General features: G+C 41.7%; 2 protein-coding genes across 5 annotated transcripts; one reads left to right on the top strand and one right to left on the bottom strand.

Moving 5' to 3' along the window:
- Positions 1 to 46,615: 46,615 nt before the first annotated feature.
- Positions 46,616 to 129,407, bottom strand: LOC126462080 (beta-1,4-galactosyltransferase 7-like). Of its 3 annotated transcripts, XM_050096048.1 has the most exons (5): positions 128,824 to 129,407; positions 128,527 to 128,750; positions 127,656 to 127,802; positions 119,777 to 120,024; positions 46,616 to 46,651 (listed from the first exon to the last, which is right to left on the bottom strand). In XM_050096048.1, exons 1-4 carry the CDS (start codon positions 129,196 to 129,198, stop codon positions 119,787 to 119,789), a joined length of 984 nt encoding a protein of 327 aa, XP_049952005.1. In that variant the 5' UTR covers positions 129,199 to 129,407; the 3' UTR covers positions 46,616 to 46,651; positions 119,777 to 119,786. The 3 variants fall into 3 exon arrangements, with proteins under 3 accessions (XP_049952005.1, XP_049952004.1, XP_049952006.1); XM_050096047.1 differs by lacking the exon at positions 46,616 to 46,651 and having other exon boundaries at positions 119,640 to 120,024; XM_050096049.1 differs by lacking the exons at positions 46,616 to 46,651; positions 127,656 to 127,802 and having other exon boundaries at positions 119,640 to 120,024.
- LOC126462038 (organic cation transporter protein-like) lies at positions 86,551 to 272,512 on the top strand. Of its 2 annotated transcripts, none has more exons than XM_050096045.1 (12): positions 86,551 to 86,655; positions 232,717 to 232,823; positions 237,897 to 238,057; positions 239,847 to 240,075; positions 240,390 to 240,493; positions 241,864 to 242,018; positions 242,441 to 242,609; positions 248,043 to 248,282; positions 260,326 to 260,540; positions 262,186 to 262,367; positions 269,757 to 269,893; positions 272,401 to 272,512. In XM_050096045.1, exons 3-12 carry the CDS (start codon positions 237,915 to 237,917, stop codon positions 272,465 to 272,467), a joined length of 1,641 nt encoding a protein of 546 aa, XP_049952002.1. In that variant the 5' UTR covers positions 86,551 to 86,655; positions 232,717 to 232,823; positions 237,897 to 237,914; the 3' UTR covers positions 272,468 to 272,512. The 2 variants fall into 2 exon arrangements, with proteins under 2 accessions (XP_049952002.1, XP_049952001.1); XM_050096044.1 differs by lacking the exon at positions 86,551 to 86,655 and adding an exon at positions 170,817 to 170,941.
- The last annotated feature ends 15,846 nt before the right edge of the window (positions 272,513 to 288,358 follow it).

Genomic DNA, 288,358 nt, shown 5'->3' with positions numbered 1-288,358 from the left:
AAATATACTTCAACTTTCCCCAGAGAAAGAAATCCAGGAACGTCAGATCGGGTGAACGTGCAGGCCATGGTATGGTGCTTCGACGACCAATCCACCTGTCATGAACTATGCTATTCAGTACCGCTTCAACCGCACGCGAGCTGTGTGCCGGACATCCATCATGTTGGAAGTACATCGCCATTCTGTCATGCAGTGAAACATCTTGTGGTAACATCGGTAGAACATTACGTAGGAAATCAGCACGCACTGCACCATTTAGATTGCCATCCATAAAATGGGGGCCAATTATCCATTTTCCCATAATGCCGCGTCATACATTAACCTACCAAGGTCGCTGATGTTCCACTTGTCGCAGCCATCGTGGATTTTCCGTTGCCCAATAGTGCATATTATGCCGGTTTATGTTACCGCTGTTGGTGAATGACGCTTCGCCGCTAAATAGAACGCGTGCAAAAAATCTGTCATCGTCCCGTAATTTCTCTTGTGCCCAGTGGCAGAACTGTACACGACGTTCAAAGTCGTCGCCGTGCAATTCCTGGTGCATAGAAATATCGTACGGGTGCAATCGATGTTGATGTAGCATTCTCAACACCGACGTTTTTGAGATTCCCGTTTCTCGCGCAATTTGTCTGCTACTGATGTGCAGATTAGCCACAACAGCACTTAAAACACCTACCTGGGCATCATCATTTGTTTCAGGTCGTAGTTGACGTTTCACATATGGCTGAACACGTCCTGTTTCCTTAATTAACGTAACTATCCGGCGAACGGTCCGGACACTTGCATGATGTCGTCCAGGATACCGAGCAGCATACATAGGACACGCCCGTTGGGCATATTGATCACAATATCTATACATCAACACGATATCGACCTTTTCCGCAATTGGTAAACGGTCCATTTTAACACAGGTTAATGTATTACGAAGCAAATACCGTCCGCACTGGCGGAATGTTACGTGATACCACGTACTTATACGTTTGTGACTATTAAAGTGCCATCTAACACAAAGCGAAAAAAGTGGTCCAACTAAAACATTCATATTTCTTTACGGCCTACACGAATATGTAATTAAAAATGGGGGTTCTTATTTAAAAAAAACACAGTTGATATCCGTTTGACCTATGGCAGTGCCATCTAGCTGGCCAACCATAGCGCCATCTTGTTTCCCCCTTCAAGGTAGGCGAGTTTCGTTCTTTGTAGTTTTTTCGTTTGATGCTTATTTCGTGAGATATTTGTCCCGGTCACTATCAATGGACCACCCTGTATAGTGGGGGGACATGGAAAACAGTGCAGTTCTTGTCAACAGGCGTCGAGGCAATTGTGGTGTACCATGGGTCGTGGATGATAAGGGTGAACGACGGCTGCGGAGTGTGTACAGACAAATAGACATGCAACTATTGACCTACTGACCATCCAGATGAACAAAGGGGCCGTGGACAGTGTCTCCTCAACGACAGCTGAGAGAACGTTGCTGCATATCAGCCTCGGCAGCGTGTGTGGTTCACGCTCTGATTTCGTCATTGTCAGTAGGATCTCTTTACGACTACTGTTCTTATGTTGTGTTACATGGCTGCTGTGATACACCATTCCTTGTACACACATTGGATACTCTGCGTCGATACACCAACATATCGGGCAATTCCATTCACGGCACGGTCATAGGCCACCCGAACACGATAGCTCCTTTTTACTATTCTGCCACATCTCCATGTCGAGCCATCTTATTGCACTGACATACAACCAACTGGCGCATACGATTTACTCCACTCCACGATATTCGCCAGCGACGAAGGATCACACGATCCCCTGGCGCCAGTTCTAAACCATCCACATCGTTCCAAAGCGAAGAAACAGTGAACTCTTTTAAGTGCGTGACTAATATTTCGTCGGATGAGCTTACATGTGGTAGTGGAGTCTATTACATCTCATAGCGAGGTTGTGGTTCTGGATGGTATAGCTGCCCGCCAATAGTCCAGTCTCTTTGTAAATTCCCTTATTAATTCTGTGCTGAATGATCTTAAAAGTAAATGATTGTGAAAGAATTGCTTGCGTGTTGTCGAGCTGGAAAAAGCTAAAAGTTACCAAAACCTAATTATCTCTCACTTACGGAGAAAATGCGATTATATTAAGATTTTATATGCCGCTGAGTGAATCAATACCTGAGATAGAGGACAGAGACTTATTCTTCACCACGTATGATTTTTGGATAATATATGTATCTGGAGCAGTTGTCAAACTTGTTTGCCCAAGAGGCAATACTGACATTGTGGGGCGGGCCTGAGGCCGCACATGTATCGATCTTCTTATTAATTGGTAACTTTTAGCGTTTCATGAGCCCCTAATACACCAGCTACAGTAAGGGCGCGATCGTTGGCCGCCTGCCCCCTAGTACCAATCGTTAAAACTCAACAACGTTCGGAATATTTCGTGTCGACTGTTCTCTATTTTAGACTGCTGCCAACTTCAGTGACCCCAAAGTTGTGACCCTGTAATGTTGTTGTGTTGCATCTCTGAGCCCACATGCATTACGCAACATGAGACACGATCACAATAGTTACTAAATGTTTTGAACGTAATTTTTCTTTTACATATTGCGTTGTATTAAAACTGACTTAATTTAACGATATATTCTTTGTTACAAATATGTAGCGCATCTGAAGATGAACGTCTCTTTAATGCGCATTCACGAATTCGTGTTTCTTCCGAGTAAAGTATATACCATAGCAGCTGATCGGTGCATCTACATCTATATCTACGTGATTACTCTGCAATTCACGATAAAGAGCCTGGGAGAGGGTTCAATGAACCACCTTCAAGCTGTCTCTCTATCGTTCAACACTCTAACGGCACGCGGGAAAAACGAGCACTTATATTTTTCTGTGCGAGCCCTGATTTCTCTTATTTTATCGTGATGATCATTTCTCCCTATGTAGGTCGGTGCTAACAGAATGTTTTCGCAATCGAAGGAGAAAACTGGCGATTGAAATTTGATGAGAAGATCCCGTCACAATGAAAAAGGCCTTTGTTTTAGTGATTGGCACTCCAATTCACGTATCATGCCTGTGGCACTCTCTCCCCTATTTCGCGATAATACAAAACGAGCTGCCCTTCTTTGTACTTTTTCGATGTCATCCGTCAGTCCCACCTGCCACACCGCACAGCAATACTCCAGAATAGAACAGACAAGCGTGCTGTAAGCAGTCTCTTTCGTAGACCTGTTGCTCCTTCTAAGTGTTCTTCCAATGAATCGCAGTTTTTGGTTTGCTATACCTACAACATTATCTATGTGATCGTTCCAATTTAGTTTATTTGTAATTGTAATCCCTAAGTATTTAGTTGACTTTACAGCCTTCAGATTTGTGTGACTTATCGCGTAATCGAAATTTAGCGGATTTCTTTTAGTACTCGTACGAGTCCCGCACGCCCGTGAGTTGTCAGAAATGGAAGAAAAACCATAAAACATTCTCCCCTACACATCCTCTAACCCCGCAGTATCCATGGGCGACTTTGCTTAGCACACCTCTGAATTCAATAACGTCAATTAAAATTAACCACATCTTAACTACTATCCCTATAAGTATTTTTGTTTTTTACTGAGCAAAAGAATAACATTCCTAAGAAGCTCTTAAAGTCACCTGACGTTTTTGGATTAAACAAAAAAATGGCTCTGAGAACTATGGGACTAAACTTCTAAGGTCATCAGTCCCCTAGAACTTAGAACTACATAAACCTAACTAACCTAAGGACATCACACACATCCATGCCCGAGGCAGGATTCGAACCTGCCACCGTAGCGGTCACGCGGTTCCAGACTGTAGCGCCTTTAACCGCTTGGCCACACCAGCCGGCTTTTTGGATTCGGCTATTAGTTTCTAGATGTATATTATTTTAAAATACGGATGACAACCACGGGCCGCACGAAATCTTGATTCGACCAAAGTTTGACGACCACTGATCTGGAGTGATGATGGTAGCTGTGTGTGAAGTAATGACATTTTGTATACGTATTTCAATTCAGAAGGAGAGCATATTTTGGTACCGGATTTATAAACAGTTAGTGGAATCCCTTTTTATTACTCAAGACGATTGCACCATTAGTCACATTGTCGATTACATATAATGAACGTTGTTTTCAGCCAAAAAGCGCTACGAGGAGTGACAAACTGCGCGGTTCGTATGTCGCCGATATCAGACCGATGTCTGCTCGGGGTTTAGTACAGGAATGTAATTCATCCGAACAGCAACCCTCTGATCGTGCTATTCTACTGTGGCGTTAGTACAATATTTGGGTAAAGTGATACTGCAGAGTTGTGAGCTACTACGGAGGTTAATTTGTAGCGTGTCAGACCGAACATATTCATTCGCCGTGACAACAGATACTCTCTCTCTCTCCAACAGAACGATTATCAATAATTTAATTGCTAATCAAAGTATTTACCCTACGCACATAATTGTGGAGGCAAACGCCACCTAACAGTTGGCGAGGCAAACTGACAAGTTTATGGAGGTGTACGATCAATGGTTCGTGAATAACGCTGATAGCCGTTGCCTGGGAACTAGGTGGGCATTTGCATTGCTGAGTGCGGGAAATACTGTACCTTCAGTACAGTTGTTCGCTTAGGTCTGGCAACAATGTGCAGCGAACACGGCTTTTTGTACGAATGTTATTTTAAGTAAAAGATGGCAGACTGTTAAGAGGTATTAACCTGTTAGCTTTTCGAAAACCGTTCATTCATTATTTCCAAACTTTTGGCGACTCTTTGCATTGTGTTGAAGTAACTGTAATCGCCTGCACATATACTGAAACATTCCACAGGCTGTCTTGTCGGCAACAATGTCATCAACTACAGATGAATCAATCATTAAATAGACTGATAAAACAAGGGTCTGCAACCACTATAAAACTTTTGAACAAGAGCCCTGCCGCTTATGGGGGAGTCAGTACATTTATTAGTTGGATGGTCATTTTCAAACTTATCGAATACTGTGACGTATGTTGACAGCATTACAACCAAACAAATGGTTCAAATGGCTCTGAGCACTATGGGACTTAACATCGGAGGTCATCAGTCCCCTAGAACTTAGAACTACTTAAACTTAACTAACCTAAGGACATCACACACATCCATGCCCGAGGCAGGATTTGAACGTGCGACCGTAGCAGTCGCCTAGAACCGCTCGGCCACCGCGGCCGGCCAACCAAATAAAATCGGCCCGATTACAACCATTAAACGAAGCCAATAGTTGTGTCTTGACGACATGAAGTGGGCGTCTGCCGAATTTGTTCGCTTGCACTACTTCTAATGTTTGCTTGAAAATGCCAAACCGATGAAATTTCGACAACTAAAAATATGTTGACAACAATAAGAGGTAAATATCATATTGAAAACTATCAATAAATGTTAGACTCCTTTCTCAGATCTGACTTTATTCGCTCCTTTTGCTGAAGAAATATGGACCACATCGTTGTCAGCAAAAGAACATCTGCTAACAGGAAGTCCGCCAGCGATAATCATTTCTTCCTTGGTCGACACATTCAGCTGTTATTTCTGTCTGGGAGTCTGAAGATACCTCAGCAGACTGGTTACTTCCGAGGTAGTCAATATCCTTCGCAGGCATATCATCTTCAGGGTCGGTTCCGTCAGGACAATCACAAAATCCATTTCCGCTCTCACGACTGAGTTGGTTCAGTAATGTTTCGTACATTTCATTTTATGATACTGATATATGCCCTATATTCGCAGTGAATCAGTTCTAACATTAATATGGGAAACTATTTGAATGCACAGTGTCTGTTCCTTCGAAAGAACAGGTACCTCGCAGATCCAGTAGCTGTGAAACACCATATGTAAATTGAAGGGGGGTCGCGGGTTGGAATCCTGGTCCGGTACACATTTTCGCTCGTCGCCGCTGATTCTGGTTTAATGTCCCGCTGCAGCTGATAACATTATTTCAAATATTTTATCATCATTGTTTTTGTGTTAAAATAATGTGTCACCATGTATACCATATTGCTTGAAAAGCAACATGTTGGACTGTTGGCAGGCCATAGTCGTCGCTGAGGGATGAAAATAGGAAATAACAATGAAGGAAAAAGGGGTCAAAACAAAGCATTAACCTGATGTCATCAAGTGTGACATGTTGATCGTTCTTTATGGTTCCATCAAATCATCGCACTATTTCAGCCTTACGACTGAGCAGCGTCCTGTTCATATTTCATTACGGGCTTTTTATTTCCTTGAATTGAAACTTCGACACCTTCGTGGAAATCATATTTTCTCAAAAACATTGTCTCCACGAACAGTTTTTTTTTGTCAGTAACAATATTGTTTTACCTCATTTAAAAATCTAATCACAGATTTTTGTTAAGAAGATGTTGCAGTTTCATTTCTTTTTTCAGCCGGCCGGAGTGGCCGTGCGGTTATAGGCGCTACAGTCTGGAACCGCGTGACCGCTACGGTCGCAGGTTCGAATCCTGCCTCGGGCATGGATGTGTGTGTTGTCCTTAGGTTAGTTAGGTTTAAGTAGTTCTAAGTTCTAGGGGACTTATGACCTCAGCAGTTGAGTCCCATAGTGCTCAGAGCCACTCTTTTTTCAATAACACACACTCACTGACTCAACAGCCTGTTTCATACGGTGTACTTACTTATTTATTTTATTCTCGAGTCAGAAACGTACAAATTTACAGTAGCCATACACATCAATAAATATATATTAACATTTGACCATCATATCGGTGTACTTAAGTGATTTGCTGTAAGGCATCACAGCTTAAATTCATATTAATGTGTCAGTCCTAATTGCATCAGACAGAAATTTTCCTTCTGAAAAAAGAAAAAAAAATCAGTGAGCTGGTCAGTTTCGCCCTGAGGGCTGTAATATCTTGTGTATGGACTCAGACGATAAATTTACACAACGAAGTATTTGCATGATGCAGCTACAGTTTTTGAAACGGCCCACTGGCTCAGGACCTGTGAGTTTTGTGGAGAGTGCGCAGCCGGATGCGCGACTATGAAACGTAGTGCGCTTGACAACGAGAATCACAGAGCAATCAAGCAACACATTTTGTTGCAAATTGTCAAAAATGGCTAAGAATCATTTCGATGTCGCTACAAGTGTTCGGAACTGAATCCACGAACGTAATATTCGTGTACGACCAGTTTAGTTACTCATGGGCCTGGAAGGATAGCGTTGATAAATGGGTCACGTTCTGGTCTCCAAATACGTTTATACTCCGGAAGCCACTCTACAGTACACGACGAAGTGTACTTTGTGCTAATATGATCGATATTCTGTTCGACTGCATTCGCGTATTGATCGAAGGAAAAATAATTACGCTTCTGTTGGCACCCTAATGACTCCTATGTGTAGGCCTTGATCCCTAGGCGAGATACACGATCGTGGCAACTTAATGATCGCTCGTATTTTTCAAATACAGTTTCTTTGAGTTTACCCAACGCGGTTTTGCATGAACTACGTATCCTTTTTTCCAAAGATTCACGTTTAAACTCTCGAAGTATTTGAGTTACACTTTCGTGTAAGCTACACCGACCTGATTCGGAATCAGCTCTATGTCTGTTGTCATGCCTACTTGATAAGAGCTCTAAACACTGAAACAATACTCTAGAATTGATCGCACACCGTCTTGTATGCAACTGCGATATCCTTTACAGATGCACAGCACCTTCCCAGATCCCGCCCTACGAATTTAAGTCTAGAATTCACCTTCCCTATTGCCGATTTTATGCGATGCTCCCATGTCGTATCACTTCTTGCTACTGTTGTTCAATAGGTCTAGGATGTAACATACTCAAGGTGTACTAAATTGCATTGCTTGTGTTGCTCTAATGCATGTTTCAGTGTACTTCAGACATGCGTCGCAGCGATCGACAGCCGTATGAAATAAGAGAATCATATTCGCATTTGCGAATATGGCTGGACTTTGGCTGCACTATGCATTGGTTACAAAAATGTCTGATGGGTCGCGAACCGAACCCGGATCTTTTGCTTGACGAGAGCTGTCGCCTTGACTGCCTCGACCATTCGATCAGGCTCCCCGGGCCGATCCAAACTTCCACATGTCATCGCTTTCGTCTACATCCCATACTCGTACTGATACTGTGAATCCCGCACAGGAAGAGACTATGATTTAAGTCGAAACCCAGTTATTAAGCATGAAATACTAAACTGCAGCAGGAGATTTTCTCTTTGCAGCAGAGTGTGCGCTCATATGAGACTTCCTGGCAGATTAAAACTGTGTGCCGGACCGAGACTCTAACTCGGGACCTTTGCCTTTCGCGGGCAAGCGCTCTACCAACTGAGCTACCCAAGCACGACTCACGCCCGGTCCTCACAGCTTACTGGCGGAAGTGAAGCTGTGAGGACGGGGCGTGAGTCATGCTTGGGTAGCTCAGATGGTAGAGCGCTTGCCGCGAAAGGCAAAGGTCCCGAGTTCGAGTCTCGGTCCGGCACACAGTTTTAATCTGCCAGGAAGTTTTAAACTGCAGGACATTGCAGAATAAATTAGAACAACACAGACACTGCAATTTAGTATTTCATGACTATTAACTGGTTTCGACTTAAATCACAAGTCTCTTCCTGTACGGGATTCGCAGTATCACTGCGAGTATGAGATGTAGACGAAACCGATGACATGTTGAAATTTGGATCGGTCCAGGGAGCCTGATCGGGTGTGGTCGAGGCGGCCAAGGCCACAGCTCGCGTAAAGCGAGAGATACGGGTTCGAGTCTCGACCCAGCACATATTTTGATTGTCACCAGAGCACAGTGCAACCAAAGTTCAGTCATATTCGCAAATGCGAATATGATTCTCGTGCTCAAGACGTTCACCAGTAATCTTGTAATCATGTACTATCGGTTTCTTTCTGTTTTTATTGGCATTATATAGCATTTACCCACATTTACTGGTAGCTGCCATTAAACACTGCAGGGAGAAATTTGGTCAGAGTCCTCGTGCATTTACTTACGATCGTTCAACGACGATACTTTCCTGTACACAACCCGCGAACAACCTTACACTTCTGCTGGTAGCACCCAACAAACAGCTTGTATGAATTGAGAACATTCGCCCGTCAAATATTCGTCGAGCAGTCACATATTTGCGAGATTGCATGATCCGGTCTCGATTAGCAGTCCACGATCAAGTTCAGTGTGGCACGGCTTTCCGAAATCTAAATAAAATACATAAACTCAATCAACACTTAACTTTTATAGGAAAGGGAAGGGTTAGTATTACACGCAACACTAAAGTATTTTGAGATTAGGAGCCAAAGGACAGAAATGAATACACTCCTGGAAATGGAAAAAAGAACACATTGACACCGGTGTGTCAGACCCACCATACTTGCTCCGGACACTGCAAGAGGGCTGTACAAGCAATGATCACACGCACGGCACAGCGGACACACCACGAACCGCGGTGTTGGCCGTCGAATGGCGCTAGCTGCGCAGCATTTGTGCACCGCCGCCGTCAGTGTCAGCCAGTTTGCCGTGGCATACGGAGCTCCATCGCAGTCTTTAACACTGGTAGCATGCCGCGACAGCGTGGACGTGAACCGTATGTGCAGTTGACGGACTTTGAGCGAGGGCGTATAGTGGGCATGCGGGAGGCCGGGTGGACGTACCGCCGAATTGCTCAACACGTGGGGCGTGAGGTCTCCACAGTACATCGATGTTGTCGCCAGTGGTCGGCGGAAGGTGCACGTGCCCGTCGACCTGGGACCGGACCGCAGCGACGCACGGATGCACGCCAAGACCGTAGGATCCTACGCAGTGCCGTAGGGGACCGCACCGCCACTTCCCAGCAAATTAGGGACACTGTTGCTCCTGGGGTATCGGCGAGGACCATTCGCAACCGTCTCCATGAAGCTGGGCTACGGTCCCGCACACCGTTAGGCCGTCTTCCGCTCACGCCCCAACATCGTTCAGCCCGCCTCCAGTGGTGTCGCGACAGGCGTGAATGGAGGGACGAATGGAGACGTGTCGCTTCTGCCTTGGTGCCAATGATGGTCGTATGCGTGTTTGGCGCCGTGCAGGTGAGCGCCACAATCAGGACTGCATACGACCGAGGCACACAGGGCCAACACCCGGCATCATGGTGTGGGGAGCTATCTCCTACACTGGCCGTACACCACTGGTGATCGTCGAGGGGACACTGAATAGTGCACGGTACATCCAAACCGTCATCGAACCCATCGTTCTACCATTCCTAGACCGGCAAGGGAACTTGCTGTTCCAACAGGACAATGCACGTCCGCATGTATCCCGTGCCACCCAACGTGCTCTAGAAGGTGTAAGTCAACTACCCAGGCCAGCAAGATCTCCGGATCTGTCCCCCATTGAGCATGTTTGGGACTGGATGAAGCGTCGTCTCACGCGGTCTGCACGTCCAGCACGAACGCTGGTCCAACTGAGGCGCCAGGTGGAAATGGCATGGCAAGCCGTTCCACAGGACTACATCCAGCATCTCTACGATCGTCTCCATGGGAGAATAGCAGCCTGCATTGCTGCGAAAGGTGGATATACACTGTACTAGTGCCGGCATTGTGCATGCTCTGTTGCCTGTGTCTATGTGCCTGTGGTTCTGTCAGTGTGATCATGTGATGTATCTGACCCCAGGAATGTGTCAATAAAGTTTCCCCTTCCTGGGACAATGAATTCACGGTGTTCTTATTTCAATTTCCAGGAGTGTATTTCAAAGTACGTGGGCTTGAATGAACGGTACGTGTGAGATAGTTGTCTTTAAACTACCAGTGTTACATTATACATAACGGCCTGTCGTATCGACGCTGTGGCACGGCTTTCCGAAATGTACGAAGACGGAACCCACCTTTTCACCTGCATCTGTTGGTCGCAACCTCCCGTGTATGAGCAAGCTGTGTTTTATGCGAGTTGTTTTCCTGAATACAAGATGACCGTATGAGAAAAGCATGTCTTCCGCCAGAAGCGCTACAGTTTTAAACTTAGAGCATAATCTGGTATCCTGCAACAGACATATCACCGTCGATACGACAGGCCGTTATGTATTATGTAACACTGGTAGTTTAAAGACAGCTACCTCACACGTGCTGTTCATTCAAGCCCACGTACTTTGAAATATTCATTTCTGGCGTTTGGCTCCCCATCTCAAAATACTTCAGTGTTGCGTGTAATACTAACCATTCCATTTCCCATAAAAGTTAAGTGTTGATTGAGTTTATGTATTTTATTTATAAGTTGGGTATTCTACACATGCTTCACCAATCTTAAGAACGTAGTACTGATTTTATTATGATCAAGTGAAAATGGTTTGGAATGGGCTACAGCGGAATATCAAGTGGAAAGTGGTTTGGAATGGGCTGTAGCGGTCACGTAGTTACCATGCGTGCCGGGGTTTTGAGGCGAAGTCAGCTGTTACGATATGTGAATCTATTTTCTCGACCGTGTGAAGGCTCGCCGCTATCGGCTCAGTCTCCTTCAACCTTCGTAACGTGTATTCCTGAAACTGAAATGAGAAGAGATAAGTTTTGGATGCAGCCTCGCCTATAATTTCCAGATGAGTCTTCAATTTACATTGACGGAAAACGAATCACAACACCAGAAAGTCATTGACGTAGAGTAACGAAATTTCGGGAATACATTTGTCTAGGTAACACATTTAAGTGATTAACATTGCAAGATCATGGTCGATGAAAAGTATAAACTAAACCATTGCAAATATGAAATGCTGATAATGACCGGTGTAACCGTCAGAATGTTGAATGCAGGCATGTAAACATGTATGCATTGTGTTGTACAGGTGCCAGATGTCAGTTTGTGCAGTGAAGTTCGATGCCTGTTGCTCTTCGTCGGTCAGTCCAACGACGGTATAATGCTGAAGATGTCGCCCAATGATGCCCCAAATGTGCCCGACTGCAGGCAGATCAGGCGAACGTGCAGGCCAAGGCAACATGCCGACACTCTGTGGAGCATGCAGGGTTACAATAGGGGTACGCGGACGAACGTTATCCTGTTGGAAAACACCCCTGGAATGCTGTTCATGAATGGCAGCACATCAGGCCGAGTCATCAGTCTGGCGGACAAATTTGCTGTCAGGGTGCGTGGGTAAACCACCAAAGTTCTCCTGCTGTCATATGACATCACACTCCAGGCCACACCTCCAAGTGTAGGTGCAGTGTGTCTAGCACAGAGACAGGTTGCCTGCAAGCCCTCAACTGGCCTCCTTATAATCAAAACACGGCCATCACTGGCACTGAGGCAACATCAGTTTTCATCAGAAAGCACAACAGCCCTCCAACCCGCCCTCCAATGAGCTCTCGCTTGACATCACTGAAGTCTCAAATAACGGTCGTTAGGTGTCGGTGGAATGCATGCTACAGGGCGTCTGGCTCGGAGCTGTCCTTGAACTATCGGATTTGTAGCAGTTCGTTTCGTCACCGTGGTGCCAACTACTGTGCATATTGCTGCTGCAGGTGCACTAGAGTCGGTAGTGTCACGTGGCCGCCCGGAACCCGGTCTTCTTGCGACCGTACATCAGCAATCATGTACTGTGGCTACATTCTGCACTAGTCTTTCAGCAGTATCGCTGAAGGAACGTCTGACTTCTCGTAGCACTATTACATGACCTCACTTGATCTCAGTCAGGTATTAATAATAATGGTGTGGTTGGACTTAAAGGCATTCTTAACTAACGTCTACATACCAGTCCAACCTCAAAGGTAGCGAACGCTCACGACAATTACATCGGTTATTTAAAGCAAAGCTGATTTGCATCCTCATAGTGGCGTTGCCTGAGGGAAATCTGGACAGACGTCATCTTTCAGATGTAGAAACACGTCAACCCACTTTCGTTTACGTCGCACAACTCATTGTTGAGGTTGGGATTTTTTTCCGTCAGTGTTTTTCCTACGTATTATTCAGTTACATTCTACATCTACATCTACATCGATACTCTACCAATCACAGTTAAGTGCCTGGCAGAGGGTTCGTCGAACCACCTTCACAATTCTCTATTATTCAAATCTCGTATAGCGCGCGAAAAGAACGAACGCCCATATCTTTCCGTACGAGCTCTGATTTCCCTTATTTTATCGTGGTGGACGTTTCTCCCAATGTAGGTCGGTGTCAACAAAATATTCTCACATTCGGAGGAGAAAGTTGGTAATTGGAATTTCGTGAGAAGATTCCGTCGCAACGAGAAACGCCTTTCTTTTAATGATGTCCAGCCCAAATCCTGTATAATTTCAGTGACACTCTCTCCCATATTTCGCGATAATACAAAACGTGCTGCCCTTCATTCATATTATATTCATATATTTTATTAATAATATTTTACGATAGTAATAATGGCATCGTTTTATTCCATACATTTCCACATCTTATCAGTTCAAATGTAAGTTAACCAAAACAATAAGATAATAACTCCTTCTTTATCATTGCGCTTGAAAGAAAAGAACGTAAAAAGACACAAATGCGTACATATTGCCTCATACAGTGAACGTCGAATTGCCGTTAAAAACTAGTAGTTTTTTACTTCACAAGTCCGTAGATAATACAGCTGTGACCCGCCCTGAGTGATAAAATGAAAGGGTACAGTTATGTTTGGGTCTCGAAATTCAACTATTTTAAAAAGGTCATTATTATTATCATCAGTATTTCGTAAAACTGTAATATTGATTACACATGTTACCAATAATTACATTTTTATTTCAAATACTAGAATTAACGCGTGAGACAATGTCGTGAGGGTTAAAGCTTGTGAAACAAATGTATGAGCATGATTTTTTGTGTTCCTCACATAGTCCACTTACTGCACCCATAATTTGTATCAACCGTCTGTGACAGGAAAATTGACACATATATGCTTAAATATCTCATGAAAATGCCTTTTTCGAGTTGAATGTAGTTCCCACAATGGGCCAGGAACTGCTTCATTTTTCACTTCGGTGCAATAAACGATCTAATTGAGATCACAACACAACAGTAATTATGTAATGGCTGCTGCACAGCGATCAGACGCAAAGCATTGGAAACTTCTGCCATTCAGGCGTAAGGAGTCCTGGAATCTAGTGATACACAAGCAATAGGCGTAGTGTACACCCTTTGACTAGGTTGATTTTGAAACGGGGTTGCAGCGTGTGAGTAAAGCAAATATCACTAGGGAAAGTTGGGTGCAGAGGAAGCACGTTTTGTAATAAGTATCTACCCTCAGTATGGATAATTAGCTTCCTTTTCTACGGAGCAGTTGTAGGCAACACTCGCGAAGCACTGAGAATTACTTCATCTTTCTATAAATGCAAATAAAATGATGTTATAATTAAGCGGTATCTCATTGACTCATTATTTCGGGGTTTAATAAGTCACCTATGAAAACAAAATATAATTTATCTTCCACAATTTAAAAAATAAAAGCATTTAAAGAAATTTTTTTATCATTCTGAAGCCCAGTTAAGCGCAAATGTTGTTCATGGTGGGGAGAAGGGGGTACTGGCCAATGTCCGATTGCACTCACAGGTTATAGTTTCAGAAAGTTGGGAACCACTGAATGGAGAGTTGAACGAGAGAGTTTTTCAAACTCCTTACACCTACCGTTTGACTGCAAAGGTTTGGGATGCCCTATATTTCATATTTGCAATGCTGTATATTCACCTAGTAAGCATAAGTCGACTGTGGTACAAAAATTAGTACCTTCCTCTGTCAAAATTCGCTTAATACTTTTACAGTTACGTGACAAACATGTCTCATACATCACGTACTTTGGAACTTCGTGGCAGATTAAAACTGTGTGCCAGAACGGGGATCGAACCTGGAACCTAGCCTTTGGCAGTCAGTGCTCTTACTGGCCGTTCATCCAGGTAAAACTCACCATACACCTTCACAACTTTACTTTTACCTTTCTACACCTTTAACTATATGATTACTTTCCAATTCACAATTAAGTGCCTGGCAGAGGGTTTATCGAACCACCTTGAAACTACCTCTCTATCGTTCCATTCTGCCGGCCGGTATGGCCGTGCGGTTCTAGGCGCTACAGTCTGGAACCGCGTGACCACTACGGTCGCAGGTTCGAATCCTGCCCCGGGCATGGATGTGTGTGATGTCCTTAGGTTAGTTAAGTTTAATTAGTTCTAAGTTCTAGGGGACTGATGACCTTAGAAGTTAAGTCCTATAGTGCTCAGAGCCATTTGAACTTTTTCGTTCCATTCTCGAGCAGTGCGGTGGAGAAACGAACACTTAAATCTTACCGTACGAGCTCTGAGTTCTCTCATTTTATTATGATGATCCTTTTACTTATGTAGGTGGCCACCAACAAAATATTTTCACCTTCGCTGGAGGTAATTGGTGATTAAAATTTCACTAGAGGATGCTGCAGCAACGAAAAACGCATTTGTTCTAATTGCCACGTCAAATCACGTATCGTATCCACACTCTTTCCTCTATTTCGCAATAATGCAGAGCTAGCTAGACTTGTTTGAACTTTTTCGATGTCCTCCGTCAACTGTATCTGACGCAGATCCCATACCGAGCAATAGTACTCCACAGGAGGACGGACAATACTGTAGGCAGTCTCTTTAGTAGTACTGTTGACTTTTCTAAGTGTTCTGCCAATAATTCGCAGTCTTCGGTTCGCTTTCCGCACAGCGTTATCTATATGTTCGTTCCAATTTAAGTCACTCGTATCTGTAATCCCTAAGCATTTAGCTGAATTCACAGCCTTAAGCGTGAGCTGTTAGACGGACCGTGGGTCGCACCTGGACAGCTCAGTCGTTGAGAGCATTACCCGCGAAAGGCGAGCTTCAGGGTTCGAGCCCCGATCCGACACACAATTTTAATCTGCCAGAAAGGACAGGACACACTTCGCTGCAGATAGTCGCATAATATGATCCCTCGTTTACGCGCTCCGTCTTTTAGAGCATAGGTATCGGAAGGACACTGACGGTAAGTACTGAAGGACGCGACTAACCTGCGTTTAACGCGCTCCAGCGAAGTCGAAGTCAGAATCCTCCAGGGGCTGGATTGCACGGGGATGGAGACCGCTGTCGGCTAAGCGTAACTGATGTGGTGGGGTCCCGCAAACGACAGCAGATATGAAGACGTAAAGTGACCCTTGGCTGCGTTCTGAACGGTACTCCATGCCGCTGCCGTTCTTGCGACATTACAAATACCACTGGGAGAAAGCAACGGTAGCTGCGGCACTACGTATCTTTTGTCTCTTCCCCAAGAAGTTATTCATCAGCAGTCAAGATTTCAGTGCCCGATGAAAAGAAGTGGAAGAGTGAACTGGGCATCTGATGTACGTGTTAGATGAAGAGAGCTACAGACGAGTTTCTCATCCGAGCCAGTTTTAGGATTATGGAGCGATTTTTTGACGGCAGTATTGTCAGTTGACTATGAAAACCTATCAAGCGTGTCATTCATGAGACTAGGTTAAAAATTAGGAATAACTCTCGCATTTATGTTGCTCTATGGCTTCCTCAAAAGATATGATAATTTTTACTGAAATTAGATGAATATGCAACATCCCGCAATCATTAAGTCAGAACGGTCGAGAGACTGCATTCCCAGTTCCGTGTTTACATACAGTTTAAAAGGCACTGCCTTGTCTAACTGACCGACTCATCATTGCCGAGCCCAAACCAGTTAGGACAGAAACTTGAAATTTGGAGAGGGTGTGGATCTTATGTGCAGGCGTTGTTTAAGAAGGGATTTTTCGACATTCCAATCCTAAGGTGGTGAAATATGGGACGAAGTGCTTTTTTCGATAAATGTCGCTATTAAGACAATTTTGGATCTAGACCTACGAAAATTGGTATTTGGCTTCTCGGTCAGATATAATTAAATACATGTTTCAGCTATTTTGGAAATTTAACCCTATGGGGATGAGGTAGTGGGTGAAAGATTTTTTAAAAATGTATCGTTATTAAAGAATGACTAGCAGCCCGTGGTCTTGCGGTAGCGCTCTCGCTTCCCGCGCACGCGGACCCGGATTCGATTCCCGGCGGGGTCAGGGATTTTCCATGCCTCGAGATGACTGGGTGTTGTTGTATCGTCTTCATCATCATCATTCATCCCCATTACGGTCGGAGGAAGGCAATGGCAAACTACCTCCGCTACGACCTTGCCTAGTCGGCGGTGCGGGTCTCCCGCATCGTTACCTACGCTCCTCGGAGTATGGGACCTCGTCATCATCATCATCATCATCATCATCATGAAAGTATTTTTAAAGCTACATTTATGAATATTGGTATTTGACTTCTTAGTTACAAATAAACAATTACGTGTTTGAGTGTTTTTGGAAATCGAACCACTAAGGGTGTGAATTAGGGGACAAGATTTTTTACGAAAATATTTTATTATGAAAGCATTTTTATGAAAATCTTTATTTAGCTCCTCAGTTAGAAACAAAAGAAATACGTGTTTCATTGTTTTTGGAAATTCAACCCCTATGGGGTGAAAGGTGAGATGGAAGAGTCAATGGATATATTTCGTAGTGAAAGCATTTCTCAAGATACGGTTCAAATGGCTCTGAGCACTATGGGACTCAACTGCTGAGGTCATTAGTCCCCTAGAACTTAGAACTAGTTAAACCTAACTAACCTAAGGACATCACCAACATCCATGCCCGAGGCAGGATTCGAACCTGCGACCGTAGCGGTCTTGCGGTTCCAGACAGCAGCGCCTTTAACCGCACGGCCACTTCGGCCGGCCTTCTCAAGATAAATCTATGAAAATTTGTATTTGACTTCTCTGTTAGACATAAAACATACCCATGTCACTGTTTTTAGAAATTCAACCCCTAAGGGATTTAGGAAAAATATTTCAATGTGAAAGCATTTTTAAAGCTAAATCTTTGAAAATTGGTTTTCGCTTCTCGGTTGGAGATGAAAAAATGCGTGTTTCACTGTTTTTGGAAATTCAACCCCTCAGTGGGTGAAACTGGGTCAGACTGATCGACTGACTCATCACCGCCCAACCCTAACCGCAAAGGATAGAAACTTGAAGTTTGGAGAGGTTGTGGATCATCGTTTAAGAATAGATTATCCGAAATCAACTCCTAAGGGAGTGAAATAGGAGATGAAAGGCTTTTTGAATGTATTTCGCTATTAAGGGAATTCTGAAGCTAGAACTAGGAAAACTGATATTTGATTTCTCAGTCAGAAAACACAAAACACGTGCTTCAGCATTTTTGGGAATTCAGCCACAAGGGGGGGGGGGGGTTAAAATAGTGGGTGAAACATTTTTTGAAAATATATAATTACTAAAGAACTACTAAAATAAAAAGTACACACTTATAAATGCCCATGCACCAATAAATAAACACAACCAACAAAATCCAGAGAAAGTGCAGACATTTTGGGAGGAACTGGAAGAAACAATAGGGAAGATCCCTGAGCAACACACTACAATTCTGTTAGGAGACTTTAATGCACAAATTGGAAGAAACGAATTATCAAAAAGCACAGGGAGGTTTACAGCACACACTAAAACTAACATGAATGGCCAGAGATTAGTAGAGTTTTGTGAGAAATTCAAATTGAACATTATGACAACTAAATTCCAGAAGAATCCCAAAAAACAAACAACATGGAAATCACCGAACAAATTACTTGGCGAGTTCCAGATTGATCACGTGGCAATAAGTTATGATAATTCAAGGGACATTCAAGATGTACAGGTGGTGAAAGGGGCCAACTTTGATTCTGACCATTATCTGACCAAAATTAAGATGAAATTAACACCAGAAAGAAGTCACAAGAGTGACGAAACAAAAATAGCCAAATACAGAGTACAGGACTTAATGCTCAATCAGCAAGTCTTAGACGACTACAAGGAAAAGACAGATAAAATCAAAAGTCACAAATGGGAAGAAATTGCAACCTCAATACGAGACGCAGCAGAACAAACAATTTTACTAACCAAAAAGAAAAAGCATCCCTGGTGGAATGAGGTCTGTGAGAAAGCACTACAGAAAAGAGCCAGAACTTGGGAGAAATACAACTCAACCAAAAGGCCAACTGACTGGGAGCAGTTCAAAACGCAAAGACGTGAAACGACGAAAATCATTAAAAGTGAACGAAGGAAATATGACACACAACAAATACAGAAAATACAAGATGAATTTTCTAAGAATAATACACGCAATTTCTTTCAAACATTCAGAACTACAATAACAAGATATAAACCACCGACACTCTGCTTCAAAGATGAAAAAGGAAATCTGATCACCAGCGTGGAACAAAATTGCCAACACCTAGCGAACTACTTTGAAACGCTGCTAAGCTGCAAAAGACCTGATGAAACCTTGACATTTGAGAAGCCTAAGAATAAGCTACCAGACTCTGAACCACCTAATAAAGAAGAAATTAAAGAGATCTTGAAAGGATTGAAAAACAATAAAGCATCTGGTAAAGATTCGTTAGTCGCGGAACTACTGAAATACGCAGGAGAAAACTTAATAAATAACTTCGAGGCGCTGTTTGAAGAGATTTGGAATACAGAGAAGATTCCGGAGGAATGGAAGACAGCATTGATTCATCCGTTACATAAGAAGGGTGCCAAGACAAATGCAAATAACTACAGAGGTATCTCATTGTTATCAGTGGCCTATAAGATCCTATCCAAGGCACTACAAAACAGGATTGAAAATCAGGTAGAGAAAGAACTGGGTGAATATCAGGCTGGGTTTAGAAAAGGAAGATCATGCAGTGAACAGATATTCAGTCTACTCTCCATAATACAACTTCGCGCACGCACATCGAAAAATCTAGTAATTACATTCATAGACTTCAAAAAAGCATATGATTCTATTGATAGACCAACTCTGATTAACACATTAGAAGAATTTGGGATTGATGATAAAAGCAAAAGTCTAATCCAGGAAACCCTTACGGGAACAAAATCGCAAGTGAAGTTTTTGGGTAGATTGTCACAACCGTTTGTAATTGGAACAGGTGTTAGACAAGGGGATGGGCTCTCCCCGCTGTTGTTTAACATTGTCCTTGAAAAAGTGGTCAGGGAATGGAGAAAGAAGATGGCAGAAGCTGGAGTGAAAAATGGGATAACGTTAGGAAGAAATAAAACAAAAATTGAATGTCTGGCATTTGCTGATGACATGGCAATATTGGCAGATGACATCGAAACAGCAAAGATTCAGATAGAAATGCTGCATGAGATCGCTGAGAAGACAGGTCTACAAATATCGTATGAAAAGACAGAACTGATGATACAGGACAAAACAGACCCAACACAGACATTGCAAACTAAATATGGAATAATTAAGAGAGTTCATAAATTTAAGTATCTAGGGGAATGGATTACACCGACAGGGTTACCAAATGTTTCACTACAGGAAAGAGCAATAAAGATGGAAACGGCATATCAGCTATGCCGAAATGTATACAATAAAAAGTCGATCTCCATCAATGCCAAGCTCAGGCACTACAATGCGGTAATAAAACCAGAAAGTTTGTATGCGATTGAATGCATCCCACTGAACAGAAAACGTCTGTTGGAGAAATTGGAAATAAAAGAGAGAAAAATACTGAGAAAGATCTTAGGACCTAAAAAGGATGGACAGGATTATAAATTGCGATCCAATAAAGAGTTATACGAGAAAATTGAAAAACTGACAACATCCTTTAAAAAGAGAAGACTGAGTTTCTATGGGCATGTCAAAAGAATGGCACCAGAAAGAACGGCAAAGAAAATCCTGGAATACATGGAAAGCAGAAAGACACAAATTAACTGGCTGAAAGAAGTAAAAGAAGACATTGCAGAAATGAACATTATACCAGAGACAGTTTACAACAGAATGGAATATAGGAATGCCATCAACAAAATACAGGGATTCAAAGACCGAACGCAATCAAAGAAGACGGGAACAACCTGGTCGCAAGAACGTAAAGAAGCCCACTCAGAAAAAATGAAGAAGTACTGGGAAGAACGCAAGAAAAAGCACAAGAAATGACTGATGCTTAGCGTAGTCCAAAGTTGACTGTAACGAATAATAATAATAATAAAGAACTACTAAAGGATTTTAAGGCTACATCTATGACAGCTGGTGTTCGACTTCTCGGTCAGAAATTTAAAAAATACGTGTTTCAGTCGTTACATTCAAAAAAATTTTAAAGCTAAATTTATGAAAATTGGTAATTTGCTTCTTGGTTAGATATAAAGAAATGTTTGTTAGGGGCTGAAAGTTGCTAGGGAAATATATCGATAAGAACGCAAAATGCGTGATTAACAAAAGCAGCTACGTGAATCGGTTTTTAGTCAAAGGTGCATTCGGAAAAGACCATGCTTATATGGCCTTATTAGTGCAAAAAGCTGAAAAGGTATTCCAGTTTGTGAACAAGGTAAGACTTTGATTAAATAAAAACAAAAAAAATCTCTGCAGGCTATAGAGTCTTGGCGAGCGAAGCAGCAAGCGCTAAGCTAGTTGTTTATAACTTTTAAAGATCAACGCTGCACCCCGTCCCCCCGCCATCTTCCCAAATCGTGGGCGTAACTCTAATCATTTCTTTGCATGTTGAAAGCATTACATCCGCCAGCTTTGCTGTATCTTCATTTTCAGCTGGATGTTCCTTCATTTGTTTGAACACTATAATTCTTGTGCCATGTTAAGTATTCTTTCTTGGACTGATTAAATCAAATAAATAAAAAAACAGACAATTGCGGGTAGGACTCGCGCTCTGAGAGTTCCGTAAAACGTAATTAACTATTCAGGAAGTTCAAGCTCTAATGACTGATTTTGGGCGTATGTGACATAAGCGGCCGTATCCTGCGTTTGCGTTGACTCAGAAGCTTAAGTTTTTTACACTGCCAAGGATCCGTAGACCTTACCGTTTGAGGTAAATTTTAACTTGACACGTCTACCCGTTCCTAATGAAAACGGGTCTTAACAAACGGACGGGCGACAGAGTTATGCTGCAAGGCTTCCGTTTTTACCGATTGAGCTACGGACCCTAAAGAGAAAGGCGTTGTCAAGATCTGGATTCAAACCACTATGTTTTTAATCAAAATATCCACTTTTAATGACTGCGTACGACTGATCTTATTGCGGCCGATAATTTTCCAAAATGCGCTGCCCCTGTTACCGTCATGAAATTGCATAAAAAATTGTAAGAAATATCTTTAAAAAATTTAAAAGCACTACCCACCACAAAAACCTAACGGGTGCAGAAGTATGGAGACAAGAGAAGTCCTTTTGCCAGAAAGTGAAGATTATTTGAAAGAACTGTTAAGCGGAGTGTATGGGCTAGAGATAATAGTATTTGGTTTACGAATAAAGACTGTGTGTAAAGAGAATTACACAAATACAGTGTGTGACTAAGTACGGAAATACACTATTTATCGCTGTATCAGTTGCAAAATATACTCAGGCAACTGATACATTAGTATACAAATGAAGATGAAATGTGGACTTACCATGTAATATTCTGAATTATTGGTATAATAGTCATACAGGCTGAGAATCGGCTGACTGTATGAGACTCCTACAGTCTGAAAAACTTGTAGGAGTGTTGCAGGGTAGGTTGTGCTGAGAAAGAACTGTTGAGAAAAAAAATTCGATATATTGCGCCGTTTGCGAGACTTTTGCCTTGAAGTTAGCCAATTAGGATATTACACGCGCAAATTCAAAAAGCTTGCCACAGAGATGCCACCAAACTTGGCCTTTGTTTACTCTACTACCTTAAATTTATCACTCCCAAAGAAGGCAGATTTTAACTCGTAATGAGCATTTGAGTAAGTGGTAAATCACAGACCCACAGACGTCTGTATTGCCGCATTTTAGCGGGTGCAAGAGTTTAAATTCGCACATACGACGACTTGCTTGACTAACTTCAATGTTCAATAGCTCGGATACGGTGCAAGGTATCGAACTTTTTCTTAACAAGTATTTCTCAGCACAACCTCCCTTGCAATACTCTTACAAGCTTTTCGAGCTGTTTCTGATCCCCCTGTAGATTTTAGTCTAATAATTATAAGCAAATAAAATGAAATTGGTGCCGCTTTATAATGATGCAAGTAAGAGGTCAAAGCAGTCAAATTCAAATAAATATGTTGTAAGTAAGTGCTGAATGCTATTGCCTGAATACCAGCAATGGCACAAACATTCAATGTTTTTACCATTGCTGGTTTACTTGTTCGTCCAAGTGAGAGAAATTTTCGGAATTTGAATAAAACGCAGTAGGTTTGCAGACGAACTGTCATTTACAAAAGACGTAAAAGATGTATTGGGCAGAATAAACAGCATACATCGCATAAGATTGTGTTAACTGAAAACAGGGGTAAGACGAAAGTGATTAAGAATAGTAAAATGGAGAGAAAGTGACATGCCTCGTATCAAAATTGGGAAACACGCTGTAATGGTGGAAGTGAAAAGCCGGCCGCTGTGGCCGAGCGGTTAAAGACGCCTCAGTCCGGAAACCGCGCTGCTGCTACGGTCGCAGGTTCGAATCCTGCCTCGGACACGGATGTGTGTGATGTCCTTAGGTTAGTTAGGTTTAAGTAGTTCTAATTCTAGGGGACTGATAACCTCATATGTTACGTTCCATAGTGCTTAGAGCCATTTGAGCCACTTGGAAGTGAAAACATTGTCCCACCTAGGATTTAACAAGACGACCGAAACCGTACAGAAATTAGAGGGTCGTTGGTGCTAGCAAACGAAGCTTTGTTCAGCACACACTGGTAAACCAAAACATTATGACCACTACTCACCGCGACTTTGGATGCCGCCTGGTTGCGTTACGCGCCAGTGACGTGGTAACAAAAATATGTAAGCGGAGCAGACACGGACGGGTGATCACCCTAGCGAAGATAAGAGGGAAATCCATCGAGATAGGTGACTATGACGAAGGGCAGGTTATTATTACGCAAAGCCTGTGAAAGAGTACCTCGAAAACGTCGAATTTGGTCGAATGTTCACGTGCTACTGTCGTGAGCATCTACGGAAAGAGGTAGAAGGACAGTGAGACTACCACTAGGCGCTAAATGGTTGGCCGTCCGCGACTCTTCGCAGAAAGTGGGTATCGGGAACTTGTCTGCTCTGTAAGATAGGATAGACGGTGATCTGTGGCATCTCTGCTGAAAGAGCACAATGCTGGTGCACCCACGAGTGTTTCGGAGCACACCGTTCACCGTTCACTGTTGAACATGGAGCTCCGCAGCAGATCGCCCCTAGTGTTCACACGTTGACCCAACGACATCATCAGGTACAACTGCAGTGGCACGGGACCATCAACCGTCGACCATTGGAAACGTGTCGGCTTCTCGAGAGAATCATTTTTGCTACACTAGGTCGATGACCGTCTCCATCGTCAAAACATATAAATATAATCAACACAGCATATTTATATGTTTTGACGATGCCATTATGGCCTTATCACTTTAGGACATGGTGAAGAAAAGATCTGATGATGGTCATTACTGACTGAAACCGGTCATCGCCAAAAGAATTGATATTGTGATCAAAGACTGGAATAAAAAACATTTGACAGTATTGGATCACTGTTCATATATTCGTCTATGTCGCAGCTGGTGAAACATGTAATTAAATCGCGCGAAGATCACACTAAACATATCCAGCGAAAAGTACTATCATTCTTGCTGATCACATCTCCGTTCCACCTGAGCCATGCATTGGGCCCGCCCAGGAACTGCGGCAGTTGACCAGCAGTTGCAGCCACACTGCCGGCAGTGACAAGAGGCGTGCACACGAGGAAATGTTCGAAACGAAACCGCTGTTGGGGGCTACGATGCATGACAAACCACTGTCGGGGACTTGCCGCCGGGCCATTGCAGCCATGCGCCATGCATTTTAAAATGGTCTGAGCTGTGTGCAAACATAATACGACGTGTGAATGCTATGACTGACTTTTTAACCAGAAAGGTTCAATAGGACAACTACTGGGTTTCACAAAAGGATGGGTTTTGAAGAAGGAATCTGATAGATTTTACAGACAGATTATATCAGACATTGGATACACTCCTTGTCAGTATAATCCACATTGAGTGTGACATTGCAACAAACTCGTATCTCAATGACAGATTGATTTACACTATTTATGGGTTCTTTCCATCAGTTAGATTGGGATTTACGATTGCTGAGATGCACACGAACGCAATATATCTCGTTCACATTTCGAGATCTAGTGAATAGCGTTGCTGCCTCGGGATCACAGGGTCCCCGTTTCGATTTCCGGCCGGGTTGGGGATTTCCCCTGCCCAGGAACTGTGTGTTTGTGTTGTCATCATCTCGCCATCATTCTGAGAGCGCCGAGACTGGTTCAGAAATGGTTCAAATGGCTCTGAGCACTATGGGACTTAACTTCTGAGGTCATTAGTCCCCTAGAACTTAGAACTAGTTAAACCTAACTAACCTAAGGACATCACACACATCCATGCCCGAGGCAGGATTCTAACCTGCGACAGTAGCGGTCGCGCGGTTCCAGACTGTAGCGCCTAGAACCGCTCGGCCACTCCGCGAGACTGAAAATGGAAAGATTTGGAACTTCTATGGGCGCTGATGATCACGACGTTGAGCGCCTCACAAACTAACATCATCATCATCGGAATATACCTCCCAGTGACAATTCAGACATTGGACTATCTGGAGCTGTGTATTGTGGACCAGAATAATCAACTTGTTGACTTTTGTGGGGAGGAGATCACTGAGCGACTACATCTTAGACATGATGGGTGTAAACTATGAAACAGTGCACACAACCCACAGAAAGGTACTTTACAGCTGAACCGCAAGATAATAACATGTGCAAACTACAAGTTTCTTAAATTGCTAGACCTGAAACCCCTCCTAATGGAGGTGGTATGCTGTAGAATCGACTTCAGTTTTGCTCAAATTTTTGAAATTTTTATTAAAATTATTATTTCTTTATTAACGAACATGTCGTTGTTGTGAATCCGTGGCCCCACGTTGTTTCAGGAGTTATTTTATTTTTCGTCATTCCTGTTCTGGACCGGGAGGAACTAGAGAGCGGCATTAATTCTGCTGCTTATGTCATTGTTTTTATTGTAGGAAGAAAAGATTGGAGTTTCGATTCAGGACATGAGCTTTGAATATAATTATACGTATGGAAAACATAACGCCAAGTAATTATAAGTAAAAAATTAAATCAAACGGACTAGCTGAGCTAGCTCAATTCCCTCCAGCACTACTTCAGACATTAGTCAAGTTCATGCCACGTCGTGTTGCGGCACTTCCGCGTGCTCGCGGGGGCCCTATACGATATTAGGCATGTGAACCAGTTTCTTGGCTCTTCAGGGTAGGTAATCTGCATAACTTGTATGCCAACAACTCAACTCCCCATGATGTGATCTTTATCACATTTTTCTCAGTAATGCACTTAACACAAACCCATTTTGTTGAATTCTAACTTCATTTTGCAAAACTTATTGTTCATCATGTTCGTGCGACCAATTTAATAGCCAACTCATTCTTTATACCTATCATTTCAGTGGCATTAGGTTAAATGTATCGCAGTAACTCTTACAGCTTATCAGAAAATTTTTCGGTCGCTCTTCTACTTCAGAGAGGCTGAAATTGTAACTTAGTTAAATAAGAATAGCTTGGATTCGAAAGTTGTGTGAATAGATCTTCTGTCACATTTGTATAGTACACACATATTTGCAAAACAGTAAACATACAATTAAGCCAGAATCCTAGCTGACAACTTTGTGTTAAACTAAAACTCTAAGCAATTAGTAATTGTAAACTGTCCAAAGAGCAAACGAGTCTATCACAATCGAGCAGCCCGAGCAATAACCAAAGAAAGTGCAGCTTACAGAGAAAAGCATAACAACAAATATCGGGAGATCACTAGATAATATAATAGCTTGAAAAAGAGTAAATACAAGCTAGTACACAAGTGACGGTTGACGTTCAACATCGGTCGCGCGTTTGTATTTCATGCGCCAGTGGCCGATCGGAAACAACCACCACACTGACAATGGACTCTTATAACATACACAAAACCAACATTAATATACAGTTCACTTAAACAAATCCCCACAACGCCATAATTCAAGATCATCACGTAGGAAACAAATGGTGATAAGTGTTATATCCTAGCCCGTAATGCCACCCGAGCCCGCTGCCAAAAGGTTGGCAGCATCAAAGTCCGGACGCCGTCCGCATAAGCAGCGCCAGCGAGACAGGAAATCGCCGCAAGTCTGCGCGCGCCACCGCTGGCTTCTGGCTTCTTAAGCGCTGGAGTCGCGAGCGCTAGGACAGTTCTGTATTCGCCGCTCAGTTGTATACTCGCCACCGAATTGTGTACTTGCTAGTCAGTTGTGTGTTCATCGCAGCAGAGTTGTTGTTTGTCGTCAGCCGACGCTGACCTAGCCGCTCCGACTCGAACTAGACAGATTTCTGTAGACACGGAGTTCACTACTGTGTTTCTGTATCTTCGTTAATAAAGATAAGTACCGACTTTTATTTAATCAGAGTGTTTGGGTTTTCATCTTTCTGTTCACTGTTCCAGCGGACCGGTCGGCCCGCTATTAAAAGTGTGGCGGTGACTTCGTAAGCCGTTTCTACAGCGAATTGTTTGTCGCTACGAACGCCGCCACAAAAATAAGATTCGGTTCAAAGTTTCTTAAATTTGGCTTTGCGTAATAAAGCGCAGCTACAGTTGATGTTAATTCTGCCGTTAAGGCAGCTTACTTCAAGTTAACATTCATAAAAGGTAATCTGCAGAGCTACTTAGAAGTTTGACCTTGTAAATAACGAAAACCTGGACGCAGTTTTAATTACTAAGAACACCGTCTTTTGACAGCACGAGGTTTTCAACTAGTTACAACCGCCCGCAAGCAGAAAGTGATATAATAAAATCCAACTTCAGTTGGAAGTTAATCTTTAGCACTCAGACGAGTAATTCATTGACAAATTATGAGAGTAGCAATTCATTCAGATAAGATACAAATCCGCCGAACATCAGCCACAACTGAGAGCAATCAAAACCAAGAAACAAATCAGTTAACTCGACTCTCAATTAATTGTGATGCAAACTCAGCACTCAAGTGATTTAAAAGAACACCCCTCGAACAAACAGAGTGATCACACGGGGTAATCACGGTCTGGAAACGACCCACCAGACAATTAGTTCACCATTTGAGAATTAATCCAGGGAGCTGTCGTAGAAGTGCAACCCAGGCAGCCCAAATTCCAAAGTCTCGTCACTGCGCAAAGGCGGAACGACTCTTTGAGCAGAACGATTGTTTGTACAGAGCCTATGTTTACTGGCCACTGCGGCCACACGCCATTTCCGCTCGCCAGCAGCGTCAGGCGCCGCAACGGCAACACCGCACCGTTGCTGTACAGCGGTACACGACCGCCAACTGAACTCCCTGCTGTGGCCCTTGCAGACCCGCCCCATACTACTGCTCCGCAGAGCGCCGGGCCCCTCATATCAAGGGCGCACTCGCCAAACAGAGCGCCGCAAAGCTTGTCGTTTGCGAAAGCAAATGCGTCGCAGCAGGTCACGACTTGTTTATATGTAAGAAATTGTGCTTCACGTAACACACTCTGTTGGTTCCGATACACTCATAAGGCAGGGTCCAGTCACTTTAATGTGCCCACAGCGTAAGTTCGACGTCAACGTGGAATAACCACACACGGGTGGCAGGTTGGAGCACAAGCAGTGGAGGATTATGAAATGTGTCTGCGGAACGCGGAAAACAGTGCAGTCGTTGTTGTATTGCGGAAACGGAGCAATTTATCTCACGTCCAAAAGGGCCAGGGGTGGAAGCATTCCCGAAACGGCTAAGTATGTAAACTATTCTCATGCCGCAGTAGTCAAGTATACTGTGCATGGCAAAATGACGCCATCCAAAAGCATCGCCGAGCCAACTGTGCTTCATTACAGGTCATAGATGAGACGGGTGTACGACAGCTGCGGAGATGTGTACGGGCGAAAAGATATGCAAATGTTGAGAAACTGGGCTCTCAGATGAACCAAGGGACTGACAACAATGTTTCCTCAGCGACCGTTCAGCGAAAGTTGCTGTACAGGTCTTCCGCAGCAGGAGCCTGGCTTGTGCACTCATGCTGACTGCTTTTCATCGGCGACGAAGGGCGGAATTTGCACGGCTTTTCATCGGCGACGAAGGGCGGAATTTGCACGCCAGTACCGTAGTGACGACTGGTGGCCTTTTCAGATGAGTCACGTTTTATACTCCACATTGTACAGGTGGTTAACACACTGCAACAATCGTCGGAAGGGTCTAGACGGGAGGAGAGAGCAACATGGTCTGCGGAATGAATTCGTGGACCAGTTCCCGTCAGGTCACCGAAGTTAAGCGCTGGGATAGCACTTGGATGGGAGACCATTCTGTCTGCCGAGTGCTGTTGGCAAGGGGGGTGCACTCAGCCCTGTGTGGCTAACTGAGGAACTGCTTAATTGAGAAGTAGCGGCGCCGGTTTCGTAAACTGACATATGGCCGGGAGAGCGGTGCACTGACCACATGACCTTCCACATCCGCATCCAGTCACACCTGTGGGCTGAGAATGACACAGCGGCCTGTTGGTACTGTTGGACCTTCATGGCTCACTCAGGCGGAGTTTGGTCTTTTTGTCAACGGCCTTGCCACAGTGGTAACACCGGTTGCTGTCAGATCAGCGAAGTTAAGCATTGTCGGACTAGTTGGCACTTGCATGGATGATCATCCAGTCTTCCGAGCAGTGCTGGCAAGCAGGGTGCACTCAGCCCTTGAAAGGCGAACTGAAGAGCTACTTGATTGAGAAGTAGCAGCTTTGATCTCGTAAACTGACATAAGGCAGGAAGAGCAGTGTGCTGACCTCATGCTCCGCATCCAGTGAAACCTGTGCGCTGAGGATGACACGGCGGCCTGTCGGTGCAGTTGGGCCTGATCAGACGTTTAGTTTTAGTTTTTTTAATGGTTTCATGGCATTCCCTTGGTGATATGGTCATTCTGGAAGCCATAACGCTTCAACACAAGTATGCATCAATCCTTGGGGACCATGTAGACCTCCAGATTCCGTTTTTACCTGTGCACGATGGAATCTGCCAGCAGGACAATGCAACATGTCACACAGCTCGCGATGGACGTGCGTGGTTCGAAGAGCACCAGAATGAGTTTACCGAAACCCCTGGCCATTGAACTCCACATTTTTAGACCCAATAGAGAATGTGTGGGACCACCTCAATCGGACTGTTCGCACCATGGATCCTCAACCGTGAAACCTAGCACAGCTGGCCACTGCACTGTTGCTGGCTTGTCGTGACATCCCTGTCGTACCTTCCAGAACCGCAGTGACTCTCTTTCTGCACGTCTTGCAGTGGACTGCCATGCAAAAGATGGTTATTCAGGCTTTTGACAGGTGGTCACATTAAGGGGCTCCGGAACGCCCTATACTTGCAATGTCAAAATAACGCTTATAAATTACATCTTTCCTCACAAAGTATTTGAGGTAGGAAGTTGAACTTTTTACAGATTATTTATTGGAATATGGGCTACAACTTAACACAGGGATTTTACAAAATTTCAGTTCAGTTATTAAAGATGATTTTTTTTCAATTGTAATGAAAATTCACAACATTTTTTCGCAATTTTTTATTTATATATTCAAAAATATACAGTTTTTAGGACAAAGGCTGTGTTAAATTATGCAGAAGGTACTGTGTAACATTTACTGAAAGTTTGAAACAAATATGTTTGAAAGATCCTTAGAAAACATGTAATTAGTATGAGAAAATAAAAGTTTTGGGAATCGAGCGACAAAGATTGGATTAACTTTTTAGTGCATTCCAGGTCCATAGGATGGATTACCCTCATCCTCTGCAAACTCCTCCTCCAGCTTCCTCTTGTTCCTCCTCCTGTTTACTCTTGCTTGTATTTCTAGACTCTTTACAGCCCTGTCTGCAGCCCGAAGGCGTTCCTTGTCTAAAGCAAGCATCGCTCGTTGTTGTGTTCGTAGATTTTGCTACCATTTTGTTCAGTTGCAGTTACTGCAACACTGTTCCAAAAGGTGGTCATGTATGAACACTTATCACATTTCAGTTGTATTTCACTAGCAAGTCCTACGTGCTTTAATATGGAGAGTTCCAGACCAACTTCACTACAATGAATACATCTTACACAGTTTGAAAAAATTCCTTTGAGAACCGACATATCAAATATTTCATTCACATCCGATTCACCCATAAAACATTCATAGTTTTCACTCATTGAACCAAGCTTCTTCTGTGAAGTATTTTCTTTCCCACTTTGACTGCTATGGGCAGGTGTACTTGAGAGGTTAGGTTCACTCACTTGGTTATCGTCTTTATTGTTTACAGTAATAACACATACCTTTGGCTTTCCAACATTTCTCCTTTTCTTAAAAGCCTTCAGAGGATTTCTAATAACTTTACTTTTACTCATTATTATACTTCAACAAAACAGAGACTCAAGAAACAGAATTAATTACGAATATTTTCGAGATAACGACAGAGTAAATAAACATGAAACAATCAACAATCACACCAGCGATATATATTGAACCATCACAGGTTAGCCACAACACATACTTTATCTCACATCACTAAAATGTATCTGATGAACACGGACGTTAATAATAACACCATTTGACAGCAGTTTAACAGCGCCACAGTGGGTCACGCCCAAGTAGAACACATTTCAAAAAAAAATTAAAAATAGTTGCAGTCTTTGGAATTGAATAAATTATATATCCATTAAAAGGTAGTAGTCTGCAGATTCAGAAAACGCAAAAAAGTAAAAATTGAACTTTTCATAATTTTGAGCCTTTCCGGAGCCCCTTAATATGACTGGACAGTGTAGAAAATTCTGAAATTTTCAAGTTAAATTACAGAAATTTTTATTTGTGTTAGAAATGGCGAAACTAGTCGAAATACAAGGCGTGTTTTTTAAGTAAGGTCTGTTTTGTTGTAGACACTAGTAGTTCGCGCGCATACCGCAACGAGCGCGTGCGTCGTGTACCGGCATGCCTCTGGAACAACTGTGCTCAGTTACGTCTCTGTAGCTAACCTGTACAGTTCTGTTCTGTGCTTTCAAACTGTTTAAGACTATCAACTCACCCGCCGCGTGTGAGGTTCGCTCAATGATACGGTTTTTGTCAGCAACGAACCTGTCTGCTACAGAAATTCATCGACAGATTTGCGAAGTGTATGGTGATACTGTTATGAGTGAAAGCAAAGTGCATAAGTAGGTACGAGAATTCAAAGATGGCCGTGACAACGTCCATTATGAGGACCGCTCCAGTCGCCCTTCTTTGGTTGCAGAAAATTTGGTGGCTTCAGTTGAAGTGAGGATGCATGAGAACAGGGGCTTCACAATAACAGGTCTCTCAAACGAATTTCCTGACGTGTCGAAATCAGTGCTTTACAACATTGTTTCTAAATACGTAAAGCTTAGGAAACTCTGCTCCTGTTGAGTCCCGAAACTCCTAACAGAGGGCTACAAAAACCTAAGGTTTGAGTGCGCGATGAAGTTCTTGACTTGCTATCACGAAGAAGGTGACGGCTTCTTGAGTCAGATTGTAACTGGAGACGAAACGCGGGTTTCACATATCACGCCCGAATCGAAGCAACAGAGCATGAAATGGAGACACATACACTCGCCTGTAAAGGTGAAGGCCAAACAGACTCTGTCCCAGCGCAAAATCATGGTGTCGGTGTTCTGGGATAGGCATGGTGTTTTGTTCGTCGACATCATGCAATGAGGAACCACTATCAATGCAGAAACAAACTACCAAACCCTGAGAAAGCTACGCAGAGCGATTCAAAACAAAAGACGTGGCATGCTAACAAAGGGAATTTTCATTCTCCATGACAATGCAAGACTTCACCCTTGAAAGGTGGCTACACTGAGCCACTGCGCCAGAGATTGCGCCAAAGAGTATTATTAAGCCGCCTCCACAGTGCTTGGAGAGAGCTCGTAGTAGTCAGTGCCTGTTAAGAACTCGTAGAAGTCAGTGCTTGGAGAGAGCTCGTAGTAGTCAGTGCCTGTTAAGAACTCGTAGAAGTCAGTGCTAGGGAGAGCTCGTAGTAGTGAGTGCCTGTTAAGAACTCGTAGTAGTCAGTGCTTGTCGAGAGCTTGTACTAGTCAGTGCCTGTTAAGAACTCGTAGAAGTCAGTGCTAGGGAGAGCTCGTAGTAGTCAGTGCCTGTCGAGGACTCGAAGTAGTCTGTGCTGAGATGTTGTAGCAGAGAGTGTTTGTTGAGATGTGCTATTAGGCAGTGCTTGCTGAGATGTGATATTGGAGAGTTCTGGTTGAGATGTGATAGTAGAGAGTCGGTGTGAGATATAATGTAAGGATTAGAGTGATTTTCATCAATATAAATGAGGTAACTAACTCCGTTTCTTTTTATTTCAGTGTCCTAAATAATGCATCATTACAGGTTCAGTCAACAAAGCATCTGGCGTGTGTTCTTGCATTAGAGTTTAATTCTGATTTCCTTACGCAATTATAGTATTTCTAATTTTCTTTTATCACGTCAGTATAATTGGTATTTAAAAATTCTTGTCTTGTTGAAGAAGAACCGTGCCAGATGTACGTTGAGTCACACTCCCACATACAGAACAGTTATACTTGTGCTTTGGTTTAGTAGGTTTTATAGTTGCTGGGGACTTAATTAATTAACTGTGTTTATGAAAATTTTCTTTCATTGTTTGTTGTTATTCTATGCAGTCAGATTGCGTAAAAATACTGGTCAGGGCCAACCGATTACGAAACAGCGTAATCGGACACACAGCTACGAAAAACTAAAAGTATTTTCAATCATATTTAATTAAGCCCCCATGCACCCTGCAGGTCAGACCCGCGACCTATTGGACAGTTCTGGCTGGGAAGTTTCAGACCACCCACCCTAAAGTCCTGATCTTGTGCCGAGCGATTACCATCTGTTTCTCCACCCCAAAACACCTCAGTGGCAACTGTTACAATGATGACTACGACGTGAAAACGGCAGTGAACTCTTGGTTATCGGAGCAGGCAGCATGTTTTTATGAAGAAGGCATTTTAAAATTGATTGAGAGGTATGATATGTGTTTCAACAAACTTGGCAACTATGTCGAAAAATAGAGTGAAGTATGTACTTTCTGAAAATTTACTTTTTTGAAATAACATTTTGTTGTGTACTTTTACTTAAAAAACACGCCTCGTAAATGGTAAAGATTCCAACACACACATTTAGACTCTACCATTACGAGAAAGCCGTAGTAGCCAGTCACATCTTTAACGACAGGTTAACCGTGATTAAGACACTCGACAACTTCGCTGGACTGTAAGCTGAAAATAAGGTTTTTCTTTCTCATGGCTTCATCGGTATCTTTACGTGATCGGTAAGTTAATCTGCATTTGGCGCTATTACTGGTAGAAGCTGTCCGGATGCCCTTCCTGTCCCCTCCCCCCCCCCCCCCCCCCAATCCGTCCCCCACTCCCCTCTGTTCCGCACGCAACCGGGACGGAATTTGTCTATCCCATCTGCCTGCGTCTGATATTATTTCATGTGAAAGTGTAAGAAAGTTTTCGAAATGTTTGCGAATCATGTAACTACTGAGACGGCAACGTGGGCACCGGCCCGCATTTGACCTAGTCGGATGCGGGAAACTACCTAAAAACCACATCCAGGCTGGCCAACACAACACTGGCTCTCGTCGTTAATTTGTCGGGCGGATATCGTCCGGGGCTCGCTAGTCTCCCTGAATCCCGGAAGCGGAGTGTTAAATGGTTCAAATGGCTGTGAGCACTATGGGACTTAACTTCTGAGGTCATCAGTCCCCTAGAACTTAGAACTACTTAAACCTAACTAACCCAAGTACATCACACACATCCATGCCCGAGGCAGGATTCGAACCTGCGACCGTAGCGGTCGCGCGGTTCCAGACTGTAGCACCGTGAACCGCTCGGCCACTCTGTCCTGCGCGGAGTGTTAACCCTGACGGTTTGCAAGGTGAAAATAATGGATGTGATAACGGTGTTGCTCTGTCCAAAAATTTTCTCACTGAAAAATTTATCTAGAAGTACCATGTTCAATGAGCAAGCACGCTAACCATCATACGTAATTCAGTTGCTGAGATACAACATTTGCGATAGGCAATTGCTAGTCTAGTTTCACTGGACAATTCCGCTGATGAGCTCATATTTTCTAACGCATCTTAAACATGTAACTGTCTATCGTGTGAATTTGTTGGTGATGTTTTGCTGTTCTCTCCCATTGCAAAGTATTTGCTATAGTGCTCGCGACTGAACCGTCAGTTGGAAACGTTCCCAACAATAAATAAGAATGTAAAATTTGTACTTCATGTAAATAAGTGTGAAACTTTGATCAACTATTGCAGTTACCTAAATATTAATTCTCTCTTTTATTCTAACCTTGTTATTCATACAGGGGATGAACATAGTGTGTAATAAATGCCGTGGCATAATACCTGCAGGTGGCAGTAAGAGGCTCAGAATCTATTTTGAACAAAAAAAAACTGAAGCTGTGGATGTAGTCAGAGCATAATCCAAACCACAATTATGAAAATTTGGAAATTTGTGGTAAGTTCTTATGGGAGGAAACTGGTGAGGTCATCGGTCCCTAGGCTTACACACTACTTACTCTAACTTAAGCTAACTTATGCTAAGGACAACACACACAGCCATGCCCGAAGGACTCGAACCTCCAACGGGGAGAGCCGCGTGAACCGTGACAAGACGCCCCAGACCACGCGGCTATCACGCGCAGCAACAGCTCGAGAGAAACTGCACTTGCACACGACTATATGTATTTCAAGGCCAGTTCCACTAGGAAGACCGCAAATTAAATTTTAATATTGCCACTAGAAGTGTACCTATGCGACCTTCACATGTATGCAGTCCACAAGAATATTTTCATATGTTTCTTGGAAGCGAAATGTTGGACATTATTGTTGAGGAGTCAAACAGACTATCCATTCAGAAAAAGTCCTGCAAAAGGGCTGAAACGTGACAGACAAGAATTAGAAATTTTAATAGGAATGGTGTTCTTTATGTCTGTGATTGGACTCCCTTCTACTAGAGAATACTGGAATCCTGAGACTAGAGTTTCCATTGTAGCTGATTGAATGCGTGTAAATCACTTTGAACAAATAAATGGTAACACACATTTTGCTGGTAATTTAAAAACAATACCCAAAGGAGAGCCAGGATATGATCCTATGTACAAAATTAGAAGCCTTATTGAGCATAATGTTTCTAAGAGTAAAGTGGTACCGAAGTCGGAAAAATTCAGCCTTGACGAGTAGACTTAATCATTCAAAGGGCGTCATTCAATGCAACAGTACAATAAAAAAACCAAAGAGATGTGACTACAGAATGTTTGTTCTTTCTGATGTGAATGGTTTAGTATACAACTACGAACTGTATACTGGCAGAATTAACCAAAATGAACATCTTCCTGACATAGGAGCCAGTGGAAATGTTGTGATAAGGCTAGTAAGTGTAATAGTCAAGTACAAAAATAATAAAATATTTTTTGACAACTGGTTTTGTAGTTTAGATCTGGAAATGAAACTGGCAGTAAGAGGAATCTACAACCTAGGCACTGTTCGTTCCAATCGTCCAAGGGAATGTGTGTTCGACCCTGACAAGAAAATGAAGTGATCTGGAAAAGGTGCAACAGATGAAAGACAGTATTCCATGGGAGATATGCAGCATTCTGCTGTAAAGTGGCGTGACAACAAATTTGTAACATTCCTCAGCAATTTTGTGGGAGCAAATCCAATGACCGAAGCAGAAATATTTGACAAGAAGTTGAAGAAGTCAGTCAAGGTGTCTTGTCCCAAGCCAGTAGTAGAGTGTAATCAGTTCATAGGAGGTGTAGATCTTGTGGATTCAGTTCTAGCATTGTATTGGATCCAGATACGTTCCAAAAAATGGTATCACAGAATATTTTTTCATATTCTAGACCTGATTATAGTGAATGCTTGGTTTCTTTACAGAAGAGATGCACTATCAAGTGGAATGCATTGGAAAAGCATGCTTCCTTTAGCAGAGTTCTAGAAGGTCATAGGTAGATGTTTGTTGTTCCAGGGGAAAAGTGAGGCAAGAAAGCAAGAAAAACCTAAAAGTAATTCCATTGAGAGAGCCTACATGGCGAAGAAGAAGAAAGGACCAACAGCTGCACTGCCTGGAAAAGATATGCGGCTAGATGGCATAGGACATTTGCCTATTATGGATGTCAAAGGAAGGTGCAAAGTTCCATCATGCAATGGAATTGTGGGAATGAAGTGTTGAAATGCAAGGTGCATTTATGTTCCACTGCAAATAATAACTGTTTTCTGAAATTTCACACTCAGTGATGAAATGAGATATCGAATTGTTAAATAATATGACAAAATATTAAAAAAAACAGAAAAGTAACAGTTGTTCACCTAAAACTATTCGTATATGTATGTAGAATCACAATTGTGCATCTTTCCTAAGTTATTTTATACATGTACGTAAATAAAAATGTTGTGAGTCTTCTGGGAAGTGTGTTGACATACACATCGTGTTGCCATATGGCAACAAACTAAAATATTGACTAAATCAAAATTACATCAAAATTTCGATGTTTAACCTATTATATAATATTTTGTGTGTCAGACTGTACCCCAGATATGTTTTTCATTTGAAACTGGTTTCCTAAAAACAAAAATCATGCAGTAGAGGGTTAGTAGTGTTTTGACCGAATTACTAGGTCGAGTAGGTCACAGGTGGCAACAATTTCTTAATGTGAAAAGTATCAAGACGTACTACACTTCGGAGTGCTCATTAAACAAATGGTTTACACATAAAGGTCGATTCATGTTGGATGTCTACGGGACGGAACGGTAGGCGAAGTCACCATCTAGTTCAGTGCCGCATGGCGAAGGTGTACTGTAAGGTACCATCTGTGAAACTGAAATTCGGAACAGCGTATTTAAATCAAGGAACCAGAAATGACAGAGCCTATTAATTACCAAAACAAACTTCATGAGAGATGTCCTACACAAAGATTATATGGTGAATGTTCCACATTGCTGAGAAGTGGGAGAATGGGAAAAGTGACATCGACACATTTAAAATCGTCGACATCAAAGCGCCAGAGGAAATATGTACCTCAAAAGAAAGCAAACAATGTTTAGAACACAACATGTAAAGACTTATTACCTTACCTAATCTGTTTTATTTTATTTCAAGGTCCCAATTAACCAAACAAACACCTATATTTTTATCCTACAAAAGGTCTGACCTTTTTTACTGTTAGAGAAAGATTTTTGAATGAAAATTGCTTCATGTATTTGTGTTGCTATTTTTGCATATTGTTGGCTTTTTCGTTGTTCTGATATTTTACAGCTTACACAATTCTTCGTTTTCAGACATTTGGCCTTTCTTTTGTAGAAAAGGTGGAGAAACACCCACACGAAATTGTGCAAATCCTTCTGGAACTTTCGCACAGTGTCATGGAAACAAAGCAAACAACAAGATGCAGATTAAGAAGACACAAAAGCACAAAATTTACCTCTACAATACGCGTGATCGCAGCAAGAATTGCTTTGGTTCCGATGTCAGCAAACGACGACACAGTTTCTTCACCGATGTCAACGTTAAAACTTACTTCCCGAGAATCCTTGAGGTTTGTGCGTTTATACTGGCGTTTCAGTCCCGTTCCGTTCCGTTCTGTTGAGAGCCTGTGTGAACTCCACAATTTAAAATGTAAGTGGCGTGTTTTTTTTCCATTTCATCACTTTCCGTGCCGTGTAATTAGATTATACATACAGGGCGTTAGAGATATAAGTGCAACTGTTGTGATCATTGGTATCTTAACAGGTACTCACTGCAGTATGTTAGTCGTTTTTTTCTCTGCGTCTTACAGTTTTCCCGCAAACACGTAGCATAATATACTACCTGATGTTTTCTGCACGATAGTAACTGCGCCACTAAGTGGATGACGCTGGTCAGTATAGACTAACTGTTTTGCTACCGCGTTTCCACACTTCAAATACCTGATCTTCTGCCCAGGATAAAATATGCATTAATGGTCAATACTTGGAAGTACTAACTAACGGGAAAGCATACTATTCCTAATAGTTACAATTGTTAGTCTGCAAATGAAGTAAATACTGATGTAATGTTGTTCAGCACATTGTCTTCAGTCATCAGTTAATACACAGATTGGTCAGAAAATGTGTGAATGCTTGTAGGGATGTTACAGGGCAGGTTGTACTGAGACATAAATGTTAAGAAAGAAATTCGATACGTTGCTCCGTTCCCGAGTTATTTAGCATAGAATTTAGCCAATCGGGGCTTCGCGCGCTCACACTCAAGCGGCCTGCCAGGGGCGTTGTTGCCCAACGAGTGCTTTGTCTCGTTAGCTGAAACTTGAATTTACGCGCGCGACGATTTGATTGGCTAACTTCAATGCTAAATAACTCGGAAACGGCGCAACGTATCGAATTTTTTCTTGTAACATTCATATCTCAGTACAACCTGCCCTGCAACATCCCTACAAGCGTTTCAGACATCTTCTGACAATACTGTATATGCACTTATACAGCTCACACCCCGTGTAATATACCAATGTAACAGGTAACAGAATATTAATTTAAAGCAATATTTAAAAAAAAAATTCCATTTTCAGTCTTGCAGGATGACTGATAAGAAGCAGTATTGTCACAAGCTCATTTCGAAGTATTGCTCAGCTAGTCCGTTTGATTTAATTTTTTACTTATAATTACTTGGCGTTATGTTTTCCATACGTATAATTATATTCAAAGCTCATGTCCTGAATCGAAACTCCAATCTTTTCTTCCTACAATAAAAGCAGTGATGTAAGCAGCAGAATTTATGCTGCTCTCGAGTTCCTCCCGGTCCAAAACAGGAATGACGAAAAATAAAATAGCTCCTGAAACAACGCGGGGCAACGGATTCGCAATAACGGCATGTTCGTTAATAAAGAAATAATAATTTTAATAAAAATTTCAAAAATTTGATCAAAACTGAAGACGATTCTATAGCATACCACCTCCATTAGGATAAGGCCTGGTAAAGCACTATGGTGTTCAAATCATTCTTCGAGTTGATGACAGCTTTTCTTTTTTAGTTCAGTAATACCATTTAGTGGACTCGATCCACGGAGGTGGAAGCCGGGAAGCTTCCTCCCAACACCGGAAGTGTTTAAACTCAGAAGAGTGTTCCTGGAGCCACTCTGTAGCAATTCTGGACGTGTGGGGTGTCGCATTGTCGTGCCGGAATTGCCGAAGTCCGTAGGAATGCACAATGGACATGAGTAGATGCAGGTGATCGGACAGAATGCTTACGCACTTGTCACCTTTCAGAGTGATACCTAGACTATTAAGGGTACCACACCACTCAAACCGCACGCGCCCCACGCCATTACACAGCCTCCAGTAGCTTCAACAGTCCCCTGTTGACGTGCAGGGTCCATGGATTCATGAGATTGTCCCCATACCCGTAGACGTCCATCCACATTTGAAACGAGACTCTCCAACCAGGCAACATGTTTCCAGTCATCAACAGTCCAATGTCGGTGTTGACGGGCCCAGAAGAGACGTAAAGCTTTGTTTCGTGCAGTCATTAAGGGTACACGGGTGGGCCTTCGGCTCCGAAAGCCCATATCGATTATGTTTCTTTGAATGGTTCAAATGGCTCTGAGCACTATGGGACTTAAACATCTGAGGTCATCAGTCCCCTAGAACTAAGAACTACTTAAAACTAACTAACCTAACGACATCACACACATCCATGCCCGAGGCAGGATTCGAACCTGCGGCCGTAGCGGTCGCGCGGTTCCAGACTGGAGCGCCTAGAACAGCTCGGCCACAACGGCCGGCCTTTTGAATGCTGACACTTGTTGATGGCCCAGCATTGAAATCTGGAGCAGTTTGCGGAAGGGTTACACTTCTGTCACGTTGAACGATTCTCTTCATTCGTCGTTGGTCCCGTTCTTGCAGGAACAGACGTTAAAGTTACCTCTGGCGTGCCACAGGGGAGTGTTATGGGACTATTGCTTTTCACAATATATATAAATGACCTAGTAGATAGTGTCGGAAGTCCCATGCGGCTTTTCGCGGATGATGCTGTAGTATACAGAGAAGTTGCAGCATTAGAAAATTGTAGCGAATTGCAGGAAGATCTGCAGCGGATAGGCACTTGGTGCAGGGAGTGGCAACTGAGCCTTAACATAGACAAATGTAATGTATTGCGAATACATAGAAAGAAGGATCCTTTATTGTATGATTATATGATAGCGGAACAAACACTGGTAGCAGTTACTTCTGTAAAATATCTGGGAGTATGCGTGCGGAACGATTTGAGGTGGAATGATCACATGAAATTAATTGTTGGTAAGGCGGATACCAGGTTGAGATTCATTGGGAGAGTCCTTAGAAAATGTACTCCATCAACAAAGGAGGTGGCTTACAAAACACTCATTCGACCTATACTTGAATATTGCTCATCAGTGTGGGATCCGTACCAGATCGGGTTGACGGAGGAGATAGAGAAGATCCAAAGAAGAGCGGCGCGTTTCGTCACAGGGTTATTTGGTAACCGTGATAGCGTTACGGAGATGTTTAACAAACTCAAGTGGCAGACTCTGCAAGAGAGGCGCTCTGCATCGCGGTGTAGCTTGCTCGCCAGGTTTCGAGAGGGTGCGTTTCTGGATGAGGTATCGAATATATTGCTTCCCCCTACTTATACCTCCCGAGGAGATCACGAATGTAAAATTAGAGAGATTAGAGCGCGCACACGGAGGCTTTCAGACAGTCGTTCTTCCCTCGAACCATACGCGACTGGAACAGGAAAGGGAGGTAATGACAGTGGCACGTGAAGTGCCCTCCGCCACACACCGTTGGGTGGCCTGCGGAGTATAAATGTAGATGTAGATGTAGATGTAGAACTTATTCCGGCCACGGTGATGTAGGAGATCTGATGTTTTACCGGATTCCTGATATTCACGGTACACTCGTGAAATGGTCGTACGGGAAAATCCCCACTTCATCGCTGCCTCGGAGATGCTGTGTCCCATAGTTCGTGAGCCGACAATAACACCAAGTTCAAACTCTCTTAAATCTCGATAACCAGCCACTGTAGCAGCAGTAATCGATCTAACAACAGCGCCAGGGGCCGGCCGAAGTGACCGTGCGGTTAAAGGCGCTGCAGTCTGGAACCGCAAGACCGCTATGGTCGCAGGTTCGAATCCTGCCTCGGGCATGGATGTTTGTGATGTCCTTAGGTTAGTTAGGTTTAACTAGTTCTAAGTTCTAGGGGACTAATAACCTCAGCAGTTGAGTCCCATAGTGCTCAGAGCCATTTGAACCATTTTTTGAACAGCGCCAGGCACTTGCTGTCTTATGTAGGCGTTGCCGACCGCAGCGCCGTATTCTGCCTGTTTACATCTCTCTGTATTTGAAAACGCATGCCTACACCAGTTCTCTTCGCGCTTCAGTGTAGCATGTAACAGTAAAATATCTTAAGTGTGACTGTGATGTTGAGTGACGTTGTGCACATTATCTGATTTAGGTAAGTAAGGCATTATTAAACTAATATTGTAAAGATATTTTATGTTACATCGAAACACACAGGAAACTGTTGGTTTACGATATGGATATGTAGTGGTTACGTTGTATCGATTATGTCTAGTGATTAGAGTTGATTTTGGCAAAATTCTTGTTACAGACATGAGCATTTTATGTCCTAATGTTGTACATTTATGAACAATAAACCGAAAAGATTTTAGTTATCTTGATAAAGGGGACATTGTGCAGTTGTGCATAGTTTACTGTAAAGAAAACAACTAATGTACACTGAGACTTTTGTCGAATATATCAAAGAGATTAGAGGAGCGTTTCACTATCACACGATCACACAAAAGGGTGTGGCTCACTGTACTTAGGTGGGTGGGTCTTTTCACAGAGTGTGATGAGTCAGAGGGCTGTGCACTGCCGTACAAGGCATTGGAGTGAGGCCCACAGTCTGTTACATTAGACGCAAAGGGCTGGACAGCCGTGGGCACATCCTAGGACAGCACCATCACGGGCAGCAGCACCAATTACGCAGCTGAGCCCATCAGTCGTGGCAGCCGCACGGACATCAGCATTATTCTCTGGTCGCTGTCGAGTCTCCCCCAGGCTGGCAACGCCTAGTGGGTTAACTCGTCTAAGTGAGACAGAGAACTGCTGAGAGCTCGTTAGCAAGAACATATGACATGAAATAGAGTAGGATTCACATCTGTGTACCCTATCTAAATAACTGTTATTGGAAGTAACCATTATACAGGGGTCCCGTATATACAAATATGTGGATTCCCTGCAAAGAGCAAAGTTGCAGAACCGCAACCCGGTTATTACGATGCAGTCACAGCGACATACCTTAAGGGGACCTGGACGTGTACGGGCTGCATTTTTATGCCTCGCTCTCAGTGCACATTACTCTTGATCTACAATGGAGAGGTAGTTGTGGTTTTTTTTACCAACAGTGAATGACATCAACTCAAGCTGTAAAAGGAAATTTATTCAGATATCTGTTATAGTTTAAGAATTACAGTATTTTGCCTAACAGATGTTTTTATAATACACATTCCCATTCTGGTACCATTTTCTGGTCCACCATCAGTCTAATAGTATTCAAACTGTGGCAGGCTGCTGACAACATTCATAGGAACACATTATGCCTCTCGTGTTGTAGTTTGGAGTGTATATGAGGAAATAGAAAAACCCTTTTTATACCACATTACTTTTGCTTTTCTTTTGCTTGTGCCTTTTTTCCCGCAGACGCAGGGTTGGCACGGTTAATCGGATGTGGCAATGTTAGTTTAAGGGATGGCCAGATACCCTTCCTGCCGCCAACCCGGGAAGGAATTAGTGTACCCCAACTGTCTGCGACGAGTGTAACCCATTGAATAGTGCAAAAGTGTGCAGATGTCCGCGAGCCGTGTAACTGAGGCGGAACGTGGGGATCAGCCCGGTATTCACCTAGGGGATGTGGAAAACGGCCTAAAAACCACATCCAGGCTGGCCGGCACACCGGCCCTCGTCGTTAACCCACCGGGCGGATTCGATCCGGGTCCGGCGCGCCAACCCGAGTCCAGGAAGCAGAGCGTTAGCGCTCTCGGCTAACCTGGCCGGCCTATTATACCACATTACTATTTTGTCTAAAAATACCGCTAAAATTATATACAGAATGACAAACGTAGATTATTTCTGCGATGTATTAGGCATAATACAAAGATACCATCACATTCTTCACTTGAGAGAAACTTGGTGAACATGGATAAAACCATTGTGAAGTTATATGTACGTAATGTTCTGAAAATGTGGTGTCGAGAACATGAAAAAAGAATGTTCAGAGTGTTTTTGACTCACCGTATGCCTCGTTCAGAACTTTCCACTAACATAATCTTGCTGGCCAACTGCTTGTTTATCCTCTGTAGAGACTTCTTGAGGAGCTTTTTCCTTACTCTCGACTCTTTAGTGGTGGCTTCCACAGCCCTTTCAGCTTCAACTGCTCGCTGATGATCTTTGGCAGTCACAGCAGCTGCCATATTATTTACTGTCAGGATGCGTAATTTGTCCATTAATTTTGTCCTGCTGATTGCACCATCATTGAAACAGATGACAGCATCCATCACACCCATTTTGAGTACTGTCCTTCCAACAAACACTGTTTTTGATACTCGCTGCCACACGCAGCTGTTGAAACTCTCATTAGGGTTTTGTGTACGGCCATGTAGACATTTGTGTTGTTTGAGACTTTCCCGGCGCTGCATCTGTCTGATAGGTTCCCGGGAATTACACCGGATAATATTGTAGAAACCGCGCAATATTTCAGCGAGACAACTGCCCGCCATCTTCAGATGCACCTGAAATATTGTGCGGTTTCTACAATATTATCCGGCGTAATTCCCGGGAACCTATCAAGCATGTAGACATTTGCTAAGTAATTTTCTATCTGCAAGGTCCCTGTATATTTGCTTTATTGTGGCAGTCAAGAAATTTTTATGGTGCTATTCCTTGCCTGTCACATTAGCGTGGCTGGTTGGCAGACATTTGTTCAAAGGGCGTTTAAGACCAAATCAACAACTAAAAAGTAGATAAATTTTTTTTTTTTTTGAAACGGGATAAAATTGGCTTTCAGATTTTTTCTTGATGATTTGGTTTGATTTGTACTTGGCCTCGGCTAAAACTCGGCGACAGTCGGTAGTGTGTTGAGATCGTTATCAAGTTACGAAGACGACGTTACACAAAATAACAGTGCTGACCCGAAATGTCGACGTGTGTGAGATATTTACCTCACCAAGAATCGTAATTAATCGTTCGTAATCGATGTTTAACTGGTTAATGACGAAATATTAATGATAAAACCAATACAGTCACATCCACAACAAATTCCCTACAAGCTGGTCGTAATTTCAAGTATCTAAGAGATCGTAACAGCGGGCTTGTTATTCGAGTCAAAGATTCTGCACAAGCGCCGAGCGCAACAGTCAAATATTATCGCTGCACGTAATTATTACTCGGGAGTTTCATGTCAATAATTTGATAGAATTTTAAATCACAAATGCACGACTTGGCATGAGAGGGTGTTTTAGAGCGGAATATCAGCCACTTCCTAACCGAGCCTTGAGAAAAAAACTTTCTCAGGTGTTGGGGGGGGGGGGGGGGGGAGGGGGGGGGGAGGGGGGGGATTTAAATTATATGCTTCGGACCTGACCTATCACTGAAGTTCCATAAACCACTGGCTATTATGAATGAAAATTGTCTACCAGTGTTCGTTGCCTAAATCACTGTCTGAGTAATGTTTAGTTCAATTATCTAGTTACAAATTCACTTTATTCTAGTAGGTAAAAGTCCTCCGTTCGAATTCTAATGACGTGATATTTGAAGTCAGAAGTATTACTGCGTCATAATAGATCGCAATTATCCAATCTCAAAAAAATCTAAGCGCGCCTACAAGTACGAGCATTCAAATATATGACCTGCTTCGTCTAACTCGTAACGTAGTGACAGTGCATTGAATTATACTTAGTCATTACTCACGATTCCCAAAGAGTACTCACACGGAGTATTCTTTGGGATCGTTGGTTCTACTTTGCGAATGTTAATTTATGCTAATTTTGCGATTTATTATGATTTTGATTTTAATTTTACTGAAATTTAATCTTTCTTTCGTAGATTGCTAAATTGTCAAGTCTTATATTCCTGATTTAATTACTTGTTATTGTCCTAATAATAGTGATAAATGGAACTTCGTTCACTTATTCACTTTTCTGGGAATTTGGGACTTGTGGGGAGGGGGGGGAGAATCTTTGGGGTATTGGGAGCTAATTTTTGATTTTTATTTCTCGTCCGAGGAAGTGGCATTACAGATGGAGACACAAAATTTTTTTCGAAAAGTTCAGTCATTTCACTTCCAGGTCCCCTAAACGCCCGCAGTTGAGAAGTGCCACCCATGACAGCAAGGAGCATGCCGGGTGGTGTGAGTTAGTCGGCCGTAAAAGGTGGGCCCTTCGGCCACGGCGCGCGGCGTGGCGGCAGCGTGCCCCCTGTCTCCATCCATTGTCTGATCACCGCCACCGTGTAAACACGGATTAGCGGGCCTTTCAGACTGAGTTCAAATTCTGCGCAGCTGGGCAACCACAAGCACTAACACAAACAAAATAACTATTATTAATTCTACAGCTATGTCCTTAACTAAGCAACATATTCACTTAATTAGCATACTTATGGAAACTATGCGACTACCTATTTATCAGTGAAATTAAAAGTGTAACTTCTCCCCGTAAATGAAAGTTATGTAGTTAAAGGTAGAAAAATGCACCTTTCTTCTTCTACCTTGTTGGCGCCTATCTTTATTCAGACGTTATTGTGTAGGCACCCATATAGAACACGCGTTAAAATCCCATTAGTATAATTCCTAACCTAAGCTGTTCTGCAAAAGGGTGAACTCTTCCTGGAATTACAATCGAATCTAAACACTGGTCTACAGTTTCTTCTCGCAGGCTGCGTCTCCTCACAATACTGCATACTCCGCCCACTTACGATAGAGAAAAATCGCATTTTTATTACACATGATAAATGCCAATGCTCCCTGGCACCACACTACACAAAACAAAACAAAATCTCCACTCTCCAGATATGAATCAAATCAAAATCGAACGTCCTAGGAACGCACTACGGGAGCAGACGTCCTCAACACACAACACAATGAAAACCTACGGTCTAGGGAAGTTCCTATTCGCTGTGGACACAACAGTTTCATCAGCATTAGGTACAGGAATCAGATAGTTCACCTTGAAAGAAATTTGCTAAAACTTCTAAACTCGTGTTTGTATGTGTCTGGTTGATATCTGAGAAACTTGTAAAACTTATCTTGATACTAAAATGCGTAAATCTCAGTGCAGGGCAACAGAACTGGTTTAAATTCTGAACGAAAGTATGTAAAACAAACGCTACACGATGCGAAATGCAGGTTAGCCAGTACATCAAACAATTCGCCTGCGGGAGAGCAATCCGTTTACAATAGAATTTACATACGCTCTCTGCAAAAAAAAAAAAAAAAAAAAAAAAAAAAAAAAAAAAAAAAAAAAAAAAAAACTTTTTCTTAATCTTGTAAACAATCACTATAACAGAATTGTTATTGTAATTACAGAGCAAATTAAGACAAAAATTAACGCATCTGACTATGTGATAATCCTGCTTGAAAATTCACAAGATAGCACTAAATCTTTTGATGCTGTTAAGCCCCAGAGCTGATATTGATACTGATATTTTCACAAAAACACTCTGACAATCACTGTACCCTACAATGTGCATGAATCTTGATGGCAATTAAAATTCATTGGCTTACCTGTACACACGAAACGCTCGTCTGTCCTGCAAGCCGTTACTATGAAGATAATAATGAAACTGTCAAGAATCAAATTTTATTTATCGTACTTGCGATGTACAGTGCGAGACGACATCTAATCACTCTTCATAAAAATGCTTCAACACACAACTCGCAATGTGCTGTGCGAGAGTACAAAACATATTCTAAAGGTAAAGACTGAAAAATGAGGAACTAAACTTAACGACTGATAAAGTAGAACAAAAACTCCAAGTCTAACTATGCTTTAGTAGCAACAATACGCCCTTTCAAAAATTTCTCACAACTAGACAAGTTAGCAAAAATATTTCTCAGTAATTTCCCTGTGTACAATTACTTTCCTTGACACTTATTTCAATTATAAGACAATTCCATGTGCTCCACTATACAATTTCTAACAGTAAACTTTAATCATACACAATGCTGTAGCAATAAGAAACTAAATAATTACGTATATATATATATATATATATATATATATATATATATATATATATATATGGCCAGATACCCTTCCTGCCGCCAACCCGGGAAGGAATTAGTGTACCCCAACTGTCTGCGACGAGTGTAACCCATTGAATATATATATATATATATATATATATATATATATATATATATATATATATATAAAATAGATTAACTTAGAAAACTTCCCTTTTGACATCCTTGCATTCATATCATTTCAGTTCCACAAAACTTTTCCTTAGAATAAATTAATATAAAATCCTTTGTAAATAATGCTGCCTCCACTGCATGGCAGCCAACGTCCATCCTTCTCGAAGCAAGTAAATTGTCAGACTGTGACAGACACTGACTTCTACTCTGACACAGTAAAACTAACCTCTCTTACAAGGATTTGTGGTCTGAGGAACAGACTTAAAAAGAATATGGTTATATCGAAAATACGGAGGTTGAGTACATTTATCATATTCACAGTTTCATTCACATTTATGGCCACAACTACCTGAAAATTGTCGTGGAAACTAAAACACCCTCCTTTCATTACCCCTCCTCCTATTAAACATGAATTTTTCAGAGTGGTTTCTGCTGATACGATAGCAGGAAGTACTTAAAAAACGCTCCAAAAGAAACAATCACAAAAGTATGGTACAACATTTGTGGCTACAAATATCTGAGGTGAATGACAATGTATAAAAAGTATCAGTGAATAGTACAAAGTGATAATACTGTGGTACATAAACTGAAATACAAGTAACAGTACATACATGCAAACAACTATACAAAGCTTCCAGTAATAAGTCACTTTACATGTTTGTCATGATACAGAAGACATGGCTTAACAAGAAGCTTGCTTTGGTAAAGCAGTAATCTAGTTTACTCAAATATAGTGGCATTCATACATCCAATGTTTACAATAACATACAAAGCATTACAAAGTCATTACAATTAACTGTACCAATGATTAAAAGAAACCGGTAAAGACAAGTAAAAATTCCTGTCAATTCAAAGAAAGTAGGAAAGATACACAAATTTCATACAAAATGGTACAAAACTTTGCAAATCAGTTATAATTGTCTGTTCAAATGTTTAAGAAAATGTTATGAAGACAAGTGAACATTCCTGTTCAGTTCAAATAAAGCTAGAAAGATACATTTACAGTATAGTACATAGATGCTTAGAATTGTCTGTTCAAAGTTATTGAGAAAACGTATGAGAACAATGTCACACAATGGGAGAAAAATATCACAGCAAAATGCTACATGCATCTCTGTTTTTTACATACACGCTTATCACAGTTGCACCAGCATGGTAGCATGAGCACATTTCTGTGGCAGGCTCAGGAAGCCTAGTACTTTTCCTTCAGTTTCTCCACTGACAACCTACAGTACTCAAAATTAGTATGTTATCCATGCAGACTCAGGGAGGATGAAGTGTCCGCTGATAACACAAAATTTGAAGAGCCTATCCATACAGACTCAGGGAAATAAATGTCTTGTCACAACCCCACTGACAACCCAGAATTTGAAGGGCTAGAATCATTGTAGGATTCACATAACGTGCATGTTTCCATTAGTCCATCTTTCATGAGCTGAGACACTGTGTGACAATCAGCTTAGTGCCACAGGAAATTGCATGAAGTGTTGTGTGTGCTTGTAAACAAATATCATCTCCCATTTATGTCCAGAATACAAGAAACAAATTTACGAAGGAATTAGATAACTAGTTACATATATCGTAATACCATAATGAATAGTTCTGAGAAACATATAATTCAATGTGATAGCGGCTTATTCAAAATTGTTATCTAATATATATCTAATAGAAATGTCTATCTTATAGCCTGGGTATCATATGAATTGAATGTAAGACTTGCTACAGCTGACCATCATTTTGGTATTAATTGTCAATCCTGAATATGTATCTCCATCTCAAAGTACCTCACATAAATGAAGACTTGGATCCAGTTTCTTAAGTTACATACATTTATCTGTTGGGCCAGAATGGTAACTACACATACCTCACACACAACAACATCAGCAATAAGTTTGGTGACAAGCAAAATAGCTCATTACGGCATATACACTCTTACAATAAAAAGTTTATTAGAGTACATTTAATGTCAGTCATGCACCGTTTAACATCTTATGCTATTGCAGCAAAAATCTTAGGTATAACATGATCAAGCATTTGTAAGATTAATTGGAATCATTATAACTACAAAACTGTTGTCCTTCCTGGTGATGGAAGAGTAACATGTTAATTACATTTTCATTAACAAGCTGCATGTTCCTGAAAATTCAAAGATCAGGTGTCAATCACAAAGTAGCTCCTATTATATGCTGAATAAACTCCTCTTAAAGACATACACACAGAGCACAGTCCTGAAAGAAAATGTTCATGTTAAATGTAATTTGGTTCTTGTTAGCGCTGCTACACAGTGTACCTGTAAAGTTAATGTTAAACCACATATATCATTACAGAGACAAAATCTTCCTCTACCTCTCATTGGCTACCAGAAATAACAATCCATAAAAGCATCAACATACATCATCACTACTGAAGTAACATCATCATCTACTCCTCATTGGCTTCCTGAAATATCTATTCTCAAAAACATCTCTTCACTTACATATACATAATAGTTCAATAATATTATTCCTTCTATACTGCTCAGAATAATTGACAGATTCAGTATTACAAAATATCAACACCTTTCCATAACACAAATACAGCTACTTCATAAGCACATCGTTTCTTACCTCTTGATCTCAGTATTGTTTTAACATAAATGTCATACTTTATCCTTCCTCTATCATTCTTTATAATGTGTCAAGTTTCTCACAATATACATATTCAGCTAGAATTTGCCAATTCATGTCTCTGTATCAGCAGTAGTCAAAAGCTGAGGACTTCTAGCTCCATATTATTATTTTCAAACATCTCAAAACGGCACATCGTTTCTTACCTCGGCATTAATAAAGGAGACCTCTGAAACATCATTCAAAAATTACCAAGAATTCGTAGTAAATTACAGTTATCACCAGTTATGAAAACAATTTCTTGCTGTAGGAGTTCAACCAGTCTCAAAACTTTCTTCAGTATGCTTACACTATGATAGTAGGACAGAGTCCATTACGCTTATTAACTAAACAGCATAGTAGAAGAAAGAAATAGTAAAACCCAGCTCAAGGAGGCATCAGTCGCCACCTGATGTACCTATTATAGAGAGATAGAGCCTTTACTAGTTTACTCATTAAATACCTTGACATTAGATACATGAGGAACAAATTGCGATTTACATCTCCTCTGTGTTTCCACTTCCACAGCTTTTTCATGAACAACGCGAACTACGGTCGCAGGTTCGAATCCTGCCTCGGGCATGGATGTGTGTCATGTCCTTAGGTTAGTTAGGTTTAAGTAGTTTTAAGTTCTAGGGGACTGATGACCACAGCAGTTGAGTCCCATAGTGCTCAGAGCCATTTTTGAACAACGCGAAGCATCCGAAATGGTTCATTGTTTAGAAGAAAGAAATTATGATTAAGCGATTTTCCCTTGTGAGAAAGTTGTTGAGATTTCACCTAGACCTTTTGGCCTATATATAACTGTTTGATATTTACATGTCATAGTAATTTCTTCATGTTTCCAGCGGCTCTATTAATGTTAGCTAAGGCTAAGTTAATCACTTCGTGACGTAGGCGTCTCTTTTTGGGTAATGGTATCATTTCTCTGACTCGTTTAGGTGGCTGCTTATTCTTTAACACCAGAAGAGGGTGCAAAGATGTAGAATCATTTGTTAACTCATTCAGTACATTCTGAAACGAATGAAGGTGTCTACCCCAAACATTGTGTTTGCAATGACAATACATTCTGCAGAGTACCCAAGCTCTTTCATTACATGTTCACAAGGATTTGAAGATGCATGATACAAGGAGATAAAGGCAGGTTTAATTTTCCTACGGCATAATGTGTGCAACCAGTGCTGGGATTGGAAATTAGGTCTGTTGTCAGATATTACCTTGTCTATGTGACCAATTTCTTTCAAAAAGTGGTTAACAAAAGCTGCAGGTACAGGTTTTGCTGTTACTCTACGCAGTGGTGTAAATGACACAACCTTCTGCTGCCGCAAAAACAAAAGAGTAACCGCTGTTTTTTCTGGGAAGGGGTCTGAATAAAACTACAGCTATTAGTTGTCCTAATTTACTAGGGATTGTGGGAAACAGTGGAGCAGAGTGAGGCATAGTAGGAGGTTTTGCCTTTTGTCATAGTTTACACTTTGAAAGTGCCGTACGAATTCTTTTCTCCATATTGTGAAAATATCATGTATCACCTAACTTGTTAAAACATTTCTGGGTCCGAAATTGGCCGTAACTAAGGTGTTCGAATCACACAAGTTTGTTCACTAAGTCATCAGGAGTATGTACCACCCATAAATCACTATTAGGACTCCTACGTTTGAAAAGAATACTATCCGTATCAGATAACATTGTTGCACAGCTAAATTGTCCTTGTCATTTCATTTCTCTTTGGTTTGCCTCCATACAGGACGCTTATCTTGTTCCTTGGCGATGTCAGGAAGAGTTAATGAAATGTAATCCTCCAATGCAACCTCCTGAATGTAGAAGACACTGAAGTCATTTTCCTAACAATCTTCTTCTGTTGCTTTAATAAGACCAACAGGCGAACAACACAAAGTATCAGCTACTATGTTTTGTGTTCCCGAGATGTAAACGATGGTAAAATTGAACATCTGCGAAGTTAGGGCCAACACTTAATACGGTCATGATTTAACTTAGCCATCATCAGCAACTGAAGGCACAACTTGGTGTGCCTGCTATACAAGAAGTAACAGAATTTATCAAAAGCTCAAACCACAGCCAACGCCTCCATTTCGGTCACAGAATAATTACGTTCTTACTTTAATAAAACGTGACTGGTAACTGCAATATTCCTTGGAACAATGACAGCATTGTCTTCAAATTCCTGAAAGATGTGCACATCAAGTCCAAACTTTGAGCTAACAGTAGAAATACAAAAGTCACATCACAGATCTGGATGACATAGTACAGATGTCATAAGAAGTGCATCCTTGAAACTATGAAACTTCTCCTGAGCTACCTCGTCCCAGTGCCCCACAATATTCTCACCAGAACGCTTACAACCTGGGAGTAGTCACATTTTTTACATTAGTGAAACGATGGTAGAAATTAATGAGCCTTAAGAACCCTCTGAGTTGACGTTTAGTTGTAGGTACAGGCATTTTTGCAATAACTTCCATCTTTTCTGGATCAGGTCGAATTGCTTCATTAGATATGATATGACCAAGAAATTTAATTTGAGATTTGCCAAATTGTGACTTTTCCAAATGAACTGTGATGCCAAACATTGCAAACACTTGTAGCAATGAATTAAGAACATTGTTATGATCTCACCATGACTTTTTTGCAATGAGGATATCACCAACATAGGTGGTAATTCTTTCCTTCAAGTGTTCAGGGAGAATGGGATAAAGGCAGAAGACGAAATGTTAAGTCCAAAGGACAATTTACAAAACTGTTAACAGGTATGAAAGAACAGAAAAGCTGTATATTTCCTATAAGCAGTGTGCAACAGAATTTGCCAAAAGATGGAGCTCAGATCTAATGTAGATAACACCTCAACAACAAGAAACTTCTGTAACAATTTCTCCAATGTCTGAGGACCATCTGTTTCAGAAAGAATAATGGTATTGATTTGTCCAGAACCTAACACCAAACATATTGATCCATTTCTTTTTTCAGCAACATAAAGTGAATTGTTGTAGAAACTCATGGCAGATTCAGTGATGTATTGAGCTGTGATGGATTGGATCTCATTCCTTACTCTTTTTCTGCATACCAGTGGAACTGTATAAGGTGGTACAAAAAGCTTCTTATGTTCTTTGACTCTAAATTCATGCAGAAAATTTCGAGTTTGTTGACAAAGATTTCAGAATGTGAGTGTAAGACATCGAAGAACTATTGCCTATTTACTTCAAAAGTGTCCTCTACGCTATCTACTTACTCATATATAATTTAAGAGATATCGCAAGATTGTTGCATCTCCTGAAAAATATTCGATTTTTGAGCAATAGCTTCAGTGGAAGATCGTGCTTCTGATGATGAAAAAAATTTCTAACAGTTGGTGCCATCTTCCTTCTTCGAAATTCAATCCTCGAACAGCAAACAAACTTGCCACCGACTTCAGCCTTTGCCTTAGCGTCATTAAAGTTTAGAATAGCCTTGTAATCAGTCAATAAATCAATACCTAGTATAGTTTGTGCTGTAAGAAGGGGTACGATTAAAAAGTTAGCAGAGAGTTGATGACCTTGGCAACTGAAATCCAAATGTGAAAGGTTTCCTAACCTCTACAGTTTTTCCAGTAATCAGACCCTTAATTCTTATTTGTTGCAACATAAATGTTGGACAAACAATTAATTCTTGACATTAAATGAAAGCTGCCTCACTAATAGCATAAATAGGATTACCTGAGTCTGATACCGCTGATACGGAACCTTTTCCAACAGAAACTGTGCCAGCAGTGGTGGATGTGGGGAGAGAGATGGCGGAGTTTTGAAATTTGTCATGAACTGCTATATTTATATATGATGATATCAAGGTAAATACATTGTTAGTTCTCTATTAATATCTTTCATTTGCTAACTATCCCTATCAGTAGTTAGTGCCTTCCATAGTTTGAATCTTTTATTTAGCTGGCAGTAGTGGCGCTCGCTGTATTGCAGTAGCTTGAGCAGCGAAGATTTTTGTGAGGTAAGTGATTTGTGAAAGGTATAGTTTAATGTTAGTCAGGGCCATTCTCTTGTAGGGAATTTTGAAAGTCAGATTGCGTTGCGCTAACAAAATATTGTGTGTCAGTTTAAGCACAGTCATGTACAATTGTTTAAAGGGGACGTTTCAACTGGTACCATAGGATGGATTAACATGTTCTAATTCTCTACCTTCTCTTCCAACAAGGCATATCTAATATCATCAAACTGGACAAAATTTATTCGTTTCTCCTCTGAATCCATGTGACTAAATGTTTTTCCTAAGAGAGCGTCACCAAAAATCACAACCATATCATTAGTTATATTCCCTACTGCTTGTGGATGTAATCTGTTTCTCATTCACTATCATCATCATCTGACCAAGGCATGTAATTAGTTACCCAGTCAAAAACACTGATTTGTCTTAAGTTTAGTGCTTGTTCTTCAACAGGATTATGATCGGTTTCACCTAACATCCATTTCTCATTTTGAGTAATAACAGGCTCACACTGTTCATTAATGGGTTCATAATGTATTATCTCTACGGCTGAATGAAAGTATTTTCTGTATCGACAAACGAGACGTTTGCTGCACGTGTCATCAGTTGTCCCTGAGATGGGCCGCCACATCTAAGGTTATCGTGAGGATCATGTCGTCTAATCTCAGCTACGTCGTTCAGCACCAAAGTTTCCACGACTGCGCCTCTCCTGATTATTTATTTGGTAATAACTGTTACGATCACATGAACTATCTCGTGTTTGGCAGTAATGATACTCTCGTCATCTAAAATCAGTGTTCTCAGATTCCCGATTTGAATTAAAGTTTCATCAGTTATTTCTTTCATTATGCTGATGTCTGGTAGAATCATCAGTATTCTTCGATTCCTGAAAGCACAACCTCTGCTCCTACCTTTGAAATTGCCGCGACTGTTAGACTGTTCACTGGAATGCCAGTTGTATGAATGATTGTTATCACGGCTATTAGCAAACTGATTATTCTGTTCATGACTGTTGTTACGATTTTCAGAATGTCCTTCATCATATCTGTTTCCCCGTGACAGGAAATTTTGCCTGTTGCCGTCTCTGTATTTGTTTCGCGAGTAAAATTCTTCACTAACCTCGAGTTTTTGCAATACATTTTGAAAAGCCTCAATGTCATCCTTACAGGGTGGTGACAAAGTGTCGCAAACGCGTCCGCCAAACAGATTCTTATTAATTGAGAGGGACTGTGCGGATTCGATATGAAGAGATTCTTGCTGAAAACATTCTGCTGGGAGGGAAAAGTATAGCTGCTCAAAATTCGTTAGCATAATGATACTGTAGCACTAAAAGACCTAAGTCGAACAAGGCCCCGGGAGTACACAACGTTCCAGTAGAACTACTCCTCGGGAGAGCCAGCCATGACAAAACTCTTTCATCTGGTGAACAAGATGTATGGGAAAGGCGAAATACGCTCGACTTCAAGAAAAATGTAATAATTCCAATCCCAAAAAGGAGATGTTGACAGGTCTGAAAATTACTGAACTGTCGGTTTAGTAAGTCACGGTTGCAAAATACTGACACGAATTCTTTACAGACGATCAGTTTGGATTCCGTAGAAATGTTGGAACACGCGGGGCAATACTGACCCTACAACTTATCTTAGAAGACAGGCTAAGGAAATGCAAACCTACGTTTCTAGGATTTGTAGACTTAGAGATAGCTTTTGACAATGTTGACTGGAATACTCTTTCTCAAATTCTGAAGGTGGCAGGGGTAAACTACAGGGAGCGAAAGGCTATTTACAATTTGTACAGAAACCGGATGGCAGTCGTAGGAGTCGAGTGGTTGAGAAGGGAGTGAGACAGGGTTGAAGCCTATTCCCGATGTTATTCAATCTGTATATTGACCAGGTAGTAAAGGAAACTAAAGAAAAATTCGTAGTAGGAACTAAAATCCACGGGGAAAAAACAAAAACTTTGAGGTTTGCTGACGGCACTGAAATTCTCTCGGAGACAGCAAAGGACCTGGACGAGAAGCTGAACGAAATGGACAGTGTCTTGAAAGGAGGATATAAGATGAACATCAACAAAAACAAAACGACGATAATGGAATGTAGTCGAATTAAATCAGGTCATGCCGAGGGAAATGAGACACTTACAGCCACAGGCGCCAACTCCATGGGGCCTGAGGGAGCCCAAACCCCCTCAAAAATTCGTTGGGGGAGGGGGGGGCGGGCAGAGCCCTCTCCCCACCCCTAATAATTTAAGAAAATTATTAGTTATATTATCCTCTGTAAAATCAGTAAATTATGTTGGAATTTTTTTTTCCTTGTTTGACGATAGTTACCTTTTAAAATACATTCAGTAATGAGTTAAAACAAATAATTATTATAGTGGCAAGCAGGTGTTGTGAATCATGACAGTGTTACTGTGCTGCGGGCACACTTAGAATTTGTCCCAGTGCGCGAACCTTAGGGGAAAAGCCTGGTGCTGGCGTACCAGCGCTGTGGCCGCGGCGACATCAAAAGGACTGCAGCAGAAGCGCCTGGAACCCTTCGCCTCACTTCGCCTTGACACTTCGAGACATTACGACGCCGCGGCTATATAAAGCCCATCCTGCTGTCGCAGTCACTTAGTGTGGATAGTTTCGTTCAGTGCATGCTGCAGACGTGTTCAGTGTTCCAACTTTAGTGTCTAGTGGACTATTCTTATGACTGTATTTTATTCGTTTACTTTTAGTCTTTTGGTATGTTGTGAATTAAGTTTGCAATGGATAAATTTGTTACCAAAAAGGCGCGCTTGGAAGTTGATGATACTGCAAGTCAATCTCGAACAATTATTGTGTTGTCAGTTGCTTCGTCGTCTTCATGCGAGAACCGTTCACAGCCGAAACCTGGACAATCCGGTTAGGGAAGATCATTTCAGAAGTCTTGGTTGATCAAATATACATGGCTATAATATGAAGCATCTACCGAAAAAGTTGTTTGCAAAACGTGCAAAGAGTCAGATTCTAAAAATCTATTACAATTTTCTGCAAAAAAAGAAGATGCACTTACTTCCGTAGGGTTCTCTAACTGGAAAGAGGCTTTGGAAAAATTCCGTCTTCATAAAATACGTATACGCATAAAGGAAGTTTTTTGAATCTAAATTCTATTACTAACCGATGTGTGGCCTCCCAATTGAATGAACAGTTAGATAGTGATATGAAGAAAGGCCGTTTAAGCTCTTGAGACAATTTTTACTACCGTGCAATTTGTATGCCGACAAGGACTAGCAATTAGAGGGCACGAAGATGTAAACTCGATTTTTTTTCATTTATTGGAACTCCGAAAGAATGACATACCTGAGTTTAAAGATTGCTTAGAGTGCTCAGGATATAAGTGGACGTCCCACTACATTCAAAACGAGATCATTGATCTACTTGGAAAGTCTGTGTTGAGAAAGGTATTGGCTTCAATCAAGACGACTGAACACTTTTCTATTATGGTTGACAAAACAAGTCATTCTTCGATTCACGAACAAGTGTCATTTTGTATTCGTACTGTCGATGATTCCTTAATCATAACGAAGACTTTATTGGCTTATACGAGACCCCCAACTTTGAATCACAAACTCTGTTTAGCATTTTAAAAGACATTTTTGCTCGTCTTGATTTGTCGATGGATAACTTATGGGTACAGTGCTATGATGGTGCCTCGAATATGAGAGGTAAGTTCAAAGGCTGAAAATGTTAGTTTTAGATAAACAACCAAAAGCACGTTACGTGCACTGCACTGCTCACAGTTTAGACTTGGCAGTTGTAGAGAGTATCCGCTCTCTTACGTCTGTGAGGGATATTATGGCTTTAGCCAAGGACTTAATAAAGACCGGAAGGAAATCCAACAAAAGGATGGGACTTTTCACAAGCATTCGCAGTGAGAGCGGCAACGACCAAGCTAGTCTACGACCCCTTTGTTCGATTCGATGGACTATGCGAGCCTTTAGTATCTTGAGAATATTGAAAAACTTCCAGAGTTTTTTGAAACATTTTCTGCAGAGGACAAAACAGAGGCCGGTTACAAATGTGCAGGCTACCTTGAGTCAATGTACAATTCAAGACTTATTTCTTTTTATGTCTTTATTGCCATGTAATGAACCCAGTAGAGGATATCAATGAAAAACTTCAATGCCCTTATCAAAGGGTTGCTGATCTGGAAAAAATTTGAGGAAATAGTGTTTAAAAGAAAAACCTTCACAAGTTGATGATCCCTCGCTTCCTCGGAATCGAAGTATACCAAAGAAGTATGAAAACAACAAAGCCAGCTCACCGCACACTTTCAAAACATTGAAGTTTATGAAACGGTGCAATCTTGCATTACTGAGCGGCTTACTTCAACTGGACTCACACAGGTCATTGCAGTTGAACAAGAGTGCTTGCTTTTAGTAAACAGGGGTGAAACAAATCTGTAAAAATCAACTGAGTTTTTCAAAAACGACCTAGACATTGAGAGACTGCACTTACACTTGAATATGTTAGCCGATAGCGCTAATAAAAAAACAACTGGTCTTAATAAACGTGCGTGATGTAAGAAAGTACATTACACAAGAGTAGTGAAGTGCATTAAGCTTCTCCAAGTAGTTCCAATCACGACAGCAACAGCAGAACGGTCACTTAGCGCCCTTACACGTCTGAAGTCATATCTCCGATCGACAGTGGGACAGAAGCGATTGAACAACTTGGCTGTTCTTCATGCCCACTGAGATGTTTTGGATGAATTGGATATTCGACCAGTCATCAACGACTTCGTATTTAGCAATCCAGTCAGACGGTCGACATTTGCGCCTTTCTAAAGACACTCTAGCCCTAATAATGGCATTTAGAGCAATATTAAAAATCTTTATAAAATAGAGAATTAAATACATACATAATGTTAAATTTTCAGTACTGTATTACTATTTTACTATAGTACTGTATTAGTTATTTTCAAATACTTAAATATTTGTAGGGAATTACCCACTATTTACATACTTTTTTGACTGAAAGTATTAGGCATACTGTATTAACTTTATTAACTGAATTAAAGCATTAGCTTTGAGATATTGTTTTTATTTAATGAGCCCTGAGCTTTATTCAAAGTAAGCTTAAATTAGCTATTTCACTTATTAATCAAAGTGCTATTACTGTGCGACAGCAGTATTTTATGTTTTGTTCTTTTAATGATAGTTTAGGATTTATTTAATTATAATTTCAGTCTTTTCAGAGCTATATATTCACTGCTCTGTAATAGTCTATAAGCATGATTATTACTGTAAATTAAATTAGCATTTTACGAAAATACCGTGCGTGTTTATGTTTTGTTTCTTTTCTCAAAGCCAAAAATGTGTGTCAGGCTTGTCGAGTTTCCCGGAGTGTCAAGTCAAGAGTCCAGTTCTAGGGTTTATAATGTTGATCGTATGACTCTAAAATGCTTAAAAAAAACTTTAAAACTCACTATTTTTCATCTAAAATTTAGAAATTTTCTGGGACCAGATCCCTAGTATGCCCCACACCCTCCCCCCAATATTTTTCATAACTCGGAGCCTCCGCTTAGAGTGATAAATGTGTTTTGCTATTTGGGGAGCAAAATAACTGAAGGTGGTCGAAGTAGAGAGGATATAAATGCAGACTAGCTATGGGAAGGAAAGCGTTTCTGAAGGAGAGAAATTTAACATCGAGTATAGATTTAAGTGCCAGGAAGTCTATTCGGAAAGTATTTGTATGGAGTGTAGTCATGTATGGAAGTGAAACATGGACGATAAATAGTTTGGACAAGAAGAGAACAGAAGCTTTCGAAATGTGGTGCTACAGAAGAATGCTGAAGATTAGGTGGGCAGATCACATAACAAATGAGGAGGCAATGAACAGAATTGGAGAGAAAAGCATGGAGAGCTGCATCAAACCAGTCCGTGGACTGAAGACCACCACCACAACAACAACAACAACAACAAGTAAAACAATGATACTGTTTTTGACTGTGTCTTGTGTTGTCTCAGACCAGTATACTGACAAGAATGCGTGATAAAATTCACCTTCTGTTTGGAATTCTTGTGTGATTGCTCTCATACTTGAGCGATTGCTCTCATTCTTGTGGCTGGTTCAGGTTATAAATAGTCACACGTATATTCAAGATTGTGATCAATTGGCCATGAAGGTGGAAGACAATACTGGAATTGTTGCAGCCACTCTATGGTTGCACGTCATTGGGAGAATATCGAAAAACTTTAAACTTTCGAAATGTAAGATGCGTGTGAATTCCCAAGGGACCAAACAGATGAGGTCATCGGTCCCTAAACTTACACACTACTTAAACTAACTTATTCTAAGAACAACACACGCATTCCCATGCTCGAGGGAGGTCTAGAACCTCCGACGGGAGGGGCCGCGAAATCCGTGATATGGCGGCCATACCGCGCGGCTAACTGTAAGAAAATGTTTGTAATTGAATGAATCATTCTTCTGAGGGGGCACACTGTTTTGTGCTGCGTAACGCACTGCGTTCGCGTATCAGTTTACCAACGCGGCACAACTCGGAAAGTCGGTCAGAAGTGTGAATCTCGCTATCATCATGCCTGTGACGGATTTTCTGTTCAACGCACGATAATCTGTCATCCAGTTTATTTACATCTAACTTGTGCTGTTGATTAATGACCATTTTTCCCTGTTTACAACGTTGAAGACAAAGATGTTCTTCCGAGTCGGCAAAGGGAACAGGCTGTGTAACATCACAAACTTTGTCCACACTGGTAGACCGTTGGGTCACGGTTACAGAAAGATCGTGTACTTGTTTGGTAACTATATTTAACTGTTCTTTAGTAGCAGATTCTCTCTCTTAGCCTTAAGCGATGCACACTGCTCTTCAAGACTTTGTATCTGGATTTCAAACTGACAATCCTGTTGTTTTAACTGGCAAATCTCGGACGTTTCAGTGAGTTCGGCTTTTGACTTTAGGATGTTTATATTTTGTGTAGCCTGTTTAGTTTTCTCATTCAAATCATATAAAAGTTCCTCTCTAAACTTTTTATAATTCTCTTCCAGATTGCTCGCCAGTTTTCTGTCACGTTCTTATAAATTTCCATCTCATTCTTTATCATCTTCCTTAATGCTTTGAATCTCCGATAATACCTTCACGAATTTTTTGTCCTGTTCTTTCTTGTTTTGCTTAACGTCTTTAATTTCTAATATTATCTGCGAAAGATCGTTGTCGTTATCTTTAGCGCTACTACCGGAAGGAGTAGAGACTGACTCAGTTTGGACGATAGTTGTGGATGCAAAACCTGAATCTCTAACTACAGAATCTGACTGATGTGACGAATCACATTCTACAGACTCAGTTCCCAAAGCAGAATCCCCAGTTACACTTTCTTGTTTCTCGGTTGATACCGAAAAATTACCCTGATCAACCCTGTCGGGCATTGTCCTATCGGTCTCAGTTAAATCAACATTGTCAGAGGATCCCTGTGCAATTGGCCCTTTTCTGTCTACAAAATTACCAAAAGTTGCATCAGCTGCATCTCTGGCGTTTGACCTAGCTGTGGTAGCTCTTGAAATTTTAACTCAATTATAGTAACACATCATACAAGAAGGAAAACTCTCAAAAAATGATTCAAATGGCTCTGAGCACTATGGGACTTAACGTGTGAGGTCATGAATCCCCTAGAACTTAGAACTACTTAAACCTAACTAACCTAAGGACATCACACACATCCATGCCCGAGGCAGGATTCCAACCTGCGATCGTAGCGGTCGCTCGGTTCCAGACTGTAGCGCCTAGAACCGCTCGGCCACAACGGCCGGCAGAAAAACTCTCACACACGGAGATCAATACTACACAGGTAACTACTAATAACCACTTCCTACAAATGAAAACAGAAAAATAATTAAATTACAACAGAGCAAGTTAAGCTTCTGATTGTATCGCTGTACAGTAAAATGCCTATACTTATAATACTTCAAGGTTCAGTAAACAAGAATAATTTTACATGCGAGTACATCATTAGCAACAGGAAAGATCAGTGGCAAAATCACTTATTCTAGGCACAATTTAACTCTACAAACGAGTAAAATGAAACAACCTCAGTTGCGCTGCAGTCTGTAAAATACTGGTCACAATACAGTACCCAAAATTGCAGAAAACGCAGAGAAGTTCTATTCCTGCGAAAGCAAACTTCAATTGTACTCCAGAAAATTTATCTGTATTGTTGCCCGGTAATAAATATGCAAAACAAACAATGTTACTGTAAGGGTATACAGTGTGTAATCACTAATTGTTGCGTTACAGATCTTGAAAGTATTTCCTCACTCGAAGTCTATCATTGAAATTTTATTTGTGTTTGCAGAACTTCATCTGGCTGCAAAAGTCAGCAGACTATCGTGTAATTATGCATCCTCGCAGAAAAGGTCGCCAGGTGAAAGTTTTTGTTAAAGCTTGTAAACTCTTGTTTGTGCTTGGTTGGTATCTGAGAAATTAGTAAAACTTATCTTGATATTGAAACGCGTAAATCTCAGCCCACGGCAATAGAACTATGTTAAATTCTGAAAGAAAGTATGTGAAGCACACGTTACATGATGCGAAATCCAGGCTAGTAAGTACATCAAACAATTCGTTTGCGAGAGAGCAATAAGTTTTCAATGGAATTTACGTATGCTATCTGTCTGCAAAACAAAATGATTAAAACGTTGGCCCTGAATACGGTTAATCTTTATCATAATCTTGTAAACAATCACTATAACAGAAATGTTATTGTAATTACAGAGCAAATGAAGATAAAAATTAACGCATCTGTGTGATAAAACTGCTTGAAAATTCACAAGATAGCACTGAAATCTTTTGCTACTATTAAGCCCCAGAACTGATACTGATATTTTCACAAAAACACTTTGACGAACACTGTGCCCTACAATGCACATGAATATTGATGGTAATTAAATTCATTGACCTACCTGTGCTCACGAAACGCTCGTCTGTCCTACAACCCGCTACTATGAAGATAATGATGAAACTGTCAAGAATCATGTTTCATTTACCGTACTTGCGATGTGCAATGCAAGGCGGCATCTTATAACTTTTCAGAAAAATGCTTCTTCAGCATACAACTCGCGATGTGCATACGACTGTACAACACACATTCATAGAGGTAAAGACTGAACAATGCGGGACGACACTTAACGACTAATAAATGAGAACAAAGATTCCAAGTCTAACTATGCTTCATTAGCAGCAATACTCCCTGTCAAATTTCTCACAGCTAGATAAGTTAGCAAAAACCTTTCTCAATAATTTTCCTGTGTGCAATTACCTTTCTTGGCACTTATTTCAATTGTAAGTCAAATCGATGAGCTCCACTATAAAACTTCTAACGGAAAACTTTAACCATACACGGTTCTAGGCGCTACAGTCTGGAGCCGAGCGACCGCTACGCTCGCAGGTTCGAATCCTGCCTGGGCATGGATGTGTGTGATGTCCTTAGGTTAGTTAGCAGCCTGTGCCGATGTTTCTCAACCATTACTAAGATATGGACTAATGTACTGTCAAAGCCGTTCCTCTCCTGGTCTGTAACATCTACATTACCAAGTGCCTATTCCAGGAAGCGGAACCAGAACCAGCTGCAATCTGCCTATCTGTAGGCTTCCAGGGCAAACAAAGATATAATTTCCAATATTTCATATAAATAGTGGCCGAAAATGCTGACATGATCTACTCATTAAGAGAGATAATTTTATCTGAAACCCTAACCAGAGTGCGGGAAACACTACAGTTACAAACTGTTTATGCGCTATGTGATCAAAAGTATCCGGACACCCCCAAAAACATACTTTTTCATACTAGGTGCATTGTACTGCCAGCTACTGCCAGTTGCTCCATATCAGCGACCTCAGTAGTCATTAGACATCGTGAGATAGCAGAATGGGGCGCTCCGCGGAACTCACGGACTTCAACGTGGTTAGATCTTTGGGTGTCGTGTCATACGTCTGTATGCGAGATTTCCACACTCCTAAAGATCCCTAGGTCCAGTGTTTCCGATGTGATAATGAAGTGGAAATGTGGAGGGACACGTACAGCACAAAAACCTACAGGCCGCCCTCGTCTGTTGACTGACAGAGACCGCCGACAGTTGAAAAGGGTCGTAATATGTATCGGGGTCCACTGCAAGTACTATGATAGTTAGGCGGGAGGTGAGAAAACTTGGAGTTCATGGTCGAACGGCTTCTCATAAGCCACACATCACGCCGGTAAATGGCAAACGAATGCTCGCTTGGTGTAAGAAGGGTAAACATTGGACGATTGAACAGTGGAAAAACGTCGTGTGGAGTGACGAATCACGGTACACAATGTGGCGATCCGATGGCAGGGTATGTGTATGGCGAATGCCCGGTGAACATCTTCTGCCAGTGTGTGTAATGCCAGCATTAAATTCGGAGGCGGTGGTGTTATGGTGTGGTCGTGTTTTTCATGGAGGGGGCTTGCACACCTTATTGTTTTCCGTGGCACTATCACAGCACAAGCCTACATTGGTGTTTTAAGCACATTCTTGATTCCCACAGGCCAACATTGATGTTTTAAGCACCTTCCTACTTCCCACTGTTGAAGAGCAATTCGGAGATGGCGATTGCATCTTTCAACACGATCGGGCACCTGTTCATAAAGCACGGCCTGTGGCGGAGGGATTATACGACATTATCATCCCTGTCATGGACTGGCCTGCACAGAGTCCTGACCTGAATCCTATAGAACACCTTCGGGATGTTTGGAACGCCGACTTCGTGACAAGCCTCACCGACCGACATCGATACCTCTCCTCAGTGCCGCATTCCGTGAAGCATGGCCTGCCATTCCACAAGAAACCTTCCAGCACACGATTGAACGTATGCCTGCGAGAGTGGAAGCTGTCATCAATGCCAAGGGTGGTCCAACACCATATTGGATTCCAGCATTAGCGATGGAGGGCGCCACGAACTTGTAAGCCATTTTCAGCCAGGTGTCCGTATACTTTTGATCACGTAGTGTATGTTTTGAGGCAACGAACTCACTGCGCGCAAATATCCGGACGATTTTCGTCGAGTATATGAGAATGAGAACACTCAGTGACTCGCAGCAAATTTTACCAATAATTTCAAACCTTTTCGGAACATTTTCTCGTTGACAGCCCTCTCAGGATAACGTAGCGAAAAACATTATCACTTATTACATTTTCGCTGTTCGTGCAGTAAAACGTGAGCACCAGGAACGACACTTTAATTTATGACTTCTTTACAACTAATTTCATTCGCAACACATTTTGCAGACAGTATCCACAAAGAGCACAGAAAATGCCTGCGAAGTGATATCATTGCATGACACATAGTTTAGGAGTTATGATGTCAAAAACATTGAGATGCGTGGAAAACTAGCTCTTTTAGAGAAGGGAATTCATTCTTTAAAGAATCCGGCGTGGCGGGGGGAGCGGTGGGATTAATTATAAGACCAGAATTTATAAAGAATTTATTGAAGTTAACAATGTTAAAAGTGTTTTCTAAATTTACAAATGTTATGTATTCTCGTTTGTCTTTATTCAAGTTATCCTGTAAGATATATCGTAGGTTTTTTTCCTCACGTATTGTAAGATTTCTACCGAGCAAAACTAATCTTTCTTCATGTCACTATCCATCATTCGTTCCGTCCTTGTATAGATAGCCTGCGTTAGTATTTGTCAACCATGACTTGTTAAATTGATCGTTTCGAAGACTCGTACGTGTGAGCACCTGCCTCCTATGCAATTAGGATTATTACATTCTTCTTGATCTCTGAATGTGCTTCGCCTATCTTATACGAGGGTGAGTCAAATGAAAACCTTAAATATTTTTTAAATATTATTTATTGTGCAGAAGCTGTATCACTTTTCAACATAATCTGCCCCCCCCTCCCTGCTCAAAGCAAGTCCTCCGGCGCTTACAAAGTGCATAAATTCCTTTAGAAAAAAATTCTTTTGGTGGGCCGCGCAACCACTAATGCACCGCGTGGCGTACCTCTTCATCAGAACGGAACTTCTTTCCTCCCTTACGTCTCTGAGTGGTCCAAACATATGGAAATCACCTGAGGCAAGATCGGTGAGTATGGTGGATGAGGAAGACAATGTAGGTCTGTGATTGTTGTACGGGCAGTGTGGGGCCTTGTATTGCCATGTTGCAAAAGGACACCTGCTGACAGCAACCCACGTCGCTTTGATTTGACTGCAGGCCGCAGATAATTTTTTAGGAGATCTGTGTATGATGCACTGGTGACAGTCGTCCCTCTAGGCATGTAATGCTCCAAAATGACGCCTTTTTCGTCCCAAAAGAGAGTCAGCATAACCTTCCATGCTGACGGTTCTGTTCGAAACGTCTTTGGTTTTGGTGGAAGTGAACCCAGGTTTCGTGCTCAGTAACGATTCTTGCAAGGAAGCCATCACCTTCTCGTTCAAAGCGCCGAAGAAGTTCTTCACAAGCATCAACACGTAGTTCTCTCATTTCAGGAGTCAGCTGCCGTGGCACGCATCTTGGAGACACTTTGTGAAACTGGAGCACATCATGCACAATGTGGTGTGCTGACCCATAACTAATCTGTAAGCATGTTGCAGCGTCATTCAGTGTGATTCGGCGGTTTTCCTTCACTATGGCTTCAACTGCTGCAATATTCTGTGGAGTCACAACTCGTTGTGCCTGACCTGGACGAGGAGCATCTTCCACTGAAGTCACACCATTTGCGAACTTCCTACTCCATTCGTAGACTTGCTGCCGTGACAAACATGCATCACCGTACTGAACCTTCACTCGTCGATGAATTTCAATAGGTTTCACACCTTCACTACGCAAAAACCGAATAATAGAACTCTGTTCTTCCCTGGTGCAAGTCGCAAGTGGGACGGCCGTCTTTATACTGATACTGCGACGGTATGTGTGCTTCTGCGCTATGCTGACAACTACAGGCCATTCTGCAGGCTGTTCGTAGCACGCTTACCAACTTACAGGATAACGGCGCGAAATTTCGATTTGTTTATGCAAATTTAAGGTTTTCATTTGACTCACCCCTGTATATCCTGCATAGCAGATGGAACTGATTTCTCATAATTGAGCTCCCAAGGATCGTAACAATTCTGAGAGGGGTCACTTACTCCAGGTCCCTTGTCAACTTTTGTGCCATCACAAGACGTCACGCAGCCGCGCCACCGTGCGGTATGGATAGTCGAGTAATTCAGTTGCGGTGCTGCGCCACATCCATCGCGTCACAGCCGCCACCGCGAGTACCTTCTGGAGAAGGAGAAACGGAGGTGGAGTCTTGCTTTGGAAAGCGAGCCGGCAATAAGCAGCGGTCAGACACCAAGAGAGGAAAGGCACGTTGGATTTGACTGCATGCCGTGCCCGCCGTAGCGGCAACAACATCTAACAAGGGAACCTCCCCATCGCACCACCCTCAGATTTAGTTATATGTTGGTACAGTGGATAGGCCTTGAAAAACTGAACACAGATCAATCGAGAAAACAGGAAGAAGTTGTGTGGAACCATGAAAAAAATAAGCAAAATATACAAACTGAGTAGTCCATGTTTAAGATATGTAACATTATGGAGAGCACTGGCTCAGTAGCGCCGTGGTCTTGTGGTTAGCGTGAGCAGCTGCGGAACGAGAGGTCCTTGGTTCAAGTCTTCCCTCCAGTGAAAAGTTTAGTTTCTTTATTTTCCCAAAGTTGTTCGTTCATAGACGTCTCTGTTCACTGTAATAAGTTTAGTGCCCGTGTTTTGCGACCGCACCGGTAAACCGTGCGATTAGTAGACGAAAGGACGTGCCTCTCCAATGGGCTAGAGGTGCTTGGTTCGAATCTTCCCTCGAGCGAAAATTTTAATTTTTTGTTTTCAGACAATTATTATCTGTCCGCCCGTCCGTCCGATGCGATCACTTTTTTGGGAGTGATTATCACATCCACAAGAAAACCTAAATCGGGCAAGGTAGAAGAATCTCATTCGCCAAGTGCACAAGTTAGGCGGGTCGACAACATATGCCGTCACCAGTGTCGTATAGAATATAGCAGACGTGTTTTCCTGTGGAGGAATCGGTTGACCTATGACCTTGCGATCAAACTTTTTCGGTTCCCATTGGATAGGCACGGCCTTTCGTCTACTAATCGCACTGTTTAGCGGTGCGGTCGCAAAACACAGACACTAAACTTATTCCAGTGAACAGAGACGTCAATGAACAAACGAACAGATAATAATTGTCTGAAAATAAAAAATTAAACTTTTCACTCTAGGGAAGACTTGAACCAAGAACCTTCCGTTCCGCAGCTGCTCGCGCTAACCACGGGACCACGGCGCTCCTGCGCACATATTGTCCTTGATGTTGCTTATCTTGCGCATGGGCCACTCAGTTTGCATATCTTGTTTGTTTTTTTCATTCTTCCACACAACGTCTTCCTGTTTTCTCGATTGATCTGTGTTCAGTTTTTCAAGGTGTATCCACTGTGCCAACTTATAACTAAATCTGAGGGGGATGCGGTGGGGAGGTTCCCTTGTAAGTGCGCTGGCCGGACACTTGCCATACTGCGGTACGTTGGGGCTGGGCGCAGTTTCCTTCACAGCTAGGTGGCTGGTCGTTTCCGGAGCAGAACCTGGAGACAGCGAGTTTTCGTATGTGAGTGTGTTGTAAGGCGGGGCTGTTCTCTGCTGGTTGGATGTCTGCAAAGTATACTAGTTAGCGCGGGCTGCTGTATGTGCTGTGTGTAATTCAACCTGATCAGCACACACTATGTTACCACTTCTCTCTCTCTCTTAGGGGTATATAAATGACAAAAATGCCATGAAAATTGATCGAGATTCAGCGCAATCCTTAACGTGGAATTGACGTTACAGATAAATTTGAGAATATATGTATTCCTAAATTTTTCAGACGCCTGTTTGGTCGGCCACTTTCTCTTTGACGTCATCTGAGTTTCATTTACATTTCTGTAACCAACGTGCTCCTTATTTAGTGTGTGCTACCTTTTAAGTTATGAACTTGAATTTGCCCCTTTGTATTATGGTTTTAGTGCCTGATAAAAATTACTGACAGTTTATGAGCAAGTTAATGAGCCATTGTGTGAGATGAATTAGCCGGCCAGGGTGGCCGAGCGGTTCTAGGCGCTACAGTCTGAAATCGCGCGACCGCTACAGTCGCAGGTTCGAATCCTGCCTCGGGCATGGATGTGTGTGATGTCCTTAGGTTAGTTAGGTTTAAGTAGTTCTAAGTTCTAGGGGAGTGATGACCTCAGAAGTTAAGTCACATAGTGCTCAGAATCATTTGAACCATTTTTTTGTGAAATGAATTAATTCTTTACAGTGAACTTAATTTCAACTGATTTTAATTGCGAAGCTGCACTAGTGTTTCAAGTATTTTTTTTCAATGCAAGTGGTCTTTACGCTATTTCTTGGGCATCTTGTTGTTTTTGTAATTTTTTCTGTTCAGTTGCTACAGAGCTGACTCGTTATTTCATGTTGTACTCGTTCTTCTTTTGGAAGATGAAACTGTCGTAAAATATGCTTAAAATTGTACTGTAAATATGAGCAAAAAAATGCTGAGAGCTGAGCTCGTTTAAATAAAATAAAAATAATTTTAGCAAGGGGCAAGAATCACTCACAGCTCAACCCAGTCTTACCATTCCCTCCGGTGGTATTCTTTGTTATTATTCTGTGATTTACGGAGATTATTACGTATCCCGTAAGTCAAAAAAATATCGAAAGTGGGTTAATGAAACATAGAGAAAAGTTAACATGGGGGTTTTCATGCTTCATGTGTTGTACGTAGTCTCCCTCTACTTGAGTACAACGAACAGAACGTTTGTACAATCACGTGAAAATCTAAGAAAAATTTTTCATCGGGATGTTGTTCAATGCTCGCGTCAAATTGGCTCGAGTGGCGGTTGTTCGTCAAAGCATTGACCCTTTATGTGAATTTCTGCGCTACGTCGTTTTGTGAAAGGTTCGTTCTTACAACACTAAGTCTCGTCACCCGTGACAATGTTTGTCAGAAAAGAATTGTCCGCGTTTTGCATTTCAAGCAGGTCGCGGCCGCCGACCGCACTTCGTTGTTTACGTTCGGAAGTCCAGATGTGTGGGACAAAATTTTTCACAATTTTATCTTCTTCAGAACGTGCTAGAGAATGTCTTTGACATTTGATTTAGAGATTTTGCTCCGCTGCGATTTGTGACACACCAACATTGGCACGCTCCTACCACACGTCCCGTACTTAACACCGACTGCTCACAACTGACTTGTCGAACACACATCTCTTGTCTGCAGTTGTTAGTTCAAGGTGCCGTCGTAGTTACTGCGCTGACGTCACTTATATGCCAGGAATAAAATCAGCTTCGGTACTTTTTGCACAGTCCTTGTATACTTGTGAGGGGAGCGCTGTTCGTCAGTCTTGGACCCTTAACAGGGAGTATTAACTGAGTGTAGTTCCACAGAAGAAGGGCGAGTTGTGGCCGAGAACGTCAAGACGATGCTCACCAGACTCCTGTGGCAGAAGGTACAAGACAGTCGCTGAGCATAGTAGAGAGGGTTGTTGTGGAAATTCCGAGATCTTGTGTACCCAGCTGACTTGTGGCAACATGTTACAGTTTCCCACATACGTCCCACGATATGCTCACGACGTGAAAACAAGAGGAGAAAAAAAAGTGGTTCAAATGGCTCTGAGCACTATGGGACTCAACATCTGAGGTCATCAGTCCCCTAGAACTTAGAACTACTTAAACCTAACTAACCTAAGGACATCACACACATCCATGCCCGAGGCAGGATTCGAAAACAAGAGAAATTCGAACTCCTACAGGGGACGATCAGTATTCATTCTTCTCAATCACAATGTACAAATTGAAGAGGAAAGGGATAAATTATAGTAGTGCCACAAGTAATCTCCGCCAGGCACCATAGTGGCTTGCGAAACATGGACGGCGTTGTAGCGCCAACTGAATAGAAGTGGTTAAAGTACCGGACTTGCATTTCGAAGCAGCGGTGTTTCGCTAACATACTTACGACAAATTTTGGCATGATATTGTTGAATGTCTTTAAGTAAACCAACAAAGTCCAACGAGCGATAATCAACCGCTTTGCCGACTGCACACGTACGGGCTGCCAACCGGAGCCGACGAAGCGGTTGGCCTTGGTTGCGATTCGGACTGCTGGCGTTAACAGCTGGCTGCTGGTTGGTCTTAGGACCCCTCTCGTGGTGTGGACGCTGGGACGAATATTCGTTGTTTCAGTATTTGCTGTCTCTCTAAAACGGTTTGTATTTAAGCTTTTCAGGACAGCCATAAATCGCACTAAGTATGTTTTATTGACCTGTTTCGCTCTGTAATTTAACAAGAGCATCGTCAGCAACTCTGGAATCTAAAGTTTAAAGCACAGCAGTTGGCTGTTAAATGAAAGAAAGGGAGTCAATAAGACTTGTAGCTGTCCTGCAAAACTTCAATTTCAACAGTCGCCGTTTCCTCTGGAGGCAATGCCTACTCTCGCTCCGGGCGCGTGAAGTGGAATATAGAGAGAACATATGGAGAGAATATGTTTATGAAATCCTGCGAATTGCGATTATAAAAACGAATTGAAAACATTAGATTCTTGGAAGGAAATAACTGAGGCATTAAAAGAAATGCGCACGACATGAAAAAGAAATTGGAATCTTTATTGACATCTTTTCGCCGTGAACGACAAAGAGAAACAAACAAAGCTGGAAGTGAGCATTAATCCTTCTGCTACAAGTACAGCTCTTCTAAAAGAGGTGTCATCTTTGGAAATTTAGGGTCTATACAATTCAATAACGATTCGAAATTTGTAGCTTTCATCCGGAAAGAAATTATGAAATATCCCATATTCATATTCAGCTTTAAGGTAAACATTACTTTTGCCCACCACATTCCTGTCTACTTTTTAAACGAGAGACCGTCCTGAGCCGAGTGCGGCTCGTGTTCATGCCGTTTTCTTGCTTGACAGCTTGTCTTTGCGGAACTGTCGCCTCGTTTCTTATTCAATTTACTGGCATCACCAAGTTGCTGGTTTGCTTGCCCGTGAGTGGCAGCAGCAGCGCTCATCGATAAGTGCAAAGTCGTACTCTAGAGCGACCGCGAGTATTTACGGGTCGTCGTCTGTAGGAGTTCAGCCGGCCGGTGTGGCCGAGCGGCTCTAGGCGCTTCAGTCTGGAACCGCGAGACTGCAACGGTCGCAGGTTCGAATCCTGCCTCGGGCATGGATGTCCTTAGGTTAGTTAGGTTTAAGAAGTTCTAAGTCTAGGGGACTGATGACCTCAGATGTTAAGTCCCATAGTGCTCAGAGCTACACTCCTGGAAATGGAAAAAAGAACACATTGACACCGGTGTGTCAGACCCACCATACTTGCTCCGGACACTGCGAGAGGGCTGTACAAGCAATGATCACACGCACGGCACAGCGGACACACCAGGAACCGCGGTGTTGGCCGTCGAATGCCGCTAGCTGTGCAGCATTTGTGCACCGCCGCCGTCAGTGTCAGCCAGTTTGCCGTGGCATACGGAGCTCCATCGCAGTCTTTAACACTGGTAGCATGCCGCGACAGCGTGGACGTGAACCGTATGTGCAGTTGACGGACTTTGAGCGAGGGCGTATAGTGGGCATGCGGGAGGCCGGGTGGACGTACCGCCGAATTGCTCAACACGTGGGGCGTGAGGTCTCCACAGTACATCGATGTTGTCGCCAGTGGTCGGCGGAAGGTGCACGTGCCCGTCGACCTGGGACCGGACCGCAGCGACGCACGGATGCACGCCAAGACCGTAGGATCCTACGCAGTGCCGTAGGGGACCGCACCGCCACTTCCCAGCAAATTAGGTACACTGTTGCTCCTGGGGTATCGGCGAGGACCATTCGCAACCGTCTCCATGAAGCTGGGCTACGGTCCCGCACACCGTTAGGCCGTCTTCCGCTCACGCCCCAACATCGTGCAGCCCGCCTCCAGTGGTGTCGCGACAGACGTGAATGGAGGGACGAATGGAGACGTGTCGTCTTCAGCGATGAGAGTCGCTTCTGCCTTGGTGCCAATGATGGTCGTATGCGTGTTTGGCGCCGTGCAGGTGAGCGCCACAATCAGGACTGCATACGACCGAGGCACACAGGGCCAACACCCGGCATCATGGTGTGGGGAGCGATCTCCTACACTGGCCGTACACCACTGGTGATCGTCGAGGGGACACTGAATAGTGCACGGTACATCCAAACCGTCATCGAACCCATCGTTCTACCATTCCTAGACCGGCAAGGGAACTTGCTGTTCCAACAGGACAATGCACGTCCGCATGTATCCCGTGCCACCCAACGTGCTCTAGAAGGTGTAAGTCAACTACCCTGGCCAGCAAGATCTCCGGATCTGTCCCCCATTGAGCATGTTTGGGACTGGATGAAGCGTCGTCTCACGCGTTCTGCACGTCCAGCACGAACGCTGGTCCAACTGAGGCGCCAGGTGGAAATGGCATGGCAAGCCGTTCCACAGGACTACATCCAGCATCTCTACGATCGTCTCCATGGGAGAATAGCAGCCTGCATTGCTGCGAAAGGTGGATATACACTGTACTAGTGCCGACATTGTGCGTGCTCTGTTGCCTGTGTCTATGTGCCTGTGGTTCTGTCAGTGTGATCATGTGATGTATCTGACCCCAGGAATGTGTCAGTAAAGTTTCCCCTTCCTGGGACAATGAATTCACGGTGTTCTTATTTCAATTTCCAGGAGTGTATTTTTGTAGGTGTTCAATCGGGGACGCAGCGCCAGTGAGGTCCGGACAGCCAGTACTCGCCGACCGCTTGCGACACACATGCACTGTTCGATGGAAGGAGACTGGAGCGGGAACGACCGTTGGTTGGTCGTTCGGTTCGTCGTCTCGTCGGACAACGTGAATTTGTTCTTTGTTCTTTTGAGGCCGGCCGAAGTGGCCGTGCGGTTAAAGGCGCTGCAGTCTGGAACCGCAAGACCGCTACGGTCGCAGGTTCGAATCCTGCCTCGGGCATGGATGTTTGTGATGTCCTTAGGTTAGTTAGGTTTAACTAGTTCTAAGTTCTAGGGGACTAATGACCTCAGCAGTTGAGTCCCATAGTGCTCAGAGCCATTTGAACCATTTGTTCTTTTGACCGTTTCTGGGCCTTGTCAGTTGGTCATCTTGCCGGACATGGGTCGATTCCTTCCTTGTGCAGAGATATCGGGTGGCCAATGGGCAAGTGTTCCCTCTGCATGGTTGGGTCCGAGCCAGTGTGCCCGGGTCGCCGAGTCTCCGAGTTCCGAATGGAGTCGGGATGGAGCTGCAGTGAGCTCCGGACGCCATGACTCGCCCGACCTTTGCCGACACACGCAGCTTGAGTGCGCCCTCTTGCTTTGTCGTTCGGTCGGACATCTCATCGTGTATTTGGTCGCCGACCGCTTATGGAAACTCTGTGTGTGTCGACTTGTGATTCGTCCTTGTTGCTCCACATTCAGTCCGGAACCGCGCTACGATCACAGGTTCGAATCCTGCCATCGGCATGGATGTGTGTGATGTCCTTGGGTTAGTTAGGTTTAAGTAGTTCTAAGTCCAGGGGACTGATGACCTCAGATGTCAAGTCCCATAGTACTCACAGCCATTTGAACCATTTTTTTGCTCCACAATGATTGCTTTTACGATTGTTCGAGTTCCTGTGGAAGTGTTTTCGTGCAACTTTGTCTAGCTTGTGTGATTTCGACTGAGCAGTTATGTCAATACTGCCTGCGCACTGGTCAGGCGGTCGGTTGGGACAGAGTCCAGCACGGCGTGTAGTTCGGCAGCCTTTGGTGTTGTTCGTATTTTTGAGTGGTTATTGCGCCTTGGCTGTATTTAGACGCCAATATTTGAAGACGTAGTGCTGCTGGTATCTTCGTCCTCGCTAACATTTTCCTTTGTCGTGCCGTTGGTCGGGCGGAACGGAATTGATAAGGTGGTTGGTCGGTCCTTCAGCCGTCCCTGGGTCGGGTTGCCATCCGATTGTTTAGTTGTACTCTTGGGTGCCTGTCTCATCCAAGCTTATGTTACAGTTACCTCCTCAGGCCGACCCTTGGAACACTTCTGAGCACCACCTGTTGTTTTTAGATTGTGATTTTCTTTCGTCTGAAGTACTGTGCGAGACCTTCAGCTGTGTATTAATTTAGTTTGTTTTAATTTTAAAATAAGGCCTTCAGCCGACTTAAATTAAGGTTTCAAGATTTAATTGTTTAAAACTTATTATAAAAAAAGGAGATTTTGCTCTATTTCAAATCTTTGTTATTCAGGGTTTAAGCCTTGAGTTGTTCTATGTTCAGTATGTGGCCTTCAGCTGAGCACTTATGTAAAATTTTGTTTAAGTAAGGCCTTCAGCTGTGTGTATCCCTTAAGGCAATTTTAATAACTTGTGTTCGGGGCCTTCAGCCGTATTGTTTTTGGATGCTTTTAAGGCCATGTATGATTAAGTGTTTTGGAAAATAAAGTTTGTATGTTTTGTGCAACTGACAATAACTGATTTTGGCCCCTTTCCACAACTATAACCTGATCCGCTCTGTCCTGCGAAAGCAGATTTCACGTCCACCAATGCCCTTTCTTATTCTTTTTCTGATGAGCAGCTTCTTGCAGTGAAATAAGCTACTCTACAACAGTAACAAAACTGGAGTAACAACTGTATTTATCAGGTCCAAGCCATTCGTTTGGTGAGCATGAGAAGCCGAACACCAATGCTTTGATGACCCGCGTTCAGCCGAATCCAGCGTCCATCGTTTGTTGGCCCAGTGTGTACGCGCCTTAACGGAAACCTGTCCTTCATCTCTAAGGAACTCATCGTCGCTGGAACGATAAACTCAAACTTACTTCCAACCAATTTCATATCAGGTTCCCTGTTTTCTGCGAAAAGAATTTTTCTGGCCGACACACCTCCCTAACATGCGTAACAAGCGGAATGGCCACAATGTATGTAAAAATAACTTACAATAAGTCAAACTCGAAGGTAACGTACGATATAACTCCCAAATTATATTGGAAAGGTATCACACACTATCCTATTAGAAGTACCTGGGGACCCCTATATACGAGCGCTATTCAGAAAGCAGAGAACGTTTCCTTCTGACGCCGCTAGGCGCGCGCCGATCGCGTATATTTTGGTATGTGCGTGCTCGGCAGTTCAGTCGGCATCCATCTGTGACAGCAGGAACCTCTCTGCGCCTCTGGTTTTTTCGATATTCGAATTTGAAATGTGCGCTGCAATCGAAAATCCCGCCAGTTGTGAGGTGCAGTCTGTGATACGGTTTTTGTTGCCAAAAAACCTAAGACCTATAGAAATGTATCGTGAACTGTGCGAAGTGTACGGAAACAACGCAATGAGTGAATGTTCCGCCCGGAAATGGTGCATTCGATTTAAAAATGGCCGAACCAGCGTTCATGATGAAGAGAAGAGTGGACATCCCACCATTGTTACTGACGATCTTGTCGCTAAAGTTATTGAAACGATTCGTAAAAACCGTCGCTTCACAATGACGGAGCTTTCGCTTTCTTTTGCGCTAGTTCACGGACATTGTTGTTTGAAATTGCCGCTCAAAAGCTGGGCTATCACAAATTTTGTGCACGATGGATGCCCAAAATGCTTACAGAGCGCCATAAAGAACAGCGAATGGGGGAAACGTTGACATTTCTGGAGGCCTACCACAAGCATGGTGATTCATTACTGGATCGAATCGTAACCAGTGACGAAACTTGGGTGATCACGTCAATTCCGAGACAAAATTACAGTCCATGGAGTGGGTGCACACAAGGTCCCCCCAAAAACCAAGAAAATGTTTGCAAACCTTGTCAGGAAGGAAGTTGATGGTGACAGTGTTTTGGGATAGGCGGAGTGTGCTTCTTACTGATTTTCTCGAAGGTAGAGGAAACATAAATTCTGCCCGGTGCTCTCAAACTTTGACCACAGCCTTAGAAGAGCAGTTCAAAACGCCGAGGAAAGCTGACGTCCAAAATTTTGTTTTTGCATGACAATGCCCGACCTCACACGGCAAACCGCACTAAAGAACTCGTTAATTCATTCAAATGGGAATTTTTTTTCATCCGCCCTACAGCCTCGATCTTGTACCAAGCGACTTCCACTTGTTTCCCAAGATGAAGAACTGGCTTGCAATGCAGCGCTTTGATGACGACGCGGAACTCCAGGCGGGCGTGATTAACTGGCTGAAGTCTCAGGCGGCAGAATTTTACGACGAAGGTATTTCAAATCTTGTCCACCGCTATGATAAGTATCTCAATGTGTTTGGTGACTATGTGGAAAAGTCGCTCTCTCAAACGTATATAATAAAACGTATTTCTTGTACTTATTTTTTTTTTAATGCCAAAACGTTCCCTACTTTATGAATAGCCCTCATAGTACGAAACTTACAAGAAGATGTCACGACAGGCGGACCCTCCTGTGTAATAGGAGGCGGGGAGTATTGTGTTGTTAGTAAAGAAGCAGCAACAGTAGAATGTACAGGGTGCGTCAAAAAATGTATACACACTTTGAACGGTCATAGACAATTTATTTCCCGTTCTACAAGGTTAAATATCTGTGAGAAAGTACTGTTATGTTTTTTCAACAGGTGGCAGCAGTGGCAAGGAAGTAACTGCAACATGGCGGACGTGCGTTTAAGCTTTGATGCGCGGAAGCAGATAATTAAGTGATACTGGAAGTTTGAGAATGTAGCTGCGATTCAAAGACAGTGGAGAAGTTAGTATGGTACAGAAACACCTTCAAGGTTAACAATTACACGTCTACGACACAAATTCGAAATTCATGGAACAGTGTGTGATGTGCAAAAAGGTCGATCAGGGCGACCTCCTACAGCTACAAGCGATGATTCCACAACTGCGGTCTTGGAACTGTTTCAGCGTTCGCCTCAAAAATCTTCAAAGCAAGCGGCATGTGAGAGTAACGCAAGTGCTAGTAGTGTGCTATGCATTCTGAAGAAAGGCAAGTTTCGTGTGTACATTCCAAGACTGGTGCAACAGCTAAGTGATGACGATCCAGACCGGAGGTTAGAATTTTGTGAATGGGTTCAGGAGATGGTGAGACGTGAACCGGGATTTATGGGTAGGATAATTTGGTCGCATGAAGCCCAATTCAAACTCAATGGAACTGTCAATAGGCACCATTGTGTGTACTGGGCTGAAGATAATCCTCACATTACAGTTGAAAAGGCTGTGAATTTGCCTGATGTAAATGTGTGGTGTTGTTTGTCTACAAGGGGACTCATTGGGGCTTTCCGCTTTGAAGGCACTGTTACTGGAGAAACGTACCTAACAGTGCTTGCTGACTCCATATTCCCTGCCATTCGTGCATTATACGGTAATGATGAGTTTTATTTCCAACAACATGGCGCCCCGCCGTACTATCATAGGGACTTACGAGCATACCTGGATCACAATGTGCCAGGCCAATGGATAGGACGCAGGGGACCAATCGAGTTTCCTGCACGCTCTCCAGACCTCACGCCCATGGATTTCATCTTATGGGGCACAGTAAAACATGAGGTGTACAAACGTAAACCGCATAACCTGGACACACTTTGGAATGAGATTCAGGCGGTGTGCGCAGAAATCTCATTGGACACTTTGGTACGATGCACGTAATCAGTGGTGACTCATACTCAGAAATGTATTGATGCTGAAGGCCACCAGTTTGAACATTAATCACATTTGCAAAGTACATTTATTTTTCCAATTGGACTTTAAGCTTTCCATTTCCAGAAATTTAACATTGTAGAACGGGAAATACATTTTCTATGACGCTTCAAAATATGCATACGTTTTTTGACGCACCCTGTATTGGTCAGGAGAGGTCAGCGACTTCGAACACAGGATAGTCATTGGATGTCGCCGGATTAACAGATCCATCAGGGACATTTCAGCCCTTCTAAACCTGTCCAAGCCGAGTTTTGGTGGTGAGACCGTGAGGTGGAAACACGAATGAAGAACCACCGTTAAACCAAGACCAGCCAGATCTCATGCACTGTCAAGGAGCGTCGAACACTGCGGAGAGCAGTTGTAAAAAATGACATGAAATCGGCGGAAGAAATCACTCGTGAGGTTCAAGGTGCTATCATCAGTTCAGCTGGCGCAATGACAGTGCGTAGGGCGTAAAAAGGAATGGAGCACAGTTGTCCAGTAGCTCCTCATAAACCACACGTTTCTGTAGTTAATGTTAAGCGACACTTACAGTGGTATGAAAACCGACATCACTGGGCGATGAATGATGAGCAACGAGTGATGTAGTGATGAATAGCGCTACATCGTATGGCGATCCAATGGAAGGGCCTGTGTTTGGCAAACGTTACCTGTCATCACGGGTAATGCAAAGTGAAGTAGGAAGAAGTTTGTGCTACGGTATGGGGATGTTTTTCGTGGTTTCCTTATTGCGCTTAAGAAAACGGTAAAGGCTGACGCGTCTGCTCACGCAAGACGCTAACATGATTGATAATTTGACTTTTAATAGAAACTGAAACTAATGACTGGAAAGAAAACTTTAAAATTAACTACGAGGGGCGTTTGAAAAGTCCGTGCAAAGTCCGAGAGATGGCACCACTGGCGCATATCGAGGTCATGTTTAGTTAGTAGCATCTTTGGAAAGAACGTACACCAAGTTTCAGCCATATTGGTCTATTTCTTTTTGTTTGGTATTCGTGTGAATCAAGGAAGTCGAGTGATTGTCAAAAACTGGAGGAAAAAGAACTTCGTGTGGTGATTAAACATTACTTTACGAAAGACAAAACGCCTCAGGAGACTAAAGAGAAGCTTGATAAACATTACGGTGACTCTGCACATCCGATTAGAACAGTTTATAAGTGGCCATTTTCGGAGTGGTCATATGGGCACAAGTGATGCTGAACGTTCTGGACGCCCTGTGGAGGTTATGACTCCAGAAATCATTGATAAAATCCATGATATGGTGATGGATGACAAGAGTTAATGTGCTTGAGATTGCTAGTGCTATGGGCATCTCGAATGAATGGGTACGTAATAATTTGCATAAACACTTGCACATGAGAAAGCTGCCGGCCGCGGTGGTCTAGCGGTTCTAGGCGCTCAGTCAGGAACCGCGCGACTGCTACGGTCGCAGGTTCGAATCTTGCCTCGGGCATGGATGTGTGTGATGTCCTTAGGTTAGTTAGGTTTAAGTAGTTCTAAGTTCTAGGGGACTTATGACCACAGATGTTGAGTCCCATAGTGCTCAGAGCCAGCCATGAGAAAGCTATTCGCAAGATGGGTTCCGCGATTGCTCACACTTGACCAAAAATGGAATCGGGTGAAGTGTTGCAGGGATGGTTTGCAGCTGTTCAGGAAGAATCCGCAGGGCTTTAAGCGTTGTTCCGTCACTGTGGATGAAACATGGATACATTACTATACTCCTGAGACCAAAGAACAATCTTAACAATGGGTTCCCAAACGAGATTCTGCACCAAAAAATGCGAAGATCATTCCATCTGCCGGAAAGGTTATGGCGATTGTCTTTTGGGATTCGCAAGGCATAAACCTCATCGACTATCTGGAAAATGGTAAAACTATAACAGGTGCATATTATTCATCGTTACTGGACCGTTTGAAAACCGAGCTGCAAGAAAAACAGCCGGCGATTGGACCACAAAAAAGTCCGTCACGACAATGCAGCAGCACAAACCTCAACAGTTGTGGTCGCAAAATTAATGGAAATAGGATTCCAGCCCGTTTCACATCCTCCCTATTCTTCAGACTTGGCTCCCTCGGACTACTATTTGTTCCCCAATTTGAAGAAATGACTGGTGGGACAAAAATTTTACTCAATGAGGAGGTGATTGCAGCAACTAATAGCTATTTTGCAGATTTGGACATTTCCTATTATTGAGAAGGGATCAACAAATTAGAACAGCCTTGGACGAAGTGTATAAGTCTAAAAGGAGACTATGTCGAAAAATAAAAAAGGTTTACCCAAAACATGTAAGTAGTTTTTATTTTTGCACTGACTTTTCAAACACCTCTTGTAGAGCATAGTTGATGGTGGATGCATCTTTGTTAGTGGTCAAATTGACTTCTAGAAAAATGCTACAAAATTTGGAAAAAATTACACCTTTCTATACCACCATCACTTTGGCGGGGCAGATATCTATTATTTATGGGGGAAACGGAATCATAGCTTGGAGACTGTGGCCAGATCATTTAAGGTTCTGCGCTTGCACTCAAGTTGGCAAAACGCTTCATGATGAACGGGAATTAATCTCAACGTCGTTGTAGCAAGCTGCAAATGAATAAACGGCCGAATACTAATTCTATTCGGCCATTGTGTCTCCACGCCACGATCCGTTAAGCTCGTATTGATCGTTGGGTGCAACAATAAAGCAATAAAACATTTCATTTATGATATGGCCATCAGGAGCACTAGTTTAACTGCAAATGATTCTAAAGATAATACATGACACTTACACCAAATTTGTCTGCCGTGCGGTTAAAGGCGCTGCGGTCTGGAACCGCAAGACCGCTACGGTCGCAGGTTCGAATCCTGCCTCGGGCATGAATGTTTGTGCTGTCCTTAGGTTAGTTAGGTTTAACTAGTTCTAAGTTCTAGGGGACTAATGACCTCAGCAGTTGAGTCCCATAGTGCTCAGAGCCATTTGAACCATTTGAGCCAAATTTGTCTACGCAAAAGAAAGATTAATTAATGGTACGCAACAAACGCAGCTATAGTGCATCCTATCAGTACAAAGGCTACAGGAACGCTCTTCACTTCTTGTCGTTGTTGTGGTCTTCAGTCCTGAGTCTGGTTTGATGCAGCTCTCCATGCTACTCCATCCTGTGCAAGCTTCTTCATCTCCCAGTACCTACTGCAACCTACATCCTTGTGATTCTGCTTAGTGTATTCATCTCGTGGTCTCCCCCTATGATTTTTACCCTCCACGCTGCCCTCCAATACTAAATTAGTGATCCCTTGATGCCTCACAACATCTCCTACCAACCGATCCCTTCTTCTAGTCAAGTTGTGCCACAAGTTTCTCTTCTCCCCAATTCTATTCAATATCTCCTCGTTAGTTAAGTGGTCTGACCATCTAATCTTCAGCATTCTTCTATAGCACCACATTTCGAAAGCTTCTATTCTCTTCTTGTCTAAACTATTTATCGTTCACGTTTCACTTCCATACATGGCTATACTCAACACAAATACTTTTAGAAACGACTTCCTGACATTTAAATCTATACTCGATGTTAACAAATTTCTCTTCTTCAGAAATGCTTTCCTTGCCACTGCCAGTCTACATGTTATCCTCTCTACTTCGACCATCATCAGTTATTTTGCTCCCCAAATAGCAAAACTCATCTACTACTTACTTACTTAAAAAAATTATTACAATCGATCGCAATCAGCCACAGTCTGACTTCCGCTATACCTTTAAAATATTATTTATGAAATGGTAATTACATTTCACAAAATTAATGTACATAACTTATTTAGATTTTATGTTATTTACAGTAAATAAATAGATAAGTACACATTTTCGTGCTTTCCGTACATCTGATCTACGTAGACGTGCTGTACAGACAAATAAACGACAACAATTTCAGAAGAAAATGGACGATTTATTCAAGGGAAAAAACTACACAAATTGAGCCAGTCAATAGCGCGTTGGTTAACCTCCAATCATTGTGTAAGTAGTTATTCGTCTTGGCATTGATTGACAAAGTTGCTGGATGTTGTTCTGAGGGATATCGTGCCAAATTCTAACTGGCGTGTTAGATTGTCAAAATCCCGAGTTTGTTGGCGGGCCCTACCTATAATGACCCAGCGTTCTCAGTTGGGGAGAGATCCGGTGACTTCACTGGGCAAGGTAGCGGTTGGCAACACCGGGTCAAGCGGTACAAACTCTTCGCTGGGCGCGGGCTGCCATTATCTTGCTGAAATGTATGCGCAGGATGGCTTGCCATGAAGGGCAACAAAACAGGGCGCAGAGTATCGTCGACGTACCGCTGTGCTGTATGGGTGCCGCGAATGTTGCCAAAGGGATCCTGCTGTCAAAATGGCGCCTCAGGTCTTCACTCCTGATTATCGGTTCGTACGGCGGGCGACAGTCAGCTTGGTATCTCACTGCTGTCTGGACGTCTACAGACGCGTCTTCGGTGGTCATCGGGCTCAGTTCGAAGCGGTACTCCTCACTAAACACACTTCGGTCAATGAAATTCCAGGCCGAATGTGCCCGACACAACCGCAGATGGGCTTGTTGATGGACAGAGGTCAATGATAGTCAGCGCATGGGGGCGCCCTGAACTCAACCGCCTTTCTGTGAGCTGCCTATCAATGGTCCTTGGGGTCAATGGAGCACCAGTTGCACGTCGCATCGTCGATAACGATGAAGTTGGGGCTCTGGGAGCCTCTCCGACGATTGCTCGGTCCTGAGATTTTGTCGTCTCTCTAAGTCAACTGCTTGCTTCTTGAAGATGTGTTCGTTCGGACATACTTTACACATTCCTGCCAACTTCGTCGAAGAGTGGCATCGAAATGACGAGGAATTCGCTGTTTTTTCCAACTGGATTCACTGAGCTCAGCTACACGCCCTCTCTCAACTGCTGACATCTGCGTACGAGGCGTGTTTTTTTAAGTAAGTACCGTTTTGAAATTAAAAAAAGACGTGCTAACATATCTCAATAATTTTATTTTTACATGAAAGTCTGTACCTTAATCTACGCACTGACGCCATTATAGTCTGATTCTTCCTTGTTTACGTTGTGTACTGAGTGTTTAAGATGCCACCGATAATCGTGGGTCCCGCCGACTGTGAAGTACGGGCTGTTTTAAGATTTCTTAGTGCTAAAGGCCTAAAAGCGACCGATATTCATCGTGAGATCTGTGCAGTTTACGGAGAAAACATTATGAGTGATGGAATGGTAAGGAAGTGGGTGAAAGCATTTAAAGAGGGCTTACAATATGCATGATGAACAACGGAGTGGGCGTCCTTCGGTCGTTAATGAAAGTTTGATGCAGGAAGTGGACAATAAGGTGAGAGAAAACAGACGCTTTACGATTTCCTCCTTGCGGGATGACTTTCCTAATGTTTCTCGTAGTGTTTTGTATGGCATTGTGACCGAGCACTTGAATTACCGAAAATTGTGCGCACGTTGTGTACCGAAAATTTTGACGGATGTGCACGAAACCAAACGTTTAGACAGTGCATTGACTTTCCTTCAGCGGTACCACAACGACTGTGATGATTTCTTAAGCCAAATTGTTACGGGCGATGAAACATGGATGGCCTACGTCACACCAGAATCAAAGCAACAGTCCGTGGAAGTTGAGCAAGGGCATCGTTTTGCTGCAAGACAATACCTGTCCGCATGTGGCGAATCAGACTAAAGATCTCATCACATCTCTTCGATGGGAAACTATAGATCATCCTCCGTACAGCCCCGATCTTGCGCCCAGTGACTACCATCTGTTCCTGCACTTGCAGAAACACCTGGGCGGTCAGTATCTTCACGACGATGACGAAGTCAAAACGGTGGTGATGCAGTGGTTAACAAGTCAGGCGGCAGACTCCCATGAGGAGAGTATTAAAAAACTGGTACAACGTTATGAGAAGTGCCTCAATATTGACGGAAATTATGTAGAAAAGTAGATTAAGGTACAGGCTTTCATCTAAAAATAAAATTATTGAGATATCTTTGCACGTCTTTTTTTAAATTTCAAAACGGTACTAATTAAAAAATACGCCTCGTATATTGTTCAAGCGCCTGTCTGGGAAGTACTGTTCAACTGAGTACACGGAATGAAATTCGCAAGACCTTTGTGCCCTGGTATCGACATGTCCCATGTTTACTAAACTTGTCAACAGCGTCGTCTTGTATGTTTTATAGGATAATCGCAAAAAATGGGTTTCATCATATTTATCGTCGATATTAGTAAACTAGTAAACATCAGTAACGGAGTAGATAAGAAAAGGCACTTTTAGTTCGCTTCCACGGCCTTGAAAGTATAGCAGTTTGCAAGTATGAAAACAGTTGTTCTGGCAGTCAAACAATCGCTTCGTGTCGCGCTTAAAACACTTTTAAACCAATAATGAGGCAAGTATTGTAGAATTCGGTACTTCGTTGGCCGCCTGCTGCCTGGAAAAATTGCACGATGTCTAATCGTACAGCTACAATACATGTCACATCAAATTCCTACTTTCCTTTTTCCCTCCATTCTTCACAACCATGATGCTCTTGTGTTTGTCATGGCAGACATACTACAAATACCCGCAGCACCATCTTAAATTTTTATTCAGTTTTAGGAACACCGTTTCTAACTTTTCAAAGTCTAGCACAACGAAGATCTTGAAATGAACAAGCATTTACATGTATTTTATAACAGTGTACTATGGTAACATAAGATTGTTTCTCCGTGGAGTATCAACGCCCACTGAAAGCTGCTTTCTTTGCGCAGTGTTGGCAGCACTGCACCACTGTCGCGGTTCGCCGTTCCACATCATCCGGCTGCAGTCGGAACTGGCGGCGTTGACGCGGCGGAATATCTTTTTGTACAAAATTGGTAAGTAGGCTTGTCAAACTGCTTTTAAGAAAGTGTTATGTGTAATTAGGGTGGCAGACATGCATGTTGTAACAATGTTTTAACTGGCAGGGCGTATTTTTATCCGCATTCTGTGACAGCTTCGGCCACGCGTCTTTTGCTGCGAGGTAATCTGCAGGGCTTCTATGCACTTGGCGTCTTCCATGTTATCAAACAGAGGTGTGTGTGTGTGTGTGTGTGTGTGTGTGTGTGTGTGTGTGTGTTTTATCAGCTCTTTTATGCTTGTCTCGATCGATTCATATGTCGGAAACTTATAAATAATATACTATTTGTGCGAGGCTTTATTTTAAGCACAATTGTATATACACACGCTTGTGTTTGCCCATGATTCTTAAATTTACGTCGATGTAAAGCTGTATAAATTAGCTGTTAGCTAAATCAGATGCCTCCTGTACACGCTTCTTTACAATTTTTTTTACTTATGGTTGTTGATATTCTGCATCATGATATTAGTATGGAAAGATGTCAACCATACCGCGAAAGCCTTCTTACGAAGTTCCAAGGACCAGTATTAAGTGGAGAATCTAGGAGTATTATAGAACCCCCTACCCACCACTACCGTAGGGACCACGAATCCAAGATTAGACTAACTACAACAGCAGAGGCATTTAAACTGTGACTTGTCACTCGTTCCACGCACTAATGGAACGTGAGAAAACACAACTAGATGGTACAGTGGGTAGCGTCCCTTGCCGTACACTTCATAGAGATGTGAGACTATGAAAGTTGATGCAGATGTAGATTGTAATAGTGGAATACAATGGCCAAACGTCGTTACACAAACACTTTTGAGAACCTCATAAGAAGGCGTGATGATACTTAACCGATAGTCGAGGCTTCGATACTGCTTCCATGTGAGTAAGAAATTTGTCATATGCATAACTGCACTTCAAAAATTCCCAGATAAGGTGCGAAATAACACAGATGTGCAATAAAATTCTTATTCCTCTGTATTTGCCACCACTCGGACAGTACTGAAGAAAGAAAACTCTGGAGATTATAGCAGTAATAGCCGATGTTTGGTTTCGTGTCAATGCAGTAGCAAGCTTCCAGGACGTCCATTTAATCGTTTCAGAGAGTGAGACAGGAAAATTATTATATATAACTTTACAGTTTTCCTTGAAAAAGACCCAAAGATTGGTTTGTAATAGGCGTTGTCGGTCTTTCAGTTATTACAAGATTTTGTGACTTACGTAATTTAAGAAAATTCTCACTGTCTGAGTTGAAGAAATGAAATGCTTCTGATAGAAATACGGAAGGCAAAGTTCTTCAGTACTGATCACAATCACGACTTGCCACCTGAAAATGAAGCACAGCCCTCGAAACGCGCGGGCCCTGTTAAAGAAGTAGCGACAGTTATTGACCGCAGCTCTTATCACAACTACGTCACTTTTATGACGCTTTCTTCCCGGTTTTTATCTCGTATAGGAAGATAACTGAAATAAATATAGAGAAGTAAATGTCGTAACGATATATCGAGGTTAGGCGACACTGACCTTACAGCATCTACGCGGTCTTGCGTTCGCCGTTTTCGAAATTGTCGCGTCTTTCACCTCCATGCGATGGAGATGGATCCGTAATCTGGGAGGAAGAAGGGTTTAGTCATGAACAGAGATCATCCTGAAGACACTGACCATCTTTCATGAGTTACACGACACACGAGATGCCACACTGCTTTTGTAAGACAGAAATCAGCTCTTTACTGTTTACTGGGATTGCGTTGTTGTTATTATTTCGCTTAGAAATTTAGTTACTGGAAGGTATTTATTGCGAATCACTGAATGTTATGTAATTTCGAGACAAGTGAAGATCAGGGTTTAACGTCCGTCGACGGCGATGTCACTAGAGACGGATTACAAGATCGCATTCGGACAGGAAGAGGAAGGAAATCAGCCGGGCCCTTTCAGCCTGGAATTTGCATGTGATTTAGGGAAATCACTGAAAACGTAAATCAGGACGATTCCAGTATGTTAACCTCAGCGACACCTCGTTAAGTCACGTAGATTCGAGATACTGTTTTATCGAGGTAACAGGTCGGCGGCATTCTGGTATGTTTCCTGGCAATTTACAAAGCTGTACCTCATAATCATCAAAAATTGAACCGTTGCTGGTTAATCCGGTGTAAAATATTGCCAACGTTCAGGTAAAATTTGACTGAAAGTGTTCTGAACAAAAGTGTCCATAGTCTTCTCACGGCGTCCACAAGTCATTCTAATTAGCATCTTCAGATGCACCTTGCACATCACCTGCAGACCTGTGATCTAGTACCTCACTGACTCACGGCTGTTTACCGTCGTACACCGACATCAAACATTCCATCGATATCTTTCGATTGCTTCTGAATAAAAGTATTTCTGGATAGTATTGTGTCTAACCAAAATTTTCACTTGTTGGTTAGTTGGTTGTGATTGGGTTTTGTTTCTATAAATTATACCTATCATTGCTAACATTTATTTGTAGCAATGTCTTTAATGTACAGTGAAGTAATAGGTTTTGAGAAGAATAGATTCCGTGAGGTAGTCACATCATAGCTAAGACTTGGTTTTAGACACTTTTTAGAAATTTAAGGGGGTGCCTAAGCCGAAGCGTAAGGTCGTAACACTTGGGTTCACACTCCTAGCTTCGTATACTTATAAACACAGACCAGTCTTCATAAGGATACGTAGCCGAGATAAAACATAATTCCAGGTTCATATCCCGTAGGTCAAATGCTATCGTTTGATATGCTTGGCGATAATATTTCCTGTTGGTATTACGGCAATTTTTCTTTTATTTTCTTCCTAGCAATGCCACTTCCGTGCCCACCCTGTTCAATCAAAACCTTCTCGACATAATTTGCATATATAAAGAAACGGCATTCTGTAAAGGATTTCCTTTCGCATTATGAATCACTGAAGCATACAACACATTGGGCTGCAGCCTAAATTAACATTGGGCTGCAGCCTAAATTAACAATATATTGGCTAATAATTGCTGTTAGAGTCATGTAGTTATTATGACGTACAGCTCGCCGTAAGTTCGAAAAATGACGACACAAATCAAAGATCAAAAGGAGATGGCTCAGCGGGAAAAGACAGTATGAAGCTAGATGAGACTCGAGATGTAGCACACATGTTACATGTTTAGCCTTGAGTTTGTTCGTGTGGCACAGATTTTATATAGACGACACTGATTTGCCATACTGAAATTTTAAGTTAGTGCTTTGTCTTTGTTTGTTTATTGATTAAAAAAAAACAAAAAAGACGTACAACTCCCGTACAGAACAGTTGTGCAATTCAGTCTTGAGTTCTCCTCGAGTGTCTGGGACCACCATAAATACGGATTAAAGGAAAACATAAAAAAAATTCACAAACGTGCCTTCACATTTGTTACCTGTCGTTTCGATCAGTACGAGTGTATTACGGAAAAGAGCCTATAGCTTAGAAGGAAATACTTGGAAAACAAAAGACTTATCTTAACAGCAGACACTACAGAGAATGATTAGAGAACTAGGATTTGCCACTGACTGCAGAATGATAACACTACTCCAACATTCATCTCGCCTAAGGCCAATGACCTTTCCACCCAGGATGCACCGGTTATCGCCTTGGATCCGATTAGTACCAGAATGGATGATCGCCTATGAAGACCGGGTGCCTTCGGCTCAGGACACGGAAGTCGCCATAGTTGCGTCCAGTTGAATGACTTGCGCCAGGCCGTTGCGCCGTGCACTTTACTTGAGTAACGTCTTCTGACGGGTTTGAGTGGCCCGTCACGAATTCTTGCACTGTGCCGACCTCTTTATCTCAGAGTAGCACTTGCAACCTACGTCCTCAATTACTTGCTGGATTTATTCCAATCTCTGTCTTACTCTACTGTTCTTACCCCGTGCAGCTCCCTGCATTGCCATGGAAGTTACTCCGTAATGTCTTAACAGATGTTCTACCAATCTGTCCCTCCTTCTTGTCAGTGATTTCCAGATGTTCCTTACCTCGCCGATTCTGCGGAAAATCTTCTCATTCCTCCCTTAGCAGCACATATAATCTTCAACATCGCACGACATTATTATTTATTACGGCATCATTATTTATTATTATCATCGCACTTAATGACAAATTAAGGGAGACTGTGACTCGTACAAAGGCATGCATGAAATAATTTTTCCGTTGCTGCACTTGCGGGTGGAATAGGAGATGTAATAACTAGCTGTGGTACAAAGTACCCCTGCGATGCGCTGTAAATCTTGTATTGGGGAATACAAGACACAGTTAGGGAGAGAAAGAGTTACGCGATACATTTTAGCTTTTAATGCCAAACGCGCTTTTCAAAAAGAAGGAGGTAAACTTAGAAAAGATGGAAACACAGAACGATAGCAGCTAGATTACTTCATAGTGAGACAGTGCCGGCCCATGTGACCGAGCGGTTCTAGGCGCTTCAGTCCCGAACCGCGCTGCTGCTACGGTCGCAGGTTCGTATCCTACCTCGGGCATGGATGTGTGTGATGTCCATAGGTTAGTTAGGTTTAAGTAGTTCTAAGTTCTAGGGGACTGATGACCTCAGATGTTAAGTCCCATTGTGCTTAGAGCCATTTGAACCATTTTTGAAGTGAGACAGTCATCCCGCAAATCAGTTACTGTATTGTAGGATTTCAAATGGTTCAAATGGCGACCGTGGCAGTCGCGCGGTTCCGTACTGAAGCGTCTAGAACCGCTCGGCCACCGCGGCCGGCTACTGCATTGTAGGACTACCCATGAGCAGATACAGGCAAAGATCACAATTTCTACAGAATTGTCAGCAAGAATCAATGTGTGAAGTCGTTAGATACAAAAGTATTGACCAACTACGATGAACAATTGAAGTTAGTCTGTAGATACTGCGACTATGAACGCCATAGTAGACAGTTCACTTGAAGAGGAACGAACATCCGCAAAAGGGGAAAGGGAATCACATGAGTTGAACTGTCAAATATAGGTACCTGTGAAAAAACCTTCGGTTAAAAACCAAAAGAACGAAATGTAAAAGTGGACAAGAAAAGAAAAAAATACAGCAATAGTTACTTAGAAACGAAATCGGTATGAAGTGCAGGGACGCTAAAGCTAAGGGATGAAGGAAAATGAAAAGAAATCCAGATGGAAGTTGTGGTCAGAAGAACAGATTCAGCAAACAGAAAAGTCAAATTAAGCTTTAGTGAAATTAAAAGCAAAGGAGTCAAAATTAAGAGTATAAAATGAATGCCACTGTTAAAACGCAGAGGAGATAGCGCATATGTGGCAAGAGTAGGCCGGCCGAAGTGGCCGTGCGATTAAAGGCGCTGCAGTCTGGAACCGCAAGACCGCTACGGTCGCAGGTTCGAATCCTGCCTCGGGCATGGATGTTTGTGATGTCCTTAGGTTAGTTAGGTTTAACTAGTTCTAAGTTCTAGGGGACTAATGACCTCAGCAGTTGAGTCCCATAGTGCTCAGAGCCATTTGAACCATTTGGAAAGAGTACATAGGGTGCGGAACTGTCTGCTGGCTTGCTGGAGGAAGAAATGAATGTCAGTATGACAGACATAGCGAGTCAAGTAGGCCTATTAGAGTAATAGTTAAACATAGCTATGGATGATTTGCTATTAAAGAAGGCAGGATGTACGAGGGTCATTCAATAATTAAAGAGACAAATTGGTCAGGAGAAAAAAGCGTTTATTTTTACAAAACAATACTTTTTCTACATTTCAAGATAATCCCCTTGCACATTTATGCATTTGTTCCAACGGGCTACAAGCTTTCTTGTTCCTTCTGCAAAGAACTCTTTCTCTGATGTTTGAACCAATTTCCCACAAACTTTTTCACGTCCTCGTTGTCCTGGAACCTCTTCCCACGTAATGCCTCCTTCAGTGCACCAAACAAATGGAAATCACTAGGTGCTAAATCAGGGCTGTAAGGGGGATGAGGCAATACTTCCCAGCCCATTTTTGTCGATGGCTGCACGTGTTAGTTGAGCAATATGAGGACGTGCTTTGTCTTGCAGCAGAATCACACCTCTCAGATCCACGACGTCTCTCTCTCATGGCTGGCTTCACATTGTTTAAAAGCAAATCCGAGTAGTATTGGCTGTTCACTGTACGCTGCTCTTCCAGATAATCACAAAAAACTGGACCTTCGGCATCCCGAAACACCGTCAACGTGACTTTTCCTATTGATGCTTGGGTTTTGAATTTTTTCTTTACAGGTGAGTTGGTGTGCTTCCACTCCATGCTTTTTTTGATTCTGGCTCATAATAGCGCACCCAAGTTTCATTGCAAGTTAAAATTTTGTTGAGGAAGTGCTCACCTTCTCTTTCATAACGTTCCTCTAGCTCTGTGCACACTCTCAACCTTGTTTCCTTGTGTAGCCGCGCCAAGTCCTTTGGGTTGGCTCAAATGGCTCTGAGCACTATGGGACTCAACTGCTGAGGTCATTAGTCCCCTAGAACTTAGAACTACTTAAACCTAACTAATCTAAGGACATCACAAACATCCATGCCCGAGGCAGGATTCGAACCTGCGACCGTAGCGGTCTTGCGGTTCCAGACTGCAGCGCCTTTAACCGCACGGCCACTTCGGCCGGCAGTCCTTTGGGACCCATCCTGCGCATGTATTACGGTACTTCAGCCTGTTACAGATAGTGTTATGAACTATACCAGTACTAACTTGAACCTTATCAACTGTTATTTCTACAGCCACACGGCGGTCAGCACGAATAATGTCATCAATTCTACTTTCAAGTGAGGGAGTTGAAACGGGAATTGGTCTGCCAGAACGGTGTTAGTCAGTCACTGAGTCGCGACCATTTTTGAACTGCTCTACTCACTTGTAAAAATTGGCACGATTCATACAAGCTTCACCATAAATATTAGACATTCTACAGTATATATTGACTGGTTTCTCGCCTTCAGCATGTAAAAAACGAATAGCAGAACGTTGTTTAAGTAATGTGGAGGTTTCAAGTGAACTCGCCATCTTCAAATGTATTTTTGAAAAAAAATTGGAAATTTGAGGTAAGTTCTATGGGACCAAACTGCTGAGGTCATCGGTCCCTAGGCTTGCACACTACTTAAACTAACTTACGGTAAAGACAACACACTCACCCACGACCGAAGGACTCGAACCTCCGAAGGGGGGAGCCGCGGGCCGTGACAAGACACCTTAGACCGCGCGGCGTGTATTTTTGAGGTTAGGATGTAGGTTGCAGTAGGTACTAGGAGATGAAGAAGCTTGCACAGGATAGAGTAGCATGGAGAGCTGCATATAACCGATCTCTGGACTGAAGACCACAACAAGAAACAAACAAAACAATGTTGATACATCAGCTGATCAGGGCTCATCCCAGTGATGCCAAATTAAAGTCATAAAAGTACCAGACTTGCCCTATAACAGTTTTTTCCCCAGACCAGTTTGTTTCTTTAATTATTGAATGACCCTCGTATACAAAGATAACTTTCCTTTGGAATTTTTAAAATCATTAGGAGAAGTTGCGACCAAACGATTACTCATCTGAAGTATCTAAGGCAGGGGTTCCCAAGAAAATTTTCTCGAGGACCCCCTCATTGAGTATGATTGATACCTTATCATATCACAGTATCAAGTACCTAAACAAGCCAAATTAAGAGTCTTTTTATACGTTTTCTATTTTTGGTACCTAGAAAAAACATTGACATATTCATTATTGAAATAATATTGAGCTTAAAACTGCTCATGTAGGAAGCGGCCTAAACAAAAAATCTGTTATCATACGAAATATATATAATAATTTTTTATTCTAATAGCATCTTGCGGACCCCTCTGGCATAGCTCGCGGACACCTGGGCGTCCGCGGACCACCTGTTAGGGACCACTGATCTAAGGTACTGGAAACATAACATTCGACTTTCCGAAGAATATTATCCGTACACTTTCGAAGACAGGAAAGTCAGTTATATGCGATGCTCAAACTACCACACAGTCAGCTTAACAGTGCATGTATCGAAGCTGCTGCCAAGAAACATAAAAATGAAAAAAATTATATGTTAGACAACGTGAAAGTCATCTTAAAAAAATAATATGTCGAAGACAGGAAAGTCAGGTATATGAGCAAACTACCACACATTTTAACAGTTCATGTATCGAAGCTGCAATACGTCGAAAACAGGAAAGGCGCTTATATGCGCAAACTACCACACAGCTTAACAGTTCATGTATCGAAGCTGCTGCCACAGAAAAGCAAATTTGATGATAAGTTAGATAACTATTGGATAACGTGAAAGTTATCTTATTGAAAACTGTATCATTGATTACATTGAATAAGAGTTTTGCTTCCTGGCAGTGTATAGGAATTCATCAACGTTGAACATGGAAATTCGACTGCGAGAATGTGTTCAGAAATCTGGCTGCGGGAAAGTAACTTGAAAGTGCCTGTCTAGTTCCTGTACTGTTTAAAAATTCGTAATGGTAAGAATACTGTCTGAATTCAACACTGTTAATCATTAAATGTTTAAGCTGATAAACTAACCCTGGAAAAACTCAGTGTTCCCTTTTTTCGTTATTTAATTTTGGCTTACTTATTGCACAATGGAAACATCGTGACACTGCTCTTGGCTTGAAATCTCGTAACATTTACTGAACACTGAGATGCGCTTGGTGCAGTGCGCTCTCTCTCTTTTTTTTTCTAAAGAAACATACTTGGTTCATAATAAATCTGAACAAGTAGAAATGATAACTCATAATTTGACATGGATTTTGAATGGGGACAATGACTTGGGATAAATTATAACATAAAATGTAATTAGGTTTCGGATTAGAAAGGTTCTACACTGAAAAATTATCTTTTTTTGCTTCACAAACATCAATACACACGCATCTTTTCGAAAATGCAACTCGTAGAAATGACATTAAATATTCTATAATTATATCTCCTACCAAATTCAAATCGAAAATTATGCATGGCTGTTTATGTTTCCCTATACTCAGGTCTCTAGATGCCTGAACCAAGAATGTGTAACTACAAACTGCCGCAATAAAGTACAAAATCTGAAATTAGTTAAATTCTATTCTATTACTCATCAAAATAATCGTAATGAAATGTTCTTCTCAAAATGCTTAAATCTCTTTCTTCAACTTAAATAATTAATCAGTAAATCAACGTGTTCCACTTCCTCAGAATATAACCGCAACCGCACCACTCGGCCTATGCTACCGGCAACTGAGTCTCGTCACCTCACGATTGACAGTGCGCAACATCTCCCGCATATCTTGTAAATCAGAGATAGCCCAAGCAAGCCTCCAGGCGACACAGCATCTCTTATGACACTGCGCGTTTGTAATTTCAAACAGTACAAAGGCGCTTACGCGTTCATAACAGTCAAATACAGGAGAAATGCTCATGAAATTATCTAAAACCTATATCAAACGATGAGTTTGTTAAGAAAGGTAAAGGTGTCAGAGAGACAGATCTGACATGTGGTTGACATAAGGGATAATCAAGGCGTGTTCACAGGATTTAGCGAACCAGAAAAAACGTCCAACAACGTGAAATTGTGCAAGATATTTGAAATTCTCAGAAAAATTGGTATAAGACATAAGGATAGATGGGTGAAGTACTCGTATATCGAGTGCAAGAACCAAGCGGGAACAAAAAGGAGGAGATAACAAGAAAAAAAAATTGATGTAAAATCCAATGGGACCAAACTGCTGAGGTCATCGATCCCTAGGCTTACACACTACTTAATCTAACTTTAAACTAACGTACGCTACGGACAACACACACACACCCATGCCCGAGGGAGGAGTCGAACCCCCGACGGGGAGAGATAACAAGAATTGCTCGAATTAAAAAGGGCTTAAGACAGAGATGTAGTCTTTCGCTCCTACATCGAAGAAACAATGACGGGAAGGAAAGAAAGTTTCAAAAATGGGATTCACTTTCAGTGCGAAAGGATATTAACGATAAGATTCACTAATGACATGGCTAACCTCATTGAATGTGAGGAAGAATTACAGGTCCTGTTGAATGTAATGAGCAGTGTAGTCCTACTGAGTGCGCAGTGTGGATCGAGAATAAACTTAAGGAAGGCGAAAGGAATGAAGAGTAAAACGATGAGATTAGCGGCAAATTTAACATAATAATTGGGAACCTCACAATAGACGAAGTACAAGAACTCTGCTACCTTGGAAGGAAAAAATGCATGACGGTTGAAGCAAGAAAGATGTTACAAGGTTTGCTCCCGCCGTTTTTTCCCCAACATTTGAGGCTTTAATGAAACAAATTGGTTACACATGTATCATTCAAAGTGTTTTCCATCGCTGGCCACTAATTTCTCTCATCTTTCGGGCAGTCTACAAATCCCGCGTCCAAAAAATTGTTCGTCTTTTGAAGCGATCCACGAATCGATCCAATTTATGACTTCTTAATGAGATCGGAAGTGATGGTCAGCCAGGCCATGCGCCATTGATCTGAACATTGATGTCTGAACAATACGGCGATTGGGGTAGGACTTTCCCTTTTTAACGTTTCCAAATACGTCTTGACCTCTTTTGCAACGGCGAGTCGAGCGTTGTCGTGCTGCAAAATTACTTTATCGTTCAAATGGTTCAAATGGCTCTGAGCACTATGGGACTTAACATCTGTGGTCATCAGTCCCCTAGAACTTAGAACTACTTAAACCTAACTAACCTAAGGACATCACACACATCCATGCCCGAGGCAGGATTCGAACCTGCGACCGTAGCGGTCACGCGGTTCCAGACTGAAGCGCCTAGAACCGCACGGTCACACCGGCCGGCTACTTTATCGTGCCTCTCGCTGTATAGCGGCCGTTTGTCTTTTAATGCTCTCCTCAAACGCATTAATTGCGTTCGATAATAAGCACCCGTGATTGTTTCACTCGGTTTTAACACCTCACAGTACACGACGCCGAGCTGGTCCCACCAGATGCAGAGCACGATCTTGGAGCCGTGAATATGCGGTTTGGCTGTCGACGTGGAAGCATTCCCGGTATATCCCCATGATTTTTTGCGTTTAGGGTTATCGTAATGAACCCATTTTTCGTCCCTGGTCACAATGCGATGCTGAAATCCCTTCCGTTTTTGCCTCATAAGCAACTGTTCACACTCGCTTCCCACGCCCGGGTTCCCGGGTTCGATTCCCGGCGGGGTCAGGGATTTTCTCAGCCTCGTGATGACTGGGTGTTGTGTGCTGTCCTTAGGTTAGTTAGGTTTAAGTAGTTCTAAGTTCTAGGGGACCGATGACCATAGATGTTAAGTCCCATAGTGCTCAGAGCCATTTGAACCAACTGTTCACAAACACACTAACACCGTTCAAAGTCTCTTGGTTTCAGCTCACACGGGACCCAAGTTCCTTCTTTCTGAATCATGCCCATAGCCTTGAGACGTCTTGAAATGGCTTCCTGTGTCACTCCCACTAATAGTGCCAATCCTTCTTGGGTTTGAAGCGATTCTTCACTCAGCAATGCTCCAATTCTGCATCTCTCTTCCACCACTATACCGGTCTACGACGTTAAAATCACCGTTCTTGGAGCGTTGAAACCACTCACGACACGTTGTTTCACTAGCAGCGTCCTTACCATACGTACTTGAGAGCATACGATGAGGCTCAGCCGCTGTTTTCTTCATATTGAAACAAAACAGTGACACCTCCCGAAAACGAAGAGAATTAGACTCGTAAACTGACATTTTCAATCAAGAACAGCTTTATGATGCAGACACAAATAGATTAATATTTGAATGAGATCTTGTAGTCCTACTGAATAGAATGGATAAAGTTACGGGTGAAGAATATAATGTGAGAATTAATAAAACAAAATCAAAAGTAATGGCATGCGACAAAGAAGATCAAGTTGAAGTCCAAGTTCATGTAGGCAATGAACTGCTTGAACAAGTTGATAAATTTACGTATCTGGGCAGTAATATTACCAGCGATGGAAGGAGCAAGGCAGAAGTGAGAAGTAGAATAGCTCAAGCGAAGGCGGCTTTTAACAAGAAGAAAAACATATTAACATCTAAGAGCATCAGCCTTGAAATCAGGAAAAGATTTTTGAAATCATATGTCTGGAGTGTGGCATGCTATGGGTGTGAAACATGGACTCTCCGTACAGAGGAAGACCAGAAGCTAAATTCTATTGAAATATGGTGCTATAGACGCATGCTCAAAATAAAATGGATCGACAAGGTTACAAACGAAGCGGTTCTGGAAAGAGCAGGTGAGAAGAGAAGCTTCTGGAGTTTCATTGTTAAAAGAAGAGTGCGATTTACAGGCCATCTATTAAGACATAAAGGACTCCTGAACACAATCATAGAGGGATATGTCGAGGGAAAAAGACCAAGAGGAAGACCACGACTGAGGTACATGGATCAAATCGTGAAAGATGTGGGATGTAACACCTATAAAGAAATGAAGAGAAAAGCTGAAAGACGCACAGGATGGAGACAAGCTGCCATTGTAGCTGTTGCAAACCAATCCTTGGATTGACCACTACAGAAGAAGAAGAGGTTATGTTGACCGAGGTCCAGGCTAACTGCCTGACATCTGCGATCTGTTTCTTTCGACCGCTGCTTACCGTTGTCGCCACCTACCGGCAAACGGCGGTACACCTTTTAACAACCAGATAAGCAAAGCGAAAGAGGGTATTCCTTGCAAAAAGACGTCTGCTGGTATCAAAAGCCTTATGATACAGAAGTGAATCATGCACTGTGGGAAAACCGGAAAAAATTATGAGATGGGATTTTACAGAACGATGCTGAACATTGAGCAGACAATCCAAGATAAGAAATGAGACCGTCCTTCGCAGAATCGTTGAGCATAGAATATGTGGATAACGTTATGTAGAAGAAGGGACAGGATGATACGGTTCGTGTTAGGACATCAAGGAAATATTTCCGTGGCACTTGAGAAAATCAAAGGAGGCAACGATTGTAGATGAAAACAGAGGCTCGAATGTATTCAACAAATAATTGAAGACGTTAAGTACAAATGCTGTCCTGACATACAGAGCTTGTCACGGGAGAAGTCTTGTTTGTGGGTGTGTGCGTGGGAGGGGGAGGAAGGGGAGGGAGGCATGAAACCAGTCAGGCACCTGCTGATATAAAAAGATTAACATGTTGACTACATGTGACTAGTTAAAACTCTGTGCTGATCAGGTTTCGAACTACATTCTCAGCTGTTGCCAACTACATTCTCAGCTGTTGCCACCAGACCGCTACAAACTGCACAATTGATAGTGCGCTGCTCCTAAATGGGAGGGATGCGGAGGGGACGGAGGAACCCGGATTTTAATTCTGGTCTGGCACACGGTTACATACCGTCAACGCAATGTCTGCAGGCAATGGTGCTGCATGAATTGTGCTGTCTATTGCTTAGGAGACTTTGTCTTCTTGTGCAACAAACTCTTCTTGTTTGATTACTAAGAAGCTGTCCTTGTACTTCAGACTCTGTGCTGGCTGCGTGTGGCGATTCAGCGTCAACATTGCTCACTTCTTGTTCGCAGCTTCTTGGAATGACGTGTGACTCATTTTTCGCGAAATGATAGAGCATGTCTGCTGCAGCTCTAAAGCATGTCCATGTATTTGAGAGCAGGTGAAACGCGCTTAACTAGGCCAGCGTGTACGGCGCCGGAGTAATGGATGGCCATTGCTGATGCGCCGAAAATTATGCCAGTTAACCGCCTTCCGATTCGTTCAGTAGATACAACATGTTATTCCCGACGCTGATTTCCTATTTTCGAATTTTACTATATTTCCTAAATATGAGTACTCTGCTAAGTGCTGCTCCTACGAATTTTTAAGTTGTAACAGGACCCTAATTCGTTTCTTGGCAACACTATTTTTAGCTATCTTGGATTTTTAGAAGGTGCTCTTTAACATAAGATCTAAGCTGATAACACGTTTGATATTCTGGGAATATTAGTCGAATGACAGAAGAAAACGAAATGAATGTGTTCTGTTGCTCAGTAGCTTCATATTTACAAAGGTTACAGCTTTTGCTTTTGCAAGATCTGCTGTGTTTTCGCCGCCTTATCCAACCATTCTGCAAATACCCTGTGTGTACGTTTAAGCCCTCCTGCGTAAACAATGCCAGATAACAGGTCTCAGAAAGTGTGTTTACGTAACGATGGGAAGCAACAGCGGGAGAATTTGTTCTCTAAATTCGGGGATCCAGTGCTCCGTGGTGTCAGTGAGACTCTGAACTCACATCCGGAAAGCTCTCGTTTCGGTTCACGGTCTCGCTACCCTGGATAAAAATGTGCGTTAGCTCAGCTGTTATCTTGAGGTCACACCTGCGGTTCCAACATTACCGCTACCGGATAGTAGCTTTCACCTGCTGCAAAACCCTAGCAGTAGCGGTGTGGGGTACAACTCGGCTTCCTGTGTTCGCATGGTGAACACTGCAGTCCGGGGGAAGCGTGTCGTAAATGTACGAACTTGATGTTCACTCTGCCATCTATGTCAATAATTACCTGACTCCGGTTCCTTACCCGCAGAGTAACCACAAAAATCTTCACAATTTTGTAATGTCGATACCGTCAGTTTTGAGTCTCATTTAAGTCACCAGCTTACAGTTCTGACCTAATTGCCATTATCCTCGCTCGGTAGCGAGCGAGATGACATAGTGGTCCTGGGAAGTCATACTCGGGAGGAGAGTGGTTTAGATATACGGATACAGGTTTTCCGCAATTTATCTAAATCGCGTACTGCGAATGCCGGAACGGTGCCCTAGAAAACAGCATTACCGTCTTTCTCACACAATCCGAGCTCTTGCTCTGGCTCTGATGGCCTCATCGTCGACGAGGCGTTGAACCCTGATCCCCTTTTACGTATGTAGTATAAATTTTTGTGGCTGAAAAAAAAAATTAAATGAAAATAAAAGAAAAAAATGCACGTTAATCCTGCGCAAACAAACTCCCGACTCTTTAAAGAATCGAACATTCATGTATAAAACAGCTTCAAACGTCTGACTACTTTACAAATGAGTTAATGTGTTATATATTTGACGATATATTTTGGATAAATGGCAGCATCGGTCGTAAACATTGAAATCCCTTATTTACAAATCGATTTCGATCACTATGTGACCATCTTCAGTGCAAATTATTCGAACCTTGTAGGGCCGTATCGTACTAGCACAACATTTTCTATAAGGTGTAACATCTACTGCAATGATTAATTCCACCAAATATCTTCACTTTTACTGCATACAACATTTTTTTATCTGTCACTATAGGTTATCCGTCTTGAGCTGACTGCAAACGCAAACAAACGTATAAAATGTTTTTAATTTACAGAAGAGCCTATCGTAACCTCAGCAGCTGCCGATCCAACGTACAGCGCTGAAGCTCACTGAAATTGCTAAGATTACAAATTGTAAATTGAAAAATTATTGCATGCAGTAAAAGTGAAGATATCTGGTGGAAGTAATCATCACAGTACATATTACACCTCATAGAGCCGGCCGGAGTGGCCGAGCGGTTAAAGGCGCTACAGTCTGGAGCCGCACGACCGCTACGGTCGCAGGTTCGAATCCTGCCTCGGGCATGGATGTGGGTGATGTCCTTAGGTTAGTTAGGTTTAAGTAGTTCTAAGTTCTAGGGGACTTATGACCACAGCAGTTGAGTCCCATAGTGCTCAGAGCCATTTTTTTGAGAGAGAGAATCAGATGCGCCATAGAAAATGTTGTGTTATTATGATATGGGCCTACAAGGTTCGAATACTTTTCAGTCAAGATGGTCACGCAGTGACCGAAATATATCTGTAGATAAAGGATTTTGATATTTACGACCGGTGAAGCCATTTACCCAAAATATTGATATACACTCTCAAAATCGGATAGTTCTTTTCAAACTAAAAACTTTGTAATCCTATGCATAAATTAAAATTCAGACCCAGTTATTATCTTCAATCATGGAGAAGATCCTGTATGACTTGAAACACAAATGTTGTGGCAAAACCCACTAGTCAGACACGCGGGGTATGGCCAGCTATCGGCAGGTAGGACGAGTAGAGTTCTGCAGACTACGTCTAAAGAAGTGTTGAATACGCTCTGCGCGTTGAGGAAGTACACTGGGACGAATCCTAGATTTCCCATTTGTAACAGCCAATGTTTTGAAACTGCTGACGCCATCGTCGAATGGTTTGAGATGTATGAACTGCACTGCGTTATTCTCGACGAAAATCGCGCCGCTCATTTGTAACCAACTTATACGTGTTGAAGTGGAGAGCGGGTAAAGCCTTTTGTGCCGTGTTATCGACATCGCTCTACGCACATTGGGTTATCAACAAGCGAGCGAGCTAGCTGGCTAGAGAAAGCGATACCACCGGCCATATGAAGCGGCAGTTTACAACATAGAGCCAAGCTATATTGTCAGTTTCGATATGTAAGCTAAAATTAAGTTTCTATATTCACCTGTAAATCAGGTGAATGTTTTGAAAAAAAAAAAACCTGCACAGTTCGCCCCTTTTCGCACGTGATATTCTTCAAACCACGAATGCACGCCGAAAGGCAGCTTTTATATTCTTATTATAGCTAAGTACTCGTAATTGCCCAGCTATGTATTTACTCGTATTCGTTCTGTTAGTCCATCTTCTCCTTCCACCTCTCTTTCCTCCTTCGCCCTCTTCTGTGTCCATCTCCTTCTCTCCTCTTTGTCCACCTCCTCCACCCCCTCCCCCACCACCACCACCACTCTCTATCTCCTCCTGTGTGCCTGTCTCTCTGTCCACTGCTATTCACCTCCCCTCCCCTCCTCTGTCCAAGTGATCCCCACTCTTTCAATGTCCTCCTTCTCCCCTTTCTAAGTTCATCTCCTCCTACCCTCTGTATTTACTCTTCACTCCCTTTATCTTCTCTTCCCCACTCTCCCTCTGCCCATATCTTCCTCCCCCTCTCTGTCCATCTCCCCCTCCCCTCTCTTCCATCTCATCTTCCCTTTTTTCCCTTTCCTCCTTACTGTCTCTCTGTCCGTGACCTCCCTCACTCTCTCTCAGTCTATCTCCTTCTACCATCATTCTCTGTCCATCTCCTCCTCTCTCCTTCCCCTGTCTACCTCCTACTCCCCCATTTCTATGTTCATCTCCTCTTCCCTTTCTCTGTCCATTCCCCCTCCCTCTCTCTATCTCCTTCTCCCTCATATCTGTGTCCATGCCCTACTTCCCCCTCTCTGTTTGTCTGTGTCTTCCTTCCCTCTTTTCTTTCTATGTTATCACCCCCAACCCTCATGGGCGGTTGCTGATTCCTGCTCTCACAGTATTTCTTTCTTGATAAGAAGTAATAAGTGTACCAAGTTTGGTTGAAATCGATCTAGGGGTTTAAGAGGAGTTTTTTTACCCACACTTTTGCCCACTTATGCACATGTCACATATATTTTATTCATATTTAATATCTTTCATACCTATTTCACTTGCATCTCTAGCGAATTTCGTCCTGCAGTTTAGTTTTCTCACAGCTCCATGTTTATAACGCCATATCTCCTGAACTATGTGTCATAAAAGGATATAACTGTTAGGGGCACTCTATGACGTATGTGGCTACTGTGCGAAATGTGTCACAACAGTGTTAGTAACAAAGATGTAATAGATTTGAAATTCATGCATGATAAGATAGATTTTGACAGTCTCCACGTTTATGATGTTGTTGTTGTTGTTGTGGTCTTCAGTCCTGAGACTGGTTTGATGCAGCTTTCCATGCTACTCTATCCTGTGCAAGCTTCTTCATCTCTCAGGACCTACTGCAACCTACATCCTTCTGAATCTGCTTAGTGTATTCATCTCTTGGTCTCCCTCTACGATTTTTACCCTCCACGGTGCCCTCCAATGCTAAATTTGTGATCCCTTGATGCCTCAAAACATGTCCTACCAACCGATCCCTTCTTCTAGTCAAGTTGTGCCACAAACTTCTCTTCTCCCCAATCCTACTCAATACCTCCTCATTAGTTACGTGATCTACCCACCTCATCTTCAGCATTCTTCTGTAGCACCACATTTCGAAAGCTTCTATTCTCTTCTTGTCCAAACTAGTTATCGTCCATGTTTCACTTCCATACATGGCTACACTCCATACAAATACTTTCAGAAACGACTTCCTGACACTTAAATCTATACTCGATGTTAACAAATTTCTCTTCTTCAGAAACGCTTACCTTGCCATTGCCAGTCTACTTTTTATATCCTCTCTACTTCGACCACCATCAGTTATTTTATTCCCTAAATAGCAAAACTCCTTTACTACTTTAAGTGTCTCATTTCCTAATCTAATTCCCTCAGCATCACCCGACTTAATTTGACTAAATTCCATTATCCTCGTTTTGCTTTTGATGATGTTCATCTTATATCCTCCTTTCAAGACACTGTCCATTCCGTTCAACTGCTCTTCCAAGTCCTTTGCTGTCTCTGACAGAATTACAATGTCATCGGCGAACCTCAAAGTTTTTACTTCTTCTCCATGAATTTTAATACCTACTCCGAATTTTTCTTTTGTTTCCTTTACTGCTTGCTCAATATACAGATTGAATAACATCGGGGAGAGGCTACAACCCTGTCTCACTCCTTTCCCAACCACTGCTTCCCCTTCATGCCCCTCGACTCTTATAACTGCCATCTGGTTTCTGTACAAATTGTAAATAGCCTTTCGATCCCTGTATTTTACCTCTGCCACCTTCAGAATTTGAAAGAGAGTATTCCAGTTAACATTGTCAAAAGCTTTCTCTAAGTCTACAAATGCTAGAAACGTAGGTTTGCCTTTTCTTAATCTTTCTTCTAAGATAAGTCGTAAGGTTAGTATTGCCTCACGTGTTCCAACATTTCTACGGAATCCAAACTGATCTTCCCCGAGGTCCGCTTCTACCAGTTTTTTCCATTCGTCTGTAAATAATTCGCGTTAGTATTTTGCAGCTGTGACTTATTAAACTGATAGTTCGGTAATTTTCACATCTGTCAACACTTGCTTTCTTTGGGATTGGAATTATTATATTCTTCTTGAAGTCTGAGGGTATTTCGCCTGTCTCATACATCGTGCTCACCAGATGGTAGAGTTTTGTCATGACTGGCTCTCCCGAGGCCATCAGTAGTTCTAATGGAATGTTGTCTACTCCCGGGGCCTTGTTTCGACTCAGGTCTTTCAGTGCTCTGTCAAACTCTTCACGCAGTATCTTATCTCCCATTTCGTCTTCATCTACATCCTCTTCCATTTCTATAATATTGTCCTCAAGTACATCGCCCTTGTATAAATCCTCTATATACTCCCTCCACCTTTCTGCCTTCCCTTCTTTGCTTAGAACTGGGTTGCCATCTGAGCTCTTGATATTCATAAAAGTGGTTCTCTTCTCTCCAAAGGTCTCTTTGATTTTCCTGTAGGCAGTATCTATCTTACCCCTAGTGAGACAAGCCTCTACATCCTTACATTTGTCCTCTAGCCATCCCTGCTTAGCCATTTTGCACTTCCTGTCGATATCATTTTTGAGACGTTTGTATTCCTTTTTGCCTACTTCATTTACTGCATTTTTATATTTTCTCCTTTCATCAATTAAATTCAATATTTCTTCTGTAACCCAAGGATTTCTATTAGCCCTCGTCTTTTTACCTACTTGATCGTCTGCTGCCTTCACTACTTCATCCCTCAGAGCTACCCATTCTTCTTCTACTGTATTTCTTTCCCCCATTCCTGTCAATTGTTCCCTTATGCTCTCCCTGAAACTCTCTACAACCTCTGGTTATGATGTTATGTCTCCTGAACGATGTGTCATGCAATGATATACTCTTGTAGGACATTGACCTATGTATGTATCCACATGCTTGTGAAATGTGTCTCGACAGTAGTAGTAGCAAAAAAGTAATAGATTTAAACGTATGATGCGGTGGTTTTTCACATATCTCAGTGTTTATGACGTCATATCTCCTGAGTACATGTCGTACAATGTTATAATTTTGCAGATACATTCAATGGTATATGTGAATAATATCTGCTAAATTTATCGCGAATACAGTTTGAAGTAATAATTAAAACGCAATGCCTGATGCGGCTGTTTTACTTTATGAACAGCGAAAATGTGGTAAGAGATAAGCTTTTTTCCCTTTCATCATTTTGTTGGGATTGTCAGCAAGAAGAAGTTTTGTAGGCGTTTGAATTTATTGGTAAAGTTTGTTGCAAGTCGCTATACGCTCTCGTTCTCAAACACTGGATGAAAAACATCTGAGTATTCGCGTGGCCTGGGCTATATACCGGGTGATCAAAAAGTCATTATAAATTTGAAATCTTAATAAACCACGGAATAATGTAGATAGAGAGGTAAAAATTCACACACATGCTTGGAATGACATGGGGTTTTATTAGAATAACAAAAAAAAAACACCCCATATTGCTAGACGCGTGAAAGATCTCTTGCCCTCGTCATTTGGTGATGATCATGTGCTCACTTTCGTCATGCTTGGCCTCCCAGGTCCCCAGACCTCAGTCCGTGCTATTATTGGCTTTGGGGTTACCTGAAGTCGCAAGTGTATCGTGATCGACCGACATCTCTAGGGATGCTGAAAGACAACATCCGACGCCAATGCCTCACCGTAACTCCGGACATGCTTTACAGTGCTGTTCACAGCATTATTCCTCGACTACAGCTATTGTTGAGGAATGATGGTGGACAGCGCCATGTGTCGGAATTACTTGAACGTTTGTATTTTTTTGGTTCTAATAAAACCCCATGTCATTCCAAACATGTGTGTCAATTTGTTCCTCTCTATCTACATTATTCCGTGATTTATTCAGTTTTCAAATTTATACTGACTTTTTGATCACCCAGTACTTCTTTCTCACCCCAACGATTCTTTCCCGACAGTGAGTGCTATGTGTACCACGTGTGGTTGAAACAGGTCCATTGGTTTCAGTAGTGGAACATACATACATACAAACATTTTTTTATGTGTGGATGCAGTGTGAAGTCCACCGAGAAACTTTCAGAGGTTGCTCAGGGACACCTGAGAATTTTGGTATAAGGGATCTGTAGTCTCCAGTGGCTCATCACACAATAATAACAGAATAATAATATAATTAAGATTTATTTCGTTTGTTACCCCAGTTCCCTTCATTTCTGCGCAAATACCGTTACAAGAATGAAACAGACTGTAATATGCAATCACACACCCGGTTTCTCGTAGAATCCTATGTACAGATGCAGAAGAACCGTGATACTGGGCCGACCAGAGTGGTCGAGCGGTTCTAGGCGCTACAGTCTGGAACCGCGTGAACACTACAGTCGCAGGTTCGAATCCTGCCTCGGGCATGGATGTGTGTGATGTCCTTAGGCTAGTTAGGTTTAGGTAGTTCTAAGTTCTAGGGGACTGATGACCTCAGCAGTTAAGTCTCATTTTGTGATATTGGTGTCCTCTGTGTGTGAACAGGTCATCACATTATCGCTGCGCCTCTGCATTGCACTCCGTGACACCATACACAGCATGCACATCGGTCAGCTCTTCATCAATAATCCTATCCGTATTGCTGCCCATCACTGTTAACATACAACTATACTTTGTTCGCCATTAGAACAAACGTGATGTAAATAAATGCAATCGTGATAAGTGGTCAGTAGCCGTAGCACACATAACACTGGTGTAGTTACGCTCCTGGAGGTAGGTCTACCTTATGGATTAGATATACAGGATGTCGCAAGAAGAAGGAAGAAGGGTTTAACACCAACAAATTGCGTACTAAATTACTCCAAAAAGACAGAAGTTTATAAAAATCCATCATAAATGTTCAATATATCCTCCATTGGCTGCACGGACGACATCTAGCTGATGGCCGAATTCATCCCACACTGAGTGTAAGGTGTCTTCTGTCACTGGAGCTACAGCAGCTGATATTCTGGTTTTTAGTTCATCAGTGTCACGAGGTAAGGGAGGAACGTAGACACATTGTTTAACATTTCCCCACAGGAAGAAATCACATGGGGTTAAGTCAGTGGACGTAGGAGGCCTTCTGTTGCGCGGACGCCATATTGCGCTAGACTGGTTGCACGCTCCAGGTCAGCGCTCGTAGCGACATCTAGCGGATTTTTTCTGGAACTCTAGACTGTGCCGATTACATCTAGCGCTGTTTCAGTTACCTAGTAACATTTGTCTCAATGTTATTACAAGTTAAAATCAGGTCATTCTTTTTGGGACATCCTGAATTATCACTATTTTACAGTAAATGAAACTTTAAGATATCCTAAAGTATTTAAGGCTATCAACGATTTCCATCTCTACGTAGTTTTTATTTCAAAATCTGTGTACAGTCGCAGTGTATATGCAGTCGTGCTCTGATCATCGCGCTGTTAATACATTGTATAAAAATAGCTGACGCTGCTTCTTGTAAAGCCAAAACCCAGGCGATCATTGTAGGCAAAACCACCCCTTCCTTCCGCCTCCTTGATTTCTATCTCACCGTCTATGGCCGTCCCATCGCCCTCACTCCCACACTTAAGTACCTTGGCGTCACCCTCGACCGTCGCCTCTCCTGGCCTCCCCATCTCCAGACAATCCAAGCCAAGGCACGTTCCCGACTCCGTCTCCTCAAGCTCCTTTCCGGCCGTACGTGGGGTCTGGACCCCTCCACCATTCTCCACACCTATAAATCCCTCATCCGCCCTATCCTTTGTTACGCCCATCCAGCCTGGATCTCCGCCCCCCCTACCTTTTATAAATCCCTCCAAATCCTTGAACGCCATGCTCTCCGCCTCGCCTATCGCATTCGTCTTCCCTCCCCCACGCGGATCCTGTATGATCTCATCTTCTTTCCCCACCTCCTCCTTTTCCTTGAAAGGATACAGATCCTGTAAACCTCCCGTAAACTTGATCCTCCTCACCTGCTCGTATCCCTGATCCTCTCCCATCCCCGCCCGCTGCCGCGCCTGTATTCCCATGTCCCGCCCGGTCTCCATCTCTCCACCCTCCTTACCCTCTCCCAAGGTGGCTTCCGCCGGCTCCCTCTCCCTGATGATGTCCTCGTCCCCTCTATCTACCCCTCTTATCAACTTTGACCCTGCCCCGCCCCCCACTTCCGGTGTCCCTTCCTTTCGGCACCCTCCCTCCCTTCTCTTCTCTTCCCTTCTTTTTCCTTTTCCCCGTCCCCTCCCTCCCCACTCTTCCCCCAGGCTTCCTCTCCCCCTTCCTCCCTCCCCCCCTCTCTCCCCTGCCCGTGGCTTCTCTGCTCTCCCCTCTCGCTCTCCCACTCCCCTTCCTCCTCCTCCTCTCTTGGCAGGTCCCCGGACTCGCACACGTATAGTGAACATTCGCGCGCCGGAGATCATCGCCTTCTGTGTCTCGTGTGTGTGACGTTGTTTAGTTTTTTTGGTGTCCGCCGTCCCACTACTACGTTCACTTGTGCCGTCGGATTCATCAGTGTTCTGTGCGCCGTGCCAACGTGTTTTCAGTGTTGTTATCGTCACGTGTGAACGACTCCGTGTTTTTGTGCCTCTGTGACCTCTCTCTTTTGCCCGTCACTTTGTTCACTTTCATTCTCCGTTATTATACTCTTGTAAACGCTATGGCTGAAGAGCGGCGTAGTGTGCCGCTGCCTGCCTACCTGATTTGTACAGGTTTTAAAATAACAATAAAGTAAAAAAAAAACTTCTTGTAAAGTTTCCCCCCTCTTCCTTCACTTTTCCACCCCCACCCCTTTTTCCCGTCCACTGACCAGTTCCCCCCGCCCCCCCCCCCCCCCCCACGTGCTCTCGGGTGTGGTATGTCATATTTGTGCCGCCTTTTTTAGTGCAGTGTTTAAGTGAGTGTTCAGTGTTGTGCGTCTTTCAACAGTGTTGCGAACAGAAATCATGCTGTCGCTGGGTGTGCTTTTTATATCTCTTGCAAACAGAACCCAGACTGTCGCCGTGTTTTTTAATTGTCTGTCTATTATTTTTCTGCTTCCTGTGTCTTTTATTAGCATCATCCACCCTGTGTTTTACGTTTTAAGCTCCATAATTTTCTGCCATTTTACCTTTAAGTCACCGATTTTATCGCCAACTGTTATTATTTTTTATTATCTTCATCTTTTTAAAACAAATTCTGTAGGCTGAAGAGCGGCGTAAGAAGCTGCTGCCAGCCCGCCCCCTTTAGGGGGAATCGAAACCCAATAAAGGAAAAAAAAAAAAAACTTCTTGTTAAGTAGTGAAACATGCACGTGGAACACCGTTCAAAATGTCGAGAAAAATGTTTCTGAATGTAGAAAACAAATTGAGTTTGAAGTTTTTCGTGGAACTATATTTGTGATCGGTTGTGTTGAAGAATGCTAATCTGGAGATTGGTGGATTGTTGGTTCGAATCTCGCTGTGGTCTCGTTTTCCGATGTATTTTTTTCATTATTTCTAATATCTATATCATTTTAACACAAAATTCATCAAATATATACCAATTAACACACAATTAAACATTATTTTTATGAAAAATACCTGTCTCCTTGGTTCTAATTACATATCACACAGAAAATTCTAGTTTTAATTGCAAATATTAATTTTTATTTACCAGTATTATAAGAAGATTGTCAACGGCCGTGGTAACACTGGTTACCGTTGGATCACCGAAGTTAAACTGCCGAGTGCTGCTGGCAAGCGGGGTGCATTCAGCCCTTGTGAAGCCAACTGAAGAGCTGCTTGGTTGACAAGTAGCAACGGCCGCGAGAGCTGACCATATCCCCCTCTGTATGATGCTTTAAAGGCCTGTTCGGACGGTGCTTTTGTTTAGTTGTTGATAAATATTGTTTACATTGAAATACATTACCAATTAATTTTTTGGGACATAAATGGAAAGCAAATACTCTTTATTTCGACTATGTCCGTTACTCTATATTGCAGATTTGGTCTCACAGGGGACAGGGCGATAAGCGCGATAGAAAACAATAATTTTCCCGGTAAACAGTATACAGTACAAATGCTGTATTTTTGCAGTTGCTAACGTACTACTGCAATCTGAACTCAACAAACTGTTCTGGAGCCAAGTTAAGGGATTTGTTGCGAGAAATAACAAAAGATACCTGAGACGTACTGGAACCGCACGAAGCTTTGTCATACATCACTGCCGAATGCTGGCGGGGGGAAAACAGCATGTCATAAAAGGAGAGAATGCGGTGCTTGGGTGGCTTCGTGGATTCTGTTGTTGATCGCATCGTTATCAGTATTCTAGTACTCAAGTGTATTCCTGGGATATGGATGGAGTTTAGAGATTACCAGATGACTGGCTGTAAGTAAAACATTCAGTGGCCTTAATATTTAACTATACGGTGAAATTCCTGCAAGACATGTTTACGTCACACATAGCTAGCGCAGAAAAGTTACCTTCCGTTAAGTTAATTTTCATCACTCTTGTTTTTAATTACAACACTGCATTAGCTATGGACGAGAGCATCTTACAGTGAGTCCAAAAAATATCCGTGTAGCTGCATATCTTTTATAAAACAAAGTCTGTGTAACATGAAAAGAAATGTATACAAAATATAAAGAGCCAGTCATGTAAGAAGTACCTCGGTAAGTCATTTTTGTTGGACAGCAAGGGAAGAAATACATCCAAATCGACAGCAAGGTTAACAAAATAGAAAATGTAATACAAGAGCAAGTTCTTAAAGTATTCGTCCACCATCTGAACATGCCGAAATTCTGCGCGCAGTGATTAAACTATAACGCTGACCCAAGGCACACACTAGAGTCAACCGTGCGCGGCCGCACTCTATCGCCTGCTGTCGTTCTGAACGGCGCCGATACAGTGCAATTAGCGCCACGGGCCGTAAGCGTAGTGGGGCTATGCTGATCGAAACTTATTCTGCGCTTACATAATGAGTGGAAATCTTACGAGATTGCTAAAGTAGTCGGTAGACCTAGATCGACAGTTCAGTCGATGATAGATCAATTTTGCGCAAAAAAAAATTGATTAAGAAACCAACCACGTACCGGACGCCCTCACACTTTGACTGATGCAGATGTGAGATTTATCACGAGGAAAATGAAGAAGAAATCTAAAATCAACGCTCCTAAGTTGGCTGGGGAGTTAGTCTAGCGGAAAGAAGGTATGTGCCCCCAGAAATACCTTTAGAACGTATGGGTATCATGGCCGGGTAGCGCGCAAGAAATTTTGGATCAGTGAACAGAATCGAAAGAAACATCTTCATTTTGCGATGGAACATAGATTCAAAAAGGAAAACTTCTGAAGTAGAGTAATATTTTCTGATGTGAGTAAATACAACGTATTCGGGTCGGATGGCAAGCGAATGGTGTGGCGTAAGAAGAATGCAGAGATGCTGCCACGCAATCTTGTGCCAACGCCCTAATGGTGTGGGGCTGTATGAGTGCTGCAGGTGTTGGAAAATTACATTTCATAGAAGGTACAATGGATCACCATATGTATACCAACATTTTAAAGGACAATCTGGATCCCAGCGCCGAAAAATTAGGTATGCAAGGGAATTACATTTTTCAACAAGATAACGACCCAAAGCATACGACTCTTAATACAAGGCTGTGGCTCCTGTACAATACCCCAAAACAACTTAACACCCCTCCTCAGAGCCCAGACATTAATCCTATTGAACACCTTTGGAAAGTATTGGAAAGCATCAGGAGACGACACATTTCTAACAACAGAGACCTAAGAGAAGCACTTCAAGACGAATGGGACAAAATTCCAGCCTCTCTGACGGCAAACTTGGTCAAGTCGATGCCCAGACGACTACAAGCAGTAATAGCTGAAAAGGGAAAACCCACTAAATATTAATTTTTGTAATTGAAATCATATTTTCAGATTGTAAATTAAAAAAAAAATGAGTGGACGAATACTTTTTGAAGTAGCCCTTGAATAAATTCTCCATTTTGTCAAATGCGTTACCGCTGTGGATGTATTTATTCCGTTGTCCATCAACAAAAATGACTTACCAAGATGCATTGTATATGACTGGATGTTCACATTTTATGATTTTATGTTCCTTTCAAGTGACTTTTACTAAGTTTTTTTTAAAAAAAATTACAACTAGACTAATACTTTTTGGACTCGCTGTATGTTTTCTGTCTGGCCCCTAGGAATCTTATTGCCAGAGTTTTGATACGCGTTGTTATTCCATTCTCTTTAAAAATTACATGACGTTCGAGGCTATAATAATTTTTTTTCTCTGATCGACGATTTTTACGTTTCAACTGCAACTGTTTACATTACTGCTGGTTAGTTGAATCAGATGGCTAGCCAGTGTTGTCCAGTTAAATGCGCCGGTAAAGCTGTTGTCCCTTGTTATCTCCTAGTCTACGTGCGCTTAACGAGTAGCTTAAAACATATCTTTACTATCGAACTCGATTGTATTCGAGACAGCTCGGCTTCCGCTGTGTGTGAAACAACGTCCAGTGAGATTCCGGCAACGCAGAAGAACACATTGTGTAATGTTTTCATCAAGGATATTCTTATGACGAACGCAGCATAACACTGTGTTGTCAACGGGAAGTACCATGGGTTAACGGAACAAATTTATTTCCAAACAAGACACACAGCATATACCATCGACAGTCACGGTGCTCTGCACTATTTTCAGTGCATTACATTTACAGAAACCAAATGACATGCAATAAACCTGTGACGAGCCGCTGGAGGCCGTGGCCCCCGCATATGAAAATTCTCATAAGGTTTCTCTGAACAACGTATGAAAGTTTGTTGTTGGAGTTCTGGTTCAGCCCGTATTCACATATATCACTCAACAATGTACTACAATGCATACCGGCAAGAAAGGTCCGGGCTTTAGGAATAGGTTCTCAAATACGAACAGTCTTGAAGACTTATTGATCAGTAGAATCCATTACACTGTCCTGGTCGACGAGTGTCAACTAGAGATTAAAGTAACGTCAGCAGTGACCCAGGGAACTGTGATAACACTGCTCCTGTTTTCTATCTGTATAAATAATCAATCGATAAGATGGGCAGCAATCTGAATTGTTTGCTGATCTGTGACGAAATGCCATCTGCATAAACTATCTACATGATGAACAGCAATCTCTGCTGTTTGCTGGTTGCGCTCAAGTGTAAGGAGAAGCGTCGTTTTTGAGTGAGGATGACTTTGACAGAATTTTTAAATGATGCGAGAAATGGTAGTTTGCTTTAAATGTGATAATGTGAATAAATAAGAGAAACATTCCTCTGAAGTTCGAAGACAATGTTGCTAGTGTGTTGCTTGATTCTATCACGTCTGTTAAATACGTAGGGGAAACGTTGCGGAACGGCATAAAGTGGAACGAGCACTGAAAGCCAGTTGTAGGGAAGGCAAATGACCGGCTACTGTTTATTACGAGGGTTCTGGGAAAATGTAGCGTACTTGGGCGTGCATAACGCTATGTGACCAATTCTTGCCAACTGCTCGAGTTATAGCACTTCATTACTAAAACGGGTGCTAAAGACTGCAGCTGTGGTTTTCTCTTTTACAGGACGTAACGTAAATATAAAAATTAAATGGGTATTGCCAGTTGGAGGCAGGAATAGGTAGTCTATAACCAATTCACTCATAGAAAATAATTGAAAATGACTTATCCTTGTAGTACCAGTCTTTCATCGACCGATTAAACATAAGAATTGTAAATTGCCAGTGCAGGACAATACCTGTCACCCTGACCGTGCGTCAGTACCTATTATGTGGTGAACAACTCCACAAACTTAGATAAATACTATATTGGTGATTCACGGTGTAACACTTTGCAGCACTCAATTGCAAAACGGCCGTCAGAGACAAACGGCTGCCGTCCTCTCGTTAAAAATAAACAGCGTAAATATAAAAATGAAGAGAATACTGCCAATTGCAGAAGTGAATAGGCGGTATATAGCGAATATGTCCATGGGAAATTATTAATTAAAATTGCTTATCCTCTTAGTACCAGTATTTAACCAGCCAATTAAGCATAATAAGTTAATAGCTAACCTATCACACACTCCTACTCTCATCCCATGTACTGCGACACCGACAGCATATTAATTGAACGCAGTAATGCAGCAAGTAAGCGTGGGAAAGCTTCCTCGAAAGTCCTCGTGTAGTAAAGGGGCGGAAGTATATCAAGAGCGCCGACACTCTGGCGCGCAGAGAACAGAGCCCAATGCGCGTATACTGCTGAAGGCAGCATATGGGCGGCCGGGGTGACCGAGCGGTTCTAGGCGCTACAGTCTGTAACCGCGCGACCACTACGGTCGCAGGTTCGAATCCTGCCTCGGGCATGGATGTGTGTGATGTCCTTAGGTTAGTTAGGTTTAAGTAGTTCTTCGTTCTAGGGGACTGATGACCATAGATGTTAAGTCTCATAGTGCTCAGAGCCATTTGAACCATTTGAAAACAGTATCAGACGAAAAAAAGTGACTACTGCGCGTATCTCTGAAAAACATACCGCCGTGTGAGCACGGTAAAGGTTTTAAATGGATACAGTCAAAATAGAAAAGGCAATATAAAAAGGTAAAATGCTCACCACACAGCCAATTTCTCTGCCTATTAATCGCTTCAAAGATGCAGGGTACAGATGCAAAGTATCAACAAATACAATGTTATTGTTGTTGTGATCTTCAGTCCTGAGACTGGTTTGATGCAGCTCTCCATGCTACTCTATCCTGTGCAAACTTCTCCATCTTCCAGTACCTACTGCAACCTACATCCTTCTGAATCTGCTTAGTGTATTCATCTCTTGGTCTCCCCCTATGATTTTTACCCTCCACGCTGCTCTCCAATACTAAATTGGTGATCCCTTGATGCCTCAGAACATGTCCTACCAACCGATCCCTTCTTCTGGTCAAGTTGTGCCACAAACTTCTCTTCTCCCCAATCCTATTCAATACTTCCTCATTAGTTATGTGATCTACCCATCTAATCTTCAGCATTCTTCTGTAGCACCACATTTCAAAAGCTTCTATTCTCTTCTTGTCCAAACTATTTACCGTCCATGTTTCACTTCCATACATGGCTACACTCCATTCGAATACTTTCAGAAATAACTTCCTGACACTTAAATCTATACTCGATGTTAACAAATTTCTCTTCTTCAGAAACGCTTTCCTTGCCATTGCCAGTCTACATTTTATATCCTCTCTACTTCGTCCATCATCAGTTATTTTGCTCCCCAAATAGCAAAACTCCTTTACTACTTTAAGTGTCTCATTTTCTAATCTAATACCCTCAGCATCACCCGACTTAACTCGACTACATTCCATTATCCTCGTTTTGCTTTTGTTGATGTTCATCTTATATCCTCCCTTCAAGACACCATCCATTCCGTTCAACTGCTCTTCCAAGTCCTTTGCTGTCTCTGACAGAATTACAATGTCATCGGCGAACCTCAAAGTTTTTATTTCTTCTCCATGGATTTTAATACCTACTCTGAATTTTTCTTTTGTTTCCTTTACTGCTTGCTCAATATAGAGATTGAATAACATCGGGGAGAGGCTACAACCCTGTCTTACTCCCTTCCCAACCACTGCTTCCCTTTCATGTCCCTCGACTCTTATAACTGCCATCTGGTTTCTGTACAAGTTGTAAATAGCCTTTCGTTCCCTGTATTTTACCCCTGCCACCTTTAGAATTTGAAAGAGAGTATTCCAGTCAACATTGTCAAAAGCTTTCTCTAAGTCTACAAATGCTAGAAACGTAGGTTTGCCTTTCCTTAATCTTTCTTCTAAGATAAGTCGTAAGGTCAGTATTGCCTCACGTGTTCCAGTATTTTTACGGAATCCAAACTGATCTTCCCCGAGGTCGGCTTCTACTAGTTTTTCCATTCGTCTGTAAAGAATTCGTGTTAGTACTTTGCAGCTGTGGCCTATTAAACTGATTGTTCGGTAATTTTCACATCTGTCAACACCTGCTTTCTTTGGGATTGGAATTATTATATTCTTCTTGAAGTCTGAGGGTATTTCGCCTGTTTCATACATCTTGCTCAACAGATGGTAGAGTTTTGTCATGACTCGCTCTCCCAAGGCCGTCAGTAGTTCCAATGGAATGTTGTCTACTCCGGGGGCCTTGTTTCGACTCAGGTCTTTCAGTGCTCTGTCAAACTCTTCACGCAGTATCGTATCTCCCATTTCATCTTCATCTACATCCTCTTCCATTTCCATAATATTGTCCTCAAGTGCATCGCCCTTGTATAGACCCTCTATATACTCCTTCCACCTTTCTGCTTTCCCTTCTTTGCTTAGAACTGGGTTTCCATCTGAGCTCTTGATGTTCATACATGTGGTTCTCTTATCTCCAAAGGTCTCCTTAATTTTCCTGTAGGCAGTATCTATCTTACCCCTAGTGAGACAAGCCTCTACATCCTTACATTTGTCCTCTAGCCATCCCTGCTTAGCCATTTTGCACTTCCTATCGATCTCATTTTTGAGACGTTTGTATTTCTTTTTGCCTGCTTCATTTACTGCATTTTTATATTTTCTCTTTTCATCAATTTAATTCAATATTTCTTCTGTTACCCAAGGATTTCTACTAACCCTCTTCTTTTTACCTACTTGATCGTCTGCTGCCTTCACTACTTCATCCCTCAGAGCTACCCATTCTTCTTCTACTGTATTTCTTCCCCCCATTCCTTTCAATTGTTCCCTTATGCTCTCCCTGAAACTCTGTACAGCCTCTGGTTCTTTCAGTTTATCCAGGTCCCATCTCCTTAAATTCGCACCTTTTTGCAGTTTCTTCAGTTTTAATCTACAGGTCATAACCAATAGATTGTGGTCAGAGTCCACATCTTCCCCTGGAAATGTCTTACAATTTAAAACCTGGTTCCTAAATCTCTGTCTTACCATTATATAATCTATCATACCTTTTAGTATCTCCAGGGTTCTTCCATGTATACAACCTTCTATCATGATTCTTAAACCAAGTGTTAACTATGATTAAGTTGTGCTCTGTGCAAAATTCTATCAGGCGGCTTCCTCTTTCATTTCTTAGCCCCAATCCATATTCACCTACTACGTTTCCTTCTCTCCCTTTTCCTACACTCGAATTCCAGTCACCCATGACTATTAAATTTTCGTCTCCCTTCACTATCTGAATAATTTCTTTTATTTCATCATACATTTCTTCAATTTCTTCGTCATCTGCAGAGCTAGTTGGCATATAAACTTGTACTACTGTAGTAGGTGTGGGCTTCGTATCTATCTTGGCCACAATAACGCGTTCACTATGCTGTTTGTAGTAGCTTACCCGCATTCCTATTTTCCTATTCATTATTAAACCTACACCTGCATTACCCCTATTTGACTTTGTGTTTATAACCCTGTAGTCACCTGACCAGAAGTCTTGTTCCTCCTGCCACCGAACTTCACTAATTCCCACTATATCTAAATTTAACATATCCATTTCCCTTTTTAAATTTTCTAACCTACCTGCCCGATTAAGGGATCTGACATTCCACGCTCCGATCCATAGAGCGCCAGTTTTCTTTCTCCTGATAACGACATCCTCTTGAGTAGTCCCCGCCCGGAGATCCGAATGGGGGACTATTTTACCTCCGGAATATTTTACCCAAGAGGACGCCATCATCATTTAATCATACAGTAAAGCTGCATGCCCTCGGGAAAAATTACGGCCGTAGTTTCCCCTTGCTTTCAGCCGTTCGCAGTACCAGCACAGCAAGGCCGTTTTGGTTATTGTTACAAGGCCAGATCAGTCAATCATCCAGACTGTTGCCCTTGCAACTACTGAAAAGGCTGCTGCCCCTCTTCAGGAACCACACGTTTGTCTGGCCTCTCAACAGATACCCCTCCGTTATGGTTGTACCTACGGTACGGCTATCTGTATCGCTGAGGCACGCATGTATCCCCACCAACGGCAAGGTCCATGGTTCATGGGGGGGGGGGGGGAATACAATGTACATTATGTATTTTTGTGTGCAAAGACAACATTAGGCGTATAAAGCTGTATTTGAAAAATTAATAGTGAGTAAACATGTGGTACATAATATAAAGTTGCAAAGTTCTAAGCCATAAACACTACAAAACATAAAATATAAAACTCCTTCACATTAAGCCGTTTCCAATTGTAACACAAATAACTGGAGTCTACTCAATACCGACAAAATGCTATAAATACTGAAAATAATGTGAACATAATTGGCACTTTACTATCTTACAGTCTAAATTTTTTCAGCTTGCTACCTGCCCAGATTTAGTCTGCTGATTGATTGCTAGAGTTACATTCACACGACGGATTCAGTAGCTTATCACAGTGGAGCTTCACGTTTAGAACTGTAGCTCGATTCCCATCAATACTTATCTGCCTAATTTTTGTAAGTTTATAAGACACTGTGTTCACACCGGTCTCCAAATCACGATCCTCTGTCAACTTGATTTGATTGAAGCATCTGGTCTTATCACGTTTGCGTCTTACACTGTCATGCATGTGCCTGGTCAAAAAGAAAAGAAAAAAAAAAGGTATTTGAATTTTCAGTGTAAACTAGTAGACTATTCTACAGCTAAAGAAACACTGTGAAATATTGCAGCTGGTACATCAAATAATCAATCACTTACACGAAGTTCACATTTGTAGCACATGAGATTTTTTAATGAGATGTAGGGCAATGCAAATCAAAAATATATAAAACAGAGTTAAATTGTATAAAACATTCTAGGACGCATTGCTGCGTCAGTTCAGGGTAAAACTCAAGTTCTCGACGATTATCTCCATCGACTTCTGTAGGAGCAATGTAGAAAGGTAGACGGTTTTTACTTTGGATTGACGCAGTAATGTTTTTACAACAGTGCCGCCGCGAAAGACTGCGTTCTCAAGACGAGATTTCAGGTTAGGATACGAACACCTTATTCTAAATGGTGAACATCCATCTTATTATGATAAATTCATAAAATAAACCTTTAGCTGATCAAATTTCAGTTTGGCTAAATATGCAGCATGCCTAAGTTCTAAAATAGATGGTATAGCTTCCTCAACGACTTTGTTTTCTTATCTAGGTCTCCTTTTCACTCTCACACCTGTCCATTGCGCCCAGAGAAACAGATTTTGGACTGTATGCTTATTTAAGGTGCTGTCTTGTTGTTTACTGTTTTGTTGCTCGTAACTTACAGCTGGGTATACTCTGATTACAGATTTGACATTTTACGCTGATTGGGACGGAACTTTTGAATGCTTCCAAATTTCGTTATTTCTAGTTCTGCGAACCAAATTAAACTTAAGTGGTTCAACAGGTGAGCGTCAGACTACAGATCCACAGGGTCAGAGTTCATTCCTCAGTTACTTCTAGGATTTTTTTTCGTCTTTGGACGTAATTTTCATATGTGAAAATTGCCATTTCACCCCGTGGTTTGGAGTTCACATTAAACTGTAGGACAACCAATAACTAGATGCGTAAGTCAGTTCAACGCTCTGTGACATTTAAACGAACCTTTAGATTGAGTACAGCTTACGTTAAATACGAGTATTTGTTGGAACAGAAGGCGAATGTTACCAAAGAATGAAGCAATATGAGTATATAACAACAACCAGCAGAATAGCTGGTGGAATTATGATGGCTAACTGTGAAGGCCAAGTAGGTAAAATACTTACAAAATAGAAAGAGGGTTATAGCACATTCAACTTTACTCTCTAAAGTATAAGTATTTCAAAAACAACCGAAAATATTTCAGATGTGTTAGTGCTTCAAATCAACAGAATTACTGCAGTTTTGTCAAATAAAATATGGTTGGATACCGTGGCTGTTATGTGAAATTGTTGATGGTGTATAGCAACCAGCCACAAATTGCTTTTAGGTTACTGTATTTAAAAAGTATCGTTACCTGTTTGGAATTTTTCACAATTCATCGTTAGACGGTTTTTTCATGTTGTCATCAAAACATATTACCTAAAAGCGATTTATGGCTGGTTGCTGTACACCATCAATTTACAACAGAGTTATTGTTCGAAGCCTAGGTAGTATCTAGCAGCTAGTGGACATCTCCAATCGATTTCATTAATCTGAGACTGAAAAATACACATTGTCTTCAAGGAGCGTAGTGAATAACGTTATCGATTCATCATATAACTTTATTTTGCACAACATTCTGCAGCAAAAATAACTGGAACAGAGCTGAGAGACCTATCGAGAATTTAACTGTTGAGTCCCTGACTTCCGCAACTTCTCCGAAAAGGAAAGGGAAATCAAAAGGAACATTGAACAGCGTGAGCAATCTCTGCAAACCCAATGTCATACAAAAATCAGGAATGGTGTGTGAATTCATTTACAGGAAAGATTTAGTTTCTACAGTACAAAATACCACCTACAGGAAATATGTGGGTCGTAGGTGAGAGTCTTTTCTTGAACTACTCAGATAAAGTGAATTTATATACTATTATCAGGACATTTTCTCATATGTTGACTATTATCTGATTTACGCATGTTGAAACACGTATGTAACGCAGCAGCGATGGCGAGGCATTGTAGCATCTGTGACCAGAGAGTATGCGCTTGACCGCGCAAGTGTTGCGAGCGGTTCTCAGTCAGTAGTGGTCTTTGCGAGTTAGTTGTCGCTATGCAGAGTAGCAGTCAGTCTGTCGTTGCGAGTCTGTCAGTTCAGTCGTTGCGAGTCTGTAGCTCTGTCTAGTTGAGAGCAGTACTCAGTCTGTAGTCGTCATGCAGAGCGGTCGGTCAGTAGTAGCAGCCCAGTGCGGTTGTGTGATGTAGGCGGTCGGCAACAATGGTCAAGATGAGGAATAAGGTATACTGTTAATTAATATAATCATTAGATAATGAAAAATTTTATTTATTGTAATTATTCTCCAACAAGTCTCCCAATAATAATTTTTTTATTTCAAAAGCATTTTTTCAAAAATTTAATTTTTTATTGAACTCAAGACTTCGTTGCACTTCCCATTTCATTCCACTTCTTTTGAAGAAAAATTCCACTAAAATCACAAAAAAAGAGAATATTATTATTTGCAATGCAGTTCCTCCAAGCGGTGCGCAACAACAAGAGCAGATATGTGACATCCATTTATTCTGAGGTAAGACTTTAATTCTGATTGTTTTACACAGGGCCAAAGACCGATGTTTCAGTTTAATTGAATTTTCTTGTCACTGAATGGACTTTAATTTTGAAGGATTTATATTTGAGTCAGATTGCGTATTTTCACATTTTTGTTGCCATTGTCAGTACATTTGATTGTGGGCAAGTTGCGTATAGAGTAATGTCCATCAGCATTTCTAATTAGTATCGTTATTTTCTTTTAAAATTTTAGTGGGGAGTTTACACTTGGGTCCCATTTCTATTAAGTATTGCTCTATTTTCTTTAAAAATTGCGGTGGGGAGGTTACAATGTACAACTTAAATTTTCAATGCGACAAGGTCTGTGCAGCTGCGGTGAATTTCTTGAATAATTTCGAGATGCCTTCAACAGCCATCTTCATTTGATGTACGGTTGTACGCAACCAATCATGCCACCGAGAGCACCCAAGCTCAGATATTTTCATTCTTTGATACACACACTGATCAACTTACCAGTGGAAAAAGAAAAAATAACTTAAAAACAACTGAATCTTCTCCAAAACGTGGCTATAAATAACGGCTATCCGAAAATATATGCTTGACATTATCAAGTTAGGAGGCGATCTAGATTAATGTAGAAACAGAAGTACAACTTCAAACAGCCAAGATCGCTATTGTACAGCATTTATTGTGATGATCGGTTTCGGCAAATCACCTTGCCATCATCAGTTCTGTAAAGTATATATCAACACATTCAAGCACACTGGGATCAGATGTAAAGGGGGTGTAACACAATTTCACATAAACATGGACAGTACCATGGAATATAACATACCGTCTGCAGTAAATTTCACTGAATTTTTATGAAATGCATATTATATCGTGACATATCATAGAACGATATTTCACGAACATGAGAACAAAAGCATATCAGCAAGTGTTCTTGCTAATGTACGAATATGAGTTTTTTATGCTTCACTTACTGATATACTATTATTCTCATGTTCATGAAATATCGTTCTGTGATATGACGTGATTTAATACGCATTTGTGCTGGAATATGTTGATCTACGCTTTACAGATCTGATGATACCAATATAGTTTGCCGAAACCTGTCATCACAATAAATGCTGTACAGTAGCGATATTAGCTGTTTGAAACTGTACCCCTGTTTCTAAGTTACCCAAAAAACTTAGTGGACGTATTATACAAAACGAAGACCAATCAAACACGCCAATCTCGTAGATGAAATAACTTTAATCAGAGACTCAAAAGCACAATAGAAAAACAGAGTTTTCGTATGGTCATATATAGGTACTGTTTCCGACAAAATTACTCGAAGTTTCAAGAATAAAAAAATCATACACTAGCTACAGGAATCTACAAAATTAACTGTGAAGAATGCTCAAAATTGATTGGACAGAGGGAAGGAAAGTTAACACACGAAAATGGCCCGGCCTTCTTTATTGCACATTTAAAAGACACCAATCACAAAATACTTAATACAGATAAATTACAACAAATATTACATAAGTTACAAAAAATAAAATCATGGATGTAATGGAAGTATTTGAAATCTATATCCATATAAAAGACCATTCGGACAGAATTTTAAATGAACAAAAAGACCTGCGAAACGGAAAATTCTTAGACAACTTGCTATCAGTTCTACTACGAAGTAGTAGAGAACCAGTCAACGTATAATCATCGCTGTACTCATTAATAAATATGACTGTGATGCGAAAGATCTCGCACCCATAAAGAAGGTATGAAAGGTTTTACTTGACTTTATGTAGCTTTGCAACAACTGTTCAAAACAGATGTGCTCCCATAATAAGAAACAAATACTTACCAGTTGTTTTAAAGAAATTACATACGGTCACACCAGTGACGAAGAAAAATTAAATATAATTGAGAACGAAGACATATATTGCTTAATTAACAAATGTTTTTAAAATTATTATAATCTTCCTAATGCAAGTACCTTAAAAACATCGACCTAATATATCAGACTTTGCAACAACTGCTCAAAAGTATTTTTCAACAACTGCTCAAAAGTATCGTGCTTCTAAAATAGCGAAAAACTATTTCTAAATTTCATTTACAAGCAGTCTTGGGAGCAAGGACGTACGTGACATAATAATCCATTAAATAACCCTCCATAAAATAAATTAATCCGCCTAGTATATCTTCGGATGTGACCTGTTCCTGCGCTGAATAAGTTATCCTCATCTGGAAGCAGCTGACATCAAATCGTTTGCAGAGCGGCAACAGACTCCGGTCTGTTCGTAGGTGCAGGAGCCGTGTCACAGAGCCTGCGTTCTATGACATCCCAGATATGCTCAGTGGGGTTCAAATCTGTGCTCCGGGGTGGTCATTTCAATCTTTGGACCTCCCCTGCATGTTCCTGCAACCATTCTCGGGCGACGTGGGAGCGATGTCCCCCGAGCAGCTCAACATACCGCGGAGCATTCGAAGTCCCTTCCAGAACAACTAGGGGCCCCATTCATCACCAGGACAAGGGGCCCCAGACCGTAACAGAGACACCACGGACCTCCTTGGTTGATCCATGTGGTCTGCGACACACACAGTTTCTCCCATCGTCATAGTGCAGCTGATTCGTCCGACTACGGCTACGTTACGCAGTTGTTCCAGTCTTCATCCCTGGTGATGGCGACAAATGCAAGCCGTTGTGCCCGATGTCGCTGCATTAATAGTGGCACCCGTGTGCAGCACCAGCTCCAACGGGACCCATGTTCCTATAGATTGTCTACTGGGAGACGTGTCTAGCACGTCCTGTGTTGAACTGAGCCGTGACTTGTCGCATTGTTGCCCTTCTGTCACTGTTGACAGTTCGTCTCTCCGTCTCAGACGTCGCCGGTCATTGTCATCGAGGGTGGCTAGGCGGCCGGTAGTTCGTTTGTTGTGGACTATAACACTCTCATTCAACCAGTCACGATACATCCTGGACACGGCTGAGTGTGAATCCGAAATTGAAATTCCCATCCGTCGGGCACCAACCACCATACCCCGTTCGAGCGGCGTCAGCTTACGACGACTTATACATCACATAAATCACTTGCACAACCACTCCTCAGGTCTTCTATACCACTTCGGCTGACACAGGGGACGTGTGGTGCGCATACAACACACCTGCGCCATCTATGCCCCAGTATCCCATGACGTTTGCTAAGTCATTGGATAATGCTTCCGTTTTAGATGCTTGAAAATGGCCTAAAGTCCGAAATTGTGCATTCGTACGTCAAATAAAGAGAACGAGAGCTGTAGCATCATGAAATGATTAAAAAAACCGCCAAAGTTATCTGAAAGAACTTCTCATGTTTGGTGCAATATGTCTACCAATTAGACCGCATCAGCTACTTCCGACTCAATTAAGTAATAATAGTAGCTCATACTCAGCTACTTTTTCAAAGTTAAAATTATTTTGTAGCTTAATGTTTATGGCTGCGACCAGACGCATAAAATTATTAATTGTATGTTTTCATTTCGTATGTGGGCATAGCATTATGCATTGCAGAAGTTCATCTATCGTCTGGTGCCGTATTATGCTCAAGTCTAATACAAGACATGTTTATACAGTACAAAACTGCAGCAGACTAATGTTACTATCTGTTGTTCTTCTGCGGATGGATAACTTCAACAGATGCTACAAATTTAAAATGATGATATTGTAATGTTTTACAGCAATGCCTACAAACGACATAAGTAAAAATGCAGTCCACACAGTTAGTGAGGAAACAGCGACTAGTGATGTAAGGACTTATTTTCTTGTGTCAGCGAACTGTGAGAAGAACTGATTTTTTGTAATCACTTGCACTGTTTTCATAGACTTATGTGGCAAACATTTCTGCTCTTACATGTCCGCAATTTTCAGATGACCCTGTTAATGTTTTTGCTCCAAAGATACGTGTACTTCTGAGCTTAGCTATCAAAGGAGAGATGTTTGACAGTGTGACTAACATCTCTTTTTTCCCCTTCTTTCACGGTCTGTTAAAAACAAACATTTGTGAGAAGAATGCATTAAAACTGGTGTGGATTTATGTTTGCGTTATAAGGTCTTAAAAATTCGTAAATAAATTACTATTTCTGTTACAGAAACGGACTGCTTCATTTATTATTTTATCTATTTGGGTACGATTGTGTACATATATTTTTAAGGCTTCCTTAAGTCTTCTTCTTTCCCCTTTCAATAATGTACACTGGCTTTAGTCATCCAAAAAAAATTTAAATTAATTTTAAGTGGTAGGACCTTGGATACAATAAAGTAGCAAAGTGAACAACGTTACAATTTACAGTATGTGGTGTACCCATTGTTACTAATCAGTCCATCAGATAAATATCAATGTTCTCTTCAGTGCAGGGCAAATATGCTGCCTCTACTTAGCCTTTTGAAAATCATCTTATAACCACACATTTTTCCACAGACGCCTAATGTATGCAGTAACTATGAAAGCAACCTCACTGGCGCAGAAACAATTTTTAGTGGAAATAAATTAGTTAAGTGCGTCTTTGAAATAAGAAACCATGAATCTCCTAGGATATCTTTGAAGAAAGAAGTAATAAAATACTGTAAGTCACATTCCTGTTTACATTCATTTATTTGGTCAATGCCAAAATAAACAATGCACGGTGACAGCCTATACATAACTACAACGTTTCAGAGGCAGATGATCGACATTGTTGGTACGAGGATTGGAATGATGAAAAATAAACATACTTACATAGGAATACATCTCTTTAATAAGTTGTCAACACACTCTCTTCAGAAGAACAACACACAGAGATGAACCACAAAAAATAACTTTTAAAATTTGAAAATTTTCATGTGTGCTAAAACTTATCTACCAACATTAAAATGCTACTTACACTAATGTGTGTTACACACTCACACACACACACACACACACACACACACACACACACACACACACACACACACACACACATCGTTCATACATTATGAGTTTGAAAGTTTGTAAAAAAAAAAAAAAAAAAAAAAAAAAAAAGAAACAGATTAACGGGGCTCCAGTTCTTTTCTTACCTAAATGTATTGTTTTTTCCTGTAGTTACATTTTGCGGACGATATATTTGCAGCTTTGCTTCTTTTAGGCGAATATAGAATTCATCATCTTCTAAACCCCAGCCCCAATATTTATTGCTCATTCCATTAACTTTTTGGAAATCTTCTCTGAAAACCAATTTTTAAATAATTTGAGTTATTGTGAACTGGAGATGATAATGCCCTTAAATACAATGCTAAGATACGATGACACATCACATTCCCTTCTGATAAGGGTTACGTTGCCTCTTTCATTATCATTCGTTCGGTAACATAAATATCACTGCACCGCTGCTATAAGTACTAGAAATAAAATAATTTCCAAATGAACATCAAGACACTAGTGAGGGGAGTATCTTTAAATGTGAGTTTTCAAACGAATATATATTCTATCCGCAGTTCTTAAGGCAAATAGCCACCTTATGACTACAGCTTTGTTAATATTATTTGAGGAGTTATAAAATGACAAGCTGCATCAGGATATGCAGTCCATATTAAACTGTAGGTCCCTCTCTAACTGGATGGGTAAATTACTTCAAAGATAAAATATTCACGTGGTTATCATCTCCAAAATACCATTCCTACTACCATGCTGTGGTAGTCAAACCATCCTTCAGGATAATGCCAAGTTTTCCTTACAAATCAATTAACCCATTAGGAAAATGGCTCAAAAATCACGGTAAGCAGTAATAATTCTTACTTCAAATCTTGTGACAAATTTTAATATATACTCATCTTTGCCAACAAGACAATCATGTAAGTACACAAATCACCTAACAGAATGCTAATAGCAACTAACAGCTAAATTGCATGGGAGTGTTAAAGAAGGCACTTATATCACGTATATTCTTACCTCTTAATTAGCAGTATTCCCCCAGCAAATGTTGAGTAGTTATAGCGAGGATGCAGCTGTGGTGAAGCAACATGAAATGGGCCTTTCTCTGGATATCTGTATGACAGTTGTGGATTAAGGGGGAGAAGATCAACATCATGCATTGCAATGTAGTCACACTGCGGGCACACTTCTCGGAATCCAACGTTGATTAACGCTGCACGGTTGAATCGGTAATTGTCGATCTTTAAAACAAAATTCTCTTGTCACAGTAACAAACCTGCAACTTTATTATGAAGCGGAAGAAATAAAACTTACCTGATTTAAAACAAATATATGGTGATTTATATTCTGCTTTTTCAAAAACTTGTGCATATGGGGGACAAATTCTAGAAGTTCGTCAAAACGGTCCCTAAAAGGAACGAGTACAGCTAGTGTATGTTTACCTTCGTCACCCCCTTCTCGGTAAGTCTTTTCTTTGATTTTCCGTTCATTTAAACTACTTAATTTTTTATCCGGACAGTCGTACAAACATCTTACGTCACTAGTCACTGAGCAACAAACACGGTAAATTGTCAGTTTAACCGGGATGATTGGTATCAAAGCAATTAAGCATCCAAGCACCAACATTATGAATACACATAGCACCAGATATTTATTTCTCCACAAGATAAATCTCAGATACACACCCATCTTGCATCATGCGTTAGTGAACAGCTTCGCTATGAAACATTGCAAGACAATTATTCAAAACGTAGCTTATCTTCTTGAACATCATCACTGACCTTGCCGAATTCAGATTTTCGTGACAAACGCTTCTCAGCACGGTGCTTGCAAAACACATCGTTGATTTGTGAGGACACTTTCACGTGGCAGTTTTACTATTTGTTCATGTCCTGAACGAGGGCGGCCTAACTCTGGATCGGCCCAAGTCGCTTGACATAGCCCCGCTCACGTTTCTCTTCGTGCGAGGCTTATCGGGCAGGTAATTGCGCCCATATGTTATCTAGGGACAGACGGTCTTGTGAGATAGTTCTGAACACGTTTTTCGAAAACCTGTCTTGAGCAGCTAGCTCGAAAACCCACATGCAATGGAAATATTTTAGACTTTGTAGCATAAACAGGCCAGACCTTATCCACATTTTCAATACATGTCGCGATATCATCATAGCGACGATAGTTACAGAAGTTAGTAAATACAAGAAGGCTAGGAGAGCCTTTATGCTAGAAATAACACTTAAGCAGTTGTTAGAATCCTATTTAGACAATGAATGTACATTTCTCAGCTCTAATACGATGTACGCAGAGAAATTAGGGGAAAAATTTAAGCTTAAAATCACGCTGTGGAGAAGTATGTGCTGAATAAATGAATTAGGGAAGACCAACCGTAGTTTAATAACAAAATTCCGAAAATGCTTAGGAAGCAGGCTATTGCACTCTCGATTCAAAAAAAGAACACCGAAATGTCGACGGGTAAAATTTCGTAGAAACCTTTGTGTCTATGAAAAGATCGATGCGCGAAGCTTATAACAATTTCCACGATCACACCTTAGCGAAAGATGTTGCTGAGAGTGAGAACCCGAGAAATTCTGGTTCTTCGTAAAATCTCTATGCGGGTCGAAGGCTTCCACTTAGTCACTCGTTGACGAGTTTGATCTGGTGTACAGTAGAAGATAAAAAGAAAGCCCTGATTTTAAATTTCGCTTTTAAGAAATCATTCACACAGAAGGTTCAGACATACCATTATTTGACCGGCCCGAAAAATTACAGATCGGTGTCCAAATCGGTTCGATACAGAGTCCTTGAACGTATTCTCAGTTCGAATATAATAAATTTCCTTGAGATGGAAATGCTTCTGTCTGAAAAATAGGTTCCTAGATGTGGGAGTAACACGAAGACTTCTTCAGTAAGAGAATCCAGTATGTTGTCCTCGATGGCGTGTGTTGATCAGAGACAAAGGTATCGTCAGGCGTGATCCTGGGAAGTGTGATACGACCGCTGTTATCCTCTGTATAGACATAAATGATCTGATGAACAGCGTGGGCAGCAGTATGCGGCTGTTTCCTGATGATTCGCTGCTGTACGGCAATTGAATGACTGTAGGAGGATACCAGATGACATAGAAAATTTCTAGTTTCTGTGACTAACAGCAGCGTGCTTTAAATGTAGAAAAATGTAAGTTAATGCAGATGAGTAGGAAAAACAATGGCCTAATGTTCGAATACAACGTTAGTACTGTGCTGCATGATACAGTCACATCGATTAAATATCTAGGCGTAATGCCGCAAAGAGGAATGAAATGGTTGGAGCATGTAAGGATTATGGTAGGGAAGGCAAATGGTTGACTTTGGTTTATTGGGAGAATTTTGGGAAACTGGTTCATCTGCAAAGGAGACGGCATATAAGACACTAATGCGACCTATTCTTGAGTGCTGCCGCGTGGGGTAGCCGCGCGGTTTTAGGCGCCTTTTCACGGTCCGAGCGGCTCCCCCGACGGAGGTTCGAGTCTCCCTCGGGCATGCGTGTGTGTTGTCCTTAGGCCGTATCTTACGTAAGCGACCGAAAGCGTGCGACAGCTTCAGGCGAAAAAAACAAAACCGCAGGTATAGTCACGGACGTGTCCTACGTGAGTGACATCTGTGTCGCTGTCTATCTTCCGCTGCAACTGGCGACGCTGGAATACAAATGTGTTTGAATCTTGTCGCTGCAGCACGCGCGACAGAGAGCGACAGCCACATGTCTTCTCGGCAAAGCAGTGGAGCTATGAAATACTAATTATCCGATTTTATGAAAAGCATTCGGTGTAAAATTTGATTCTTTCGCATCTTATGCTTTGATATCTTTGCTTGATAAAGGTCTGAATTTATTTTCGTTATTCGTCGTAGTGTAATATGGACTGCGAATAAACAGGGAAAAACAAAAGTGGCAGAAAGGAGATAAGCGATAAATTGAGGACCGCAAAGTAGACGAAGTTAAGAACTTCTGCTACGTTGAAATCGAAATAACATATGTTGGATGAATCAAGGACGAAATAAAAAGCAGATCAGCAAAGGCAAAGAAGACGTTCCTAATCGTGAGAAGTCACTAGTGTCAAACATTGGCCTTAATCTGAAGAAGAATTTTCTGGGAATGTACGATTGGGGCACAGCATTGTACGGTAGTGAATAACGGACAGTGGGAAAACAGGAACAGAAGAGAATCGAAGCATTTGAGATGTAGTGCTAAAGAAGGGAGTTGAAAATTAGGTGGATAGATAAGATAAGAAATGAGAAAGCTGTGCGCAAAATCGGCAAAGAAAGCAAAATGTGGAAAACATTTACGAGAAGGAACAGAGGTGTCAAGACACCAAGAAATAACATTCATGGTTCTAGAGGGAGAGGACAAAAAGTGCTGGGGAAGAAAGAGATTGAATACATCCAACAAATAACTGAGGACGTAAAGTGCAGCTGCTACTGTGAGACGAAAAGGTTCGCACATGAGAAGAATTTGTGGTGCGCCGCAGTCTAACCAGGCAAAAGATTGAGGACTCAAGGAAAAAGTACCAGTAGGGGGTCCTGTCTGAACTACCATGTTTACGACACTGCCAACCTCAGTGAACAGTTGCGCTTAGCCGTTACTGATTGTTTTGTATTGTGCGTTTCTCGTTGTACCCTTTTCTTATTTTGAAATGAGTGAAGAGGCTAATCCTGGCCCGTGACAAGGTTCGAATGCGACTCTCACAGCACCAGGAGTCCGCGATCCGTATGACCATTACGTCAGTTCTGCTTTCGCAGGAGTACAGGGGTGTTGTCTGATCGCCCTGCGAGGGGAGGCATGGCTTGCACCGCCGCACCACTCCTCGCCCATGAACAGTGTTCTCGTTTGTTTACACTCGGTCGACTACTACGTTATACTGTCCGCGTAATAATTTTCTCGTGTCAAATGGCCGGTTCAAACAAACCTCTCAACTCTTATCATTAGCACCTCCACAGCTTTGAAATACAGGCCTGAGATCCATCTGCAACTCGGACTGTCTTCAATGAGTTCAGCAAAAGAAATTTTACATTTGAGACGTCTATGTGTTGTAAGCCCAATAGGCAGTGAGCATTTGCACATGTGTCCTCCTAACAACAAGACAGTTATAGAAATGCGAGTCCGGCACTGTCACTGCAATAAGTTGTTTTAAATACTCTTCAGATGATTCACGTGGACTAAGTGTTACAACACATGTGGTACCTTTCTTTTGCCATTTAAAAACTAATTTTAAGCCTACAGAATTACTCCACTGTAGGTTTTGAGCCGTGCGTGACTCACGATTGTGACTAGTCCTTCCTGCAATTCTGAAAATATTTTTTTAAATTTTCTGTTAATGTCTTATGGCGCCACTATCCTTGCTCACCTTCGCTGTCCGTGAGTGGCAGCACCAGCGTTATCGATAGTAGGTTCGTGTTGCTTCTGTGGAGCGACCGTGAGTATTTCCGGGTTCTGCTCTGACAGGAAAGAAGGAGTGGGTGTAGTGTGTCGGCAGAGTCAGTCGGAAGGCAGACAGTCGCATGTTAGTCAGTCGGCTCTGAGTCTCAGTCGCCTTTGGGTTGTGGACTGAGTCGGGTTCGTCGTTACTCGTCTATTGGACGGTATTCAGTAGCAGGCAGGTCCGCACGGTGCAAGTACGCGCCGGGACCGTGGTCGAAGCAGACGGAGGCCGTTGGTCGTTCGGTCAGCTGGTCGTCAGATGGCGGCATGTGGTCTGCTGAGCACTGATATCAGTATCAGTCGGGGAAGAGTTGGTAGCCAGTAACGGTCGGGTCCGTATGGTGTTAGTATTCGCCGGGACCGCTGTCGACCAAAGTGGACGGCCGTTGGTCGTTTGCTCGGCGGTCGTCTCAGTCGACGACGTCTTGGATCCTCGGGACGAACATCATTTTCCGAGTTGGGATGTTGCTGGACTTTGTTGGTTCGTTGGAAGTGAGCAGCGACGTAGTCTTCACAGCGCGTAGCCAAGCCGGGGCTTTTAGCGGCGGGCACTCGCTGTTACATTTGGAGGCGCTAGCTGTGTGAGCGACTTTTCGCTTTCTTCCGAAGCACTATCCTCAAGTTCAGTAATTAATTACCTGTTCTTAATACTCGACTGTTACGATTTGTTTGTTATTTGTGGATTGTTGTTTCCTCAGCCATTGTCGCGTGTGATAACAAGCCGTGTGTTTTGTTGCCTTGGATCTGCAGCTTCCTGTAGTGACTTGTGTTTTCGGTAGTCTTTTAAACTTGTCTTGAGTGGTGTTTGATGCCTTGATCTTGGTGAGGCCGAGTTTGAAGTTATCTTGGTTTACTCTTCATCGGTCGATATTTTCCATTATCTGTGCAGTTGGATCTTACCTTTGGAAATCAGTCACATTGTCGGTTGGTCGTGAACCGTCCCTGGGTTGTGGCCTTCCGATTAACAGGTTGTCGGTCTGGCTGCCTGTCTCACCTAAACGTGCGTTAGTGTTACCTTCCCAGGCCGACCCTTGGAACCTTCTGAGCGCCACTCCTTGTGTTTTACATAGTGATTATCTTTTTAGTCATAAGTATTCTTGAAACGTCCCCTTAGAAAAATTATACATGACTGTGCTTAAATTGACACACAATATTTTTTAGCGCAACGCAATCTGACTTTCAATAATCCCTACAAAAGAATGGCTCTGACTAACATTAACCTATACCTTTCACAAATCACTTACCTCACAAAAATCTTCGTTACTCGAACTATTGCAATACAGCGAGCCCCACTACTGACAGCTAAATAAAAGATTCAAACTACGGAAGGCACTAACTACTGATAGGCATAGTTAGCAAATGAAAGATTTTAATAGAGAACAATCAGTGTATTTACCTTAATAGTCATAATATATATAGCAGTTCATGACATCCAGTATTACAAATTTCAAAACTCCGCCATCTCTCTCCCCACATCCACCACTGCTGGCGGCTCACCTCCAGCTGCCAACGCTATGCGCTGTTAACAGCCAACTGCCCAACACTACAATGGCGAATATTACAACAATGCCACCCAGCCACAGACTGCACACAGCACAGCCAGTGATTTTCATATAGAGCGCTACATGGCGTTACCAATATAAAAACCTAAACAGCCTACTTACACTCTATGTGGCCTTTAGCCGAGTTTTACGTGAAGCATTTTAGGATAAAGCCTTTAGTCTATTTTAGTTGAAATTTGGAAGCTCTTCCCTTTAGCCTTAAGCCTTAAAATTGTTTTCTGCATGGTGTGTAGCCTTCAGCCGAGTTTTAATCTCTTAAATTGAAAATTCAAAATCCTTGTCTTGCCCTTAAGTCATAAGATTGTTATTCTTTAGTATGAGGCCTTCAGCCGAGTTTTACACGAAATATTTTAAGAGAAGGCCTTCAGCCTTTTCAAATTGAAAGTTCTTCCTAGGCCTTAAAACTGTTACTTTGTTTTGTTGATATGCGGCCTTTAGCCGAATTTTCAGCCTATTTAGATTAAACATTGAAAATCTTTGTCTCGGCCTTAAGCCGTATCACTGTTCTTGATTAATGTGAGGCCTTCGGCTTTCTATGGGAAAAATGTAAGCTAAGGTTTTCAGCCTATTTATATTGGAGATAAATTTTTTTCTAAGGAAGTAAAACATCCAGAAGAACTCCTGTACCTCAATTCCTTGTTTAGGCTTTGTGCCTCGGATTTTCGATGTGGCCTTCAGCTGATCTAAATTAAATCAAAGGAGGTCTTTCGTTAAAACCTTCAGAGTTTTTGAGTCTTGCTTGTGTGATTGTCTGCTTTAAGAAATAAAGTTTGTATGTTGAGTGCAACTGACAGTAATTTATTTTGGCCCCGTTCCACAAATTTAACCTCATCCGCTCTGTCTTGCTAGCTCAGGGATTTCAGATGTAGTATTCCATACGGGGGGAGTGGAACGATGCGATGTATGAATGTACGATGGGCTCTGGTAACGTCGGTTGAAAAAATGCGGAGTTTGTTGTGGGAAATCGTGGAATACTCCCGCTCCAGCCCCTATAGTTTCATGAAGTTCCCATCGATGGCGGCGCGACAGATAAGCTTGAAAATGGCTTCCGTAACGACGGTGCGTTCCAAGAAGAGCGCTGCCATTTAGATTCTCTCGGCGGAAAACCAGAACATCGTAGACATTCATAGGCGTTTGCAGAATGTCTGTGGAGACCTGGCAGAGAACAAAAGTATGGTGAGTCTTTGGGCAAGGCGTCTGTCATCATTGCAATGCGGTCCCGCAGACCTGTCTGGTACCCCGCGTGCCTTCCAGCCGCACGCAGCTGTGGCTCCTGCAATGTTGGAAACTGAAGAAACAACTCCAGCGTGTTTGTCGCCACAAAAATGCAAACGAACTTCTCCTCCGTGACAACGCAAAGCCGCACACGATTCAAAATGGCTCTGAGCACTATGGGACTCAACTGCTGTGGTCATAAGTCCCCTAGAACTTAGAACTACTGAAACCTAACTAACCTAAGGACAGCACACAACACCCAGCCATCACGAGGCAGAGAAAATCCCTGACCCCGCCGGGAATCGAACCCGGGAACCCGGGCATGGGAAGCGAGAACGCTACCGCACGACCACGAGATGCGGGCCCGCACACGATTCTGTGCATCCGAGAGGAGCTCACATAACTTCACTGGACTGTTCTTCCTCATCCACCCTACAGCCTGGATCTCGCACCTTCTGACTTCCACCCGTTTGGCCCAATGAAGGATGCATTCTGTGGGAAGCAGTATATAGATGACAGGGAGGTTATTGATGCAGCAAGTTGTTGGCTCCGACGTCGATTAGTAAAGTTGTATCAAGCGGGCTAACAAGCCCTCCAAGTAAGGTAACCACGCAGACTATGGTGGCCTTGAAGCTTTTCCAGACGCTAATATCTTGAGTTGGAAGACTTGGAGTATAGCAGAGAGTACAGGACTGCTTGCTAAGGCTCCTTATGGGACTTTGGTGCCAGACAAGCCGTTTACTCTGTCTACAAGTAGAAAGAAGAAGTTAAATGCAGACGAGTATCTGTTCTTATGGGCTAAAGTGGGGAATGGTAATTGTAAACCAAAGATCACTGGTAAATGTATGTTCTGATATAGACAATAAATTTCCTTATCTCCTTTCCTTATCTATCCCGTGAAATTTTCTTTTTTAAAAAAACAAAAACATTGATCCACTTATGCACGCTGAGTACTTGTTGTAGCGCGTGAGGTACAGCGTGACGTTGAACGGGACTTATCCACTCGAGGCGCTCAGCGGTGTGTGCCGAGGCAGCATTATGTTAAAAAATAGGGTTTTGTAGTAAAAAGAGTGGGGACTAATATGGTGAAAAAAATTGTGTTGTAGTACTTACTGAATGCTCCTTGTAATAGGAGTTATCCACTGATATAGCTACTTAACATTAACAGCAGATAGATTACACTTGCTAGTCTGCCACATTATTTTCCTGTCTGGGATGCGGTATCCCTGCTGTAATTTTGGTTTGTGCCAGACAAACTGCCTGTGGAAAACCCAAACACTGATGTAGCAACCTTTTTTTTTTTAAAAAAAAAAAAAAAAAAAAAAAAAGCGGAGAGTCTTGTATCTCGGAATAGTTTTCAGAATTTCACCTCTAGCCAGCTCTGTCACAGACGTTTAATATATTTTCGAATTCCATTTTTAAGTGATGGTATTGACTTTTTCCGTGCTGCAGTCTTTTCCTGCACTTACGGAGATTACTCCGGGAAAGTTAGGTTTTTCTAAATGTCAAGTACCTAGAAACGAATATTCTCCCGAAATCTTATCAATAATTTATATAATAGTCTATCTGTTCCGTTATTCTCTACTACGTACCAAGAATCAGTATGCGACACAAAGTCATGTAGAAATATTATTAAAAAACGTTAAAAGTTAAATACGTTTTGAAATAGAAGCTATGGGATATTAATACAGATTTTGATTTTAAACGCAGTTAAAACTGTTGAGAGATTAAAGAAACTCGGTTTACTTGCTAACATCAAATGTTTTACGGTAAAACAATTTCTTCCGTTTCAAGGTACACAATGCTTCACCATCAAAGAAGACTGGATTTATCGTCTATAAGTCATATAACTATGAGGGGTGCCCAGAAAGTAATGCACCGCATTTTTTCTTCAATATTTCTTTATTGAACGTAATGATAATTACACACACTATAAGAATGGTGCTTTATCCACACACTTACTTTTCCATGTAAATTCCATCCCGTTCCATAGTCTTCCTCTAGCGCGAAGCAAGGGCGTGTATGCCCTGTCGGCACCAATCCTTGTCCTGGTGGTGGAGCCAGTGCTTCACTGTCTGAACTTCCTTTGCGGACTGACGCATGCAGCGCATGTAGCGCCAACTGCCGAGTCGTAATGCGTCTGTTCTCCCGAATGACATCAGCTCGCTGCAACATGCCAGGTGGACAGCCGCGGATGGTCTGCCCGGCAGCTGCAAATCGTGTACCTCCGCTGAACCGCCTTCCGATGACCTCACCCTCCGTGCCCAGCGACGAACTGTACTTCTGTCGACAGTAGATGCTCCATACACTTTGCACAAGCGTTTGTTAATATTTGCCACAGTTTCTTTCTCCACAGTGAGAAATTCAATGACGGCACGTTGCTTGTAACGTACATCACCTACAGACGCCATTTTGAAACTGTCCTGCAGCTACGCTATCTGTCGGAAGTGACGGAAACTTGGCGCGCTCACTCAGGAGCCTTCAAATAATACATAGGTACGTAACGTTTCGCATTCGTAGCATTGTTTTCGGCTGAGAAGAAAATGCGATGCGTTGCTTTCTGGGCAACCCTTGTAGTTTTAAAACTATATCAGAATTTTACTTGCCATAAAATTCTGTAATTGATGAATTTACAGACCTTCCAAACAGCTTTAATTTATTGTACAGCACTTAAACGCGTAGAGCTCAAGATATTTGCAAATGCTACACAAAACTCAACCTCGTGTCTCACAACAACAAAAGCAGTACATAATCCGAGAAACTGCTTATGGCGATGTCTGGTGTGTACTCCCTCATATGACTCTAAAATCGATCCACACTCTCCACTACAAAGAGTGGGGTGGAGCTGGGAGGCGAAAAGAACATAGGTAATACTAATGAAGATAGTTCCCCCATAAAAATTTTGCACAGAAGTGTTCTTTATGTGTCAAGTAAATTAGATGAAATAGAAATTTAATTGGATGGACACACCACATGGTTTTTATATCAAAGCATAGTCTGTGAGAGAATGAAATAATTGTTTCCAGTCTAAAGAACTATAACAGATGAAACAATTTCTGTAGTTAGGTGTGTACATAGCCCAACAATGTGTTGTCAGACCTCATAATCATTGATAGATCATGTAATTACTAACATCCCTCAGAGTACGCTAACAGTGCAATTAATAAATACTGCAACCACAGATCAGTATATAACAGTCGGTTAAATATGAGGAATCAATGTTTGCTGTAAAAAAATAGTGTTAGAATATAAACTACTGATGCGTGCAAATTTTAGCAGACTACAAATACTACCAAAGTAAGGAATGGAAGGAAATACGGTCATCAAATAACAAGAGAGATGGGAGTAGTTTTGCTCAACATTAGATACTATGTAAATACTGATGAACTAAAAATGACATATGGAAATTGCATGACAAACAAAAATACTGACAGCATTGACATAAGGACAAGAAGAGAGCCTACAGCAGGCTACTAAAATCCAAATTTCTATTAAAATGAAATTACATATTCCAAAAACATTTCTAGGACTGTTTGATCCCACAGAAATGGAAATTGGAAAGGTTCTGATAGGTAAAATTCCAGTCATATTATTTTAGAGATAGATAGGAAGGAATGTAGAGATACAAATGGTGTGGGCAGTATTTTCAATCAACATTGTGTCTTAGCAGTCTAAAAACTCATAAAAGATACCAATATCTCTCAAAAATTAACAAATGTGAATGGTATCCCCAATAGTACAGAATGTATTTTTAAGCTCCCAGCAGATGAATCAGAGGTATCATATTAATACATACTCCAAAACCCAAAAACACAGAAAGTATTAATGGAATACCAAGTTCTCTAGTAATGCTCTGTGTTTATTGGTTAGTGAAATATCTGACTGTTTCTAAATACCTGAAAAAGAATGAGTTGTGCCTGTTAAAAGGGTGGTGATAAGAAAAATCCTTCAAATTATAAGATAATTACTATCATATATTTTTTCTAAAATTGTGGAAACTGTCTGGAAACTTAGAATATAAAATTTTATGGATATGAATGACAAACGCAATTAGACACAGTATTGTTTTAGAAAATCTGTTTCTATCACCATAGCCACAGTTAACTTTGTAGCTGATGCTATTGTGATCTGGATGCGCAAAGGAGAGTTTGTGTTTTTCTTGACCTTCCAAAGGCATTCGATTGTATGTGTGACAAAACACAATCTAAACTACGATCGTGTCAGGGGCAAGGCAGCTAGCATCATAAAATTATTTGTTGAAAACAGAGCAGTGTGTAGACATAAAGCATAAAAGCCAGTAACGCTGCTGTAAATGTACGCTCTAATTTTCAGTAAGTTTGGTGTACCTCAGAGATCAGTTCTTGGATGTCCCTTTTCATTCTGATGTAAACGATATGACATCAGCGGTAGGTACAACGTCATAATGTTTGCAGAAGACACTTCACTTACAGTAAAAAACAAGTCTGTAGAAGAACTAAAATCTAGAGCCTTAGCACAGTTGAGGGACGCTTATAAACATTTCAGTGAAAACTACTTGTTTTTGAACGCAAATAACATACATGTAGTTACAAACATCTGTGGGTGAAAAATGCACATTGTGTTAAATGAGCGCAGTTAAAAAGTCATCAGTTCATCAAAGAATTTCCCTTTGCGCAACATTTCATAAATCGTCGTGTGACTAGGGCCTCCCGTCGGGTAGACCGTTTGCTGGGTGCAAGTCTTTCGATTTGACGCCACTTCGGCGACTTGCGCGTCGATGGGAAATGATGATGATTAGGACAACACAACACCCGGTCCCTGAGCGGAGAAAATCTCAGACCCAGCCGGGAATCGAACCCGGGCCCTTAGGATTGAAATTCTGTCGCACTGACCACTCAGCTAAGGGGGAAGTAAGTGCAAGGGACGTTGAATATGTAAGGCAACACACCTTTTTCTGAAAGCTAGTTGGTTTTATTCAGAATTCCAATACATCACATTACTCACCCCTCTTTTGGCAACATATTTCAATGCGGCGACCTTTCTTCACCTTACTGGGAGGGCATGTGTGCCCACATGGTACCGCTCTATTGATAGACGTCGTACCAACGTCTTGGTGCAATAGCCTCCCCATCATCCGCGTACTGCTTCCAGCGGAGTGCATCCTCCATTGGGCTGAAAAGATGGCAGCTCTTTGTGGTCTTCCATTAGGCGGCGTGGAACCCTGCGGGCACGCACGTTTGAGTACACCAGCTGGTGGACGAGTGTGTCAGCACTACCAGTAGAGACATCCAGTTGAGCAGTGAGGTGTTTGATTGTGATTCGTCGATCAGTTCGAATGAGAGTGTCCGCACGTTCTAACATTACAGGAATCACAGCTGTGCGCGGCCGAGCGGCACGCGGGAGATCGGACAGTTTTGCCCTAACTTGTTGTGATGACTGCAAACACCTTGCCCAAAGGCTCACCGTGGTTTTGTTCACTGCTGGGCCTCCGTAGAAATTCTCCAAGTGCCTATGAATACCTACAATGCTATGATTTTCCGCCAAAAGAAACTCAATGACGGCTATATGCTTGAAACGCACCTCCGTTAGAAATGCCACATTGAAAGCTACGTATAGTGCTGTCATCTATCAGAACTTCATGATACTGTAGGGGATTTTTTTTTTTGTACTTTATTGAGTTTCGAATCCCCCCAAAGGAGGAGGGCTGGCAGCAGCTTAGTATGCCACTCTTCAGCCTACAGAAACTGTGTTAAAAATGCAGATAATAAATAATAAAAGCAGGCAATAAACTCGGTGACTTAAACGGTAAAATGGCGGAAAATTGTGGAACTTAAAACATAAAACAAAGGGTTGATGATGCTAATAAAATACACAGGAAGTAGACAGGTAAAATAATAGACAGACAATTAAAAAACACGGCGACAGTCTGGTTTCTGTTTGCAAGAGATGTAAAAATCACATCCAGTGACAGTATGATTTCTGTTCGCAACACTTTGGAAAGACGCACAACGCTGAACGCTCACTTGAACACAGCACTAAAAAGTTGGCACAAATGTGACATACCACAGCCTAGGGCAGATGGGGGGAACCTGGACAGATGATGGGAAAGAAAAGGGGGGAAGGAAAGGAAAAACGAAGTGGGGGCGAGGGGGGAAGGAGCCGACAGAGGGCGAGGACTCATAAGAGGGAGGGGGGTTGGGAGATGTTAGAGGGAGTGGGGAAAGGCAGAAGAGGGGAATGCAAAAGGACTTGGGGGGTGGGGAAGAGAGGCAGAGAGAGGCAAGGGGGGGAAAATCAGGATGGAAGGGGGGAAGAGAGAGCCCGGGGAAAGGACAGAGGAAAGGAGGTGTAGATGAGGATCAGAGTTGATAGGAGGGATAAATGGAGGGAGAGAGGGCATCATCCGGGAGGGGGAGTTGACGGAAGCCACCTTGGGAAAGGAGATGAAGGGTGTGGAGATGGAGGGTAGGGGGGGACACAACAGTGAAGACACGGCAGAGGGTGGGGGTTGGAGAGGAGAGGAGCCACCAGAGGATGAGGGAGATCAAAGTGGCGGGAGGTGTAGAGTATGCGGATATGTTCGAGGAATAGGAGCAGATGGGGGAAAGGAATCAGGTTGTAGAGGATCTGCGTGGGGGACAGGAGGCATATACAGAAGGTGAGGGCGCTCGAGGATCTGGAGGGACTAATAGAATTTGGGGGGGATGGACTGTAGGGGCTGATGTCCCACAATAAATTCCATATTTTTTCAAGAAATGGCCGAGAAAAGAATGTGTTGTATTGCATACTGAACACCTTTCGTACATTTCAGGCAGAAAAGAAACATTTGCTTCCTAACTGCTGCAGAAAAACTTAATTGGAACATAGCTGAATGATACACAGGGGCGGTTTAAGGCCCAAGCGATACAAGCCACCGCTCAGAGTGTTGAGCTGCCGCTGGGGGCGCCCAGCTGATATGGCTGCCAGGGGCGCATAAGTGTAATATTTATACACGAAGCATATCATAATTAGTAGCAAAAACTGACACAGGTGAAAGTGTTAGAGGTAAGAGGGGGGAGGTTGGCGCCAAATGATAAGTGCTCTTTTTTCACAGCAAGCATTCTTTCCTCATATTTAACCGACTTTTATATAATGATCTGTGAGTGCAATATTTATTAATTGTACTGTTAGCGTACTCTAAGGGATGTTAGTAATTACATGATCTATCAATGATTGTGAGGTCTGACAACATCTTGTTGGGCTATGTACACTTAACCACAGAAATGTTTCATCTGTTACAGTTCTTTAGACTGGAAACAATTATTTCATTCTCTCACAGACCATGCTTTGACAAAAAAAAAAAAAAAAAAAAAAAAAAAACCATGTGGTGTCCATCCAATTAAATTTCTATTTCATCTAATTTATTTGACACATACTGAACATTTTGATGCAGAATTTTTATGGTGGAACAATCTTCATCAGTATTAGGGTCTACCTACACTCCTGGAAATGGAAAAAAGAACACATTGACACCGGTGTGTCAGACCCACCATACTTGCTCCGGACACTGCGCGAGGGCTGTATAAGCAATGATCACACGCACGGCACAGCGGACACACCAGGAACCGCGGTGTTGGCCGTCGAATGGCGCTAGCTGCGCAGCATTTGTGCACCGCCGCCGTCAGTGTCAGCCAGTTTGCCGTGGCATACGGAGCTCCATCGCAGCCTTTAACACTGGTAGCATGCCGCGACAGCGTGGACGTGAACCGTATGTGCAGTTGACGGACTTTGAGCGAGGGCGTATAGTGGGCATGCGGGAGGCCGGGTGGACGTACCGCCGAATTGCTCAACACGTGGGGCGTGAGGTCTCCACAGTACATCGATGTTGTCGCCAGTGGTCGGCGGAAGGTGCACGTGCCCGTCGACCTGGGACCGGACCGCAGCGACGCACGGATGCACGCCAAGACCGTAGGATCCTACGCAGTGCCGTAGGGGACCGCACCGCCACTTCCCAGCAAATTAGGGACACTGTTGCTCCTGGGGTATCGGCGAGGACCATTCGCAACCGTCTCCATGAAGCTGGGCTACGGTCCCGCACACCGTTAGGCCGTCTTCCGCTCACGCCCCAACATCGTGCAGCCCGCCTCCAGTGGTGACGCGACAGGCGTGAATGGAGGGACGAATGGAGACGTGTCGTCTTCAGCGATGAGAGTCGCTTCTGCCTTGGTGCCAATGATGGTCGTATGCGTGTTTGGCGCCGTGCAGGTGAGCGCCACAATCAGGACTGCATACGACCGAGGCACACAGGGCCAACACCCGGCATCATGGTGTGGGGAGCGATCTCCTACACTGGCCGTACACCACTGGTGATCGTCGAGGGGACACTGAATAGTGCACGGTACATCCAAACCGTCATCGAACCCATCGTTCTACAATTCCTAGACCGGCAAGGGAACTTGCTGTTCCAACAGGACAATGCACGTCCGCATGTATCCCGTGCCACCCAACGTGCTCTAGAAGGTGTAAGTCAACTACCCTGGCCAGCAAGATCTCCGGATCTGTCCCCCATTGAGCATGTTTGGGACTGGATGAAGCGTCGTCTCACGCGGTCTGCACGTCCAGCACGAACGCTGGTCCAACTGAGGCGCCAGGTGGAAATGGCATGGCAAGCCGTTCCACAGGACTACATCCAGCATCTCTACGATCGTCTCCATGGGAGAATAGCAGCCTGCATTGCTGCGAAAGGTGGATATACACTGTACTAGTGCCGACATTGTGCATGCTCTGTTGCCTGTGTCTATGTGCCTGTGGTTCTGTCAGTGTGATCATGTGATGTATCTGACCCCAGGAATGTGTCAATAAAGATTCCCCTTCCTGGGACAATGAATTCACGGTGTTCTTATTTCAATTTCCAGCAGTGTATGTTCTTTTCGCCTCCCAGCTCCACCCCACTCTTTGTAGTGGACAGTGTTGATCGATTTTAATTCATATGAAGGATTACGCACTAGACATCGTCGTTTGCAGTTTTTCGGATTATCTACTGTTTTTGTTATTGTGAGACATGAGGTTGTGTTTTGTATTTTGAGCTCTACACGTTTAAGTGTTGTACAATAAATTAAAGCTGTTTGGAAGTTCTGTAAATTCACAATTACAGAATTTTATGGAAAGTAACATTCTAATATATTTTTAAAATTTCAAGGGTTGCTCGGAAAGTACTGCACCGCATTTTTTTTTTCTCAGCCGTAAACATTGCTACGAATGCGAAACGCTACGTACCTATGTATTTTTTGAAGTCTCGTGAGTGAGCGCGCCAAGTTTCTGTCACTTCTGACAGATAGCGTAGCTGAAGGACAGTTTCCAAATGGCGTCTGTAGGTGATGCACGTTACAAGCAACGTGCCGTCATTGAATTTCTCACTGTAGAGAAAGAAACTGTGGGGAATATTAAAAAATGCTTGTGCAAAGTCTATGGAAAAATGTTCTCGAACTGATCCTGAATGAAACAAATAAAAACTTGACTGATGAATCTCGTACCATCTCCTCTTCCCGTGGCGGCCAACACTATTGAAAACAATACCTTTCCCGTCAATGCTTAAATGTCACTCAGCAAACGTTGTTCTCTCGCAAAGCACTCCCATATTTTTCCTTCCTGTCTTCAGTACTTCTTTGAATTTCTGTTTGATATTCCTATAAACCTGTGATCCTCTTTCGCAGCTTTTGTCACCTACTGCTTTGTGGTGACAATTTCTCCGCGTCTAGTTATGCTTCTCAGCTTTTCCAAATCAGTTACTCCATACAATCATATTTATGATTCAGCTGTTCGAGAAGTGCCATCCTTTGCGCTTTTTTTTTATATCTACTGTTATTTTCTGTGAAATCTCGTAAGTGCATTGACCGTTTTGCTTCCGGCTGTTCTAAATCCTGTGCCACGTCTGTTTACCTGTTAACTGCGCTGTCACTACTTTTAGCTGCGAAGTCAGCTGCAGCTGAGCTGAGCCTTGAGCCTGTCGGGTCAAGTACTACGTCACTGCTTGCGTAGGCGTGACGTTGACCGCCCAGTCCAACACGTGCCCGCCCTCGCAGAAGACTCTTGCACTTGTTGGTACGCTATTATTTGTGTAATTCTCAATGACATACAGCACATAATTTCATATAATTTATTTCTTTTGTACCAGGAGCAGTGTATGTATTACCAGTGCTTTTTTTCTAAAAAAAAGTTTGAGGGTACTCCAACATTGGATATAATGCAGCGGAAATTACTTATAACAGAAGCACGGGATACCACCGGTCTGCTTTTAGCCATGACGTCATCAAGATGTCGAACAAAAAAAAAGTATCGGACTCTTCAGTTGACTTAGCTCAAAAAAATGAAGCAGGCGATACCGAGAAACAGCCAAACATACAAGAGAATGTGGTATTGAATACTTCAGTTTACATAACCTCAAATGAAGCATGCGATTCCCATCAACCCCTGAACAATAAAAGAAAATGGTATCGTATATGAGTCGCAAAGAATCATGGTAGCGGGACTGTAGAGACATCTATCGGTAGCTCGGCGTTTAGCGTACGCATATCCGTTTAGCACTACCATCGCTCACTATTAGCGGGCGAGGGCACTACATGCTTGTCGAACTGGCTGCCAGCGATTCAGTTGTCGAGAACGGTTGCCGCAGCTTCGAAATGCTTGAAACAGTCAATGACATAGCTTTTCCCACCAAAAATTGCACTGGTATCGTTCGTATTGCTATTACCAACACGAAAAAATGAAATAAAAAATTTATGTCCGTGAAATAAATCTTTGGCACTCTTCCAAGTCCTCAACATCGTAAGAAAATTACTTTGTCGACGATAAAGTTTAGGGGTACGCATCCCCCTGCGTTCCCCCAGAAAAACAGCACTGTGTATTACGATCGCTTATGTTTGCTAACAACCTACAAGTCAGCTGATGGTCTACTCAAGATATTATCCACCGTGAACGCCATATGCCATGAAGTACTGACCACAATGTGCCACATTCACAGAATCAGAAAAACTTAGGCGCTGCCATTACTTTACGTAACTTCACACAATTTGATGTGTCAGGAATATGATCGAGTTTTGCAGTCGCGTCGCTAACGAAACACCGGCGTGGTGTGGATGTGCAGGGACTGGACAAAGATAAGGAAACACCGTGATAAATGTGCGTTTGAACACAAGTGTAGATGTTACCCAACCTGTAGACTGCGCTGTTGTATATGACCACCAACAGCATCTGTGCAATGTCCTCAATACGTTGCAAGTGCCAATAGTGATCAAAACAGAGTTTTGTGTAGTTGTGAGTGCTTTATATCGGAGCTAAAATAAAAATGTCGTGTGACTAGGGCCTCCCGTCGGGTAGACCGTTCGCCGGACGCAAGTCTTTCAATTTGACGCCACTTCGGCGACTTGCACGTCGATGGAGATGAAATGATGATGATTAGGACAACACAACACCCAGTCTCTGAGCGGAGAAAATCTCCCACCCAGCCGGGAATCGAACCCGAGCCCTTAGGATTGACATTCTGTCGCGCTGACCACTTTTTTTTTTTTTTTAATTGTTCTCATTTTGTTCGATCTTGTTCGTTGCATTTGTGCGGTGCGGAAGTCCCATGACACCCGTTCAAGTTCAGTGTTGAGCCGTTGACTCAGTTTTTTATTACAGAGGACAGCTAACCCTCTGACCGAACACGCTGAGCTACCGTGCCGGCCCACTCAGCTACCGAGGGTGCACATGTCGGAGCTATGGATATTCGAACGTGGGCAAATTGTTAGTGGTCGTATGTTGGCTGCCTACGCAACCAGGATATCCAAAGTGATTGGTGTTTCAAGAGGCACCGTATCGAAGATTTATACCGCATAGAGGGAAAGCAGAAACATATCACCCACTAAGTCACAAAGCAGGCGAAAGTGTGTGTTATGTGGTCGTGACAGACGGGTCATTGAAAAGGATTGTAAGGAAAAACAAGAGGGCGACAGCTCCAAATGTCACTTCAGAATTGAATGTCACACTCACGAATACTGTCGGCATCAAAACGACACGAATGGAGCTCCACAAGCGGGGAATAGCATGGCAAGTGGGAATTCCAACTCCTCATCAGTGATGCAAGTACCCGTAACAAGAAAACGTGGTGCTGAAGCCATAAACCCTGAAATATGTAGCAATGGAAGAAAGTCATTTGGTCAGATGAGTCTTATTCCACACTGTTTCCAACATGTGGCCGATTTTACGTCCCAAGAGTGAAATATGGCGGGGGGTTCGGTGATGTTTGGGCAGCCATGTTCTGGTATTCCATGGGATCCATGATTGCTCTTCAAGGCTGCATTACTACGAAGGATTATGCGACCAGTTTGGCTGATCATTTCTATCCCAAGGTACAGTGTTTGTTCCCCAATAGTGATACAGGGTTCCGGGAGGACAGACCCTTGTTCAAATGTCACGTGGCCCAGAATTGGTTCTGTGAACACGAGGATTAACTGTCGCTTCTTCGCTCGTCACCACAGGCACCAGATCTCAAATTATTGTGTCTTTGTGGTCTACTTTGGAGAGGTGTGTATGTTACCTGACCTTGCCATTATTTTGCAGGGTAATGATATAAGATTCCCTTAAAAACCATACAGAACCTGCACTTATCCTTTCCGAGACGACTGGAAGATGTTTTGAGTGTCAACGGGTTTCCACATTGTACTAGGCGTGGTAATGAGCTGTGTTTTTGGTGTTTCCATATTTTTGTCCCGTCCCGCATTTCGCCCCTGATTTGTGTCTTACTCTTCAGCAAATGTCACTCTTTCATGCCCATGTGGGCACAAATTACTAGCTTCTCTCCTATTGTACGCAGTAACTATCACACTGACTTGTATTTTATAACCGGCCGCTGTGGCCGAGCGGTTCTAGGCGCTTCAGTCCGGAACGACGCTGCTGCTACGGTCGCAGGTTCGAATCCTGCCTCGGGCATGGATGTGTGTGATGTCCTTAGGTTGGTTAGGTTTAAGTAGTTCTAACAAGGGAACCTCCCCATCGCACCCCCCTCAGATTTAGTTATAAATTGACACAGTCGATAGGCCTTGAAAAACTGAACACAGATCAATCGAGAAAACAGGAAGAAATTGTGTGGAACTGTGAAAAAATAAGCAAAATATACAAACTGGGTAGTCCGTGTGCAAGATATGCAATATCAAGGACAATGTTATCTCATGTGCACAGTGGTCCCGTGGTTAGAGTGAGCAACTGCAGTACAAGGGATCCTTCGTTCGAATCCTCCCTCAAGTGAAAATTTTACTTTCTCTATTTTCGCAAACTTACGATCTGTCCGTTCATTCATTGACGTCTCTGTTCACTGTAATAAGTTTAGTGTCTGTGTTTTGCGACCGCACCGCAAAACCGTGCGATTAGTAGACGAAAGGACGTGCCTCTCCAATAGGAACCGAAAACATTTGATCGCAAGGTCATAAGTCAACCGATTCCTCCACAGGAAAAAACGTCTGATATATTCTTTACGACACTGGTGACGGCATGTGCGTCACATGACAGGAATTTGTTGTCGACCCACCTAACTTGCACACTTGGCGAATGGGTAAAAAGCTTCTTCTACCTTGCCCGATTTAGGTTTTCTTGTGGATGTGATGATCACTCCCAAAAAAGTGATGAAAACATAAACTGCAACAAATGAATGCAACACTTTCACAATCGCACAGTTTTCCCTGTGCTCTGTCAAAACATATGTTTTTTACGTTTTCAAATGTTTCCCTGCGTAGACCGTCAAATCCTGTATATGTCCAAGCAAATCTGAATATGTCCTGGAATTTTGGAGAGCGAAGTTGATTATCTGTGAGTGCCTGAACTTTGATAATTATCTGAAAATAAAAAATTAAACTTTTCACTCGAGAGAAGATTTGAACCCAGGACATCTCGTTCCGCAGCTGCTCACGCTAACCACGGGACCACGGCGCTCGTAGGCTGACATTCTCCTTGATGTTGCATACCTTGCCCATGGACTACTCAGTTTGTATATTTTGCTTATTTTTTTCACACAACTTCTTCCTGTTTTCTCGATTGATCTGTGTTCAGTTTTTCAAGGCCTATCCCTGTGCCAACTTATAACTAAATCTGAGGGGGGTGCGATGGGAAGGTTCCCTTGTAAGTCTATGGGAATGATGACCTCAGATGTTAAGTCCCATAGTGCTTAGAGCCATTTGAACCATTTGTTCAAATGGTTTAAAAGGCTCTGACCACTATGGGACTTAAATTCTGAGGTCATCAGCCCCTAGAACCTGAGACCGTAGCGGTCGCGCGGTTCCATACTGTAGGGCCTAGAACCGCCTAGAACCGTTTGTATTTCATACTTAAGCACTCGAACAGTTCCCTGTTATAACACACCTTCTCCGTGAAAAAATACTGAAATATGACCTTTACATGACTGTCTATTACATTTTTCTCAGTGTGTACTAATTTTAACTGCGTTCATTCACACGCTGTTACACACGTACACACACACATAACACTGGCAACACAGTAAAAAAAATCCTTTTATGCAGTAGAGGGAACGTCAAATAGGTATGACTTCCGTTTCGTTTCAAGGTAATTGTGCAGGGTGCGTCAAAAAGGACTTCACAAATGTGGAATGATACAGAAATTCACTGAGGTAACTTATGAAATCGGTAGATGTTTCATTTTGTAGAAAAAAACCTGATGTTTTACATAAAAGTGTCAAGTGTCATTTTGGTTCAATATGGCTACCATCTGTGATGCGGCTAACATTCCACCGATAATCAGTTTCTTCCCACACTCGTTGCAGCAAATCGACCGTATCTTGTGCAACGGCAGATTGTATTCGATTTTTCAGGTCGACCAAATTGTTTGGTAAGGGAGAACATATACACTTAAATGATAACCCAGAGAAAGAAATCCAATGGTCTCCAGTCTGGGGAGCGAGGTGGTCATAGGATTGACCCTCCATGGACAATCCACCGAGCTGGGATGCGATTAATGAGGAAACTTAACTTCCGTGAGTAAATGAGGTGCCGGCCGGAGTGGCCGTGCGGTTCTAGGCGCTACAGTTTGGAACCGCGAGACCGCTACGGTCGCAGGTTCGAATCCTGCCTCGGGCATGGATGTGTGTGATGTCCTTAGGTTAGTTAGGTTTAAGTAGTTCTAAGTTCTAGGGGACTGATGACCTCAGAAGTTGAGTCCCATAGTGCTCAGAGCCATTTGAACCAGTAAATGAGGTGGTGCACAGTCTTACTGATAGTAAACCATCCCATCTCGGTCATCTTCATCGATCTGTGGATCCAAAAAGTTTTCAAGCATATCCAGATACACAATACCAGTGACAGTTTTCCCTCTGAGGAAGAAAGGGCCGTAGATTTTCAGTTTGCTAAGGGAACAAAGCACATTAAGTCTGGGGCTGTCAAGAACGTGTTCCAGGGTTGCATGTGCCGCGTGTTCTGCACTTGTGTGTGTTCACCATGCCACTGATATGAAATTGACTTCTCGCTGAAGATTATTGTATTCAGGAATGTCTGCCCGCAGTTCGTGGTCGTGCGGTAGCGTTCTCGCTTCCCACGCCCGGGTTCCCGGGTTCGATTCCCGGCGGGGTCAGGGATTTTCTCTGCCTCGTGATGGCTGGGTGTTGTGTGATGTCCTTAGGTTAGTTAGGTTTAAGTAGTTCTAAGTTCTAGGGGACTGATGACCATAGATGTTAAGTCCCATAGTGCTCAGAGCCATTTGAATGTCTCGTCGTCCAATGCAACATTTCGCACATAATTCTTCACGAGAAACCTTACCTGCATCACTAATGTGCTGTGCCATTGTGAATCTGTAGGGTTTCACGCATAAACGTCTATGCAGTATTCGCCAAACAGTCTTGTGAAATGCCAGTCTCGCGAGACACAAGGACGCCGCGTTGGCTTTTGTGGAGTGCGGGCAAAGCTCTACGTAACCTGTTCGACATCATCAACAACATCCGGCCACCTGGTGGTTTACCATGTCACGGTAGTCATTTTAACTGTGCCCTAAGCTGGCGCTCCTAATGGCGGACTGGGATACTGATGCATTAAGTGAATCAAACTTCCGGTTGTTTGCTACAAAAGGACACATCTACCGATCTGTAAGTTATCTCAATAAATTTCTGTATCATTCCGAAGTTGTAAAGTACTCTTTAACTCACCCTGTATTATTGATTAAATTCATGACGTCACGGGGTAACTATGAAATACTTTCATAACCCAACAGCTCACTCCCTACTGCGCCACACTAAGATCGAGTGGGGACACTGAAAGTCATTTTCCTTTCTTCTGATATTATGTTTATGAATGTTCCTCTTGTCTGTGATCTGCGACTGAACAAATTCATGAGGTAATAAATATTTAAATATCTGATTTCCTAAATTTGGGCCCACATATTATCATTGTTACATGCTTATGTGCAACAAACACTAAATTCCTCGATGAAGAGATGTCCCATAATACACTACTGGCAATTAAAATTGCTACACCAAGAAGAAATGCAGATGATAAACGGGTATTCATTGGACAAATATGTTATACTACAACTGACATGTGATAACATTTTCACGCAATTTGGGTGCATAGATCCTGAGAAATCAGTACCGCCGGCCGAAGTGGCCGTGCGGTTAAAGGCGCTGCAGTCTGCAACCGCAAGACCGCTACGGTCGCAGGTTCGAATCCTGCCTCGTGCATGGATGTTTGTGATGTCCTTAGGTTAGTTAGGTTTAACTAGTTCTAAGTTCTAGGGGACTAATGACCTCAGCAGTTGAGTCCCATAGTGCTCAGAGCCATTTGAACCATTTGAAATCAGTACCCAGAGCAACCACCTCTGGCCGTAATAACGTCTTTTATACGCATGGACATTGAGTCAGACAGAGCTTGGATGGTGTGTACAGGTACAGCTGCCCATGCAGCTTCAACACGATACCACAGTTCATCAAGAGTAGTGACTGGCGAATTGTGACGAGCCAGTTGCTCGGCCACCATTGACCAGACGTTTTCAGTTGGTGAGAGATCTGGAGAATATGCTGGCCAGGGCAGCAGTCGAACAATTTCTGTACCCAGAAAGGCCCGTACAGGACCTGCAACATGCGTTCGTGCATTATCCTGCTGAAATGTAGGGTTTCGCAGGGATCGAATGAAGGGTAGAGCCACGGGTGGTAACACATCCGATATGTAACTTCCACTATTCAAAGTGCCGTCAATGCGAACAAGAGGTGACTGAGACGTGTAACCAATGGCACCCAATAGCATCACGCCGGGTGATACGCCAGTATGGCGATGACGAATACACGCTTCCAATGTGCGTTCGCCGCGATGTCGCCAAACACGGATGCGATCATCATGATGCTGTAAACAGAACCTGGATTCATCTGAAAAAAGGACGTATTACCATTCGTGCACCCAGGTTCGTCGTTGAGTACACCATCGCAGGCGCTCCTGTCTGAGATGCAGCGTCAAGGGTAACAGCAGCCACGGTTTCCGAGCTGATAGTCCATGCTGCTGCAAACGTCGTCGAACTGTTAGTGCAGATGGTTGTTGTCCTGCAAACGTCCCCATCTGTTGACTCAGGGATCGAGACGTGGCTGCACGTTCCGTTACAGCCATGCGAATAAGATGCCTGTCATCTCGACTGCTAGTGATACGCGAGCAGCAATGTCGCGATACGATAAACCGCAATCGCGATAGGTTACAACCCGACCTTTATCAAAGGCGGGAACGTGATGGTACGCATTTCTCCTCCTTACACGAGGCATCACAACAACGTTTCACCAGGCAACGCCGGTCAACTGCTGTTTGTGTATGAGAAATCGGTTGGAAACTTTCCTCATGTCAGCACGTTGTAGGTATGCCACCGGTGCCAACCTTGTGTGACTGCACTGAAAAGCTAATCATTTGCATATCACAACATCTTCTTCCTGTGGGTTAAATTTCGCTTCTGTAGCACATCATCTTCGTGGTGTAGCAATTTTAATGGCCAGTAGTGTATGATGCCATACTACAAACATGGCTCTGAGCGCTATGGGACATCTGAGGTCATTAGTCCCGTAGAACTTAGAACTACTTAAACCTAAGTGACCTAAGGACATCACACACATTCGTGCTCGAGGCAGGATTCGAATCTGCGTCGGCAGCGGTCGCGCGGTTCCAGAACCGCTCGGCCACTGCGTCCGGCTACCATACGACAGTGGTGAATTGAAATAGGAAGCCAACTTTACGACATTTTTTGCTCGAAAATCGGATATTATCCATAAAATATGCGAAAAATTGCAGAACTTTGACTTTTAAAATGAGTTTTAACGTGTGACCTCTATTTCAGGTTATTATTAATGTAAACAGTTATACGTTTAGAATATTACCTTTTATTCGCAGATTTACCATCTTGCGCTATTTCAAATGCTGCGGTCAACCTTTGTGGGGTACAGGATTGCAGCAACTGTATTTTATACAATGCAAGTTTTGATTGAGGCGTCAATAGACACGACACATGATCTCAACATATCTCTACATATTGAGGACAATCTGAACTGGAATTACTGCATTAGAAAGTTTGTAGATAACGAGTCAATGCCTCTCCTTCAGGGATGTCACATTTCATATTTTAGGAAGACAACGTCCCATATGAAGTGGCGAGAACTGTACAAGCTCTTGTAAGAGTGACGGATACCGCTAATTTACAGCCCTGTTTATTCATGCAACACTGCTTATCGAGACTCGAGTTTATCGACCCCTAGTATTCCTGTAGTCGGGATCGCACTACAGTCATGTGAATATGGAATCGATGAGCTCAAGACGGCCATACCCAAAGTTACACAGCCCAAAAGACTAGCGTCTGAGATGATAGATATCGTTTGTTTGGAATTGCAAAATCGTACAACCATGCCACAAACCTTGAATTTCTTGTAGCAAGACGAGTACCCACATAAATACACTCCTGGAAATGGAAAAAAGAACACATTGACACCGGTGTGTCAGACCCACCATACTTGCTCCGGACACTGCGGGAGGGCTGTACAAGCAATGATCACACGCACGGCACAGCAGACACACTAGGAACCGCGGTGTTGGCCGTCGAATGGCGCTAGCTGCGCAGCATTTGTGCACCGCCGCCGTCAGTGTCAGCCAGTTTGCCGTGGCATACGGAGCTCCATCGCAGTCTTTAACACTGGTAGCATGCCGCGACAGCGTGGACGTGAACCGTATGTGCAGTTGACGGACTTTGAGCGAGGGCGTATAGTGGGCATGCGGGAGGCCGGGTGGACGTACCGCCGAATTGCTCAACACGTGGGGCGTGAGGTCTCCACAGTACATCGATGTTGTCGCCAGTGGTCGGCGGAAGGTGCACGTGCCCGTCGACCTGGGACCGGACCGCAGCGACGCACGGATGCACGCCAAGACCGTAGGATCCTACGCAGTGCCGTAGGGGACCGCACCGCCACTTCCCAGCAAATTAGGGACACTGTTGCTCCTGGGGTATCGGCGAGGACCATTCGCAACCGTCTCCATGAAGCTGGGCTACGGTCCCGCACACCGTTAGGCCGTCTTCCGCTCACGCCCCAACATCGTGCAGCCTGCCTCCAGTGGTGTCGCGACAGGCGTGAATGGAGGGACGAATGGAGACGTGTCGTCTTCAGCGATGAGAGTCGCTTCTGCCTTGGTGCCAATGATGGTCGTATGCGTGTTTGGCGCCGTGCAGGTGAGCGCCACAATCAGGACTGCATACGACCGAGGCACACAGGGCCAACACCCGGCATCATGGTGTGGGGAGCGATCTCCTACACTGGCCGTACACCACTGGTGATCGTCGAGGGGACACTGAATAGTGCACGGTACATCCAAACCGTCATCGAACCCATCGTTCTACCATTCCTAGACCGGCAAGGGAACTTGCTGTTCCAACAGGACAATGCACGTCCGCATGTATCCCGTGCCACCCAACGTGCTCTAGAAGGTGTAAGTCAACTACCCTGGCCAGCACGATCTCCGGATCTGTCCCCCATTGAGCATATTTGGGACTGGATGAAGCGTCGTCTCACGCGGTCTGCACGTCCAGCACGAACGCTGGTCCAACTGAGGCGCCAGGTGGAAATGGCATGGCAAGCCATTCCACAGGACTACATCCAGCATCTCTACGATCGTCTCCATGGGAGAATAGCAGCCTGCATTGCTGCGAAAGGTGGATATACACTGTACTAGTGCCGACATTGCGCATGCTCTGTTGCCTGTGTCTATGTGCCTGTGGTTCTGTCAGTGTGATCATGTGATGTATCTGACCCCAGGAATGTGTCAATAAAGTTTCCCCTTCCTGGGACAATGAATTCACGGTGTTCTTATTTCAATTTCCAGGAGTGTAGTACGACGACGTCTGGAGCAGCACGAGCTGTTAGCATGACGTGCACTGTTGCGCTTTCTCTTGATGCGGCAGCAGTGGGAAATGTGCTGACCGTGGTGTGCCTACCTACTGTACTGGACACAGCAGTGGCACCACATTATCTTTTCAGTGTTACAGTTTTTCACTCAGCGTCATGACCGACGCGTCCATGTGTGGAAACCCTGTGGAGAATGAGCGATACCAGATTGCATTTGTCAAAGTCATAGAGGTCTAGCACATAGTGCGATGATACTGGGTAGCACTGTGTACACAGTAGTTACTTCTGGATTGAGTAGCCAATAGCTTGGACAGCAGGCATTACATTTTTGACAGTTTAAGGCCGGCGGCTTGTGCCCTGGGTTCAAAGTCTCTATGGGATCATCTTTTAACAAGATAACAGAAGACCATACAGGTATAATGCCCTTCACTATTAGTGCAGGACGGGGTCTGAGACAAAGGGCCCATTCGTCTCTTTACAGTGGGATGAAAAACGTTGTGGGATACCTCCTACCATTGTCTTGGACCAACTTTTGCATGATGCAGTGCCACAACTTGACATGTCATGGACTCAACAAGTCGTTGGAAGTCCACTCCAGAAACTGATCCATGCTGTCTCTATAGCTGTCCATAATTGCGGAAGTGTTGCCTGTTCAGGATGTTGTGCACAAACTACCTCTCCATTATGTCCCATAAATGTTCGATGGGATTCATGACGGGCGACCTGGTGGCCAAATCATTCACTCAAATTGTCCATAATGTTCTTCACACATGACATCGTTTCTTGGAATCATGAAGTCGATGAATGGCTGCAAATGGTCTCTGAGTGGCCGAACATAATGATTTCCAGTCAGAGATCAGTTCAGTTGGACCAGAGGACCCAGTCCATTACATGTAAATGCAGCCTACACCACTATGGAGCCACCACCAGCTTGCACAGTGTCTTGTTGCCAACTTGGGGATTGGAAATTTGTGGTAAGATCTTATGGGACCAAACTGATAAGGTCATCTGTCCCTGAGCTTACACACTACTTAATCTAACTTAAACTAACACGCTAAAGAGAACACACATACACCCATGCCCGAGGGAGGACTCGAACCTCCGACGGATCATTAGATCCCTTGAGGCAACACAATGTGTACCCTTAGTCTATCTTTGTGTGTCGCCTGTCTATACTGTAAGCGTACATTTTAGATCCAAGCGTCACAATCTCCACAATCAACTATTTACAAAAAGTCATACACATTTTCTGGCACACATAAAATGTACATTTCAGTCTGTACAGTATCATCCTTCATAAGTTCAGGACCAGCTATCTCACCTCCACAGTAAAATCGGTTAGCAGTTTAGAACAACGTATTCTTGGCTTCACACACACACGCACACACACACACACACACACACACACACACACACACACACACACACACACACACACACACACACACAGGCCGGTACGCTATTAGCTTTCACGTTTACTGGGTGGTTATAGCTAAACTTTCCCTGTTAAACACGTTATAACTCGGAAACTAATTACCTTACGAGTACCAAACTTGGTAGCATTGATGTCCAGAGTATGGGGTGCTTGATTTCCACGCATCACAGCACCACCGTCCAGTTCCAAGTATGGCTACCAGGTACTGTGATCAGTCATCGTCATTCATAGCCTCACACACCCGACCAGTCGCAATGCACTTGTTGACGTGTCAACATGAGCTTGGACAAAAGGAGTAGGGCATTATTGGTGAAGGTCTGTTATCAAAGCTGGCCGTTGTGGCCGAGCGGTTCTAGGCGCTTCAGTCTGGAACCGCGCGACCGCTACGGTCGCAAGTTCGATTCCTGCCTCGGGCAAGGATGTGTGTGCTGTCCTTAGTTAGGTTTAAGTAGTTCTAAGTTCTAGGGGACTGGTGACCTCAGATGTTAAGTCGCATAGTGCTCAGAGCCATTTGAGCCATTCTATTACCAAAACAACAGTAATGCTGTAGCTGCACTTCGAAAATATTGACGCCCGAAAGGATTACAGAAGAGTCCTCTTTCTCCATCTGCTGTGCGGGGCATGCTAAAGAAGTTCGAATCCACTAGGTGTCGCTCCGGGAAGAGGCCGACGACCGGTTGCACCAAAGGTGGTTGATAAAATCGCTGTTGCTATGGCAGACAACGCTGTGCGCGATTCCTGATCATCAGGCAGTGCGCGTGCTGTGTCGCGACAGTTGAACATCTCGTGATCCTCTGTACGGAAGGTGCTTACAAGGGAACCTCCCCATCGCACCCCCCTCAGATTTAGTTATAAGTTGGCACAGTGGATAGGCCTTGATAAACTGAACACAGATCAATTGAGAAAACAGGAAGAAGTTGTGTGGAACTGTGAAAAAATAAGCAAAATATACAAACTGAGTAGTCCATGGGCCACATAAGCAACATCATGGAGTAAGTGTGGCAGAAGCGCCGTGGTCCCGTGGTAGCGCGAGCAGCTGCTTAACGAAAGATCCTTGGTTCAAGTCTTCCCTCGACTGAAAATTTTACTTTCTTTATTTTTGTATACTTATTATCTGTCCGTTCGTTCATTGACATCTCTGTTCACTGTAATAAGTTTAGTGTCTGTGTTTTGCGACCGCACTGCAAAACCGTGCGATTAGTAGACGAAAGGACGTGCCTCTCCAATGGGAACAGAAAACATTTGATCGTCAGGTCATAGGTCAACCGATTCCTCCACAGGAAAACACATCTGATATATTCTATACGACACTGGTGACGGCATGTGCGTCACATGACAGGAATATGTTGTCGACCCACCAAACTTGTACACTTGGCGAATGGGTAAAAAGATTCTTCTACCTTGCCCGATTTAGGTTTTCTTGCGGATGTGATAATCAATCTCAAAAAAGTGATGAAAACATAAGAGTTTGTCACATAAACTGAAAATAAAAAATTAAAATTTACACGAGTTGGAAGATTTGAACCAAGGACCTTTCGTTCCGCAGCTGCTCACGTTACCACGAGACCACGGCGCTCCTTCGTTCCGATTGTCTTTATTGTTGCTTATCTTTCCTTGAACTACTCAGTTTGTATATTTTGTTTATTTTTTCACAGTTCTACACAACTTCTTCCTGTTTTCTCAATTGATCTTTGTTCAGTTTTTCAAGGCCTATCCACTGTGCCAACTTATAACTAAATCTGAGGGGGGTGCGATGGGGAGGTTCCCTTGTTAGAACCATTCTCAAATGGTATCCGTACAAGATCCATATCGTACAGCAGCCTCACCACAGAACGCATAACCAGGTGTTGACTTCACTCTCCGCTTTATCGCAAGGACTGAAGTTGACGTGGGCTGGACCTGGAGCATCCTATGGACAGACGAAGCCCATTTTTCCTGCCGGGCGAGGTTAACACACAGAATTGCCGCGTGTGGGGATCTTCACCTCCAGTCACTGTGCATTAAGTTCCTCTGTCTTGTGAACGTGTCACTGTCTGGTGTGGCTTCGCGGCTACGTTCGTCATTGGCCCATTCGTTTTTGAACAGGTTGGTGCTCAAGAACCAAAGACGTGCATTGTGACTCGGCAGCGTTACTGCATTTCCTTCGCCAGCATCTCATACCCGCACTAATGGACAGAGACGCATTGAACTCAACACTTTCCACGCTAGGTGGGGTCCAACCGAACATCGCTCGTGAATTTCACCTTCTCCTAAACACATTTGGAAACGATCGAATTATCAGCCGGCACAGTCGCCTGATCTCACTCCCTGTGATATCTGGTTGTGGGGCTACCTGAAGGACGTGGTTTACCAGGGAAATATTCACACATGTGCTGATCTGAAGCGCAGCATATAAAGAGAGGTAGCCAGCGTATCTACGGACATGCTTCGTTCTGTTGTTTCGAATGCAATCCTGCGCTATGACTCTTCTGTACACTGATGGGCGCCATATTGAGCCTCTTTTGTAGCAGTAATGGTAGCGATATGTAATGGTATGATGTACCATAACAGCACATTAAAATGGTTGAATGGAATTGATTCTGCGTTATTTCTCTTCGCTATGTCCTCGGCGTTCATGTTACCAAGTTTGGTGGTACTCGTATGGTAATTAGTTTCCTTGTTATAACGTATTAAATAGGAAAAGTTTAATTATAACGACCGGTACACATTGATTTCCTCCATTATATCTACGCTTGGTACAATGGTTGAATCAAAACCTTGTAATGAAAATGCACTTAACTTATTGCTAAATGCTACACTCTGATTTCCTATAGCTCCTTGTTCGTCAAATAATTTTGTTGCATCTTGATTGTCAGTAATTCTTCCCATCCGTGCAATAAAGCTTCACACGTACAACTCAACCTTGTTAATTACGACAGTACTGTGTATTTTTGGTTGAGTTTATGATACAAGAAACTAGGAAAGTTCTTAGGATATGAATCAAACTTGTCTCTATCACCATAGTTATATGTTAGAGTTAAATCTATTTGTAAATTTTGCTATCTGCCGAGGCTTCGGGCCGAAACGTGGAATTGATGAAACAACGCGTCTACAATGTAAAACCTTACGTCTCGTCCCCGGGTGACGTTACATTATGATCTTCCGTCAAAGACGATATATCCACGACCAACACATCCTCACTCTCATGCAGTGCCTTCAGACGTTCAGCCTCTAATTCAGTATAGTGCCGAATATTACAATTAGTGTGCATAACATTCCATCTACTTAACAGAGCCCAATCACCTTTAACTAAGAGGAAAAGCTTCAGTTTCCTCTTCAATACAGCGAAGTTTCACTTTCGCGTCAAGCGCAAGTTATAGTGGAAGTGGACACGGCTTTTCCTAAATAACAAAACCAAATCGTAGCCATACAAGAGAAGCGTGTGCAATGCTCGCTGCGGTCACAAAACAGTAAACAAGTAAACCACCCTTGTATATGGCCACTGCGAAATTTTTTGGAAATTTTTGGTAAGGTCTTATGGGACCAAACTGCTGAGGTCATCGATCCCTAAGCTTACGCACTATTTAATCTAACTTAAACTAACTTGCGCTAAGGATGACACACACATTCTCATGCCCGAGGGAGGACTCGGAACCTCCGACAGGGGCTGCCGCACGGACCGTGACAAGGCTCCATAGGCCGCGCAGCTGCCCCGCGCGGCTTTGGCCACCGCGCACAAGGACAGAAGGTAACCAATTTGGTATAGACACGTTACTTTTTTTTTTAAACCTTCGCCTTATCAGGAAAACTTGTAGGACAATTTGAAGGATCTTTAAATTTCAACAACAAATTGACAGAGGATAAAATTATTTGAATATTACATTAAATTGACCAAGCACTACTCTAAAACTGTGGAAGGGACCAAAATTTACGTGGAAGACTGCGTGAAGAATAAGGCAGCAAGATCCTTATGTGCTCAGCTCGTGAATTCAAGGTTAAAGAATCCAAAATTACAGTTTACAGTAAATGAAATTGGCAGCAGAAGTTGCACATTAGAGACGCACAAATGAGCGAGCTACCGCAAATTCCGAATTTACATTTCCTCAAGAACATCAAAGTGTGTAGAACAGCACCAGACGGCAGCCAGGACATGTTTCCTCCAAATTACCTCACCAGACCGTAGCCGGCCGCCGAACCGTCAAATTGCTCGTCCCTAGTCCCCGTGTCAAAAAATGCGACATAGAGGGGACGACTCTATGCTGTTGCCAATGTGATGGTCGAGAATTGTTGCTAAATTCATGAAAAAGCAGACGAAAGCACACGTAACTTCCTCCCTTTTGCATATAAGGCGCACATTATTAAACACGAAGTTGGTACTGTGCTGAATCAGTCGTCTTCACGATGGGTCAGCCTTATGCGGTAAGAGCGCTGTCTACAGGGTGGTCCATTGACAGTGACCGGGCCAAATATCTCACGAAATACGCATCAAACGACAAAACTACAAAGAACGAAACTCGTCTAGCTTGAAGGGGGAGACCAGATGGCGCTATGGTTGGCCCGCTAGATGGCGCTGCCATAGGACAAACGGATACCAAGTTTCGTTGTTTGTAGTTTTTTCGTTTGACGCTTATTTCGTGAGGTATTTGGCCCGGTCACGATCAATGGACCACCCTGTAGAGAGACGCAATTCTATTGGCTGAACCAAACTTCTAGAGCGAATGCATAGGACTCTCCCATGCTGGCTGTGTGGTGCCGTGATGTCTAGCTCTCTGATTTCCTCACATAAAGCCGAAAATGTGGTCAATTATTCCCTGGGGACTGTAGGGCAGCTGCAGCAGGAGTGCAGGAAACAGCCCGGATTTCAAAATTCACGGAGCAGATCGCTACCCGACTTCTGCGAAAAGTGCCTGTGTCCCCAAAGGAGGCACTCTTTACCTAAAGCGATTCACAGACTGATTTCTGACAATAGAAGGGGCCATATTAAGCCGTCGGCCCACCCGATCGCGCATTCGAACGTTGAGCGTGCCACGTTTCTGAAGTCACAGCGTCGAACGCGCAGGGCAATACCTTAACAGGGCAGATATTCTAAACGCGCGTTTTAACATTGAACAACGAGATGGAAGAACGCCACCTACGTCACACGCACGCCGTCTCTTTTCAGCACAGATTCGAAAGCCGTCACATTGCCTTTCAGTTGAAGCCCATGTGTATAGAAGCGTCAGCAAATTGAAGGCCTCTCGAAAACCCGTCGTTAATTGTATGATTTGTGTAATAAAACGACGAAAACTGTCTTGTTGGTGCTTAAAGAATTATTGTAACTTGTGTATTATAGAAGTATGCTGTTACAAGGCAAAGGCACACTGAGGACCCATAAAAATGCAATGTTCTCGATACAGTTTGTTACAATTAAATGTCTGTTAATAACGTATCTACGATTAAAGCTTTTTGTAGACGGTAAGATGCAAAGCATGATCATTGAACAGCCATAGTGCCGGTGGAGTCCGGTGCGATCGCCTATACCACGTTGAGAACACCTACCATGTGCTCATGTCGAGTCATTTCTGAGCGTTCAGAAGCATGTTGAACTTGGCACGCCCAGCGTTGCCGTTCGACAGCAGGGAACGTGTGCCGACCGCTGTAAAGTCTCATTTCCAGCGCCGCAGCACGGGAGACGCAAGGCTGCCTCTGCAAGCACACAGCTCCATTACTCTCACTAAAATAACCACGAAGTAAAGGCGTAAAATGAATTAACAGCGCTTAGCGATTTGTGACAGTAACGTAGCAGCCTGTAAAAGAAAAAGGTTCCCTGAATGCTGCGACACCCTGGTCTTTCAATTTAGATACTTACCGCAGTTTATGCTGCGGTTATTTGATTTTATGGGGATAACGGACTGTCATCAAGAACCGTGAGGGGGAACTCTTTCGAGGAAATGTTCACTGATAAGCTTTCACTTTGATACCTGTGATTGCTCACTGTTCTGTTTGAGATCCACGATTCGCCCATCGAGATACCGAACCAAGATGCCTAAGGTGGCTGACAACTAAAAACAGCTGGATATCATTGGTTTGCGATATTTGCAAGAATGTAACTCAGCTGAACGAGCACTGATATATTGCGAAAAAAGTAGCAGACCAAGGATAGAGTCAAAGAGGACTTGTAACCTTCCCCTTCCAAATCGGTCTACTGGATTGTTGTATAATTAACCGTGATCGCATAAGCCTAGTGAAATTTTAGTGAGTAAGGCTATCGTTGTCGAAGGAAAATAATACTGGTTCATCATCATCAGTTTTCTGCTATATTAGCAGGTCCTTTGCCTCTCCTTTTTCTGCGAGCTATTGCTTCCTTCTTAAGGCTGCTGTATGTTGTACCGTCCATCACGTCATCCAGATTCTGAAATCTCTTCCTTCTTGGCTTCCTTCTCCCTTCTACATAACCTTCTAAAACTGTTTTTATCAGTCCGTCATTCTTTCTTAAAATATGCCCAATCCAATTTCTTTTTCTTCTTTTTATTACATCTAGTAACTGTCTTTTCTCTCCCACTCTTCTCAGTACTTCATTTTTTACTCTGTCCATCCAACTTATTCTTTCCATCATCCACCACGTCCACATCTCAAAATCCTCCAGCCTTTCTCTGTCTTTCTTCTTCAAAGTCTATATTTCAGCGCCACACAGATGAACACCCCATACAAGGCATTTTATGAGTCTCTTCCTGAGTTCTCTGTCCAGACCGCCGCAGAAAAAACTCCTTTCCTTATAAAATGCCTGTTTTGCCATTGCTATCCTTGTTTTAATTTCAAAATGGTTCAAATGGCTCTAAACACTATGGGACTTAACATCTGAGGTCATCAATCCCCTAAACTACCTAAACCTAACTAACCTAAGGACATCATCACACACATCCATGCCCGAGGCAGGATTCGAACTGCGGCAGTAGCAGCAGCGCTGTTCCGGACTGAAGCGCCTAGAACCGCTCGGCCACAGCGGCCGGCTTGTTTTAATTTCTGTAGTGCACTTCCAGTCGGTGTCTACCGTGCTTCCAAGATACTTAAAATTTTGAACCTGTTGTAATATTTCTCCATTCAGTATAATTTTTATTTCTTCATTTACTCCTAGTGCGAATACTTTTGTTTTCTTTGTGTTAATTTTCATTCCAATATTTTTTCCGTTAGCGTCAATTGTGTCCACCAAATCCTGTAATTCTTTTTCCTCTGTGGCTAGGAGGACCATGTCATCAGCAAACTCAAACACCCTGCGCTTCTTGCTCCAATATCTACTCCTTTTCCACCTAATGAGCATTTTCCAAGTAGAGGTTGAAAACGGTAGGTGACAGACAGCATCCTTGTCTTACTGCTTTTCCTAGTCCGCTCCAGTTTGTACTTTTTCCTCTCATTTTAACTGAGGCTTTTTGATTAAAATGAGTTTACCAAGTTAGTAGGCGGAAAATGTGCAGTAGACCGTTGTGAAGGAAGAAGCTATTCTAAATCTAATCTAAATGCCGATAATTTTGCAATGGTGGAATATAGTGCAATCGCTTACGAATCACACAGGGGGGAAAAGGGTACTACGTAATATTTAATACAAAAAATGCTAATTAGCAAAAAACTTAAACGGTCGCCAGCCCACTAGGGCAATGAATATCCAAAATCCTAAGAAAGTTAATGGTAAAGAAAATTAAGCAAATAATCACTAGCTTGGCAACAAAAGGTTGTTAGGCTTTTCTACAACACAACAGTTCGCGTTAAAATAAATGAATTAGAAAGCACTGATTTTGCAGTTACTTAATCTGAAATACTATTGCATTAACTTAATCTGAAATACTAAATTTTGAAAGTAAAGTTAACGGGAATTACTGGTTAAATAAATACTGACTTCATTTAAACTTTGTTACATAAAAAAATAACTTTAAGGAACCTCAATGTAACGTAGTGCAAAATTTATAAAAAGGCAAGAAATTTACTTTTCATTATTGAAAGATTAAAGCGAATTTACCTTAAGCAAATGAGCAACTGATTTTACTTTTAAAATAACAACAATAAAATACATACTAACCCAGGAGAAGTCACTACCTAAGCTAAATACAGAACAAATGAAATTGCGCATTCTTAATTTGTGATGTATCTTTAGTTATTCGTTCTGCCAGGGAAATATTACGTTACTTTTTGCAAATCTGTTAAGCCTCTGTTACGCAACACAAGAACGAAGTTACTGAGGCAGCAAAATTTAGATTGAAGCTGGTCATTAGCAAACAAACAAAACTGGCAGTAAATAGTTAATCAATGTTCATATTTTTACTACAGTTGGTGATTGCATAGAAAGGACAGGGACTCTGCTTGGTAATAATGTATGAGGGCAATGGTAACACAGGTGCCCTACAAGTTTTAACTATTGCAGGTTATTTGTTCAAGGAAGTAAGTCAAATTTGTGGAATAAATGCCACTGGATAATGCCTGTATGATATTAGTTGTACTCTGTCTTTTAACGATCTTGCGATGTTGTTGCTGCGCTGACGACGAAGAATTTTGGATTGTGCAGAAGATATTTTATCCGCATTTTCGGTGTTACAGATTCCTCGCACCACATGCCCCCATTACTTCTTTGTTCCACAGATGACTCGCTTATAGTCGTTTCTCAGATAACTGTCGAACCACGTGAGTGTACTGCATGAGAAACTGAGTAGTTGCATTTTAAGAGCTAAGATATCGATTCCAATGTTATCAAATACGAGGCCTAGCCAGAAAGTTCAATTTTCACTTCGAAAGAAATCGAGCTGCGACCGTGAAAGTTTCTAATTATGCTAGTCCTTCTCTACACATTCATCCTTCGATGCTACACTTTTTTTGTGAACAACTGATGGCTTAAATTTTCTGCAGAGCGAGATTTTAAATGTGGATCTATGTTTCGTGTCTCCCACCACGATATCAAGCTCGTATTGAGACGTGAGTGAGAACAAGGCTGGAAGGTAGTGCGGACCAAAACAATAAAAGCTGTCCAGTAAACATGAACTTAAAGTTCGTACCTTAAGGGCTATGAGTACTTGTGCGGTTCCCTTAAGGTATGCACTTTACGTTCATGTTTACTGGGCAGCTTTTTTTTCTAGTTTTGGTCAATGTTACCACGTCTCAAAATATGGAAAGTAAAGAACTTACACTAGAAGAAGTCCATATCAGAGGTTCCAGAACGACTTTCGGTTACAACATACGTTTCCAGACCACGATTCCTGACCTCAAACTGATACATTTACTCTTACCATCATCGGGAAAGTTTGTAACAGCGACACGGTATCACACTGTATGTTTATATGCATACATGTTCAAATGGTTATTAACCCCAGAACATTAAAGGGGGAATGTGTTGTACGTTACTAAACAATCTTACATTTTACTACTCCATATTTTATTCAAAGGAAATCATAATTTACAGTTTATGCACTAGTTAATTACAGTTATAAGGTTTCGAATGGTATATCACACACAACTAAGTACTAAATGCCCTGTTTTACACCTTATACCGACAATACCAGATTGGCGGGAACCGTGAACTGGTACGAACTGCAATCGTAAATTTACGAGGGTTTAGTAATTTAGGATTAAATTAAAAACATATGTATATGCCCCAACCGCGATTATTATATTTCTAAACACAATCTGGGGCTGGTAAATGATGCAAAAGGAGAAATATGGAAGCAGTTGACATGGAAAGAGAGCTACCCGAGAACTGAATAAAATGCTACGGTGAACACGACTGAAACGTAATAGAAAGATCATCTACAGTACTTCAAAGTTCATCTGATGATGCAGTTCACATTAAATGTCATTGTCGCCAGTCTAGCGGTACATGAAGGTACAACTGAAAGAAGAAAACTCATCCATAACCGAGTTCTGTGTTTCCAAACCATCCAAATATGGTGTATTTCACCTAATACTAATTTCAGGAAAATCAAAGTAGATCTGTCAAGTTCATTTTATAGAAATAGTATTAGGTAATTACAGATGCAATTAGGAAAGGGCGAGTGCAATTTTATGTTAATTTTCGCAGGAGGTACAGCGACAATCTCAGAAAGAAAATTCTGAACTTTGCTTTATCCATGAACAGCCGAAATAATGGCTAACAGAAATTCACGAAGAGGTAAAATAAATTGGCAATGGCATACATGAATATATCTTTCAAGACAGAATACAACTTACGACTGCCATTAACGATCACACAATTTTCCGAGAAAGCGCCCTCGAGAAGTTACTGATAAGTGAGTGGACAGACGGAAGTAACCAGAAAAACCACGGAGGGGGGGGGGGGGGGGGGCTAGGGGGAATCAAAAGTATTATGCAAGATTTTTCTTCCACATGTCAGCTTAACATAATTGTGGGACTTCTTACAGAATATTATTCACTTTTATTTCGTTATGCCAGATTACTTTCCATAAATGGTTGAATAACCGAAGATAAATCATCTAACACTCTTATACTTTCATCTTCAAAAAGTTGTACAGCATACAGCGAGTTATTTTTGCGCTAATGTCGCGAAGTCGGTATTTCTGCCAGTGTTCCGTCTATATGAGACACGCCGCCCTGAAATAGTGACCGCTTTTTATAGGCTGCTCCTAGACTGGAATCTCCCCAGGCGTCTGCCGCTAACTTCTCCAGCGCACAAAAATGGCGACTAACGTAAGTTTATTCCCTTATGGTACGTTTAGCTCTCTGCGTTCATATGTTTACAAATCTGGGTTTCCGTTAATCGATTTCCCAGTACCGGTTCCGTTTGGTCATGCTAACGTGATTGTAGTTTCCACAATCGATATTCGCTCCATATAAACGCTGTAGCCTACTGCATTTGAGTCGTGCTTGGATCTTCATATTCCTGCTTGCTTTCTAAAATGTTGGGTAGTGTGAACGTAGTGATCTCGTGTGAAGGCAGATAAGTTATGTATTGACCAGTAACTTATTAATTTGCTTTATTTAACTGAAGAGAAGCGTATGCTATTTTTATTGGATATTATGGATACAGACATCCTGACGTATTTGCTGAATCAGGAAAATGGAAACGCTTGGTAAAAACTCGCATGGTGTACCATCCTTTCTCCCTTTTTGTTTGCTATCATATGTCTGAACGCTCGTAGTATTTTTTTTATTTGTCTCATACATATTATATTTTTATGTACAATGGTCTCTCTGACTTACGACTTGGAATGGCATGATAATAAGACTTTGATGGTCCTCTGTGAGTATGGTTCTAGGAACAGAAAATTCTTTTGTGCTATTAAAATACAGAATAGCGTTTCCAATTACCTTAATATTTTTATTTTTCTTGGTTCATAACAGTATTACGAGTGTATTCTTGCCTTTAAATACATTTCTTCTCTTACAATAACGTTAAGTACGCCCAAGCGTTCGTATCCATTGTTGTAACTGCGAATATTTGAAAATTGCGGATCAGCTAACAAGTGTCTTATTGCTTTCATGGTGACCTAGATCCAACTTCTCTGGTATTATCTCCGCCATCGAAAAGAAGAAGACTACCGAATGCACAGAGAAAAACGCGAATCTTTGTCTATTTCGTAGTAGATGGAAAATCTAAGTATGTACACTCTATCTTGAATAGTTGGCCAATTTGTAGTCTACTATACCCACTTACTCTTTTAGAGGCAAAAACTCTCGTACACAACCTTGGCTGGTGACAAAACATTCGTTAAATCTGCACGCAGCAATAGGTACGTACCTTTGCTGATATGGAAGTTTTGTAGGCATCCAAAATCTCCAAAATGTTGAAGCTGTGATCAGTTGGCAATTTTTTCTGCAATGCGCGTCATCTAGGTGAGTGTAGTAAAACCGTTCCGCACGAATTAATTGACTTGGATATGATTTTTGAACATCTCTTTTTGACGTCCCTACCTTCTCTGCCTTGCGAGTTTACTGACATCTATAAGGTATCGTACACTCTCTTTCCTAAAAAGAATACAAAATTTCTGGTTTCCTGACCAGATATACGTCTCAAAAATAATCCTGGTTATTATTGCACAGCTCTGTCCATAACCATGGAACAAAATATTGACTGAACTTACATTTATCAAAGAAGTAGGAACATGAAACTCAAAACAATATTTTTCAGCAAGGAATAAGATTATACAATAACATAACGAAGGAGATGACAAAGATTACTACAAGGAGAAAAAACCTTGCTAAGCAATACATTCTATATACTGAGGAATTAGTTAGATGACAAAGTGAAGGGATTTGGCTAAAAAGTTATAATAGTAAATAATAATAACAAAAATAATAAGACCTGTCATTTCACACAACACGTTTCATTCAAATGATTTTTCTCTTTTCTGGAAAACCTTACTCCGAAGCCTCTGCAGTGGATAATCGTACTGACCTCAACATTTCACTCTTTATGGAGGGTCGCTGACTCATTTTTTCAGATAAACAAATTGAAATTACGCAAAACGAAAATCAAACATCTTCCAATGGTGCTGATGTCAGCAGACAGAGTTGCGTAGTATTACATTATGAAGTAATATGTGTATAGTGTATATAATGTGTGCGGTGACCGGTAGTGAGAAATGAATCAGCAATATAACGGAACTATTTATATTATTAACTAACTTCTTTGCAAAATGTTAGTGGTAATGAGGTCGCGCATTTTAAACAGACTGACCCTGATTTAGATTTTCCGTGGTGTCCCTAAATTATTCCATTGTCTGTAAATGTGAATTATGATCTTTTTTTCAGTCTCAAACTGTAATACCATGATATGTCTAATGTTCCTGAAAATGTAATCCATAGATGAGTAAAACCACTACTATAAAGGTTCCAGAAGATGTACCTGATGCGACTGTTATTTCACTGTTTTATTGCAAATCGAAAGACGATTAAACTGTTGGAAGGCCTGCTTTGCGTGATGAAACGAGAAGTTACAGGTTCCAATAAACTTTTGTCACAACCTCTCCAGGAATATACGGACGCGAGGCTTATTTTTGCATTTAGAGGACTGGGCTAGCGGTACGAAAGACTCTTCGTTTTTAACTCGCGGATTGATGTCCTGCAAGTTTCAGTGCAGAATGGTGGAATTAGGTGCTTGTAATTTACCTGCAATAGGATTTGTATCAGTGCAGCAAAGAGCTGAAAGATAGGTGCATGTTATTTACGCAGACATCGCAAAGGAGGTCACTGTTGTAGTTCCGGAGTGCGGCTAGGCGGCAAAGTTTCTCCCTCCCAGCTGGTGGAATGGGTGGAGGGGAAACAGGCGCCTGAATCGCTGCAGACAGGAGGGGGCACGAACCGACACACACACAACACACACACACACACACACACAGCAGTCTGTTCCGTGCGCTATTTCTGCCCCAGTCCTTCCACGCCAGCTGCGACGACGTCACGTGTCCGTCGCTGCTCCACGGACACGTGTAGCCGTGCGCCATCGGTTTCACGAGACCACTTCCACCGCGCACGGTAAGAACAGAACTCTGTTACGATTTCCTACACTTGCTGCGAAATGCAGTACTCCAAATAGCTTGTAGTGTGTGCCCGTATTTGCGACTAAGCGTAGCTGCCCGCTCAGTGGCGCTCTTCCCGGCAGTGTTTTGTTTTTGCTTAGGTGACGCTAGCGCTGTCTATCGCAAACTGGCCGAACGGGCGCTACTTAAAAAATATGAAAGTGCGATATTACCCAGTGTAGTTCCTGTAGCAGTATAAAATTTCCAGACATGTGTAGATTTCCTAACAGTTATGTGCCGCGGAATATTTAATTTAAACACTTCTTAATACTGGTGTGCGTCAACAGAAGGAAATAACAGAAGACGAAGCAACTGAGGGCATTATATCAAGTTGATCAAAACATAAAAATCTATCAATAATATGTGATATATGAAATAAGCTTTGGAAGCAAAAAAGAAACAAACCGTTGTATGGAAAATATACAGTAACCTGTAAACTTTAATAATACGCCTTTAAGTATTAACCTGCCAGAAGTGCCTCAATATGAGCTTTAGGAAGTCAAAGATGAAGTAAAATTATTGCCATCGTAACTGGAAAAGTCTGAAATTATGAAAATTTAAGATAAAAACAATAAGACACAAAAGTGAATAATAAATGAATGTATAAAGCATTAGGAAAACCATAAAAATTAAACAGAAATAATAAAGGAAAAATGGAAACCAAAATTTAGAATGCAAACTTTGTTACAGATGAAGGCTACATATTTTAGTAAACGTAATATGAGTAATGTACACAGGCTCCCATAAACAATGGCAATAATTTCATAATTAATACTTCAATTAAATGCAACCAAGTAAGCAACACACAAGATAGTATGAAATATACAGGGACAACAACACCAGTCTTAACAATTATGCTTGGACTTCCGACGTGCTACAGATAAATATGTAAAATGACTGTATTAATTTGATGTACCACATATACGAAGTGTAGTTAAATCAAGCAACAATAAAATGTTACATACAGCGTGGTGTAATGCGCTTAGTGATGAATTCTGTGAGCGCCACAGGAAGCGAATGCCATTTTTTTAAAAATTTTTCTTTCATCTCTACGGGATTTAGCGCGGGAGCTCTATCCGACTACTGTGTGTGAGAATAATGTATTACAGGACGAGCCCTGTGAGATCGAGTGTTATGTTTCATCGACGTGGAACGATCACGAAACGTCATCCCTACAGACCGGCGCCTTAAGAGTTCCACGCAGTTTTATTCGCCTACACACCTACAGTGCCCGTATTGCTTTCACGTATGTCTGTTATATGATAATGGATTTTCCTTCTGCCAGATCTGCTCTCATTTTGCTAACTAAACCAGGGCACATCCGTGGAAATCACTGACTCTCCATCGCTTGCAAAACAGTGCAAATATTGGTGTATCTTATTAAAAACGCTATCTCCTGTAACGAGTTATTATTATTATCGTTAACGTTATCGTATGCATCAATTACAGCAACAAAATTGTTTTATATATTTAATCAAAGAGCTACACATGTGTAACTATTTACATATGATAAACATACTAGGGCTCTGACTAAACACAAATGTCAGAAGACTGAGTTCGACCAAGTGCCTCGTCGGGTGCTGTAGATACACTCTTGATGGCACCAAAGGAACGCCTCTCCCGGCATTCGTGTACACTGTGGTTCGTTGTCTACATACCACCACAATCACACGTAATGAGAAGTCCCACTTGTGCATATTGTGTTTGTTCATATCTTCTCCACCCCGGGATCTGTTAAACTGTGCCCACAGGCCCTGTCTTCGGCTGTTGGGTTGTCAATAAGTTCGTGGTTCTGGGTTTTCGTGGTTTGCCACTCACTTACCATTCAGCCTCCCGACTGAACGCAGTGAAGAGCGTTTGATAGACTCCTTCACAGGCTGGTCTTCCGTATTTGAAACGTTTGCTAGACGCGAGAGTAAATCTTCGTGAAGAGGGATTGATTCATTTTTAGAAACTTGCTGGCAAATGTTGTACAAAGCCGCCTTTCGATAGAATTGGTAGCAAGCATGTAGGTTTAAATCTGACTGGCCACAAGTGGTTTCCATAGCTGCGTTCAAATAAATGTCAGCTGGTGTGTAATATTCTGCTGCAGAATATATCAGCGCGAGTTATGCTCCGGACAGAACTGATGTATTTGCATCCATGTACTACTTCCCAGCTCACCAGGTTCACTGTGTTTGTACGAGGGTTATTCCAAAAGTAAGGTCCGATTCGCCGTAACTATTGAAATTTGGCGCCAATGACAAAACACGCATGCGCGCCGACTCCCGGCAAGCCTTGCGCGTCAAACGCCGCCATTCGCTTTGTTACTGTTGCTGAGTGTAGTTCACAGTGTCACTTTACAATGTTTAAGACAATTGATCAGCCCGCCGATTGTGAAGTAAGGGCAGTGATACGGTTTTTGTCTGTAAGAAACAATTCAGCGGCGGAAATCCATCGGCAGATTACTGAAGTGTACGGTCCTAACATAATGAGCGACAGTAAAGTGCGCAAGTGGGTGCGAGCTTTTAATGAAGGACGGGATAATGTGCACGATGAACCACGGTGTGGCCGACCATCAGTGATTTCAGACGATTTGGTCAATGCGGTTGACAAAAAAATTCGTGAAGATCGCCGATTCACTATTACAGACGTAGACATGCATTTTCCGAATGTGAGTAGAACAACTTTGTACAGAATTGTGTCTGAACATTTGAAGTTTCACAAATTGTGTGCCCGTTGGGTTCCCAGGCTGCTTACTGAGCCCCAACGAATGAAAAGAATGGCTTTTGCTCTTGATTTTTTGGAGCGATATCATAAGGAAGGTGACAGTCTTTTAGACAATGTTGTCACAGGGGATGAGACATGGGTTTCTCACATCACTCCAGAGTCTAAACGTCAGTCAATGCAATGGCGTCACACGTCATCGCCAGTCAAGGTCAAGGCAAAGCAGACAATCTCAACACGTAAGGTTATGGCGACTGTGTTCTGGGATAGACGTGGAGTATTGTTAGTCGACTTTATGGAGAGAGGAACAACGATTAATAAAGCCGCCTACTGCGCTACCCTGACTAAACTTCGACGTGCAATCCAGAATAAGCGACGTGGTCTTTTGTCGTCTGGAATCTTGTTGTTGCATGACAATGCCAGACCCCACACTGCAAATGAAACGCAAGCTCTGATCAAGAAATTTGGATGGGAACAGATGGACCATCCTCCTTACAGTCCGGACCTGGCGCCAAGTGATTTCCACCTGTTCCGTTACTTAAAGGAGTTTCTCGGCGGCAAGCGCTTCGACACAGATGATGAAGTGAAAGAAGCAGTTAAGGACTGGTTATCGTCACAGGCGGCCGATTTCTATAACATGGGCATTCAAAAGCTTGTTGAACGATGTGACAAATGTTTAAATAAGTATGGAAGTTATGTAGAAAAATAGATAAAGATGTAAGGAATGTAAATAAAACAATTGTTTTGAAAAAACATTTTAGTTTTGATTTTTTTTTTATAACCGGACCTTACTTTTGGAATAACCCTCGTATATTCTTAACTGACAAGTGAACATTCCCATGTCTAAATAATTAAGGTGTTTTAGTTGTATTACTAGGTAAAACAGGACCTTTGTACGAGTATATCGTCAGGTTGAAACTGAGGAGATAAAATCAGCATGTGGTCCGTCCTATGATTATTGGGTTCTGGTAGGATTTATTGTTAATGACCAAGATTACACCAGAACGTAAAATTGTTAAAATGGAGTTGAAGGGATATTTGGATATACTGGAGAGTGGGAATGTAAAGAAGGCAGTAGCTGAAGTTGTAGAATAGGCAGCTTTGAAAAAGACTTTAATAGTGGGATCAGGACGGATCCTTGGGGCACAGCTGCTGTTGGAAGATATGGAACTGGATATGGCTCACATTAATATATGAAGAGCAATCACATAGAAAGAGGACAACTGGGTGGAGACAACCGATAAGAAAGGCATAGATTTGAGGTTAACTGTTTCTCGCTTCAACCTGCCAGGTGTCATAATCCCGATAGGTACCAAGCTAGATACTGTCTAGTTTAGATCCTCGACTTATATTTGGACAGATCGTAGTCTTTCGATCCCCAGGTTATATTTTGATTGACTTCTATAATTTTTTATACAAAAACCGGGGTGTTTCTCCAGACTGGCCGTCATTGATGAATTGAGATAGTGCTCCACCTTTAACTATCTCGATGTTGACGAGGCGTTAAATTATATCCTTCCTTCTACCGTGTTTAATGATTCGGATCATGGTGTCAATGACACTGTGATGTTGTTTTGACAACTGCTCTTAACTGTACTTAAGAGATCAGAATTTCAGAAACTAAATTGTAGTCGGGATGAGGAAACGTTGTCCAAGTCACTGCAATAACATTGTTATTAGGCCCACTACATAAGATCGAGACCTATTTATAATATTATTATTAAATATTCAGTTCTCCCATTGCCATGCAATCAGTGAAGCATTGCAGCTGCATACTCTGAAACGAGAGGCGAAGTGCTTGTAAGACGAGGATAATTCAACATCGCGTTTTTTCGTCGCTCTTATTTGCTACTTACAGATATTACTCGCTTAGCACTACTATTGTGCTTAATATTGTTGCGTACTAGGTGAAGAGGGTCCAACCATGTTCCTGTTCAACGACGAGAAATTGAGCATAAGAGCTGTCAGTATTGGTACAATTTTTCCCACGTATCTTCATGACACAGTATTTCCAGCAGTTGGCAGCTAAAGGAGACATACGAAGTGCGACAATAAAGTAATGAGACTGATGTGAAAAAAAAGGTTGCTTACCGTTTTAGTCAAGCTTAGCGTTGTCTCCTTCAGAGTAGTTCCCTTCTGATTGCACACATTTTTTCCAGCACTTCTGCCATTGATGGTAACATTTCTGGAACTCATCTTCAGTAATATCGTCCAAGACCCTCGTCACAGCTTTTTGGATATCTTGTGTTGTTTGAAAATGGTGTCCCTTGACCGCCGTTTTGACTCTTGGAAATAGAAAAATGTCGCATGGAGCGATAACTGGTGAATAAGGTGGTTGGGGTAGTACTGAAATTTGTTTTGAGGTTAAAAATTGCTCTACTGACAGAGCAGTATGGGATGGCGCATTATCGTGATACAGAATCCAATTATCAGCAATGTTGGTACGGACACGAAGAACTCTTTTACGAAGTCTTTCTAAAATTTCTTTGTAGTTGGTTAACTGTTTGTCCAGGAGGCACCTACTCTTTATGAACAATTCCCTTGGAATCAAAGAAGCACACAAGCATGCATGGTTGTCCACTGCAGTCTTCATCTTCAACATTCATTCTGCCTTCACTAAACATTTTATGCCAATGGGAAACTTGAGCTCTTGACATAACCTCCTCTCCAAAAGCCTTCTGAAGATTACCGTAAGTTGTCGTCGCGTTTTAATCCAATTTAACGCAAAAAGAAATGGCATACTGTTGCGCAATATTATGCGGTTCTGTTTCCGTGACGAGAGATACTAACACATGTTAACTAACCTATTACAGCACGACTGAGCAGTTGCATCGATGTGCCGCTTGGACTAGAAGCAGCTTATAGGCCAAGGTCAAAGATATTGTGCCTACACAAGCCTGCAGGATTGCCACATCTTGCAAAGAAAATTAGTCTCATTACTTTATTGTCCCACTTCGTATATCCATGATCAACTCACCTGATTGCGACGCTCTAAGGAAGGATTAAAAATCCAAAACTGAAAATGTTTCACTTCAAGCAAACAGACGGGCATAGCAGTCAGTCAGTTATCGTGTGCGGAACTGAACGAAGTGATAACAATGAGTCAGAGATCCGGATTGAGGTCTCTTACATTTTCTCTAAATCACATCAGATGATTTTAGTGTTGCTTCCTTAGACGAGTCCATAGACGAATATCTCCTCCATCCTTGACCAATGCGACAGTGTTTTACGTGTCTACTGACATCGACTAGTCCATAGACACCAATTCCACTTTCCCGTTTTAATGTTAACTCACTCGTAAATTACATATACATTTCCCTTCTTCCTTTCATTACTATTTGCCTTTGCTTCACGAAGAAGAACCAGTTAAATCCATCGATCTTCGGTGGAGTGTCGTTTTTTGTAGACGCTTTAGTTGATGAAAAGTCATTCCCCGGAGTTTAGGTGTCAAATTCCCCGTCGTAGTCTTCTTTTCAATCCGTATACTCTTAGGTCCTGTGGCTGTACCTTTGCATTGACCCCTTTGGTATCACCAGATGAACACTTTCTTGTTCCCGGGTACAATGTTCAAAACGGTATTTTCACACTGCCACCCGCCGCCTTTTCATAGTCTTAAAAGAATTAATGCAGAGTTTAGACCGAGAATTCGAGAATCTCTTTTTGAAGCCCAGATGCCCTTTTGACAGCATTGAAATCTGGTAAACAAACGTCTGACTAAGTCAGATATTTGAAGAATGTTTTCTTTTCCAGTGCGCGAGAAAAATATGTACAGGTTGTCCACAATGAGACTCCAACATTTGAACTCATAAAATCTGAGAGGAAACACAATTTATTGACGAACAAATACAGGGAAATCATACAGCAGCTCATCAAGTTTTCATACACAGGTGGACTGTTCAGTACACTTGAACATGGGCGCCACGGGTAGCGCGAAGAATATCAAGTCTATAATCGACTTCGTGCCATGTGTTGCGGAGCATCTGTTCTGTGACAGAGTCGATGACAATTCTTAAGCGCTGTTTCAAGTCTTGCAGGTCCTTCACTGGTGTAGCGTATACCCGGTCTTTCACATAGCCCTACAAGAAAAAATCGAGGGGGGTTATGTCGGGCGAACATGGCGGCCAAGGAAGCGGACCTCCACGGCCAATCCATCGTTGCGGGAATGTGTCATTTAAAAATTTTCGGACATCAAGGCTCCAATGGGGTGGTGCACCGTCCTGTTGAAACATCACATTTGGCTGCAGGTCTGTTATCTGTGGCACGGCAAATTGTTCCAACATGTCGAGGTAGATCGGTCCATCCACAGTCGGCTCCTGAAAGAAAAACGGCCCAACAATGCGATTTATCATCAAACCTCACCACACAGTAACTTTCGGACTGTCGCGCATGTGTTCCCTAGGTGAATGTGGATTTTCGGACCCCCAGATGCGCACATTGTGACGATTGACAGCCCCTGACACGTGAAAAGTTGCCTCGTCAGTAAACATCACGCGCAATAAAAATGTCTCGTCCGCGGCAATGCGATCTAACATGACACATGCAAATTCTTCTCGCTTTGGTCGATCATCAGGCTTGATTTCTTGCACAACCTGCACTTTATATGCGTACAAACGTAATCGCTGATGAAACACTTTGTGCACTGTCGAACGTTTCATACGAAGTTCTCGTGCTGCCTGTCGCACTGACTTCTGTGGACTTTGTTCGAATGACCGCCGCACTTGTTCCACATGATGTTCGCTGATCCCAGGCTTACCACCACCATGCCCTTTCGCAACACTCCCAGTAGCCAAAAACTGATCACACCACTTCTTTATAGTCTTGAACGACGGGGCCGCTTTTATTTGTAAACTCGACGAAAGTTTCTTTGCACTTGGGTCACCGATTTTGTCTCTGCATACCACCAGACCACTTGTGTACGCTCCTTCATATCCTCCAATTTGCCAAAACAATTGATTGCAGCTCCACTACGGCCACGTGGCGTATCAAATTTGCATACCACAAACTTGTTGAGTTGCTCTGTCTGCCCCTTCAGGATTCACAGATCCACCATCTGAAATGAGAAAGACATAGGATATTAAAATATTGGAGTCTCATTGTGGACACCCTGTATTATTGTTAGATTCTTGGGGTGATCAGTGTGAAGGAACCGTGTTTAGAGCATCGTAGATGAGGATAAGGAGCTTGTCCGTCTGATAATCCCAAAGGGATCGACACAGATACAACCATGGGATGTATATGGCTGGCGATGTTGAAAGATATTGTGAGAAGATTGTCAGATCAACAATATAATCAAGCTGCAGTCACTAGTACTTAATCAGTTCTCTTCGCCAGAGCATACTAATGTACTGAAACGTGCCAAATAAAAATCAGGATATTTAGAGGATCACCCAAGACAATTTGGAATCTTGCTGAATTTTCTTTATTACTGTGTTCTCCGTCGTGTATATTAAGTGAAGAAATATCGTTCATTTTATGTGCAAGGTGTAAAAAAATGATATGTTTTAATCATTTCCTTACAGATTATCCTTATTGTAATGATTTTGTATCATAATAATGAGTTACTATTTTCAGTTAACAAAATACTCGTGTGTGAAATGGTAAATTAATAGAACAAAAAAACATGAACGTAAAGCTTAAAATATCAATATAAAACGCAAAAAATATAAGTAAAATAAATAATTAGAATAATAGTGACTGTTCATATGATTTAATTAGGTCTGTTGGAAGTGCTCATGGAGCACATTGTGTACAGCTTAATTTCCAAAAATGCTACTTCAGAAATTACACGTGGAGGTGCGTGGCTTAAAAGCTCTTTTCATTTTTGCTGTAAAAATGTTTTCATTTTTCAAAATTAATCAATGATGGTGGGGCATTTTACAAAATTTCAAATTATTGTTATAAAAGTTCATTTTACCATTTCCAAGAACATTAATTTCGAGTTAATAGAAACTTTTATATGAAAAAAAATATTATGTATCATCATTGAAGAGATATTCCCTGTTAATCTAATATACCAAATTACATTTCAGGGTGTGTTTTACCCCTTACAAGTGAAATTGGGCACAAACAATAAAACAGATAGTGCATTATTTTCCCCCTCTCTCCACATCCTCCAGATTACACCAACATCCTTAATTTACACTTGGGAATCTTCCCTTGTTAGTGGTGCAGTTATGACCGTACAGAAAACGTAGGTAGTAAGTTACGTGACGTGTCTGCAGGAAGGCTATTAGATGCAGCACAGAAAAAAAACATCTAACACACTGAAGTGGGTACATGTCAAGGTATCAATAATACAATATCCGCATTTATATTCCTAACACCCGAAAAAAATCACATCACCAAGAAGGAATTGTGTGACATATTCGTAAACGAAAGTTTGCTTTAAATACACGCGTAATGCCGACCGGAGTGGCCAAGCGGTTCTAGGCGCTACAGTCTGGAACCGCGCGACCGCTACGGTCGCAGGTTTGAATCCTGCCTCGGGCATGGATGTGTGTGATGTCCTTAGGTTAGTTAGGTTTAAGTAGTTCTAAGTTCTAGGGGACTGATGACCACAGCAGTTAAGTCCCATAGAGCTCAGAGCCATTTGAACCATTTTTTTACACGCTTAACGGTCTTGTGCGTTAGTTACATTTGAGACCGGGCGTGGTGAACTGATGTCAGACAAGAATACCTTTAAGGCGAACAAAGACCCCATTAGCAACAGCTCACTGAGTTTGAACAAGGTAGTGTAATAGGGCTATGAGAAGATGGGTGTTCCTTCTGCGATATAGCAGAAAGATTTGGCAGGAATGTAACCACTATACATGATTACTGGCAGCGGTGGTCATGGGAATGTACGGTCGCAAGAAGATCGGACTGCGGACGAGAGGAGTGACTATTGTGTTCGGCGTATGGCTCTGGCACATCGTACTGCTTATATGAATGTGTGGTACCTGTTCTTTCAGAAGGTGGAGAGGGGAAGAAAGTAAGGCAAAGGAGGGGTCACTGCTGTCAGTTGCATCGGGACATTATCCGGAATCACGTAAGTCCGAAAGGACAGATACCACGCATGTATATAATCTGATTGGTCTAACTGGGCAATGGTTGGTTCCACCTTCTTCATTTCGGATGCACAAACACGTCTGACCTCCTGTAGAAATCTCAGAGAGCGAACGTAGACAAAACGGACAGACACTGTGCATCGATGGCCTCGATGGCGCAGTGGTTAACGCACTTGCCTACTAAGCAGGAGATCCCGGGTTAGAATCCTGGTGCGGTACACATTTTCACTCGACGCGCCGCTGATTCCGCAAAATTTCCCGATGCATCTGACAGCAGCTTCCCCCTCTCCACCTTCAATTTCCATATAACGCACCGTACTGCGTCTGCAGCAGCAATTTGAGCAGCAGTTGGCACTATAGTCAAACAGTGAAGTTACAAACTGATTACTTGAAGTACGTTAGCGGCAAGAAACAATCAATGCCTTCTCTACGCGATAGCAATGGAGATACTATCGAAGACAGTGCTGCCAAAGCAGAGTTACTAAGCACAGCCTTCCGAAATGCCTTCACAAAAGAAGACGAAGTAAACATTGCAGAATTCGAATCGAGAACAGCTGCCAACATGAGTAACGTAGAAGTAAATATCCTCGGAGTAGTGAAGCAACTTAAATCATTTAATAAAAGCAAGTCTTCTGGTCCAGACTGTATACCAATTAGGTTCCTTTCGGAGTATGCTGATGCATTAGCTCCATACTTAACAATCATATACAACCGTTCGCTCGACGAAAGATCCTTACCCAAAGACTGGAAAGTTGCGCAGGTCACACCAATATTCAAGAAAGGTAGTAGGAGTAATCTACTAAATTACAGGCCCATATCGCTAACGCCGATATGCAGCAGGATTTTAGAACATATATTGTGTTCGAACGTAATGAATTACCTCGAAAAAACGGTCTATTGACACACAGTCAACATGGGTTTAGAAAACATCGTTCTTGTGAAACACAACAAGCCCTTTATTCACATGAAGTGCTGAGTACTATTGACAAGGGATTTCAGATCGATTCCGTATTTATGGATTTCCGGAATGCTTTTGACACTGTACCACACAAGCGGCTCGTAGTGAAATTGCGTGCTTCTGGAATATCGTCTCAGTTACGTGACTGGATCTGTGATATCCTGTCAAAGAGGTCACAGTTCGTAGTAATTGACGGAAAGTCATCAAGTAAAACAGAAGTGATTTCTGGCATTCCCCAAGGTAGTGTTATAGGTCCTTTGCTGTTCCTTATCTATATAAACGATTTGGGAGACAATCTGAGCAGCAGTCTTCGGTTGTTTGCAGATGACGCTATCGTTTATCGACTAATAAAGTCATCAGAAGATCAAAACAAACTGGAAAACGACTTAGAAGAAATATCGAAATGGTGCGAAAAGTGGCAGTTGGCCTTAAATAACGAAAAGTGTGAGGTCATGCACATGAATGCTAAAAAGAACGCGTTAAACTTCGGTTGCACGATAAATCAGTCTAATCTAAAAGCCGTAAATTCAACCAAATACCTAGGAATTACAATTACGAACAATTTAAATTGGAAGGAACACCTAGAAAATGTTGTGGGGAAGGCTAACCAAAGACTGCGTTTCATTGGCAGGACACTTAGAAAATGTAACAGACCTACTAAGGAGACTGCCTACACTACGCTTGTCCGTCCTCTTTTAGAATACTGTTGCGCGGTGTGGGATCCTTACCAGATAGGACTGACTGAGTACATCGAAAAAGTTCAAATAAAGGCAGCACGTTTTGTTTTACCGCTAAATATGGGAGAGAGTGTCACAGAAATGATACAGGATCTGGGATGGACATCATTAAAAGAAAGGCGTTTTTCGTTGCGACGGAATCTTCTCATGAAATTCCAATCACCAACTTTCTCCTCCGAATGCGAAAATATTTTGTTGACACCGACTTACATAGGGAGGAACGATCACAAAGATAAAATAAGGGAAATCAGAGCTCGAACGGAAAGATATAGGTGTTCATACTTCCCGCGCGCTATACGAGATAGGAATAATAGAGAATTGTGAAGGTGGTTCGATGAACCCTCTGCCAGGCACTTAAATGTGATTTGCAGAGTATCCATGTAGATGTAGATGTAGATGTAGATGATTACTTCAAGGACAGCTCCAAGCCATACACCCTGTAGCGTGCATTCCACTGACCCCAAACCACCGCCATTTGTGACTTCAGTGGTGTGAAGCGAGAGCTCATTGGAGGGCAGGGTGGAGGTCTGTTGTGTTTCCTGATGAAAGCTGATGTTGCTTCAGTGCCAGTGATGGCCGTTTGTTGGTTAGGAGGAGACCAGCTGAAGGCCTACATTTGGAGTTACGGCCTGGGGCGCGATTTTGTATGCTGCCATTCATGAATAGCATTCCAGGGGGTGTTTTCCAACAAGGTAAGGCTCGCCCACATACCGCTGTCGCAACCCAGCTTGCTCTACAGAGTATCGACATGTTGCGTACGCCTAGTCGACCACCAGGTGTGTATCCAGTCGGGTACATACAGGACATCATCGCACGAAAAGTCCAGCTCATCCACAAGCAGCATTCACCGCCCCCGTATCGGTCGCGGAAGTGGCACAGGAATGGAACTCCATCCCACAAACTGACATCAGGCATTTGCGCTTGTATTAACCTGTGATCTGGTAATGTGAATCACTTTAAAATGCTGTCTTTTTCGGTCTTGGGAAACTTTTTCCGTGATATACACTCCTGGAAATTGAAATAAGAACACCGTGAATTCATTGTCCCAGGAAGGGGAAACTTTATTGACACATTCCTGGGGTCAGATACATCACATGATCACACTGACAGAACCACAGACACATAGACACAGGCAACAGAGCATGCACAATGTCGGCACTAGTACAGTGTATATCCACCTTTCGCAGCAATGCAGGCTGCTATTCTCCCATGGAGACGACCGTAGAGATGCTGGATGTAGTCCTGTGGAACGGCTTGCCATGCCATTTCCACCTGGCGCCTCAGTTGGACCAGCGTTCGTGCTGGACGTGCAGACCGCGTGAGACGACGCTTCATCCAGTCCCAAACATGCTCAATGGGGGACAGATCCGGAGATCTTGCTGGCCAGGGTAGTTGACTTACACCTTCTAGAGCACGTTGGGTGGCACGGGATTCATGCGGACGTGCATTGTCCTGTTGGAACAGCAAGTTCCCTTGCCGGTCTAGGAATGGTAGAACGATGGGTTCGATGACGGTTTGGATGTACCGTGCACTATTCAGTGTCCCCTCGACGATCACCAGTGGTGTACGGCCAGTGTAGGAGGTCGCTCCCCACACCATGATGCCGGGTGTTGGCCCTGTGTGCCTCGGTCGTATGCTGTCCTGATTGCGGCGCTCACCTGCACGGTGCCAAACACGCATACGACCATCATTGGCACCAAGGCAGAAGCGACTCTCATCGCTGAAGACGACACGTCTCCATTCGTCCCTCCATTCACGCCTGTCGCGACACCACTGGAGGCGGGCTGCACGATGTTGGGGCGTGAGCGGAAGACGGCCTAACGGTGTGCGGGACCGTAGCCCAGCTTCATGGAGACGGTTGCGAATGGTCCTCGCCGATACCCCAGGAGCAACAGTGTCCCTAATTTGCTGGGAAGTGGCGGTGCGGTCCCCTACGGCACTGCGTAGGATCCTACGGTTTTGGCGTGCATCCGTGCGTCGCTGCGGTCCGGTCCCAGGTCGACGGGCACGTGCACCATCCGCCGACCACTGGCGACAACATCGATGTACTGTGGAGACCTCACGCCCCACGTGTTGAGCAATTCGGCGGTACGTCCACCCGGCCTCCCGCATGTCCACTATACGCCCTCGCTCAAAGTCCGTCAACTGCACATACGGTTCACGTCCACGCTGTCGCGGCATGCTACCAGTGTTAAAGACTGCGATGGAGCTCCGTATGCCACGGCAAACTGGCTGACACTGACGGCGGCGGTGCACAAATGCTGCGCAGCTAGCGCCATTCGACGGCCAACACCGCGGTTCCTGGTGTGTCCGCTGTGCCGTGCGTGTGATCATTGCTTGTACAGCCCTCTCGCAGTGTCCGGAGCAAGTATGGTGGGTCTGACACACCGGTGTCAATGTGTTCTTTTTTCCATTTCCAGGAGTATATATATATATGTGTGTGTGTGTGTATGTGTGTGTGTGTGTGTCGGAAAAAGATCCTGCAATAACGGGACCAATGTCGAATGAAGAGAATCGTTCAAAGTGATAGAAGTGCAAGCCTTCCGCAAATTGCTGCACATTTCAGTGCTGGACCATCAACAAGTGCCAGCGGGCGAACCATTCTATGAAACATCGTCGATATGAGCTTTAGCAGCCGAAGGCCCACTCGGGTACCCTTGATAACTGCACGACACAAAGCCTTGGCTGGGCGCGTCAACACCAACATTGGACTTTTGACGACTGGAAACATGTTGCCTGGTCGGACGGGTCTTGTTCCAAATTGTATCGAGTGGATGGATGTGTACGGGTATGGGCACAACCTCATGAATCCCTCGGCCCTGCATGTCAGCAGGGGACTGTTAAAGCTGGTGGAGGCTCTGTAATGGTGTGGAACGTGTGCAGTTGGAGTGATATGAGACCTCTGATACGTCTAGATACGACTCTGACAGGTGACATATACGTAGGCATCCTGCGTGATCATCTGCATCCATTCATGTCCATTGCGCATTCCGACGGATTTGGGCAGTTCCAGCACATCCCACACGTCCAGAATTGCTACAGAGTGGCTCCAGAAACACACTTCTGAGTTGAAGCACTTCCGCTGGCCACCAAACTCCCCACACATGAACATAATTGAGCATATCTGGGATGCCTAGCAAACGTGCTGTTCTCCACCCTCTTGTACTCTTACGGATTTACGGAGTGCACTGCAGGATTCACAGTGTCAATTCCCTCCAGCACATTAATGGAGTCCATCATGCCACGTCGTGCTGCGGCACTCCTGTGTGCTCGCAGGGGCCCTAACAATATTAGGAAGGTGTACCAGTTGTTTGGCTCTTTCGTGTATATACTGACCATAAATAGAACTGTCAGATTCCTGACTGGAAAAAAGTCCTATGTACAAGTGTCTGGGAATGGACGGTGTGCGTGCAACGACAATAAATAGTCCCGTAACTCAGTACTGAGCTGCATCACATCCACCTCCCATGTTCTAAGTGGCCCCCATGGGATGCAATGTCATGCAGGATACACATATTTATACTTTGGCTTGGCGATCGACTTGCTTAGAGCTAGGGTTTGTCTCAATATCCTGTAGAACCTGGTCCTCCAGGTCTGGTGTATGCACCGTCCGCGCCTTCCTGCACGTTCATCTGTTTCAAAGGTCCCAAGACCATATAAACGCCCAAAAAGGGCTTGAAATGTTGTATGATGTGGTTGGTGTCTGCGATGCTACTTGTTTTGGTTTAGTTGTGCTGCCTCTCGACTGTTTCATCTGCTTGGCCGTACACAAACATCATCTCGGCTTGCTCCTGACATGAATACCGGACCATTCTGCTGCTTTCAGTACGCTGCATCGTTTACACAGGCTGCAATACGCAAGGAACACACTGCTTGTGGTCAGAGGAACTGTTATTCCTCAGCGCCATCTACCGTGGCAACGATGAATTTCCAGACACATATTCGTAGGAACTTTTCTCCTTCACTTCCAGTCAGGAATATATCCCCGCAATTTTTCGGTTTTATTAATGTTCGCTTTATACCTGTACCTACAGAGATATTCAAAAAGAAGGAACGGATTTCAGACATTTATTGCTTCCAAACTACAAAAGATAGAGATACAGTTCCAAGGCTCCTGGAAAGAGTAAAGTTCAAAGTTTTACGTATTTATTGTGAGCACCATGTGTTACACAACAGACTTCAAAACGGTGGCTCATTCCCTGCCTCGTCCGAAGCAGCTAGTCTCTCGTTATCGAATTCACAGATTCAACAATGCAACGTCGCACTTCCCTCAGCACGTCCGACGTCACGTGAATGACTCCATTCCAGGAAGAGGAGGAGCAGAGGGATATGTTAAAGACCGCCTTTTTATCATCTCTATGCCTGACACTCTTGAAAGTCTGCGACACTGCATTGCTGAAGTTGTGAATTCGATTATGAGAGACCAGCTGCTTCGTGTGTGGCAGGAAATGAGCCACCATTTTGATGTTTATCGTGTAACACATGACGTTTACACCGAATGCATAAAATTTTGAACGTTTCTCTTTCTAGGAACGTTGTAATTGTGTTTCTATCTTTTGTAGTTTGGAAGCAATAAATGTTTGAAATCTGTTCCTTCTTTCTGAATAACCCTATATAATGTGATGTATAGGTTGGGACAAACTGCTGGAAACGACTCCTGAAAGGATCAAGAGTGAAAAGGGACTTACGGACATATGACCGGTTATGCGTTTCATGGAAAGTACACCCATTTGTCGGCGGAGAATAAAAGCACTTTGATTCCAATGGATGTATACACACATGAGAACACACCAGGCAAATGTGAATGTTCTATTGTACTCGCGTTCTAGGTCTACATGTAAGAGGACAGTAACGGCCACAACGGCCACCACTTCCCTTATCACTTAAGAACACGTGCACGGAATATTACTTATGGACTTGCTTCCGCAGTAACCTTCTGGCATAGACATTACGCACGCACTCTTGAATACAAACACTAGTACAGGCAGAACATTCTCATTTGCCTGGTCTACTCTCGTACGTACATTCACTCACTGAAAACCACACTGCCACAAATCTTTTACTCCGCCATCACGTGAGTATACCTTCGCTTTAATGCATTTCTGGGCATTTTCCGTGTGATCTTTATCGCTCCTTATCCTTTAAGGAATCGTTTCTTGCAATTATACTCTGCTTAGCAAAATCACTCTGGTTATACACTAACAGCAAATATTGCAACACCAAAAAATACACTACCGGCCATTAAAATTGCTACACCAAGAAGAAATGCAGATGATAAACGGGTATTCATTGGACAAATCTATTATACTAGAACTGACATGTGATTACATTTTCACGCAATTTGGGTGCATAGATCCTGAGAAATCAGTACCCAGAACTACCACCTCTGACCGTAATAACGGCCTTGATACGCCGTCAAACAGAGCTTGGATGGCGTGTACAGGTACAGCTGCCCATGCAGCTTCAACACGATACCACAGGAGTGGTGACTGGCGTATTGTGACGAGACAGTTGCTCGGCCACCGTTGACCAGACGTTTTCAATTTGTGAGAGATCTGGAGAATGTGCTGGCCAGGGCAGCAGTCGAACATTTTCTGTATCCAGAAAGGCCCGTACAGGACCTGCAGCATGCGGTCGTGCATTATCCTGCTGAAATGTAGGGTTTCGCAGGGATAGAATGAAGGGTAGAGCCACGGGTCGTAACACATCTGAAATGTAACGTCCATTGTTCAAAGTGCCGTCAATGTGAACAAGTGGTGACCGAGACGTGTAACCAATGGCACCCCATAGCATCACGCCGGGTGATACGACAGTATGGCGATGACCAATACACGCTTCCAATGTGCGTTCATCGCGACGTCGCCAATCACGGGTGCGACCTTCATGATGCTGTAAACAGAACCTGGATTCATCCGAAAAAATGACGTTTTGCCATTCATGCATCCAGGTTCGTCGTTGAGTACACCATCGCAGGCGCTCCTGTCTGTGATGCAGCGTCAAGGGTAATCGCAGCCATGGTCTCCGAGCTGATAGTCCGTGCTGCTGCAAACGTCGTCGAACTGTTCGTGCAGATGGTTGTTGTCTTGCAACGTCCCATCTGTTGACTCAGGGATCGAGACGTGGCTGCACGAGCCGTTACAGCCATGCGGATAAGGTGCCTGTCGTCTCGACTGCTAGTGATACGAAGCCGTTGGGATCCAGCACGGCGTTCCGTATTACCCTCCTGAACAAACCAATTCCATATTCTGCTAACAGTCATTGGATCGCGACCAACGCGAGCAGTAATGTTGCGATACGATAAACCGCAATCACGATAGGCTACAATCCTACCTTTGTCGAAGTCGGAAACGTGATGGTACGTATTTCTCCTCCTTACACGAGGCATCACAACAACGTTTCACCAGGCTACGCCGGTAAAATGCTGTTTGTGTATGAGAAATCGGTTTGAAACTTTCCTCATGCCAGCACGTTGTAGGTGTCGCCACCGGCGTCAACCTTGTGTGAATGCTCTGAAAAGCTAATCATTTGCATATCTTCTTCCTGTCAATTAAATTTCGCGTCTGTAGCACGTCATCTTCGTAGTGTAGCAATTTTAATGGCCAGTAGTGTAACTAGCGTAATGAAATTTTGGGAATACATTTGTCTTCGTAACATATTTAAGCGATTAACATCGGAAGATCACAGGTTAATGTAATTGCGAATGTGAAATCCTGGTACACCAATAGCCGGTTAACCACCAGAATGTTAAATGTAAATCGCAAATGTGCACGCATTGTGTTGTAAAGGTGTCTGATGTCAGTTTCTGGGATGGCGGTCCATGCCTTTGGCACTTGGTCGGTCAATGTAGGAATGGTTAATGCTGTTTGTGGATGATGCTGGTGTTGTCGTCTGATGATGTCCCGTATATGCTCTATTGGAGACAAATCTGGTAACCGAAATGGCCGTGTCAACATATCGACACTCTGTAGAGCATATTGGGTTACAAGAGCTGCATTTGGGCGAGCGATATCCTGCTGGAAAACACCCTCTGGAATGTTGTTCATGAATGGCAGCTCAACAGGTCGAATCTCCAGATTGACGTACAAATTTGCAGTCAGGGTGCTTGAGATAACCAAGAGAGGTGTCTTGCTGTCATACGAAATCACACCACAGACCGTAACTCGAGGTTTAGGTCCCTTGTGTCTAGCATGCAAACAGGTTGGTTGCAGGCCCTTAGCTGGCCTCTTAATCAACACACGGCCATCACTGGCACCGAGACAAAACCAGCTTTCATCAGAAAACATAACAGACCGCCATCCTACCCTCCAATGAGCTCTTTCTTGGCACCACTGAAGTCGCAAATGGCGGTGGTTTGGGGTGAGCCTAATGCACGCTAAAGGGCTCTAACTGGGAGCTGTCCTTGAAGCAACCGATTTCTAACAGTTCGTTGTGTCACTGTGGTGCCAGCTGCTGCTCATATTGCTGCTAGACATGGAGTACAATGCGCCAAAACTATATGCCTTGTCGATAGTCCCATGTGGCCGTCCTGAGCCCGGTCTTTATTGGCTACATTCCTGCCAAGTGTTTCTGCAGTACTCTAGTAGGAACATCCAGCTTCTCTTAGCCCTGTTACACGACCTCGTTCAAATAACAAATGTTGATAACAGCGTCATTGTTGCCTTAAAGCCATTGTTGACTAATATCAACTCACTACGTCGAATCTCAAAGGCAGATTTTTAAAAAAATAAAGAAAAGTACGTGCCCGACCGTTACAGCGTGTACTTAAAGCAAACCTGATTTGCATCCTTATACTGGCGCTACTAGCGCCACATACACTGATCAAAAAAAGTTTTGCATCACCACAGTTCCCAGAACTCCTGAAGATAGACGTTGACTGTGGATATTGTATCACAGACACAGTCCCTTTGACTGTTCAGAGATGTCACTAAACCCGCCCAAAGATGTGAACAACCATGCGCAGTGTTATGTGGCTTTATTCTTAATTGCAGACTTACTGTTTTCATCTGTTGATTTGTTTTCGCCACGTAACGCCCGCGGTTTACGTCCTTCTTCGTTGCTGAGCAATGTATCACTTTTCGTTCTGACGCCGCAACTCTTCCTTTCCTATATCTTTACTACTTTTTATCTATATAAATGATGAACTATTGGTTTTGCCGTTTAACACCTTTTTAATAACTGTGGAAGTTTTACAGGCATCGGGTCCCACCTAATGTGTCACCCGCCTACACGTTTTACATGAACCTTTTAAGACTCTATCGATCTGTTTACAAAGAGAAAGTAGAATATCTCTGTTGTGTACATAGTTCCGCGTAGTCAGCGCGTACACTACTTTCCCACTAGAGCGCGCCCCGCTAAGCACAACAGCGCAGGCGCAGCGCTCGTCCGTCTCCGCACTACGAGATGGCGCTGTCTTAGAGACGGACCAAATTCTGCTTCCGCCGATCCGCGTATTAATATGTAATGCAGCCAATGAGATTGCTGCTAACGTAGAACCTTTTCTCCTCGCGGATCACACTCGCGTGATAGCTGAACGCTCGAGGTATTATAACGAGTGTACAGACCTCCGATTAGTCAGTCTGCATTTGTCTGCACCAGTCTGCATTAGTCTGCATTTGTCTGTATCAGTCTATAGTCAAGTTTCAGTCTACGCCTAATAAGATTATCCTATTCCTGTACATAGCTATGAAGAGAAATGTATAGACACTTGTTCAAGTATCAGATATGTGAGAATAAGATTAACGTACCAAGACCAAAGGAACTTGAGATTGTCAATTGTAAACAGCATCCAGAATCAAGTTAAGTAATTTCTATGCTTTTTATTATTTTAATAAATATGTGTGAAAATTAATCAAGTTCTGTTTAAAGTTGGCCACCGTCAATCTGCTACTCTAAGCGTGCAAGTGACATTTCTATCGTCTGACCTAACGGCAGAAGATAAGCACGCCACTATAAGACCACGAGAGATATTGCTGACACTCGCCTACTTTGTTAGAGTGACAAGTCAAATAATCTGATGGTGTGTGTACCGAAGGTCTTACAGTACGCACTCCACAATCTCTTCCTTTGACGTTGTACAACGACCTAGGAAGCTCGACGCCCTCGCGGCCCAGGCTCTTCCATGGCTCGCGGTAGTTTGCAGCATTCGTTTTATTCCTTGCCCACTTGCCGCTACGTCGAACTTTCGTGGTGATCGTTGAGCAACGTCTTCCACGTTATCTGCAACATAAATAAACTTTCTTCCCACAGTATTTTTGAAAACCCAAAAAACAAACTTAAAGAACATAATAATACCAACTGTTCTTACAATTTTTCGCATAAGTCTTGGTCGATTTAATGAGGGGTGGGACAAGCCTAAGCCTTGTGACACCACACATACATGGTTCAATTGGTTCAAATGGCTCTGAGCACTATGGGACTTAACTTCTGAGGTCATCAGTCCCCTAGAATTAGAACTACTTAAACCTAACTAACCTAAGGACATCACACACATCCATGCCCGAGGCAGGATTCGAACCTGCGACCGTAGCGGTCGCGCGGTTCCAGACTGTAGCGCCTAGAACCGCACGGCCACCTAGGCTGGCCAACCATGCATGAGCAGCGCCTATTAGACGGAGGGGGTACGACAACTGAGCAGTTCCAGTCATTTCACCAGGAAGGAGGTACAGCGCTCGTGTTGTCTAGATGGTCAACAGCGCAGTTCGATCGCGTCCGCATTGTTACTTTGTGCCAGGAAGGGCTCTCAACAAGGGAAGTGTACAGGCTTCTCGGAGTGAACCAAAGCGATGTTGTTCGGACATGGAGGAGATTCAGGGAGACAGGAACTGTCGATGACATGCCTCGTTCAGGCCGCCCAAGGGCTACTACTGCAGTGGATGACCGCTACCTACGGATTATGGCTCGGAGGAAACCTGACAGCAACGCCACCATGTTGAATAATGTTTTTCGTGCAGCCACAAGACGTCATGTGACGACTCAAAACGTGCGCAATAGGCTGCATGATGCACAACTTCACTCCCAACGTCCATGGCGAGGTCCGTCTTTGCAACCACGACACCATGCAGCGCTGTACAAATGGGCCCAACAACATGCCGATTGGACTGCTCAGGACAGGCATCACGTTGTCTTCATCGATGAGTGTCGCATACGCCTTCAACCAGACAATCGTCGGAGACGTGTTTGGAGGCAACCCGGTCAGGCTGAACGCCTTAGACACACTGTCCAGCGAGTGCAACACGGTGGAGGTTCCCCGCTGTTTTGGGGTGGCATTATGTGGGGCCGACGTACGCCGCTGGTGCCTATGGAAGGCGCCATAACGGCTGTACGATACATGAATACCATCCTCCGACCGATAGTGCAACTATGTCGGCGGCGTACTGGCGAGGCATTCGTCTTCATGGACGACAATTCGCGCCCTCATCGTGCACATCTTGTGAATACCTTCCGTATAATGACATCGCTCGACTAGAATGGCCAGCATGTTCTCCAGACATGAACCCTTTCGGGCATGCCTGGAATAGATTGAAAAGGGCTGTTTATGGACGAGTGACCCACCAACCACTCTGAGGGATCTACGCCGAATCGCCGTTGAAGAGTGGGATAATCTGGACCAACAGTGCCTTGATGGACATGTGGATAGTACGCCACGACGAATACAGGCATGCATCAATGCAAGAGGATGTGCTACTGGGTATTAGAGGTACTGGTGCGTACAGCAGTCTGGACCACCACCTCTGAAGATCTCGCCGTATGATGGAACAACATGCAATGTGTGGGTTTTCGTGAGCAATACAAAGTGCGGAAATGATGTCTATGTTGATCTCTATTACAGTTTCCTGTACAGGTTCCGGAACTCTCGGAACCGAGGTGATGCAAAACTTTTTTTGATGTGTGTACAACAGTCGCGAAATTTGAATAGACATCATTTTTCGCATGGAGAAACACGCCAACGAACTTTTGTTTATGTCGAACAATTCCTTCTTGGTGTTGCCATTTTTTCCGTCAGTATATATATTTGCGTGTGTGTGTGTTTTGTATATTCTTATATCAACCTCGATATAAGTCAGTGGCTGTTCGTAACTACAAATTCATAATTAACTCGTAAACAACTCATTTGTTGGCCAGTGTTTACTGGAATGTTTTTTGCTTCTGTTGTCGTCTGCTTTCATTTGTTACAGTCCTCGCCATTAATTATGATAGACATCGAATTGGAAGGTAATCCTGTACTTTACTGTTTATTTACCTGTAACAGTTTAAAAAATGGTTCAAATGGCTCTAAACACTATGAGACTTAACATTTGAGGTCATCAGTCCCCTAGATTTAGAATTGCTTAAACCTAACTAACCTAATGACATCACACACATCCACGCCCGAGGCAGGATTCGAACCTGCGACCGTAGCAGTCACGCGGTTCCAGACTAAAGCGCCTGGAACCGCTCGGCCACAGAGGCCGGCAACCGTTAAAACTGACTTCATATTTTACGAATGCCCGCGTCAGGTTATATTAGGTATACCGTCGTTAATATAATGTTCTTCAAATACTTCTCAGAACTGCCGTTATAATACCTGACGTTCTGTTTACCAGATACTCTTTGGTGTTGCTCGGCTGAACGATTTGCTGGATCTGTGGAGGATTAGATGCGAGTTGTGAACAATGGGTGCAGTTACAGTTGGTAACCACTGTGCCTTGTAGTAACGGTTGGCCAACGCAGAGTTAGCTTGCTGCCTGGTGTGAATCAGATTTGATTGCCGGTTGTTGAGAAGGTGAGTGAGGGCAAGTAGGCGTGCTCAGCAGTAACGCCTTGAAGTCCGGAGACAACGTGTTTCCCGAACGATATAATGGCTTACTGGTGGCGGGCAGAAGCGGGAAAATTGTTGGCTCGGAGGTTGCGACTTCCGCTGATGGTATGGGCTGCGGCCTGAGGTAGGAAAGCAGTTATCGAATGATCCGGATGTTTCCCTGCAGCTACACTGTCTTAGTTGTTTTTGTAGTCCACTGCCGCAGTTTTTGATGAGTTACAGACCTAGCTTTCCGTTTCTCTCTCTCTCTCTCTCTCTCTCTTAGTTTTGCAGTTTCTGTGGCGACATTTGCTTTATATAGAATGCGTGGTGTCTCTTCTCTCGGATATACACTATGTGATCAAAAGTATCCGAATACCTGGCTGAAAATGGCTTACAAGTTCCTGGCGCCCTCCATCGGTAATGCTGGAATTCAATATGCTGTTGACCGAAAATTAGCCTTGATGACAGCTTCCACTCTCGCAGGCATACGTTCACTCGGGTGCTTGAATGTTTCTTGGGGAATGGCAGCCCATTCTTCACGGAGTGCTGCACTGAGGAGAGATATCGATGCCGGTCGATGTGGCCTGGCACGAAGTCGGCGTTCCAAAACATCCCAAAGGTGTTCTATAGGATTCAGGTCAGGAGTCTGTGCAGGCCAGTCCATTACAGATGTTATTGTCGTGTAACCACTCCGTCACAGGCTGTGCATTATGAACAGGTACTCGATCGTGTTGTAAGATGCAGTCACCATCCCCGAATTGCTCTTCAACACTGGGAAGCAAGAAGGTGCTGTGATAATGCCACGCAAAACAACAAGGGGTGCAAGCCCCCTCCAGGAAAAACACGACCACAACATAACACCACCGCCTCCAAATTTTACTGTTGGCACTCCACACGCTGGCAGATGACGTTCACCGAGCATTCGCCATACCCACACCCTGCCATCGGATCGCCACATTGTGTATCGTGATTCGTCACTCCACACAACGTTTTTCCACTGTTCAATCGTACAGCGTTTACAATTCTTACACCAAGCGAGGCATCGTTTGGCATTTACCGTCGTGATGTGTGGGTTATGAGCAGCCGCTCGACCATGAAATCCAAGTTTTCTCACATCCCGCCTAACTGTCATAGTACTTTCAGTGGATCCTGATGCAGTTCTGAATTCCTGTGTGATGGTCTGGCCAGATGTCTGCCTATTACACATTACGACCCTCTTCAACTGTCGGTGGTCTCTGTCAGTGAACAGACGAGGACGGCCTGCACACTTTTGTGCTGTACGTGTCCCTTCACGTTTTCACTTCACTATCACACCGGAAACAGTGGACCTAGGGATTTTCAGGAGTGTGGAAATCTCGTGTACAGATGTATGAGACAAGTGACACCCAGTCACCTATGTTCGAGATCGTGAGTTCCGCGGAGCGCCCCATTCCGCTCTCTCACGATGTGTAATGGCTACTGAGGTCGCTGGTATGAAGTTCCTGCACGTAGGTGGCAGCACGATGCACCTAATATGAAAAACGTATGTTTTTGGGAACGTCCGGATACTGATTGTATCACCATGCAGAATCCGCAACACATACGTAAATTGAAGGTGGACAGGAAGAGAAAGGAAAGGAAAGGGAGTATCAATGCCGTCAGCTGCATCGGGACATTGAGCGAAATCGGCGGCGACGAGTGAAAATCGGACAGGGATTCGAACCCGGGATCTGCTGCTTTCTAAGCAGGTGCGCACTGCACCATCCAGGACACAGCCTTATCGCTTCTGGCGGACCATCTCAGCACGCCTCACGACCTACAAACATCCCCATCGAGCGCCATCTGTTTGCAGTTCCTGTCCATTTCCCCCAGGCTCGTTACTCTGAGATTCCCACAGAAGTCGGACATATTTGAGCATCTGCACGGAAGAAGGTGGATCGGACATGTCCGAAAGAGCGGACATCACACATTTACGCCAACGTAAAGCATATTATCGGACCTGCTCCGATATTACTTGTCGCTGTCGTCCACCAATCGTTTCTTTGATTTTTAACACGGCTCGTCATGTGAATGACGAGCCCGGATGTCCCGCTATATGCGAGCGGTCGCCGTAACTGCTGTGGCTAAGCGTGTACGACTCAAGGCCAGACCCAAATTTGCATACGTCGTCGTTCCTGCGTCACAACCTTTACTCGTGCACACATTATGTAATTCATGTTCAGGCCAGGACTTTTTAATTGCATGTCCAAAGGAATACTGCGTTGTTCTTCTTAACAACACAGGTACAGCAGAATCATAGTATCTTTAAATGTAATCACAGTGTATACAGGTCAACCAACATAATATTTAGTTACAGTGTTGGTTAAGTACGCTATCATAAGCACTGATATACACTACTGGCCATTAAAATTACTACACCAAGAAGAAATGCAGATGATAAACGGGTATTCATTGGACAAATATATTACACTAGAACTGGCATGTGATTACATTTTCACGCAATTAGGGTGCATAGATCCTGAGAAATCAGTACTCAGAACAACCACCTCTGGCCGTAATTACGTCCTCGATACGCATGGGCATTGAGTCAAACAGAGCTTGGATGGCGTGTACAGGTACAGCTGCCCATGCAGCTTCAACACGATAACACAGTTTATCAAGAATAGTGACTGGCGTATAGTGACGAGCCAGTTGCTCGGCCACCATTGACCAGACGTTTTCAATTGGTGAGAAATGTGGAGAATGTGCTGGCCGGGCAGAAGTCGAACATTTTCCGTATCCAGAAAGCCCCGTACGGGACCTGCAGCATGCGGTCGTGCATTATCCTGCTGAAATGTAGGGTTTCGCAGGGATCGGATGAAGGGTACAGCCACGGGTCGTAACACATCTGAAATGTAACGTCCACCGTTCAAAGTGCCGTCAATGCGAACAAGAGGTGACCGAGACGTGTAACCAATGGCACCCCATACCCTCACGCCGGTTGGTAACGCCAGTATGGCGATGACGAATACACGCTTCCAATGTGCGTTCACCGCTATTTCACCAAACACGGATGCGACCATGATGATGCTGTAAACAGAAGCAGGATTCATCCGAAAAAATGACGTTCTGCCATTCGTGTATCCAGGTTCGTCGTTGAGAACACCATCGCAGGCGCTCCTGTCTGTGATGCAGCGTCAAGGGCAACCGCAGCCATGGTCTCCGAGCTGATAGTCCATGCTGCTGCAAACGTCGTCGAACTGTTCGTGCAGATGGTTGTTGTGTTGCAAACGTCCCCATCTGTTGACTCAGGGATCGAGACGTGGCTGCCCGATCCGTTACAGCCATGCGGATAAGATGCCTGTCATCTCGACTGCTAATGATACGAGGCCGCTGGGATCCAGCACGGCGTTCCGTTTTACCCTCCTGAACCCACCGATTCCATATTCTGCTAACAGTCACTGGATCTCGACCAACGCAAGCAGCAATGTCGCGATATGATAAACTGCAATCGCGATAGGCTACAATCCGACCTTTATCAAAGTCGTAAACGTGATGGTACGCATTTCTACTCCTTACACGAGGCATCACAACAACGTTTCACCAGGCAACGCCGGTCAAATGCCGTTTGTGTATGAGAAATCGGCTGGAAGCTATGCTCATGTCAGCACGTTGTAGGTGTCGCCACCGGCGCCAACCTTGTGTGAATGCTCTGAAAAGCTTATCATTTGCATATCATAGCATCTTCTTCCTGTGAGTTAAATTTAGCGTCTGTAGCACGTCATCTTCGTGGTGAAGCAATTTTAGTGGCCAGTAGTGTAACTACCACCTCGCTCCCACTGTAACGAATCACTGACAAGCGGTGATTTTACTCACTGCTAGTTTTTTAACCCCTTACTGTTTAACGTGCGTTTGTCATCTGAGCCATCCGATATTTTAGCAGATACAGCACAAGGCTGTGAAGGGTACACTGTGAAATGGTGCACAACATTCACTAAAGTAGCGCGGCGAATTACTAAGAGCTGCTCCATGGATCTCTCAGTGGGCCAATTTTCTTGGGTATTATCCTTGAGTCATTGGTAACAAATCTGATTTAAAACGCTTAAATGTCGGGAGTAATATCCTATGCCGGTTATATATTGGTTGTGGTGACAGAGAACTCAAGGACCAGACTGGAAAGTTAAACGTGTGATGTACGTGCTAAACTGCAAAAGTGGTGCTCATATGATGAAATTGAAATCTCGGCAAATAAGACTACCTACCTGCTGCTCAGCCTCAACCTCAAGCGGAATTTTGCTCTGGAATGGGGACAACCGTCGTGTGACGCAGTGATACTTCATTGCGGTGTTTGGGCATACACTTAGAACGAGAAGCGTAACTTTCACACATATATATCTCAGATACGTCAGAAAGCTACCAAGGTTATGCACAAGTTGGCAAGACTGGGCACTGTGGACTTTCCTAAGATCCCTCTGTGGCAGCTTAGACTCTATTATGACGCAATCCTCAGAGCCAGCATAGGGTTTGCTTCGAGCTTCGGGACACACAAACTGCAATCCCATCGTTACACGTCAATCGTAAGGCGTACACAGAGGAGTGTGCTGCTAAGGCTCATAGGAGCCTATGTGACATCACCAGTGGAGTCACAATTAGACATATTGGGTGTTGTGTCTATTCTGAAGAAGACTGATTATTTTTTATGTCGCCCTTTGCTTGCGACACATATGCGTAATTGCACTTGTGGATGATTGTGTATAAAGGACTACAAGAACTCTCAGATCAAAGTTCTTCTCTTGTTGTAATAAAATTTATTGATACGAGTTGTTTGTTTGTCATGCGAACTGAGTATTCAGGATTCCTAGACACAACATTAGGCGTGTGCCCAGTAGATATTACAATCGGATACTTGGGGTCTCCCTACTGGGATTGCATAGGGAATCTTCTCAATATGAAAGAAATAACAGGAATTAAAACTGTGGAAAACGCGTGAGTGGCGACGACACTGGGACCTATCACAACTGGTCGCAGGTATACAGGGTGGTCCATTGATAGTGACCGGGTCAAATATCTCACGAAATAAGCATCAAACGAAAAAAACTACAAAGAACGAAACTCGTCTAGCTTGAAGGGGGAAACCAGATGGCGCTATGGTTGGCCCGCTAGGTAGCACTGCCATAGGTCAAACGGATATTAACTGCGTTTTTAAATAGGAACCCCCATTTTTTATTACATATTCGTGTAGTACGTAAAGAAATATAAATGTTGTAGTTGGACCACTTTTTTCGATTTTTGATAGATTGCGCTGTAATAGTCACAAACGTATAAGTACGTGGTATCACGTAACATTCCGCCTGTACGAACGGCATTTGCTTCGTGATACATTACCCGAGTTAAAATTGACCACTTACCAAATGCCGAAAAGGCGGGATCGTGTTGATGTGTGGCTATTATGATCAAAATGCCCAGCGGGCGTGTGCTATGTATGCTGCTCGGTATCCTGGAAGACATACTCCAAGTGTCCGGACCGTTCGTGGATAGTTGCGTTATTTAAGGAAACAGGGAGTGTTCAGCCACATGTGAAACGTCAGCCACGACCTGCAATAAATGATGATGCCCAAGTAGGTCTCTTAGCTGCTGTAATCCGCACATCAGTAGCAAACAAATTGCGCGAGAATCGGGAATCTCAAAAATGTCTTTGTTGAGAATGCTACTTCAACATCGATTGCACCCGTACCATATTTCTATGCACCAGGAATTGCATGGCGACGACTTTGAACGTCGTGTACAGTTCTGCCACTGGGCACAAGAGAATTTACGGGACGATGACAGATTTTTTGCACGCGTTCTATTTAGCGACGAAGCGTCATTCACCAACAGCGGTAAAGTAAACCGGCATAATATGCACTATTGGACAACGGAAAATCCACGGTGGCTGCGACAAGTGGAACATCAGTGACCTTGGTTAATGTATGGTGCGGCATTATAGGAGGAAGGATAATTGGCCCCCACTTTATCGATGGCAATCTAAATGGTGCAGTGTATGCTGATTTCCTACGTAATGTTCTACCGATGTTACTACAAGATGTTTCACTGCATGACAGAATGGCGATGTACTTCCATCATGATGGATTTCCGGCTCATAGCTCGCGTGCGGTTGAAGCGGTAGTGAACAGCATATTTAATGACAGGTGGATTGGTCGTCGAAGCACCATACCATGGCCCGCACGTTCACCAGATCTGACGTCCCCGGATTTCTCTCTCTGGGGAAAGTTGAAGGATATTTGCCATCGTGATCCACCGACAGCGCCTGACAACATGCGTCAGCGCATTGTCAATGCTTGTGCGAACACTACGGAAGGCGAACTACTCGCTGTTGAGAGGAATATCGTTACACGTATTGCCAAATGCATTGAGGTTGACGGACATCATTTTGAGCATTCTTGCATTAATGTGGTATTTACAGGTAATCACGCTGTAACAGCATGCGTTCTCAGAAATGATAAGTTCACGAAGGTACATGAATCACATTGGAACAACCGAAATAAAATGTTCAAACGTACCTACGTTCAGTATTTTAATTTAAAAAACCTACCTGTTACCAACTGTTCGTCTAAAATTGTGAGCCATATGTTTGTGACTATTACAGCGCCATCTATCACAAAGCGAAAAAAGTAGTCCAACCAAAACATTCATATTTCCTTACATATTACACGAATATGTAATAAAAATGGGGGTTCCTATTTTAAAAAACGCAGTTGATTCCGTTTGACCTATGGCAGCACCATTTAGCGGGCCAACCATAGCGCCATCTGGTTTCCCCCTTCAAGCTAGACAAGTTTCGTTCTTTGTAGTTTTTTCGTTTGACGCTTATTTCGTGAGATATTTGGCCCGGTCACAATCAATGGACCACCCTGTATATGAAGGACAGAATACTTATGAGCCATGTAAATCCATCTAAAGGCATGATTCATTGTTTGAAAGGCCCATTGACCATACCCTGAATCTTTATATAGGACAAAGAAACGCGCGACACATCTGTGTGCATGTGACGACATTGGTACACCAGACAGTATTTTAGTAGAATGTTCAACCTACGAAGATTTGCAGACTCAGATGACTGGCAGCGTTACACTAAATGAATGAGTTAGAAAGAAAGACAAATAGTATGTGGTGAACGAGATGGCAGAAACAAAGACAAATAGCGTGTGGTGAACGAAATGGCAAGTAAGATATCTGGGACAGGATATAGAATATAATTAATCTAAGAGAAACCTAGATGTACGTGATAATGCTGAAGTGAATACTATGAGTGAATGAATGAATATCACTATGGATTCACTGATGCCATATTTAATATCTATACAGAAGTAGTGGCTATGCTACCAACATTGTGGCAGCTGTGGGAGAACAGGCGGAATGAATGGCATCTTATAGGTGACTTATGCGGGTGCCCAGCAAAAACAAGCTGCAGGATTTGTTGTGGTGAATCCATCAGATCCCATTGGCATGCTTTCCCCAGGAGTCGGAGAGTCACCCAGACGGAAGTAATGGTAGCATGAGTCATGAATATAGAATTCCGCAGCAAGGGATTCCCGAATAATAGACGTGGTGTTTCCCAGTGGGTAGGATTAAGGAATGCCTGTAAGCTACCTCGTGCGATGGTAGTGCAGATTATTAACAAATGTAGCATCATGGTTTAAGGGTTTGGGGTGTATCTCCTTTTCACTTAATACTTTTAAAATTTTCTATTTCCTCTATGATTAATTTCACTAATTATTGACAACGCTTAAATTTTGCTGTTTGCATAAGGCAAAGTTGATGGCAGCGGCATAACTGCTGCAGTGTTGCATAGACAAAGGTTTCAAACCTAAATACTGCACGACACATTTGGAGCAACTGAGAGATTTCTACAGCAGACTGGAAAGTTGTAAATAGGCATCGTATTTTTTGCCTGAAGTTATTCCAAAATTGTAACGTGTACATACAGCGAAGTGCGTTTTTCTTTTCTTTTTACACTTTACAGCACATGCAGTACCATCAGCATCTGCAGGGATGTATGCAAGAGGGGACAAGATTCTAAAATAGCCTCTTTTCTTATCGGAAAGCTAGAGTAATTCCTGCTGATTATCCACAAAAATAACCAACCGCAGCGCCACTGATTAATACTCCTCAAAGTGAAGAAACAGGAGAGAAAATATGGTGATCCGGACCCAGACCTCTACGGTTATTAGGACTGAACCGAGCAGGGTGCATTGTGCTTGAGAGCGTCAAGAAAACTTTATTCACAACAAAACATTAATTAATCAGAAGGGAGTGCAGATCCAGCCAGCTGAAGCGACTGCGTGTCGCCGGCAGCTCTGATGCGTCACGGAAGGCTCGTTTGGCAAACGTTGCGTCACAGCCCGGTCGGTGGCCCCAGACGCCAGCACTCGTGCTCCTCGCTACACAGCGATGGACTGTAGCCTCTGCGGACCAATCTCCGAAGCGCTCTCATTGAGGACGTGCGCCCAGTAGACTCGGCCTCCAGCCCAGCTTGAAGTACTCGTCGTCGTGTAGAGTCGGACCTGCAGACACCAGTTAGGCCGGTATTACACTATCAAATTTCTTTGTCGAAGATTTGATCAAAGATGTGATCAAATATTCCATCAAATATATTTGACAAAGATCTTTGACGCAGCGCTAGAAGGGGTATTACACTGTCATCAAATTTTTCGTCAAAGTTCAAGATGTCTGACAACAACAACTTGTTATTAACCGCAGCAGTTGCACGTACCGCAATTGCACTGTGTGCGCATATGCGGAAGAGAAGTGGGGGGAAAAAGGAACCATACAACTTGATAATAAATTCAATTGGGAGGAGCACACCACAGAACTGCAGAAACGCCTTAACAAATCTGTATTTGCATTTCGAGTGGTAGCAGACATAGGCAACATAAAAATGAAAAAGCTTGCCTACTTTGCCCACTTTCGTTCCATAATGTCATATGGTATAATATTTTAGGGTAAATCTTCAAGTCAAACAAAAGTTTTCAGTGTCCTAAGCGTGTAATACGTATTATTTGTGGAGTAAATTCACGGACGTCCTGCAGAAACCTCTTCAAAGAACTGGGTATACTAACTGCTGCCTCTCAGTATATTTACTCCTTAATGAAATTTGTTCTAAATAATATATCTCTTTCTCCAACAAACAACTCAGTTCATACATACAATACCAGGAACAAAAATGATCTGCACAAGGACTTAAAAGCACTTACTTTAGTTCAAAAAGGGGTCCACTACTCAGGAACTCTCATCTTCAATAATTTGCCAGCAAACAAAAAATTTAGTTACAAATAAAGATCAGTCTAAAAGGAGCCTGAAAGACTTATTAGTGGCCAACTCCTTCTACTCCATTGCCGAAATTTTTAATAGAAACAAATGATGTATTTATCCATACTATTAGTATTGTTATTTCAGCTTAAAAAAAATTGACGTGTTCCACATCCACAAGGATCTCCTCAGCACGGATCTATGGAACGAAAAACTAATCTAATCTGGGCGAAGCCGTGGGTTTTACGACGACACGATAAAAGCATTCAACAAAACTTGTTACGTGAGCTTACAGTGGAAGACGTCAAGTCGTACATCAATTACTTAAGAATGGATGAGCATACATTTCTGTATGTGCTCAGTGAAGTCTATCCTCATATCACAAAGCACAATATTCACTTAAGAACTGCTACATCTTCAGAAGTCAAGCTCACTGTAACACTCCGATTCCTTGCTACAGGAGAGGGTTATGTTAGGTTAGGTGAGGTCAGGTCTCCAATTTTCTTAATCTATTTTTGTATTCAGGGTGACTCACGTTGTAAAGCGCCTCATCAGCTTCAGACATCTCTATTAATTTTGTAGTTGTCGGCACACACCAATTGTATTTACCGGCAATGTTTATAAAAACACTACAGACGACAGCATGATGCAGCGACGCTAGAGCTCCATGTGGTAACATGTCACATTGCAGTGAACAGAAGACAAGCGACTTCTTTGATCAAATTTACAGTGAGGCCCAAGATTTGATAAAATATTGGACGACATTTGACAAAGTTCCCTATTACACCATCAAATATCTTTGACAAAGATTTTTGACAAAGATATTTGACAAAGAAATTTGATAGTGTAATACCGGCCTCAGACGCTGGCAGCATCTGTGTCGGCTGCAGGAAATGGGGCTCCCCCTCAAGATGGCGGACGGCGTACAACTTCCTGACCCTGCCGATCAAGCCTCCAGTAGGCCAGCAGACTGATGGTGGTCTCTGCACCCCATCAACGATGACTTCGAATCAGGCATTGTAGGTTGCCGTGGTCGATGAGGCGACCAGAGTGTCGACTGACGTAGCCTCCCGTGTACCACGAGTCTGCGCAACTAAAGTGGTATTAAGAAAGGCGCAGTATATATGCTGGCGCCCTCCGTGCGCTCTGTAGCAGTGCAAGCAGCAGTGACACCATGTGTAATAGTTTTATCCTGTGGTCAGCTCTCCTAGTGGCTTCAGACTTACGTAACTTCGTCTGTCGGAAGCTCTTTTCTGCTGAATCAGTGGCTGCCTAGTGGAGCAGGAGATTAGATGTACTAGGGTGGGTCAAATGAAAACCTCAATTTTTTTTTAAATTATTTGTTGTGTAGAAGTGGTACAAAGCTGTATCACTTTTCAACATAATTCCCCCACGCTCAATGCAAGTCCTCCAGCGCTTACGAAGTGCATAAATTCCTTTAGAAAAAAATTCTTTTGGTAGTCCGCGCAACCACTCATGAACCGCGTGGTGTACCTCTTCATTAGAACGCAACTTCTTTCCTCCCAATGCGCCTTTGAGTGGTCCAGACATATGGAAATCACTTGGGACAAAGTATCGTTGAGTATGGTGGATGAGGGAAGACACTCAAAATGCAGGTCTGTGATTGTTGCAGCTGTTGTACGGGCAGTGTGGGGCCTCTTGCATTGTCATGCTGCAAAAGGACACCTGCTGACAGCAACCCACGTCGGTTTGATTTGTTTGCAGGCCGCAGATGATTTTTTAGGAGATCTGTGTATGATGCACTGGTGATAGTGGTCCCTCTAGGCATGTAATGCTCCAAAATGACGCCTTTTCGTCCCAAAAGACAGTCAGCATAACCTTCCCTGCTGACGGTTTCGTTCGAAACTTCTTTGGTTTTGGTGATGAGGAATGGCGCCATTCCTTGCTCGGTCTCTTCGCTTCCGGTTGGTGGAAGTGAACCCAGGTTTCGTTCCCAGCAACGATTCTTGCAAGGAAGCCATCACCTTCTCGTTCAAAGCGCCGAAGAAGTTCTTCACAAGCATGAACACGTCGTTCTCTCATTTCAGGAGTCAGCTGCCGTGGCACCCATCTCGCAGACACTTTGTGAAACTGGTGCACATCTTGCACAATGTGGTGTGCTGACCCATGACTAATCTGTAAACATGCTGCAATGTCATTCAGTGTCACTCGGTGGTTTTCCTTCACTATGGCTTCAACTGCTGCAATGTTCTGTGGAGTCACAACTCGTTGTGCCTGACCTGGACGAGCAGCATCTTCCACTGAAGTCACACCATTTGCGAACTTCCTACTCCATTCGTAGACTTGCTGCTGTGACAAACATGAATTACCGTACTGAACCTTCATTCGTCGATGAATTTCAATAGGTTTCACACCTTCACTACGCAAAAACCGAATAACAGAACGCTGTTCTGTCGCAAGTGGGGCGGCCATCTTCATACTGATACTGCGACGGTATTTGTGCATCTGCACTATGCTGCCACGTACAGGCCATTCTGCACGCTGTTTGTGGCACGCTTACCAACAGGATAACGGCGCGAAATTTCGATTTGTAATACAAATTTAACGTTTTCGTTTGACTCACCCTCGTAATATCCAGTCGACAATTAGGTCATTAGAGACGAAGCACAAGCTCGGATTAGGGGAGGATGTGGAAGGAAATCGGATGTGCCCTTTCAAAGGAACCTTGCCAGCATTTGCCTGAAGCTATTTAGGGAAATCACAGAAAACTTAAATCAGCATGGCCGGACACAGGTTTGAATCGTCCTCCTCCCGAGTGCGAATCCAGTGTGCTAATCACTGCGCCACCTCGCTCATTGGCTGAATAGTTACTGTTGAGTTGAAACTGGGCTACGTGTGATCTCTGCTCTGTCACCAGTATGACGATGTCTGCCCGTTGCAATGATGTCACTGTGCTTCACTTGTGGACTGGGGTGCTCGGCTAGTTCCGGGTGTCGCAATCACTTCCGTGTTCGCCTTGGCTGCTCGGCACTTCCTCTCAGCTGGCAGTTTATCGGTCGCTGACTCAGACGGCATGACTTCTGGTGTCGCCAGTGAAGAACTTCAACAAACTGCGATACTATTCTATGGTGCAACAAAACTTTAAAAATACTCATTCAACGTATGCCACTTATCTACGTCTACGTCTACATGATTACTCCGTAATTGACAATTAAGTTCGTGGCAGAGGGTTCATCGAACCACCTTCACGTTATTTTCCTGCGGTTTCACTCTCTTACAGCGCGCGAGAAAAACGAGCACTTTCTGTGCGAGCTCTGATTTCTCTTAATTTATCATGCTGATCGTTTCTCGGTGCGTACATGGGAACCAACAGAATATTTTCGCTTTCGTTTTCAGTTGGTGACTGAAATGTGACGAGAAGATTCTGCCGCAATGAAGAACACTTTTGTTTCAGTGACTGCCACCATAACTCACGCATCATGTCCGTTGCACTCTCTCCCCTATTTCGCAATAATACAAAACGAGCTTCCTTTCTTAGAACTTTCTCGATGTCGTCCGTCAGTCCCATCTGATGCGGATCCCACTATGCACAGCAATTCTCTAGAAGAGGGCGGACAAGCGTGGTGCACACAGTCTCTCTAGTCGATCTGTTGCATTTTATAAGTGTTCTACTAATAAATTTCAGTCTTTGGTTTGCTTTACCCATAACATTATTTATGTGATCGTTTCAATGGAAATTATTCGTAATTGTAATTGTAATTCAAGTTAGACAATTTATTGTGCAGCCATGTCAACTGCACTTCTGACTTCGCAATTCTATGATTGCATGTTGGGCTGTGTTGGAAGCTACGGAGTTTGAGAACAACGCATTTCTTGAAGTAGAGAGCTTTTCAACCTTGATTTTTCACACTTTTTTCCAAATACTGAATGTGGTCTCAGCAAGCCGTGACGGATCTCCCTACTGTTGCCATGAAATTTCGCAGGAGGAGGAGGTTTTGTCATTGGGGGAATGTGAGATGCAGGGGAGCTACAATGCGGCTATGTTAATTTTATGCTGGTAATTGGGACCACGATTCTCACGTAATAGTGTTGGGATTGTCCCTTTCTGGAGCCCGGTAAGGGCTGTGGGGCAAAGAGGCAGATATCAGGTTTGGGACTGTACGAGGTGCATTCAAGTTCTAAGGCCTCCGATTTTTTTTCTCCGGACCGGAAAGAGATAGAAACATGTGCATTGTTTTAAAATGAGGCTGCGTTCATTGTCAATACGTCCCAGAGATGGCAGCACCGTACGGCAGATGGAATTTTACCACCAGCGGCGAGAATGAGAACTGTTTTAAATACTTAAAATGGCGGCGTATTCCTTACTTGAACAGCGTGCAATCATTCGTTTTCTGAATTTGCGTGGTGTGAAACCAATTGAAATTCATCGACAGTTGAAGGAGACATGTGGTGATGGAGTTATGGATGTGTCGAAAGTGCGTTCGTGGGTGCGACAGTTTAATGAAGGCAGAACATCGTGTGACAACAAACCAAAACAACCTCGGGCTCGCGCAAGCCGGTGTGACGACATGATCGAGAAAGTGGAGAGAATTGTTTTGGCGGATCGCCAAATGACTGTTGAACAGATCGCCTCCGGAGTTGGCATTTCTGTGGGTTCTGTGCACACAATCCTGCATGACGACCTGAAAATGCGAAAAGTGTCATCCAGGTGGGTGCCACGAATGCTGACGGACGACCACATGGCTGCCCGTGTGGCATGTTGCCAAGCAATGTTGACGCGCAACGACAGCATGAATGGGACTTTCTTTTCGTCGGTTGTGACAATGGATGAGACGTGGATGCCATTTTTCAATCGAAAAACAAAGCGCCAGTCAGCTCAATGGAAGCACACAGATTCACCGCCACCAAAAAAATTTCAGGTAACCGCCAGTGCTGAAAAACTGAAGGTGTCCATGTTCTGGGACAGCGAGGGCGTAATCCTTACCCATTGCGTTCCAAAGGGCACTACGGTAACAGATGCATCCTACGAAAATGTTTTCAAGAACAAATTCCTTCCTGCACTGCAACAAAAATGTCCGGGAAGGGCTGCGCGTGTGCTGTTTCACCAAGACAACGCACCCGCACATCGAGCTACCGTTACGCAATAGTTTCTTCGTGATAACAACTTTGAAGTGATTCCTCATGCTCCCTACTCACCTGACCCGGCTCCTAGTGACTTTTGGCTTTTTCCAACAATGAAAGACACTCTCCGTGGCCGCACATTCACCAGCCGTGCTGCTATTGCCTCAGCGATTTTCCAGTGATCAAAACAGACTCCTAAAGAAGCCTTCGCCGCTGCCATGGAATCATGGCGTCAGCGTTGTGAAAAATGTGTACGTCTGCAGGGCGATTACGTCGAGAAGTAACGCCAGTTTCATCGATTTCGGGTGAGTAGTTAATTAGAAAAAAAAATCGGAGGCCTTAGAACTTGAATGCACCTCGTACTTTGACACTGTTCTGTAAATCGTCACAACCGGCTTGGATGTAGGACAGCGCCGAAACCATCACTGGGCCGAAGAAAAAGCATAATTTCCTGTGAACATCCTTTGGTAGACTTCTGAACCAAATTCCAGTATTAAGTAAGACCCTCTCATACCTCACTTTGCGGACGCCAGTGTACAGCAGTACTGTGTGGAATTTTGAGTATTAAGTATATGTATGATAAACCTTCTGAATATCAATTACTTTGCAGGTTTGTTGGGTACGTAGTGTTGAAAATGAACGCCAGTCGTCTACGCTTATTTCGCTTTCCTTTGAGGAAGACGGTTTGAAACATATCAAAGAAAACCGGGCACCGGCACTCGACAAACTGCGCAAGCGTTTGGTACGTCCCATGCCGAAGTGTGGAGTGCTGTCCATGAGCAACAGCTTCAGCCGTATCATCTGCAGAAAGGCGAGGCAGTTGCAACGGCAGTGCTATTGACAGCACTGCATACTCCAACCGTAACTCCCGGCTTTGGTGTTACAGACGAATTCACTTTCAGTCAAGCCATCATTGTCAATACGCGCGTAGCTGATGTTTGGGCAGACAAAACTCTTAAGGTCAAATGGTTATAAGTGACCTACACTGCTTGAGTATGACCATATGAGTTGGGATAAATTGTGATTATTGAGCCATATCTCACACCAACACGGTGACAGGACCGATCCAACTCATTTTCCTCAGAGATGTTCTTCCTGCGTTCATCATGAGGTGCCATCGCGGATTAGTCATATAAGGTGGCTCGCGGGTTAGTCATATAAGGTGGCTGCAAACGGAGTGAGCTCCATCTCACTTTGATGTAAATGTGTGACACCATATGGACTCCACATCCCTATGTCGAAGGACTTCAGAGAGGGATCTGTTCCATGGCCATCAGATATTAAAATTCTTGACTAATTTTTGAGGACTAACATGGAGACCATGTTGTATACTGCTTTTACAATATAAGAGGAGGACCTCGTCGCACGAATCCATGGCGCAACTGAGATACGAACACGTACAATCACTTACTTCACCGCGTGCGTCAGTCTCTACACCACAGACGCTAATTCAGCAGTCAAGTTCGACATAAGATGATTGTACCCCTTTTGTGGTAGACCTCAGAATTTGTCGCTCTTGGTGGATTTATTAGCAAAATATGGAACATCGACCCCTCATCATGTCCGAACCGTTCTGTAGGCTAACTCTCAATCCACGCAGCGACTGAAAAATGATCTTTGTAATTACCGTCCTACTTAAAGTATTAAGCGTTCCGCAGGCGCACTCCGTGCATCCACCTCTAATGTATTCCATAAATAATTAGGATACGAAACGCAATGCACAGATACTTTGATACCACTGTTCTCAAACTTCGACGCTTCACAGGATCTCAGTTATGCCTTTCCTGACAGTAATTTCTCTGGTAGCGACGAAAAATAGTTCGTCATCCGGCAGAATATACTAAGCGTTGCGCTCTTTTTTTTTGTACGTATCACTGACGCCGGCCGGAACGAAACATTTACTGAATGACGATACTTCTCACAGATAACACTTGTGCCTTTGTTATTTCATTTGGTGGTGTTGTAGAACGAGTCAGTTAACAATCTTGTAACGTAATTTCTATTTCAAAATGGCTACATGTTGATCATATCGTTTGTTGCTATTTTTTTAATGAAAAAGTTAAGATTCTCAACCATCCTCGCTGAATATAAACACCACAACTTATGGACATTAGTTCTGAACAAAAGATCGAACTCCTGTAAGGAACAAATTTGGTGTACAGCTTGATGTTTAACAGTAACACCAGTTCTTTGTTTTTCTTCTGTGCAGAACTGCTAATATACGTTAACCCAATGTATAACTCAAAATCAAAGATACATGGAAAGTTATTTTTCATAGCCCTCTTCGTGTCATAGACAAAATTCAGCAGAAACTCAGATGCGACACTGTTGTGTTTAAGAAGAGTTTTGACATGACTGTCGTTTCTAACTGCTGCCAATACGAAAGTACGTTCTTTAATTCGCTTTCTGCATCCAAAAGACGGAACAATTCGCAAGCAGTTATTTTTATGTTTGTAGCATAAATTTTACCAACACGCAAAGTGCTGTCGTGAATTTCAGAAGAAAAACCGTGATGCTTACGATGAAACATGTCGTGAAATACCATCCATAGTTACTGATTAAATCTTCCAAATGACTGAAGAATATATTGGATCGGTAGGTATCTATGCAAAACTGAAATTAAGTAACGAGAGGTACTTATTCTTCATGAAACGCTGACAGGTGGATTCGATTGTTAAACTGCAGACACAGGATATCGAAGATTCTATGTGAAAATCGAAAATCAAATCTAATGTCTGCAGAACAAACTAAATTCTTTGGTTGCGAAGTAGACGACATCGAGAGGCTTCAGAACCAACAGTTCTCTTGGAACTGACAATCAAGGAAAGATTTTCTAGATCACATTGCGACAAGCGGTGAAATTGGTAATTCAGCAGAAACTGCTAGTTTTAATATGCCTAGTAGAATTTCACAGAGCCCTGAAAGACCTAAGGCGAAACAAGGCGTCAGGAATAGATGACATTCCCTTACAGTTACTGAAATCCTTGGGCGAACATAGTGAGAAAATTATTCCACCTCGTATACAGGATATATGAGACAAGTGAGACACTTGGAAAATAATGTAATAATTCCTGTTCCAAAGAAGACAGACGCTGGTAGATATGAATACTGCCATCAGTTTAATAAGTCATAATTTCAAAATACTGACACCAAATATTTACAGAAGAAGATCAGTTTGGGTTCTGGAGAAATGCAGGAACATGTGAGACAGTACTGATGCTCCGACTTATCTTAGAGGATAGCTTAGACGATAGAAGAAGGGTAAAATTATGTTTATAGCATTTTTAGATAAAATACGGGGAGCGAAAGGTTGTCAATAACTTGTACAGAAACAAGCTACTCTCTTGAGAATTAAATGCGCTGTTGAGAAATGAAACCAGTTTTAAAAACAAATTTATATTATTTCTTCTCGAAAATGGCTTTAATCGATAGATGACATTCCGGATTTAAGTTCGGTGGCGTCCTCCCCCACCCCCTATCGCTAGTTTCATGCCGACTTTCGACGTTTTTAGTTTTCATACATTTTTTGCTGTCCAACAAAATAAAGACTCCAAAATGAAGAACCTGTGGTAAATATTGCAATGATTTAAGAAAAATATCGTTCTTATGAAACGCTACTGGCCCCTTATTCGCAAGGATAATTGTTATCGACAGGGGATTTCAAGCTGTTTCCGTATATCTAGATTTCCTGAAGGCTATTGCCATCGCTTCTCACAAGCAGCTTCTAGTTAAAACGCGTGCCCATGGAGTGTCATCTCAGCTGCGCAACTGGATTCGTGATTTCCTGTTAGCAAGATAACAGAAATTATTCTTTCTTCAAATACGAAAATGTTCAAATGTGTGTGAACCAAACTGCGGAGGTCATCGTACCCTTGAAACATCACTTCAGCAAAACCATGTCCAAGCGACGCGAATGCAAAGTCTGCCCAAGAATGGCGGTAGACAACTCGTTGCACCAGTGTGGTGCGGAAGCAGGCCCGGAACTTGCAACACGGGACTCAACCACTTAAGCATAGCTTTGTGGCATTAACGGTTTCTTCTGGAACGAATCGGAGCGAAAGAACCGAGCGGTACTTTTCCGCGCCCATCGTACGAATCAATTTACGCAGTCGCAGTAATATTCTGATGGGCTAAAGAACCAATATCAACGAACGCCGGACGAAGTTTATTAAGCGCATTGTTCCCGCGCACACCTGCTAGTAGCGGCATTGTCTGCATACTGCTTCGTGCCGCCACTTTCGTATTTTGATTCCATCTGATTATGATCAATAGGCACGAGAATGTTTGACATTAATCTGCATGAATTATTGGAGAAAACGCATGGTAATGTAGTGTGCCCATTGTCTAATGAGCGCTTGAGTGTCGCACAAATCTAAAACGGACGGCCGGCCGAGGTGGCCGAGCGGTTCTAGGCGCTACAGTGTGGAACCGTGCAACCGCTACGGTCGCAGGTTCGAATCCTGCCTAGGGCAGTCCTAAGTTTTAGGGGACTGATGACCTCAGAGGTTAAGTCCCATAGTTCTCAGAGCCATTTGAAACATTTTTTTTAAAACGGACGAACAAACTGCAGCACTGAAATTGGGTCACTATTGTAAGTAGTCCACAGCAGGACTCGTGCGGGATGAAGAACTTACTGATTATACACTGTGAATACTGTTTTATTGTTATTAAATGAAACAATACACATGTGAGCGTCTAACCACGTTGTAGTTCGAAACCACACTGTTAAACGCAAAGGATATAACAAACACCATTAGTCATTGTTCTGAGATAATACATCGTCTGGTCCTATTTCGTCGTTCAGTCCCCGTAAGACTGTCTACACTACGCCTGTCCGTCCTGTTGAGAACTGCTGTGTGTTGTGGAAGTCTTACCAGACAAGACTGACACAAGACACCGAAAAAGTTCAAGGAAGTGCTGCGTCTTGTATTATCACGAAATATGGAAGAGTGTGTCACAGTTATAATAAGCGAACTGTGGAGCCTATCATTTAAAACACAGGCTGTATCAAAAAGAATCATCCGGTTTGGAACATTTATATTTCTGACACTAATAAACATATACAATTTTTCATTGTAAAAATACAGCAACCAGCCACTTTTTAATGCGTTTTATTTATGCCAATATGCATTTCGGGTTTGCACCCATCTTCAGCTGACAAATTACATGGATCTTCAGTTACTACAGTAGTACAATCTCGACAGCAGTTTGGATGCTGCAGCAGGCCTGTGCAAAAGCAACGATTCTAATCATTTACTTCAATTTCGCGAGTTTAAAGTTACGCACTATCAGTTGATCATTTTACTTACATTCTCCTCTCCTTGTTTTTTCTTGGCTTTTCTTCTTTCTTGCAACAACACAAACACTTTTTACCACGTATTTTACACAGGCGCACTGCGTTATCCGCCATGTTGTCGACTGACAGTTTTTGTTTACATACAAACGGTTTATCTATGGACAGAGTTATATTTTTCGAAAGTGTTGAGGTTAAGGTGCGTTTACACTGCCATTTGTATCGGCACATGTATGAGATACATGTATATGCGACTTTGCGACATGTATCGCGACTTGTATGAGTTGACAAGTATCAACCTCATACATGTATGAGCGTGCGTTTACACTGGTTGATATGAATCACTGTGCGATAGCTTTCGACGACGATTTGGAAGATTTCACATTTTTATGTGTTGGTACACTTGCTCTTTTGGAAGATGATAGGAAGAAAAGGCGGAGGAAGCGTAGATGGTGGCAGAGAGAGTTTCTCGCGAATTAACGCTAAAGGATGGCGCATATTTTAGAAATTATGTTAGGATGAGTATGGAGGATTTCCGCGGTTTGTTATCACTTGTGGCTCCTCTTGTGTCCAAAACCAACTCAAACTTTCGGGAAGCGATTCCACCAGAGGATCAGTTGGCAGTAACACTCCGTTTTTTGTCCACTGGGGATTCCTCTTGAAACGAAGATTTCATTACAAAACATTTGCATTGTCGCGCGATTGCTGATGCCAACGTCTCACACACGATTGTCGGCATCCGCTGTCAACATTATCACGCGAGGCCGCCGGAATAATAGCAAAAAATTGATATACGTGCCAGATGCATGAAAAAATTATAGAATGTATTACATACTCTGATATATATAAAACTTTTACCTTCACTTCTTGGAATAAAACTTGCACAGTAGCCTCGCAAACACGAAGAATAATGTTGCATATGGCACTTTTTGATGTTCTATGCAGATACATTAACGTCGAAACGATAGTCGGCACCTCCAAAACTCAAACAGCCGCCAAAGAGCCTGATACTACGCATGCGCTAATCGTCAAAATAAGCGGCAGGCGACAAGACGACAGGAAATGACGGTACTGCGCATGCGCGAGTTCTTCAAATGTCGCTCATACATGTCGCGTATATGGCCAAAAAGCGATATACAAAATGTATACGCGACATGTATGAGCTCGAGGGTCCGCATACAAGTTCCGTGAATTTTTGTATGAGGTGATGTATCGCGATATGTCAAATTGACATGTCGCTCATACATGTCGCGATACATGTATCCCAGTGTAAACGTACCTTTATAAGATAAGCTACTGTTTTCTAAACATTGACTTGGGTGACAGAAGTATTCTAAGTACCATGTATACAATTTTTTTTTGTAGTATTGAAGATAATAAACTAACATAACACATTTATAAAACGCAGTAATTCATACATTTACAATATAACAAAGATAGAATTAAGATTTTTATGTTTTATACTATTATATGCATTTGGTTAGGTTTATATTAGATTATGTTATTTCTTGATTGTGCTTAGTGAGTGGTTTGATAAGTAGAGTGTGGAAGTTTTTAAGAAATATTCGGTTTGGTAGCTCTGTTTGGTCGTTAAGTATGTCAGAAGGGGATGCATGTTTATGTGAATAAATTTCGATTTCTTCTAGGAGGTTCATTCTTTTTCCTTTGTTGGCTAGGTGGAGAACTTGTAGATTATGGGATATGTCTGTTACTTGATGTTCTTCTTCTGCTACATGTTGGGCGAATGTGGATTTATTTAAGTTTTTTAAACGAAGAGCATCCATGTGTTCTCGAAACCGTATGCTGTCGAGATTGTACTATTGTAGTAACTGAAGATCCATGTAATTTGCCAGCTGAAGATGGGTGCAAACCCGAAATGCATATTGGCATAAATAAAACGCATTAAAAAGTGGCTGGTTGCTGTATTTTTACAATGAAATATCATTATCCACGGCCACGGAGCTCAACAGTCCAAATATAATGGACAAATTGTTATATACAATTTTGCTTTTTGATGAACGGGAAACTCAAAAAAAAAATTTTTTTTTTTTTTACATACCTTCTCATGGCATATGTCAATGTGGTACTCAAACTGCTCCCACACTGCAGTGAGCAAGTCTTGAGTTCCAGCTTCCACAGCTGCTGTTATATGATGTCTCAGTTCATTCACTGTTGTTGGCAATAAAGGCACATAAACCGAGTCTTTTATAAGCCCCCCCACAAGAAATAATCACATACAGTCATATCCAGTGACCTTGAAGGCCAGTAATGTAAGGCTGAATCATTTGGTCCAGTGCGACCGATCCATCGTTCAGTAATCCTTTGATTTAAAAATTCCCTCATTTCCAGATGGCACTATGGCGGTGCCCCATATTACTGGTAAATGAGGTCGTTCGTATCAGTCTCCAACTGTGAGAAAAGAAAGTTCTCAAGCATATCGAGGTATGTGCTTCCTGTAACAGTGTTCTTGGCAAAGAAAAATGGACCATACACCTTTTCCCATGAAACTGCACAAAACACATTAAATTTTGGAGAGTCCCTCTCATGTTATACGACTTCTAGTGCTTGTTCCGAACCCCATATTCTCACATTATGACGGTACACCTTTCCATTTAAACGGAATGTTGCCTCCATCTGGCCAAGAACTTAAATTACAGAACTCCACACGTTGTTGTTTGTCACCACTACAAAGAGCTTGCGGTAGCTGAATTTTGTTTTTTCATGTATGAACGTCGACACAGCACACGCCAGACGGACATCGGGGGCATGTTGAGCTGTCGAGCTGCATAGCGCAAGGATTTTTGCGGACCCTTTGTGAAACTATGGCGGAAGCGTTCGACGTCTCACGGACGGCAAAGCGATTTGCCGTTACACAAACAACCTGTTCCTCGGAATTTTCACGCCATCGTCTAATGCCCTGTGCTATAGGAGGATCCACACCATACCCAGTACGAAAGTTACGCTGAACATTTATTACTGATCCGCTCTGCTCAAACGTAGAACACAAAACGTTTCCTGTTGTTCCGACACCATTTTTCTGAAGTGGGCGCACACTGCTGCTATCTAGCGGCAACCATGTAAAACTCGAGAGTGTGCTCTTTCCAACAGTACGTTGTTCACACACACATCTCAAATAACGTAACAGTCATGATTTTTGTAAATCAGCTGATTCTTTTCGATACACCCTCCCAACTAAATAGGAAGAAATTATTATCGTGATAAAACAAATCGAGTTCGCACGGAAAATTTAAATGATTATTTTTCCCACGTGCTATTTATAATTGAACGTTTAGGAAAATAACCTGAATATGGCTATATGCACCCCATACCGAACACTGAAATGTGAATTACGGAGTATTCATGTAGCTGTACCTCATACATATCATGGACTTCGGACTTTAAGGCCATCTGTCTGCTTACAGATATCTGTCCCCCTTGAAAAGGAAATCTATTTCGGAACAAAGGAAGGACAAGCTCGACTCAGATGCTGATGCATTTTGGATGGGAAGTGTGTATTTACGTAGGAGGGAAACGTAGTACCCCTTTCCGTGTTAGAATAAATGCGAAACAATGAGATAAATGCTGTTTATTCACAGAAAGAAATGAAATTTATTTTAGACATTAAATGTATTCGCAGTCGCGAGTATGGACAGACTACCATCAACTGTAGAATGGAACAATGACAATGAAAATCTGTACCGAACTGGACTCGAATGCGGATTTCCCTCTATCGCGAGTGGTCGCCTCACGATTATGGTACCCGGTTCACGGTACTAAAACCTCCATGTGTCGTCAACAATGTCTCTACAATCTGTACTTGTATATTCCCATCATAGGAGACATTTTACTTGAAAGTCGCTTGCAACTTCGCGTAGTAATTCAGAAACTACAAGCACTGCAATATCGCAAATGCATTTTAATATGAAATCAAACATAAACATTAACCTAGAAAGTCAGCATTAAAATACCAGGAATCTGTTTTTCGAGATGTTTTTCGAAAAAGTGATCAATGATGGCATCACAGTTAATTTTGTTTACAATTTCACTTTCAGTATGCGATGCAGATGTAGCAAATGTCTTCCCTGCAAAGAACTAGTCCCGAGACAATTTTAAATGTTTTCCTGAAAACACAAAACGACCTTTACGCTGAAGAATAAGTTACCGCCCTTCACACTTACATTCTGAGCGCAACCGTAAGGTTCTGATGTAATCCGTCTAGTTCGTTTTTGTTCAAGAACAATAAAAGCTTCACAAGAAGTTGTTTTGCTCTTTGTTCACAAAAGCTTCAAAATACACGTAAGATCGATACATTCATTTTTCCAAATCGGTCGGTTCAAGCTCACAATTTACTATACGTAGGAGAAAGAGTTGCGTATATTAGCAATTATTTCGTAGAAAGAATACCTGCTGTTATTATTTCGTCTCACGGTAGTTTCATTTTCTTGTTAGGAGTCATCAAATATGTCTCTGTACGTTTCGTCGTGAGTGTGGAAAAATGTTTCGACCTGGTGCTGCTAACGTCTCCCGTTTCCAACGTGGCCAGTCAACTGTAACCGCTGTACATAATATCTTCGATACACCCTCCCACCTTTTACATCGCACACTTCCCACGTGTCAGTTTTCGCTACTAAATGTGATACAGGTATGTAAAGTTTGCAGAAGAGCGACGAAATCGCCGCCGCAGCTAGGAATCGGCATAATTTCCTGTGAAAAGCGTTAACAACCGAAAACATCATAGATATATAGCAATTGCAGAAGTCACAGCATTTTCCATTGGGCTTGGCAGTGTCAAACGTTCAGTTCTGTAGGTCGGCTGATGCTCAGTGTTAGAAATGATGCAACTTCACTCGGGCTTGTATACAACCTTTTATCATGACTCGTCTGCAAAAGGAGTTCGATTGTGCACAGTTGCATTCGCGCCCTATGTTGAGTAAATAGCCAACATAAGTACAGCAGTGAATGAATTCAAGTATTTGTCTAAATCACGATCGTTCACAAATGATTTACACCGACAATGAATGAAAACGTTTTTATTTTACTAAACCACATCCACAAAACTAACTGATGACCACGTGATACTATGTCGGCGGCTCTTAGCCGCACCGACCTTACCGCACCGACGCACCACGATCAAAAGACCACGACCTTTGTCCTCTATCCTCTGTCCTGTGTCCGGTCACGTGACACTACATTAGTCAAATACATTATTTCTAAACATGGCCATCATGCATTTACAATGTTACAATATTAAAATACGAAAAAGTAAATACCTTATATTATTTTGTAGACAATCATCAGATTATTTACGTATTTAAGGGCACTCCACTTTTTGGCAGTTTCACCCCTCTTCTTTTGTTTAAAAAATGGTTCAAATGGCTCTGAGCACTATGGGACCCAACTGCTGTGGTCATAAGTCCCCTAGAACTTAGAACTACTTAAACCTAACTAACCTAAGGACAGCACACAACACCCAGCCATCACGAGGCAGAGAAAATCCCTGTCCCCGCCGGGAATCGAACCCGGGAACCCGGGCGTGGGAAGCTAGAACGCTACCGCACGACCACGAGATGCGGGCTCTTTTGTTTAATCACGTCTTTGCCTAACAGGTGTGGCATACGAAATACTCATATTGCTCTACATAGATCGAAAACTGACCAGTACCTTCACAATAAAAGACAATAACTTATTATGCAGAGGTTCTCAAACATCCTTACAACTTAATTTTTATATAAAACATGTTCTTTAATGTCAAAAATATTATCCCTGCTACTATGCTTTAAATTTGAATTTTGAACTATTTTGAAGAGCTCTTATGTTTGTGGAGTACTCCTACTTCAGTGATCAGATACCCAGTAAATCCAATGATTAGTAAGATAAGCACACCTTACATTATTAACATGTGTACCAATTACGCACTGAGACATAGGCAATTATGGAGCTAAGTAATTCAATGTGAAACTGTTATATGCTGCCGCCTCTCTTTATCAAGAAGGTGACTCCATAAATATATTGACTTGTGCTTGCTACACCCCAACTGTTCTTCCACAGTAAAGATTACCACATCCAGCAAATTAGTTATACTATTACAGTATCCCTTCTAACCTCACAATGGGTGAGAATTCTGTAATGAATAAAAAGTCTGTATCCGGATTCCAGAAGAGAGAAAGACCCCCTGTTGCCCCCCTAGTGGAAACTTGCGTAAATACATAAATGTCTCGCGCAGAATCCATGAAAAATACAAGTGAGCGATAAACTTCCGCCACGATCTCTGTAAACAAATATTAACTGTGAACATTTCTCCACAGCTACACGATCTACATCAATACTTCGCAAGCCACCTGACGCTGTGTGGCCAAAGCTACTTAATTGGTGCCCCTCTTCCTTGTTCCACTCGCGAACGGGGCGTGGGAAGAATGATTGTCGGCAAGCCTCTGCATTAGCTCGAATTTCTGTATTTTTTCATCGTGATCATTGCGGGATGTACTGGGTGGTCCATTGATCGTGACCGGGCCAAATATCTCACGAAATAAGCGTCAAACGAAAAAACTACAAATAACGAAACTTGTCTAGCTTGAAGGGGGAAACCAGATGGCGCTATGGTTGGCCCGCTAGATGGCACTGCCATAGGTCAGACGGATATCAACTGTTTTTTTTTAAATAGGAACCCCCATTTTTTATTACATATTCGTGTAGTACGTAAAGAAATATGAATGTTTTAGTTGGACCACTTTTTTCGCTTAGTGACAGATGGCGCTGTAATAGTCACAAACATATGGTTCACAATTTCAGACGAACAGTTGGTAACAGGTAGACTTTTTAAATTAAAATACAGAACAAAGGTACATTTGAACATTTTATTTCGGTTGTTCCAATGTGATACATGTACCTTTGCGAACTTATCATTTCTGAGAACGCATGCTGTTACAGCGTGATTACCTGTAAATATCACATTAATGCAATAAATGCTCAAAAAGATGTCCGTCAACCTCAATGCATTTGGCAATACGTGTAACAACATTCCTCTGAACAGCGAGTAGTTCGCCTTCCGTAATGTTCGCACATGCATTGACAATGCGATGACGCATGCTGTCAGGCGTCGGTGGATCACGATAGCAAATATACTTCAACTTTCCCCACAGAAAGAAATCCGGGGACGTCAGATCTGGTGAACGTGCGGGCCATGGTATGGTGCTTCGACGACCAATCCACCTGTCATGAAATATGCCATTCAATGCCGCTTCAACCGCACGCGAGCTATGTGCCGGACATCCACCATGTTGGAAGTACATCGCCATTCTGTCATGCAGTGAAACATCTTGTTGTAACATCGGTAGAACAATACGTAGGAAATCAGCATAGATTGCACGATTTAGATTGCCATCGATTAACCGGGGGCCAATTATCCTTCCTCCCATAATGCCGCACCGTACATTAACCCGCCAAGGACTTTGTCGCAACTCAAGTTCACCGTTAACAGATTGTACAAGTTTTGAAACAGTTGTTTCCCACGTTGTGTAGAAAACGGCTCCCAGGGCGTACTTTGCGAGATTATAGACCATGTATTTGCACGAGGTTTTGTTAGAAATAACGTAACTGATTTGATGTCTGATTATTTCGCCCCAGAGCTAGTTTTATTTTCGAACTGTGTGGATGTGGAGAATGTGTCACTAAATTATGTAAATGAAATACAGTTCTGTTACTAATCCCGTATACATCCATTCACTTATCCATGTAATCGTCAACAACCAAGTTATTGTCCGTCAAAGTGTTGTAGCATGACTTTAAGTACGATGTAAACATAGGCTGCGTGGTTTGACAGGTGTCACATTCAATTTACCCTCGCCGCGAAGCTTACACCAATAGCATGGTCCGCGCCCAGAAACTAATGCCGGACGTCGCGATTTACGCGCGCGAGCGCACCAAACTCATTTTGAAAATAACAGTGCACTCACATTTGCAACACATATCCTGTAAAGACATACAAAATACAGTATTAATTTGAAAGAGAGATAGTTTATATAAACGAGGAATATAATGATTAACGGTGGGTTAACAAAGCTACATAGAAAATTAATAGTTGTGTTATTTACGTAGCCAACGGTTAAGGGAGAGGCGTGGTGGCGTGTTGAGATGACGGGTTGTGTGTTGCAGGTAAAGTTACTATGGCATCTCCATTCGTTTTAGTTCGACAGTGAAGTATGCCGATGAAGTTTCTTCTCGGTTATGCTGCACAGTCATCTGCAATGGTGTTTAACAGGCAACTGGCTGAAGACGTAATCGTTGGTGATAATCAAGGCTTAGCATGTAAGCGTTTATTACTCGATAAACACGTAGTTCCCGTTTCAGAACTTTATACACTGTTCGTGATAATTTCCCACCGCGATATAACTGCTAGTCACGTTTGCGTATGGCTACCGCGATCGCGAAATCAGTCAGTAAAACCGTTCTTGCACTTGATCCACAGTTTTAATTATGTTCATCACGACAGTTACAGTTTTAAACACTCGGCAGTTCATTCAAAAGACAAATACAATACGCAGTTTTATGAAACCTTGGCTCCCGCGATGCAATTAAATGTAAAAACAATTTCTCTCATTCAGTAGCAAATAACTGTAACGTCTACCGCGAAAGCATTGTCAATAGCAGTCCATTTAGTAAAAGTCAAACCATACGATCTTTCTGTTCGTAATGATCACTTCAACCTTCATTACACACTGCGACTGTAATCTCAATCGTCGGCGTCCCACCACTCTCTCTCTCTCTCTCTCTCTCTCTCTCTCTCTCTCTCTCACACACACACACACACACACACACACACACACACACACACATAAATACACACACACACACACACACACACACCGACTTTTCCTCACTGCTTATTGCTGCTTGACAGTTGTTACTTTATCGATATCGCTCTCTGCGCTTTTATGTCTACGATTTACACAACAATTCTTCACATCACAGCTAATACAATAAATGCGGATAAAATGATCAAAAGAATTTAAAATATTTCCATATTCAAATAATATTAAAATAACGTATCTATCCATTAGAGAAACTTAAATAAATTGCAGTTACCGGACACGGCTACACTACACCTTCAAATATATGAATACTTAATCTAAGAAAACAAAATAAACTAACTTTTGCTCAGGACAGGACACACCCATGGCCGAGGGAGGTCTCGAACCTCCGACGGGGGAAGCCGCCCAGCCCGTGACAAGACGCCTCAGTTCGCGCCGCTTTTCATACTCTTCATTCGTGGCAAATGAACATCGTAATAAATACTATGCAAGCATATTGATCTATGATGTTTTCCAAGACGCATCAAAATTAGAAATAAATGTTTGTAGCAGCTTTAAGACGAAATTAATGGTCTTGGGGAATATGTAACCAGCAAAGTCAACTCATCGAACATACCATCCTGGAATTTATATCGCGGATTCAGACGTTTTCGTCGAACCTATAATCTATAAATTCATCAATCTTACTAGAAAAATTCGATTATAGAATTTTCCATTAGGCCAGTTCTCCCAGGTAACTATTTTTTTGCTATTGGAGGTATCAGCTCTTATTTTGTTTTCATTGCGCGCGACAAAGCGCAAATATCTGTAACCTTTGGTTAAATGTACCATACACGCTGATAATTGCGGCTCCCGACCTTCAATACGTTAGAAACGAGTCAACAGTGGGTAGTTAGCTCTGTAGTTACATTTCTTGATTCATTTAGGAAAAAAATACTATAACGTTGAAAGTTTGTGTTAAATTGAAATTTAAATTACGCTTTGGACTGAAAAAGAGTTCGTCTTAACCGAAATTCGTGTTAACCGATAAAATTTGCAATCAGAAGTAATGTATTCTTGCCTGGACCAAATTTGTTGCGCGTTAATCATGAGATCGTCTTGAGCGATTTCGCGCTAACGACGTTTAACAGTAATGCCGTACTTTACTGATTCAAATTTTATTTTATTAAATGTGTACTTAATGAAATTTACTTTGACTGATTTTATTTTTCATTGTCGTTTCCACACCAAATGTGTTGGCTGGGAGGGATATCTTCCTGATATAAGCTCATTATTGTAAACAAATTAATTGTATCACTATCTTGTTACTTTTGTACTATAAAAAACTTATTTTAATTAATATACTCTTCATGAAGCGCGTAAATTTAAACATTCATATACGTACACCTGATGTGGGAAAACTTGTGAATATAAAATTGTGGAATGTATTTGCTTCTAAAGGTACGTACTGCTTGTGTAAAATCTAGCGATCACACTGCTCGGATGTATTTACCTCGTGCAATTTATTCGCCTAGACGATACACCTAGATGCAACTTTTCACACGCTGCTACTCTCACATGACATGCATCGCATGCGCACCCTTCATCAAACCCCACGGTTTGTAACCATAATTGAAATAAAATTATTTATGTTGTACATTTCCCCGGCGACATGTAATGATACTTACGAGTTCTACGTTACGCAGCGTAGAACGCTACATAACGGGACCTAAATTATAAACAAGTAGTACTTTTTTCCGTGGAGGTAGATAAGTTTTTAGTGCCATTACAAAGTAAATCACTCACAGAATCTGACTGCTGAAAAAATGAAGACTTTTCGGTATTTTCTTTATAACTTCCTCCTTCTTTCTTCTTTTCATTAACTCCATTGGGATTATCTATCTTTCTTTCACAGTTAAACTTATTAACGAACAAATAATCACTAGATTAGCCGAGAGGAATGGGTCTAACCGCCATCAAGTCTAAAGCGATGGCATTGTATGTCAAACGAACATGGAGCATAATGTGTAATGATCCAGGGTGCATTACAGCAAAACTATACGATATTGTCAGGCCAGAAAGTGTAGAGCCGCCGATAAATATACAAAAAATAAGTTTTAAGCTGAAACACATTAGGGAGTATTATCTTGAACTAAGTTATCTCAGCAAAAAGATTTTAAACTCCAAAAACGTTACTGCAAAGGCGATTTTAGCTGAAAGACAGAAACATGAAAGGAAAAATAACATAGAAACCAAATATGCTGGAATAGCATGGAATGTGGTCTGGAAAAACGTCAGTAGTGATGTTCTTTCGTCTGACGTGAGAACAGCGTGGTACAAGGTAGTCAATAACATCATCAGCACTAATGAGCGCCTCTTTGCCGTCGGTTTAAGTGACACAAACCTCTGCAGCAAATGCAGCCTCGTTGATAGTGTGCCTCATCGTTACACTTAAGGAGATCGGATTATCAACTGGAGGTGGACCAGGGAGAAAATTGCTCAAATAACAAGAACTTCAGCAAACAATGTACCGACTAACATTTTCTTCAGACCAGAGGAAAGTTACTACCCTCAGGCAAAAAATAACGCAGTGATTTGGTTAATGGGCAAATATACAAGTTATGGTTTTAATAATATTGGGAGCGATGAACATATTGAATACAAGATGTATATGGAAAATGAATTCGAGAAAATACTCAAATATCAGAATCACAATAAGAAATATGGTAACATGCTCCGAATTGTCTTCAACCGAATGGGTATAGGTTAGGAACTGGATTCCTGGTAGAGAGGGAATGGATTGGGTCACGTTCCTGACCCTAACCTCACCTGCAAGTCACACATGAAAAATAAATCAGCAGTACAGCAGATACAAGAATATGGCGAGAAACATCTGGTGTCTGATATAAAGGAAGATCTAGAACTCCCTATAGATGCGTTTAGAAGGCTGGAACTGACAAAAATAACAAGGCAGTGAAATATTTTGCGATGTCGCTGTTCGGGACTTCTCTTCTGTCCATGTAATTTACCCTGGAAAGAACACATATGAAGGATTTACTGAATGATTAATTTGGGTCTGGGAAATGATGATGAGGCACCGGCTGCAGAAGAAGGAAATGTGCCGTGCTGAACTGCCACCAGTTGAAGGTGACAGTGAAGGTGCTAAATTGTGCTACTGCTAAAGACTCATTTTTTGAATGCTGTAATTCATGACTGCAATTATCTGTCACCTTATTTATGTCATTTCATTGTAGCCATTTTTGTTACCGTTTCTAGTGAAAAAAAAAAGAGCGCTAATGCTGGACTCGGGTAGGCGCGCCGGCCCCGGTTCGAATCCGCGCGGCGGATTAACGACGACGGTCGGTGTGCCGGCCAGCCTGGATGTGGTTTTTATGCGGTTTTCCACATCCCCCTAGGTGAATACCGGGCTGATCCTCACATCCCGCCTCAGTTACACGGCTCGCAGACATTTGAACACATTCGCACTATGGATTACATGGATTACACTAGTCGCAGACAGATGGGGTACACTAATTTCGTCCTGGGGGGTACGGGGTGGCGGCACGAAGGGCATCCGGCCACCCCTTCCACTAACACTGCCAAATCCGATTAACCATGCTGACCCTGCCAAACTGCAGGAAACAGGCACAAACGAAAAAATAAGAATCACTAGATTTGCAACGTCTGAACTTCATGAACCGCGTGAACGGATTGAAATAAATGCGTATAAAATGTTCTCATTCAACTGGAAAGGAGGCATACTGTAATCAATTTTGTCTGCTGACGAGCGCCGCATGAAATCTGAGACGATCAGTGTTGCCAACATTTGGGCGCCCGGTTTAGGGTACAGCCTAAGACTTAAGCGTTCACCCTGAGGGAGATTGTGGAAAACATTTTACGAGTTTGTGGTAACATATGTCTGGGCTCCCGTAGCCCAGGGCCCCTATATCATTGATTCGGTGGTAGCTACGCCTCTGCTCTTGATGCTTCGTGCTTAGCTCAGTTATGGTTATCAGCGTGTTTGTAAACACTGATGTGGCGGTTGGCGCCTCGAGTGATAGCGTAGCTTGCCATCTCGTCAGCACTGCAGGCGGAATTAAGAACTCCACAAATGCTAACATGTGACTAATTGGTTGTATGAGTTGACTTCGACTTGCTAAAATATAAACAAGTTCGTGAACAACACGTTGTGTTGTGACAAACGCGCTGCTAACAGGTCCAGCGCCAGCGCACGCATTCTACATACAGGCGCTAAATTCGACCAATACTTGCGGTATGACTGAGACGGCAAGTTTATCGTGTACATTTCCGCCGATACGAGGGTCAAACTGTGCCATTATTCACAACATATCGCGACCCACTTGCTTTCATACTCACCTGCAACCTTCGATATTCATTTGTGGAGGATAGACTGTGCTTCCAAAAAGCATTTGACTCAGTAGCATACCAGTGCACATTAATGGCATGTGGGGCATCGAACGAAATTTGACTGATTTCGGTAGGGAGGATGCGGCATGTTATAGATGGAGCTGGGACAAACCGAGAGGTTGGCGAGATAGGTCCCAGCGAAGCACGCAGGGACGCAAAAACTGACTTGACTTCTCGTGACCATCGTTCCCCTATCTCCTTCCTACAAGAAAGATTATGTTCATCAGCCCGTGACGGTGACCCAAGCTGTTGTCAAGGTGTCATTTCATCCAAACAACATCATAAAGGAATGACTACTAGCGAACAGACGTCTATCGCTAACGTGGCTTATGTGGCAACAATGCACCCGGTGCAAACAGTTGCCGCCTGTGCAGCACACGCTGTATTCAACGGGGGAATTCTTGCTGCTACTTCGCTACGACGTTGTAGGATCACTAAGATTGGTAAGCAGTTGCTGCAGCAAATATGCTATTTGGCCAAAAGCCTCCCATTTTTTTGTTGACTGAAGACTGAAGGGAGATGCGATAGTGGAAGACGTAAGCAAAGAAAGTGGAGCCGATGTGTAATACATTTGCCACTCCCATCACTTCTTCTGTGGCTCCCAAGTTTTGGTTGGTGCGATCTGGTATGTAAATAACCAAGAATTGAAGAATAAGCCTTCTGTGACGACTGATTGTTAACACCACAGTCGAGTTGTTAGTCGTTCTGCTTGTAGACAGCTATACTCCGTTCACATAAGTTGGACCCACGTAGAAACAAACGTAAGAGGGACATTTCCTCAACTTTTCATTATAGCTCATTTTCGTTTACTTGTCACCTGCAATTTATGCACATTTAATAATTTATGGGGAACAACAGAATCTGTCGTTTATTATACATTGTACTAATGTACACTAACCTCCATTTTTAGAAAGTTTGTACAGTTTACTACAAGGGGCATTTGATAATTAAATTTCCCTTATGAAAACACTACACATAATTTATCACGTTGAAATAATTTTATTGATATTGTACAGTTCTTCCATTACTTTTCTACATAGTCACCACGTTTTTCCAAGCATGTTTGGTAACACGACACATTTTTTTTGCAAACCAGTATTGTACTAGGTCGGGCCCTGTGCACGTAACCAGCTGTTCACTATTGATGTGGCTTCATCGGTGTTGAAGTACTTATCTCCAAGATGACCTTTGTGTCAGTCAATGTGAAAACATTTGAAGCAAGATTCAGTGAGTATGGAGGATGCAGGAACTTTCCCAGTTGAATTTTCCGAGATCCACTTGGGTCATTCGAGCTGCATGAGGCCGAGCATTGTCATAAATTGAGTGAGACAAAAGTCTAGGACAATTTCTTTTGATGCCAGCTTGCAGGACATTACAGTACCCCTCGGCGTTCATTGTGGTGTTTCGAGGCAGATAGTGAATGAGTAACACCTCCTGACCATTCCTGCCAAATGTATGACCCTTGCCTTTTTTTTTGGGCACTTTCGCCAGGTTTCTTCCATATACTCTGGCGTTTTGTCTCAGAGTCGAATGATGGACCCAGGCCTCATCCCCACTTTAATGTTCATACAGCCTGTTCTATAGACACAGGTTAACTCCTGATGTGTATTGACAGTGGTCAGTTGTCTTGCTGTGCGAAAATTAATGACAGAGGGCAGCCCTCAATCGGGAATACTTTTTAGTGGTCACTCCATGCTAACTGGCAGTGTACTGGCAAGATTGTGTGGTATGCATCATAAACTGGTATGAGCATTGACAACACATATCAGTTGAGCTTGCCAGCCATCACATGTCTTAGGTACAGTTTATTTTCTAGAGAAATAAAACAGGGAAACTTACTTATTGGATTACTCTCATACATTGACACATTTACTGTGTTGTGTACAAAGTTTTTCATTCAATTAATATTTATCAGTAGTGCATCACATTTATTAAACCTACTTTCAAAATTATAGTTTTACAGAAATGAGGCAGCTTCGCTTTGGCAGTTCTGCCTGTGAGGGAGGAGGGGTGGGGGGGAGGATAGGATTATCTCAGAACAGATCTGAGATGGCCAGTCACCAACAGATGTGGAAATAACTGCAGTCATACCCCAGGGAAGTGTGTTGGGACTCTTATTGTTCGCATTGGATCGTAATGACATGCCAAATAATAATAATAGTAACCTCAAACTCCTTGCATATGATGCAGCTTTGTATGATGAAGTACTACTTGATAAAACCACAAATATTCAATCAGGGATTGATACAATTTCAAAGTGGTGAAAAAACTGTTTTAAACATAAATTTCAAAAAACAGATAGAGGAATGTTAATTTGTTACTTCAGGAAACTGGGCAATTTCGTAAACAGTTACTTCAGCAGCATTGGAACAAGAGTATGGCAAAGCTTTGTGGAATCATGCACATTGCATTCTAGAAGCTTCGCAGCAAACTCAGTGCCATGTTACCTGCAGCAGAGCAGGAAGTCAGAAATGTTGTGTGCAGATCAAAAATAGTAAAAAGAAGCCTTGCCAGATATTATAAAAGAATCATTCCGCATAGGTACCTGTACTGAATACTAAAAGCTAACCAGAGTTTTATGAGAACACAAAGAAAATGATACTGAAACAGAAAACTATAGACCAGTATCTCTGTTATCTTCATTTTCAGAGATGGTAGAAAGAAAAGGGGACTTATGGAATTCCTTAGTAATATAACTTGCTAATGAAATCACAGTGTGAACACAGACAGGGCAGTAATACAGAAGCAGCAATAGCAGTACAACTGAGGTCCTGGATAGTGGAGACTGTCTAACAGGATTTTTTTTTTTTAAGATTTGTCCAAGGTGTTCAGTACTGTAGACCATAAACTGGAGACATTAGCTAAGTAGCAAAGAGGTAGTTCCACTCATAGAAATCTCAATTGTGTTAGGGAAGAATCTACCAGATGATATTTCACATATCAACATAGGAGTCCACAAGGGATTATATTGGACCAATTCTATTTTTCATCTACAGGTATATTAATGACCTCCCAGAAAGTATCATGATGGGAGATAAAATTCTGTTCACTGAAAACAGCAATATAGTAATCATGGATAAGACTCCAGAGATACTGCTGAGTGCAACTGATGACATACTAAAAGATGTAAACACGTGGTCAGAGGAGAATAGAGTGACTATGAACATAACGAAGACCAACAGCATGAATTTCTATACAAACAAAAATAATAACTGTATTATATTTAAACATTGACTTGTTAAGATGTAAAACTAATGCAGATTTTTGATGAGTGACTATAGACAAACACCTGAAATGGAGCGAACATATAATAATGACGGCAAAAAGAATTCCATTTGCATACTCTAAGGGTACTTGTATCAGTGTGTTAATAGTAATTGCCTCATAGTAACTTATTATGCATATATTCTCGTGATTACTGCATATGGTATAAACTTCTGAATATCGAACATACAGAACATAGAAAGAATGTTCGAGTTACGTAATAGATAATAAGGAATAAGAAGTAACAGTTTACTTAAAAATGAATTTTTAGGATATAGTGGGATAAAATCTTATTAATTTTGAGAGATGACCTGATTTGGAAGGAAAGAAGATTGATGAAGAAAATGGAGCAAAAAGTGAAGGTACAGATAGGAGATATGAGGACAAATGAAAGCCTGCTGGGGTGAAGAATCAGACATGTGTGTTATTTATTTCAAACTCTGTTTAATATAAGCAAAGGAGGCTGTAAAAAATGTTTTTATGGGAACAGGAGTATCTGTCATTGGTAAAAGGTTTTAATGCATTAAGTTTGATGACATTATGGTGCTTTTAGCTGAAAGTAGGATAATGAACACCATGATAGCTGGAATGAAAATTAATAATAAGAAAAGCCAGAATACTATCTTTGTGACAAAGGGAAGGTAGTTAAATACAATAATGTCCAGGAGTAAATTAAGCAAATAAAACAAATACCAATATATCCTAGTCAACAAGAACATGACACACAGTCAAGAAAGGAAAACTAGACTTGCAACTGGGAATCATGTGTTTCACAGAAAGATGTGTGCAACCAAACCTATGGTGAATTTTAATATGGAGCAGAGACATAGATGATAAAGGAAAATGAAATGAGATTAGAGTTTTTTGGAATGAGGACGAGGAGGATGACGGAAAAGATATGTGAGACAGAAGAGTTAATAACAAGGCCTGCTAACCAGGATTGATGAAAATGGCCATATACCATAGAAGAAAGGGGACTTGGCTAAGATACTGTCTAAGAAGAGAATGCTTATTAGCTTGTGAACTGTAAGAAATGGTGAAAGGAAAAATGAAAAGAGAGGGGAAAAGATATGAGATGACAGATTGAAACTGCAAAATAATCAGGTAAACACAAAAATATTTCAGAAGAAAAATAAAGATAGAGAGCCAGCATTATCTAAAAATGTATCCATGGGGGAGACATTTTGTAAAAATAATATGTGAATAGTATTTCACCATGTTACTGAATCACTATATACTTTCATGTAATGATGATCATTTCAAGATCAATGTGCATCAAAAACAAATTTAGATGAAAGGATCCCAGAGTTCCTGTCTGTTACAGCGAAAGTTATTTTTGGACATAACCTGTTAAGTTTCCCATGTAGGGAAAAAAATCCAGTGTATATCTTTTTACATTGTACTCTCTGGAAACAGATATTTTAGTTCGTAGCCTATGGCAATCATTACTCTGCATTAAGATTATCTTTAGCAGGAAAAGGGGTGCACACTGCTACAACTAATTTTTTTCTAATTTACCCAGTGATATAAAGTGTGTGACAGACAGCAGAGCAAAATTTGAAAACAAATTGTTATAGTTTCTCCTTGACAACTTGTTCTATTCTGTGGAAGAATTTCCACTATTGTATTATGCAGAAGGTGGTGGGTAGGAATTACTAAATCCCTTGTGTGGTTGTTTCTTTTTCTTTTTTTTTTTTTTTTTCTTTTTTGCATAACTTACAAATGTTCAGCATGTAGACATATGCACAAATTAATTTGTGATGTGAAAGTAAAATGACTCATTCCACATCATTGCAATTTATTTTGCAAAATAATCCATGGAGCCTGAAACTACCTGTTTAACTAACTAACCATGTGGGATGAGCAGGGCACATGTTATCCTGAATTCAGTTTTCTGGGATTGCATTAAATCATTCCAAATGAATACCAGTATTGTTCCTGACCCAAGTTCCTAAGGTACCACATCATTGCTAATGATCTCAGTGGTAGGGGTTTACTCAGACTGTGAGGTTTCTTTTTGTCTTTTGTTTCCTTGAGCAGCATCTTAGAGAGATTGTATTTATTTAAGTGAACATTGATCAGAGTATATAGTAAATGGGAAGGAGCAGGCATCATCTATGTCTGTCCTTGTCCACATTACAGCTGGGTCCCTTTCACACTGGGGTCTCAGTGATCTGCTGCCTTTACTTTTTAACCTTCCCCAGCCTATCCCATTCTGAGGTAGAAACTATTAGTTCTGAAAGTTAGAAAGTGTATCACTTTTACTTACTTTTATATGTTTCTATTGGCAGTACTACACGTTTGATTCCTGAAGATAATGACTGACCAACAATCCTGTCTCATAATTTATTCATGTGCTGGTATCATGATTGTCAATTTTTACAGGTAAAGAAGACGAGGGCAAATAGTGCTGGATGTGGCAGCTTCGTTATTCGTAGCAAGAGCTCACTGGTGATTATCTCATATTGTATCAAAGCTGCATTAACTCTTAGGTAAGAATTACCTCATAACGGCCAAGACTTCCAAATATACTAGGAAAAACTATGCTAGTCTTCGATTTGAAATATCAGTTGGGACCGACGGAAAGAGTCTGTTGCTCGATTAAAACAAATCAGGATACACTGTAGTGTCAAACAGTAATGAGAAGAACTGTAAATCAAACTGAGCTTCTAATTTAATTCTCTGTTCTGTTAACTTATATTCTTCACAGATGAATAACATTTCCACATTCTTTTTATTGGAGCATATAATACTCACACAAGCCTTCAACTGAAGATGCCTGACTGAAAGACTAGTGTGCATTTGTCATGTGTTTCTTTTTGTTTATTGTCAACTGCAGCAAGTGGGCAAGTTACGTAACTGTTCTAACCCAAGTCCTGTGTAACTTTATTACATGAAAAGACATAAACACTTGAGAGACAAAGTACATACAACAGACAACACACAAGCAGCCAATGGAGCCTTGCTCTCTGGCCTATATAGTCATTAGTTGTTACAGTAGGCACAGCCTGCAGGTTGCACATGCAACTGCTATCATATTGGCAGGCTTTGGGCCTCTAGTGGCAGAATCAAGCACAAACTTGACATGCTAACTATGAACCAGTGCACAAACAAATCTGATTTTACAGTACTCCTTATCCTTTGTAAAGAAGTGAGCACTGTGCTCCCGTCTGTTTATTCCATTGTAAATGTTGGCTATTGAGTCATGTGACATGCTGCCACTGATGCATAGGGCTGGAAGAGTGCAAAGACAGGTGCTGTGCCTGCTGCCCCTTGAGAGACCTTATGCTAGCATAGGAGAAGCTGGCATGGCTTCTGTCCCTATGTCTGAGTCCAATCCTGATGAAGGAGGCTGCGGTGAAGGCAGCTGAACTGGTGGCACAGGCTGTGATAGAGGTGGCAGCGGCGGAGGTGGCAGCTGTGATATTGCAGATGTCAGGGTCGCGTCTTGGCCCCCAACAGCTGAAGGGGGCACCCACAGTAGAGGAGAGAGTTATGAAGGTGTTGACAGTGGTGGAGGAGAAGGTGAAGGCACACCGCAATGTAAGGAGACAGCTGGGCAGATGGAGGATGCGAGGGGAGCGGAGGTGCTTCCACTTCTCAGCCGCTCGTGTGGAGTCATAGCTGGTTAAAATGTCACAATGCCCTCTGCTCAGCAGTGCATACAATGTAGAGAAATTGGCCACAGTGACTCTCGATGAGCGCTGGCACCCACTTAGGTCAGCAACCAAAATGGCAAATGCAAACAGCTGTGCCAGGCCAGAAGCAGTGTCGCGCTGGAGTGAGCGGGTGTCCTGGCTTCGGTTAAAGCAGATGTAGTAGAGTCTTGGCTTGACGGTTGTGCAGAAACTCTGCCGAATTCTTTATCTAGGAACCTATAAGAACTGAGGAACTGGTCCAGAGCCACTTCCGGTTACACATCTGAAATACATTGTTTCATCTGAGTCTTAAATGTTCATATTAGTTTTTCTGCTTTTCCATTTGACTTAGGGTGAAAAGGAGGAGTTGTGACATAGCAAACACATTTTTTACAAATACCTTCAGATTCCTGACATATGAAGAGGATGCCATTGTCTATAACTAACATATATGGAAGACCTTCCATTGCAAAAATGTTTGGCAGATATGCAATTGTTGATGCTACAGAAGTAGACAGATCGACAGACAACACACCATATACGGAAACTTGAATGTGCATCAATTACAACAAGCCAGCAGGAATTCAAAAAAGGTTCTCCAAAATTTACATGAATTCATTCCCAAGGCTGCTGTGGAGTTGGCCACTGCAACAAAGATGCACGAGGAGCCACCTGACGGGTGGCACACTGTGGGCAGGCTGCATCAACTTGCACTATTTCCCCATCTATTCCTGACCAAAAACCATGTATGCGTGCTAACGCTTTTGTACATGACACACCCCAGTGGTCCACATGTAATAAACACACAGCATTCACCTCCATAGTTGACAGCAGAATTCTGTCCAAAATGGGAAGATAATTTTGCAATGCAAAATAATTTCTTAAAGGATGACAAGCACAGCCTCGAGGTTTGTCCCGACAGCTGTGTTGCATATAATAAAGAACTTTACTTAAAACAGGATCAGTGGCTACTGTTTCTGCAATTTTAGTGCTTGTAATAGGAGAACCAATAACTACATCTTGAGCTTTCACAGTCTAAATGAAAACAAACAATTCTTTATAAAACTCTGGATCTGGACCAATCGGGAAACACAATAAGGCATCAGCATTTTCATTTGCGCTGTTGGTCAAAAATATATCTCCTAATTGATGACAGGAAAAGAGCCCACCCTTGTAAGTGATGTGCAGCTTTGTCTGGCAAGGATGTTGAAGGGTTATAGTGAAACTGAGACCTGTATAGAAAAACACGAATTTTTTGTAGAGCATATACAATTGCTAAAGCTTCTTTCTCTATCTAGAGAATAACACAGTTGCAGTGAATTTGAGTTTTTAGAGGCATATGCGATAGGACATTGTGATCTGTCTGCATATTTATGAGCAAGGATGGCGCCAAGACCAAATTGAGATGCGTCTGTGGCTAATACAAGGTGCTGGCCTGGCTGAAAAGTGACAAAACCAGGGGCCGACAACAGCCTAGATTTCAACAACTTAAATGCCTGGTCATAAGCCGGGGACTATTGGAAAGGAACATCTTTTCATAATAATGGATGGAGTGGTTCTGCCACAGTAGCAGTGTCTGGTAGGAATTTGTGGTAGTAGACAATTTTGTCTAGTTCTGCTTTTACTTGATCTTGTAAAGTTACAAGTATTTGGTGGACCCAGAAAAAACAGTTGCTGGCAGACCATTGCATCATAATATGAGCCAGGTAAATCCAGCAAAGTGAGCACGTTACTGTTGATGGAACTTGATCAGAAACCAAATGCACTTCATCATCGGTGTAGAATCCAGAGAGTTTAAAAGTGTCCAAACCAAACATATTTTTAGTGTAAGAATTTGCCCACAATTAGGAATGTTACTGAACCAACCACCATCTTCTAAGTAACAGGAATCTGTTGTTTATTATAACTCACCAGCCTCTGTGACACTAAAGCCAGGGAGGGAGAACCCAAATCCACATAAGGCTAAGAATTACCAACATTTTTATTGCACCTATGCCCACTTGCATTCTCAGTGGTTTATTAGCATACACACTTCAGTTTAGCTTCCATGCAGACACCATCACTGCTGACATACTGTTCACATCCATGTTTGTGTCATCCTATCTGAGGTTCAAAAGACAGTTACACACAGAACCAATGTGTCCCTTTCCATGGCACCTGTTACATGCTTCCCAGCCTTGGGACATGCAGTCCATTCATGTTGCATGAAACAGTATGGGCATGAAGGCAGTGGAGTTATGAATATTTGTCACAATATTATGATGACTACGTCCATGTCGTTCTGCTGCCCATGCCCCTGCATGACTGTTTTGGCGACGGTAAAACTTCATGTCAGCAGCAATAATATGAGTATTTTTACAGTGATAGATAGAAAATAACTCCCACATCTCATCAAAAGGAAGACTTGAAGGTTCTTTTAAGGCAGTGAACTGACACAACAACTGAGACACACAAGATGAGGTCAACAAAACTGGAAATAACAACTATCAGCACCTGCTGTTGCTCGAGAAGAGATTCAAGCACCGCCTCCATGGAAATCAACCTTAAACGACCATTGATTGAAGTGGAACATGCCGAATCTAATACAGTACTCATCCCTAAAGTTTTCTAACCCAAGAACATTATAACCTTATTGCATGAGAGACGAAGTACAGACATCAAACAAGTGGCAGGCAGAGCCTTGTTCTCTGGCCTGTATTGTTATTCGTTTTAACAGGGGGCACAGGTGGAAGGCTGCTTACACAGTTGCTGTCATGCTATCAGGCCGGGTGGCCTCCAGTGACCAAGTCAAGCACGACCTTCATATTTGAACTATGAAACGGTGCACACATAAGTTTGGTAGTTACAGCAGTAACCCTGAATACCTGCACTGTGTCTTATTGCAAGTTACATTTTGTGTTACATTTTTATTAATGTCATGTTTATGTGACTAGTACACTGTGATATGTTTTTGAAGGGGCTTGAGGAGACAAAGTGGATTACTAACTAAAAAAATATAGTGTGACTTACCGAACAAAAGCGCTGGCAGGTCGATAGACACACAAACAAACGCAAACATACACACAAAATTCAAGCTTTCGCAACAAACTGTTGCCTCATCAGGAAAGAGGGAAGGAGAGGGGAAGACGAAAGGAAGTGGATTTTAAAGGAGAGGGTAAGGAGTCATTCCAATCCCGGGAACGGAAAGACTTACCTTAGGGGGAAAAAAAGGACAGGTATACACTCGCACACACGCACATATCCATCCACACATACAGACACAAGCAGACATATTTAAATGTCTTTAAATATGTCTGCTTGTGTCTGTATGTGTGGATGGATATGTGCGTGTGTGCGAGTGTATACCTGTCCTTTTTTTCCCCCTAAGGTAAGTCTTTCCGCTCCCGGGATTGGAATGACTCCTTACCCTCTCCTTTAAAACCCACTTCCTTTCGTCTTCCCCTCTCCTTCCCTCTTTCCTGATGAGGCAACAGTTTGTTGCGAAAGCTTGAATTTTGTGTGTATGTTTGCGTTTGTTTGTGTGTCTATCGACCTGCCAGCGCTTTTGTTCGGTAAGTCACCTCATCTTTGTTTTTATATATAATTTTTCCCACGTGGAATGTTTCCTTCCATTATAAAAATATAGTGTGATATTTAAAAAAGATGTAACGAACAAAGTTATAAGAAAGGCAATCTTGCTGGTTGATGTCCATCTAATAGATAAAAACATTTAGTTCATACTTTTCTTATTTTGCTTCAGGACAACAAATTATGCAGGATGATCAAAGTAAATGAGAGACTGTGTATAATGAAGTATTAATATTCATGTATGTGAATCCAAATGTTCATATTAAAAGCAACAGTCTGGAGTGCCCTGGAGATAAAGTGATGTGACTGAATAGCATTAAAATCAAATGAGTTCTAATTATTTATACTCTTTTATTTCAGGATTAGTATACTGAAAAAATGGCTTATGACGATATTTTGAAGTACTTGGGAGAGTTTGGACGTTACCAAAAGCGTATTTATTTCTTCCTCTGTTTGCCTGCAATATTTTGTGTTACACACAAACTAGCAAATGTTTTCTTACAAGCTAAAACAAAACATAGGTGAGTACTCTCATACTTATTTACCTATGATACCTATGATTATGTCACCATTGTGTACAACTGCTTGAAGTCTTTGTAGAGGTTATTTTTGGCCCTATTGTTTTTTCCTGTCTTCACTACTTTTTCAAAGTAGAGAAATATTGTTAATGATAAAGAGAGTATTGTGAAGCTCCTGGTGAAATACTAAGTTCTGTGAAGAAATATATGCAGGATGTTCTTGGGCTAACACCAGATATAATCCATATAACACACTTCTCACTCCTGTATTCTGAAAATACTTTCCCTATACATTGTTTCTCCCTAAAAGTGGTTCATAAGTCATCGGTGAATGGCAGTGTCCAGAATAAACTTGTTTCTTCCTTTCTGAATCACCTACTGCAATAGTCTTGCATGCTGCAGACATAGTTAAACTAAGGTTCTTCCTTAATTCGAGGCAGTGGATTTTCCCATTAAAGTTGTGAGCTATCTGTGGTCCCAAAATCTTAACACTGTCTACTTATTGTATCTCATTATTTGAGGAGTCCATTTTTATGGTGTGTATAATTGTATAAGATCTACTGAACTGTATTTACTGAGTTTTGTCAAAATTCTATGATGATCCATTTGCCTTGATCTATCTGTCAGTGTTTCCAAGTATTTCACTAGCTGCATTCACACTAAGGGGACTGACACAACTTTTTATTCCTATATTTGTATCATGAAAAAGGTCAGAATGTACATATTCTGGTACTGAGTGGAAGGGCATAAGTAAAATGAGCAGTATGAATGCTGTTATCAGTATTCCACATCTTATTTTGGACTTATGTACTCCCTGTTGTAATAAAACTACAAATATTCTGAAATATTTCATTGCAATACAGTCATACATATATTATGTTGAAATATGATCTATAATGTAATGTAATGAAAGAAAGTTTTTGTTGCTCATATCTTGTTGGTGTACTGTGCCATTTATTGTATTGGTGGAGTGTTGAGGCATTTGCTGCTGATAAGGTGTTAAGATTACCATACCTGATGTGGGTGTTCCACAAAGACTGTGAAATGTATTTCACTTAGACCCACAAAGCCTGTTAATGTATGAGAGGTATGAGTTTGATTTTTAGCGAGTATTTCAAATGTCTTATTTTCTAAGAACTTATCCCTTTTTTCTGCCTAGTTCATTAGATTTGTTCATGCACAACAACTTCTTTCTGTAAAAAAGTTTGTATTAAGTGTGAGATGGTTCACATTAAATATACAAAACATCCAAGGTATAATAAACAATAGAACTCAAACTTGAATAAAAACTATTCTTTTATCTGAAGATTAAGAATAACTTGTAAATTCCCCTGTACGAGCTGTTGTTTTATGTTTACCTTCCAAAAAGGAAACCTCTGCTCAAAAACTGTGAAAACATTTACTTTTGACTTATTTATTTTCCACTTAAAATTGTGATTTTTACCAAGTGAATGTGTATTGTTAATGTCTTGTTAACAATATTAGTTGTGAAAGGTGTCTTTAATGTCACAAAGCTGTTATCACAAGCGAAAAAGAATCAAAGAAAGTGAGGGAAAGTACTTCACAATTAATACAAAAATTGAATGATTTAGCGTGTCCACAAGCAAAGGAACATACACTGACTGTGTATGTAAAGTAATTTTTTACATCAAACAAGTATACAGCACAAAAAATGAAATATCTGTCATGGTTTTTTTATTTATCATATTTAATGTTATGAGACAGTTGTCAAATTGTGGTTGCTGTATTCCGCACAGAAAATAGCAGTTAACAATTTTTTACATCCATGCAGGTGCCGCCTTCCTTATGAAATGGATAATAGTACATATGTTATGGCACCTGAGGTAATTAATATGACAATTCCATGGGATACTGCAGCAAAGACGTGGTCATCTTGTCAGCGGTTAGATGCAAATTTCACCCAAGAATATTTTGATGCTGGAATACCAACAAATAACACTGTGGATTGTGACAGTTGGATATATGACACGACGACTTACAAGAGCAGTGCAGTAATGGAGGTTGGTCAGTGTAACTTATGTCTTCATAAGAGAATGTACAGCCTTCTTGACTGTACATTCTGTAGGCTGTACATTCTGCTGTGAGGGAAACCAACATGGTCCACAGATTTTAGAAGCAGAAGAGGTGCTGCACCAGCTTTTTTGGCATTTGTGTAAGAGTGATATAATATGAGCACATTGTCCGCTCATTAGTGACTCAGAAAATGTTGGTGCAGTCAGCACAGCTGCCTGTGGTAAGTGATGGCCTTCTCCCTCATTGTAATCTGTATATGATTACTATTGATTAACTTAATAAGCTGTGACTTTTCTTTCAGTTTAACCTGGTCTGTGAATATGCATGGTTAAGTGCAACTGCTGATGCACTGTTCATGGTTGGAGTTCTTCTTGGCTCTATAATATTTGGTGACTTGTCAGACAGGTAAATTAATGAAGCTGTGAAAGGTCTCTGGGAACATAATAATTAAGTGCACAACATTCTTATTATTTGACAATATAATTTAATTGAATGGATAAAAATCCTACTCACCAAGTGGCATCAGGAGAACATGTGTATAAAAAGTTTTTACTTATGCAAGCTTTCAGAGCCAGTGGTGACTTCTTTCTGCAGAAGGGTTGAAGGGAAGGAACAGGGGTGAAGAGAAAGGAACTCTTTTTTTTCTCATCCTAAGTCTCCCTGGATTTGAGGTTATCGGTGACTTTTGTAAACTCTGATCCTGTTCCTAAACATCTCCAGTTCCTTTCCCTACACCTCTCTTCCGTCCCCTTCAACCCTTCTGCTGGAAGAAGGAGCCACTGTCTCCGAAAACTTGCGTAAGTAAAACCTTTTTTTTATATGCATGTTCTCTTGCTGCCGCTTGGTGAATAGAGTTTTTATCTATCCAATTTTTATTATATTGTCAAAAATTGACTATTTTCATTGTAACATTAGTATTACTTGGTGTGATGTAGAGGAGATATTCTTCCATTCTAATAAAATGACTGAAATGATATAATATATTGCCAACTACTCTTGTTGTTAATATAAGTGATAACTGTGCAAAAAATGTAAAACAAAACAAATGTGAAGGAAGCTGAAGTCTGTGTTATATTTGTTTAAACAATATCAGTTATAATCTGTGACCCTTAATGTACACAATTTGAATGTGCTGAGAGAGGTTATCAAGTTATCAAAGTGAAAAACAGGATGTTTTCTTTAATAAGACTGCAGACTCTTATCTTCATTTTGTCTTATTGAAATTGACTGTGTACCATTACTGATAAACATTGTGTCAACAGGCAAACAGTGTTAACTTAAAAAAAATAGTTTGTGCCTGGTTTAAAAGACTGCAGAAAACTGCCTATTCCACTTTCAATTATTCAATGATCATGAACTGTACATTTTCACGTCATAGAGAACATTCAGGGATGTGGAACAAGTCAAAGAACAGGTTCCTGCTACCTGTAGGTTGGACAACTAGCATGATATGAATTTTAAATGTTAAATTTGTAACTAGGAGGACTGGTTCATTGTTGTGTAAGATAGCTCCAGGTAAATATGAGAATAGTACCTAATGAAGTGCTATGTTATATTCCTTTCCCCCATTGTCAGAACTGTGCATGTTCTTCCAAAACACACACACACACACACACACACACACACACATATTTTAAGAAATATAAGCAACCACAAAACATGCCCAACATAAAAATTACAGTTTTGATAATTTTATTACTTGTGTCACAAAATGACCACTTAAAATGGATTTTTTAAAATTTTTATTTTATTTATTTTTTTAATGAACATTGCAGATTTGGGCGGAGACCAATTTTCTTCCTCTCCCTCGTCCTCCAGGTAATTGGTGGAATAGGGGCAGCAGTTCTGCCAAATTATTCATCATTTGTTGCAGCTAGAATGTTGATTGGTGCTACTACTTCTGGGGTGTTTTTAGTAGCCTATGTTATAGGTAAGCATAAGTGTTAGTCAGCTAAACTACAAGAATATTCCACACAAATTTCACACATCAAATGGTAGCGCACACTCAGATATAGACAAAAAAGATAGTTTAATAGAACCAAGAATCCTTCATTTGAAACAAGAGATGGAAAGGTTGAGTATAATTATACCTTTGTATGTTACCAGTTGGGAAGTATTGACCTTTTCTATTTTTCTCTAACTGAAGTTACCTTTTAATATAATTTTTCTTAGATATATTTAAACCCCTATTTGCTGTACATTATCTATTTCCAGTATACCATATAGTCTTAATATTGTTGTATTACACTAAATAATGGGAGCTATTATATTACTTGACTTATGGAAGATTTTGAATAACTTTTTTTTTTCAATTCATGTTACTGAAATCAATGCAGTTACCTCGTTTTTCAGCAATGGAAATGGTTGGTCCAAGCAAAAGAATGGTTGCTGGTGTATTGTGCCAAGTATTTGGTACAATTGGTTACTTGCTGACTGCATTCTTTGCTTACTTTATAAAAGAATGGAGAATTTTGCAGATAGCATTTTCTGTTCCTGGAGTGCTTTTCCTATCCTACTGGTGGTAAGGAAATAAATACAGTGTTATGTTTTATACTCCTCAGTGATTTTGACCAAATCGAGACCATTGACAGAATGCTCTGTAGGTGATGCAACCAGAGCTAAAATAATACATGATTGATGAAATCGGAGCTTTCGTACCATTACACTACACAAGGTGTTATTTTCAGATTGGAACTAAAATGAATGAATGTCCATATGACCCAATCAACTGTTCGTTACAGTCCATTCAAAGACCTAGGACCTGTTTCGCATCTTAAAGGTGAATACTTAGATGCATTTCTGTATAAAAGAATTACAATCTTAGTATCATAAAAATCATGAATGGTTTCTTTTTAAAAAACCTTAAAAAACCTGCACCACAAATGCTATTCTGTATAGGTGTTGTCAAATGCTGTCGTGCTAAATAAACTTTACAAAACATTTATTAAGGTGCGAAACCTGTCTTGTGCCTTTGAATGGGCTACAATAAACAGCTAATGTGGTCATTTGGACTTTCATTCATTTTAATTCCTTGATAATAACATCTTGTATAATATTATGGTATGAAAGTTCCAGTTCCATCAACCATGATTTGATGTAATGCTTCTACATAGAAGCTTTCTGTGATCATTGATGTCATAGATAGGGAAGCTCAGAAAGTTCTTCTGTTAATTAAAAAAAAAGCCCTAGTTGCTATATAGGTCAGACTTGAAATATGCCTCAATAAACTGAAAAGGGTCTTGCTTAAAGCATTTTTTTGAGGGAATAATGTTATATGCCTTGAAGCGATATTCTATTCTTGCCACAGCAATATCACTTCCAATGATTTTTAAGCAAAACATACAGTCAGTAATTACAGTTTTTTTATGCACTATCTGCGATGTATTAAATTTGTTTGTCACTTTTCAGTTGAAAAATTGTACTATGCAACATAGTTATATACGGTAAAGTGGTCAGTAACTGTTTCAGCTAGAAGAAAATTTCCTGTGAGTTTAATGTTATGAATCTACTGGTGCAAAACAGATAGAGGAAATGTAATACAAAAATTTTTTCACGTTACAAGGGCACTTTAAAAAATAAGTTACACATTATGCACACTAAGGCCACAGCACAACAAGAATGGTACAATGTCAGAAGAAAAGATGTGCTCTATGTCTCCTGCAGACAGTTCTCTTGTGGTATGGCTGACAAGTGCATCATAGTGTGCAGTGCAGTGGCACAACAACTGGAAAATGTATCCCAAAGTAGAAGACAATGTTCTAGCTGAAGCTGCATAGAAGTGGGTGATGCTGCTCGGCAGGGAAGGCCATCGACCATAGGTGACTGTTCCGGCAATTGAGGAACTGATTTGCAGCAGACACAAATTTTTCAGTAATGAGGATATTGACACTGCAGTTCTCAAATGGCTCTGTGACTAAGGAGCAAATTTCTAACACAGAGAAATTAAAAGATTGGTAAAACATAGTGGCCATTGTTTACAGACACTAGATAACTATGTTGAAAAGTAGTATCATGTATCTGTCACACATTGAATGTACTGCAGCATTCAATAAAAATTACTTGGCCTGCCAGAATAATGTGTAACTTACTTTTTGAAGTTCCCTCATGGTAATGCATTGTATAAAAATTGAGAAAATATCTAGAGGAGAAAGTGCAGCTGCCAATTATTAGAGCCAGCACCACAACAACTGTCTCATGTCAACAAAAATTCTCGAGGAGATCACAGATTATGTGTGAAACTATTACAACAGGGTCAGATAGGATCAGTGAGTTATTAACATGGTCTTCGATGATAAATTAACAACTGCATCAGCATCAGATATTTCTCATGTGATAACGACTGTGCTTGTGCTACATGTAAAACATTTCTAACAAACATGCTCTCTTTCTCTCTCTCTCTCTCTTGTGATCTGTATTTTGACTTTGGGCACTATTGATTGGTATTTGGCCCATTTTGTTCACTTTTACCATTGCCAGCATATGTTGTAGTGTGTGTTATGTGCAAGTACTACTTACTCAGTATTTAGATTCTTCTTGAAACTTATGATACTACTATTCCTTTTAAAGAAATTTCCACCATTTGACTGTTAATGTTTATTTATTTTACACAACCATGATTTCAGATTTGTAGCCATTACCAAGTGCATGTTGAAATGGTAAAAATGTCTGACCTGCCTGGGACATGTCGTCATCAAAAAAACAAATTTCTGGCCTTGTAGACTAGTTGCCACAGACTAGTTGTCGTATTACAGGATATGAGTACATATCAAAGATACATAATGTTGCTGACATTGTACACAATGAATATCACAATGTAGGAAAAGACAGATTTGCTACTTACTGTAAGGAAGACACATAAAGTTGCAGACAGGCACAAATAGAAGACACTTACCTAAAGCTTTTGGCCACAGCTTTCATCAATAAAAGAGAGACACATGCCATTCACACACACACAAGCAAGCACACCTCACACACACACACACACACACACACACACACACGACCGCCAACTCCAGCCTCTTGGGCTTTCCGGACTGAGGTGCTGGAGTTGGTGGCTGTGTGTGCATGAGGTGTGTTTGCTTGTGTGTGTGTGAATGGTGTGTGTGTCTCTCTTTTACAGATAAAGGCTGTGGCCGAAAGCTTATGTACATGTCTTTTAATTGTTCCTGTCTGCAACTTGAGTGTCTTCTTTATGGTAAGTTACAATCTGTCTTTTCCTACATTGTTGATGTTCCTACCCGGAGTTTCCGTTGTTTGATTGTGCACAATGAGAAACATTAACAGAGAGTGTGATGTATTTAACAGCTACTATATTCCTGTGACCTCCATTCATCTCTTCTGTCCATGAACAAAAGTGATGAATGCTGGTCACAAGAATATATTAGCTATTAAATATGCCATACTGTATGTTAATGTTTCTCATTTTATGCAATGACAGCCATATTATGTATCTTCGATATGTACTCGTATCCTGTAATACAACTGGTCTGTAAGAACAGAAATATGTTTTTTTGATGTTGATATGTCACAGACAGGTCAGACATTTTTAACATTTCAGCATGCAGTTGAGAATGGATACAAAGCCAAAGTCATGACAATTAACAGTCAAATGACAGAAATTTTTTTCAAAATATTCTGTATGAGTGTGGCCCTCCATGAAAGAAAGATTATGATACTGCCTCCTCTAAATTTGATTCTTGATTGTGATAATCAGTGAAAATTTGAATTGCAGCCAGTAATATTTCTGTAAGTGAAAATGATTATATCCAGAAGCTGTATAAAGGTTGTGCACATATTGTCATCAAACTCCTGTGATGACTAATAGTAATCATACCTATAATGATTTTAAATATTAACCCTCTTAATGTTGCCAAATTTCAAAGTTTGTTTGACATACAAAAAAAGTATATTAGCTCTGTATCTTACAGAGAGGACCATGGTTTTTTTTTTTTTTTTTTTTTTTTTTTTGAGAGGACTTAAGAGGAAAACACAGTAAAGGTAAAAATATGACGGTCATTCCACAAATCATGGTGGTTATGGTGTATCGGGTAAACGTGTCATCGCCATAATTGCAGTAAATACATTCAAAAGACCATGGCAGACATTACCAAAATCAACCAACTGTTTGCAACCACATGTGAGGATGGCTCGGTACCAGTGCCAGAAACATTCAATGTGAGGCTGGCAATGCTACCAGATGGATCCTCCCCCACCTACCCTGTTTGCCAGACTCCAGTCCATGTGATTCTGACCACATTCCACAACAGAGGAAACCACTGCATGGGAGGGGCTTTGCAAACAGGGGAATGTCCTCAGGGCATCTCGGTGACAGGTGGCAATGGCAGTGGCATTCAGTGCTTTCCCCATTTTTGGAAATGTTTGTATGCACTAGGGGACTATTTTGAAGCACAGTAGTTGATGTTGATTCATTTATGGTCCATTTGAACTCATACATAATAAATTTACATAGAGTTCCAAAGCATGTGTGTCATTTCAACCTTTTACCGCAACCTACAGTACAGGAACCCTGTTTTATGTTGGCATTCAGATACACACTGCCGTACTGGTTCAGTGCACATCTTGGAATCCTCATGTTGTTGCTGTACTTCAGAATATACCATAGTTGCCATGACTTACAGAATGACACTCGTAGAAAAGCCAATACTTTTGATTTAAAGAGGACCACTCACTGAAAAGCAGAAATGTTGAGTCATCAGTAGGCACAACCAAAAAGAAGAAAACTTGTCAACTTTCAGAGTAATTCTTTTTTGAGGTAAAGAAACACACACACACACATGCTGCACACTGGTGTGTGCTAGCGTGTGCCTCAAGGATAACTTACATCTGTGTAGTTCAGAGAAGCTGGTGGTGGAGGAAAGGACCCATGTGGCCCACGTTGTGAAGCAGTTGTTGAAATTGAGCATGTTGTGCTCAGCTGCACGTTGCGCCACTGGGAGGTGTGATGTGCTCAGAAGTATGTTGTGCCACTGGGTGGTACAACATGTCAATGGCTGATTTGCAACCTGGACCATGTGGATCCTTCCCTGTACTCCGCAGATGGGTACTATCCTTTCGTTCCTGTAAATGTCCGGCCTCAAATCTCTGGTAAACCACTGTTCCCTCATCCTCTCCTCTTCGTCCACCCTGACATTCCCTCCCAATTCCTGCCCCCACATTACCTTCAATATGTATCACTCTCTACCAGCTCTGACAACTATGCATCACAAGCTTAGCCCATGTACTTGCCACTCCTCCCACCTGCATTCTTAGCCAGCAAACTCGCTGTCTCCCTCTGAGCCACAGCCACCCAACCCGAATCCCTCTCCTTGCCTCTCACTTCTATCCACCCTACCCGACACAATACCCACCACAACCTAATCCACCTGCCAAAATGCAGCACTGGTATTGTTTGTCCAACCGGCACAATGTAGGGACATAGGTGTGTGTACACATGCACATGAGCGTGTGTTTATGTGTGAATTGTGCATTAAAATAAAACCACAGAATGAGACAGAAATAGTGGAGGAGCATATTTAAAACTTTATTTTTTCATTCACTTAACATGTTATCCCTATAGACTGCACCATGAGAAGGGACTCTTGAAGAAGTTGAAGTAGTGAAAGTACACTGCAGGAACACAGCCCTTATAAAACTGCTTCTGCAATGTATACTGGCAACATAACTGTGATTAATGACAGGCCAGTTTTGTTCTGCTTGTATACCATGTACTGTCTTGTATTCATATCAATTAGAAACTTAATAACTAGTGAAAAAATGACTATTAAAAATAAAAATAATTTTCTGGTTATACTATCCTGCTACCATTCTTCTATTACTCAATATTTAAAAATTTTGTCAAAATATTGATAAATTTTCGAAGGATAGCAATTAAAAATTTCCATTTTTATAATGTTTCAGAAATTAGGTACTTTATATTTATAAATTAATTTTTCAGGTTCATACCAGAATCAGTAAGATGGTTACTCACAAAAGGCAAAACTGATGAAGCCAAGCACTTGATTCTCAAGGTAGCCAAGGAGAATAAAGCAGATGTTCCAGATGATGTGCTGGACAAACTACTAGAAGAAGAGAGAATTCAGGCACGGACTGCAGCTGCTGTTCAAAAGCCATCTCTGCTGGATCTAATGAGGAACAGCAATTTAAGGAAGAAATCATTAAATATATTTTTCCAGTGGTAAGTTCTATATAATTCTGGCAGATCATTTTCAAGTAAGATGATGAATGTAACTGCTTATCATTGGTGTCTTGTACTATACGAGGACTGCAAGAAGAGGTCACTGATGGAGTAGCTGTATCAGTACCAATCAAACGCCATCACCAATTATTGACTGCTTTCTGGTCACTGCCAGCATATTGTATCATCTCTGTTAATAAAAAAAATAGGTAAATACAATAATAATTAATTGAAAGGCTTCCTTGTTGATGTAGTTATTTAAAGAGACATTATTTGAATGAATTCTTTGAATATCCTTGAAGATAATAGACATAACAGTTCCCAGTCTCACCAAAGATTGCTAAAATGGCTCTCTCAACAATAAGATGTGACTTCATGGAGATGAATAATTCCATCAGTAACTGCATAGAAACTGTTTCTGTCCTCTATCTCTGAAAATGTATCTCTGGACATAGATACAAGTTTAATTAATTTTTTTGTGTGTTGATATTACAATGCCTCTAAGGACTACAAGAATCACATTTGTTATTCATGTAGAACTTCAACATAAACACAATACATTGGGTTCTCTATAGAATGCTAGTAACTCTTGTTTAATGAATTGAAACAGCAAAAGTTACTTCACAATGAATTATTGTATTCGTATAAAATTGTTTGTCATGCAGACAAAATGAAGACGTTACGCATTGTAACTCGGAATGTAGTAAGTGGTGTACTCTACAGTGTACATTTGAGTATCTAGTTAGAAAAATAGGTACACATTCTCAATACTTATCATCACAAAACAGCCCTACAGGCAAAATAAAAGATGTTACACAAAGGCTGCAACACTGTAGCAAGTCGTATAATTACTTAGTGTAACCAGCTGGATTGCTAAACACACACACACACACATCCATCCATACCACAAGGGTATGTTTTGTTTCGATAATTGGTTTTCAGTCTGAAAGTGAACTGAAAGCTGGTGCAGTCTCTTTAAATTTCCTTTCCCCAGGATTTGCTATATCAGAAAGCATCTGTGTATTTTGTACACCTGTAAATTCTTTTTTTATCTGCCACTATTATTATTATTATTATTATTATTATCATCATCATCATCATTATCATTTGTGGCTGCAGTAGTAAAGTACTGTCAGTATTAATTTTATTAGTTCATAGTCAGTATTATTTATTTGAATTGGCACTATAGGCACTCAAATAATTTTAACACTATTAGTTATATTAAAATTGCTATTTCATTGGTAACTATGATGTAAAAAAGGTACTGTATATATGAAACTCTGGTCCAGTATAAGAGAGGGCCTAATCACCCTAAGCAGATCAGATAAAATAAATAAATAAAAATATCTGATGACCATTCTCTTACAATATTCCAGGAGGTACAAGCAAAAATATATTTTGTAAACTGTATCTGAGATGAGATGAATTGGGTGTTTCAAAATATTTCACTAAATGACTGAATGAATGTCGTGAGGTGAACGGATTTGTTTTCAGGCATAAACACACTAAACTGCGTATGAGGAATCATATTTCCCTGTAACTTTTTGCTGGCAATGAGAAGGGTAATCTGTACTGAGTATTAGTAGCAACATTAGACTGTAGCTCTGTGCTTGGCCCAGCATACAGTGTAGAAGTACCAGTGGGCCAGGCAACTTGTTTGCTGAAATAATAGATGAGCTGTCACTCTCTATCAGCTAATTAATTTTGTTTACATCATTTTTTATTGTGGTAACGTCTTTTACCACAGATTCACTCATTCTTTGATCTGCCAGGTGACGGAATCTTTTACATTACCAACTTCCAGTGTTAAGGTTTGGGCTCTTAGTTTGTGCATTCTTTATGTGTGTTTAAGTTGTGTGGAAATAATTTTGCTGGTGCATTTGTCAGTTTCCTCCATGAATGCACAGAGGGCAAACTTGCCTCATGCTTGCTGTTCTTGTTTACAGTGGGAGAATTTATTTTCTGTTGTCTGATCAGGTTTCACTTCTTTTTCTTGCAGCCAGCTGGGTTTTCTTCTTTTGTTGACTGCTGGTAATGACTGAACCGTTCAGTGCCCTTTTTTTTCCACATGCAATTTCATTAAAATGTGTAACTAAGTTCCTTTGTACCATAGGTGATTTGTTCTGAGCATCTGCAGTTTCTTTAATTTACATTATTAATTGTAATTTAGTATGTCTATGCATTTGTAGAACAATATCCTTCACTACTGTCAGGTGTTAAGACTTTTCTTAGCATCGCCAATCTGACTAGTGGGATTCATAACTGATTGCTGATCATGAAAATCAGTCTCCCTTACAAATAGTAATTAGAAAAATTAAATTGTGTAAGTTAATTAATTATCTAGCTACACTAACACACAAATATCTCTTACCCTTCTAAGAAATATTCCCACTGTTGCCAAATACCATGTAATGATGTCCAGCTGTAAAACATTGTAGACTAGATGCACTTTGTCTGTTAAAATCTTGGTGCAAAGGAATGCCACTATTACTTGTGCTATGATTAAACAGCAATGATGAGGTGGGTCTTTCTGAAAGAAGTTCTGCACATAGAAAAATTTTGAAAAATTTAGTACTTATACTCTGTAAAGAAAAGTCACCAGTGATAAAAGAAAGTTTTTTTAAAAATCAACTGAATCTGTCATGTGGAATGTTGGGATTTGTTTCCTTCTGTCCCGGTATCTCTCCATCCCCTTGGTATGGTTCGAATCAAAATTTTATGCATGAAAATGAAAACAATGCATGGATTAGTAGACAATAATCAAGTGCTGTCACAGTTACCAAATGTGGTGTCTATGTAAATAAAAAATGAAAGCAATAAATACAATTTTAATAATAATTACTTAAAAGATATGATTGCTGAAGTAATTATTTGAAGAGATGTTACTGAAATGAATTCTTTAAATATTCTTGGAGCTATATAAATATAACAATTTTGAGTCTTGCCAAAGATTGCTAAAATGGCTCTCTCAATAATAAAATGTGACTTGGTTGAAATGAATATTTGACATTGTTACATGCTGAGAAGTCTTACTCCCATATCATTATTTATAGGCGGAAGCCACATATAAATATGTAGAATTTTCTCCTAAAATTTAAAACAGGAATTGTGAGGGCATTCAGATATGGAGTACCTATAAATGTTTTACATAAAAATATAATGTACCTTATTTTTTAATAGTGTCTCTGGTAGGGTGCGCTATACAATGTACTTATGTCAGTATCTGTGCTCCTGATCTGTATAGCCTTAGTCCAAAATTCACATACAATAAAATAGCCATACAGTGCAATGACAGCATTGTGCAGTTCACTCTGATGCAGAAGGAAGCAGACAGAAAAAGCTGAACATCAGTTAAAATGTGAAGCACAGAATTCCATCAGTGATTGCCTAAAAACTGTCTAACTGTCCTCTATCTCTGAAAATGTGTCTCTGGACATAGATAAAAATTTAATTAATTTTGATGTTGATATTGCACTTCTTAGCAGGCAACAGTGTTTTTAATGTATCTGCTTTTATGAAAGCTGAAGTGGCACAGGTCATTAACAGTTGCTGAAATCTCATATGTAACTGTGTTTGAAACCATTGAACATATTGACATGTTAGATGCATTAAAGACAATGTTTTCTGCTGGCGTAAGCTGGTGCAGCAAAAAGCAGTCAGTATTGGTCCACATTATTCATTTTGTGTCAGTTCAGTCACTCCCATCAGCCACCTTTCTGGGAGTCTTCTTAGAGTATAAGTACGTTTAAATTGTGATAAGGACTTCAGTGTGTATGAGAATAACTTTAATTAAGAAATATTTCTGTTATTTGTGTCAAATCCTTAAGTTAATTTACTGGCTAACAAATCCTTTTCATTACAAGTTCTAAAAAAAGAACTGAAAAAATTAAAAATTTATGCATATCTTAGATAAATATGATAGATCTAGACAGCTATAGTACCAAAATAAAGCACCAAATGCTGAGCTCTCACAATTAACAACTTTTAGTTGATGTTTTTAAATAACAAGTGTGATAGAGTTATTAGATGTTGGTTTGTCCTTCAGTTGTGTCAAGAAATGTGAATGAGAAGTTTGCTGAAGTACATTTGAGTCATATTATAAGGATGAATCGAATATAAATTATCTTTGAATTGAGTGACCACTGAACACACTAACAGTTTCAAGGCTTTTAGGTACGTGAGGAAGGATTTTTGGTTGGAAGTCTGCTCCCAAGATGCCTCGTTCTCTCCGTGTTAAATTAATGCCACAACAAACAAAAAAAGAGGTGCATCATGTAGCTGCAAAATGTGTCACAATAAAATTAATCATGAAAGTGAATGTTAATTGTAACAATATAAGGAAAAGATAGATTGTTACTTACCATAAAGATAACACTTTAAGTTGCAGACAGACACAACAAAAAGACAGTTACACATTATATATGTGTGGTGTCTGTTCTTTGGACATGTCTGAAAGAACAGACATCACATACAGGGTGTTACAAAAAGGTACGGCCAAACTTTCAGGAAACATTCCTCACTCACACATAAAGAAAAGATGTTATGTGGACATATGTCTGGAAATGCTTAATTTCCATGTTAGAGCTCATTTTAGTTTCGTCAGTATGTACTGTACTTCCTCGATTCACCACCAGTTGGCCCAATTGAAGGAAGGTAATGTTGACTTCGGTGCTTGTGTTGACATGTGTCTCATTGCTCTACAGTACTAGCATCAAGCACATCAGTACGTAGCATCAACAGGTTAGTGTTCATCACGAACATGGTTTTGCAGTCAGTGCAATGTTTACAAATGTGGAGTTGGCAGATGCCCATTTGATGTATGGATTAGTACGGGGCAATAGCTGTGGCGTGGTACGTTTGTATCGAGACAGATTTCCAGAACGAAGGTGTCCCGACAGGAAGACGTTCGAAGCAATTGATCGGCGTTTTAGGGAGCGCGGAACATTCCAGCCTATGACTCGCGACTGGGGAAGACCTAGAACGACGAGGACACCTGCAATGGACGAGGCAATTCTTCGTGCAGTTGACGATAACCCTAATGTCAGCGTCAGAGACGTTGCTGCTGTACAAGGTAACGTCGACCACGTCACTGTATGGAGAGTGCTACGGGAGAACCAGTTGTTTCCGTACCATGTACAGCGTGTGCAGGCACTATCAGCAGCTGATTGGCCTCCAAGGGTACATTTCTGCGAATGGTTCATCCAACAATGTGTCAATCCTCATTTAAGTGCCAATGTTCTCTTTACGGATGAGGCTTCATTCCAACGTGATCAAATTGTAAATTTTCACAATCAACATGTGTGGGCTGACGATAATCCGCACGCAATTGTGCAATCACGTCATCAACACAGATTTTCTGTGAACGTTTGGGCAGGCATTGTTGGTGATGTCTTGATTGGGCCCCATGTTCTTCCACCTACGCTCAATGGAGAACGTTATCATGATTTCATACGGGATACTCTACCTGTGCTGCTAGAACATGTGCCTTTACAAGTACGACACAACATGTGGTTCATGCACGATGGAGCTCCTGCACATTTCAGTCGAAGTGTTCGTACGCTTCTCAACAACAGATTCGGTGACCGATGGATTGATAGAGGCGGACCAATTCCATGGCCTCCACGCTCTCCTGACCTCAACCCTCTTGACTTTCATTTATGGGGGCATTTGAAAGCTCTTGTCTACGCAACCCCAGTACCAAATGTAGAGAATCTTCATGCTTGTATTGTGGACGGCTGTGATACAATACACCATTCTCCAGGGCTGCATCAGGGATTCCATGCGACGGAGGGTGGATGCATGTATACTCGCTAACGGAGGACATTTTGAACATTTCCTATAACAAAGTGTTTGAAGTCACGCTGGTACATTCTGTTGCTGTGTGTTTCCATTCCATGATTAATGTGATTTGAAGAGAAGTAATAAAATGAGCTCTAACATGGAAAGTAAGCGTTTCCGGACACATGTCCACATAACATATTTTCTTTCTTTGTGTGTGAGGAATGTTTCCTGAAAATTTTGCTGTACCTTTTTGTAACACCCTGGAGATATAATTAAGATGAGGATGGTCAATGATCTGTTCAGTGCAGGTGCACACCAGGCTTGAACTCTTATGGAAATTGGCTAAATGCTGCGAGTAATGAGCAAGGAAAACTCCTAGGTGCAGAAGTATTAAACCAGAATTTCCCTATAGATCGTGCTAGCCATCTGTGTAGGGCCTGTGAGACCACATCTGCAGCACCATGTGCTTCCCATAATGGCTGACGATGAACGTCAACACACAGTAACCCGAAGTTCCATACATTGGTATCTGTTTCAAACCTGTAAGCATGTTGAGTTTTGTGCCTATGAAGTACGATTTGCGAGCAGCATTGGTTTTCTGTTATCATTTGAAGAACAGTGCTGCAGAATCACATCGAATGCTTGTCGATGCTTCTGGCGATCATTCTCTTTGGAAAACACAGTGTTTCGAGTGGTTAAAAAAATTTTAAGTGGTGATTTTGACATGAGAAATGATGAGCGCGGGAAACCACTGAACACCTTTGAAGACAATGAATTGCAGGCATTATTGGATGAAGATGGTAGTCAAACTCAACAGAAACTCATGGAACAATTGAATGTGATGCAGAAAGCTGTTTCTCTTCAGTTGAAAGCTACGGGAAACATGCAGAAAGTGGGAAAATGGGTTCCGCATGAACTGAATGAAGAACAACAAGCAAATCAAAAGACCACTCACCAGATACAAAAAAAAGTCATTTCTCCATCAAATAGCGACAGGCGATGAAAAATGGATATATTTTGAGAATCCTAAGCATCATAAATCAGGGGTGAATCCAGGAAACCATCAACATCCACTCACGACCAAATCACTTTGGAAAGAAGACAATGCTCTATGTTTGATGGGATCAGAAGAAGCTGCTGAAACTTTAACGCTGATCGCTACCAACAGCAAATGATCGATTTAAATTGAGTATTATATGAAAAATGACTGGAATATGGAAAAAGGCAACACAAAGTCATAGTGCTCCATGATAGAGCCCCATCACACACAACAAAACCGGTCAGGGAAACAATTGAGACGTTGAGTTGGGAAATACCATGGTATGCAGCTTATTCTCCAGACGTGGTTCCATCCAATTATTATCTGTTTGCATCACTGGAACAAGCTCTCACTGAACAATGCTTCAATCCATATGAAAATGACAAAAATGGCTCGCTGCCTGGTTCGCTTCAAAAGAAGAACTGTTGTTTTAGGTGTGGCATTCATAGTGTGCCAGAGAGGTGGGAGAAATGTGTAAATAGCAATGTAGATTATTTTGAATAAAATATTGTTTATCAGTTTCAAACAACAGATGTTTAATTATTGCAACCAAATTCTTGTTTCATACTTCTGCCCCTGGTACATTAGTAACATGTGAATAAGTTGCTAGAGTGGTCTATGCAGTTGCAATGACCACTGTGTCTGGATGATGCAGGAGACCTGGGTTAGAATCTCAGTCCAGTACAAATTTTCTAGTTTTCTCTTTGACATAAATCAAAGCCCACTCATAGCCAACGTCTGTAATTTCTTTGTGACTTACACATTAGCTTTCAGCCAAAATCTTCTTGAGAATAGGAAACACATACACATTCATTCATACAAGAAAGTACATCTCATGCACACATCTGGTTCGAGTTGCCAGAGATGGCAGTCATATGTGTGTGAGGGTGCTTGCGCGTGAGAATGACTCTGTGTGCATTTCATTTTCTGACGAAGTCGTTGGCTGAAAGCTAGTGAGTGAGTGTCTTTTCGTTGCTCCTGTCAACAACTTAACATTTCATATTCTTGGTAAGAAGCAATCTACCTTTTCCTTATATTGTTGATGTTCCGACTTGGAGTATCGATTGTTTGAATGTTAATTTTGACATTTATTTTGCTATTTATTCCCTCATTTTGAGGTAAGAATCTTTCCATTACCCTCAGCAAGGTACTGGTATAATGAAGAAAGAACAAGAGCACGTCAGTTACACCACCCACTGGCATTACAGCACACAACATTAGGACTATCTATGAACTTGATGAAGGCAGTCAACACTAAATTGTACTCATAATCTCCGTCACACTTTAGCTGCGGTGGTGGCAGTCAGTCATTTGGAACGGGTTGGCAATGTGTGGAGAGACAGGTTATAATGTTATGATTTCGAGTGAAGATCAAAAATATGCTGTAATTGAAATTTCTTGTACCTCTCGTACAAAGGACAAATAATAAAATGAAATACTTTTGGTAAAAATCATGATATTTAATGAAACTTAGACCCAGCATAACAGCACTGAAAAAACATGATCAGTGTAGAATAATGAAGGATCAGGTAGAGGGTACTGATGAAAGTCAAGGCATGGTTGTCTAGTGGTTGATTTCCTCCGGAAATGTTTGACCATTAATCCTGCAATCTTCATTATCAACTTCAGGATTCCTGCTGGTCAAAAACATGGAGTGACATGATCAGAAATGTGCTGCTCTCTCATGACATTACTAGGCCAACACTGCAACAATAACACAACAGTTGCTGGCTTCTGTGCAATGGACTATCCTTCAACAACAACTTCTCTGAAAAGCTGGAGGAAGCATCACTCATGTGACTTGACAAAATCCCATATATAAACAATCTGATCACATGAACCACAAGCTCTATGTCTGCACTTTGTTGCAAATATCCTTCCATGGATTCTTGCTGTGTTCTTCAAAGAGGCTTACCAATTGGTAATATTTCCTAGCCCATTATTATTTGACTCCTGTTCTCATTCCAATAGGTCATGTGTAACAACATTACGAGTTTCAAGGTGCAAGTGCTGAGACCTGTTCCATGCACCTATTTACAGAAGTGAAGAAGAGCTGTTTGGCAATAATTAAACTACACATAATTTTATCTGATTGAGATTCTAATTTCAAGTTTTGATACATGAATTAAAAACTGTGAATTTTATACTTTTTTAGCAGTTATAAGTTTTTCTCTCATACTTACTTAAAAAATGTAATCTTAATAGATCAGTTAAAGCTGTTATAATTATTGTGTTGAACAAAACAGTCTAAACCTCTACTTACATCAAACAAATACAGATAAAACATCTACTTACTTTCTTGAAACTGACAGACATTTAGAATTAATGAGTCTTGTAGTCCTGAAAAATAGAAAAAAGAATGCTTTTGGAGTTGGTTGGCACATTACATATTCCTAGTGGCACTGTATTGGGCTGCCAGCATGAGAGGCGGTTAGTTTCTGATTAGCAGCTTCAATATACTAGTAGATACTGATAAGAAATAATTGCCTTCTCTCCTCAAACAACACATAATATTGTCAGTGGGAGAGGAGAGATTAATTATCTAACTGATGCATAATAATCCACAAAGAACTGCACACTGCAGTCATTCTTTCTCATCAGAATTAAATGTGAACATGATTGAATCATGTCAGTAGCTATTATTTTCAATATATATTTCTGAAGTATTTGGTTTTCCACTAGTGGCACCCAGCTCTCTTTCTAGCCGAGGACTGGATGATACCCACTATTCCCTTGATGTTTGGCGCTGGACAGACATATTTTCTGATTCAAATCATTTTCAATGACAAGCAGACTCTGTTGTCATTTATCTGTTACCTGAGGGGAGTTCTGATGAGCATTCTTGTCTCACCGGTAAGTCTATTATCAAATGATGCTGTGGGATTTAGACTCTTTTGTTTTGCCGCATCACTTACTGGGCTATATGTATTTTCTATCAGCAGTCACGTTAAGTCAGATATTTATAATGCCAGCAAACTTTATTTTCTGAAAATAATGACACTTTTTTTGCATGTTGAATATGCTTGTCCAACTGTTTGTTTGGCTCCTTGCAAACATGTCTAAAGAACACTGGGAACCCAGTGTGCTGTTGGAATTCAGATAGTTCATTTTCATGCATTCTTCCATTTTTATTACACTCATTTTAGTAGTAGTTTGGGAAGTTTGTGCCTAGGTTTCTCACTAGATGAGAAAAGGTTTTTCACAGTGTAGTAGAATACACAGTATCTCCACCAAAATTAATAGAGCCTTAATTACAACAAAGTACAAATTGTAAGCTACGGTGTAGTTTAATTATTGTTGAGGTGAACTGTCAGATAGAGGTAAATACACTCCTGGAAATTGAAATAAGAACACGTGAATTCATTGTCCCAGGAAGGGGAAACTTTATTGATACATTCCTGGGGTCAGATACATCACATGATCACACTGACAGAACCACAGGCACATAGACACAGGCAACAGAGCATGCACAATGTCGGCACTAGTACAGTGTATATCCACCTTTCGCAGCAATGCAGGCTGCTATTCTCCCATGGAGACGATCGTAGAGATGCTGGATGTAGTCCTGTGGAACGGCTTGCCATGCCATTTCCACCTGGCGCCTCAGTTGGACCAGCGTTCGTGCTGGACGTGCAGACCGCGTGAGACGACGCTTCATCCAGTCCCAAACATGCTCAATGGGGGACAGATCCGGAGATCTTGCTGGCCAGGGTAGTTGACGTACACCTTCTAGAGCACGTTGGGTGGCACGGGATACATGCGGACGTGCATTGTCAGCAAGTTCCCTTGCCGGTCTAGGAATGGTAGAACGATGGGTTCGATGACGGTTTGGATGTACCGTGCACTATTCAGTGTCCCCTCGACGATCACCAGTGGTGTACGGCCAGTGTAGGAGATCGCTCCCCACACCATGATGCCGGGTGTTGGCCCTGTGTGCCTCGGTCGTATGCAGTCCTGATTGTGGCGCTCACCTGCACGGCGCCAAACACGCATACGACCATCATTGGCACCAAGGCAGAAGCGACTCTCATCGCTGAAGACGACACGTCTCCATTCGTCCCTCCATTCACGCCTGTCGCGACACCACTGGAGGCGGGCTGCACGATGTTGGGGCGTGAGCGGAAGACGGCCTAACGGTGTGCGGGACCGTAGCCCAGCTTCGTGGAGACGGTTGCGAATGGTCCTCGCCGATACCCCAGGAGCAACAGTGTCCCTAATTTGCTGGGAAGTGGCGGTGCGGTCCCCTACGGCACTGCGTAGGATCCTACGGTCTTGGCGTGCATCCGTGCGTCGCTGCGGTCCGGTCCCAGGTCGACGGGCACGTGCACCTTCCGCCGACCACTGGCGACAACATCGATGTACTGTGGAGACCTCACGCCCCACGTGTTGAGCAATTCGGCGGTACGTCCACCGGCCTCCTGCATGCCCACTATACGCCCTCGCTCAAAGTCCGTCAACTGCACATACGGTTCACGTCCACGCTGTCGCGGCATGCTACCAGTGTTAAAGACTGCGATGGAGCTCCGTATGCCACGGCAAACTGGCTGACACTGACGGCGGCGGTGCACAAATGCTGCACAGCTAGCGCCATTCGACGGCCAACACCGCGGTTCCTGGTGTGTCCGCTGTGCCGTGCGTGTGATCATTGCTTGTACAGCCCTCTCGCAGTGTCCGGAGCAAGTATGGTGGGTCTGACACACCGGTGTCAATGTGTTCTTTTTTCCATTTCCAGGAGTGTAACTCTGTGTCCACATTGATTCAATATTTACACAATGCTTCCATCTGTGTTTGCATTCTCAGTTGCTTTAACTTAAGTCACTAAAATTGAATGTGAAGTGCATGAGTTACTCAAACGTATTGTATTTTGAAATGTTAAATATTGGCAACAAGTGGTTCAAATGGCTCTGAGCACTATGGGACTTAACATCTGAGGTCATCAGTCCCCTAGAACTTAGAACTACTTAAACCTAACTAACCTAAGGACATCACACACATCCATGCCCAAGGCAGGATTCGAACCTGCGACCGTAGCAGTCGCGCGGTTCCAGACGGCCACCAAATATTGGCAACACTGACAAACATTTTTACTTGCAGCCAGAAGTTCATGTTACCAATGTGTAGGATTAATGAAGAGAGAATACCAACATAATTACAGTATCTTATTGTTCAAATTCAACTGATGTCTGGTATATATGTTCATGCATACTTTTTTTTTTTTTACAGGTTTGTCATAAGTGGCACGTATTATGGTTTGTCATGGAACACATCAAATCTTGGAGGAAATGATTATCTCAATTTTTTCATAGCAGGAGCAGTAGAATTTCCAGCAAATATTATTTTACTGTGTACCCTGAATAGATGGGGTCGTAAAACATTGATGTGTGGAACAATGCTTCTAGCTGGTGCTGCTCTCCTTTTAACACTTTTTGTGCCTTATAGTATGTATTTTTCTGTATGTTTTTTAACAGAGTAATGTAGAAAAAAGAAAGCTGTTGTGTGCGTGGATTCTTACACATTTTGTTCCTATAATATTTATCATGTTTTCATCACTGGTGTGTGTGTGTGTGTGTGTGTGTGTGTGTGTGTAGGGATTTTCTTGTTACTTCTTTTATGATGGATGAATAAATAAATATGGCTACTTGGACATATAAATAAAAACAGAATGCAAAGTATTTATTTTATACTGTTAAAATCACTTTAAATTGTCACAAATCAACACAATACATCTACACTGCCAAAGCTAATTTAATCATCAGAACACTTATTTCTTTGGTGTCTCGTGGGCTTAGGGTTGAGCTGCAGTGGTCACAGAGTGTTGCACACATGAATGGAAATAAATCCAGAATATTGCTAGTACTCAAACATTTACTGACAGGGTACATACCAGAGTACAATAGTTCCCATGAAGACCAAGGTTACACACACATTTTCTGTATTGCCAGACCTGATGTGCACAGATGTATGGTAAAGCCCAGTTAACCAAACTCAGGTCAACCGAAACATGGGTTATCTGAAACAACAAAAATCGCCAATTGGAAAAAAAAAAAAAAAAATACTGTATTGACAGAAAAAATTTGACACAAGAGACTGCTGGGCTGTGGTTGACAGGGAGAGGTGAACATCTCCCCTTGAGTTACTTACCCACCGACTCACTGGCCTAAACAAACCTACACTACCAACAATAGTACATTTGAGTGATTATTTCTCTTCTGTTGCAAGTTTTTTTGTGCTATGCTGCAAAGTATGAAATACAGTATACTGTATATTAATGTACTGTAATCCTGTAACTGTAATTTTAATCATAATGAAGAACATAAGCATTGCCTACAAAGAGATTTTGGAATTCATTCGATCTTGAAAGCTCTCATAAATACGTAAAGTACAAAATACTGCAGTATGTATTAGATGTTCATGGCTAAAACAAAAAAAATTGTTATCTGAAATGACTTCCCCCCATTTAGTTCAGTAAAATGTGGTTGTATCACAGTCATAAGATAAATACCTTCAGAAAAAGGCATTAAAAATATGTTATGATAAAAAAGGTTGAGATTATGTAATAAATGATGTGTTTCCACCCATTCATTGTGAAACTTGAAATCAGTAATAATAACACGGTTAAGACACTCAAAAAGAAGATTCAAACATTTGGAATGTGGGAGTGAGTTTTAAAATGAAGGAGACAAACAGTTTCATATGAAATCTTCACCATGTTGTACCTTTTTTTCTCGCCGTCGTCTATATGACCCTTCTCTTATATCAGCTTTCACATCCAAATAAAATGAACACATTTTTATGTATTTGGTTGTTAATTCTTTCTAAGTGTATATAAATATAACAACACAAGCTTTGAATATAAATTTTTATGTCTGCTTATGGAAATTAAAATAGAGAACTGCAAAATAAATCATGTGTACTGTGACTGAACAGTCCATGCGTGTACATTCAATCAGCAAATGTGTGGCAAGAAACTGAAGAATCACGTGTGTGCGTGTGTGTGTGTGTGTGTGTGTGTGTGTGTGTGTGTGTGTGTGTGTGTGTATGTGTGTGTGTGTATCCTGACTAACTGCATCTTTTCACTTTTAGATATGACATGGCTGATAATCACATTTGCCATGATTGGAAAGCTTGGTATAACAGCAGCATATGGTACATTGTACATATTCTCAGCAGAACAGTTTCCAACTGTTATTCGTAATGTTGCTCTTGGTGCTAGCTCAACATGTGCTAGAGTGGGAGGCATACTTGCACCATATGTTAATCTTTTGGTAAGTATACTGATAAATTTATCTGCAGTAACCAGTAAGAAAGAACTAAAAAAGTTTATTCTTATAGTTGTTAAGTCAATTTTCAGTATATCGATACATTAATTTTGTTTACAGGACTGTTTTTCAACTGAACTAGTTAAACCGTTCAAACTTAAGTACAGTTAATTCCACAAGAAAGTCTATGCCATTATTTTTATGAAATAAATGACACTATTATAAATACATGTTCACATGAAAATACATATTACTACTAATTGCACAGTTACCTAATAGTTAATCGAATCGCCGTCATTATCGATTATAGCACCTTAGTCCTCATCATCATCATTTAAGACTGATTATGCCTTTCAGCGTTCAGTCTGGAGCATAGCCCCCTTATAACATTCCTCCATGATCCCCTATTCAGTGCTAACATTGGTGCCTCTTCTGATGTTAAACCTATTACTTCAAAATCATTCTTAACCGAATCCAGGTACCTTCTCCTTGGTCTGCCCCGACTCCTCCTACCCTCTACTGCTGAACCCATGAGTCTCTTGGGTAACCTTGCTTCTTCCATGTGTGTAACATGACCCCACCATCTAAGCCTGTTCGCCCTGACTGCTACATCTATAGAGTTCATTCCCAGTTTTTCTTTGATTTCCTCATTGTGGACACCCTCCTGCCATTGTTCCTATCTACTAGTACCTGCAATCATCCTAGCTACTTTCATATCCGTAACCTCAACCTTGTTGATAAGGTAACCTGAATCCACCCAACTTTCGCTCCCTTACAACAAAGTTGGTCGGAAGATTGAACGGTGCACAGATAACTTAGTCTTGGTACTGACTTCCTTCTTGCAGAAGAGAGTAGATCGTAGCTGAGCGCTCACTGCATTAGCTTTGCTACACCTCGCTTCCAGTTCTTTCACTATGTTGCCATCCTGTGAGAATATGCATCCTAAGTACTTGAAACCGTCCACCTGTTCTAACTTTGTTCCTCCTATTTGGCACTCAATCCGTTTATATTTCTTTCCCACTGACATTACTTTCGTTTTGGAGATGCTAATCTTCATACCATAGTCCTTACATTTCTGATCTAGCTCTGAAATATTACTTTGCAAACTTTCAATCGAATCTGCCATCACAACTAAGTCCTCCGCATATGCAAGACTGCTTATTTTGTGTTCACATATCTTAATCTCACCCAGCCAGTCTATTGTTTTCAACATATGATCCATAAATAATATGAACAATAGTGGAGACAGGTTGCAGCCTTGTCTTACCCCTGAAACTACACTGAACCATGAACTCAATTTACCGTCAACTCTAACTGCTGCCTGACTATCCATGTAAAGACCTTTAATTGCTTGCAAAAGTTTGCCTCCTATTCCATAATCTTGTAGAACAGACAATAACTTCCTCCTAGGAACCCGGTCATATGCCTTTTCTAGATCTATAAAGCATAGATACAATTCCCTGTTCCACTCATAACACTTCTCCATTATTTGCCGTAAGCTAAAGATCTGGTCCTGACAACCTCTAAGAGGCCTAAACCCACACTGATTTTCATCCAATTGGTCCTCAACTAATACTCGCACTTTCCTTTCAACAATACCTGAGAAGATTTTACCCACAACGCTGATTAAAGAGATACCTCTATAGTTGTTACAATCTTTTCTGTTTCCATGTTTAAAGATTGGTGTGATTACTGCTTTTGTCCAGTCTGATGGAACCTGTCCCGATTCCCAGGCCATTTCAATTATCCTGTGTGGCCATTTAAGACCTGACATTCCACTGTATTTGATGAGTTCCGACTTAATTTCATCCACCCCAGCTGCTTTATTGCACTGCAATCTATTGACCATTTTCTCCACTTCCTCAAATGTGATCCTATTTCCATCATCATTCCTATCCCATTCTACTTCGAAATCTGAAACATTGCTGATCATATTTTCACCTACATTGAGCAACTCTTCAAAATATTCCCTCCATCTGCCCAAGGCATTCACAGGATTCACCAGCAGTTTTCCTGACCTGTCCAAAATACTTGTCATTTCCTTCTTACCTCCCTTTCAAAGACTGCTAATTACACTCCAGAATGGTTTTCCAGCAGCTTGACCCATAGTCTCCAACCTGTTTCCAAAATCTTCCCAAGATTTCTTCTTGGATGCTGCAATTATCTGTTTGGCTTTGTTTCTTTCTTCAACATAACTTTCTCTCTACCTGAGTTCTAGTATGTAGCCATTTTTGATACGCCTTCTTTTTCCTTTTACAGGCGGCCTTGACTGTGTCATTCCACCAAGCTGTTTGCTTCATCCTACTTTTACACACTACCGTTCCAAGACATTCTTTAGCCACTTCTAGTACTGTGTCCCTGTACCTTGTCCATTCCTTTTCCAATGACTGTAATTGACTACATTCAACTAACTGGTACCTTTCTGAGATCGCTGTTATGTACTTGTGCCTGATTTACTTATCCTGAAGTTTCTCCACTCTTATCCTCCTACATATGGACCTGACCTCCTGCACTTTCGGCCTCACAATCCCAATTTCACTGCAGATTAAATAAATCAGTGTCATCAAAGAATCCCCTCAATACACATGTATCCCTCATAGCCTTCCTGAATTCCTGATCTGTTATTATATAGTCACTGACAGATCTGGTTCCCCTGCCTTCCCAAATATACCGGTGAATGTTCTTATGTTTAAAAAAGGAGTTTGTGATTACTAAGCCCATACTGGCACAGAAATCCAAGAGTTGTTTCCCGTTCCTGGTGGCCTCCATATCCTCTCCAAATTTACCCATAACCTTTTCATACCCTTCTGTTCGATTTCCAATCCTGGCATTAAAATCACCCATGAGCAGAACACTGTCCTTGTCCTTTACTCTAACAACTACATCACTGAGTGCCTCATAAAAACTATCCATCTTATCTTGATCTGTCCCTTCACAATGCGAATATACTGACACAATCCTAATTTTCTTGCTAGACACTGTCAAATCTATCCACATCAGTCGTTCGTTTACATACCTTACTGCAACTACGCTGGGTTTCATTTCTTTCCTGATGTAAAGCCCTACACCCCATTGTGCTATTCCTGCTTTGACTCCTGACAGGTAGACCTTGTATTCCCCAACTTCCTCTTCTTTCTCACTAAAATGTCACTAACAGCTAAAACGTCCAGCCCCATCTTACTTGCAGCCTCTGCCAGCTCTACCTTCTTCCCAGAGTAGCCCCCATTGATATTAATGGCTCCCCATCTCATTACCATTTGTTTGCCAAGTCGTATCTTAGGAGTCCCTGGTTTGTCAGTTAGAGGTGGGACTCCATCACCTCCAAAGGTCCGAGGCATTTTGCTCTGATTGTTGCCAGCATCATATTTAAAGTACCAGGGAAGCAGGTTGCTAGCCTTGCTTGCCCCGAGTCCCATTGAGTTTTACCCCTAACGGTTGAGGGACTAACCGGTGGATTTGGTGGTCTTTGCCGTATGAGCACAAAGGTGACCATGACTCAGAATATGTCCGAGATGCCCAGCCTTATTCCAAAGTAGCTGGTATCGCGACTGTCGGGACCACTTACTTGGCCACTCATACGTTGCCCATGGTTCATGAGCTAGGACATGACTACAGGAACCCACACCTTAGTCCGCTGTCCAGTAAATCACCCATGTTTCCAACCTCTAAATATCATTTGACCCACTTCACAATGAATGTCTCTGACTCTCTAAGAATTTTAGCAGCAGCTCCATATGAAAGCTTTGGTCCCTTTGGATGATTCACAAGGAAAACTGTCTCGTGATGCTTCAGGTATTTTGCACTCATTTTAAATTGCAATTAAGAAAACAAAACATTAAGCTCTCATACTGATTATCTGTACACTGTGTAAAAGTGCATTGATTACAAATTCGAGACCATTACCAGAGATGACGCTGCGGACGTTACATTTAAAATTATGGCGTGCACTTTCTTGTGGAACTGACTGCATATTTTTACACTTGTCCAGCATACAGTAAGTAAAGTTATGATGGCATAGTTTTAGTTCTATAGATATAAACCCAGCCTGCCTGGGATTTATTCTTATGTCTTTTTGTCGTATATTTTATAGTCAGTAAAAAGGGCCAGTAATGAAAATGCTCTGTGCACCTTGATACATCCTGAAAAATCTTTATCTGTTATTGCCACCTGCATGTGCTGATTACATAGCAACATTTCCTGTGTTGATTTTCTGATATAGTTAAGCATTTACATCTGTTTTTTGTTGTCCATTTCTGAGCACTATTTTTGATGGTCATGGCTGTTTCATCCACCTTTAGTGGAGATCGGTTTCTGGGTCATTTAGTTACTGTGTAGTAGCCCCTGTCTTGGTTTATGCAAATTTCAGAGCCCTGCTGGCCTGTACAGAATCACGCAATTGCTTTATGTTTCAGAGAAATACAACCTTTTCATTTACTTTGTCGGAATACAAAAGACTCACAGTACAGCTGTTTATTTGTTTGTTTGTCCAAGAAGACACTGTGCAGGATGCTACACCAAAAGTGTTAAACCATTTATATGGATATAAGATTTTAATAAAATCTATTTGTTTATGTTACCATCCAAGTAAATCCTCTCAGAGTGTGGAATACACTGAGAACTTACGTACTTAACTTCACGAGAAATTCTTGCTCCTGCTAAACATGAAGAGTAAGCACCAGAGAAAAGTTTTGTTATTTTCACGTTGTAAAAGATATTCATCAGTACTATACTACAAAAATATTCAAGTCACTAAGAAAATGTATCCACACCCCACTAATAAAAAGTAAAGCAGTCATCAACACAAAGACTAATTTTAACAGATATTCTTTTTCTTTCTCTGCATCTTATTGTAGGTGAAATGCTCTTGCCTTCTTCTTGAAGTATTAAGATGTATTTCGCCATGTATGGTGCAAACTTTCTGATTGACAAGGAATTTATGCCATGGTAAAAATTATGTTTTTAGACATGCAGAGCTTAGCAAAGGTGAAACTGATATTAAGTAGCAAAAAAAGAACTCTTCTTGCTATGTTTTTGTACTAATTTTTGCTGTGAAAATAGAGGCACAATGAAAAAATATGCTAGATATTATTAGCTGTCGTAATATTACCTATTAGCTGTCAGCACTCTCATCTCACCATTCTGTACCAGTCTATTCATGTACCATCTAGAGGAATCCTTCCTAATCACCCAGAATCCAAACTCCTCATCTGGTTCAAATTCACTGAAAACATCTTCATGATACGGACAGAGAGTGAGGATGTGCTTTCCACAGTCTGCCAGAACCTCAACACCTACTCCCCCATTTACTGTCCATTTAACTAAATATGTAGGGATTAGAATAATCAACAACTTAAATGGGAATGATGATGTCGATAATGTTGTGGGGAAGTTGAACCAAAGACAGTGTTTTATTGGTGGAACACTAACAAGATACGACTAGTTCACTAATGAGACTGTCTACAATACGCTTGTCTTTCCTCTGCTGGAGTATTGCTATGCAGTATAGGATCCTTATCAGACAGGATTAACACAGGACATCAAAAGAGTTCAAAGAAAGGAAACTCATTTGGTACTATAATGAAATAGGGGAGAGAGCATCACAGATATACTACACTTGGTTGGCAATCATTATAACAAAAGTGTTTTTTCATTGCAATGAGATTTTTCCACAAAATTTCAATCATCAACTTTCTCCTCTGAATGTGAAAATATTCTGTTGATACCCACCTACATAAGGAGAAATGATCATCATAATAAAGTAAGAGAAACCAGAACTTGCATGGGAGATTTAAGTGTTAGCTTTTCCTATGTGCTGTTTGAGAGGAACAGTAGAGTAGTTGTGACGAAGTCATTTTATGAACTCCATGCCAAGCACTTCAGTGTGAATTGCAGAGTAGTCATCTAGTCGTAGCTGCTTCAGCTGGCCCTTCTTAACCCAACTTCCTTGATGTTGACCACTATCTCAAGGATGGCTACACCAGTATATCCATCCCCATGAAAGCTACAAACCATCAACAGAACCTCCTTTTCGACAGCTCCCATTCATTTCACACCAAAAACGCTCTTTCAAACAGCCTAGCCACCCTTGCTCATTGTATCTAGTGATGAGCAGTCACTCTCCAATGATGCCAAGGGTCTCACTGAGGCCTTCACAGACTGAAGTTAACCCCCCTACCATGTCCAGAAAAAGGTCTGTCATGACTTGTCTTCCTGGTCACTTGCCATTCCCAACATATTGTTCAGATGTTCTCTGCTGGGGCTTTCAGCTATCTCTTGTCATGCTCTGAAATAAGAAATATCCTCTCCTCTATCCTAACCACCCCTCCTGCAGTGGTATTCCGCTGCCTACCCAACCTACACAATATCCTTGTCCATCCCTATTCCACCCAACCCTTTGCCCCATGGCTCATATCCCTGTGACAGACCTAGATGCAAGTCCTGTCATATATATTGTTCCACTATAACTGGTGCCAATCCTGTCACAGCCATCCCCTACGCCATCAGAGGCAGAGCCACCTGTGAAAGAAGCCAAGCAAGCTACCAACCAAGCTGCAACCACTGTGCCTCGTTCTAAGTTGTCATGACCTGTGTGTCCTTATCAATGGCCACTGCCAGACTGTGGTCAAGAGATAGCTGGAACACTCAGTTGCTTAACATGCCACCCAACTCAATATGCTTGACTTTAACAACTGTTTCACAGCATGTGCCATGTGGATTCTACCAATCAACACTAGTTCTTTTGAACTACACAGATGGTAACTCTCTCTGCAACATATGTTTCATTCCTGTAAGCCCGTGACTTTGACCATTGCTAGTGCCTGTGCTCCACCTACCTAACGTCTTCCCTACATCCCTACACACATGCCTTTCATCCTGGCAGTGCACCTACATAATTATTTTCCATTCTTGATTTATCTCTTCTTCCTTTTGCCCCCATACTACCAGCACAGCCTCCCAATGCTGCATCTAGCAACCTGCTGTCTTGTCCTCACCACATCCTTGCATGCTCACACGGGCAGCACTAGGATTCTTCTACCCCTACCCTGCTATCTCACATCCTCCCCACCCCAGGCCTCCTGTGTATCTCTAGTGCCAACACCAGCAAAGGTCACTGCTCACCTTGGATGCAGTTGCCATTGGGCCTTAGTGCCTGGAGATGATAGTGACTGTGTGTTTGTGTGTGTGTTTTGTTTTGTCCGTTTGTAATAAAGGACTTCATCCAATAGCTAATAATATCTTGCAGAGTTGGCCCCGCCCACTGTGCCTGTCTGCCATTCAGTGCTTCCTCTATGTGGCAAGTAGCAATCTGTCTTTTTCATAATATTGTTATTCCATTCCCATTGTTTGATTTTGTACTGTACAAAAATACACATGATAAATTCCACTTTTTTTCAGGCTGAATACTGGCAGCCACTACCTTTGCTGATATTTGGTGCTCTATCTTTGGCAGCAGGAGTTACTGCACTTTTACTTCCAGAAACAATGAATCAGAAATTACCAGACACTATAGCAGAAGGAGAAAATTTTGGAAAGTAAGAATAATTGATCCAATTTTAATGCACCTATAAGTGATTGATGTGCAAAATTTGTGAATTTCTTTACATATTACAGTCCTTTTATTTTGCCTGAATGTTACTCCTGTAACCATTTCTGTCGTAAATTGAGGCACTCTACAAACCACATGCTGAGGTACACTTTCAACAGTTCTTCCCAGCCAGTGTGATCTTGGCCTACTTTGTATATATTCAGATGTTCTTCTAAGAGTTCAAGAACCATTTCGATATCACATAACCTTTTTGTATGTTTCTTTTGATGTCTTCATTGAACTAGTATAAAAATGTGTGTTTCCAAACACTTATCAGAAATCGAAAGAAATGCATTTTTTTCTATTTAACAAAATCTTGAAGCTGTCTGTATTCCTTGTCAGTAATGCTGCTGTGGTAACCAGATGGCTGCACTCCCCCACCCATGCACACAATGCTCTCCATAATAACAGATAATGACATGCAGGGGTGTCATTCTCTTAATTGCAAGTGCTAAGCAATAAAATTCACATTTCATTATATTTTTTAAGTGATTTACAGTTCATGTTGACAGCTGTAATTCGTGGATTTTAACTGAGGTTAACTCTGAGTTACAAAAAAGTCAGAGCAGATTTGTACATGATGAATCTGACCATTCCCTTGTCAGTAACAGGTCATATGTCACGTGCCCATTTTTTTTGAAGCCTTGTTTTTCAACCATTGAGAGGTCTTTGTGAATTCATTTATTGTCTAAGTCTCAGAGCTCTAGGTCAACACATATAAACTGTTATCTACATTTATTTACTTCTTTAATCTGAAGGCCATTGAATGTTCCCAAAAAACTTGCCACCCTTGTTTGATATGACATAAAATTTCATGTCTTACATTACGCTTAATACTTATGAGCTAGTAAAGATGGGTACACTCATTGACTTTTTCTAGAATTATATTGTCAATGCAAATATTTCCTGCTCTCCCCCATGTGCTGGACATAATTTTAGTTTCAGATACTTCCACATAGAATAACATGGTAATGTGGCTGACTAAAACATCATAAACAACAATAAAAGTAAAGCTTTTAGATTTTCTGCCGTGTTTCTTCCTTTTTTTGTGGCAAAGGAGAAAATGCGAGACTTGAGATTTTTCATTACTTTAATTTGCCATCATTTATACTGTCATGTTGCATCAAATTACACTTATTTAGAAGGCTTTCGATGCTTCACCATGAGCTTTATGTGCCTGAAACATGATTTCTTAAAATGTTTTGGAGGCTAATATTGTGTTTGGTTTTCTGGAAGAAACTTTTAACAGTCATTTAAATGGTTTTTTATGCATAAATTCTTATTTTAGGTCTATGTTATATTTGAGAAATGATATTTTGTTATTTTGTAAAGATCATTTTTGTGATAATCATTTATTGCATTCATAAAAATTAGTTTACGGTAATTATTCATTACCTTTTTCCTCATTTGACTGCTTTCCATTTGTTGTGTTCATGAAATTGATATGTTTTGTACTTTTTACCATATTCTATGTATTCTGAATTAGTCCATGTTGTAGCTTTCACAAATAGGTTTTTAACTATCAAACAGGAATCTTCATTAGTAATATGAGAACAATGACAGAGTTCCTTTTTACATAAAAGATTATACAGCCATAAATAACAAATTTGTAAAATACTGGTACATTTCAAAAATTGTAATGAAGAATTAAGTGGTTATAAGCAATATTTGTGTCAATCTATAAAATACTTCTGTCAATAAGTCATTTATTGCAGGTGGTCAAAAAACATTATAAATTTACTCATATATAGTTCTGCATTTTGAAACACTACTGTGATCTGTATCAGCTAGTAAAAGTACACTTTCATCATTTTGTAAACCAGCTTAAATAATTATAATAGAGGGAAACATTCCACGTGGGAAAAATATATCTAAAAACACAGATGATGTGACTTACCGAACGAAAGTGCTGGCAGGTCGATGACTCCTTACCCTCTCCCTTAAAACCCACATCCTTTCGTCTTTCCCTCTCCTTCCCTCTTTCCTGATGAGGCAACAGTTTGTTGCGAAAGCTTGAATTTCGTGTGTATGTTTGTGTTTGTTTGTGTGTCTATCGACCTGCCAGCATTTTCGTTCGGTAAGTCACATCATCTGTGTTTTTAGCTTAAATAATTAGTAACAAGAATGTAGTAATGCATCAGTATCACAGAGAGAGGCACTTATATGAGTGAAATGTGAAGAATAGTTGAATTAAAAAAAAAAACCTATGTGAGGCTGTAATATTTCCTAAAAAATTGTTATAGTTAACTAAATACAACTTCTTCCTTTCATTACTTTGCATATCAGCCATTCCATCATTTGTTACATCTTCAGCAGGGATTTAACAGTTTCACTGTATACTGGTACATTTCTTGTAGTTGTGTTACCTTTTTATTTGTTTTACTGTTTTCTTCACTTTCTTTTTTTATGTGAATGAATTTATGGATACATCTTTTTATTCTTCTTCTCCCCTAGGGTAACTGATGATAAACAAGACATTAATGGTGATGTCCTTTTGGAGACCAAGGACACCGAGAAATGAAAGACATGAAAATTTGTGAATTATATGCACTGATGGACATTGTATTTACATTGTTTGGATATCTCATGCCATGATTTTTTATGAGCAGTTTTGAATTATATGTTAGCCATAACTTTTAGTACAAGATTTTTACATAATGCATATAATGATCTCTGGCACTATTTTGTGAAATGAGAATATTTTCAAGAAGCACAAACTGATCAATAAACCAACTTTTTATATCATCGGGCATTGCATTATTGATATTTCACAACCATATGGATTTTATTAGACCTTCGAGATATTCCAACCTCTTCATTTTCAGAGTGATAACAGCTTGTTCTCTCATGCTTGCAATTAAGTGAAACATCTGTGTGGAAAAATATTTAATGATTGTGAGAACATATGGAAATAATTGTGTAATTAAGTAATGACCTTTATTACAATGCAGACACTCTACAGCCAAAAATATCATAAATTGTATGTTTATATTGCTCTTATCATTTGCTAAGACCTACATATTTGTGATCCATTTGTTTGGTGTTTCTGCTAGCCTAAAAGTGAAAAGAGACTGTTTAAAGTTATTCTTAATCATTAGTTGCTTTACACCCTCCTGTAGGTATGTAAATGATAAAAGTAATTTGCACTTTACAGTTAGGTTACCAGGGTATTACTCTGCATAGTATTGATTTTTCTGGGCATCACAGAAGAACTGAAATTTAAACATAAAATGTGCATTGTGAATTTATTAAGAAAATTAATGAAATGTATGTTAAATGTGGATGTTGCTATAGTTTAGTCAGCCTGGGAGTGGTGTTTCAATGTTTTGAGTTACTAGTCCACTGCATCAGTTGTAGGTGGGATGAATGCAGTGACACATTGAGGCTCTCCCAAGAAACCTCTGACAATGTTGAAGAGACAATAGAATCACTGTTGGGCATTGGAGAACAAAATATCGAGCACCTTAAACTCCAACAACAGAAAAATAATTGTTAAAGTGGGAGAATACTTGTGCGGAATCAGAATTCACAAAATGTGCATTAAAAGCAATGGAATGAGTAAAAGTTGAGGTACTGAGCAGGTTTGAGTCATCAGAGCTTCAGCTGTCACAGCATATTAAATACATTCAAAGTTCAGCATGTCACGACATTTTTCACTAATCACTGGTATCAGTTCATGCCAGTGGGTCTTCACAGATTTCAACTTGTTTTACTCCATTTCAGTCAATTTATTTCAGCAGGAAACTGAAATAGATGACAAGCAATGTGAAATTCTTTGGCACAAAGGGGATCGGATATCACGATTTTGTTCTATCAGGTACCACAGTTAAACAACATTATAATCTTCCACTGCTAACACTATTGTGTGAATCACAGCACAAAAAAGGAAACTGCCTGCATTGAGATGCTCATATGTTTGTCTCTACCACCATAACAATAATTTTAGTCACATAGGGTTGAGATTACGTTTGCAAGCAAAATCAGAATTATAGTGTTATACTTATGATTTTTATGCTATGTCTTTCTGCAGCTAAATAAGCAATATAAATAATTAATAATAATAATAATAATAATAATAATAATAATATGGAAAAAGTGAATGTGCTGAGTTGCCAAGTGTTTAAAATTTTGTAGACAGAAGAACAGCTTCTCTAGCATATAAGCAACGGCACATGTTGTTTAACATCAGCACAAGCTGTCACTGATGATGCTTCAATAAACTGAGGCACAATGCATATAATAAAACATAAATTGCGTTAATTTATGTGCATGAAGACATAACCTGAAATTCCTTAAAATAGACCAACATGTAAAAATTACAACAGTTCCCCACCTTGCTGAGTGGATAACCTCCCTTCCCACTCCTGCCTGTGCTTTCTCCTGTTTTGTAGAACGAAAAGAGACACAAAACAAGACTTTTCATGACACAGAAGAAGTGGAAAAAAAATTGTTAGAGACAGTATTCAACAATGCTTCAGAAAACTTTAAAATATGTTCCCATCACTGGATGAAACATTGGTACAAACGCATTAGATTCAACTGACCCTATTTTGAGTGTGACACAATTTTATAAATGTCCTGTGAAATACAAAATTGGTGACCACCTTTGTGCAAATAAACAATGTAGTGGCAGTGTAGTAGGTTTTCTACAATTATAGTGAATGTTGTCCATTTCATAGTGTGTTGTCTGACAATTCTGAGGGAAAATAGATGGTGGCATAGTTGCTTCTCTATTGCATCATGTATAGACAGCCCTTGGAGATGAAACACCACAAACATCATTTAGAGCAGAAAAATTACAGCAGATTGTTAAATGCTGTAATTTTTAGAATTAGAAGCAGGATTAGGGCTTAATATCTCATAGATTATGAGATCATAAGAGATGTAGCAAAGTTCAAATTTGTGAAGAAAATTGACAGTTGAAGGAAATGACCCATCATTTGACTTCAGCAGTTTAGGGAAAATGGCCAGACAGGTATTTAAACTGATGCCCCCCCTCCCAAATGTGAGTCCAGTTTGCTAACCACTATGTAACATCATTCGATTTCAGAAACAGAGGGAAGAGCTACCATTTCCAGTGAACAAGTTAATGAAGTGAACTGCCATTCAGGTTTGAAAGTGTTGTGTCTTCAAAGGGTGAAAAAAGATGTTTACACACACACAAATTTTAACTGACCAGTCTCGCGTCCGTCGGCCGTCATAATTTAATATATTATTATTGTTATTATTATTTTTTGATTGTTGCCGACTTACGTGGTGGGCCTTAATAAAAATGATATTTCATTTAATTTTGATTTACGATTAAATGCTTTCCTGAAGTTCTCCTTTTTAACAATATTAACATCAAATTATTTGTTACGTTAATGAATGTTAGACTCACTGAATCTTAAAACATGAGTATATAAGCTGAACAATGTAATAAACTTTTCATATTAATTTCCTCGGCTAGTCAGCTCACTTTAAAGCAAAAGATCTTTAGTTGTTAATTACAACTGCGGCCCACACACGCGCGAGAGTATCTTTTCTTTATCAAGTCTGTGTATTAGGTGATAGTCATGCAAAGGGTGTGGCACAAATAATAAATGATCGGCAGTCGCAATTCAGAGTAACAGCCATTGTCAAACCTGGTGCTCCCCTTAATGAAATAGTAAATAATTGTGAAAACTTAGTTAAGACTGGAACATGCTGTGTGCTAATAGGTGGAGCAAATGACATATACAAAAATGAAAGCCAACTAGCGACAAGGGCACTTCAAACAGCTCTAAAAAAGCTGTCAGATCTAAATTTAAAGGTTCTCGTTGTAAGTGTGCCACATAGACATGATCTAATCGAGGAATCATGTGTAAACAAAGAAATAAAGTCAGCAAATAATAAATTCAGGGAGATCTGCTGTGCTTTTAAGTGTGCAACTTTTGTGGATGCAAACAGCTCAGTGAGAAATCATTTCACGAGGCATGGACAGCACAGGAACTATTATGGAAAAAAGATGATGGGTGAAAAGATACTAGAAGAAATAAGCCGCATAACAGTAGAAAAGTTCCCTAAAATCCCACTCCAAATGAGAACAGAAGCAGAAGAAAAGAAAACCTTAACAAGAGCAACATTTGCTGAAGCACTAAAAACATCATCATCTGCTATTGTAAATATTAAAATGTCATCAGCTGCCACAGCTAGTATAAACAATCAATCAGCATCATCAACTTCAAGTAGGAAAAGCAACAGAAACAAGAAACCTGTGGTACAACAGGATTTTTGGTATCCAGCCATAATGAAAACTCCAAGATAACAGTGTTAAACGAAAGGAGAAATACCACCAGTGCTCACTCCCCTGTTCTGAAGATTATGACTCTAAATGTGCAGTGCCTCAAGAACAAATATTGTGAACTTGAAATAGCAGTAAGTAACACCCAACCTGATGTCTTGTGTATTACAGAACATTGGTGTAAGGACCAAGAAATTAGTAGTATTCATATTAATCCATTTAAACTGGCAAATAATTATAGTAGGAAAATTGCAAAAGGTGGTGGAGTCGGTATTTACCTTAGACAAGAGTTAGAATTTAAAAAGAGATGTGAAGCAGAGAACTTAAGTATTGAAAAGTTTTTTGAAGCAGGTGCTGTCCAGCTATATGGCCTGATGAAAAAAGTTATAGTCATAACAGTGTATAGGTCACCATGTGGAAACATAGAAGTCTTTTTTGATAAATTAGAATTGTTGCTAAATACTATTTACAAAAAAGAAACTGTGATTATTCTTTGTGGTGATTTCAATATTAATCTTCTAGTTGAAAGTCAACAAAAAAGGCAATTTTTGGACATATTAAAGAGTTTCAACATGTTACCACACATAAACAATTCAACTAGAATAACAAACACCTCCAATAGCCTCATAGATAACATTTTCTCAAATATGTCAGAAACTGACATAGAGGTAACAAACATAGATTTAGGATTGTCTGACCACAATGCTCTCACCATTGAAATCCCTTTAAGTTCAAAGGAAGATAAAGGTGTAAATAATATTTACAAAAGAAACCTCTCTGTGGACAGCTGAAATCAGTTCATAAGTATCTTAGAAAATGAATATTGGTTAGATGTTTTGAAACAGTCAAGTACAGATGAGGCATATAGTGTATTTGCATCGATTTATACGATGAACTTTGAGATGTGTTTTCCAAAGAAACTGACCAGAGTCAAGTCTACTGAATACATAAAGTCAAGTTCTTGGATGACTCTTGGAATTAAGAAATCATGTGAAAACATGAAAAAACTGAATTCAGAGTTGAGGGAGTGTACAAATATTGATTTTATACAATATGTAAAGAGGTATAGGAAAATATACCGCAGAGTAATTGCAAATGCAAAGTTATTAAGTAATAATATGGAAATAAAACAGTCCAGAAATAAAACTAAAATAGCATGGGAAATTGTGAGAAAAGAAACCGGGGTACCTACCAAAGACAAGGAAATTATTCTAAAAGATGAGGAGAATAAAATGGTAGATAAATATGCCATGCCTAATTATATAAATAATTACTTTTTAAATGTACCCCAGACATTAAGCAGGAATCTTGGGGAGCAGATTAAAATGGAAGCACCAAAGGCAGCCAGCAGTATGATGGCAGTTCCAACAAACAAAAAAGAAGTTTTAAAAGTGATTAAAAGTCTGAAGTCCAAGATGTCAGCTGGAGTAGATGAGGTGCCAATAATATTAGTAAAGAAAACAGCTAATCAGATAGCGAAACCATTGACGCACATAGCAAACTTGTCAATGGCTGAGGGCGTGTTTCCACAAAAACTGAAAATTTCTAAAGTCATTCCCCTGTTGAAAAAGGGTAATAAACTTAAAATAGAAAACTACAGACCCGTCTCACTCCTCCCAACTTTCTCTAAAGTTTTAGAGATACTAATGAAATATAGAGTCACACATTATCTTAACATGCACAATCTGATAAACAGTAATCAGCATGGATTTCAAGCTGGGAGAAGTACCGAAACAGCTGTACTAGAATACACAAAAGAAATAATCACTAAATTGGAAGAGGGAAATAGTGTAGTTGGGATAAATCTAGATTTGTCTAAAGCCTTTGACACTGTTGACCACAGCATACTTCTGAAAAAGCTTGAAGCTATAGGTATCAGAGGACCGGTAAAGAAGTGGTTTGAGTCTTATCTGGAAAAGAGGATGCAGGTGGTTGAAATTACAGCACCAAATATTAATCAAAAATTTAAACTAAGATCAGATCCAAGGGAGGTCACAGTAGGAGTACCTCAAGGAAGTGTATTAGGCCCCTTGCTGTTCCTCATTTACATTAATGATATTCAGGTGTCAGAGAGAAAAGCTAGAATCATGTTATTTGCTGATGATACTAGTTTAATAGTTAGTGATATGAAGCAGTCATTGCACAGTACTGTGGACCATGTCCTACAAGATATACAAAAATGGTTTAGTGCTAACAAGCTAACACTGAATGCAAAAAAAACTAATTATGTGCAATATGGAAAAATAAGTGAACAGGACGACCTAAATCCCACCATGGAGGGCAAACAACTTGAAAGAGTACAGTGTGCAAAATTCCTGGGTATGCACATTGATGAGAAGATTAATTGGAAGGACCATGTGGTGAACTTAGCACTAAAACTAAATTCAGCATGTTTTGTGCTTAGAATAATTTCAAGAGTTTGTAGTAATGACTGTACCAGATTAGTATATTTTGGCTATTTTCAGTCCATTGCATCCTATGGGATAGTATTCTGGGGAAAAACAAATTGTCGTCTAAATGAGATTTTCAAATTGCAAAAACGTGCTATTCGGATAATGGCCCACAGCCCACCTCAAACACATTGTAGGCCCCTTTTTAAAGCATTGAAAATTTTAACAATTCCATCATTATACATTCTGAAATGTCTGTTGGTGATCAAAAGAAATCAGGACAAAATGAAAACCAATACAGACTTCCATAATTATGATACACGGCAATGTAAAGATCTCCACATACAAGCTGTAACAAGGACCCGAAGCCAGAAGCATGTATGTAATCAAGGCATCAAACTTTTTAATGCACTCCCAAAACATATCAAAGAGCTGGAAAATGAGGATAAATTTAAAACTGTTCTAAAGAATCACATGCTTGACAAATGCTATTACAGCATAAGTGAATATCTCTGCACAAGTGTATAAAATATATGTTCAAGTTAATGTGACAAATGAAATTACATCAGTGCATAATAAATTATGTTATAAAAACACTTATTAGTTGTATATTGTATTAAACATAAGATAGATTAGTATGAATTCAGCACAGATACAAATTTTGTAAAGATATTATATAGTTGTTAAAATGTACCCTGACAAATCCTATATCACAAATGTGATCATTGGGATGATAATAAATAAATAAACTCCGTTAACCATTGCCACGTAGTCGGAGTCCTGGCTCTGGCTGTCGGCTATGGTACTGAAAATTACAATCTTAAAGCTACGTATTTCTGCACTTCGTGCGGCTGTGGAGAAAAATTAATATTATGTTATTTAGTAGCGGGCGAGTATTTCGCAACCGCTAATTTTTCATAAGTTAATATTGCCACGTAATGGCATCGTTGGCTGCATCGGCCGCTGCGATTGTTGAACTGTAAATTACTTGAATGCAGGTTAATTCAAGGAAGGCGGACATGAAATCGGGATCACCTCTTACAAATTAAAAGTGCACAATAAGACTGAATCAATATATTATCTGTTTAACTCATACAAATATGCTTACATTTGCCAACACTCGCAAGATGTCCGCCTACACGCAATCAAGACAAGAGAAGAAGTGAAGACGACTAAAAGATTAACAAAAGAGTGTATCTTGTCGTCTCTTTAAATCACTTTGTTGTATTTCTTTGCATTCGAAACTTAGACAGAGAAATTATTGTTTTACGGCTACATGATAAAAATATATTATTCAATTTTTAAATGTTTCTTCTTTATAAATACTGTTTTTTAAGTCTTTTCGTAATATAGCACTGGGGACGCTATATTGCCCTCCGAAATGTTTATGTCATGAAAAATGTTAGTATTTTTTGACATAAATATAGGTATCAGAGGACCGATAAAAAAGTGGTTTGAGTCTTATCTGGAAAAGAGGATGCAGGTGGTTGAAATTACAGCACCAAATATTAATCAAAAATTTAAACTAAGATCAGATCCAAGGGAGGTCACAGTAGGAGTACCTCAAGGAAGTGTATTAGGCCCCTTGCTGTTCCTCATTTACATTAATGATATTCAGGTGTCAGAGAGAAAAGCTAGAATCATGTTATTTGCTGATGATACTAGTTTAATAGTTAGTGATATGAAGCAGTCATTGCACAGTACTGTGGACCATGTCCTACAAGATATACAAAAATGGTTTAGTGCTAACAAGCTAACACTGAATGCAAAAAAAACTAATTATGTGCAATATGGAAAAATAAGTGAACAGGACGACCTAAATCCCACCATGGAGGGCAAACAACTTGAAAGAGTACAGTGTGCAAAATTCCTGGGTATGCACATTGATGAGAAGATTAATTGGAAGGACCATGTGGTGAACTTAGCACTAAAACTAAATTCAGCATGTTTTGTGCTTAGAATAATTTCAAGAGTTTGTAGTAATGACTGTACCAGATTAGTATATTTTGGCTATTTTCAGTCCATTGCATCCTATGGGATAGTATTCTGGGGAAAAACAAATTGTCGTCTAAATGAGATTTTCAAATTGCAAAAACGTGCTATTCGGATAATGGCCCACAGCCCACCTCAAACACATTGTAGGCCCCTTTTTAAAGCATTGAAAATTTTAACAATTCCATCATTATACATTCTGAAATGTCTGTTGGTGATCAAAAGAAATCAGGACAAAATGAAAACCAATACAGACTTCCATAATTATGATACACGGCAATGTAAAGATCTCCACATACAAGCTGTAACAAGGACCCGAAGCCAGAAGCATCTATGTAATCAAGGCATCAAACTTTTTAATGCACTCCCAAAACATATCAAAGAGCTGGAAAATGAGGATAAATTTAAAACTGTTCTAAAGAATCACATGCTTGACAAATGCTATTACAGCATAAGTGAATATCTCTGCACAAGTGTATAAAATATATGTTCAAGTTAATGTGACAAATGAAATTACATCAGTGCATAATAAATTATGTTATAAAAACACTTATTAGTTGTATATTGTATTAAACATAAGATAGATTAGTATGAATTCAGCACAGATACAAATTTTGTAAAGATATTATATAGTTGTTAAAATGTACCCTGACAAATCCTATATCACAAATGTGATCATTGGGATGATAATAAATAAATAAACTCCGTTAACCATTGCCACGTAGTCGGAGTCCTGGCTCTGGCTGTCGGCTATGGTACTGAAAATTACAATCTTAAAGCTACGTATTTCTGCACTTCGTGCGGCTGTGGAGAAAAATTAATATTATGTTATTTAGTAGCGGGCGAGTATTTCGCAACCGCTAATTTTTCATAAGTTAATATTGCCACGTAATGGCATCGTTGGCTGCATCGGCCGCTGCGATTGTTGAACTGTAAATTACTTGAATGCAGGTTAATTCAAGGAAGGCGGACATGAAATCGGGATCACCTCTTACAAATTAAAAGTGCACAATAAGACTGAATCAATATATTATCTGTTTAACTCATACAAATATGCTTACATTTGCCAACACTCGCAAGATGTCCGCCTACACGCAATCAAGACAAGAGAAGAAGTGAAGACGACTAAAAGATTAACAAAAGAGCGTATCTTGTCGTCTCTTTAAATCACTTTGTTGTATTTCTTTGCATTCGAAACTTAGACAGAGAAATTATTGTTTTACGGCTACATGATAAAAATATATTATTCAATTTTTAAATGTTTCTTCTTTATAAATACTGTTTTTTAAGTCTTTTCGTAATATAGCACTGGGGACGCTATATTGCCCTCCGAAATGTTTATGTCATGAAAAATGTTAGTATTTTTTGACATAAATATAGGTATCAGAGGACCGATAAAAAAGTGGTTTGAGTCTTATCTGGAAAAGAGGATGCAGGTGGTTGAAATTACAGCACCAAATATTAATCAAAAATTTAAACTAAGATCAGATCCAAGGGAGGTCACAGTAGGAGTACCTCAAGGAAGTGTATTAGGCCCCTTGCTGTTCCTCATTTACATTAATGATATTCAGGTGTCAGAGAGAAAAGCTAGAATCATGTTATTTGCTGATGATACTAGTTTAATAGTTAGTGATATGAAGCAGTCATTGCACAGTACTGTGGACCATGTCCTACAAGATATACAAAAATGGTTTAGTGCTAACAAGCTAACACTGAATGCAAAAAAAACTAATTATGTGCAATATGGAAAAATAAGTGAACAGGACGACCTAAATCCCACCATGGAGGGCAAACAACTTGAAAGAGTACAGTGTGCAAAATTCCTGGGTATGCACATTGATGAGAAGATTAATTGGAAGGACCATGTGGTGAACTTAGCACTAAAACTAAATTCAGCATGTTTTGTGCTTAGAATAATTTCAAGAGTTTGTAGTAATGACTGTACCAGATTAGTATATTTTGGCTATTTTCAGTCCATTGCATCCTATGGGATAGTATTCTGGGGAAAAACAAATTGTCGTCTAAATGAGATTTTCAAATTGCAAAAACGTGCTATTCGGATAATGGCCCACAGCCCACCTCAAACACATTGTAGGCCCCTTTTTAAAGCATTGAAAATTTTAACAATTCCATCATTATACATTCTGAAATGTCTGTTGGTGATCAAAAGAAATCAGGACAAAATGAAAACCAATACAGACTTCCATAATTATGATACACGGCAATGTAAAGATCTCCACATACAAGCTGTAACAAGGACCCGAAGCCAGAAGCATCTATGTAATCAAGGCATCAAACTTTTTAATGCACTCCCAAAACATATCAAAGAGCTGGAAAATGAGGATAAATTTAAAACTGTTCTAAAGAATCACATGCTTGACAAATGCTATTACAGCATAAGTGAATATCTCTGCACAAGTGTATAAAATATATGTTCAAGTTAATGTGACAAATGAAATTACATCAGTGCATAATAAATTATGTTATAAAAACACTTATTAGTTGTATATTGTATTAAACATAAGATAGATTAGTATGAATTCAGCACAGATACAAATTTTGTAAAGATATTATATAGTTGTTAAAATGTACCCTGACAAATCCTATATCACAAATGTGATCATTGGGATGATAATAAATAAATAAATAAATAAACTCCGTTAACCATTGCCACGTAGTCGGAGTCCTGGCTCTGGCTGTCGGCTATGGTACTGAAAATTACAATCTTAAAGCTACGTATTTCTGCACTTCGTGCGGCTGTGGAGAAAAATTAATATTATGTTATTTAGTAGCGGGCGAGTATTTCGCAACCGCTAATTTTTCATAAGTTAATATTGCCACGTAATGGCGTCGTTGGCTGCATCGGCCGCTGCGATTGTTGAACTGTAAATTACTTGAATGCAGGTTAATTCAAGGAAGGCGGACATGAAATCGGGATCACCTCTTACAAATTAAAAGTGCACAATAAGACTGAATCAATATATTATCTGTTTAACTCATACAAATATGCTTACATTTGCCAACACTCGCAAGATGTCCGCCTACACGCAATCAAGACAAGAGAAGAAGTGAAGACGACTAAAAGATTAACAAAAGAGCGTATCTTGTCGTCTCTTTAAATCACTTTGTTGTATTTCTTTGCATTCGAAACTTAGACAGAGAAATTATTGTTTTACGGCTACATGATAAAAATATATTATTCAATTTTTAAATGTCTCTTCTTTATAAATACTGTTTTTTAAGTCTTTTCGTAATATAGCACTGGGGACGCTATATTGCCCCCCGAAATGTTTATGTCATGAAAAATGTTAGTATTTTTTGACATAAATATTCCCTCGTTCATGTCCACTGTGTCCACACGCAGATTTTTCTTTCACAGTCTACATATGTCACATCGTATGTTTAAACTGTTGTAATTACTGAGGTGTGTTGTACACAAAGTGTAATACAGATGAAGTTATCTACATAACAATATAATATACAATTGGTTACGTATACAGTTATGTACAAAAGGACATAGAATACAATTAGTTTCATTTTGGCTGCTTCTTCTTAGGGTTGCAACTTTTGCTGTGTTCAAAGGTATACAATCACGAGTTAGTCCTGAATATTTGAAGTCCCAGGGGTGTCAACTGTTCGCTCCCCATTTGGCGCGGCCGTAGGGAAACCTGGGGAAAACGTCGGTGGAGCGACAGACTTAACTGCTATGGTCACTTTCACTTAATTGTTTCTGAGATGTCATTGGAGTACAGGATGTGCATACATTACAAATATTTTTTTGTTGCACTTTGCAAAGAAATGAGGTCATTATAACTATTGATTGCGGTGTCGTTGATGATCTACGCCGCGACGTTTAGCTCGCGACGGCGTCGGTTGGTGTGTTCGGTGCTCGGCGTTCGCGGCGGCTGCGGAGAGGTCAACGCCAGCTAGACGCCAGCGTGTGTCTCGCCGTCGCGGAACGTCAGAATCAGCTGATAGGCTGCACGGTTGGCGATGCGTTTCTGTCTCGGCCGGGCGTGGCGGAGTGGGATGATATTCGTCTCCCGCGCTTGTTGGCAGGAGTCAGCTCTGCTACGCATCTCCGACGTAGTACATGAAACAGACACACAATCAACGTAATATTTGTTTCCCGCTGCAGATGGTTACGCTAGTGGGAAAGAAGCATTTATTAGTGCTGCAGTTGTAGTTAAGTTTTCGCCAGTTTCCGAGTGCCAAGCCAGCATTGTCCTGCAGAATACATGACATGGATCTTCTCCCGTGAATGAAGTTTTGATGCGCCACTGTTTCCATTACACGTCAGTTTTTGTCTTGATAAAATTATTTACGTTTTCGCCGCACTCGCCGGCACTGGTGAGTGTCCCAGCACGAACTTAGCACAAACATTCGCCGTTTCTGCGGTCGCTGTTTTGCAACAGTCCACGCATCGCATTCCAATCTCGCATTATTGTACTCAATGAAATTACAGTCTGTCCCAAAAATATTCACTGTGGGTTCACTTCGCGTTAACAGTTCACATTTATAAGCAAATTCATAGTTTTTCGTGCGTAATATTGGCGTTTTGCGTCCTTACCGCTGTTGAACGTTCAATACTAGCACTTCACTGTCCGTATCACTGTTTCACCTTCACAGTTTTTCACACTGTTTAAAGTAACTGTTTCGATTAGTTCACAAACACTAATGTATTTCATTCAGTCTGAACTGGATTTTGGCTCGTGCTGGATTTTACCAGTCTCTCGCACTAATTATCTCTTTTCATTTTCCACTTAGAGTCGTACTTGCCTTCAGATTTTTTTGACTACACAATTGTATTTCCGTCTCATCTGAGGTAAGTCCCCATGTCATGTCTGCCCACTCATTGCATACTTGCCCTCCATAGCCAGGCTCGACTTTACAAAACTTTGCCTCTCGCATTATTGTACACATTTTATAATCTAGGCCTAGCGTGCAAGTTCCTAGATTAATGTTAGATTTGTGACTTTTGTTTACACGATAAATTCGTGCAAATCTCTGCCTTGGCAGATGGCAATATATTTTAACAGTGCTTAGCGGTAGTCGTGTTTACTGATTTGCTTTGTACCTTGTCCACAACACATGAGGTACCTTGGGTGATGTACACCCTGCAATCATGTTGTTTAGTAAATTATGATTGAACATATTTCAAGATCGGTATAGACATAAATACGTGGAACAACATATACACTATAATATTGAATTTCATAAGTTTCATTACTACTACAGTTCAAAAATATTCATGACACACTAATGAAAAATTCCTTCATCATTACATGCTGTTGAAATTTTTTTAAATATTTTTAAAGCATTTTTTAAAAAATGAAATTTGTAAAATATTCTTAAACCAACGTTCATTTTTTTTCTTTCAAAATGCAATTGCTCAAAAATACTGTTATTCCTTAACATCTACAAAACTGAATCGCACTAATCTAGTGCGCCTCATTGTCTTTAAATGCTACACTAAAATCTGAACATTTACACACAGAAAAAAATACACTCTAAACTTAACCTACTACACACAAATGTAAACGTTGCTCTACTGAGCGAACTTCTTTAAGTCTTTGTATGGATAGAGTCCTTTAATCTCTTCCGATTCTACGTCACCCAACAAATAGCTACATCCATGTGGTATGTCTATGATTTTGTAGGGCCCGGCATACACCGGTTGCCATTTCTTATTCTTTTTCGCTAACAGAGATGACTTGGGGTGAGTCCTTATTAGCACCAAGTCACCTGGTTGATACACTGTTACCTTCTTTATTTTCTTGTCATACTTCTCCTTTCGGCGCTCCGCGCACCTCGTTAAGTTATTTAAAGTCTCAGCTATAATTTGTTCGTGAGGTACAACTTGTCGTGGTATAGTTGGTAATGGTGACAGCCAGCTGTCGGTTTCATTCTTTCCAAACATGACTTCTAGTGGAGTATAACCGGTGGCTGAATGTGGCAATCTATTGTGGAGTTCCTCAAAAGTCGAAACGTATTCTGCCCACTTGGTGTGGCGATTCGGAATGTAAGTTCTCATGAACCTGTTCAACTCTTTAAAGGTACGCTCTACAAGACTGCTCTCCGGTTGAAATCGAGCTACAAAAATGTGTTTAATACCTTGCTCTTGTAGAAACGTTTTCCATTTGAGACCAGTAAAATAGGTGGCATTATCGGATAATATGATCTGTGGTTTGCCAACATTAACAAAATAATCTGTTCGTAATTTCTGAATGAGGGGTGTGGCCTTTGAAGCTTTTACAGGATACAATTTTAGAAATTTGGAAAAGGCATCATATACAGCGAATACATATTTCACACCACCTCTGCCAGTGGGTAGTGGCCCTAGAATGTCAACAGACTAGTCGTAATGGTTTGTTAGGAACAACAGGGTGCAATTCACTTACAGTGGGCAGATTTGTAGGTTTCGTCCTTTGACAAACTGCACATGTCCTTACAATATTCTGAATTATTCTTTTCATATTCTTAAAATGACATTGTTTTGCGAGAAGTGCCCTACATTTTTCAATGCTCACGTGTCCCCACAAAAGGTGCACGTGCCAGATTAAATCACTGATACATACTTCCGGTACACAGATACACCACAAGTCCTTGTTAACATCCTTCCGGTAATATAATACCCTATTTTGCACAGAATAATGGCTACCTATCTGATTTCCACCCGAAGCTAGGAGTTCTTGTTTGAGTTTTCCCAAGGCGGGCTCTTCGTCCTGTAAACTAGGCAGTTGCTTGCACGCCTGCAGGAACTTTTTTCGTCAAGTAGGCTCTTTCATAACTAAAATTTTGTACTCTGTTGCCTGTTCTAGTATAGTTGTTTGTGCTCATAATTCACATTAGGTTGCGGTTGCGCACTCGCACCCTGCATACCGTCAGCGTTATTATAGTAATCAGTACGCAGAGTCGGATTCATTATCTGTCCGCCACTGTTTACATTGCTTCCCAACACAGACAGTCTCCGCGCGACCTCCTGTTGGCAATTTGGCAACTCCGCTGTCACACGGGATTTGATCTGTGTTAATTCGGCACGTAGTGCGGCAGCGCTAGCGTCAATATTTACACTCGCGGCCGCAGTCGCTTGTTCTACAGCTGCTTTTACGTCGCTTTCAATCTTTGCAGATATCTCGCGATCCTTCACTTCTAGCCATTCATTTAATTCTTTTTCTACTTTTTGAGCTTGCACTTCCAAATATGCGTCAATACTTTTCCGTGCATCTATCTCCACATTATCCACGCGGTTGGTTAAAGTCTGGACATTTTCTTCAAGCCTAGCCTGCGATATCTGTAACTTTTGCATTTCGCCGGCTAAGCTTTGCACAAGATCGGGTGTTTCTTTGCACGCGTCCCGCATCTCGGCAAGTTCGCTTTGTATACGGTCTAGTTTCGCTTCACTGCGCTGCTCTTGCTCACTGAGCTTTTGCGTAAATTCTTTCCCTTGGTCATGTAGCATTTGCGTTAATTTTTTCTCCTGCTCATGTAGCATCTGAGCCAGTTTTTTGTCTCTTTCTTTTTCCCTCTGTTCTGACATTCTTTCTTTTTCTCTTTCTTTCTGTTCTCTTTGTTGCTCTTGCTCATAGAGCATCTGAGCCAGTTTTTCGTCTCTTTCCCTATCTCTTTCTTCGAGCCTACGCAGAAATTCTGCAAATGGGTCTGCAATCGGTGAGCATACTGGTGCCCCGCTTATTCTAGCACTCGATTAGCCCCCCTGCCCAGGCAGTGGAGTTGTCACTCTATTCTCATTCTGCTGTGGAGCGTC

Source organism: Schistocerca serialis, chromosome 1 (assembly GCF_023864345.2).
Source record: "Schistocerca serialis cubense isolate TAMUIC-IGC-003099 chromosome 1, iqSchSeri2.2, whole genome shotgun sequence".
Lineage (NCBI taxonomy): Eukaryota > Metazoa > Arthropoda > Insecta > Orthoptera > Acrididae > Schistocerca > Schistocerca serialis.
The sequence above is the reverse complement of the archived record's forward strand: the minus strand, read 5'-3'. Positions and strand labels throughout refer to the sequence as shown.

Bases quoted from the DNA above. Each gene is read 5' to 3' on its own strand.
- LOC126462080 (XM_050096048.1), bottom strand. From the start codon at position 129,198: ATGGGTGTGTATCTGAGATTTATCTTGTGGAGAAATAAATATCTGGTG. The intron at 128,751-128,823 runs GTAAGTTTTATT...TTTGTTTTAAAG, and splicing joins ATATATTTGTTTTAAATCAG to ATCGACAATTACCGATTCAA. The intron at 120,025-127,655 runs GTAAGAAAAGAA...CTTTTTGACCAG, and splicing joins GGAAAAAACAATACATTTAG to GCACATGCATGACAGTGTAA.
- LOC126462038 (XM_050096045.1), top strand. From the start codon at position 237,915: ATGGCTTATGACGATATTTTGAAGTACTTGGGAGAGTTTGGACGTTAC. The intron at 240,494-241,863 runs GTAAATTAATGA...TGAACATTGCAG, and splicing joins TTTGGTGACTTGTCAGACAG to ATTTGGGCGGAGACCAATTT. The intron at 269,894-272,400 runs GTAAGAATAATT...CTTCTCCCCTAG, and splicing joins GAAGGAGAAAATTTTGGAAA to GGTAACTGATGATAAACAAG.